The sequence below is a fragment of the Pleurodeles waltl genome, chromosome 4_1 (assembly GCF_031143425.1).
Source record: "Pleurodeles waltl isolate 20211129_DDA chromosome 4_1, aPleWal1.hap1.20221129, whole genome shotgun sequence".
NCBI classification, from domain to species: domain Eukaryota; kingdom Metazoa; phylum Chordata; class Amphibia; order Caudata; family Salamandridae; genus Pleurodeles; species Pleurodeles waltl.
In genome coordinates, this window is record NC_090442.1 from 670,934,188 (window position 1) to 671,222,545 (window position 288,358).

The following is a 288,358-nucleotide window of genomic DNA, read 5'->3' on the forward strand; positions in this document are numbered from 1 at the left end:
ATGTGGTTGTAGGAGAGTCAGGTGTGCTGTCATTGGGTGAAGGTGCTGGTGCTGTAGGCTGTCGTGAGGTGGATGTCTGTTGGGTGGGTGGCTGCCTGCGTTTGTGTGTCTTGGAAGAGGGGGTGACAGACACAGTGGGAGAGGACACAGGGGACGTGTACATGGCAGTGGGGGTGGTGACTGCACGAGTGTGGACTGTACTGGAGGGTGAGGTGGTGATGGAAGCACTGGCTGATGTTGGGGTGCATGCAGGTGTGAGTGTAGACGTCACAGGGAGGGAGGAGGGAGACGAGGAGGAGGGGGACACAGAGGTGGTTGTGACTGTTGGAATGTCTGCATCTGGGTGTTGCTTGGGTGAGTGTTTGTGGGATCTGTGGTGCTTGTGTCTGGATGAGCTGCTCTTGGGTGTTGAGGTGTGTGCAGGCTGGTCTGATGGTGTGGATGGGATAGGCTGAGGAACAGGAGACAGAGAAAGGCTGGAGGCAGTAAGAAGAGGGAGGCTGGAAACAGGGACAATGGCTGCCGTCGTTGATGGGCAGCCTGACCCGAATGAATGCCCTCCAGGTACGCATTGCTCTGTTGCACCTCCCTTTGCACACCCTGGATGGCATTCAAAAGGGTCGTCTGCCCAACAATGAGCGTCCTCACCAGGTCAATGAGCTCCGCACTGAGGGCAGCAGGGGCAACAGGGGCAGGGGCTGAGGTGCCTGGGGCGAAGGAGACGCGCGCCTTCCTGGGTGAGCGGGCACGGAGCGTAGGCTGAGGGGCTACTGGGAGGGCGGGGCTGGTGCGCTGGGTGGCGGCTGTACCTGTAGAGGCGGGGGGCCCGGATGTTGCCGCCACCGCTAGGGAGCTCCCATCCGAGGACGTGTCGCTGTCGCTGCTCTCACCAGCGGTCCACGTCGTGGTGCTCCCCTCGCCCTCCGGATCACTGGTGCCCTCGGTGTCTGTTCCTGGGCCCACCGGGGCCTTGTGTCCTGCAGCTCCCTCGTGCTCCGATGCCAAATCTCCTCCGCCTGATGATGCTAATGCACACATGCACAAGAAGATGAAGAGAAAGGGTGGGGGTAGAAAAAAGAAGACCAGGTTGAGTGCATGCGATGTCAACACCGTTGGCGGAGAGGACAGACACAGGAGCCTCATGCACTAAGCCGCACATTCGGGGTACACTACTCAGTACTACTGACTAGGACAACAGGCCAAGAGACGTCAAACGCGCACATGGGTGATGCTGGACCTTCAATGGCTGTACTTGTCACCCTACAGAGGTGGGGGCCGGGGGCACAGGGCCATGCCTAAGGGAGAGGACTACACTACAGAAAGCGCCCTGGCCTAATGTCACCCACAGCCCTCCTCCCCCACCCAGACGCCTCCACTGCGCAGAAAGATAGGAGAATGTGCTGATACTCACCCCCTTGTGTCTGCTGTGATGTCTTAAAGTGCCCTTCCAATTCAGGGTAGGCCACCGCCAGGATCCAGGACATCAGGGGGGTCATGGTGCGACTGGCACCCCTCCTAGGTTGGGAGGCCATCCCCAGCAGTGTTTCTGCGGTCTTCCTTGTTCCGCGGCGGATGTCCTCCCACCTCTTGCGGCAGTGGGTGCCCCGTCTGTTGTGGACCCCCAAGTTCCGGACTTCCTTGGCGATGGCACGCCAAATCTCGATCTTCTGATGGGCGCTGACCTATTTGACATGTACAGGGTGGAAAGGAGGAAATCATCAATGACCTGCATGTTAGATGTGATTGGCCCCCCCCACCAACTTTGCCATATGGCACATGCTCTCATCTGTCGGGCGTTGCACTCCTCATTCGCCCCCCACCCCACCAACTTACATCCACCCCAATCCACACAGGCATAGCCCATTCCATGTGCACCCGGTGTACTCACTTGTTGGTCTGGAGGACCGTAGAGTAGCGCATACTGGGGGAGGACCCCATCCACGAGCTTCTCCAACTCTTCAGACGTGAAGGCAGGGGCCCTTTCCCCAGTCGCAGCAGCCATTGTCACTTCCAGACAGAGGTCACAGCAGCACTTGCAGTATAGGTCCTCTCCTGTGGATGATCAGGTCTCGAGTGATCAATCAGCTAGGAAATGGCGGTCACGCCAGCGGCGGTGCGTACCGCGGCGGTGCGTACCGCGACCGCCGGCGCACATCGTCATTGGCTCCTGAAACCCATAGGGTTCAATGTTAACCAATGCGGCTTTGCGCCGCGGTCTTCGACCGCCACGGTGTGCCCCGCCAGCGCATTGACCTCACATCCCATTGTCCCACTTCACAGGTCAGGCAGCCGCCATTTCAAGGGCCTACATGGATTAATTTTGACTGCGACACACAGGCCTAGGCCTTGCATTGCCACACATACACGCCTTTCAACCCATTGCCATTCTTTAACTGTGCAAGCTGTCTGTACGTACCTGTGGTTTGCCTGACTCTGTGCTCCATGTTGTCCTTCCTAGGCACCGTCCGCTGGGACTTGCGAGGAGAAGGACGAATCCTCGCGTGTACCGACCGCTGGTGGACCTGTCGACAATGGAAGAACGCCATATAATACTTCGATACAGACTTGACCGTGCCACTATCCATGAACTGTGTGCCCAGCTGGAGCCAGCCCTGATGTCCCCCATCCGCCAACCCACAGGGATTCCCCCTCTGGTGCAGGTTTTGTCAGTCCTCCATTTTTTGGCAACTGGGTCATTCCAGACAACAGTGGCCATGTCATCTGGAATGTCTCAGCCTATGTTTTCAAAGATTTTGAGCAGAGTGTTGTCTGCCCTGATGAAACTCATGCGGAGCTACATCATTTTCCCAGAGGAGGGTGACTTGCCTACAGTGAAGGGTGATTTCTATGCCCTTGGACATATCCCCAACATCATTGGTGCCATTGATGGGACCCATGTGGCTTTGGTACCCCCAAAAGACGATGAGCAGGTGTACAGAAACAGAAAAAGTTATCATTCGATGAATGTCCAGGTGGTCTGTTTGGCTGACCAGTACATCTCCCATGTAAATGCCAAGTTCCCAGGGTCAGTGCATGACGCGTATGTGATGCGAAATAGCAGCATCCCCTATGTGATGGAGCAGCTACAGAGACAACGTGTGTGGCTAATAGGTGACTCTGGTTACCCCAACCTGCCTTGGCTACTGACCCCAGTGAGGAATCCCCGGACCAGGGCAGAGGAACGGTACAATGAGGCCCATGGGCGAACTAGGAGGATCATCGAAAGGACCTTTGGCCTCCTGAAGGCCAGGTTTAGGTGCCTGCATATGACAGGGGGATCCCTGATGTACTCACCAAAGAAGGTGTGCCACATCATCGTGGCCTGCTGTATGCTTCACAATCTGGCATTGCGACGTCAGGTTCCTTTCCTGCAGGAGGATGGTGCAGATGGTGGTGTTGAAGCAGCTGTGGAGCCTGCGGAGAGTGAAGAGGAGGAAGACTCAGAGGACGACACAGACAACAGGGACAGAGTAATAGAACAGTATTTCCAGTAGCACACAGGTAATAATCACCCATGCCATTTTACATTTCCTGAAAGCCTCCTGCATCTCAACTTTATCGATTTCCCCCCAGAACTATAAACATGATGTTTGATTTTCCCTTCCCTTTTCTGTGCTGTATGAGCCACTGCGTGACCTCAGCTTGGTTGGCCCATGGACTAATGCTAAGTTACCTCGGTATGTGTAATTCACAATGTTAATAATACGTAATTGATATGTAATGTGTCATACATTTGTAAATAAGACAGGCTGTGTCCTGATTGATTTCAGTGCAATGTGTGATTTATTATTAGTGCATAGATATTGGTACATGATAGTGAAACAGTGATGGGTGGGGGTGGAGTAATGTCCATGGCGGAGTCCAGTTCTCAGTCTCACAGGTGCATTGTCCATATGCCTGTGGCAGGATGGAGCAGGGGCAGTTCAAGGTTTGACAGGGTGGCAATGTTGAACAGTGGGAGGACTTCAGGGGGTATGTGATGCTGGCGGGGGACTTGACATCCTACTCTGTCGTTTTTTTTTATCTCAGGCTCCTTTTGCGGGCGGTTGTTGTTCAGCAGGAGGTGGGGTTCTGGTGGGCTGTCGTTGTGGTGGGGCCTCCTGTCCACTAGCGCCGGCGGAGGTGGTAGGCTGTTCCTGTTCCTGGCTAGTGACAGGGGCCCTGTGTGATGCCACATGGTCCCGAAACGTGTCCTCTATATGGTTCAGGGCCTGGACTATGCTCCCCATAGCGGTTGAGATGTTGGTGAGTTGGTCGCTGAACCCCATGTAGCGTTGCTCCTGCTGTGCCTGGATCTCCTGGAACCTGGCCAGTACCGTCGCCATCGTCTCTTGTGAGTGGTGGTAGGCTGCCATGATGGTGGTGAGGGCCTCTTGGAGAGTGGGTTCCCTGGGCCTCTCCTCCCCCCCCTGTCGCACAGCAGCCTTCCGAGTTGCCCTGTTTCCCTGGGCCTCTGTCCCCTGGACGGTGTGCCCACTCCCACTGCCCCCAGGTCCCTGTTGTTGTTGGGTTGGTGGGTTACCCTGGGGGCCCTGTAGTGGTAGACACACTGCTGCTTGACCTGTCCTAGAGACAGAGGCATGGGCCCGCTGGGTGGGAGCTGTGCTGTTGTTCCCAGAGGGGGTTGGGTCTGCAGTGGCCTGTGTCTGGGTGAGGGGAACCGACTGCCCAGAGGTCCCCGATGGTCCGGGCTGGTCGTCAGGTTCCAGGTCGACAGAGCTGCTTTCATCACTAGGGGCCTGTTCCGGGGGTGGGATGGACATTTCTGGTCCCTCCTGACCGGTGTGTTGTCGTTCGGGTCCTGCATGGGGTAAGAGGGTATGGTTATTGTTTCTGTGTGTGCATTAGCTTGCGTTTTATGGGTGCCCTTGTCCCCCAGTGCTGGCATTCCCTTGGGGGAGGTGTTGTGAGGGTGTTTTGTGGGGGGGGGATGGGTATGTGCAGTGGTCATGCTTAGGTGATGGGTGTCCATAGTTTGTGGATGGCATGCAGGGGTTGGTGTTGGGTGGGTTGTGCTGGGGAGACATTCTCAGGGAGGATGTGTGCTGGGGGGTTGGGGGTGAGGGTGGGGGTTAGCATGCTGGGGGGGGGGGGTGAAGTGGTTGGCCTTGTACTTACCAGAGTCCATTCCTCTGTGTACTCCAGCGAGGCCATCAGGATGCAGGATGTTTAGTACCTCTTGCTCCCATGTTGTGAATTCGGGTGGAGTGGGTGGGGGTCCCCCGCCAGTCTTCTGCACTGCGATGTTGTGTCGCGAGACCATCGAGCGCACCTTCCCCCGTAGGTCGTTCCATCGTTTGCGGATGTCCTCTCGATTTCTGGGATGCTGTCCCACCGCGTTGACCCTGTCCACGATCCGCTGCCAGAGCTCCGCCTTCCTTGCTATGGTGGTGTGCTGGACCTGTGAGCCGAAGAGCTGGTGTTCCACTCTTATGATCTCCTCCACCATGACCCGGAGTTCTTGGTCCGAAAAGCGTGGGTGCCTTTGTGGTGCCATGGGGTGGTGTGTATGAGGTGTGGGGTGGTGTATGTGATGATGTGTGTATTGGTGTGTGGTGCTTTGTGCTTCTATGTGGTGTGTGTGATGTTGTGGTGTGCCTCTGTGTGTCTGGCTCTCTATTCTCTGATGTGTCTCTCTCTCCTTCGTCTCTGGTTTTTGTTGGTAGGGGTTTGTGGGTGATGTGGGTGTGTGTTTTATATGGTATTGGATGTGTGGGAGTGGTGTGTGTATGTGTTTCAGGTGTGTGCCTTTCAAATTGTCCAATGTGGTAGGGGTTTGTAAAGGTGTGTGTATTTTGACCGCGGCGGTGTGTACCGCCAATGGAATACCGTGGTTGAATGACCGCCGCGTGGATTTGCGGGTCATAATGGGATGGGCGTATTTCTGTTGGCGTGGCGGTGGAGGTTTGGTCTTCTCCAGTTTACCGCTGGCCGCTGATGTGGCGGACTGCAGTGGAGGGCGGATTTTTGGAGGTTTTGCAGTTGTGGGTCAGAATGTCCGTGGCGGCTGACAGCGGCCGCAGCGGTATTGTGGCGGCCTTCTGACCGGCGGTAAGCGGCTTTTACCGCCGAGGTCAGAATGACCCCCTAAGAAATTAAACTAAGATTATCCCCCGTTTATCATCCTGAAACAGATAGGCAGACCAAAAGAGTAAACCAGGAATTAGAAAAATATTTAAGATGTTTTATTGAGCAACACAATTCTTGGATAAAGCAGAGTTCAGACATAATTATAGTGTATACTGTTTTTTTAACCACCAAGGATTTGATCCTGAAATTGTAGACAAACCCAGTCAATTGTCAATTATTCAAGAATGTCTTGATAAAACTAAACCCATTCAATTAGAAGATAAGAAAAAACTTAAACTGTCATGGAAAAGCATAAAAGTTGCTGATAAGATGGCGTTCCGCAAGCACAAGTAGACAAAGCAACAAAAAGAGAAAAGAAAATTTGACCTAGGCACTACAGCACAAACTTTTAGCTTGAACGTGCTTAAAGAGGGGGATGTGCATTAAAGAGTTATTCCATTCCAATTAAACCAATTTTTATAATGAATACAAAGAATAAATTGTATGTAAATGCATCCTTGTTAATGTACTGAGTCACATACATATACAACTCAATAGTACACTTAAAGTAATCTAATTCAGTTATCTCAATTCGCAAAGCCCATAATAAATTAAAGATGTCACCGAAAAAGCACATATAGTGGCTATAGTTCACACTTTTAAATCAGCTGGAACATTCACGCCCTACCAGGTTAAGTCAACACAATATACAATGCATTCAACATAATGCTGTGAGTCTCTAAATGTACAGTGTTCTCATAAATAATGTAATTTGAGATGGCATGGGTATTGTTATGAATGCTATGATTTAAAGTGCTATAAGTGATGTAATATGAAAGGGTATGCAGCGCATGGTAAAGACACAAGTTATAGTTGATTTAGTGTGCCTAGCAAGTTTACAACGCTCTCTATGAAGGTGCGTGAGTTCTAGAAATATTTGGTCAGTGCAGAAATTTTAACTTTAAGTTATAACTATAACTTTAATATTTCTAAGCTTTGTGTAGTTTAAGTTGGGTTACTATAGAAATAATGCACTATAACGTATTCTTGTTTTTTCTTTGAATTTCTATGTTTATTTTTGTTTGTAAAGGTCAGTTTGTAAATGTAGACTGTAGTTTCTTTTTGTATTAAGTATTTCATATTAAGCAGTACTTTCTCAAGTGGCTTGCTGAAGAATGATGCTAAGTGGTGTAGAGTGCAGTAGAGTGACATATAGTGGGTTAAAGTTGAGTGGCTTTGAGGGGACTACAGTAGAGTGACATAGAGTACAGTGGCATAGAGTGCAGTGGCATAGAGTAGAGTGGAGTAGAGTAGAGTTCAGTAGCATAGAGCACAGTAGCATACAGTGGTGCAGAGTAGGGTGCAGTAGGTAAGAGTGCAGTAGCTTAGAGTAGAGTGGTGCAGAGTACAGTGGCTTAGAGTAGAAGTGGGGTCAAGTGAAGTGGAGTAGAGTAAAACAGCGAGAGTGGCGTAGAGTAGAATGATATAGAGTGAAGTGGGATTGAGAAGAGTAGAGTGCTGTACAGTGGGATACAATGAAGTGCGGTAGATTGAAGTGGGTATAATGAAGTGGGTAAAGTTGTGACACAGAATACAGTGGCGCACAGTAGTGTGGCGTAGAGTCAAATGGGGTACTGTAAGGTGGGGTAGAGTGAAGTAGGGTACAATGAAGTGGGGTAGAGTACAGTGGTGTAGAGTAGAGTGGGGCAGAGTGAAATGGGGCATAGTAGAGTGGCATAGAGTAAACTGGCTTAGAGTGAAGTGGATTAGAGTGAAGTGGGGTAGAGTGAGTGGGGTAGAGTGAAGCGGGATAGGTTAGGGTGGCATACAATAGATTGGCATAAAGTACAGTACCCTCGAGTTAGGTTGCATAGAGTAGAGTGGTACAGAGTAAAGTACAGTGACATAGATTAGAGGGGTGGAAAGTAGAGTACAGTGCCATAGAGTGATTTGGAGTCAACTGCAGTGGGGTAAGTACAGTGGCATAGAGTAGAGTAGCATACAGTAAAGTGGCGTAGAAGGCAGTGGTGCCGAATACAGTGGCATAGAATGGAGTACAGTACAATGGAGTAGAGTGGTGTAGAATGGATTTGGGTACAATGACTTGGAGTGGCATATAGTACAGTAGCATAGAGTACACTGGTATAGAGTAGAGTGACATAGAGTACAGAGGCAAAGAGTGAAGATGGGTAGAGGCAAGTTTGGTAGATTGAAGTGGGTTAGAGTCGAGTGCCATAGAATACAGTGGTGTAGAGTGAAGTGGGGTAGAGTGTACAGTGTACAGTTGTGTGCCGGACATTAGAATGGGATACAGTAGAGTAGTGTAGAGTAAAAAGAGGTAGAGCAGAGTGGTGCAGAGTACAGTACACTGGTGTAGAGTGGCCTAGAGTGGAGTGGAAGTACCGAAGAGTACAGTGTTGTACAGTACAGTGGCATAGAGTGCAGTAGTGTAGAGTAGAGTGGCGAACAGTAAGAGTGAAGTGGGGTAGAGTGAAGTGATATAGAGTTAAGCAGGTTAGGGTCAAGTGGGGTAGAGTAGTATGGCAGAGAGTACAGTGGTGTAGAGTAGAGTGGCAGAGAGTTCAGTGGTGCAGAGAAGAGTGCACTGTCATAGAGTGCAGTGGTGTAAAGTGGAGTACAGTGGCGTAGAGTTGAGTAGAGTGGAGTAGAGTGGCTCGAGAGACATACAGTGCCATGGCGTACGATAGAGTGGTGGAGAGTAGAGTACAGTGGCATACAGTGCAGTAGTATAGAGAAAAGTGGCATATCAACAGGTAGTTGTTGTATGTTTATCGCACCTCTACTAAGATACATAGTAGTGTTAGTGAGTATCAATAACAGTACATACAGTCTATGTGGAGCTGGTCAGGTATGAAAGCCCTAACACCTAGAGCTTAAAGGTTATTGGTCCCATAAACAACCACTGTGACCTATTTAACAAAAAATACCCTCTGCACACATTATGTTGATATGAAATTACTGTTCAAAGCCCCATCACGGTAAGGATGCTTAGAACAGCAGGTACAATTCACTTCCTTTAATTGGCATACAATGGTTATCCTCTACAGCTGGCACATGTTTCATCACTTCTGTGACTTTTTCAAGGCTGTAAAAAGTGCATAAAAATATCACACTGTAATCATAGAATGAAGACAGGGATACATATGTTTAAAAACACAAGCTTCCGTGCATGTATCAAAAACGATGGTGCTTGAGCCAACGTGAAAGGGAAAAACTGTGTCACATGCAAGAAGTGGTAATACAGAAAGCTCATTCCAAATCCAAAAGATATACTTTAATGGGTACTGTTATGACATAGTGAGTCCCTAGAGAGAAAGTGTGGTTCCAATTCCAACGAGGAGTGATGAAAACATGATAAGGGAGATAAGAAAAGAGAAAAAAAACAAAAAAAGTAAATAGACTTGTTATATGAGTGGGCCAGAAGAGAGACTAACCTAATGATAATGTATAATGTCATGAAACAAGCAATACAATCCATATGTATCCGTATGTAAAATCTTAAGGAAGATAGGAAATTCCTCCGTTTATGCTGGTGGTTCGAGGACTATTGAGGAAAAATAAATAATGAGGACAATAAGGAAGGGGTAGCATTACAAACAAAAGAGTTATGGAGAAAGAAACATAATCTGAACATATAATCATGAAGCAGCAAGCAAGCGCTGATGTTACACCGCGGCGCTCGCCGCGGCCGCGGCCTCAGGTGGCCGCGGCACGTTAATTTTGGCATGGCCGACGCCCGGGCCGCGGTAGACGCCGCAGCAGACACCCAGGTCGCGGGGGTCGCCGCGGCTCCGTCGAGAGCCATGAAGGCTCCAGGGAGCCGGTCTGGGGGTCACGGCGCTCGCCGCTCCCCTTTTTTCAAGTTCTGCCTTAAAGGCAGACGCGGCAGAGCCTGAAACCCCGAGGGGGTTTCAGGCATGGCCGCACACAGCGCATTATGCGCTTAACATTTATTTTTCTTGCATGTATTCACCTGCCCACCACCACTTACCGATATTCCTAGGACAAACCGAACCCTTACACTGGGGGTTCTTTATACTTGCCTTTTTCTCTTCCCAGCATGCTTACCACTTCCTCTCTACCCAGCATGCAATGTTTAACACACATACCTAATTCATTACTGTTTTCTTTTCCCCAATCCAAGATGGCGGGTTTCTACTTCCTGTTTCCTGTTTCCTGTCCAGGGGTATTTAAGGGGATTCCAACTGCCTGTTCATTGTGTTGCAACACTCCTTGGTGATAGTCACGCTCCTATTTGATATCCTTCTGCGAATCCTGTCTGTTCCTGATCTGCCTTGTTTTCCTGCCTTCCTGATCTACGGTCCTAATACCCTGGTGTCCTCCTTTTCGTTTCAGGGAGTTCCTGTGGAGGTTTTTTACCCTACTGGGGTTTTTCCTCTGGGACTCCTTCTGGAGGGCACGGACTGTAGTGGTTCACTCATACCAAACAGCACCGTGGCTACCGGAAGGGGTCGCCCCTACCTCGGCCAGAGCAGAACCCGTCGGAACAAGGACCGTTCCCCTACACCTCTCAGCTGCAGGGGTAAGACCATTGAAAATCCTGACAGATTGCAACGCCCAAAATTCCAGTTGCAGTCCGGAACTATGGATAACCCGGTGGCAAGCCCGGAACCTACTAACCAGGACCTACTGGCGACGATACAACAACAGGCTCAAGAACTCCAGCAACTACGTACAGAGAATACTGTTTATCGACAAGCTTTTGCCTCCAGGACCACAGATGTCCCTGCAGTAGCCGCCTCTACACCTCGATTTTCCGGGGATCCTACCACATTAAAAGAATTCCTGGATGCCTTAATGGTGTACTTTGCCTTTCGCCCCTCGCAATTTGTACAAGATAAGACCAAGGTGGGGTATTTGATTAGTGCCTTATCAGGACCAGCCTTGGCCTGGGCCACACCTCTAGTAACTAGAAACGATCCCTGTTTATCTAATTATTCCACCTTTATCACTACTTTTAAACAGATGTTTGAACGCCCTGGACTCGAGGCGTCAGCAGAAGAGGCTCTTTGCGAAGTCCAGCAAGGGAGTCAAGATGTATTACAATACATCACCCGTTTCAGACAATTAGCTGCAGAAACAACCTGGGTGGAACGTACCTTGGTGACACTCTTCCGTAGAGGTCTAAGAGAGGACATCAAAGATGAACTAGTACATTCTGCCAGGATAGAAAACCTCAAAGGGTTGATGGACCAGGCACTAACAATAGAGTATCGGTTGAGTGAACGAAGAATGGAGAAAAAGAAGAGTCGGTTGCCTTCTCACTCAGTACCATCTCGTCCCTTTGCCCATCGCGCCGAGGAAGTCCGCCCTGAATCCAAAGGAAATACCGAAGAAGAGCCCATGCAGATTGATACAGCTCGCGGACCTCTATCCGCCAGTGAAAGGGAACATAGACGAAGGAAGGGGCTTTGCCTATATTGTGGTGCAGCTGGTCATCTAATTCGCGCCTGCCCCATTCGTCCAACCAAGCCCTTGGGAAACGCCAGCTCCCGTCCCCAGTAAGAAGGGTGAGGACGGGATATCGTGATATACCTTCTATTTGCTCTTTCAGGGAGGAAGGAACTGCTCTTTTTCTCTTACCAGTTACCCTCCATTTAACTGATGGCCGCAAAGCAAGAACTTTGGCCTTATTGGACTGCGGAGCCAGTGGCCTATATTTAGATGAAACCTGGGCCAAAGAACGACAGATAACACAAATACCCAAAGAAATACCAGAACAGGTACATACCGTTGATGGGTCGCTCTTGGCCTCTGGGCCTGTACAATACACCACCCCTACCTTCTGTTTACAGTTCGGTAAACATCAGGAAATTCTCTCGTTTGACTTAATCTCATCACCACACCATGTCATGATCCTGGGAATTCCATGGCTTACACAGCACAATCCTTACATCAACTGGGAAACAAAAACCATTTCGTTATCCTCCCAGTTTAGTCAACACCATTGCTATCCGGCCGGGGATTATTGGTCCCCAAAAAGTCTCTCAACAGCACCTGCCCAGGTGGGAGGATCCATTAATGTTCTACAGGGAGTTCCCAGACAGTATCAGGACTATATCGATGTATTCCAGAAGCCAGAAAGACCTGAATTGCCACCCCACAGGGAATACGACTGTGCCATTTCTTTAGAGCCAGACACTGTAGTTCCCTTTGGGCGGATGTACTCCCTCACCGAACCAGAGAAACAAATTCTGAAGTAGTACCTAGATGAGAATCTACAAAGTGGGTTAATAACTCCCTCCTCTTCACCCGCCGGGGCTCCTCTTTTCTTCGTACCAAAGAAAACCAAAGATCTGCGTCCCTGTATCGACTTCAGAGGGTTAAACAGGATCACTATCAAAGACCGGTATCCGTTACCCCTCATCAAAGACATCTTAGAAGCAGTCAGAGGAGCCAAGAGATTCACTAAGCTGGATCTCCGAGGAGCCTACCATCTACTAAGAGTCAGAGAAGGTGATGAGTGGAAGACCGCCTTTAGAACACCTTTTGGTCACTATGAATATAGAGTAATGCCCTTCGGGCTCACTAATGCCCCATCCATCTTTCAAAGATTCATGGATTCTATCTTTTCTGATCTTTTGCAACAAACAGTGGTAGTGTATCTTGACGATATCCTAATTTATTCGGTTCATCCAGAGGAACATTCAAAGCACGTTCGCCAAGTCTTAGAGAGACTCCGACAACATCATTTGTTCTGTAAGCCTGAAAAATGCGAGTTTGATCAGATAGAAGTAAAATACTTGGGGTACTGTATAGACCAAACCGGAGTTGCCATGGACCCAGACAAAGTACAGGCTATATTGAATTGGCCATCTCCTTCTTCCATCAAGGAGACTCAATGTTTTCTGGGACTAGCCAACTTCTACCGACAATTCATAGCAGACTTTGCCCAGAGAACCAGCTTCATTACCCAAACCCTCAAAAAGGAACATCTAAAGAAAGGTTTTTGTTGGACACCAGGCGCTGAGTCAGCTTTTCAGGACTTAAAGAAAGCCTTTATTCAAGCCCCTATTCTTCGACACCCAGACACCAGCAAACAATTCATTGTTGTCACAGACGCCTCAGAAAGAGCCATTGGGGCTGCCTTGTTACAAAAACAAGACGATGATGACCTAGAACACCCTGTATTTTATCTTTCACATATTCTATCTGAGTCTGAGCGAAACTATTCCGTGCTAGAACGCGAATTACTCGCCTTAAAGGTCGCGTGCACCGAATGGAGACACTTTTTGATGGGATCCAAGGAGCCTTTTGAAGCTCGGACCGATCACCGAAATCTACAGTGCTTAAGAAATTTCCAGTGCCAAAATAGCCGGCAGGCTCGATGGGCTTTCTTCTTCAGCCAATATGATTTCTATATCACCTACATCCCAGGTTCTCAGAACATCCTGGCGGATGCCCTGTCCCAACGTTATCCTGGGTGCGGTGATTCCGCGGTTCAAAACTTATTTGACAACAATAAAATCATAGGGGTAGCACAGACTTTTTTAGATCAAGTCAAGTCCGAATATGCCCGTCTACACGAAACAGAACTAAAAAAGTTACGTCCACAGCTGCACATAGATCATGACTACTATTATCGTGATAAGGCCCTGTTTTTACCCACTAAAACAGTGCAAATCGAAGCTTTACGCATGTGCCATGATTCCCCTATTGCAGGTCATCGAGGGATGAAAACGACTCAAGATCTTTTGCTTCGCTCTTTCTGGTGGCCAACTCTCAAGGCTGACACTGAGGCATATGTATTATCCTGTCCCACATGTGCTCAAGCCAAGACACCCCGAACCAGACCTGTGGGGTTACTCCGCCCATTACCTGTTCCCCCAGGCCCATGGCATACCATCTCCACCGATTTTATGTGCGCATTGCCTTCCTCAATGGGAAACCACGTCATAATGGTAACCGTGGACTCCTTCACTAAGATGGCCCACTTCACGGCCTTGAGAAAGTTACCAACGGCAAAGGAGTTAAGTCAGATCTTTACTCAAGAAATCTTCAGGCTACATGGGTTACCCCAAGTTATTATATCGGACAGGGGTCCTCAATATATCTCCTGTTTCTGGAATCAATTCTGCAAGACCTTGGGGATCCAGGTGGCCTTATCATCCGGGTTCCACCCTCAAACCAATGGACAAACGGAACGACTCAATCAGGGTCTCGAACAGTACTTACGTAGCTTCTGTAACGCTACACAGAGTAATTGGGCTCCCTACTTACCGCTTGCAGAATTCTCCTATAATAACTCTCTACACAGTGCCTCTAAGGTCTCTCCTTTCTATGGCTCTTATGGTTTCCATCCCAGGGCCTTCCCAACTCCCCTGAGAGACAACTCCAATCTTCCCGCTGTCTCCTCCTTCGTTCGACAGCTACGGGGTATACAACGAATTGTCCATTCCAACCTCGTGTCCACCAAGTCCCGCATGAAGAAGATAGCAGATAGAAGACGCTGTGCAGCTCCTCTATATCAGGTCCATGATAAAGTCTGGCTCTCCTCTAGATTCCTACCTCTCCGACTTACCCAAAACAAATTCAAACCCCGCTTTTATGGTCCCTTTCTAATTCTCAAGAAGATCAACCCAGTGTCTATGCGTCTTCGCCTACCTCGGACATGGAAGATCCACCCAGTATTCCATGTCTCGCAACTGAAACCTTACCGTCCTGATCTCTTTCATAGGCAGTTGCCCTGTCCCCCTCCTTTGTTGGTTGACAATGTGCCTGAATACGAAGTGCAGGAGGTCTGTGACTCTCGATTTTTCCATGGGCGCCTCCAATACCTTATTCATTGGAAGGGATACCCTTTGAGTGAGTGTTCCTGGGAGGATGCCTCTTCAGTCCATGCTCCTCTTTTAATCCGCCGCTTTTTTCGGCTCTTCCCTCACAAACCCGGGGCCTCGGGGAGGGGGCATACTGTTACACCGCGGCGCTCGCCGCGGCCGCGGCCTCAGGTGGCCGCGGCGCGGCACGTTAATTTTGGCGCGGCCGACGCCCGGGCCGCGGTAGACGCCGCGTCAGACACCCAGGTCGCGGGGGTCGCCGCGGCTCCGGCGAGAGCCATGAAGGCTCCAGGGAGCCGGTCTGGGGGTCACGGCGCTCGCCGCTCCCCTTTTTTCAAGTTCTGCCTTAAAGGCAGACGCGGCAGAGCCTGAAACCCCAAGGGGGTTTCAGGCATGGCCGCACACAGCGCATTATGCGCTTAACATTTATTTTTCTTGCATGTATTCACCTGCCCACCACCACTTACCGATGTTCCTAGGACAAACCGAACCCTTACACTGGGGGTTCTTTATACTTGCCTTTTTCTCTTCCCAGCATGCTTACCACTTCCTCTCTACCCAGCATGCATTGTTTAACACACATACCTAATTCATTACTGTTTTCTTTTCCCCAATCCAAGATGGCGGGTTTCTACTTCCTGTTTCCTGTTTCCTGTCCAGGGGTATTTAAGGGGATTCCAACTGCCTGTTCATTGCGTTGCAACACTCCTTGGTGATAGTCACGCTCCTATTTGATATCCTTCTGCGAATCCTGTCTGTTCCTGATCTGCCTTGTTTTCCTGCCTTCCTGATCTACGGTCCTAATACCCTGGTGTCCTCCTTTTCGTTTCAGGGAGTTCCTGTGGAGGTTTTTTACCCTACTGGGGTTTTTCCTCTGGGACTCCTTCTGGAGGGCACGGACTGTAGTGGTTCACTCATACCAAACAGCACCGTGGCTACCGGAAGGGGTCGCCCCTACCTCGGCCAGAGCAGAACCCGTCGGAACAAGGACCGTTCCCCTACACCTCTCAGCTGCAGGGGTAAGACCATTGAAAATCCTGACAGCTGAAGTCAAGAAGAAAAACAAAAGTGGGGGTAACCTCATACAAACAGCTGAACAGAGTAGTTATAAAAGTGCAAAACACTCAATTTAATAAGCGGCACCTCTCAGGTGATAAACCATGATGGCCTTGAGAAACAGTGACCTGGAGTCAGTGAGCAGACCTAATTGTAAAGTGAACAGTAAAAAATATAAGAAAAAACGCTGGTCTAAGAAATTGAAGAGACCAACTGTATAAATCCATTAAGTGGAAAAACACTTTACACCAGAGACGCATAGTAACCTACACTCAGCAACAAATTTAATGGTGTAAGGTCCCGCAGACAGCAACGCTCCATACACAGACTGTAATAAGTCTGTTATCTACATAGTAAAAAACAAAAGAAAATCATAAGCACAATCTTAAGCTACTAGTAGTGCTTGTTTTGATAAGGCGAGCATGTCATGCTGCCCAAGTCTAGAGGCTTCCCTTGGGGATGTGAAGATCTCACCTGAAATTCACTGTGTTGCTGTGTGGTGTGGTGTTAATGGCAAGCGCAGTGGAGACAACATGAGTCTGCCCCATATTGCTGTCCTAACATGCAAAGGAAACGTGTAAGCTATAACATAGGCGACGGACTGGGTGCGGAGTAGAGTGGAGTACAGTGGCTTTTAATACTGTGTTGTAAGTCAGTAGCGATTAGGTTAAGCATTAGCAGAAGACATCTTGTATTTAGCAACTATTGTGAACATTTTGCGGAATCCATTTTGTATTCATGGCAGCCATTTTCTATGCCATGTGCTCTGTCCTACCTTTCTGTTAACTACTCTTGAAAATCTGTCTAGTGACAAGTTGTATTTAGCATCTCCCACTTTCGCACATGCCCAGTAAGATCTGCAGCTGTTAGTAATCAGTAACAGACAGTAATGTGTCAACTAGTCCTTGAAAACTGTTAGCCCCTCCTACCTGTCGACTGTGCATTTCCATATGACCTTATATGTATATAAGTCTTGCTTCTATAATTGTACCACCTTCTTTTAGCCCCTGCGTGGGTATAAAAGGACCATGCTCTCTTAGTTCAGTGTGCTACTTCAAACATTACCAAAGGGTGCTGTTTGAACTGTAGTACCACCTCATGAGGTTTAACCACTTCGCTGCCAGGCCTTTTCCCCCTCCTGTGCCAGGCCTTTTTTTGCCTATTTGGGGCAGTTCGCGCTTAGGCCCTCATAACTTTTTGTCCACATAAGCTAACCAAGCCAAATTTGCGTCCTTTTTTTCCAACATCCTAGCGATTCTAAAGGTACCCAGACTTTGTGGGTTCCCCTGAAGGAGGCCAAGAAATTGGCCAAAATACAGTGAAAATTTCGTTTTTTTCAAAAAAATTGGAAAAAGGGGCTGCAGAAGAAGGCTTGTGGTTTTTCCCCTGAAAATGGCATCAACAAAGGGTTTGCGGTGCTAAACTCAGCAGCTTCCCAGCTTTCAGGAACAGGCAGACTTGAATCCGAAAACCCAATTTTTCAACACAATTTTGGCATTTTACTGGGGCATACCCCATTTGTGCAATTTTTTGTGCTTTCAGCCTCCTTCCAGTCAGTGACCGGAATGGTCATGAAACCAATGCTGGATCCCAGAAACCTAAACATTTCTGAAAAGTAGACAAAATTCTGAATTCAGCAAGGGGTCATTTGTGTAGATCCTACAAGGGTTTCCTACAGAAAATAACAGCTGAAAAAGAAAAATATTGAAATTGAGGTGAAAAAAACATCAATTTTTCTCTACTTTTTACTCTGTAACTTTTCCCTGCAATGTCAGATTATCGAAAGCAATATACCGTTACGTCTGCTGGACTCCTCTGGTTGCGGGGATATGTAGGGTTTGTAGGTTCATCAAGAACCCGAGGAACCCAGAGCCAATAAATGAGCTGCACCCTGCAGTGCGTTTTCATTCTATACCGGGTATACAGTAATTCATTTGCTGAAATATAAGGAGTAAAAAATAGCTATCAAGAAAACCTTTGCATTTCCAAAAAGGGCACAAGATAAGGTGTTGAGGAGCAGTGGTTATTTGCACATCTCTGAATTCCGGGGTGACCATAGTAGCACGTGAATTACATGGAATTTCTCAAATAGATGTCTTTTTTACACACACCCCTATATTTGGAAGGAATAAATGTAGAGAAAGACAAGGGGCAATAACACTTGTTTTGCTATTCTATGTTCCCCCAAGTCTCCCGATAAAAATGATACCTCACTTGTTTGGGTAGGCCTAGCGCCCGCGACAGGATATGCCCCAAAACACAACGTGGACACATCACAGAAAACAGAGCTGTTTTTAGCAAAGTGACTACCTGTAGATTTTGGCCTCTAGCTCAGCCGGCACCTAGGGAAACCTACCAAACCTGTGCATTTCTGACAACTAGAGACCTAGGGGAATCCAAGGAGGGGTGACTTGTGTGGCTCGGACCAGGTTCTGTTACCCAGAATCCTTTGCAAACCTCAAAATTTGGCTAAAAAAACACATGTTCCTCACATTTCTGTGGCAGAAAGTTCTGGAATCTGAGAGGAGCGACAAATTTCCTTCCACCCAGCATTCCCCCACGTCTCCCGATAAAAATGATACCTCACTTGTGTGGGTAGGCCTAGCGCCCGCGACAGGATATGCCCCAAAACACAACCTGGACACATCACAGAAAACAGAGCTGTTTTTAGCATAGGGACTACCTGTAGATTTTGGCCTCTAGCTCAGCCGCCACCTAGGGAAACCTACCAAACCTGTGCATTTCTGAAAACTAGAGACCTAGGGGAATCCAAGGAGGGGTGACTTGTGTGGCTCGGACCAGGTTCGGTTACCCAGAATCCTTTGCAAACCTCAAAATTTGGCTAAAAAAACACATGTTCCTCACATTTCTGTGGCAGAAAGTTCTGGAATCTGAGAGGAGCCACAAATTTCCTTCCACCTAGCGTTCCCCCACGTATCCCGATAAAAATGATACCTCACTTGTGTGGGTAGGCCTAGCGCCCGCGACAGGATATGCCCCAAAACACAACGTGGACATATCACAGAAAACAGAGCTGTTTTTAGCAAAGTGACTACCTGTAGATTTTGGCCTCTAGCTCAGCCGCCACCTAGGGAAACCTACCAAACTTGTGCATTTCTGAAAACTAGAGACCTAGGGGGATCCAAGGAGGGGTGACTTGCGGGGCTCGGACCAGGTTCTGTTACCCAGAATCCTTTGCAAACCTCAAAATTTGGCTAAAAAAACACATGTCCCTCACATTTCTGTGGCAGAAAGTTCTGGAATCTGAGAGGAGCCACAAATTTCCTTCCACCCAGCGTTCCCCCACGTCTCCCGATAAAAATGATACCTCACTTGTGTGGGTAGGCCTAGCGCCCGCGACAGGATATGCCCCAAAACACAACGTGGACATATCACAGAAAACAGAGCTGTTTTTAGCAAAGTGACTACCTGTAGATTTTGGCCTCTAGCTCAGCCGCCACCTAGGGAAACCTACCAAACCTATGCATTTCTGAAAACTAGAGACCTAGGGGAATCCAAGGAGGGGTGACTTGTGTGGCTCGGACGAGGTTCTGTTACCCAGAATCCTTTGCAAACCTCAAAATTTGGCTAAAAAAACACATGTTCCTCACATTTCTGTGGCAGAAAGTTCTGGAATCTGAGAGGAGCTACAAATTTCCTTCCACCCAGCGTTCCCCCAAGTCTCCCGATAAAAATGATACCTCACTTGCGTGGGTAGGCCTAGCGCCGGCGACAGGAAACACCCCAAAGCGCAACGTGGACACATCCTAAATTTTGGGAAAAAACAGAGGTGTTTTTTGCGAAGTGCCTACCTGTAGATTTTGGCCTCTAGCTCAGCCGGCACCTAGGGAAACCTACCAAACCTGTGCATTTCTGAAAACTAGAGACCTAGGGGAATCCAAGGAGGGGTTACTTGCGGGGCTCGGACCAGGTTCTGTTACCCAGAATCCTTTGCAAACCTCAAAATTTGGCTAAAAAAACACATGTTCCTCACATTTCTGTGGCAGAAAGTTCTGGAATCTGAGAGGAGCTACAAATTTCCTTCCACCCAGCGTTCCCCCACGTCTCCCGATAAAAATGATACCTCACTTGTGTGGGTAGGCCTAGCGCCCGCGACAGGATATGCCCCAAAACACAACGTGGACATATCACAGAAAACAGAGCTGTTTTTAGCAAAGTGACTACCTGTAGATTTTGGCCTCTAGCTCAGCCGCCACCTAGGGAAACCTACCAAACTTGTGCATTTCTGAAAACTAGAGACCTAGGGGGATCCAAGGAGGGGTGACTTGCGGGGCTCGGACCAGGTTCTGTTACCCAGAATCCTTTGCAAACCTCAAAATTTGGCTAAAAAAACACATGTCCCTCACATTTCTGTGGCAGAAAGTTCTGGAATCTGAGAGGAGCCACAAATTTCCTTCCACCCAGCGTTCCCCCACGTCTCCCGATAAAAATGATACCTCACTTGTGTGGGTAGGCCTAGCGCCCGCGACAGGATATGCCCCAAAACACAACGTGGACATATCACAGAAAACAGAGCTGTTTTTAGCAAAGTGACTACCTGTAGATTTTGGCCTCTAGCTCAGCCGCCACCTAGGGAAACCTACCAAACCTATGCATTTCTGAAAACTAGAGACCTAGGGGAATCCAAGGAGGGGTGACTTGTGTGGCTCGGACGAGGTTCTGTTACCCAGAATCCTTTGCAAACCTCAAAATTTGGCTAAAAAAACACATGTTCCTCACATTTCTGTGGCAGAAAGTTCTGGAATCTGAGAGGAGCTACAAATTTCCTTCCACCCAGCGTTCCCCCAAGTCTCCCGATAAAAATGATACCTCACTTGCGTGGGTAGGCCTAGCGCCGGCGACAGGAAACACCCCAAAGCGCAACGTGGACACATCCTAAATTTTGGGAAAAAACAGAGGTGTTTTTTGCGAAGTGCCTACCTGTAGATTTTGGCCTCTAGCTCAGCCGGCACCTAGGGAAACCTACCAAACCTGTGCATTTCTGAAAACTAGAGACCTAGGGGAATCCAAGGAGGGGTTACTTGCGGGGCTCGGACCAGGTTCTGTTACCCAGAATCCTTTGCAAACCTCAAAATTTGGCTAAAAAAACACATGTTCCTCACATTTCTGTGGCAGAAAGTTCTGGAATCTGAGAGGAGCTACAAATTTCCTTCCACCCAGCGTTCCCCCACGTCTCCCGATAAAAATGATACCTCACTTGTGTGGGTAGGCCTAGCGCCCGCGACAGGATATGCCCCAAAACACAACGTGGACATATCACAGAAAACAGAGCTGTTTTTAGCAAAGTGACTACCTGTAGATTTTGGCCTCTAGCTCAGCCGCCACCTAGGGAAACCTACCAAACCTGTGCATTTCTGAAAACTAGAGACCTAGGGGGATCCAAGGAGGGGTGACTTGCGGGGCTCGGACCAGGTTCTGTTACCCAGAATCCTTTGCAAACCTCAAAATTTGGCTAAAAAAACACATGTTCCTCACATTTCTGTGGCAGAAAGTTCTGGAATCTGAGAGGAGCCACAAATTTCCTTCCACCCAGCGTTCCCCCACGTCTCCCGATAAAAATGATACCTCACTTGTGTGGGTAGGCCTAGCGCCCGCGACAGGATATGCCCCAAAACACAACGTGGACATATCACAGAAAACAGAGCTGTTTTTAGCAAAGTGACTACCTGTAGATTTTGGCCTCTAGCTCAGCCGCCACCTAGGGAAACCTACCAAACCTATGCATTTCTGAAAACTAGAGACCTAGGGGAATCCAAGGAGGGGTGACTTGTGTGGCTCGGACGAGGTTCTGTTACCCAGAATCCTTTGCAAACCTCAAAATTTGGCTAAAAAAACACATGTTCCTCACATTTCTGTGGCAGAAAGTTCTGGAATCTGAGAGGAGCTACAAATTTCCTTCCACCCAGCGTTCCCCCAAGTCTCCCGATAAAAATGATACCTCACTTGCGTGGGTAGGCCTAGCGCCGGCGACAGGAAACACCCCAAAGCGCAACGTGGACACATCCTAAATTTTGGGAAAAAACAGAGGTGTTTTTTGCGAAGTGCCTACCTGTAGATTTTGGCCTCTAGCTCAGCCGGCACCTAGGGAAACCTACCAAACCTGTGCATTTCTGAAAACTAGAGACCTAGGGGAATCCAAGGAGGGGTTACTTGCGGGGCTCGGACCAGGTTCTGTTACCCAGAATCCTTTGCAAACCTCAAAATTTGGCTAAAAAAACACATGTTCCTCACATTTCTGTGGCAGAAAGTTCTGGAATCTGAGAGGAGCTACAAATTTCCTTCCACCCAGCGTTCCCCCACGTCTCCCGATAAAAATGATACCTCACTTGTGTGGGTAGGCCTAGCGCCCGCGACAGGATATGCCCCAAAACACAACGTGGACATATCACAGAAAACAGAGCTGTTTTTAGCAAAGTGACTACCTGTAGATTTTGGCCTCTAGCTCAGCCGCCACCTAGGGAAACCTACCAAACTTGTGCATTTCTGAAAACTAGAGACCTAGGGGGATCCAAGGAGGGGTGACTTGCGGGGCTCGGACCAGGTTCTGTTACCCAGAATCCTTTGCAAACCTCAAAATTTGGCTAAAAAAACACATGTCCCTCACATTTCTGTGGCAGAAAGTTCTGGAATCTGAGAGGAGCCACAAATTTCCTTCCACCCAGCGTTCCCCCACGTCTCCCGATAAAAATGATACCTCACTTGTGTGGGTAGGCCTAGCGCCCGCGACAGGATATGCCCCAAAACACAACGTGGACATATCACAGAAAACAGAGCTGTTTTTAGCAAAGTGACTACCTGTAGATTTTGGCCTCTAGCTCAGCCGCCACCTAGGGAAACCTACCAAACCTATGCATTTCTGAAAACTAGAGACCTAGGGGAATCCAAGGAGGGGTGACTTGTGTGGCTCGGACGAGGTTCTGTTACCCAGAATCCTTTGCAAACCTCAAAATTTGGCTAAAAAAACACATGTTCCTCACATTTCTGTGGCAGAAAGTTCTGGAATCTGAGAGGAGCTACAAATTTCCTTCCACCCAGCGTTCCCCCAAGTCTCCCGATAAAAATGATACCTCACTTGCGTGGGTAGGCCTAGCGCCGGCGACAGGAAACACCCCAAAGCGCAACGTGGACACATCCTAAATTTTGGGAAAAAACAGAGGTGTTTTTTGCGAAGTGCCTACCTGTAGATTTTGGCCTCTAGCTCAGCCGGCACCTAGGGAAACCTACCAAACCTGTGCATTTCTGAAAACTAGAGACCTAGGGGAATCCAAGGAGGGGTTACTTGCGGGGCTCGGACCAGGTTCTGTTACCCAGAATCCTTTGCAAACCTCAAAATTTGGCTAAAAAAACACATGTTCCTCACATTTCTGTGGCAGAAAGTTCTGGAATCTGAGAGGAGCTACAAATTTCCTTCCACCCAGCGTTCCCCCACGTCTCCCGATAAAAATGATACCTCACTTGTGTGGGTAGGCCTAGCGCCCGCGACAGGATATGCCCCAAAACACAACGTGGACATATCACAGAAAACAGAGCTGTTTTTAGCAAAGTGACTACCTGTAGATTTTGGCCTCTAGCTCAGCCGCCACCTAGGGAAACCTACCAAACCTGTGCATTTCTGAAAACTAGAGACCTAGGGGGATCCAAGGAGGGGTGACTTGCGGGGCTCGGACCAGGTTCTGTTACCCAGAATCCTTTGCAAACCTCAAAATTTGGCTAAAAAAACACATGTTCCTCACATTTCTGTGGCAGAAAGTTCTGGAATCTGAGAGGAGCTACAAATTTCCTTCCACCCAGCGTTCCCCCACGTCTCCCGATAAAAATGATACCTCACTTGTGTGGGTAGGCCTAGCGCCCGCGACAGGATATGCCCCAAAACACAACGTGGACATATCACAGAAAACAGAGCTGTTTTTAGCAAAGTGACTACCTGTAGATTTTGGCCTCTAGCTCAGCCGCCACCTAGGGAAACCTACCAAACCTGTGCATTTCTGAAAACTAGAGACCTAGGGGGATCCAAGGAGGGGTGACTTGCGGGGCTCGGACCAGGTTCTGTTACCCAGAATCCTTTGCAAACCTCAAAATTTGGCTAAAAAAACACATGTTCCTCACATTTCTGTGGCAGAAAGTTCTGGAATCTGAGAGGAGCCACAAATTTCCTTCCACCCAGCGTTCCCCCACGTCTCCCGATAAAAATGATACCTCACTTGTGTGGGTAGGCCTAGCGCCCGCGACAGGATATGCCCCAAAACACAACGTGGACATATCACAGAAAACAGAGCTGTTTTTAGCAAAGTGACTACCTGTAGATTTTGGCCTCTAGCTCAGCCGCCACCTAGGGAAACCTACCAAACCTGTGCATTTCTGAAAACTAGAGACCTAGGGGGATCCAAGGAGGGGTGACTTGTGGGGCTCGGACCAGGTTCTGTTACCCAGAATCCTTTGCAAACCTCAAAATTTGGCTAAAAAAACACATGTCCCTCACATTTCTGTGGCAGAAAGTTCTGGAATCTGAGAGGAGCTACAAATTTCCTTCCACCCAGCGTTCCCCCAAGTCTCCCGATAAAAATGATACCTCACTTGCGTGGGTAGGCCTAGCGCCGGCGACAGGAAACACCCCAAAGCGCAACGTGGACACATCCTAAATTTTGTTAAAAAACAGAGGTGTTTTTTGCGAAGTGCCTACCTGTAGATTTTGGCCTCTAGCTCAGCCGGCACCTAGGGAAACCTACCAAACCTGTGCATTTCTGAAAACTAGAGACCTAGGGGAATCCAAGGAGGGGTGACTTGCGGGGCTCGGACCAGGTTCTGTTACCCAGAATCCTTTGCAAACCTCAAAATTTGGCTAAAAAAACACATGTTCCTCACATTTCTGTGGCAGAAAGTTCTGGAATCTGAGAGGAGCTACAAATTTCCTTCCACCCAGCGTTCCCCCACGTCTCCCGATAAAAATGATACCTCACTTGTGTGGGTAGGCCTAGCGCCCGCGACAGGATATGCCCCAAAACACAACGTGGACATATCACAGAAAACAGAGCTGTTTTTAGCAAAGTGACTACCTGTAGATTTTGGCCTCTAGCTCAGCCGCCACCTAGGGAATCCTACCAAACCTGTGCATTTCTGAAAACTAGAGACCTAGGGGGATCCAAGGAGGGGTGACTTGCGGGGCTCGGACCAGGTTCTGTTACCCAGAATCCTTTGCAAACCTCAAAATTTGGCTAAAAAAACACATGTTCCTCACATTTCTGTGGCAGAAAGTTCTGGAATCTGAGAGGAGCTACAAATTTCCTTCCACCCAGCGTTCCCCCACGTCTCCCGATAAAAATGATACCTCACTTGTGTGGGTAGGCCTAGCGCCCGCGACAGGATATGCCCCAAAACACAACGTGGACATATCACAGAAAACAGAGCTGTTTTTAGCAAAGTGACTACCTGTAGATTTTGGCCTCTAGCTCAGCCGCCACCTAGGGAAACCTACCAAACCTGTGCATTTCTGAAAACTAGAGACCTAGGGGGATCCAAGGAGGGGTGACTTGCGGGGCTCGGGCCAGGTTCTGTTACCCAGAATCCTTTGCAAACCTCAAAATTTGGCTAAAAAAACACATGTTCCTCACATTTCTGTGGCAGAAAGTTCTGGAATCTGAGAGGAGCCACAAATTTCCTTCCACCCAGCGTTCCCCCACGTCTCCCGATAAAAATGATACCTCACTTGTGTGGGTAGGCCTAGCGCCCGCGACAGGATATGCCCCAAAACACAACGTGGACATATCACAGAAAACAGAGCTGTTTTTAGCAAAGTGACTACCTGTAGATTTTGGCCTCTAGCTCAGCCGCCACCTAGGGAAACCTACCAAACCTGTGCATTTCTGAAAACTAGAGACCTAGGGGGATCCAAGGAGGGGTGACTTGTGGGGCTCGGACCAGGTTCTGTTACCCAGAATCCTTTGCAAACCTCAAAATTTGGCTAAAAGAACACATGTCCCTCACATTTCTGTGGCAGAAAGTTCTGGAATCTGAGAGGAGCTACAAATTTCCTTCCACCCAGCGTTCCCCCAAGTCTCCCGATAAAAATGATACCTCACTTGCGTGGGTAGGCCTAGCGCCGGCGACAGGAAACACCCCAAAGCGCAACGTGGACACATCCTAAATTTTGGAAAAAAACAGAGGTGTTTTTTGCGAAGTGCCTACCTGTAGATTTTGGCCTCTAGCTCAGCCGGCACCTAGGGAAACCTACCAAACCTGTGCATTTCTGAAAACTAGAGACCTAGGGGAATCCAAGGAGGGGTGACTTGCGGGGCTCGGACCAGGTTCTGTTACCCAGAATCCTTTGCAAACCTCAAAATTTGGCTAAAATAACACATGTTCCTCACATTTCTGTGGCAGAAAGTTCTGGAATCTGAGAGGAGCTACAAATTTCCTTCCACCCAGTGTTCCCCCACGTCTCCCGATAAAAATTATACCTCACTTGTGTGGGTAGGCCTAGCGCCCGCGACAGGATATGCCCCAAAACACAACGTGGACATATCACAGAAAACAGAGCTGTTTTTAGCAAAGTGACTACCTGTAGATTTTGGCCTCTAGCTCAGCCGCCACCTAGGGAAACCTACCAAACCTGTGCATTTCTGAAAACTAGAGACCTAGGGAGATCCAAGGAGGGGTGACTTGCGGGGCTCGGACCAGGTTCTGTTACCCAGAATCCTTTGCAAACCTCAAATTTGGCTAAAAAAACACATGTTCCTCACATTTCTGTGGCAGAAAGTTCTGGAATCTGAGAGGAGCCACAAATTTCCTTCCACCCAGTGTTCCCCCATGTCTCCCGATAAAAATGATACCTCACTTGTGTGGGTAGGCCTAGCTCCCGCGACAGGATATGCCCCAAAACACAACGTGGACATATCACAGAAAACAGAGCTGTTTTTAGCAAAGTGACTACCTGTAGATTTTGGCCTCTAGCTCAGCCGCCACCTCGGGAAACCTACCAAACCTGTGCATTTCTGAAAACTAGAGACCTAGGGGGATCCAAGGAGGGGTGACTTGCGGGGCTCGGACCAGGTTCTGTTACCCAGAATCCTTTGCAAACCTCAAAATTTGGCTAAAAAAACACATGTTCCTCACATTTCTGTGGCAGAAAGTTCTGGAATCTGAGAGGAGCTACAAATTTCCTTCCACCCAGCGTTCCCCCAAGTCTCCCGATAAAAATGATACCTCACTTGCGTGGGTAGGCCTAGCGCCTGCGACAGGAAACACCCCAAAGCGCAACGTGGACACATCCACAATTTTGGGAGAAAACAGTGCCTACCTGCGGATTTTGGCCTGTAGCTCACCCGGCGCCTAGGGAAACCTACCAAACCAGTGCATTTCTGAAAACTAGAGACCTAGGGGAATCCAAGGAGGGGTGACTTGCGGGGCTCGGACCAGGTTCTGTTACCCAGAATCCTTTGCAAACCTCAAAATTTGGCTAAAAAAACACATGTTCCTCACATTTCTGTGGCAGAAAGTTCTGGAATCTGATAGGAGCCACAAATTTCCTTCCACCCAGCGTTCCCCCAAGTCTCTCGATAAAAATGATACCTCACTTGTGTGGGTGGCCCAGGTGCCTGCAACATAATAAGGCCCAAAACCTGAAGGGATAGAAGGGATAGCACAGCAAGTTTATAAGGGCATATTCTTTTATACATCTTTAGACGGACTCTGCTTTGGGGACCCACATAAGTGAGGTGTCATTTTACTTGGGAGACTGAGGGGAAAACTGGGGAGTAGGAATTTTGTGCTGGAGCGGTGATCCTACTAAGAAAAATCAGGAAAATATGCTTTTTTATGCAAATTGTGAGGTTTACAGAGGAGTCTGGGTAAGAAAATGTTGGGGGAGCCACACAAGCCACACCTCCCTAGACTCCTTGGGGTGCCTAGTTTAAAAAAGTTTCTGGGTTTTGTAGGTTTCCCTACATGACGGCCGCACCCAGGACCAAAAACATAGGTGGGCCCTCCCCCCCAAACACAGGTATTTTTGGAATATATCACTTTGATGTGTGCACATACGTCCGTGATGTGCCAAACACTAAAATTGTGAAAAGAAACACACTTAGGTTATGTGAAGAAGACCCCTCACCCACCAACCAAGTTGGTGGCATGCTTCATCATCGGGGTCCCACCTGAGGCACCTAGCGTGTCTCAAGTGTGCTGTGACGCCTGATTACAGCGGAGCAGGTTTTGTCATTTGTACCACACATACTGGTTGGATTTGGCACGAGGGTGAGTGATGGTTCAGTAGATCAAATTTTATTAACAAGAGATTTCACAAAAGTGAAATGCACTGGTAATAACTGAAAGGCCAAAAAACTGAACCAATGACTCACAGCTCGTGAGCTGTAAAGCCACGACAAGGCACCAACCGCTTTACAGTCCATTCACACACCTTTCATACATGACATGCACTAGACCATTCACGCCGCCAGCCACGGGCCCAGCACATTACAAGACTCGCATCCACAGACAGCGCCAGTCAAGGGCCCATCACTTTCATACGCCCACATGCCTGATACAGCAATCACACCAGCTGATGAGTGTGTGGACTGGCGTTTGGCCGGCACTGCCAGCCAAGCGCCACACCACCAGCCAAGCGCCACCCCACCCACACCACCAGCCAAGCGCCACCCCACACACACCGCCAGCCCAGCGCCACCCCACACACACCGCCAGCCCAGCGCCACCCCACACACACCGCCAGCCAAGCGCCACCCCACACACACCGCCAGCCAAGCGCCACCCCACACACACCGCCAGCCAAGCGCCACCACACCCACGCCGCCAGCCAAGCGCCACTCTACACATGCCATCCCCTTTTTTTTGTTTTTAAACAACAAAGAAACCACTAATCATAAATTAGTACAAAACTACAAACACAAAAGCTCTAACTGAATACATGACTAATGCCAACCGTGAAACCGAACATATAAAAATATAAAACACCAGTTTACGCTCACGGAATTTCCCAATAATTCTTCTGTGTGTGGTAGCTCCTGAAACAGCCACCCACACACAGCCCAGGCTTTGAAGGACAATCAGGGCAGTACATCCTAGTCTCCTTCCTGATACCTCTTCGAGCACAGACTCTACATCTCTTAGCAGGAAAGTTTTTTTTGGCCGTGGGAGGAATGTGCTCAGCAAAGTGACGATCTTTCAATCTAGCCACATCCTCCACCACTGCTTCTCTAGGAACTCTTGCCTGTTCCAGCACAACAAGGCTAGCTATGAGAGACTCCTGAAATTTCACAAATGTCATCCTTGACTCTGGAGAACTATCCTTAAACACAACAAAAGCATTAAAAGTTGCCAAGTGGAACAAGTGAAGCGCTAATTTCTTATACCACACATAAGACTTACGAGCAGCAGTGTAAGGTTCTAACCTCTGATCTACTCTATCAACACCACCCATGTGCTTATTATAGTCTAAGATGCACACAGGTTTGCGCACTTCGGCAACCTGACCCCAAACAGCCACAGGTGAAGTACTCTCATCATGGATGGTGCTTAGCATGTATACATCCCTCTTGTCTACAAATTTCAGAGCTAGCAGCTCATCATTCCGCAAGGCACTGCACTGTCCCTTCTCAAGTTTTTTACAGACAAGCTCTTTTGGATAGCCTTTCCGATTAGAGCGGATTGTGCCACAAGCAACAGTGTCCACTCTGAACAACTCCTTGAACAACCGAACTCCAGTGTAGAAGTTATCTACATATAAATGGTGACCTTTGTTAAACAGTCGTCTACCAAGTTCCCACACAATTTTCTCACTAACTCCAAAAGTGGGAGGACAACCAGGGGGGTCAATATTGGAATCCCTACCAGTGTAGACCCGGAAATTATAAACATATCCTGTACTACTTTCTGACAGCATATACAATTTAATTCCATACCGTGCCCTCTTGCTAGGAATGTACTGCCTAAAAACCAAACGACCCTTGAACAGGACCAAAGACTCATCTACAGATATTTCTTTCCCTGGAACATAGATCTCTGAAAACCGATCTACCAAATGATCAAGGACAGGTCTAATCTTAAAAAGACGGTCAGAATCAGGATGATCTCGTGGCAAGGCTAAAGCATTATCTACAAAATGCAACATCCGAAGAAGAAGCTCATACCGGTTACGACTCATGATGGCAGGAAATATAGCAGTTGCCATCAAGGGACTAGTAGACCAATATGAAGACAGCGACGGCTTCCTTATCAGCCCCATCAAAAAAGTTAAACCCAAGAACTTTTTCAACTCTTCCAGATTTGTGGGAATCCACCGGCTAGCTCTAGAGTGTGGCCTAAGTCTGGCAGCGTTGTCCCTCAAAAACTGCTCTGCATACAAATTAGTCTGCTCAACAATCTCTTCCAAAAATATATCGTCCATAAACAACTCAAAAAAGTTGACGGGCAAAAAGTTTTCCGTATTAACTCGACACCCTGGAAAACCAGTAAACGCAGGCAACTGTGGCTGCTCCATGTTTGGTGCAACCCATGCGTCAGGTCTTCCAATGGGAAGCCTTTCAGCCGCTGGCTCCTGCACCATTGGCACATCACTGTCCTCCTCTAAAACAGGCCCTTCATCAGCACTGAGAGTGGCTTCATCATCAGATGATTCATCTCTGACAGAAAATTCACTTCCAGAATCCTGCACTTCCTCCTCTGCCTCAGATGCAGAGTCAGTCTCATATTCATGGTCAGAAGATGACTCAAAAAGCACACTAACAACCTGCTGAGCGGTCATCCTACGGCTGGCCATGATCCTTCCTACTAAAATTAACTGGACAAATACACCACCAACAACCAGCACTGTGTAAGATAAGTAACAAAGTATAGGTTTATCACTAAGAATTATAAACTCAAAAACTATACTGCTCACTTGCCTGAAAAAGCTTGACTCACCAGCAACTACTCTGCACAGCCACAGCAATCACCAACGATATCCCACTAAAAAGAGAAAAAAAAAAGCAAATTAGACATAAGACAACACAATAATCATTGTGCATAACTCTAAGGACAATTTCACACACAATCCTGCATTCAGTACACCACCTACAAACATGTCATTCATGCATTGCAACAATACTCACTTGGAGTAAATTTATTTACTTACCTAAAACATGCAACTACGCAAACCGCAGGACAACTTCTGCCAAAACTGCAACAAGCCACAGCAAAGTCAGCAAAAGCTTTGAACTAAAACAAAAAGGAGAAAAACTGTTATTATCATAAAAGTAAATACTTCGCCAGTTGACAAACACTCCGCCACTAACCATTTTTTCATTTTCCCGTGTCTAGTCTTCTCTGCTTGGGGGAAGATGGGCCTAAAAAAAAATAGGCCAATCTACCCCCAAGGGGAGGGGGCAGAAATCGCCCAGATTACATTGCACCCTTTGGGGGGGGCGACCCTTGCCCAAGGTGCCACACCCCCACACAAAGCACACACACACATACATAGTATCCCTGGCGCTATGGGGATTCTGCCCCCCTTGGGGACAGAAAGGCCTAAAAAATAGGCATATCTGCCCCCTAGGGGGGCAGAACTGCCCAAAAATACATGTGGGCCCCTGGGGGCGACCCTTGCCCAAGGGGCCGCCCCCCAACACAAAAAATACACATCAACAATAAAATCCCTGGTGTCTAGTGGCTTTCTGCCCCCCTTGGGGGCAGATCGGCCTAAAAATAGGGCCAATCTGCCCCCAAGGGGGGCAGAAACGACGTAAAATACATTTGCCCCCAAAGGGGAGCGACCCTTGCCCAAGGGGCCGCCCCCCAACACAAAAAATAAAAATCAACAATAAAATCCCTGGTGTCTAGTGGCTTTCTGCCCCCCTTGGGGGCAGATCGGCCTAAAAATAGGGCCAATCTGCCCCCAAGGGGGGCAGAAACGACAATAAATACATTGCGCCCCTGGGGGGAGCGACCCTTGCCCAAGGGGCCACCCCCCAACACAAAGCACACATACATACATACTATTTCTGGCGCTATTGGGATTCTGCCCCCCTTGGGGGCAGAAAGGCCTAAAAAAAATAGGCCTCTCTGCCCCCAAGGGGGGCAGAACTGCCCAAAAATACATGAGGGCCCCTGGGGGCGACCCTTGCCCAAGGGGCTGCCCCCCAACACAAAAAATACACATCAACAATAAAATCCCTGGTGTCTAGTGGCTTTCTGCCCCCCTTGGGGGCAGATCGGCCTAAAAATAGGGCCAATCTGCCCCCAGGGGGGGCAGAAACGACGTAAAATACACTTGCCCCCAAAGGGGAGCGACCCTTGCCCAAGGGGCCGCCCCCCAACACAAAAAATACAAATCAACAATAAAATCCCTGGTGTCTAGTGGCTTTCTGTCCCCCTTGGGGGCAGATCGGCCTAAAAATAGGGCCAATCTGCCCCCAGGGGGGGCAGAAACGACGTAAAATACATGTGCCCCCAAAGGGGAGCGACCCTTGCCCAAGGGGCCGCCCCCCAACACAAAAAATACAAAGCAACAATAAAATCCCTGGTGTCTAGTGGCTTTCTGCCCCCCTTGGGGGCAGATCGGCCTAAAAATAGGGCCAATCTGCCCCCAGGGGGGGCAGAAACGACGTAAAATGCATGTGCCCCCAAAGGGGAGCGACCCTTGCCCAAGGGGTCGCTCCCCTACACTAATATTCACACACACACACACACATACAGAAATCCCTGGTGTCTAGTGGGCATTCCTGCTGCCCGATCGCATCGCGATCGGGCAGCAGGAATGCTCAAAGAGACATCGAGGGAAAGGAAAACCCTTTCCTTTCCCTCGATGCCTCTCTGAGAGCACCCCCACCCCGCAGGAAGGTGAAATACTCACCTTCTCCCTTGACGCGCTGGAAGCAAATGGCTTCCAGCGCGTCATTCCCCCTTTCCATGAAAGCAGCGCGCGATCGCGCGCTGACGTCATGGGGGGGGGGGTGGTCGTGAAAGGGGAAGGGATTCCCCTTTCAGCCCTGGCCTGGGGGTGTTGGGGGGCGGCCCTCGGGGGAAGCGCTAGCGCTTCCCCCGACTGCCAGTCCCTGGACGTAATGGTTACGTCCATGGCGCCACACGGGCGCTGCCATGGACGTAACCATTACGTCCGTGGCGGGGAAGGGGTTAATAAACTTTGTCTTTTATTTCAGTTTCTGTGCCAACTTCTTCTTATATGGTCTGAGGACTTTGTGCAGAGAAGGGCGAACCCCTTGCAATAGTAGGCCTTGCTGAGGCTTACTTTGACAAATTGGTGCCCGAACAGGGACTCATCGGTGACTGGGACGGCCGACGGATTGGTCGCGACGAAGGATTGGGATCTCGCTGCGGACGATCAATGCCTGAGGAGACCCGAGTCTTGGCAACCACGGCGTTTTTCCCTTCTTTCTGATTTGACCATCCAGGTGGCGCCGGTCCTCGACTGAGATCCTTTTTGTTCATTCGTCATGCAGTGACCATTTGGTCAATTTTAGAACTTGGAAGTTGGAACCTGGACGCCCTGTGATTGGTAAGAGACGATTTACGGCATTTGCTGTGGGTTTTGATGCCTTTGTTTGGTAATGAAGTTTAGCACCACTTACTGTGGCTCTCATGTTTTGGGTGACTAGTCAATTTGTGTCCTTTGAATTGCTATATAAATTGCAATTTATATGGGCAGGTAATGAGGTGAATTTTCTCCAATTTAATTTTGATTTGAATGGCATCTTAAGTGCACCTTGATTATAATATTGCATATTCTGCACTATTTTTGACATGCCTGTTTTTAGCGCACTTCGTAGGATGTGTTGCTTTTGTAATGGTACCAATTTGAGACTGGAAGAATCGCAACCGGCACCCCCAGAGGGGACGCCCAATAGAGATATGTATGTTAAACATGGTCTTTCTTCTATAATGTACAGCACATTATGGAATAAATACACTTGTGCGGATCCTGAGTTACGTAGGCCTATGCATGGGTCATTTGATTTGCGAAAGATTGAGTATGTGGAACAATGTATGTGTAAGCGAAGGTCTAGACAAGATATGTTTGACTGTGTACGAATGTGGGAGAAAGAAGTGCGTGGACGAGTGAAGCAGGAGCAAGTCTTGCTTGAGAAACAGCAGCGGAAGAATGTATATGTGAAAGCATTGGAAATAAGAAAGAAAGAAAGAAATGACTTAAAGGAGCGAGAAGAGAAAGAACGTAAATTACAGGTAACTGGCCAATACACTGTTAGGCAACGTCTCAATCCTACCCTTAATAAACCACACAATGATTTTTTGTTACTAGATCGCCCTCCACCTCCGTTTTTCGTTCCTTCTGCCCCTCATGAGTTATCTGAGGTCTCCGGTTTGGAGCAACAGAAGATACGAGACAGTCGCTCTATGTTGCTTGCTGACCGTGCGTCTGAGCTTAGATCTATTGCTCGTAAAACAATTTGTAGCGTTGTCTCTGCTTCTGAACTTTTAGACAACATGAAAGGGTGGACGGAAAAGGAGCAGCTATATTTTATTGAGGCATTTGGCACAGAAGTTATTGAACTATTTCGGAAATATTCTGATGAGTTAGAACCCGATGATGTAGCAGCTGATCATAAGCAAATGCGTGATGGTCTTTTTGTTTTCTCCCAGGTGGCTGATGCAATCAGGCGTTTGGTGAAATTATGTGTTGTGGCAGTCTGTTTGCAAGAGGAGAAAAGGGCCGTGGACGTAGTTGCACAGACATCTCAGACCGGCGGGTGCAAGCTTCCATCTTCGGAACAGATAGACTATGATAGTTCACGCGAAACCAATGCGGGAGGCGGTGCCTTTGTATGTTCCTCCTAAAGGATTGGGTACAAGTGATGATAAAACTTCTGTTGATGCTAAGGGTTATTTTATTTACAATTGGGTGTATACTCTTTGGAATAGGGCAGATGTAATGGCACTTAAAACAGCATTACCTGACCCGCTGAAAAATCCAGCCACCTTTTATGAGGAAGTTGAGGGAGCAATTAGTTCTTGTACTATGACTTTGGCTGACATTGATTTATTTTTCGGATTGATATTACAGGCAGATATGTGGAGAACTGTTCGTAAAGTTGATGATTGTGTAGTTTTTGGGGTGTCATGGAAAGAATTAGAACAGATGGACGGGGATAGGGAACCTGCGAAAAAGCCATATCAGTTGATTCTAGATCTTCCCGCAGCCATATTAGTTAAGTTAAAAATGATTATTCCTCCTAAAAAGATAGATTGGACTGTTTTAGCATCTTGCAAGCAAAAGGCAGATGAATCGGTCTCTGATTTCTTTACACGCTTTGAAGAAGCATTTCATGATTTTAGCGGCCAGTTATTGTCAGATGATACGGGCAGACATTTGTTTGTCGATAAATATTTTGCAAATCTGTTACCAGGAATAGCTAGTCATCTAAAAGCTAGTGAAAGTTCATGGACTACCTCTACTCCGGTTTCTCTTTTGACTATGGCTCAGTATTATGAACGTCAGGAATTAGAAGCAAAAGGTAGCGAGGATAAAAAGATTAAAGAATTTAGGACGAAGGTTATGTTGGGTCAAGCTTATGGTCCGCCTTTTAGAGGTAGTGATAGAGGTGGACGTGTATCTTATGGTTCTTCTTACACTCGTTAGAATTTGTCTGTTGTTCAGTGTGCGTATTGTAAGAAATTTGGGCATTGGGCTGCCGATTGTCCAGCACTACATGTTCAGCAGTGTTCACGTGGTCGGGGACAAATGAGAAATCGCTCAGGATATTCAGGGCCTAGAATAAGCATGAATGATCATGCTAGGGTTGATGCTAATGTACGAGGGCAGGATGGGTTTAACACTTTTGATAGACGGAACCAATACCAGATGTCTAACTATGTGCAGCCTGATTTCCAAGATTCTGCTTATGCATAGGATTGCCTAGGAGGGGGTAAGGAATCAGTTGAAGTTCCAGTAGATCAGAGGGGTCTCTATGTTACAGCACATGTTTTGTGTTCTATTGATCAGTTTCTGGTTGATACAGGAGCTACTCGTAGCGCCTTGTCTAAACAATTGATTCCAAGGGCTCCCCTGTCTGGCTTAACCATTACATCAATAGGTTTCGATGGAACACCTTCCCCTAGCCCATTGTCACTTGCATTCCATGTTGATAAATTTACTGCTCCATGTCCATTTTTGCTTTCTCCAAATACACCAGACAATATTGTGGGTCTTGATATGCTCAAGTATTTCAGGGCTACAATACGATGCTCTCCTGAAGGGGTGCGTGTTATTTTGAATGATAATCATCCTGTGATGGAAAGAGTTTGTCTTGTTAAAGAGGATATTGCATTAGCTTGACTCCCTAGTACTTTGTGGGCTACTTCAGATACTGATGTGGGACAAATGATTACTCCACCGGTACATATTAGTGTCAAGGAGGGAGCTGTATTGCCACGTTTGCCTCAATACAAAATTTCACAGGAGGGCGAAGAAGCACTCACACAAATTGTGCATGATCTTATTGCAGTTGGAGTTGTGGAGGAAGTTCCGTATAATATTTGCAACAGTCCGATTCTTCCTATTCTGAAAAAGGATACTGATACTAGGATTTACCGATTCATTATTGATTTACAAGAAGTCAATAAGATTGTGGTACCACAATATCCTGTGGTATCTGACATCAGAACACTTCTTACTTTGGTTCCCCCAACAGCAACTACGTTCTCTGTGATAGACTTGAAGAATGCTTTCTTTTCGATCCCTATTCATCCTGACAGCCGATATTTGTTTGGTTTTACTTTGAATAAACGATCATGTAGATTTTGCAGAGTTCCTCAAGGCTGTCCTGAGAGTCCTAGTATTTATAGTCAAGCGTTAAAATGACAACTTGATTCTTTTGTTTTGCCTGAAGGTGTGGCTCTCATACAATATGTTGATGATATTTTGTTGGCAGCTGGTACCCCTGAGCAATGTGAAAAGTGCACTTTGTCCTTACTTTCTTTTCTTGCTTCACACCATCATAAAGTGTCACGAAAGAAATTGCAATATTGTAGACCAATGGTAACCTATTTAGGTCACCTTTTGTCTAAGGAGGGCCGTGCACTTACATCAGATCGTATTCAAGCAATTTTAGACACACCAGTACCCTCTACTCAGAAAGATGTTTGTGCATTCCTTGGTCTTACTCCTTTTTGTAGGCAATGGATATTAGGGTTTTCACACATTGTCAAACCTTTGCTAGCACTTTTGACTAAAGATACTCCAATGCCCCTCCCATGGACAGATGAATGTGAGACTGCTTTCCGGCAGCTACGACAAGCCCTTTGTTCAGCACCAGTGTTAGGTACTCCAGATTACACTAAGCCTTTTGCACTTTACGTACATGAGAAAGATGGATGTGCATTGTCAGTTTTAGTACAGACACATGGCGATAAGCAGCATCCCTGTGCATATTTTTCAGCAGTACTTGATCCTGTCGCTCGAGCGTTGCCTGGGTGTTTTCGTTCAGTTGCCGCAACAGCTGTGTCAATACGTCAGAGTGAAGGGATAGTTTTGTCACATAAGCTGTTGGTGTTAGTACCCCATGCGGTTGATGCTCTTTTAAATCAAACAAAGACGCAACATTTAACTAGCGCTCGCCTGACAGGATATGAATTGACATTGCTGGCTCCTCACATTACACTGAAGAGATGTGCAACACTAAATCCAGCCACTTTATTGCCATATCCGGTGACTCAGACTCAGTTACAAGAAACACATGATTGTATATTCCTTACCGAAGAACAGACAAAGGGTCGTATTGATTTACAAGATACGCCCCTTCCAGATGTAGACGGGGAATTGTGGGTTGATGGGTCTTGTTTGAAGTTGCCAGACGGTACGATCTCAGCTGCATATGCAATCACCACACGGTGAGTGGAGACAGCTCGAATACCACAGAAGTCAGCTCAAGCAGCTGAACTAATAGCTTTGACACGAGCATGTGAGCTTAGTACTGACTTATGTGTGAACATTTATACAGACAGCCGCTATGCTTTTGGAGTGGCTCACGATTTTGGTTTGCTTTGGAAGGAGAGAGGCTTTCTCACATCCCATGGGATGCAGATAATGCACGGAGAATTAGTGCATAACCTCTTGACTGTATTGACATATCCAAAGAAACTAGCTATTGTGAAATGTAGTGCACACAAGAAAGTGACCGATGAGGTAGGGCAAGGTAATTCCTTTGCGAACCGTGTAGCACGTGAGACTGCGATGCAGCGAAGTACTACTTCTATGTATGTAGTGAAGTCACAAGCTGAACGTTGGCATAATGCTAGACAAGACGTATTAGACATACAGAAACCTGCTTCTGTGAAAGAACGTGAGCAATGGTCTGAAGAAGGAGAATTGGATGATGAGGGCTGTTGGCGGAATAAGCAGATGGATAAATGGAAATTGCCTATAGCTTTTGTACAACCTATGGTTCAGATGGCACATGGGCTGGCACATGTTGGAGCTTCAACAATAACGAAGTTGCTTACGCAAGTTTGGGAGCATCCAGAAATTTCCAGTACAGCTAAGAGAGTAGTACAGTCTTGTTTGATCTGTTTACAATACAATCCTGGAAAAGGGACACAAACTCCTGCGGGAGGGTTTGCTACACCAACTGCACCTTTCGAAGTTCTACAAATGGATTATATTCAGCTTGAAAGCTGCAACAATTTAAAGAATGTCTTGGTGGTGGTGTGTGCCTTCAGTAAATGGATAGAGGCGTACCCCACAAAGGATAATACTGCCATTACCACAGCGAAGGTGCTTTTGAAAGAATTTTTCCCTAGGTTTGGTGTTTTCAGACTTTTATGGAATGATAACGGACCTCATTTTGTTGGGGAAGTTATTAAGTATGTCCTGAAAGGATTAGGGATCAAACAGAAGTTCCATGCGGTTTTCCACCCACAATAAGCAGGGTTGGTGGAAAGGAATAATGCTACTTTGAAGCTGAAGTTAGCGAAGATACAGGCTTCCACATCCTTAACTTGGCCAGATGCATTACCGTTGGCATTATTGTCTATTAGGTCAGTGCCACACTCTCGAATAGGCCTTACCCCCTACGAAATAGTATTTGGAAGGCCAATGAGCATTTGGGGAGTTCCTAAGCCAAATTCTGTATATGATGTACCTTGTGTCCTGATGAATAATTATTTGGCACAGTTAACCGACAATTTGGTTCCTATTCATCAACAGGTTCGAGAAGCACTTCCTGACAGATCTACAGGTGAAGGCCATGAACTCCGACCTGGTGACCAGGTGATGATTAAGTCCTTTGAAAGATCAAGCAGCTTGGAACCAAGGTGGCGAGGCCCAGAGCAGGTGCTCCTTGTGACAAATACAACAGTTAGAATGACAAACCGAAAGAATTGGGTCCATAGTTCTCACTGCAAGAGAGTGCTACCTACCTTGGTGGAACCTGCTGTGCTGCCCGATCATCAAGAGATTTTGACTACGGAGAAAGGCCGTGCTATATCACCTGCCGAATCTGCGGAGTACTTCCCGGACCATACGATTTCTGGAGTGTTGCGATATAATTTGAGACTGAGGAAAGACCCTGTAGTGCTGGAGAAAACTGGTTGAGCTACCGCCCTGGGTTAGTGAAACGGAGAGCCAATGTGGCAAGGAGGGGGATCAGCCATGCATTAGAGTAGTGACACCCGTCTTGGCCCGTGGTGAAGAAATCAGCGGCTGCCCAGGGATAAGAGCTCCAACGATTGTTTTTAATTAATTTCTGAAAGGGTCGATTATCACTGTTGCTAAAATCAATAACAAACTGATCATTAGTACTATGGGGTTTGTTGTTGTTTTGGTGGTTATAGCAATAATCACCTGGTTTGTTGAAAAGAAGGCTCCTGCTCATGAGTTTTTTGTTGCCACTACTCCAGTACCAGAGGATCACTATTACTTTACGCTTCCCTATTAGGAGCAGAAGCACCGTCAATCGTACTTCAATAATACTTTCATTCAGATGTTGCATCATACTCATAATGCTACAAATACTACTAACTGTTGGGTATGTGGAATGATACCTGCGCATCAAAAGAAAGGAGGAACACCTTTCATTCCTCTTCCTTTTTCACACAACGGTTCTTGTCAAGCTTGGTATACGCTTTTGTTTGCATCTGGAAAACGTACAGAGGGCGGAGTTCTTTTTCTCCTTAATAAACTATGCTACCAAGACAAAGATGGGTATCCCCAAGCCAAAGGAACTAAATCGGAATGGGAAGAGTATCAACCGGACAATGTTTCAATACCATATGTCTTCACAAATATAAGAGACTCTGACAAGAAAGAGCAATTTGTGATTTCTGTTACAAAAACTAAAGCAGATTTATGTATACGTAGCATTGGGCGAATTCCAGTGGGGATAAGCGATTGTACCTTGATTTTAACTATTGAGGGTGTAAATAATAGTAATTTTACAGCTTCACATAATACATATTTTTTTTGTGGTAACTATGGATGTTACCAACTACCTGTTGGGTGGTCAGGTGTGTGTTATGTATCTTTTCTATTACCCCTGTGTTTTTGGCCCCTGCATCATATCACCAAGATTTTAAACTGTTCAATGACATCATTAAAAATAGATATAAAAGGACAATAAGTACGAATGAGGTAGACCAAACGGACACTAGCCTGCAACAATATGTTGATTTTAATTTAGGGTTGTTCTCCTTTGTGGGTGCTGCGTTAAACAGTAGGAAAGTGAGACGATTGACTAGGGTTGTGGAAGCTGTTACCAATCAGGCAGCTCTGGCACTTGGGAATATTACCGAGGAGCTCCAATTTTGCGAGGATTGTAGCGCTCCAAAATCGTTTGGTACTAGATGTGATATTAGCTGATCAAGGTGGTGCATGTTGCATCATCGGTAGTAGTTGCTGCGTTTTTATTCCATATCACTCACTTTCAGTATATGATGCAATATCTAAATTGCATAAAATTGCTGCAGAAATCCACACAGAGACTGGTACATGGACTTTTTCTGGATGTTTTTGGGCTCTTGTTTCCGCTTGGGGCTGGAAATTACTGACTATCCTGTGTGTAATGATTGCAATATTTTTCACCTGCTGTATCTGTATTCAGTGTGGTCCAATGTTCTGCTCCATGTGTATTACTGCTTGTATGCCTACCAAAAGAAAAATTACAGAAATGAAAGCACAACACATGTTAGATAAGGAAATAGCTGAAATGATGAGCATAAATATACAAGATGAATATTTAGATTATCCCAGAAAGACGAATTTCTTCAGCTAATGCTTAAAGGGTCGTCTGTTGTAAGTCAGTAGCGATTAGATTAAGCATTAGCAGAAGACCTCTTGTATTTAGCAACTATTGTGAACATTTCGCAGAATCCATTTTGTATTCATGGCAGCCATTTTCTCTGTCATGTGCTCGCCATGTGCTCTGTCCTACCTTTCTGTTAACTACTCTTGAAAATCTGTCTAGTGACAAGTTATATTTAGCATCTCCCACTTTCGCACATGCCCAGTAAGATCTGCAGCTGTTAGTAATCAGTAACAGACAGTAATGTGTCAACTAGTCCTTGAAAACTGTTAGCCCCTCCTACCTGTCGACTGTGCATTTCCATATGACCTTATATGTATATAAGTCTTGCTTCTATAACTGTACCACCTTCTTTTAGCCCCTGCATGGGTATAAAAGGACCATGCTCTCTTAGTTCAGTATGCTACTTCAAACATTACCGAAGGGTGCTGTAGAACCACCTCATGAGGTTTAATAAACTTTGGGGGTCATTCTAACCCTGGCGGTCGACGACCGCCAGGGCTAAAATGACGGGGGCACTGCCAACAGGCTGGCGGTGCCCCGCAGGGCATTCTGACCGCGGCGGTTCGGCCGCGGTCAGAAGTGGAAAACCGACGGTCTCCCGCCGGTTTTCCGCTGCCCTTCTGAATCCTCCATGGCGGCGCAGCTCGCTGCGCCGCCATGGGGATTCATACACCCCATACCGCCATCCTGTTCCTGGCGGTTCGCCCGCCAGGAACAGGATGGCGGTATGGGGTGTCGTGGGGCCCCTGGCAATGGCATGGCCAATGGCATGGCCATGCCATGGGCGTGGGGCCAATGGCATGGGCACTGCAGGGGCCCCCGTAAGAGGGCCCCACAATGAATTTCACTGTCTGCATTGCAGACAGTGAAATTCGCGACGGGTGCCACTGCACCCGTCGCACCTTCCCACTCCGCCGGCTCCATTCGGAGCCGGCGTCCTCGTGGGAAGGTTGTTTTACACTGGGCTGGCGGGCGGCCTTTTGGCGGTCGCCCGCCAGCCCAGTGTAAAACCCAGAATACCCGCAGCGGTCTAATGACCGCGGTGCGGTATTCTGGAGGGGGGAACTCTGGCGGGCGGCCTCCGCCGCCCGCCAGGGTGAGAATCACCCCCATTGTCTTTTATTTAAGTTTCTGTACTTCTTCCTATATGGTCTGAGGACTTTGTGCAGAGAAGGGCGAACCCCTTGCACTAGTAGGCCTTGCTGAGGCTTACTTCGACAACTGTAGAGTAGAGTTTGGTAGAGTACAGTGAAAATAGAGTGCAGAGATGTAGAGTAGAGTGGCGTACAGTAGAGTGGCATAAAGTGAAGTGGGGTAGAGTGAAGTGATGTAGAGTGAAGTGGGGTAAGGTGGAGTGGGGTAGAACTGAGTAGGGTAGTTTACAGAGGTGTGGAGTCCAATGGTAGAGACTGCAGTGGTGCAGAATAGAGGGCAGTGCCTCAGAATGCAGTGGAGTTGAGTGGAGTACAGTAGTGTAGAGTACAATGGTGTAAAGTGGAGTGGAGTTGAATGGGTTGGATTGGCACTGAGTGGAGTGGCAGAGAGAGAGAGTGGAGTGGCATGGAGTAGAGTGTCACAGAGTAAACTAAAGTGCAGTAGCATACACTAGAGTGACATTGAATGAAGTGGGGTTGAGTGAAGTGGAGTAGAGTGAAGTGGAGTTGAGTAAAGTGTAGAGTGAAGTGGGGAGGGTGAAGTGAGAGTGGTGCAGAGTAGAGTACAGTGAAGTAGGGTGGCACATAGTGGGGTGGAGTAGAGTGTAATAGTATGCCATAGAGTAGAGTGGCATAGAGTACAATGACATAGAGTGCAGTGGTGTAGAGTAGATTGTCGTACAGTAGAGTGGTACAGAGTGAAGTGGGGTAGATTGAAGTGGAGTAGAGTAGAGTGTGGTAGAGAACAGCGGTATAGAGTAGAGTGACAGAGAGTGCAGACGTGCAGAGTAGAGTGCAGTGCCACAGAGTGCAGTAGGTGGATTAAAGTGGCATACAGTGAAGTGGAGTTGAGTGGTTTGGAGTGGCATAGACTCCAGTGGCAAAGAGTAGAGTTGTGAGTAGACGAGAGTTACATAGAGTGTACTGGTGAACAGTGGAGTGGTGTAGAGTGAAGTGGGGTAGATTGAAGTGTGGTAGAGTAAAGTGGGGTGGAGTGAAGTGGCATGGAGAGGCTTACATTAGGATGGCATTCTATAGAGTAGTGTAGAGCGAGATGGGGTGGAGAAGAGTGGTGCAGAGTAGAGCAAGTGGCGAAGAGTGCAGTGGTGCACAGTAGAGTGGTGCAGAATAGAGCACAGTGAGTAGGTTAGAGAAGAGTGGAGTGGGGTAGAATGCCTTTAAATGCCATAAAGTAGAGTGGCATAGAGGACTGTGACATTGAGTGCAGTGGTAGAGTAGAGGGACGTACCGTAGAGTGGCATTGAGTGAAGTGGGGTAGAATGAAGTAGTGTAGTGATGTGGGGTAGAGTGAAATGGGTTGGGTAGAGTGGCATAGAGCACAGTGGTATAGAGTAGAGTGGCATAAAGTGCAGAGGTACAGAGTAGAGTACAGAGGCATAGAGTGCAATGTCAGAGTGGAGTGGATTTGAGTTGCTTAGAGTAGCTTAGTGTGTGGTGGCAAAGAGTACAGCGATGCAGAGTAGAGTACGGTGGTGTAATGGCATACATTAGAGTGAAGAAGAATGAAGGTGGGAAGAGTGAAGTGGGGTACAGTGAACTGGAGCAGAGTGAAGTGAGGGTACGGTAAAGTGGCATACAGAGGAGTGAAAAAGTGAAATGGGATAGAATAAAGTGCTACATACTAGAGTACGGTGGCATAGAGTGCAGTGGCCTACAGTAGAGTGGAGTAAAGTGGCTTTGCATGCATAGAGTACAATGGCATAGAGAACAGTGGCATACTGTGCAGGGGTGTAGAATGGAGTGCTGTACAGTTGAGTGTCATAGAGGGGAACTAGGGTGGAGAGAAGTAGTGTAGAGTGAAATGGGGTAGAGCTGAATTCCGTAGAGTACAGAGGAATATTGTAGAATGGCATAGAGTGCAGTTGTGCAGAGTAGAGTACAGTGGCATAGACTGCAGTGTGAGGTAGAGTAGAGTGGCATAGAGTAGAGTGGGGTTGAATACAGTAATAAAGAGTGACATGGGGTGGAATGAAGTGATGTGGGAAGTAGAGAAGAGTGAAGAGGGGTAAAGAAGAATGATGTAGAATATAGTGGCCCAGAGTAGAGTGGCCTAGAGTGCAGTGGTGCAGAGCAGAGTGCAGTGGCAAGAGTGCAGTGGGGTAAAATAGAGTAAAGTGGAGCACAATGGCATAGAATGTAGTGGAGTACAGTGGCTTAAAGTGGCATAGAATAGAGTGGCATGCAGTAGAGAGCTGTAGAGCTGTAAGCTGTGGCATAGAGCAAAATGTGGTACAGTGAAGTGGGGTAGAGTAGCATGTCATAGAGTAGAGGGATGTATAGTACAGTGGTGTAAAGTAAATTGAGGTAGAGTGGCATACAATGCAGTGGTGCAGAGTAGAGCTGAGTGGTGTAGAGTGGAGTAGAGTATAGTGCAGTGCAGTGGAGCCTCCCCCACCACTGCCTGCACCACCACCAGCATCACTGCCAGCAGCAGCAGCCCCAGTGGGCAGCTGTCCAAGGCTGCAGGGGAAGGGCTGGAGCTTCCACCCACCACTGCCTGCACCACCACCAGCACTGCCACCTGCACCGCCACGAGCACCACTGCCAGCACCACTGCCAGCAGCAGCAGCCCCAGTGGGCAGCCATCTGAGGCTGCAGGGGAAGGTCTAGAGCCTCCCCTACCACTGCCTGCACCACCACCAGCACCACTGCCAGCAGCATCAGCCGCAGTGGGCAGCCATCCGAGGCTGCAGGGGAAGGGCTGGAGCCTCCCCCCATCACTGCCTGCACCGCCAGCAGTACCACTGCCAGCATCACTGCCAGCAGCAGCAGCCCCAGTGGTCAGCCGTTCGAGGCTGCAGGGGAAGGGCTGGAGCCTCCCCCCACCACTGGCATCCCCAACACCAGCACCGGCACTGCCACCACTGAGCAGCTGTCGCCGCTGCCGGCCAGTGTGTAGTCCTGCCTCCATGGACTGTAGTGCATCCTGACCACTGCAAATCGTGTGGGTCTGACTCCCAAGTGAGTGACTGGGACCTTGCACTCCCCAAGTGCTGCATCACAGGGCACAAAGCCCCCTCCAGAACCAGTGGAAGAAGGCATCCACTCACCCCCCTCCTTGCCAGGATGAAGCACAATGGGCACAAAGCCCCCTCCAGAACCAGTGGAAGAAGGCATCCACTCACCCCCTTCTTGCCAGGATGAAGCACACTGGGCACAAAGCCCCCTTTAGAACCAGAAGAAGAAGGCATCCACTCACCCCCTTCTTGCCAGGATGAAGCACACTGGACACAAAGCCCCCTCCAGAACCAGCGGAGAAGCCATCCACTTGAGAGACTGTGGCCTTGCACTCCCCAGGACCAAGCAGTGGGCAAACCACCCACTAGAGAGACTGTGGCCTTGCACTCCCCAGGCCCAAGCAGTGGGCAAACCACCCACTAGAGAGACTGTGGCCTTGCACTCCCCAGAACCAAGCAGTGGGCAAACCCCCCACTAGAGAGACTGTGGCTTTGCACTCCCCTGAACCAAGCAGTGGGCAAACCACCCACTAGAGAGACTGTGGCTTTGCACTCCCCAGGACCGAGCACAGGGCATGTTGCCCCCTCCAGGACAAGTGGTGTTGTACCATCTTCCGGCTGAGGTGCCCCCCCATTCCCCGTCCCCCTGAGGTGCCTGTGTATTTTCGACCTGATGCCCCTGCATGTTCTCTCCGTGTTGATGCAGGAGTAAGTTGGGGCCTTGGGTTATGTCATGTGGTCCTGTGACCCACGGACATTAGGGACTGGGCAGTGTCCCTCCATTTTTATATATGTAAATACTGATTTGATTTTTGAGAACATATTTCTAGTATTTTATCTTATTACATTCACTTCAATCACTTCCTTTGTCCTTGCATTATTCCTGAGGGGTATGTGGTGGATGTGTAATGTTGTTGCATCTGTTTGTGTGTATGCTGTTGGGGGTGGGGGTGTTGCGTGTTGCGTGTGTGTTACTCTCTTTTTCCTCCTCCCTCCCCTGTGTGCTAGGCGGCAGTACTCACCGTGGTCGTCGTCGCCAGCGTTGGTATTCCTGGTGTAGGAGGAGGTAGGCCAGCATGGGGAACACCTGCAGTTCGGCCTCCATGCTGGCGTGGTTGTTCCCTGAGTCTCTAGAGGTGAGTCCTTTGCCTTCTGTGTACTGTTTCCTCTGTGCTTTTGATGTTGTTAGTACCACCCCGGAAAAGGTGGTGGATAGGCCTCTTGTAATAAAGTGGGCGGTACATTGTCTTCTGCCTGGCTGTTGGCGGTTACCGCTGTGGTGCTTGTTGCTATCGCTGTGGCGGTTGGTGTGTTAAAGTGGCTGTGTGGGCGGTTTCCACCGTGGTCATAGTTCCATTTTGGTTACCGCCGGATTGTTGGCGGTATTACTGCCGCTTTGCCACTGACCGCCAGGGTTGTAATGAGGGCCTAAGAGTCTTAATCCTTAGAAAACAGTGAGAAAGCTGTTGTTACACAAAACTCCTGGTTAGCGTAAAAAATAAAGCCACACGGACAAGCATGTTTCGAAAAAGGAAATCGATGCATCGATTTCTCACTTGCAAGCGAGACCGTGTGTCGTTCCTTCTCCAGTCGAGTTGCTTTGTGTTGATTTTTCATGCCCAGCGATATTGCGTTCAAAATCCGGTCGCATAGTGTCAGGAAACTGTGCTGCGTTGGGCTTGCATCATTATCAGCAGCTGCTAGCGGGTGTTCCACATCTTTTCTCCAGCTGCGATGCATCGATCTCCGAGCCACGATGCAGGTGGAGCATTGATTTTAGCCGCAAGGCCCGCGGCGTGTCATGTATCAGCTGCGTTGCGTATGGTGCGTCAAGAGTTTCCCCGCACTGGGTCTGTGCATGAATTTCTGTCCTTTCCCACCAGCTTCACCCCTTAAGGCCCAGAGACAGGTTAGTGCACCACTTGACAGGAGAGGAGTCTCAGCAGAGAGTCCAGGTGCTGGCAGAGAGAAGTCTTTGATGTCCCTGAGACTTCAACAACAGGAGGCGAGCTCAGTTCAAGCCCTTGGAGACTCTTCATCAGTGGGAAGTCACACAAAAGTCAGTCTTTATCCTCTTTCAGGCAGAAGCAGCTACAGCAGGCCAACCCAGCAAAACAAAGTCACAGGCAAAGGGGCAGTACTCTTCCTCCAGCTCTTCTCCTTGGCAGAGGTTCCTCCTGGTTCCAGAAGTAATCTAATTTTCAGGGGGTTTTGGTCCACTACTTATACCCCTTTCTGCCTTTGAAGTAGGCCTATTTCAAAGGAAGTCTCTGTTGTTCACAAGATCCTGCCTTGCCCAGGCCCCAGACACACACCAGGGGGGTTGGAGACAGCATTATGAGAGGGCAAGCACAGCCCATTCAGGTGTAAGTGACCACTCCTCGCTCCACTCTAGCACAGATAGCTCATCAGGCTACACCCCAGCTCCCTTTTTTGTTACTGTCTAGAGAAGAGGTGCAAACAGCCCAACTGTCAAACTGACCCAGACAGGGAATCCAAAAACAGGCAGAGTCACATAATGGTTTAAGCAGGAAAATGCCAACTTTCTAAAAGTGGCATTTTCAAACTATCAATCTAAAAACCAACTTCACTACAAGATGTAGTTTTAAATTATGAGTTCAGAGACCCTAAAGTCCAGATTTCTGTCTGCTCTCAAAGGGAATTTGCACTTTAAAGTAATTTACAGGCAGCCCCCATGTTAATCTATGAGAAAGATATGCCTTGCAACAGTGAAGACTGAATTTAGCAGTATTTCTCTGTAAGGACATGTAACACACAGCAGTTCCGAGGTCATCTTGCTTGTAGGGACCAGCAGACTTCATCCCTAATTGGTAGTGAGGACCTGCACTCCCCATGGAACTGTGCATTCTTTTTTGTTTTGTGTATGGCAAGAGTATGATGCACAGGACCAGATAAATCTCCCATACAATTTGTCCCCCCTTTTTCCATGTCAGTTCAGCAGTGAGCTGTGGGGCGTGATCTTACCTTTCCTAATTTTGCATTTGGGTTCATTGGAACTCGACGCAACCATGTTGTCCTTCAGGATGGATCTCTCACCAAGAGGTGGAACTCCTGGACACAAGGGAACCACAGGTCCCTTACTTTTACTGTCTCCTGAAGGTACACAAGGGGACCCCCCCCCCGGACATCCAATAGTGTCTGGTATAGTGGTATAGGGTCCATCCTTGAACCAAATTCTGTGATTACTTCCTACAACCCATAGTACAACAAATGTCCACTTTCCTAAAAGACACTAAGGACGCCTTGGTCCTGCTGGACCAGATCAATGCATGTGGCACCACTGACATGCTGATATGCATTGATGTTGAAGCCCTGTATATTTACATACACCAGGATGCTACACTGTAAGGGGTTGAAGAGATACTCTCCTCTACGACATGGGATTATAGGACACCTATCCGATTTATCCTTGAGTGCGTCACTCTGACTCTAAAAGAGAATGTCTTCGAGTTCAAAGAACAGTTATACCATCAGATACAGGGGACATCCATGGGCAGCACATTTGCTTCTAGTCGGCCTGTTTATATATGTATACCTTTGAGAAACAGTACATCTTGGAACCTTCACACCCTTTTTCTTCAAATATCCTACTCTGGTGATGATACATAGATGATATCCCCGTAGTCTGGAAGGGCGACAAGGATCAGGCTACACAATTTGTCATTTGGGTAAATACTCATGACCAAGTGGCTTTCCTGGACCTCTGCATTGTCCTGAAGGATGGGTTTTTGCATTCATCCATTTTCCAGAAGCAAACATACAAGAACACCTTACTTTTATTTGACAGTCATCACCCTAAAACCCTGAGGACTAATTTGCCATACGGCCAGATCATGAGATAGAGGCGCAACTGCAGTGACACACCTGACTTCAATACAGACACAGACAAACTGAGTAAGAAATTGAGGGACCCACATTGCCCAACCAAGGTGATTTCCCAGGCCACACACAGAGATATGTTTTATTGAATGACTCCCTAAAATCTCAACATACAAGACTCACTTGTGTCACCACATTCACAGTCCTCATTCTGTTACTGTGCCACCTACCTACACACAGTGCACTCCTGCAATACTCCATGATGGCCGCCACTTTCCTAAGTCATCAGTCAAGCACCATCGCACTCTGTGAGATGGCCGACGTTATCCCGGACTGTGTTCCTCAGACCACTTTTTGTTTCTAGGACACCCACCCTCCTTGTGAAATGCACCACCCCTCTGTGCTCTCTCCATTCTGGGGAGCATGGAGCTGGGGTAGGTGTACCAGAGGACATAATTCCTAAAACAAGTATTTGTTTGGCGACCCCCAGCTGCTCCTTGCTCTGGGAGTAGCTGGTTGAATCTCCTGAGGACCAGATCACTTGCAACTGAGTCCATTCCCTGGGGCAGGAGCTGACATAGTTGGCACACACCCACTCTGCGCAGCAGCTCTTCGCTAGGGTCATAAGTTCGAAGCCCGTTTTCAGGTTGGGGGCATTGATGGCTGAGAGCCTTAGATGAGATACATTATTGATGACAAACACTGCGATATTGAGCAGTTTGACCACTACACATGCCATGTGCTGCTGAGTCCGACCCATTGGCGAGAGCTCTCGGATGGTGTACACCCTCACCGCGCAGCATCTCCTTGCATGGGCTATAAGTTCCAAAACTAGTCCTGTGTTGGGGGCAAGACCAGCATGGATAGATGAGAGCCCCTTATGGAATACATTATTGATTATAAACACTGTAATATTGTGCAGCTTGACTACTATATGCATTATATCAACATTTTTGAGCAATTACCTAGAAGTCACTAATCAGATCCGAAGCCCGACCGCTTGGCGGGAGCTGTCATACTTGATGTGTGCTTTCAGCACATAGTGCTTGCCCATTTTCATAGACTATTTCTGGTAGGACGCATGATTGGCTACGATGTATGAGAGCCTACATTTGATACTACAGTGAGAGTGACCTGAACCGGCTTATTGGATGCCGGTTTCACCCATGACGTGTAACACATTAACACATTACGTATGGGAAAATAGGTGTGAATTTGATTGGAACTAACCACTTTGACGTTGAGTTGGCCCCCTTGGTGGAAGCTGTCATACACAGTGCATGCCTATATCATGCAACCCCCTACTAGCCCTACCAGCTTGTGACACTATTCCTGGGGGATGCGGGAACAGACACTATACATTATATATAAAAACTAATGTGTTACTCATTACGTGCCACAATATTATGATTTATTGCCAGTTTAGAACACTACAAGTAGTCAGCATGATCCGCATAGATCACTGGTCTATACACATTAGATGACCTTTTACCACTCTTGTGACTAGAATTAGCCTACTCATTTCAGGGACACTGAAAATGACCTTGATTAAGGCTGTACAGCCACTAAAGCTTTTTTTACTCTAAGTTTCCACAGTGGCTACTGCTTGTTTGTTCCTATTTGAAGTAGAAGGCCTACACCATGTTGGTGCATAGTAACAATGTTTCTGTTCTCTCTTTCCTTTAACCATGTGTGCAGATTAATATGTTTGTTGAACAACGCAAGCCCAGTGTTATCCCCATTGGGCCCATACTTCTCATTCAAGGAGGGTAAGAGTTGTCCTACCTACTGTAGGTCATCTGTTTTGTGACATGTAGTTGGTAGCATGTCTCACGTTCCTTTGAGCACTGAATTTGTTTGAGGTGGTTCCACTGTGATGCTTGACACCTATTTACACTTGACGAACTTTATTACTTGCTGTCAATGCACTGTATGAGTAACGGATTCTTCTTACTCCACTTTCAGGTTCCTGCTTAGATTACCATATCAATTAATCATATGGTATGTATCTACATGATAGTGAGGATTAGGTTGCTTATTTATAGGTCCTGATGAATCGTGAATAGCTCCTTATGACTACTAGAGCAAGAAACTTGTTGACCAATTTTTGATAGGTAGTGCAGGGATTACCAAAACTTGACCCTTTGAGTCAGTCCCTGAAGTAGTGGTACATGACACACATTTAGTCATACTTGGAGGGGATTGTGTAATTGTACTCCACCCCCTTTTTTTGCTTTTAACCTTGACAGGGGCTCCATCTTCATAATAAAGATCGGTCCTCTGGATCCCCCAGTCAATTTTAACAGGTTTTCACCAATCTCACATTCTTGCACTGACCATCAGCAATAATTTCTAAAAGATTTCTGGCAAAGAGCCACCTTGAAGGGTCCGTCAGACATTGCAGTGCCGGCCTAATGAGGAGCATAGCCCGATGATGAAGCATCTCACCAAAAGATGAGTGAGAACTCTTGTTCTGAGTTCATCTTGTTTGTAGGGACTGGCAGACTTCTCCTGCAGCCTCGAACAGCTGCTGACTGGGGCTGCTGCTGCTGGCAGTGGTGCTGGTGGCAGTCCAGGCAGTGGTGGGGAGAGGCTCCAGCACTTCCCCTGCAACCTCAGACGGCTGAAGTGCCATGGTTGGTGTTGGGGGCTCAGACTCTGTCCCAGCACCAGGCCTCCTGTTCTTCCTGCCTATAGGGGCAGGCCCTTTGCCCTTTCCATCTGGTGGTGCCTCCTTGCCCTTGTCATCTGGTGGTGCCTCTTTGCCTTTGACCTTGCCAGCTGTGGTGCCTCTTTGACCTTTCCAGCTGGTGGTGCCTCCTTGCCCTTCCCATTGTAAGCTGGTGGTGCCTCATTGCCCTTGCCAGCTGGTGGCACATCCTTGCCCTTCCCCTTGGCAGATGATGGTACATCCTTGCCCTTCCCCTTGGCAGCTGGTGCAGGCACACTGCCAGTGCTGATGGGTGTTTCCTCAGCACCTCTCACATCTGCAGTAGCTGCCGAACCTACTGTGGCCGTGGACTGGGTGGCTGAGGTGCTAGGCTGGGTTCTTCCCACCCTGGCCCGACGTGAAGGACGGGGTAGGGAAGAGATCAACGGCGGAGAGGAAATGCTTCTTAGGGACACTGGGGTGGGAAGAGGGTGAAGGTTTGGGAGTGGAAGAAGAGGGAGTGGTTGTTGGAGGTTTCAGTCTGCTGTGTTTGGGTGCAGGTACATGGGCTGGATGCTGGTGTGAGGTGGATGGCTGTTGGGTGTCTGAGTGCTTGCGTTTGTGTACTTTGGGAGGAGGGGGCACAAACACAGTGTGAGAGGATACAGGGAACGTGTGCATGCATGTGGGGGTGGTGACTGCAAGTGAGGGGCGTGTAGTAATAGGTGTGATGGTGATGGAGGCAGAGGGTGTGTATGGACTGCATGCAGGTGTGAGTGGAGACACTACTGGGAGGGAGGTGGACAAGGAGGAGGAGGAGGACACAGTGGAGACAGTGGATGCTGGTGTGTCTGCATCTGGATGGTGTTTGTGTGAGTGCCTGTGGGATGATGTGTGGTGCTTGTGTTTGCCTGAGCCACTCCTGTGTGTTGTCTTGGGTGCATGCTGGTCTGAATGTGTGCTTGGGATAGGTTGGAGTTCAGGGGAATGGGACTGGGCAGAGGAAGTTGGAGGGGGGAGGCTAAAGACACGAACAATGGCTGCCATCAGGGAGGAGGCCAGAGCCTGGAAGGATCTCTGTTGGGCCGCCATGCCAGAGTGAATGCCCTCCAGGAACGCATTTGTTTGTTGCAAATGCCTTGCCAGACCCTGGATGGCATTCTCTATGGTTGACTGCCCAACAGAGCTAGACCTCAGGAGGTCAATAGCCTCCTCATTCAGGGCAGCAGGGCGAACTGGGGCAGGGCCTGAGGTGCCTGGGCCGAAGGAGATGCCCACCCTCCTGGGGGAGCGGGCATGGGAAACTCGTTGAGGGGCTGCTGGGAGGGCGGTGCTGGTTCGGGGTGGCAGCTGTACCTGTAGTTGGAGTGGCCACAGAGCTGTCCGCCACGACTAGGAAGCTTCCATCACTTTCAGAACTGTCCCCTCCTGTCTCCGCCGTGGTGCTCCGCTCGCACTCCATTCCACTGGTGCACTCACTGTTGGTGGATTCGGCCTCCTGGGCCCTGTGAGATGCAGCTCCCTCCGTTGCCGGTGCCTCTGCTCCTCCTCCAGATGATGCTAATGCACAGAAGGACAGGGTGACAAAATAAAAAGGGGGGGAGAGACAAAGGATACACTTGATCAATGGGTGCTCCGTTGGCGTACATGACGCACACACACACACACACACACACACAGGGAACAGCCCTACGCACTAGGCAATGCACTACCAGTCACAATGCTAGTCACCATGCCATGGACAGTAATACCGAACGCCAATTACAGCATGCCTGAGACCCACAGAGCCCTGCCCAGTAGTGGATGCCCACTAGCTTGGTTGAAGGTGGAGTTCATCAGTCCCTGCCCAACAAGGAACCTACCCTGCAATGTCCGGCCTGGCCTAGGGGCACCAACAGGCCCACATCCATCACCCGGAGACCACCCCACCACGCGCAAGTAGTATACTGGGAATCTGTACTCACCCCCTTGTGGCTGCTGTGATGGCCTCAAGCGCTCATCCAGCTCCAGATAGGCCACCGCCAGCATGAGGAACATCAGGGGGGTCAGGGTTCGACAGGCATCCCTTCCTCGTTGGGAGGCCATCCCCAGCTGGGCCTCCGCCATTTTCCTTGCCCAACGTCTCAGGTCCTCCTACCGTTTGCGACTGTGGGTGCTCCACCTGCTCTAGACCCCCAGGGTCCGCACATCCTTGGCGATGGCACGCCATATACCCTTTTTCTGATGGGCGCTGAACTGCAGAGGAAGTAAACATAGAAAAAGGGAATCAGTCATACCGTCCGGTCTGTTACACTAATGGCTCACAATTTCCCTTTCATCCCCTTACGCACATACATTGCCCACCATACATGCAGCACACTGCCCAGGACCATTTAACCACCCCCCCTTACAGGAGGCCCTCACAAACAGCACTGCATGCATTCATGACCCATGCATCGTGCTCACAGTGTACTCACCTGTTGGTCTGGAGGCCCATACAGCACTCAGTACTAGGGTAGGACCCTATCCACCAGTCTCTCCAACTCCGCAGCAGTGAAGGCAGGGGCCCTTTCGTCAGTGACACAAGCCATGGTCAGTTCTAGACACAGGTCACAGCAGCACATGCAGTGTAGCTCCTCTCCTGTTGAAGGTCAGGTAGCAAATGAGAGAACAGATAGAAAATGGTGGTCACGTCCGCGGCGGTGCGTACCGTCACTGCTGGCGTACATCACCATTGGCTACTGTAACCCATAGGGCCCAATGACAAGCAATGAGGAGTTGCACGGCGGTACTTGACCGCCTCCCGCACTCTGTCAGCGGCATTACCTAATTTCCACCTGTCCATCCACACAGGACAGGTGGACGCCATTTCAGGGGGGGCAGGCTATGGCACCTAACTGCGTCACATCACACATAGGCACCATTTGGGCCTATACAACAACATACTGTTTCTGTCACAACGTGCAATGCACTGTACTTTTTTTAAATGTTGAATAATGACCAGATACACATTGTTTTTCTCCCTAGATTACAACCACTGAGGATGAATAGGAGAGGGAGACATCCCCCCATGTACAGACCCCTGGTGGGCTTGGCAACAATGGAGGACAGGCACATTATCCTCACCTACAGACTTAACAGGGCCACAATCCAAGACGTGTGTGCACAATTGGAGCCAGACCTGATCTCTGCTATCCGTCACCCCATTGGGATCCCCATCTGTGCTCCATTTCTTGGCAAGTGGCTCCTTCCAAGTGACAGTGGGCTTGGCAGCAGGAATGTCACAGCCAATGTTCTCAATAGTGCTGACCAGAGTGTTGTCTGCCCTGATGAAACACATGTGCAGGTACATTGTTTTCCCCCAGGTGGACGATTTGGCCACAGTGAAAGCTGACTTCTATGCAATGGGACATATCCCCAACATCACTGGGGCAATTGATGGTACTCATATTGCTTTTGCCCAACTCCCCCCCCCCCCCGGGAAATAAACAGGTGTTCAGAAATCAAAAGAGCTTTCACTCGATGAATGTGCAGATAGTGTGCCTGGAGGACCAGTACATCTCCCATGTCAATGCAAAGTATTCTGGGTCTGTACATGATGCCTTTATCCTGAGGAATGGCAGCATCCCATATGTGATGGCTCAACTCCAGAGGCACAGGGTACAGCTAATAGGTGAGCCCATGGTCCCAGCCAGTATATGTTGGTGTATGGGTATGGGGTTGGCCCTTAGGGTTAGTGTCTGGCTAACAGGTATCCCTCTGTATTTTCTGGTGACTCTGGTTACCCCAACCTCTCATGGCTACTGACCCCAGTGAGGAATGCCAGGAAAAGGGCAGAGGAACGTTACAATGATGCACATGAGCGAACAAGAAGAATTATAGAGCGAACCTTTGGCCTCCTGAAGGGCAGGTTTCGGTGCCTCCATCCAACAGGTGGTTCCCTGTACCACTCACCCAAGAAGGTGTGCCAGATCATCATGGCATGGTGCATGTTGCACAACCTTGCCTTACGTCGCCATGTGCCTTTTCTGCAGGAGGATGAGGCTGAAGATAGGAGTGTGGCAGCGGTGGAGACTGTGGACAGTGATGAAGATGAGGCAGTGGATGAGGATGTGGACAATAGAACATCAAGCATACGACAGTACATCCAGTGACACACAGGTAAGATACTGTAACTTCACCTTCCATTGCAGTTTTGTATTGTAAAATGTAACTGGCAGGCTGATATTCCCACTACTATGGCCACTTACTGTACCCTTTGACATGTCTAATTACAGATATCTGTTCCCCACTCTGGCTCCAGGTGTATTGACTGCAGTCAACTACAGGTTGACTTTATAGATTACTGTACAGTTGAATTGCAAGGTCTACAGATTGATAAACAAATACATAGTTCAATCATTTGACAGACTCAATACTTGTAGATTTTTACAAGGATGTTTATTTAAGTGCTAATAAGTGGATGGGGTATTGCTATAGGCTGGGGTGGTGGTGGAGGAGAGTCCAGGTAAGAGTTCCAGTCTATTTATATCACAGGTGTATTGTCCAAGGGGGCTTAGGAAGTGGAGCAATGGCAGTTGAAGGTGGACACGGTGACAGAGTAGGACACAAGGGTGACAATCAGGAGAGTCTTATTTCCTGGCGGGGTCTTAGCAAAGTTCTCTGGCTTCTGCCTGGATCACAGGGACTGATTGTGGGGTGGTTCTCCTTCTGCAGGGGGTGGGGTGCTGGTGGCCTGGTGTTCCTGTGGTGGGACTCCTGTCCTCTAGTGTCCGCGGAGGTGGAGGGTTGTTCATCATTTTGGCTAGTGTCAGGGGCCCGTTGGTGTGCCCGTTGGTGTTGGCCATGTCTGCCAGCACCCATGCAATGGTGACCAGGGTGGTGTGGCTGTCCCTCAGGTCCTCCCTGATCCCCAGGTACTGTCCCTCCTGCAGCCGCTGGGTCTCCTGCAACTTGTCCAGTATCTGGCCCATCGTCTCCTGGGAATGGTGGTATGCTCCCAGGATGTTGGTGGGTGCCTCGTGGAGAGTCGGTTCCCTGGTGTGGCCTGGGGTACCTGTAGTGGTGGACACACTGCTGAGTGACGTGTACTGGGGACAGAGGTATGGGCCCGCTGGATGGGTGCTGAGCTGGTGTTTCCTGAGGGGGGAGGCTCTGTGGTGGTATGGGACTGTGCCTGGGTAACTGACTGTCTGGAGATCCCTGATGGGCCAGGCTGGTCATCCTGATCCAGGCATGCAGAGCTGCTGTTGTCACTGGGGCCTCTTCTGTGGGGGGACTGGATGTTGCTGGCACCTCCTCTTCGGTGACGTTGGGTGGGGGACCGGTGGGGATGTAAATGCGGTGTTATTGTTTCTGAGTGTGACTTCTTGTGCATGGGTGTGTTGCCCTGTATGGTTGTGATTGCCCTGGCAGCTTAGGCTTGTGTGAGTGGAGATTTGGTTCGATAGGTGATTGTCTCAAGTGAGCATGCTTTGGTGACGGGTGTCCATGCAGGTCTGTGATGTTTGTCCATGCATTGGTGTTGCATGTAGGGCTTGGTAGTGAGAGGGGTGGGTTGTGATGGTGGGGTGTATGTGAGGTGGTGGAGTGATGGGAGTGAGGGTGAGGGTGGGGGTATGTGATGTCATGCAGGTAGGGGTGTGATAGTAATAGAGATTTGACTTACCAGAGTCCAGTCCTCCTTCTACTTCTGCCAGGCCCTCAGGATGCAGTATTTCCAAGACTTGCTCCTCCCATATTGATAGTTGTGGGGAGGAGGTGGGGGTCCACTGGCAGTCCTCTGTACTGCTATCTGGTGTCTTGCAACCACGGAATGCACCTTCCCCTGTAGGTCGTTCCACCTCTTCCTGATGTCATCCCTTGTTCTAGAGCGCTGTCTGACGGCATTGACCCTGTCCACGATTCTCCGCCATAGCTCCATCTTCCTAGCAATGGATGTCTGCTGCACCTGTGATCCGAATAGCTGTGGCTCTACCCGAATGATTTCCTCCATCATGACCCTTAGCTCCTCCTCTGAGAACCTGGGGTGTCTTTGTGGTGCCATGGGTGTAGTGTGAGTGGTGTGTGTGAGGGTGTGTGGGGTGATGTGTTGGGGTGTGGGCTGTAAGGTGCGTGGATGGTGGATGGGTGATGGTGTTCTGTGGCTCTGGTTGTGTGGGTGCTCTTGCTGTATCTCTCTCTAGTGGCAATTTTTGGGGGTAGTAAAGGGTTGTGGGTAATGTGTGTGAGTGTTTTATAGTGGTGTGGTGTGTGTGTATGGGTGTCAGGTGTGTGTTATTCAAATTGTCCAATGTGGTGTTGTTTTGTTAGGTTGTGTGTATTTTGAGCACGGCGGTATGTACCGCCAATGGTTTACCGCGGTTGAATGTCCACTGCGGTGATTCGTGGGCCATAATGCTGTGGGCGTAGTTCTGTTGGCGTAATGGTGTGGATTTTGGTACCGCCAATTTATCACTGACCTTTGGTCTGGGGGACTTGTGTATGTGTCTGTATAGTGACGGATTGCTATGTGTGTGTCATAATATGGGTAGCGGTAAACCGCTGCGGCGGCGGTATGTTTGCGGCAGTCAGCATGGCGGTTAGCGGGACTTACTGCCAATGTCATAATGAGGGCCTTATTCTTTTTAAAATTCAGATCTTGACTTGTGTATGTTGGACTTTTGTCCTTCTGGTCTTGTTCGATTTAGATAAATATTACCTATTTTTCTAAACTGGTGTGGTGTCCATTTTGTAGTGTTTCACTGTATTACTGTGTGTGTAGGTACACATACTTTACACATTGCTCCTGAATTTAAGCCTGTCTGCTCGTGCCAAGCTTCCAAGGGAGTGAGCGGGGGTTAACTGAGGGTGATTCTCCTTTACCCTGACTAGAATGAGGGTCCTTGCTTGGACATGGGGTAACCTGACTGCCAACCAAAGACCCCATTTCTAACAGTTCCAATCAAATTCACACCTATTTCCCCATACATAGGGGGTCATTCTGACCTCGGCGGTAAAAGCCGCTTACCGCCGGTCAGAAGGCCGCCACAATACCGCTGCGGCCGCGGTCAGCCGCCACGGACATTCTGACCCACAACTGCAAAACCTCCAAAAATCCGCCCTCCACTGCAGTCCGCCACATCAGCGGCCAGCGGTAAACTGGAGAAGACCAAACCTCCACCGCCACGCCAACAGAAATACGCCCATCCCATTATGACCCGCAAATCCACGCGGCGGTCATTCAACCGCGGTATTCCATTGGCGGTACACACCGCCGCGGTCAAAATACACACACCTTTACAAACCCCTACCACATTGGACAATTTGAAAGGCACACACCTGAAACACATACACACACCACTCCCACACATCCAATACCATATCAAACACACACCCACATCACCCACAAACCCCTACCAACAAAAACCAGAGACGAAGGAGAGAGAGACACATCAGAGAATAGATAGCCAGACACACAGAGGCACACCACAACATCACACACACCACATAGAAGCACAAAGCACCACACACCAACACACACATCATCACATACACCACCCCACACCTCATACACACCACCCCATGGCACCACAAAGGCACCCACGCTTTTCGGACCAAGAACTCCGGGTCATGGTGGAGGAAATCATAAGAGTGGAACCCCAGCTCTTCGGCTCACAGGTTCAGCACACCACCATAGCAAGGAAGGCGGAGCTCTGGCAGCGGATCGTGGACAGGGTCAACGCGGTGGGACAGCATCCCAGAAATCGAGAGGACATCCGCAAACGATGGAACGACCTACGGGGGAAGGTGCGCTCGATGGTCTCGCGACACAACATCGCAGTGCAGAAGACTGGCGGGGGACCCCCACCCACTCCACCCGAATTCACAACATGGGAGCAAGAGGTACTAAACATCCTGCATCCTGATGGCCTCGCTGGAGTACACAGAGGAATGGACTCTGGTAAGTACAAGGCCAACCACTTCACCCCCCCCCCCCCCCAGCATGCTAACCCCCACCCTCACCCCCAACCCCCCAGCACACATCCTCCCTGAGAATGTCTCTCCAGCACAACCCACCCAACACCAACCCCTGCATGCCATCCCCAAACTATGGACACCCATCACCTAAGCATGACCACTGCACATACCCATCCCCCCCCCACAAAACACCCTCACAACACCTCCCCCAAGGGAATGCCAGCACTGGGGGACAAGGGCACCCATAAAACGCAAGCTAATGCACACACAGAAACAATAACCATACCCTCTTACCCCATGCAGGACCCGAACGACAACACACCGGTCAGGAGGGACCAGAAATGTCCATCCCACCCCCAGAACAGGCCCCTAGTGATGACAGCAGCTCTGTCGACCTGGAACCTGACGACCAGCCCGGACCATCGGGGACCTCTGGGCAGTCGGTTCCCCTCACCCAGACACAGGCCACTGCAGACCCAACCCCCTCTGGGAACAACAGCACAGCTCCCACCCAGCGGGCCCATGCCTCTGTCTCTAGGACAGGTCAAGCAGCGGTGTGTCTACCACTACAGGGCCCCCAGGGTAACCCACCAACCCAACAACAACAGGGACCTGGGGGCAGTGGGAGTGGGCACACCGTCCAGGGGACAGAGGCCCAGGGAAACAGGGCAACTCTGAGGGCTGCTGTGCGACAGGGGGGGGAGGAGAGGCCCAGGGAACCCACTCTCCAAGAGGCCCTCACCACCATCATGGCAGCCTACCACCACTCACAAGAGACGATGGCGACGGTACTGGCCAGGTTCCAGGAGATCCAGGCACAGCAGGAGCAACGCTACATGGGGTTCAGCGACCAACTCACCAACATCTCAACTGCTATGGGGAGCATAGTCCAGGCCCTGAACCGTATAGAGGACACGTTTCGGGACCATGTGGCATCACACAGGGCCCCTGTCACTAGCCAGGAACAGGAACAGCCTACCACCTCCGCCGGCGCTAGTGGACAGGAGGCCCCACCACAACGACAGCCCACCAGAACCCCACCTCCTGCTGAACAACAACCACCCCGCAAAAGGAGCCTGAGATCAAAAAAAACGACAGAGTAGGATGTCAAGACCCCCGCCAGCATCACATACCCCCTGAAGTCCTCCCACTGTTCCACATTGCCACCCTGTCAAACCTTGAACTGCCCCTGCTCCATCCTGCCACAGGCATATGGACAATGCACCTGTGAGACTGAGAACTGGACTCTGCCATGGACATTACTCCACCCCCACCCATCACTGTTTCACTATCATGTACCAATATCTATGCACTAATAATAAATCACACATTGCACTGAAATCAATCAGGACTCAGCCTGTCTTATTTACAAATGTATGACACATTACATATCAATTACGTATTATTAACATTGTGAATTACACATACCGAGGTAACTTAGCATTAGTCCATGGGCCAACCAAGCCGAGGTCACGCAGTGGCTCATACAGCACAGAAAAGGGAAGGGAAAATCAAACATCATGTTTATAGTTCTGGGGGGAAATCGACAAAGTTGAGATGCAGGAGGCTTTCAGGAAATGTAAAATGGCATGGGTGATTATTACCTGTGTGCTACTGGAAATACTGTTCTATTACTCTGTCCCTGTTGTCTGTGTCGTCCTCTGAGTCTTCCTCCTCTTCACTCTCTGCAGGCTCCACAGCTGCTTCAACACCACCATCTGCACCATCCTCCTGCAGGAAAGGAACCTGACGTCGCAATGCCAGATTGTGAAGCATACAGCAGGCCACGATGATGTGGCACACCTTCTTTGGTGAGTACATCAGGGATCCCCCTGTCATATGCAGGCACCTAAACCTGGCCTTCAGGAGGCCAAAGGTCCTTTCGATGATCCTCCTAGTTCGCCCATGGGCCTCATTGTACCGTTCCTCTGCCCTGGTCCGGGGATTCCTCACTGGGGTCACTAGCCAAGGCAGGTTGGGGTAACCAGAGTCACCTATTAGCCACACACGTTGTCTCTGTAGCTGCTCCATCACATAGGGGATGCTGCTATTTCGCATAACATACACGTCATGCACTGACCCTGGGAACTTGGCATTTACATGGGAGATGTACTGGTCAGCCAAACAGACCACCTGGACATTCATCGAATGATAACTTTTTCTGTTTCTGTACACCTGCTCATCGTCTTTTGGGGGTACCAAAGCCACATGGGTCCCATCAATGGCACCAATGATGTTGGGGATATGTCCAAGGGCATATAAATCACCCTTCACTGTAGGCAAGTCACCCTCCTCTGGGAAAATGATGTAGCTCTGCATGAGTTTCATCAGGGCAGACAACACTCTGCTCAAAATCTTTGAAAACATAGGCTGAGACATTCCAGATGACATGGCCACTGTTGTCTGGAATGACCCACTTGCCAAAAAATGGAGGACTGACAAAACCTGCACCAGAGGGGGAATCCCTGTGGGTTGGCGGATGGGGGACATCAGGGCTGGCTCCAGCTGGGCACACAGTTCATGGATAGTGGCACGGTCAAGTCTGTATCGAAGTATTATATGGCGTTCTTCCATTGTCGACAGGTCCACCAGCGGTCGGTACACGCGAGGATTCGTCCTTCTCCTCGCAAGTCCCAGCGGACGGTGCCTAGGAAGGACAACATGGAGCACAGAGTCAGGCAAACCACAGGTACGTACAGACAGCTTGCACAGTTAAAGAATGGCAATGGGTTGAAAGGCGTGTATGTGTGGCAATGCAAGGCCTAGGCCTGTGTGTCGCAGTCAAAATTAAGCCATGTAGGCCCTTGAAATGGCGGCTGCCTGACCTGTGAAGTGGGACAATGGGATGTGAGGTCAATGCGCTGGCGGGGCACACCGTGGCGGTAGGCGGTCGAAGACCGCGGCGCAAAGCCGCATTGGTTAACATTGAACCCTATGGGTTTCAGGAGCCAATGACGATCTGCGCCGGCGGTCGCGGTACGCACCGCCGCGGTACGCACCGCCGCGGGCGTGACCGGCATTTCCTAGCTGATTGATCACTCGAGACCTGATCATCCACAGGAGAGGACCTATACTGCAAGTGCTGCTGTGACCTCGGTCTGGAAGTGACAATGGCTGCTGCGACTGGGGAAAGGGCCCCTGCCTTCACGTCTGAAGAGTTGGAGAAGCTCGTGGATGGGGTCCTCCCCCAGTATGCGCTACTCTACGGTCCTCCAGACCAACAAGTGAGTACACCGGGTGCACATGGAATGGGCTATGCCTGTGTGGATTGGGGTGGATGTAAGTTGGTGGGGTGGGGGGCGAATGAGGAGTGCAACGCACGACAGATGAGAGCATGTGCCATATGGCAAAGTTGGTGGGGGGGGCCAATCACATCTAACATGCAGGTCATTGATGAGTTCCTCCTTTCCACCCTGTACATGTCAAATAGGTCAGCGCCCATCAGAAGATCGAGATTTGGCGTGCCATCGCCAAGGAAGTCCGGAACTTGGGGGTCCACAACAGACGGGGCACCCACTGCTGCAAGAGGTGGGAGGACATCCGCCACGGAACAAGGAAGACCGCAGAAACACTGCTGGGGATGGCCTCCCAACCTAGGAGGGGTGCCAGTCGCACCATGACCCCCCTGATGTCCCGGATCCTGGCGGTGGCCTACCCTGAATTGGATGGGCGCTTTAAGACATCACAGCAGACACAAGGGGGTGAGTATCAGCACATTCTCATATCTTTCTGCGCAGTGGAGGCGTCTGGGTGGGGGAGGAGGGCTGTGGGTGACATTAGGCCAGGGCGCTTTCTGTAGTGTAGTCCTCTCCCTTAGGCATGGCCCTGTGCCCCCGGCCCCCACCTCTGTAGGGTGACAAGTACAGCCATTGATGGTCCAGCATCACCCATGTGCGCGTTTGACGTCTCTTGGCCTGTTGTCCTAGTCAGTAGTACTGAGTAGTGTACCCCGAATGCGCGGCTTAGTGCATGAGGCTCCTGTGTCTGTCCTCTCCGCCAACGGTGTTGACATTGCATGCACTCAACCTGGTCTTCTTTTTTCTCCCCCCACCCTTTCTCTTCATCTTCTTGTGCATGTGTGCATTAGCATCATCAGGCGGAGGAGATTTGGCATCGGAGCACGAGGGAGCTGCAGGACACAAGGCCCCGGTGGGCCCAGGAACAGACACCGAGGGCACCAGTGATCCGGAGGGCGAGGGGAGCACCACGACGGGGACCGCTGGTGAGAGCAGCGACAGCGACACGTCCTCGGATGGGAGCTCCCTAGCGGTGGCGGCAACATCCGGGCCCCCCGCCTCTACAGGTACAGCCGCCACCCAGCGCACCAGCACCGCCCTCCCAGCAGCCCCTCAGCCTACGCTCCGTGCCCGCTCGCCCAGGAAGGCGCGCGTCTCCTTCGCCCCAGGCACCTCAGCCCCTGCCCCTGTTGCCCCTGCTGCCCTCAGTGCGGAGCTCATTGACCTGGTGAGGACGCTCATTGTTGGGCAGACGACCCTTTTGAATGCCATCCAGGGTGTGCAAAGGGAGGTGCAACAGAGCAATGCGTACCTGGAGGGCATTCATTCGGGTCAGGCTTCCCATCAACGAGCGTTCACTGCTCTGGTCTCAGCACTGACGGCAGCCATTGTCCCTGTTTCCAGCTTCCCTCTTCTTACTGCCTCCAGCCTGTCTCTGTCTCCTGTTCCTCAGCCTATCCCATCCACACCATCAGACCAGCCTGCACACACCTCAACACCCAAGAGCAGCTCATCCAGACACAAGCACCACAGATCCCACAAACACTCACCCAAGCAACACCCAGATGCAGACATTCCAACAGTCTCAACCACCTCTGTGTCCCCCTCCTCCTCGTCTCCCTCCTCCCTCCCTGTGACGTCTACACTCACACCTGCATGCACCCCAACATCAACCAGTGCTTCCATCACCACTTCACCCTCCAGTACAGTCCACACTCGTGCAGTCACCACCCCCACTGCCATTTACACGTCCCCTGTGTCCTCTCCCACTGTGTCTGTCACCCCCTCTTCCAAGACACACAAACGCAGGCAGACACCCACCCAACAGCCATCCACCTCACGTCAGCCTACAGCACCAGCACCTTCACCCAATGACAGCACACCTGACTCTCCTACAACCACATCCTCTTCCTCCACTCCCATCACCACTTCTCCTACCCTTTACCTTGGACCTAAAAAGCTTTTCCTGGCTAGTCTTGACCTCTTTCCCTCCGATTAGCTCCCCCCTCCATCTGCAAAGAGTCCCAAGAGCACCGCAGCCACCACCAGCCCAGCTTCGAGTGTCACTGTTGTGCATGGGATCTGGAGTCCACCCTTTGCCAGCAGTGACACATCGATCAGCAGCAAGGACACGTCCAGCCCCCCCCCCGGCAAGAGGACCCGCAAAAACAAGGGCCGCCGTGCGAGGACTGACAGGGCTGCCCCCAAGGAGCAATGTGCGGCCACTTCACCAGCCACACCATCTAGGGGAGGCAAGGGCCCGAGAGCCCCATCAAAGGAGCGGAAGGGCAGCAGGAGCGCGGAGAAGGTGGACCCCACATGTCCCATCCCAGCTGGGTAGGAGGACACTAAAGAGGCCAGGAGTCCGTCCCCGAAGGGTCCAGAAACGTCACGGTCCGAGGGCGACTGAGCAGGGAGTCCAGGCCAGGTCTGGCTCCCTTGACCTGCTGGATGAGCACCGCTGAACAGGGCCCGCCGTGGAGAGGAGCACCGCTGAACAGGGCCCGCCGTGGAGAAGAGCACCGCTGAACAGGGCCCGTCGTGGAGAAGAGCACCGCTGAACAGGGCCCGCGGTGCAGAAGAGCACCGCTGAACAGGGCCCGCCGTGGAGAGGAGCACCGCTGAACAGGGCCCGCCGTGGAGAAGAGCACCGCTGAACAGGGCCCGCCGTGGAGAAGAGCATCGCTGAACAGGGCCCCGCCGTGAAGATAGGCACCGCTGAAGAGGGCCCCGCCGTGAAGATAGGCACCGCTGAAGAGGGCCCGCCGTGAAGATAGGCACCGCTGAAGAGGGCCCCGCCGTGCAGAAGAGCACCGCTGAAGAGGGCCCGCCGTGAAGATAGGCACCGCTAAACAGGGCCCCGCCGTGAAGATAGGCACCGCTGAAGAGGGCCCCGCCGTGCAGAAGAGCACCGCTGAAGAGGGCCCCGCCGTGAAGATAGGCACCGCTGAAGAGGGCCCCGCCATGAAGATAGGCACCGCTGAAGAGGGCCCCGCCGTGAAGATAGGCACCGCTGAAGAGGCCCTTCTTCTCAAGCACCGCTCCACTGGGCCCTTCATCTCAAGCACCGCTCCGCTGGGCCCTTCTTCTCAAGCACCGCTCCGCTGGGCACCGCCGTCTCAAGCACCGCTCCGCTGGGCCCTTCATCTCAAGCACCGCTCCGCTGGGCCCTTCATCTCAAGCACCGCTCCGCTGGGCCCTTCTTCTCAAGCACCGCTCCGCTGGGCCCTTCTTCTGAAGCACCGCTCCGCTGGGCCCTTCATCTCAAGCACCGCTCCGCTGGGCACCGCCGTCTCAAGCACCGCTCCGCTGGGCCCTTCTTCTCAAGCACCGCTCCGCTGGGCCCTTCATCTCAAGCACCGCTCCGCTGGGCCCCGCCGTCTCAAGCACCGCTCCGCTGGGCCCTTCATCTCAAGCACCGCTCCGCTGGGCCCTTCATCTCAAGCACCGCTCCGCTGGGCCCCGCCGTCTCAAGCACCGCTCCGCTGGGCCCTTCATCTCAAGCACCGCTCCGCTGGGCACCGCCGTCTCAAGCACCGCTCCGCTGGGCCCTTCATCTCAAGCACCGCTCCGCTGGGCACCGCCGTCTCAAGCACCGCTCCGCTGGGCCCTTCATCTCAAGCACCGCTCCGCTGGGCCCCGCCGTCTCAAGCACCGCTCCGCTGGGCCCTTCATCTCAAGCACCGCTCCGCTGGGCACCGCCGTCTCAAGCACCGCTCCGCTGGGCCCCGCCGTCTCAAGCACCGCTCCGCTGGGCCCTTCATCTCAAGCACCGCTCCGCTGGGCACCGCCGTCTCAAGCACCGCTCCGCTGGGCCCTTCTTCTCAAGCACCGCTCCGCTGGGCCCTTCTTCTCAAGCACCGCTCCGCTGGGCACCGCCGTCTCAAGCACTGTTTATGGTTCACTGTGCCCACCATGCCTCCTCCTTGACCAGTGGAGACTGTCATCCACCTGATGGACTGTGGCTTTGCACTCCCCAGGATGGTACAGTGGGCAGCCCACCCACTGTAGAGACATTGAGAGACTGTGGCTTTGCACTCCCCAGGATGGTACAGTGGGCAGCCCACCCACTGTAGAGACATTGAGAGACTGTGGCTTTGCACTCCCCAGGATGGTACAGTGGGCATGGTGGCTCCTCGTGGATCTGGCGTCGTGGACTCATGTGGCTGTGGTGCCCCCCCTTCCCTTCCCCCTGAGGTGCCTGTAGTTTTTACATCTGATGCCCCTGCAGTGTTCTCTCCAAAGGACTCAGGTCTCCTGTGTGGGCTTTGCCCTTGTTTCTCAAAACTTTGGCCCACGGACATGATGAATTTGTAGGATGTGCAGGACTTGTTACTTCAGTTATACACTGATGTGTATATCATTTGTTTTCTTGTAAATATCTTTCATGGTTGTACGATAATTTTCAGGAGCTTTTTGGTACATAAATATTTATTCCAAATTTGATTATGTCATAGCATTTTTCAGGGGTGTTTGGGTGGTGTCACTGTGACTTGTTGCTCTGCATTGGTGTGTACATAGTTGGGGGGGGTCGCATATGTGTGTGCCCGTAACCTTTCGTCCTCCCCTCTCCCGTGTGTCGTAGGTGCAGTACTCACCGTTGTCGTCTGCGCCGGACTTCGTACTCGTGGTAGATGAGAAGGTAGACGAGAGCAGGTAGGATGTTTAATTCGGGTTCCATGCTGTCCTCCTTCGTCCTGGAGTGCGTAGTGGTGTGCGTTTTCCCGTTCGTAGTCTGTTTCCGCCGTGTTTTTATCGGCGGTGCTCCCGCCCCGGAAAAGGTGGCGGATTGGTGAGTTGTGATAGTGTGGGCGGTACATTGTCTGCCGCCTGGCTGTTGGCGGTGACCGCCGCGCTGTTTGTTTGTACCGCCGTGGCGGTCGGAGTGTTAAAGTGGCTGTCTGTGTTGGCGGTTCCCGCCAGGGTCAGAATTCCATTGTTTTGACCGCCAGCCTGTTGGCGGGTTGGCCGCCGCTTTAACACCGACCGCCAGGGTTAGAATCACCCCCATAATGTGTTAATGTGTTACATGTCATGGGTAAACCCTGCAACCAGTAAGCCAGTTCAGGTCACTCTCACTGTGGTATCACATGTATGTTCTCACGCATTGTAGCCAATCATGCACCCCACCAGAAATAGTCTCTGAAAATGGGAAAGCACTAGGTACTGAAAACGCACATCAAGTATAACAGCTCCCGCCAAGCGGTCAGGCTTTGTATCTAATTAGTGAATGCTAGATAATTGCTCAGAAGTGTTGATATAACACGTGTAGTAGTTAAGCTGCACAAGTGGGAAGGGTAGTGCATTTCACGATGAGGGTGGGAGTCCTAGAAACAAAAAGCAGATTGAGGAACACAGTCCGGGAGAATGGCGGCCATCCTAAAGAGTACAATGGTGCCTGACTGCAGACTTAGGAAAGTGGCAGCGATCATGGAGTATTGCAGGAGTGCCCCTTTTGTGGGTAGGTGTCACAGTAACAGAAAGAGGACTAGAGAACACAGTCTGGGATAATGGTGGCCATTTTCGAGTGTGGGATGGTGCCTGTTAGAAATGGGGTTTCTGGTTGGCTAGGGTATGCACCTCAGCCAGGCAGAACTTACCCACTCTAGTCAGTGCAAGGGAGTTACACGTCCAAGATAACCCCTGCTCACCCCCTTGGTAGCTTGGCACGAGCAGTCAGGCTTAACCCGGAGGCAATGTGTGAAGCGTTTGCACAACACACACATACATGTGACGCAACATCCCCACCACAAAGGAAACACAACACCAGATTATACGAAAATATACTGTATTGTACACAACGTAATTATCAGACCAACATCACATAACAGTATTATCCTGCTACCTTAGCAGTTGTCAGAACGTTACACATTAGTTACTCTGCAAACTAGCAGTAGTCACACATAACACACACGTTACTCAGTATTCTGCAACATAAGCAGTAGTCAGGAAACACGTTATTACATTAGGACACTTGTCATAAGAATATCATAAAACGCCCATAGTAGGAACATTAGAAAACCTATGGCAAGTTAGGGAAACATATTAGCAAGTTATGCCCATAGAAGGAACATTTGCACATATATGTAGAAGCATCATAGTACAGGTAGGCAATATATCATAATTAACAAAGTCTGTAGCAAGAACTTAAATTATGATTCTATTGGTCCGTTTCAAGGAATACCTGGGAATGATGAAGCAGGCACCTTCCGTGCCTCGAAGACAAAGAAGAAAGGGGCCCCCAGCGCTCCTCTGCGCAATGAGGGGGGTCTCCTTAAACTCCTGGGAAAGAGGGGGGCGGCACGCACCCCCTCTGCACTGCTGACGGGCCTCTCCTGGGGCCCGCGCTCACTGGGGGCCCCCCTGGGCCTCCACCGGCCCTCACGACACCAATACTGGTATGGAGGAGGGGGGCACCACGCACCCCTCCGCTGAAGGACGGACCCCTCCTGGGGCCTGCCAAACGCCACAAAAGGGCCCCGCGGCACGGGGAGCCTCTGACGAGGCCTCCACCGCACCTGCCCAGAGCTGTGGCCTAACAAGGAGGGAGGGGGCCCAGCGAGCCTCGGTCCTCCTCCGACGAGGCCACTCGGGCCTCAAGGAATGAATCGTGCTCCTCCGGGAGCGAGGGCTGAGTCTGCCAGGGCTCCCAGCTGGCCCAGCCGCTCCTCAAGCCAGCAACACGGAGCACTTTGGAGGCGGGACAACTCTGCTGGTTCCCCGCGGATCACTGGAGCCGCGCCCAGGCTGCCCTGCCCGACCGGCAGGCGAATTCACCTTCCCCTGGGCCGCGGTGAGAGAAATACGGGAGGAGTCTCATTGGTGCCCCGGGGCACTATCAGGAGCACGCCGGCTCCTATCTTCGTCAGGTGGTGCCCCGGGGGTCTGATACAGCGCGTTTCACTCGCGCTTGATGGAAGCAGCCTCCCCGGGCTGCGGCGGTGATCTCGGCCACCACAACACGCTCTCTGAGGGCAAAAGGAAGCCCGGGTTGCGGCGGTGACTGTCTCCAGCCACCATAAACAACACTCTAAAAATAAAAGGGGAGCGCTTTCAAGCGCTAGTGGAATCCCCAAAAGGAGCGCTTTCCTAAGCGCTAGCTTGGACATCACGTGAAGCACCCCCGTGCTTCAGGGTCACTGCAGGGGTCAGGGGCCACAGCACCCTGCCCCTGGGGAGAAAAGGTTCAGGAAAGGCCCACAGGTGGAGGGGCCCTAGCAACAGGCCAGCACAAGGGAAAGGCAGCAAGTGGCAAGTCCTTTACAGTGACCAAGCAGGTCACAGGTCAGCACAGCAGCAGCAGCAGTCCATGGCGGTCCCTGGTAAGTCCTTCCAGCATTTCTGTGTCCAGTTCCATGATGTTCAAAGTCTCCAAATTGTGGGGAAAATTCCCCTGTACTTATAGTCAGTTCTTACAGTGTTTTACAGTGGTAGGGAGAGGAGGTTCCAGCCAGTTACAACTGGTTCTGGGAGTGCCCCCTCTCTCCTTTCAGCACAGGCTCCAAACATCAGTGGGGGGTTAACGACCCTATTGTGTGAGGCCAGGGCACAGTCTTTACAAATGCAGGTGTGCCCCGCCTCTCCCTTCTCTCAGCCCAGGAAGACTATTCAGTATGTAGATGCACCTCTGTGACACCTCCACCCTCCCTGTGTACAGGCTGTCTGAAAAGTATGTACAAAGCCCCAACTGTCACTCTGCCCAGACGTGGATTAGAGTCAAGCTGCAAAACACCAGAATCATAAGCACAGATAAATGTGCACTTTCTAGAAGTGGCATTTCTGTGATAGTAATAACAAATACACCCACACCAGTAAGCAGTATTTATTATCCCCATCACAACCATACCAAACACGCCTACGCTACCCCTCATAAATCAGACAATACCCCTTACACATAAGGCAGGGCATTTCTAATGCAATCCTATGAGAAGGCAGCACTCACAGCAGTGAGACACCAAGTTAGGCTGTTTGTCACTACCAGGACAGGCCATGCAATACGGCACATGTCCTGCCTTTCTACATACATGGCACCCTGCCCATAGGGCTAGCTAGGGCGTACTTTAGGGGTGACTTACATGTAGTAAAAGGGGAGTTCTGGGCCTGGCAAGTAAATTTAGATGCCAGGTCCCTGTGGCAGGAAACTGCGCACACAGGTCCTGCGCTAGCAGGCCTGAGACAGGTTTGAAAGTCTACTTCAGTGGGTGGCGCAAGCAGCGCTGCAGGACCACTAGTAGTATTTAATTTACAGGCCCTGGGTATAGAGATACCACTGTACAAGGGACTTATAGGTAAATTAAATATGCCAATTAGGTATAAGCCAATCATACCAACTTTAGATGGGAGAGCACCTGCACTTTAGCACTGGTCAGCAGTGATAAAGTGCTCAGAGTCCTAGAACCAACAGCGAGAGGTCAGAAAAACCAGGAGGAAGGAGGCAAAAAGACTAGGGATGACCATGCGTATGGCCAAAAGTCCAACAGTGCCAAACTACAGACTGTAGGTAAGAGACAGCTATGTTCGAGTATGGCAGGAGTACCCCATGTATGTAAAAAAAACACAAGGGAAGGGGGTAGAACGTACCCCATGTATGTAAAAAAACACAAGGGAAGGGGGTAGAACGATAAACACCCTCCCAATTGCACAGCAATGTGCAGCTCACCTAGCGATGCCATAAATGGTCATCAGCGAGTGATGACCATCAAAGTATGGGTAGATGACGCACAGATGACGCCCCCAAACTGATGGCGTGTGCATAAGCTGTTGCAGTAACCTACAGTACAGTGCAGTGATGTAAAGTGAAATGGAAAGGTAACTTCTCAGGCTACGTTGGCTTCTATATACCTGTTTCCTAACAACATTGCACACATTTTTTAACGCTATTTATTTAGGCCATTAATGGGACTTTTAGGCAATGCGGGTCTATGAGCTTATAGGAGGATTCATTTTCCTTTTGTTGATTTTACTACAGTCTTACATCATGTCCGGATTGACTGTCCCTTATTGATTACTGAGTGTGTGTTGTGTTTAATGCCATCTGTTGTGATCGTTAGTACAGAAGCAAGCGGGAAAATATAGAATAATTATATTATTCTCTGTAATTATTTAAAAATGTTATAACACTTAAGAAACCTGTTGGGATGAATAGTGGAATAAACTGTCCCTTAAAAACAAAATTCAACTGTATTGTGATGAAAATGGAAATGCTTTCAAAATATGTTTTCAAGTGCTAAAACATAATGTAAATTATATTATTCTGTGGATTTATTTGTTTCATCACAGTCGTTTGAGTGCTTCATGGAGGGTACGGATAATTTCTTATTATGGCATTAAATTTCCATAGTAATCACCATTTTTGGTCTCACGAAGTCTACATTGCCACACTGGTCCCTGGCTGTTAAAGGAGCAACTTTCTGTACGCTCTTTGTGAAAGGGCAGAATGCTGCCAGTCACAGTGAAGTCAGCCCGTGGATGAATTGGGCAGCCCGGGGGTTTATGTTATAGTTGGTGGAAGAAAAATACGAATGACACACAAAGGGCCTGATTTAGAGGTTGGCGGATGGGGTTACCCAGTTACAAACGTGACGGATATCCGGCCCGTCATATTACAATCCCATGATATCCTATGGGGATTGTAATGCGGTTGTCAGGATATCCGTCACGTTGGTGATAAGGTCACCTGTCCTCCAAACTTTATATCAGGCCCTAACAGACCAATGGATGAAGAGGGCTAACGGAAAACCCCTGTAGTTAAGTATGTTATGCAAATAACTTTAGTAAAATCAAAAGGTCATGGCAAACGCCAGACCTGAAAACATGGAAAACAACAAAAATGTGCACACATTTAATAACATAATAATTCAGCAAATAAGCTACTGCTCATCATGCCTGTACTCCTATTTTTTTAAAGGTGCAGAAGGGACGCCATTTTACTGTCCCCATTCACCTGCATCAGTTTGGCTGCATTTCAGCTTTCAGAATCGAAGACAGCTGCTTTTATATTCTCGTCAGCCAAGTATGAGGACTGAGAATCTATTGCTCATGACCTCACAGTCCTGAGCTCTTAATGAGTTTCCTATCTGGAGAAATATCTATAACTCTGGTTGTATTCTCAGAAAACAGCTTTAGAAGCACAGTTCAAGAGGGAATATAAGGCCGTCACAGCTTAAACAAACATAGATTTCAGTTGCTCTTGCAAATTAAACCAAAACAAACTACGTTAATTTATGCACGTTTTGGCATGTGACCTTTTTTTAATTTAAATCAATGCTGCTAAAAGTAAATAATAATAATAGTAATAATAATAATAATAATAAATGTATAAAGCGTGTGCCTAACCCAACGGGGTTTCCCAGTGCTAGAAATGGGAGGGTAGCGTGTATTAATAAACTCAGCATGGATGAGTACTCCGTTAATCTCCATTTTCTACCATTACTATGTAATTTGAGCAGTTGTGCAAACTGCACCACTGTTTTAGGTCTTGGAAACAAGACATAGAAAAATTTAATGGATCATAACATTTGCAGAGGAAAAACTGAAGTACAGCTAGGAAACATAAACCTTGGTTTAGTAGATGGTGGGTGAATCTGGGACAGAGAAAGGGAACAGGGGATTGAAAGAGAAGAAAAAGAGAGATGGGGAAAGATTGTGAGCAGCAGGCCCTGCTTAGTTTGAACCGGTAATTGGTAGGGAGACTCAGCACTCTGTTTTGTGGAGAATACCACCTACCACTACCACCACCTCAACAGACCTTGATGTGGAGTGAGAGAAAAAAACACAAACAAAGGAAAGAAGGAGAAATAGAAATATGGAAACATTGTAACAAACGGAGAAAGCCAGTGTGAAAAAGAACCTGCAAGAGTGATAAAAAGAGGCAGGAAGTGTGGAATGGATGAAGAAAGAGGCATGAGGTGGAATCAGGACTTCACATCCTTGGTATTTGGCATGTCAATCTTTAATAGCACTGGCCAGGGGCTTCCGGCAAAACTTCAAGCCCCAGCACTTATTGTTTTACAAATTAAACACTGGCTAGCGATGTAGGGAGAGAGAGAGAGTAAAAGTGACACAGCCCGTTGGCAAAACATTGTGGCCCTACAATGAGCTTCAAGCCAGCCATTGCTTTCCATTTGTTCGCTTTCTTATCAGTCTCATTTGTTTGCTTCCTTCCTAGAGCATAACTTCTTTACCCATCTTTTGAATAGATAACTTGTATCCTCCCTCTTCCTACATTCAGAGAACTATTTATTTGCTTCTTGTTCCACAGTCCATAAGAATGATTGTGTTTCTTGATCTTGCCCTCATTTGCTGCTTCGTCCCCCATACCCGCCCTCTGTGTGGTCTGTGTTGCTCCCTCCAACCCCATCAGCTTGTCCATTGCTCACCCACACCTCCACTGCATTCTTTCAGCATATTAGTTTATTTTTCCTCCCCTTACCTCAAGCTCCCCCATTGCTCCCATGCTCCCTGAGCACCCACTGTTGCTCCCTCGTGCATTGCCCATGCTCCCATGCACTCCTCCAATGCTCATCTACCCTTCCATTTGCAGATACCATTTGCTGTAGGACTGCTCTGTTTTTTAATATGTGCTTTTGTGATGTTTATATTACATTTTTTATTTACCATTCCGAGATTGGCATCCCCCTTCTTAAAACAGTACATTTAAAAAGTTAGCAATATCACAACCACGTCATGCCGTATGCATGCATCGGCCACACAAAAGTTGATGAGAGAAATACTTTCAAAAAGTCTAACCACTGGCATTCACTCTGAGTTGCATTTAAACCGATTGTTTTTCACCCACTCTGTGACTCTCGACAACCTTATGCAAATCAAAACCTACCCCAATCATGGGATCTGTCCATTCCAAATGACTAGATGAGGCCCCCGCCAGAAGGGAACACAAACAATCCCAGACAACTTTCGGCCTCAATATGCGTCATCAGTGAGGTGTAGGTGGATCCTATGCACAGTGAACAAGGGACCCATGGCTGAGCATATCCTTGGTCACTGACGGCCGAACAGCTACCACTAGAAAGGCCAGGGGAGAAATGTTTGCAAAAAGTTTAATCACTGCCAATCACTCAGAACAGCGCTCTAATTCATCGTTTTTCACCTACTGTGCCACTTTAGACAATGGCTTTTATGTCAATTAGTACTGATCGCGCTCCTCATTTGAATAGTCTATCCGGAAATGCCAGACGAGGCCTTTCCCACAAGGGAACACAAGGAACCACAGACCGATTTCAGCCTTGTTAGTCCTCCTCAGTATGTATAGTTATGAAATTAAATGTTTATTTTTTATACCTCTACTTAAAATTTCCCTCTGCAAATGCTATGATCTGTGACATTTCTCTACAACCATACATGTTTTTTTCTAAATATCAAATCTGTATATCTTTACCTTTCTTAGCATTTTTTGCATTTCACAAAAATGAAGGGACTGGACCTCATACTTATGTAAAGCGTTACGACCCCATTCTGGATCATGCTGGTACAATGTAAAACTGCATAAATAAGTAAATAAATAAAGAAACTCTGGGTTCTGACAAGCTAGGTGTAACTTTACACGTCTTTCAAAGATTCACACCCATTATTCACAGTTAGAGGGCATTGCTTTCCCTGTTTTCCATCTGAATATTAATAGTCGAGGGGCTTGTAGGTAGCAGTAATAACTTACATACCAACTTGCCTAATATCGAACTAATATTGCAACTCTACTTCTTTGTCAAACCTTGTATGTTTCATTATTTTAATGCTATGTTGCAGTGTGCGATATTTGAAACATTTTAGGTTACATTTTTATGCTACCTGCGGCTCAGTTCTTAAAGTACAATGATAAAGAGCTGTGTCCTTTGAACCCCACAGTTGGTATTAAAATGGATGCCGCAGCGTGGAACTTGCTTTTTTCTTTAATTCAGCCAGTCACAGGGCCCGTAAAAGGACATACTTTGTGTACAAAATTTTTCAGATCAAGGCCCTTGTGCATCATAGCACGTTTTGCACTGCTTGCGACCAGCCGTACTTAAGGCCAGATGTAGCAAAGTTGGAAATTGCGACTTGCAATTTGCGAGTCGGAGCGACTCGCAAATTGCAAGTCGCAATTTCCAATGCAGAACGGTGTATCAGACACCGTCTGCGACTCGCTATGGGGTCGCAATGACCCACCTCATTAATATTCATGAGGTGGGTCGCAAATTGCGGCCCCATAGCGAGTCTAGGCACTCGCAAACATGGAGGCCTGCTGTCGTCAGCAGACCTCCATGTTCGTGACTGCTTTATCAATAAAGCAGTTTTTTTTTTTTTAAGTGTAGCCCGTTTTCCTTAAAGGAAAACAAGCTGCACTTAAAAAAAAAAACGAAACCTTTAGTTTCGGTATTTTTTCAGGGCAGGTAGTGGTCCCTTGGACCACTACCTGCCCTGAAAAAATTGTTTTGGGTCCATTCGCAAAGAAGAAGGGGTCCCATGGGGACCCCTTCCAATTTGCGAGTGGGTTACCATCCACTTGAAGTGGATGGTAACTGCGATACCATTTGCGACCGCATATGCGGCCGCAAATGGTATTGCATGCCACTCCGAATCGCAAATAGGAAGGGAACACCCCTTCCTATTTGCGATTCTGAGATGCATATTGTGAGTCGGTCCCGACTCGCAATATGCATTTCTGCATAGCAAAGAGGCATTTGCGCCTCGCAAACGGCGATTTTCGCCATTTGCGACGCGCAAATCCTTTGCTACATCTGGCCCTTAGTGCAGTGTGTGGGATTTTCAAATCCCTCGCAACGCTCTTGGTCGATTTTTGAAAAGCTGCAAGCTACCAATGTGGCTGCTTTGCGACTTTGTCCCATAAAGGGTCGGGGTCACAATGCCATGAACAGTGACGCATTGTGAATGGGACATTGGGGAATGCATGCAATGGCCGGTGGGGCAACATGTCCGCACCTCTCGATGTCTGTAGCTTCCACAAGCGAAGTGTAAACTGTCAAATAGTATCAGCTTCTCCATTGCCAATGATAACATCCAGCAGTTGGCAGGATGGGAGCATTTCATGCTCTGAAAATGCACAAATGGGTGAAAAGCATCTAAGCGCCCCATTATGAATCTCTCCGTCGGGGTGCTCCTTTGATACTTCTTTCCCCTTGTAACTTGCATGGTTTTGCAATGTGTGTACAGTATTGTGATTCATAATGGCAATGGTAGATCGCAAAGCATTTTTCTCCATTACAAACAGACTTTGCGTTTGCATTTCCAGATGCAGGCTAAACATTGCAGTGCCTAGAATAGAGTGGACGCCCCCTGTTGGCAGGAAAAGGACCCTGTGGCCGCAGGCTGTCACACCCATTCATGGAAAATGCTTTAAAGGTCCGAGGTGAACCCTCTGTACTTTGTCCAGTAGGATGCAGAATTCATGACTCCAATGGAAAGCCCTTCCCTACTCATAAACAAAAGGATTACTGCGCTAATGACAAGCAGACGTCGCCAGGAAGCGGGCCACCCAGGATTATCATCTTGATAAAGGAAAGCAGTGATTTAGAGGCTTGAACCTTAAGTCATTCCAGCTCAAAAATAGTTTATTTTCTCCTGTGAGATCTTGTAAAAAATAGTTATCTGGTGTGAAAAAGCAAGAATGAAATGCCACTCCCTATTTCCATGTTCACATAGTGTCACGTCATTTCGAACAATGTTTCTTGGCGTGCATTTAATAGCCTATGCTGTTGAGTGCATTAAATAAAATAAGAAAACATCGAATTGCAAATTCTGTTCCCTGGATTGGTCGAACCATTCATTACTGTGTGATGTTGAAGCTCTGCTTATGAGCAACCTCCGGGCCGCACCCTGAACAAACAGCTGTGTGACAATTTTCCCCTCGCAAAAGAGGCTTTTGATGCATTTATTCGCAGAGCGATGGTGACATGGCTATTTAGACTTCTCTACAGGTTTCATCAGTTCTCAGACTGTCTGAAATCCAGCATTACTATTCAGCATGATGTTGAATCTCAGGAGAGCTGGGCTCAAGTGCATTACTTGCAGGGTGTGGATTGAGCGTTTGATAAAGTTTGTTGACCCAAGAATGGTAGCCCCGTGGAAACGATACACAAGCACCGGTGTGTGAGGTGCCTTTTCTCTCTTGCATGTGCTGTAGCTTGGCACCACCAAGTATGGATGATAGCCTGCAGCAGAGACACTCTGTGAAGCCCTTGGCCAGAAGATGTACCCCTGATGGTGGAAGGTGGTGCTCACGAGGAGGACAGCAGCAGCTTGCAGCACCACTGAGAGGCGTTAAATCCCTGGAAGCCATAGACTGGCACGAGATGTTGGGTATATTGTGTCTGACATAGCTGAGGTGAGACCTCAGAGTATAAGTACTGCGTGGGTCGCCATGCCTTGCGTATTCATTATGGGTATATGATTAGTTTGAGCCGTTATGATCCCAGACCTGTCATTTAGGATTACCTAGTTAAAAGATTTCAGTCTTCTCTTATGAGGTTCTCATCCCCTAAATGGAGAGGGAAACATTCCTCAATAAATCAGAGTGCTTCATACAGCTACTTAATGCAGCTATTTGAGTGCTGCAAAGAAGAATTCAATTCAACAAAGACACCACTGTTACCGAATGCTAAGGTAGTGTATAGTTCTGTGGTTATTTTTAGTGCTGAGCACCTATTTTAAGTGATTTAAAAGTAAATAAATAATTTAGAACTGCATACTATTTTTTCTCAGGATTTTCTTTAAAAAATGAAGGGGTTTGACAGCCTTTAGCTGTAAGGATGTGCACTAAAGATTTAGTTTTTGCAAATAGTTCATTCTTGTTTGTCAAAGCTACAAGAACTATTTCCATGACTATGCACACGGAAGTCCAAAAAATATATGTTGGTGCCCACCACATGCAACCACAAACAAATGAAGCCCTTATTATTGAGACTGTTTTCTTTTCTGGCTTGTTAAGAACTTTCCAGTATTAGTTCTCATGATCTTAAGGCCATCAGTGTTTGATTATTTAAGCCACTAGAATTGTGGAGCCAAGGTGTGTGATTAGTTCCTAGTGCATGAAGGTGATGGCTAAGGTAATGTAGAGTACTGTCATTGGCAGTTTTTCTACAAAGTCATGGGTAATAGATGCCATTTTCTTCAAAGATAGTTAAATGTAAAAAAAAGTAAAGCTAAACTTGCATTGTGAATTTGAGTATCTTTGAGATAACAGATAGGAATTAAATACCGTCCAGTGTTACTCCTATCATAAAGATATTAATATATCTGATAATATTTAAACATAGCAACCAGAAAACAATAATTTCTCAAATCAAAAATTACAAAATGTTGATTATTTTGAAATGATTCCCCACTCATTTGGAATTATAGATTTCAAATGAGTGAGAAATAATAATGAGGTGTTGGCTTACCAGATGCAACTCTGAACATAAATATTATAGTGAAACAGTAAATAGGAAACATGATTATAAGGACAGAAATAAAAAGACAGGAGGCGCTCACCTACAAGAAAGTGAATGAATCAGCTTATAACACCCAGTAAATAGGAAGGAACTAAGGACTTGTGGAAAGAGATAGAGCATTAAAAATGGCCAACGTCCTTCCTCCCTAACCCCAAACGTAAACCCCAAACATGGGAAGAAATTAAGAGATATGCAGTCAGAGGGAGCGCAGGTCTAAGAAGATGGAATCTTGCACAGGCCATAATGGCTCAGAGAAAGAATTCCCTACTAAACATTCCCATCTCAGGAAACATAGGTGCAATGCTATCCCTCACTGCTATCTGCGAAAACAACCGTGCCCTGCTAGACAGTGCAGGAAATAGATGCATTCCTAAATGGTTCTCATACTTGAAACAGAACTAGACTGCTAAAGAGTGTGCTAGATCTGGAAAAGGTTGTCGGCTGCGTGACAGGCCATGAGACTGCTAGATGGCCCAGTGATTTAAGCATTTGCTGTTGACATTTCTTATGACCTTGAGGTCACGAGTTGATGTGACCAAAAAATCATACTTATCTCAAAACAAAGGCAGTCTGTTGATTGAGGGGCACAATCATCTGCTGGTGCTTGTGATGTGACGATGGAGACCATCCACGTAAATATGTAAATAACAAGGAATTTTTACAGCACTCCTCAAGTCCAATTATTTCTCCTTTATTTCATTTGCATAGCCACCAACACATTTCAAATCGCCTGGAGTCATGATCAAGAGTCCTTGATATATATATATATGTATAGATAGATAGATAGATAGATAGATAGATAGATAGATAGATAGATATAATAATTTATAGTATTTACAATTGTTTCCAAAAATTCTGGTACTGCTAACCAGGGCGCACTGCTAGCCAATGCTGACTCAGCGGAGAAATGAGTGCAGCTAAAGAGTGCATGTCCAGAAAGGAAACAAATGGTACACTGTTAAACAATGGTAGCACAGCAACCAGTCACTTACAACACGGAATAAAAGGCTCAGTAAAAGGTCATTGTGATTCGTACAAAATTAAGAAGCAGGAAATATCCTGGAAGGGAAGGGTGATTCACAAATAGGAACGATGCAAGAGTGGCAAATGGCAGAGCGAGGCAATTATAGGCGTTTTAAAAGCTTGTTAATTAACTTACACTTCAAGTCTTTTTAGTCAAGACTACGTCTGTCAAGAACGGGGTATGGTTTCTTTCACCTCACCTTGGCCTTCAATGACAAAGCTTTGCATAAGGACTTCTAGGAAATGCAGTCTTGTGGAAAAACGTAATTCAAACTCCTCTGAGGATCAACATTTAAAAGCAAGCCAAGAATACATTTCTAGAGCTTGATTATCACCAGAGATTGAAGAGGACAGGATCTTTGGGGACCGACATGCCCATACTTTTTTAAAGTTAGAAAAAAACGAAATTCATACTTTTTGTTGACAAAAAAACATCTTTGGACAGTTAGTGCGACGACGAGGTGCCTCTAGCTGAAATGTATGGACGTGAGTCTCCTGTGCTGCAACATTGAAGGAGGGATAGACAGAAAAAAAGCAAACCTTCTTGCTAAAGTGCCTACTTCCTAAAGGAAATGCAATTGGCTAATCATCAAATCAAAAGGCAGCATAGGCTTTAACTGATGGAGTCATTTGAAGCTTCATGATAACAAAGATTTGTTCGTTTTGAGAGGTAACTGAATGGTGGTACCAGCTGAGTTCTGGAAAGTCTCCTTTTAATGGACATCTATTAAAAAGATTTGCACTAGGTGTAGTCTACATGTTACTAAACTGTATGTTTTGCAAGCACTTGTCTTAATCTTAAACATTGAATTGTTTTGCATATTTGGTGGCAGCCTATCATACTATGTGCAACATAATTTAAAAATGACGAAATATTTTATAGCACTATAAATACACCGGGCACTATCCTGCACTGCGCCAACCAGGATTTAGGGCCAGATGTAGCAACCCTTTTGCAAGTCGCAAACGGCGAAAATCGCCGTTTGCGACTCGCAAACGTGGGTTTGCAATGCACAAATGCATATTGCGAGTCGTTACCGACTCGCAATATGCATGTGCGACTCGCAAATAGGAAGGGGTGTTCCCTTCCTATTTGCGACTCGCAATGGTATGCAATACCATTTGCGACCGCATATGCGGTCGCAAATGGCATCGCAGTTACCATCCACTTCAAGTGGATGGTAACACAATCGCAAATTGGAAGGGGTCCCCATGGGACACCTTCCAGTTTGTGATTGCACCCAAAAATAGTTTTTCAGGGCAGGGAGTGGTCCAAGGGACCACTCCCTGCCCTGAAAAAACCGAAACAAAAGGTTTCGGATTTTTTTAAAATGCAGCTCGTTTTCCCTTAGGGAAAACGGGCTACATTAAAAAAAAAAAAAACTGCTTTATTGAGCAGCAGGTCGCTAACATGGAGGCCTGCTGACGTCAGCAGGCCTGCATGTTAGCGAGTGCCCATAGTCGCTATGGGGCCGCAATTTGCGACCCACCTCATTAATATTAATGAGGTGGGTCTTTGCGACCCCATAGCGACTTGCAGAAGGTGTCTGAGACACCTTTCTGCATCCCAAATTGCGACTTGCAATTTGCGAGTCGCAGAGACTCGCAAATTGCAAATCGCAATTTGGTTTTTTCGTACATCTGGCCCATAATTCTGTAATTGTCTGGTTACACAAATAAACATCTACAATGTTCAAAAGAACCAGATGTGGCTTCATAATGGAAAAGAGTACAGTTCCAATCAGCATGACATGCAATTATTTTCCATTTGAAGTGTTTGCATTATTTTATAAAGAAAAAGATCAACAAAATAGTTACAGAATAGTTTGTTCTTTTTAGTCATGTCTCTAGCCCTGCCTCCATTGCACCCATGATCACAGCTCATATACCACTTTTTTGCTTGCTCTAATAGGCTTGTTAGGATAACTGAAAAGGTCCACTTCTTATAATAATAATGGTAACATACCCGCTTACTAATAGTAATCATTGGCAGTGGGAAAGGCAGAGGAATCCTTCCTTAGCAAGTTGCAATTAAGGCCCAGTGTTACATAACTGAGGCCTAAAAATGCCCACTTTGTTCTTACTGTGTCCCAGTACACAAGCACGACTGGACACTTGATTAATTTAACACTGACCACAAGGCGCAAATCATGTAAAACGTATCCGTTCCCTAACAGTGTAGTGTAAAAAGTATCCTATATGATCACATGGGCAGAGCCTCTTTTCTGTTTTCTCTAATAGGTTTCAAAAGTAAATTAAATAGAACACTGCTTAATGTAAGTATACAGTACACTGCTTACAGAAAGAATACCAAACATGGGTGCCAGTGGGAAAGACCGAGGATTCCCTCTGTCAAGCATCATTGGTGGGAGCTGTGATCAGAAAATAAAAGTAGGTGCACTAATGCCATCAGGCCACGTGTGGTCGTCCTGTGGTCCTAGCACACCCATCCTTTTGCCCCACTTCACAAGAGGCCCATTGTGCTTTTACGCCTATTCAAGCTCGTCATCCAGCTGCTGGACCGCTGGAGAGGGGAATGGAGCTTCCTTACTGCCGGCACGCTCCCCCAGGCATCTCAAAATATGACGTCACAATACACAACACATATATTTCCTGCCAGTTAAAGTTGAGGAGCATTTTTACTCTGCCTGCATTGTTTGTGCTGCCTGGGTACGCCCCCTGTCGCCCCAGATCCAGTTCATCCTCTTCCTCTTGTTATCTTTAAAAACTCCTGTTCCTGATGTACAGTGCTCCCTGGCCCCACACTGCCAATGGCCGTTTAATTTAAGCCCCCTTCCTACAATCATTGCCCTTTTAGTTTTGGCCTACTGCCCCTGGAAACCCTGCCTATCAAATGGCCTTAGGGAGTGGCTACCATCAACCGTGGGATCTTGTATAAAAGTCGCACCCCCGCATGCGCTAACTGCTTGGCTTTCAGAGTTCCCAAGAAGAAAGTCTGTTTGTTCTGAGGTCCTTTTTTTTTTTCAAGACTTGATGCCATTTACTTGATCCTGCAGACTGGACTCTCCATCCTGACTTCCGTAGTCAACGTTTTCTGCACAAGGCTATCACCTGCAAGAAGAGCAAAAGAGACAGTCATTTCTTGCACAGTAAGGCTGATTACAATGTCATTGTTATAGCCAGGAAAAGAGTGCCACAACTAAAAAAAAATGCTTGTTGGACGATGGTATGCTGAGTTATTTAACTTTCATTCCTACTACAACTATGTCAAAATAAAGCATGGAACTTAAGGAGCTGACATAATGATTGATACTTAGCAACAACACTTGTACAAACCCTGTTACTGCAATCAATGGAAACATATCAAGCTGTGTTTGTTCTTTCCCCCCAAGATGAAAAATGCATTAGAAGAACATACACTGCACAGAATACAAAGTTAAAGTGCCTTGTGCAAGTCTCACACATGCCCTGCAGGATCACAGTCCAGCACTGCTTTCAAATAAACAAAGACCCACATGTTTGGTAAAAATCAATGCTTAGATGTCCTTGTGCTGCTTTCAAATAAATGTTAAATAAACACAAAATCCTTTAGACACAGCCTTACAGTGTAAAACCAATTTCATTTAAGGTGCAAACTGCACAAGAAAATGACCCATGGCATTTTTCACATTGGTTTCTTTACTACCTCAGCTATTTGTATCGTACAGGAGCACACTTTGCTGTCGACAAAGTCCCTATAGCTAACGGTATGACTATTAGTTCCCTATCAGGCATCTCCCCTATGCCCAGTGAGAACATAATTGTTCAAGATCAGACTGTAATAATATATGTATTAGCTAATTCTTTCTTGGAGTCTAAAGGAAAAGAACAGGCCTAAGTGATACTGGTCTGCAATAACAGCGCACCAACACCTCTCAATATATTTCTTATGCTGTAAGTGGAAAATAATAGTCCAGCTGCATTGTGCCATTTGTCTAAATAACAGAGCAGCCGGGAAGTCTCCAATGTCCACCATTAACGTTTTATCTACCACAATCAATCCTTAATGAGGTGCAAACATCTCCATCTACGCACACGGTTGTCATGGTTTGGGGCTGGATAGCTGAAAAGGGGTACACAATTAGGGTTTTGGGACAGCTGTGTAGGACTGTAGGCCCTTTATCCCTTACCTGAAAAACACCAGAAATACCCCACTGGTCACAATTTAACTAAATCGAAAATGTTTCTGGGACGATTCAACTATAACTTTAATTCATTGGATATCAACATAACCTAGTGATGCAAAGTATCATAATAAAACATAATTTATTGTCCTATGAATCATCACTTCATGCAATTCATTTTTATCAATAACAGTGAAGCAGTTACTATACCCAACCATGCTTAAACATAAATAAAAGTCATAACATCAACTCACCACATTACAAGGTTGGCGGCAGACCTGCTAACCTACCGTCGTCCCTGACGGGATCCAAGATCCTGACGGGCTGATGGCGATCCTGGTTGTAATCAGCCAGGGCGGTGCTGAACTCAGCGCCACCCTGCTGATTCCAGCCTTGTTCTCCACCAGCCTTTTCATAACAGTTTCACCACCATTAAAAGTTTGGTGGAGAACAAGTGCAGGGGTCCCCGTACCCTGCACCCTTGAAATGCAGTGCAGACAGTGGGCATTTCAAGGGTGAAGGTGCACCCTGCGTGCAGCGGCATTGCAGCCGGCTCAAATAGTAGCCTGGAACAATTCCGCCACACCTTGCCCACTGGGCTGTGTGGCAGAAATCTTGGTCAGCAACATCAGTGATGGGAGATTTTTTTTTAAATATTTAGGTAGATTAGGGGAGGGTAATTCCAGGTTTGGAAAGGGTGGGTGGCTGTATACAGGGTATTTTATTGTTGAATATTTGGGATGGGAACGGTAACCTCAAGATTGGTGTCGGTGGACCGCAGGTTGTTAAGTATTTTTTATTTAATTACGAGAGGAGAGATTGTCACTTGGGGTTGTTGGGGTGAGTGTCAGTGCACCAGGTCTGAGTTTTAATGAATATACAAATTAGGCAGGCTGATGGCCATGTTCTTCATGGTTTCCCCATGACTCCTCTAACTCTGCACTGCTGACTTTAAAGGGGAAAGGTTATTAGGGGGAGGATGCATAAACACCATAAAACTGTTGATGGATAACTGTGAATAAAATCAATATTTTCAACTCACATTTCTGAGTTATATGAAATACATATCAAACGTTGAGCTAGTTGTCTGTTTGTTGTCTGTTTGGCATTTCCCTGGGATCTCAAGGCAGTCAGGGGCACAGGTCCTCAAATGTACCAATTTGAGGTTGTTCACCACTGTTGGTGTGGGAACATCAAAACTATGGTAGTCCAACTGGATGAGCACGTACTTCCCTTGATTATCTGAGTCTCACAGATCAAACATTATTAAAGGATATGATATGAGGATAGACGCTTTGAATGCAGTTTACTCAGCAGTAGGGTTAATGCAAAGTCAAATCTTTACTAGGAAAAAGAAAATGACCTTATTACACATAAGCATATAAGAATGCACACAAAATCAGAAAATCAGAGGTGTCTGGTACCAAACGTCTATACCACCTTGCCCACCTCAGAGCCCAACATAACAGTAATGTAGCTCTTAGGATGCTACAGTTTATCTTACTACTAGGGCCTGTATCCCATGGTCTGTCGATAAAAGATATTCAATAACGTCCTATTAAATTCCATAGCGCAAGCAAATCTAAAATGATATGCTACAACTACATTGGAGGCTTTACTTTGAGCTTTGAGGAACATTACATTCCAGGCAAGTACTACTGAATAGTTGTTACATTACAGGTAAGTTTATTGGGTGTTTACCTCACATCCCTGCTGTTTAGGCTTTTAGCTCACAGGATAGTACTTCGCAGGTGATTGCTTTATATCTCTGTATATATCTATGTTTATAAAGTCCTAAGGTCTTAATATGTGTGTGTGCGCATGTGTTTTCCACAAGTCATTTTATATGTGTGTGAATACATATCTATTTGTATATGTACAAATATATATATATATATATATATATATATATATATATATATATATATATATACATAAATATGCATAAATTAAATTAATTAATCGTAATAGTAAAATTAACTGAATTGTTATACATTAATATGTAAATGTAATATAATATGAAGTGATTTATTGTTAAACAATCATCAATAATAACTTTAAAAATGTACCATTAGATTTAAATGATAGATCTGAAGAATTTCTTAAATAATTCGATTTCAAATTTAAGGTATTCAATGTACAGCATTACTAAATACATTTTCACTTTTTTATGGGTATTGTATAGATACAGTATGTGTTTTTTGGGTTAAAGTTGGGTAGTGGATAGGAGTAGAAAGAAGGTTTTAGGCATCATGGATGGGCAGTGTAAAAGGGTAATAAGGAGTTTTTAGGCCTCAGGTATGGGTAGTGTATAGGGGTAGTAAGAAGTTTTTAAGGGTCAGGGTTGGGTTGTGTATAATTGTAGTAAGGAGTTGTTAAGGACAGGGATGGATTGTGTACAGGGGTAGTAAGACGATCTTAGGGTTCTGGGGTAGGTTGTGTATAGGGGTAGTAAGGCATTTTTAAGGTTCAGCATTGTGTTGTTTATAGCAGTAGCAATGGCATTATAAACAAATGGGTATCTTATAGAAAACTGATTATTTTATACTGTAAGAACTAAAATAAATAATTTAATTAACCTGTTAAAAAGAAAATAATATTTAATAAAATGAAAAAAAAAAAAAGTTAGTGTTTAATTTCTTTATATATGTATACAAAAACCAAACTAAGTAATACATATTAACTATTAACATACCAATAATAAATTAAATGATAGGGGTTCAATACCTGCAAAGTAATGGACTAGAGATGTAGAGGCATGCAATGTATTCCCAATATAATGGCATGCAGTGCAATGGCACACTTGATGAAAACAAATGTGATCAAATAATTCCCAATGTAATGGCCTTTGTTGGACCTGGCCCCCTCTGCACTGTAACCCCCAAATGTTTTGCCTTTTTCCCTCCACTATTATTGAATTCATTTTGTTGGCCTTAGGATTCTTTGCTTCTTACTACTGCTAACCAGTGCCAAAGTGCTTGTGCTCTCTCCTTTAACCCTTTAAATGCCAATGACGTGATGGTTACGTCCTGTGGTGCTCAGCCTCCACAGATGTAACCATTACGTCTTGGTACTGCCTCTCGGGGCCTTCCACCTTTCCCCCCCCCCAGGGCAGGGATGGAAGGGGAGTTGCTTCCCCTTCCACCGCTGCCCCCCTGGCTCCCCTCTTGACGTCTAATGACATCAGCACTCGATTGTGTGCTGACTTCATCAGAGGTCGCCCCCCCAGTGTGATTGGAAGAGAAATGCAAAGCAATTCTCTTCAGATCGGGGAGTGGGGTATGGCAGAGAGACTTTCCTTTCCTTTCATGTCAGTCTGAGCATTTCTGCAGCCCGATCGGAAAGCGATCGGGCTGCATAAATGCCCAGTAGACACCAGGGATTTTGTTTTGCTTTATATAAACAATGAAGGGGAGTGACCCCTTTGGCAGATCGGCCTATTTTATTTAGGCTGATCTGCCCCTGGGGGAGCAGAAGCCACTTGAAGCCACTTGACACCTGGGATAATTGTTGTTTTTATTTTTTTACAGGAGAAGAGCGACCCCTTAGCCAAGGGTCTTTCCCCGGGGGATTAAATTGTATTTAGGCCATTTCTGCCCCCATTTGGTCAGACTGGCCTATTTATATTGGGCCAATCTGCCCCCAAGGGGGGCAGAAACTACTAGACACCAGAGATTTTTTTCTGACAATTTCACTAATGGGGAGCGACCCCTTAGGCAAGGGTCGCTCCCATGGAGGGCAAATTCATTTTGGGCCATTTCTACCCACCTTGGGGGCAGATCTGCCTATTTTTCTTAGGCCAGTGTGCCCCTAAGGGGAGCTCCCATGAGGGGCAAATTTATTTTAGGCAATTTCTGTCCCACTTGGGGGCAGATCATCCCATTTGAATTAGGCCGGTCTGCCCCCAAGATGGGCAAAAACCTCTAGGCACGAGGGATATATATTCATATATTGTTTTACCTATGGGGAGCGACCCCTTAGGCAATGATCGCTCCCCTGAGAGGAAATTTATTCTAGGCCATTTCTGCCCCCGTTGGGGGCAGATCGGCCTATTTCTGTTTGGCCGATCTGCACTCGGTGGGGGCAGAAACCACTTAGGCACCAGGGATTGGTGTGTGTTTTGTTTGGGGGGCAGCCCCTTGGGCAAGGGTTGCTCCCCATGGGGGCATATTACTGTTGGCCATTTCTGACCCTTGGGGGGCAGATCAGCCTATTTTTGTAAGACCCATCTGCCCCCAAGGGGGACAGAACGCCCAGCAGAGACCAGGATAGATTTGTTTTAAAAAAAAGAGGGTGGGGGTATAGCCATACCCTCACCCCAAATAAATGGGGACAATGTTGTTCTACCCACTGGTGGGCAGATGAGGCAATTACCCTCGATCTACTCCTCAGGAGGGAGAAAGCCTATTAGATGCCAAGAAATTTAAAATAAATAAATAAATAGTGTTGTAGTGGCTACCAACCAGTATGGGCATGGTTGCGCCCCCACCCCAACTGAAGGGGGTAACAGTCTTTAGCTCTCCCCCGCACACTAAAACATCTTATCTCAATGGCAAGCAAGAGGGCATTTGATTATTTTGGGTTTAGGTTTTCTATTTTGGCAATGAGATCTAATCTAACTCTCAAAATCGTCCCACTTGAAATGGTGAGGGCTGCACTTTTTGGACTTTGGGACGCTGCCATGTAGAAAAATCTACTAGACTTAGACACATCTGAAAACCAAACATGTGGGTGAGGCCATGGTGGTGCGCTTCACATGCACCCCCCACCATTTTCCTACCTACAATGCCCTGCACTCCTCAAACTTTGCTTGAAATCACATATTTTCCCCACCTTTTTGTGATGGAACTTTCTGGAATCTGAAGGAATCCTCAAAATTCCTCACACCCAGCATTGTTGCATCTATACCAATAAAACTTCTGCCCCTTTTGGACCCGCTTTGGTTCCCCCCTCAATTTCAACATGATTTTGGCTCTTCCCTGTCATAGGCACTTGGCCCAACTACACAAGTGAGGTATAATTTTTATAGGGAGACTGACCGGAACATTGGGTGGTAGGAAATGTGTGCCAGTGCGGTGATCCCACACAGAAATGTGGGAAAATATGATTTTTTAGCTACATTTGAGGTTTTCTGAGGATTGTGAGTAAGAAAACACTGGGGGATCCACGTAAGTCACAACTTTCTGGACTCCCTCGGTGTCTAGTTTTCAGAAATGTCTGGGTTTGGTAGGTTTCTCTATATGGCTGCTGATCCCAGGACAAAAACGCAGGTGCCCACCCCTGCAAAAACAGGTAGTTTTGTATTTGATAATTTGTATGTGCCCACGTAGTGTTTTGGGGCATTTCCTGTTGCAGGCACTAGGCCTACCCACACAAGTGAGGTACCATTTTTATTGAGAGACCTGGGGGAATGCTGGGTGGAAGGAAGTTTGTGGCTCCCCTCAGATTCCAGAACGTTGCAGCACTGAAATGTGAGGAAAAAGTTCTTTTTTTGCCAAATTTTGAGATTTGCTAAGGATTCTGGGTAACAGAACCTGGTGAGAGCGCCACAAGTTACCCCATCATTGGTTGCCCTAGGTGTCTTGTTTTAAAAAATGTACAGGTTTGGTAGGTTTCCTTAGGTGCCAGCTGAGCTAGAGGTCAAAATCCACAGCTAGGTACTTTGCAAAAATACAGGTCAGTTTTCTTTGGGAAAATGTGACGTGTCCATGTTGTGATTTGGAGCATTTCTTGTTACGTGCACTAGGCCTACCAACACAAGTGAGAGACCATTTTTATTGGGGTACTTGGGGGAATGCTGGGTGGAAGGAAATTTGTGGTTCCTCTCAGATTCCAGAACTTTCTATCACTGAAATATGAGGAAAATGTGTTTTTTTTGCAAAATGTTGAGGTTTGCAAAGGATTCTGGGTAACAGAACCTGGTGAGAGACCCACATGTCACCCCACCCTGGATTCCCCTAGGTGTCTAATTTTCCAAAATGCACAGGTTTGGTAGGTTTCCTGTGGTGAATGAAGGTATCGGTCCACAATAAAGGTATTGTAAACAACTTTAATGGTAATGCGCGACCTAGCATTCAGCAACTCGGAGAAACAGGTCAAACTGTCATCTCCAGAATCCACTGAACACAAACGTTCTGAAGAACGCGCACCGAACCCATACACAACATATCCTCTTGCCTTCACATAGACTGTGTACAAAAGGAAATATCTAGCATAAAACATAACTTAAACAAAAAACAAGTTGTTACTTAATATTACAGTTTTTCAGATCAAAAACAATTATAAAACTAAATCACTTCAAAATATAATCTTTAAGATAACCAGGACATCTGCGAGACCTCATCAATTGCTCACGAACCACTCCTTCTGTTCGAGACTTCTCAATCTCTTGAGTTACACTTTGTGATTCACTCTCTCCAGCCTCAGAAACATGACCCCTACCAGGAGTAGATTCTCTACCATCATTTCTTACAGTATCAGAATTAGTACTGTGATTTATATCTGACTCACCATCAACACTCCAAAAGAAGGAGCTAGAACATTCATCCTCCACCTGACTAGAAACACACTTCCCCCCCTTCTGATAAAGAGCCACATTTCTCACATTCCACTTCTCTCCTTCCTCCGTCTCAACTTGAAATCTTCCAACCTTCTTCACACGAAAGGGGCCTCTAAATTTTGAAACACCCGCTCTTACTCTACCTGACTTAACCTTGACCCAGTCACCCACACTCAGTCCGTGATCATGCTGACAGGGAACACCCGTCTTGTTACTACCACCAGATGCAACCCACTCTTGAAGCCAAGAAGGAATCAATTTCGTCCCCATCGGTCTCCCTCTCATCACACTGAAAGGAGACACACCAATAGTACTATGAATCGTGGAGCGATATGCTCGTACCACATCAATTATCATCTTCTGCACACTACAGTGATTAGCCAAAGCTAGCTGTATAGTTCCCTTGATTAATCTGTTAATCCTCTCAACAATTCCATTACCCTGTGGGTAGTACAGAGACGTCCTGGTGTGTCGCACTCCACAATTCTTCAAAAACAAACACATCTCATTCGAAGTTAATTGAGTGCCATTGTCCGTGATAAGAACCCTGGGAATACCTTCCTCCATGAAAATGTCTTCCAAAACTTTTATAGTCGTGGTCGTGGTAACATCATGTACAAATCTAACCACTAACCATCTAGAGTGAACATCCACAATTACAACAGCAAAACACATTTGAAAGGGAACTTCCATTAATGGACCAATGAAATCCAAACAAATTGTGTGCCAAGGTTTTCCCTGATCTTCAATATGGCCTTCCACCCTACCCACTCCCACTTTCAACCTTTTCTCACTCTCTTTGCATAGTGCACACTGCTCCACCCAACACTTAACCTGCTCATCCAAACCAGGCCACCAAAAATTTTCTTTCAATCTTCTGCTAGTCATCCCCTGACCCAAATGACCCTCATGAGCTAAAGAAAATAACTTAAACCTCAATCCCACCGGCGCAACAAAACGTTTCCCTCGCATCAATACACTGTCCCCACAACACGACAGCTCATCCAACACATCCAAGAAAGGCCTAACAGACAGTGGAAGCGTACTCTCCCTTCGAAGCTAATCTCGCTGACCCCTTACCAGCACCACCAGCCGATAATATTCTCAATAAGGGTTTGTGATCACTCCTCAAAGTAAACTCCAACCCCCACAAATACGTTCTGAAATGTTCTGTGCCCCAAACAGCCGCTAAAGCTTCCCGCTCAATAACAGAATAGTTCCGTTCCGTTTGTGTCAACGTACGAGACGCAAACGCGACTGTCTTCTCTTGCTTTCCATGAACTTGTGACAACACAGCTCCTAAACCAGTCCCACTGGCATCCACAGTCAGGATAGAACGTAAATTAATATCAAAAGCTGACAAAATACCTGCACCACAAATTTCATCTTTAATACGATTAAAACCATCCACTTGTTCCTCAAACCAACAAAACTTACTCCCTTTCCTCAACAACTTCCTTAGACACTCAGTCTTGCTCGCAAATTTATGTACAAACTTGGAGTAATACTCCACCAGTCCCAAAAAGGACCTCAACTGGTCTTTGTCAGCTGGTGCAGGTGCAAATTTGATGGCTTCCAACAGGCTTTTCTTTGGTTTAATACTACCTTTAGCAATAGAATACCCAAGATAGTCAATTTCCTCTACCAAGAAAATACACTTCTCCTTATTCAAGCTTAGACCAGAATCTCCAATGATCTTGAGTACTTTCCTCAGTGTGACATTGTGTTCATCAACGGTATCACCCATCACAAGTATATCATCTTGAAAAAATAATACATCCTTGAATTTTCCAAACATCTGACCCATCAATCGCTGAAACACACTCGCAGCGGAAGCCAAACCAAAAGGCATACGAGTAAATTGGAAGGTACCTTCCGGAGTGACAAATGCCGTGACATGCTTGGAATCAGGATGAAGTCTAATCTGATGGTAAGCACTCCTCAAATCTAATTTAGAGAAAAACCTACCATTTTTTACCGCAGATAACAACTCACTTATATTGGGTAAAGGGTAAGTATCAACGACAATGTTCTGATTTACAGACCTCAAGTCCACACATAACCGAACCTTCCCATCCGATTTCCGCGTAATAACAACCGGGGAAATCCATGGAGACACTTCAACCGGTTCAATGATACCCTCAATCAACATGTTGTTAATCACTTTCTTGACTTCCTCTCTTACCACAAATGGTATCTTGCGGACTTTATGTTGGATAGGATGAGCATCCTCTCTCAATACTATTCTATGCACGTAGCCCTTTAGACATCCTAATTCTTTTTTAAAGACATCCCCAGCACCTTCCAAAATATCTTCCAAAAGTATATTTGCAACCAACAAAACCTGATTGGACGCTCTGGGACTGATGACAATGTTGAGATCATATTGATGCATCCAACCCAATATAGGTGGGCCCTCAACAGACACATAAACTTTTCCAAGAACTTTCCTACCCCCAAAATGAATTTCCTTCAACATGTAACCCAGCAACATAATTTCCACACCTTGATATCCCCCCGGGGATATATCCTTAGGTAATAACTCTTCTTTACCCCAGAAACGTCTAAAAAGACTCTCAGGAATAATGGTGTACAACGAACCCGAGTCCACCATGAGGTTTAGTTGAACTTCCCCAATTAAAAAAGAGGCTGTCGGTCTATAACATCGACGATCACTCACACTCACTTTCACGTTGGAGTCTTGTCCAACCACAAGTACTCTATCCTCACAAGGAGACTCACCACTTTCCTCAACCAAATTTATGCTTGATCTAAATTCCTTAGTACCCCGAGTATTTTCTCTGCACACACGGGCATAATGTCCTCTGCGACCACACTTGCGACACTCCTTATTGATGGCAAAACATTTCTTGGAGTCACCCAAGTGCGAAGTACTACCACACCTAAAGCACTCCCTCCCCTTACTACCACCAAGCATGTTTTTCTTTGCTGCAGTTCTAGTTTCTGGTCTCAAAATTATAGAATCATTTGTTAAAGCCATAACTTCCACAGTTTTCTCTTTCCTTTCCAATTCCTTAATACAGCGTTTCGATTCCTCCATCACTTTTGCCAAGTCAATTGCTTCTTGTAGCGTGGGATTCTTAGCCGCCCATAGCCTCTCCTGAATTTTTTTATCGCGGCACTGCACAATGAGTTGATCACGTATCAGTTCATCTGTCATGGTACCAAACTTGCATTTAACAGACAATTCCCTCAACCGCGACACCAAATCATCAATCGACTCATGATGATCTTGAGGTTGAGTGTAAAATTTATACCTAGCTAAAACTAAATTAGTTTCTTTTGCAAACCTGTTCTCCAACCTCTTAATTGCTTCTTTATAAATATCGTCCATAGGCTATCCATTGGGCCCCATACAAGGAGGAAGATATTTAAAAATCCTTTGACCCTCACACCCCAGAGTACTCAAAAGGATAGCTTTTTTCCTTTGAGGAGAATAACCCTGACCATCCAAGGCACTTAAATGCAGTCAGGAGTTTCAAAGAGTCCCTATAGAAACGAGCAGAAACAACAAAAATAATGTTCTCACAACTCCACCTATTTTAACACTTAGGCGAACCAAGGCAGGAACACTTCCAGGATACAGCCCAGGAATCTACTTCCTGCACAAGAGGTTCCGGTTGCACAAGAGGTTCAGTATAAAAAACAAAGACGTCACATCAGCGCCGGCTCCTGCGCATACTGAAAGCCCCAGCCGTTCCGCTCCTCCAGAAAACACCGCGCACGTTTCCTACACACAGGAAACAGCGGTATTGTCATCAGTAGTGACACTCCTGCCTCAGTGTCGGCTCTCCGCACACACGCCCGAAACAGCACAAAGGAAACCGCTCTGGTGCTCCACCAAAAACTTCGATGTCAATGGCAGTATCAGCGCTGGCTCTCTGCACGACAGTATCGGCGCTGGCTCTCAGCACGCTAACACGAAGCAGCACACTCAAAGCTGCCCCGCTACTCCAGTGAAAATCGAGGTGTCAACGACAACGCAGGTTCACCCACTTCTCCCTCGGGAAATGACAATGTCGATCATATCCACTCCTCCAGGAAAACACCCTGCCGCTGCAGACCTAGGTCGCGCCAAGTCCCTCGTCGCCAAACTGTGGTGAATGAAGGTATCGGTCCACAATAAAGGTATTGTAAACAACTTTAATGGTAATGTGCGACCTAGCATCCAGCAACTCGGAGAAACAGGTCAAACTGTCATCTCCAGAATCCACTGAACACAAACGTTCTGAAGAACGCGCACCAAACCCATACACAACATTTCCCCAGGTGCCAGCTAAGCTAGAGGCCAAAATCCACAGCTAGGCACTTTGCAAAAAACAGGTCGGTTTTCTTTGGGAAAATGTGATGGATCCATGTTGTGTTTTGGGCATTTCCTGTTGCAGGCACTAGGCCTACCCACACAGTGAGGTGCCATTTTTATCAGGAGACTTATTGTTATTGCCCCTTGACTTTCTCTACATTTTTTCCTTCCAACTGTAAGACAGTGTGTAAAAAAGACATCTATTTGAGAAATGCCCTGTAATTCACATGCTAGTATGGGCACCTCGGAATTCAAAGATGTGCAAATAACCACTGCTTCTCAACACCTTATCTTGTGCCCATTTTGGAAATACAAAGGTTTTCTTGATACCTATTTTTCACTATTTACATTTCAGCAAATGAATTGCTGTATACCCGGTATACAATGAAAACCCATAGCAAGGTGCAGCTCATTTATTGGCTCTGGGTACCTAGGGTTCTTGATGTACCTACAAGCCCTATATATCCCCCCAACCAGAAGAGTCCAGCAGAAGTAACGGTATATTGCCTTTAAAAATCTGCATAGCTAAAAAAAAGTTATAGAAGAAAAAGTGCACAGAAATGGCTCTTTGTTTCACCTCAATTTCAATATTTTTTATTTTAGCTGTAGGAAAACCTTGAAGGATCTACACAAATGATCCCTTGCTGAATTCAGAATTTTGTCTACTTCTCAAAAATGTTTATCTGTCTGGGATTCAGCATTGGTTTAACACCCATTTCTGTCACTAACTGGAAGGAGAGTGAAAGCACAAAAAATAGTAAAAATGGGGTATCCCAGTACAATGCCAAAAATGTGTGGAACATGTAGTTTTCTGATTCAAGTCCACCTGTTCCTGAATGCTGGGAAAATTGTGATTTTATTACCACAAACCATTTGTTGATGCTATTTTCAGGGAAAAACACAAGCTTTCTCCTGCAACCGTTTTCCCCATTTTTTTAAGAAATGAAAATGTAGCTGTATTTTGGCTAATTTCTTGGTCTCCTCCAGGGGAGCCCACAAACTCTGGGTCCCTCGAGAATCCCTAGGATGTTGGAAAAAAAGGACGCAAATTTGTTGTGGGTAGCTTATGTGGACAAAAAGTTATGAAGGCCTAAAAGTGTAGACTACCCCAAATAGCCACAAAACGGCTTGGCATAGGAGGGGGAAAAGACCTGGCAGCGAAGGGGTTAAAGATAGTTTGATTGGCGTCCACCTAATTGGCATAAATAATTTACTTATACGTCCACTGTAGAGTAGTAAATGCCACCAGTGGACCTGCAGCACTTATTGTGCCACCATATACCCAGGACCTGTAAATTAAATGCTACCATTATGTCTGCAGCACTTATTGTTCCATCAACTTAAATAGCACATTAAAACACGTCCCAGGCGTGCCACTGCAGACTGAATGCAGTTTTAAGCTGTCATGTACACTTGGTATTTAAACCCCCTCCCCAAGTCTTAAACTCCCTTGTTATTACATATATCACCCCAAGGTAGGCCCTCAGTAGCATATAGATCAGAATGCAGTGTAAAAAAAAAGGTTGGGCATGTACTTTTAAGTTTTAGATGTCCTGGTAGTGAAAAGCTCCTAAATTTAATAGGCTGTAATTCCCAATTGGGAGCAGGTAGCTATGTCATGTTTGGTGTTGGATCTGGCCCTTTTTGCAGGTCATCCCCATAATTTTTGCCTTCCCCCTCCTATTTTTCTGACCTCTTGTGGTTGGCTCTAGGACTCTAAGCCCATTATCACTGCTGATCAGTGCTAAAGTGCAGGTGCTCTCCCTTCTAAAGTTAGTACAATTGGCTTACACCTAATTGGCACATTTAATTTACCTTTAAGTCTCTTGTACAGTAGTATCTCTATACCCAGGGCCTGTAAGTTAAATGCTACTAGTGGGCCTGCAGCGCTGCTTGCACCATCCACAGAAGTAGGCTTTCAAACCTGTCTCAGGTATAATAGCGCAGGGCCTGTGTGCACAGTTTACTGGCGTCTAAATTTACTTCCCAGGCCTGGAACCCTCTCCATTTACTACATATAAGTCACCCCTAAGGTAGGCCCTAGCTAACCCCATGGGTAGGGTGCTCTGTATGTAAGAGGCAGGACCTGGTTGTGAGGCCTGTCCTTGTAGTGACAAACAGCCTATTTGATTTCTCACTGCCGTGAGTGCTGCCTTGCTCAGAGGATTGCTTTGGAAATGCCCTGCCTTATGTCTAGGGGGTACTGTCTGATCTATGAGGGGTAGCATAGGCATGTTTGGTATGGTTGGATTGGTAGTGAGAAAAGCTGCTCACTGGTGTAGGTAGATTTTGTATTACCATTATAGAAATGCCACTTCTAGAAAGTGGGCATTTCTCTGTGCTTTGCAGATTGACACCAATCCATGTTTGGGGCAGAGTGGCAGCTAGGTTTTGTGCATACTTTTCAGACATCCTATACACAGGGAGGGTGGAGGTTTCACAGAGATACATCTGCATATTGAATGGGCTTCCTGAGCTGAGAGAAGGAGAGGCGGGGCACACCTGCATTTATAAAGGCTGTGCACTGACCTCACACAAAGGGCTTGTTTACCCCCAACTGATGTCTGGAGCCTGTGCTGGAGGAGAGAGAAGATACTCCTAGAACCAGTCAGAACTGTCTGGAACCAATTCTCCCCCTTTTGTGGAAATTTGTGGAAAACTGGGTATATGTATGGGGGATTCCCCCATGTAAAAGAGACATTCTTGGACTACTGAACTGGACACAGGATGCTGCTGGAGGTCATTGCCAGGAACTGCCTTGGACTGCTGCTGTTGTGCTGACCTGTGACCTGCTGGGTCACTAGGATGAACTGCCACTGCCTGCAACCCTTTGTGCTGGCCTGTTTCTTTGGCCCTGCCACCCTGTCCTCCGTCTCACTGTCTCCAGGGGCTGGGTGATATGCCCCCAGTTTCCCTGCAGCTCTTCCCTGTGCTGACATGGTGCAGGTAGAGCGCTCTGTCTGAAGAATCCTGGAAGTGCATAAAGATCGATTCGTTGTGTCTGATCAGATTGCTTTACTTTTGTGAGAGGAAGCACATTCAAGAGCTTTGTTTTCTGCAGCATAAGCGTGTTCCAAGTGCTTTACTTTTGTGAGCAGAAGCACGTTTTGAGTGCTTTATTTTGAGAAAACGAAGTGCGTTCTGAGCACTTCCATGTTGCCACCTGAGAAAATAGCCACTGTGACCCGGGCACGTCAACAGAATCCAAAGGAGCGTGAAGCGAGCCCCTCATCGGTGCCCCCGGGGCACAGGAACATGCAGGAGCATGCCACGAGGGCACAGGCAGGCACTGTTTGTTGAAAAATAACCACTGTGGCCTGGGACGATGACTTGGAGAGGCTCACGCACCAGATCCGGTGTGGGCGTGTCAAGGAGTGAAGGAACGGCAGCCAGGATGAAGGAAAACCTCATCGGAGATCCCTCCCGCTCTCTTGGCCACCCTAGGTCCTGCGACGCAGGGGCATTATGCTCTGGGTGGAGCCTTGTGGTCTCCCGAGGCACAAGAGGCTGCGTGAGCCTCTCTTTCTCTCACTGGGTGGCGAGGAAGCCTCAGCAGAGGCCCCACCTGGCAGAGGATGAGCTGCAAGGTGACCCCTATCCGAAGAGGAGGCACCCCATGTGCAGGACCTGGGGAGCTGCGGGTGAGTCCCTCTTCCCAGGTTGCTGCGTGAGGAGCGTGTGAGCTCCATGCACTCGTCGGTTCCAGAGATCTATTCCTGTCCACCCACCCTCACAAGAGCCGGTTGTGGCCTCCGGGGGTGATTAGGGCAACTTGGTGGATAATAGGGAGAGCTCTCCCCATTGTAAAGGAGGGGGTGGGTGCTTCCCAACTCCCTCACACTTTGCAAGACAGCTCCCCGGCAGAAGGTGACCCTCGGCATAGGCCCCATCCCTGCGAAGCCGGTTTGGGCCCCAGTTAGCGCAGAAGGAGCACTGGAGACCCCTTATGTGGTCCCAGGGACTTCTTCATTCTTATGAGTATTCCAGATGTTGTGGTGACATCTGCATAATATAAATTCTACTGTACATTCATGATGCTGTTTGACCTTTCTGGTGACATGTTTTCCATGATATGTGCATTCCTAGTGATTTTGTTATCCTGACTACTGCTTATATTGCAGAATAACCAGTCATCTATGTGTTTCATGTGAATACTGCTGATTTTTGCAGAGTACTAGTAACTGAGTAATGTTCTGACTACTGCTTGTGTAGCAGGGTATTACTGACATGTTGTATATGGTATAATGATGTTCTGTACAATACAATTTATTTTTATATAACTTGGTGTTGTGTTTCCTCTGTGGTTTACTTTTTGCAGCACGTGTGTTGTGTGTGTTGTGCAATTGCTTTACACATTGCCTCTGGGATAAGTCTGATTGCTCGTGCCAAGCTACAAAGGGGGTGACCGGGGGTTATCTTGGGTGTGTGACTCCCTCACCCTGACTAGAGTGAGTGGGTTCTGTCTGTCGGTATCTATGAAATTGTAGTGATTAAACTTGCTTTAATGCTAAAGTCAGATTTCTTTTGCAATTTTGAAAACATCACTTTTAGAAAGTTGGCATTTTCCTGTCCTTAGCCCTTGTTGTCTACATCCTGTCTTGGCTTACGTGACTGGGGGTGGCTGACAGAATTTGTGAATTCTTCCCAGACAGTCACACAATAAAGGGATTAGGTGTGCCTTAATGGGCCACCTGATGGCAGGCTGGTGAGGAGGAGCTGAGCACACCCCACTTGCAACTTAATAGCCTGTGCTCTGCCTTCACACAAAGGGCCTAACAACTGCACATTATCACTGCAACTAGCTTGGAGCCAGGGCAGAGGAGTCAAGAAAGACCATTTCTTACTTCAATGAAGCTTTCTAGAAGGTTCTCCCACCTTCCATGAGAGGGGTACCGGAGTATAAAAATAGGGCCATCGCACCCACTCTTCGGTTCACCACAGGAAGGACTGCCTGCTGCTGTGACCTGCTGTGCACTCTGCTACACTGCTTTGCTGTACCTGGAAGGTCTGCTTTGCGGCCTGGATCCTGCCTTGAACCCTCAGAGGCCAGCCCTGCTGTTGAGCCCTACATCTTCACTTGTACCCAGAACTACCAGGATGATCCAAGGGCTAGTTTTCTGGCCTCCTGTTTAGAGCCACAGGGACATAAAGGATCCCACCATCTTGAAACCACACCTGAACCCAGCCTAAGTGAGTATTAAATCCCAAAAAGGCTTCCCACCAGCCCTTGGAAGTGGTGCTAAGGGTCCCCAGATGGCCAAAACCCAAAACTGAGGACTTAACTTTTGGCCAAAAGCTGCTCTGAGAACCAAGAGGAGACTAGGACCAACCTGCTCCCCTATATGGCCAAGATGCATCACTGGTCGGTTCTCCCATTACATTCTTCTCCACAGCAGCAAATCCTATTCAGCTGCCCTTCGCCACAGAGGTATCAGACCTCTTGGAGCTGTCTTCGGCTGTAGCCTTCTGTCTCGTCCTGCTGAAGATTTCTGACTTCCATTTCGACAACTAAGCCAGAAAGTAGAAATCTTCACCGTAGCTTCAACCAATGGCCATCCAACAACAATGCTCCCTCCATGCACACCTCCTGCAGGGTTGCCCCGTGGAACTTTACCTTCTCAGACACTTTTTCTCAGATTTTCTCTAAGCCCAAAGGTAAGCACTGATCAAGCCGAATCCACTTCTTTTATCCAAACAACACTCCAATGCGGTTGACCATATTTTTCAACTTTGACCCAGTCTTGCACGTCTGGATGTCCGCCGTTGGAGCTTTGGTCTTTTAAGTGCTAGTTTTACTAAGAGCTTTTAAAAAATCATAACTCCTGTTCTACTGTTTAAATTTGAGTCAGTGTGGTGTGTAGATAATTTTTTTAAATGTGCTACATTTCTGTAACTTACATTGGGATTTTTCTTGTGTTGTGTTTTTACTTTGTTACTGATTCTGTGCTGCATAAATACTTTACACATTGCCTCAGTTATTTCTGACTGCTTCTTGTGCCAGGCTACCCAGAGGTAAGCACAGGTTAATTTGGTGACTCACACCACAGTAAACCAGCAACCCAATTTCTCGCAGTCTTCAATGTAACAACTGACATTCATCCAACACTAAGGGGGTGATTCTAAGACTGGCGGGCGGCGGAGGCCACCCGCCAGACTTCCCCCCTCCAGAATACCGCACCGCGGTCGGAAGACCGCTGCGGCTATTCTGTGTTTTACACTGGGCTGGCGGGCGACCGCCAAAAGGCCGCCCGCCAGCCCAGTGTAAAACTACCTTCCCACGAGGACGCCGGCTCAGAATTGAGCCGGCGGAGTGGGAAGGTGCGACGGGTGCAGTTGCACCCGTCGCAAATTTCAGTGTCTGCAAAGCAGACACTGAAATTCTTTTTGGGGCCCTCTTACGGGGGCCCCTGCAGTGCCCCATACCGCCATCCTGTTCCTGGCGGGAGAACCGCCAGGAACAGGATGGCGGTATGGGGTGTCAGAATCCTTCATGGCAGCGCAGCTTGCTGCGCCGCCATGGAGGATTCATTTGGGCAGCGGAAAACCGGCGGGAGACTGCCGGTTTTCCACTTCTGACCGCGGCCGAACCGCCGCGGTCAGAATGCCCAGCGGGGCACCGCCAGCCTGATGGCAGTGCCCCCGTCATTTTAGCCCTGGCGGTCTTGGACCGCCAGGGTTAGAATGACCCCCCAAGTATCTTTTCCTACACTACAGGACTGAAGTACAATAAGTGTTCTTCGAGCTACAGTTCAAAGGTTAAAGCAATTATATTTGCATTTTAGTTCAAGTGATTCAGTTCAATGGGTTTATCACAAGTTTTTAATTGCCTTTTAGTATACAGTGATTAAGTTACTATTGACCCCAAAGCTAAAACCTTCCACAGACCACAAAAAGCACAGATGATGGACAGAAAGCTGAACAATGTCAGGCATTGACCCCAGTCACAGATCTAGGCCTAAATCCATTGTGTTTTTTGCCTTTCCAGTTTGGACCTAGCTATATACAAATCAGCCTTGGCCTTGCTCCCTATGGAAACAGTCCAGCCTGAACTGTCAGGAAGGGTCCTCCCTGGACCGGAAACAAGCATCCTGAAACCCGTTTCAGGGCATCACCCCTCATCAGCCAGGCTAGCTTGAATCTGATGAAAAGACAAATGTGACCATAGATTGGAATTCTCAAGTATCTTGTGTGATAACCACTGAAGTACCTACATTCAGTGGCCACTGAACAACTAGTTGGGGTTAGTGGGTGGTCAGAATATCTATCCACTTTCAGTGTTGCAGATGTCCCGTTACCAAGCCAGTGCTAAAGTACCCTTTTAGACATTTTCAGATGATGTTCTCCCTCTAAGGCTACTGAGAATGCTCACATTTTTGTTGTTGAAACATCAAAAACAAAAACAAAAAATAGAAGATCAAATATTCTGGCAACCGGACCACAGTCTAAATGTATTCCTGATTATATATTGACAACAGTTTGCAAAGAGACATATGTCGCAGTTCCTTTTGCAACAAAGTTATTTTTGTTCTGGGTCCCATGCTCTACAGTATGTACAGCTCAGATGTGCTTTCACCTTGATAATCCAATAAAGTAAAAGAAGAACATTTTCATTAGTGTTATTTTATTTCGGAGGAGAATGTTGAATCTTAGAGTCTTGTGTGCTAGGTGTATGCACAAGTTTTGTTGTTGATTGAGCATTTCGGTCTTTCGTTTCTACTGTAAGACAAACCTCATGATGTATCACTTTTTGTGAGCATGCTCTAACCACTAGGCCACTACTAGCCATCTTTCAATGAGAATGTCATCAGAAATGATAAGTGCATTTTGGTCTATACCTTCTACAATGTAAAGACCCTATGTGAAAAGAATAAAAAAAGGGGATTTATTTTTTTCAGACAGATCTCACGCCATCCCTCAGCTTGTGTACTCAGATACGTATCACATTAAACCCATAATTTGTGGAAAGATTTATCTCTGATAGTTTAACGCAATGTTAGTGTTTCTTGGTGATTACCATCTAAAATATTCATAAATTGCACCCTGTCATTTATAACCTTTATACATTCTGTGCCCCATAAGTTTACTCTACAATAAGAACTCAAGTTCCAAGTTCTGCTGACACAATTTAGTTGATTTAATTCTCAGTTCTATCATGGTAGCATTGTCAAGCGTCAAGCACGTCTGTGGGCGTGTACTGAAAACAAATGGAAGACACCTCCTCTCTGCTACACGTTAATCACCAAGGGAATTCTGGTTCCATAGGACGCATTGAAGCAGAAGCCAGAGCTCCGTTACTGTTTGGGATATCAGGTCAGTTCAAGGAGTACATTACATCAATTCATTTACAGTGACTTCAGCATCTTCGTTTTCACTGACAAGGAGTGGCATGTTTCGGTGATATACTGTTAGAACAATTTTAAGTACCCTACGAAATTGGTTTAAAAAATCACTTGAAGAAAGATAGGCACATACATGAAAATGACCAGGAGAGGGAGAAGCAGGAGAGGTTGCCCTGCTCCCAGTCCATTAACAGGTCTGCTCAGCTTTCCGTCCTCGGTCCTAGCCAGTTGGCTCTCATGCACTTTTCTTTCCAAAACATATACATACTTTTGAACGAGAAGTGAGTCGAGTGAACAAGAGCCTTATAGGAAAAAGAACAGTATGTGAGGTAATGTTAATTAACTGGTAGGAAAGATGGTTGGTAGAATATGTCAGTCAACTGGGGGAAAAGGGATGAGATAAACCTTTTTCCCACTCCCTACATGTCCATTGACCTTGCCCACTTCTTGCCCGCATTGGCTCTTCTTCCTATTTTGCGGGTTAGGGCCAGACTATCAATGTCCTAGAATGGAATGGAATTTAGATAAGATGCACACGTTGTTTTAAAAATCTACCCCACTTAAGTTCTTACCAACAAGTACAGAAGCTGGCAGGAAAGGAGGCAGGGCAGAACCATCAATGGGCTGGGAGGGATAGGGATCACTCTCCTTCCCAGTCCACTGGTAGTACCGCCCCAGTCTTTCGTGTTACAGAACATTAACAGTTCCCTTTTATTCCATGAGAGTGGTGCTGACTATCGATGTCTTGGGATGGAAGGAAAGCAGAGGCGGTGCAGATGGTTCTGCCATACGGTCTAAGTATCTGGCCCATTTCCTTTTTCATCAAGGGAAAACACATTTAGGATTTTATTTTTTAAATAGTTTTCAAAAGGGTGAAAAATATATTTACGTAATGATCTTCATGAAAGTCACATCAAAGACAAAGCCCCAAATAAAATAGATGGACCCACTGATTGGTTGGAACAGAGGATTTGCTTAGGGTCTCAATTAAATGAGGGTATATCCAAATCCAAGTTTCAATACCACTGACAATGCAGGATGGCCAAGAGCACTTCTTGGCTTGTGCTCTGACCAGGGATCAGGAAGAGAATAGCAAATTAATTATTCTTACATGGGATTCAGCATATTTTTCAGAAGCAACTAATCACTTGCCATTGCTGGTGGATAAATGTATTCAGGTGTGGCTTTAATGTCACTGCTAAATCTTTTGGGGGTGTCCAAGAGGAATGGAGAGTGGTGCAGAATGTTGAATTGTAGAGTTTGTGAGTGTTTTTTAGTGAATAATGCAAGTGGTATATATGATATTAAAGTTCAGCTGCTATATGTTTAGTTTACTGCATGTTCTCATGCCAGTGATGCATGATCTCAAAGAACTGTCTGTCTTCCCATTGAAGGCAGGGAGCGGTACATTTGCAGTCATAATAAACACATGTCTGAGTAAAATATTACTGCAAAACTGGTGTTCATTCCCAGACTATTTTCATTTAAAAAGCAAATGTGTAGCTTAAAGTATTGTATTACAGACTGTAAAAGTTGAAAAGCTAAAAGGCGCAGAATGCAGTATATTTGGTTGTTGTCATACCATTTGAATAGCTGCACTGCATACAAAAAAGTGCAGCCCCCACGTAAAATGTTGTAGCACTTCTTTCCCTCCACCCATTCAGCTGCAGCATCCCTTTGCTGTACCTCCCTTGCTCCTTAATTCTAGTTTGGGGCTGAGGGTGAACAAGTGAAGAAAATATGTGTGTTCTCTTTTTTAACACATTCAAGGTGAGTGTAGTCTACGGGTTAAGCACTGAGATCCCCAGCAGCACTGATACAAGGTGTTAGCAACACCATTTTCCTGGTTTGTCACTCCTGGAACTTGTGAGCACAAAGGTTGTGGCTATCACAGGTCATTAAATAGAAGGCATCCATCCTCATGGAACCCTACTCGTGCTGGGCTGGCATGTTTGCTCCATTGATGATTTGAAGTGTGCAGGTAAAACTGATGATTGGGCAAACATTCACCCCTTGTCTGAACTCTCTTCTGCTCCATTCAGCGTCAAGGTTGCCTAAGTCACTGTGCTCCATAAAACTTGATTGGGCTGAAAAATCATAGGCCCTCATTATGACATTAGCGGTAAATCCCACTTACTGCCATGCTGACTGCCGCCAACATTCCGCCGCCTCGGCGGATATCCGCTAACCATATTATGACACACACACACCAATCCATCACTATTCAGCCACACACACAAATCCGCCAGCCCAAAGGTCAGTGATAAAGTGGCGGTAGCAAAACCTACATTGTTACGCCAACAGAACTATGACCACAAAATTATGACCCACGAATCACCACGGCAGACATTCAATGGCGATAAACCATTGGCGGTAGATAACGCCGCGCTCAAAATACACACACACATACAAAACACCACAATGGACAATTAAAACTACACACACCTGACACCCATACACACACCACACACCCACACCACTATTAGACACACACCCACACTACCCACAACCCCTTACGACTACAAATAATTGCCAGCAGAGAGAGACAGCAAAAGCACTCACACAACCAGAGCCACATACCACCATCACCTATACACCACCCACACACATCACCCTACACACCCTCACCCACACCACTCACACTACACCCATGGCACCACAACAACACTCCAGATTCTCTGAGGAGGAGCTAAGGGTCATGGTGGAGGAAATCATCTGGGTAGAGCCACAACTATTTGGATCACAGGTGCAGCAGATATCCATTGCTAGGAAGATGGAGCTATGGAGGAGGATCGTAGACAGGGTCAACGCCGTGGGACAGCACCCCAGAACAAGGGATGACATCAGGAAGAGTTGGAACAACCTACAGAGGAAGGTACGTTCCATTGCAGCAAGACACCAGCTCACTGCACAGAGGACTGGCGGTGGACCCCCACCTCCTCCCCCACAACTTACAACATTGGAGGAGGAAGTCTTGACAATCATGCATCCTGAGGGCCTGGCAGGAGTAGCAGGATGAATGGACTCAGGTAAGTGAACTCTCAATACTATCACCCCCTACCTGCATGCCATCACATACCCCCACCCCACCCTCACTCCCATCACTCCACCAGCTCCCACACACCCCACCATCACAACCCACCCATCCCAATGCCAAGCCCTGCATGCCATACCAATGCATGGACACCACTCACAGACCTGCATGGACACCTATCACTACAGCATGCACACTAGAGAGAATCACCTAGCCCACCAAATAACAACTCACACAAGGCAAAGCTGCCAGGGCAATAACAACCATAGAGGGCAACCCACCCGTGCACAAGATGTCACACACAGAAACAATGACACTGCTTTTACATCCCCAAAGGTACCCCACCCAATGTCACCGGGGAAGAGGTCCCCCCCACAGAAGAGGCCCACAGTGATGACAGCAACTCTGGTCACCTGGATCTGGATGAACAACCTGGCCCATCAGGGACCTCCGGACAGTCGGTTACCCAGGCATAGTCTCACACCAGCACAGAGCCTCCCCCCTCAGGAAACACCACCACAGCACCCATCCAGTGGGCCCATACGTCTGTCCCCAGGACACGTCAATCAGCAGTGTGTCCACCACTACAGGGACCCCAGGCCGCCCCACAAACACAGAACAATCAGGGACCTGGAGTCAGTGGCAGTGGGCACACGGTTCAAGGGACAGAGGCACAGGACAACAGGGAAGCTGGGAGGACTGCTGTGCAACAGGGGGAGGACAGGCCCAGGGAACCGACTCTCCAGGAGGCACTCACCGCAATCCTGGGAGCATACCAATATTCCCAGGATACGCTGGGCCAGATTGTGGACAAGATGCAGGAGAACATGCGGCTGCAACAGGGACAGTACCTGGGGATGAGGGAGGACTTGAAGTCCATTAACACCACCCTGGTCTCCATTGCAGGGGTGCTGGCAGACATGGCCAAAAGTATGAGGAAGGCAGTGGCACAACAGCGGGCCACTGACACTAGCCAGACTACTGAACAGCCCTCCGCCTCCTCTGCCGCTAGTGGACAGGAGGCCCTGCCACAGGCCCAACAGGCCACCAGCACCCCTCCCCCTGCAGAATGAGAACCACCCCGCAAACGTTCCCTGCGATCCAGGCAGAAGCCAGAGACTATTGCCAGGACCCCCGCTAGGAAATAAGACTCTCCTGATTGTCACCCTTTGTCCCACTCTGTCACCCTGTCCACCTTGAACTCCCCTTCCCATGCCCCCTTGGACAATGTACCTGTGCAACAAATAGACTGGACCCTAACCTGGACTTTCCTCCTTTATCACCCCAGCCCATTGCACTTCCCCCTTTTCTTCTTACCACTGCAATAAACGCACTTTGAAAAAATACAAGTATGGAGTATGTGAAATGATTTCAAAATATTTTCGTTTAACAAGGTTCAAACATTGCAATTCAACTGTACAGTAATGTTTACATAGGAAAGATCTGTAGTTGGTTGCAGTGAACACAGCAGGAGCAATAGTGGGGCACCAACATATGCAAAAAGAGATGCCAATGGGTACAGTGAGTGGGCATAGAATTAGGAATTCATAGCCTGCCAGTGACAATGTCACACATCAAACTGTCAATGAAATGTGAAATAACACTGTCTTACCTGTGTGTCATTGGAAGTATTGAAGAATGACTGCACTTCTGTTGTCCTCATCTTCATCCTCTGCCTCCTTATCTTCACTGTCCACAGGGTCCACTGCTGCCACACGGCTATCTCCAGCCTCCTCCTCCTGCAGAAAAGGCACATGGCGTCGCAAGGTTGTGCAACATACAGCATGCCACGATGATCTGGCAGACCTTCTTGGGTGAATAGCACAGGGATCCACCTGTTAAATGTAGGCACCGGAACCTGGCCTTCAGGAGGTCGAAGGCCCTTTCTATTATCCTTCTTGTTCACCCATGTGCCTCATTGTAGCGTTCCTCTGCCCTTGTCCTGGGATTCCTCATAGGGGTCAGTAGCCATGAGAGGTTAGGGCAGCCAGAGTCACCTGAAAATATATCGAGGGACAACCGTTAGCCACACACTAACCCTTATGGCCCACATCATACCAATACACCAACATCCACTAAGTGGGAACCAGGGCTCACCTATTAGCCACACCCTGTGCCTCTGGAGTTGGCCATTTGGGATACTGCTATTCCTCAGGATAAAAGCATCATGCACCAAGCCTGGATACTTAGCATTGACATGGGAGATGTACTGGTCCGCCAAACACACCATCTGCACATTCATCGAGTGATAACTTTTACGATTTCTGAAGACCTGTTCATTTTGCTGGGGGGGGGACAAATGCAATATGTGTTTCATCAATCACTCCAATGATGTTGGGGATATGTCCCATTGCATAGAAGTCAGCCTTCACTGTGGCCAAATCCTCCACCTGGGGGAAAACTATGTAGCTGAACATGTGTTTAAACAGGGCGGACAACACTCTGGTCAGCACTATTGAGAACATTGGCTGACATTCCTGGTGCCACGCCCACTGTCACTTGTAAAGAACCAGTTACCAGGAAATGGAGAACTGATATCACTTGCACAAGAAGGAGGATCCCTGTGGGGTGACGGATGGCAGATATCAGGTCTGGCTCCAGTTGGGCACACAGCTCCGTGCTTGTGGCCCTGTCAAGTCTATAGTTGAGGATAATGTGTCTGTCCTCCATTGTTGCCAAGTCCATCAGGGGTCTGTACACAGGGGGATGTCTCCATCTCCTATTCATCTGCAGCGGTTGCATTCTATGGGGTAAAAGAGCGAGCAGCTGGTCATTATTTGTACATTGGAAGCACTAAAGTTCAATGCATATTGTGATTGTTACAATATTTTGGTGGCATATGTCCAGATTGTGAAATTGTGAACTGTGATGCAGTTAGGATCCATGGCCTGCCCCCCCCCCCCCCTGAAATGGCATCTTCCTGTCCAGTATGGAGGGACAGGTGGAAATGAGGTAATTCCGCCGACATTGTGCGCCGTTGCGAGAGGCAGTCGAGAACCTCTGTGCAACTCCTCATTGGTTATCATTGGGCCCTATGGGGTACAGTGGCCAATAGTGATGTACGCCAGCAGTGACAGTATGCACCGCCGCGGATGTGACCGCCATTTTCTATCTGTTCCCTCACTTGCTAACTGACTTTCAACTGCATGTGCTGCTGTGACTTGTGTCTGGAATCTACCATGGCGTGTGTGAGTGGGGAAAGGGCCCCTGCCTTCACCTCGGTGAAGTTGGAGCGATTAGTGGATGGTGTCCTACCCCAGTACCGACTGGTGTATGGGCCTCCAGACCAACAGGCGAGTACACTGTGAGTACGATGCAAGGGGCATGAATGCATGGAGTACTGTGTGTGAAGGCCTCATGTGGGGGGGCTGGTGGAGGGGCCCTGGGCAGCGTGCAGCATGTATGCTGGGCCATGTCTGTGCTAATGGGGATGGGATCAGGCATTGTGGGCCATGAGTGTAACAGGCAGGACGGTCGGACTAATACCTTTCCCTGTGTGTATTTCTCTGCAGGTCAGCGGCCATCAAAAGAAGGTTAAATGGTGTGCCATCGCCTAGGACGTGCGGACCCTGAGTGTCTTCGGCAGGTAGAGCACCCACTGTCAGAAACGGTGGGAAGACCTGAGATGCTGGGCACGGAAGAATGCGGAGGCCCAGATGGGGATGGCCTCCCAACGAGGAAGGGGTGCCCATCGAACCCTGACCCCCCTGATGGCCTGCATACTGGCAGTGGCCTATCCAGAGCTGGGTGGGTGCTTGGTGGCATCACAGCAGCAACAAGGGGGTGAGTACAGTGCCCTTCATTCCTACTTACGCCTGGTGGGGTGGTCTCCGGGTGGGAGATGTGGGCCTGTGGGTGCCCCTAGGCCAGGCCTGGCATTGCAGAGTAGATCCCTTGTTGGGCAGGGTTCTGATGTGAAATTCCTCCAACCTAGCTAGTAGGTATCCACTACTGGGCAGGGGTGTGTGGGTCTCAGATATGCTGCAGTTGGCGTTATGTGTCCCTTCCCATGGCCTGGTGACTAGCATTGTAACTGGTAGCGCATTGCTTACTGCGTAGGGCTGTTCCCTGTGTGTGAGTGTGTTGTGTATGACAACGGTGGTGTTGGTGCCGCCATTGACCAAGTGTATCCTTTGTCTTTCCACCCCCCCCCCCTTTTTGTTTTGTCATCCTGTCCTTATGTGCATTAGCATCCTCTGGCGGAGGAGCAGAGGCACCGGTGACGGAGGGAGCTACATCCCACAGGACCCAGGAGGCCAAGTCCACCGACAGTGAGGGCACCAGTGGGATGGAGGGCGAGGGGAGCACCACATTGGAGACTGGAGGGGACAGTTCGGACACGAATACCTCCTCCAATGGAATCTCCCTGGTGGTGGCGGACACCTCTGTACCCACCCCAGCTACAGGTGCAGCCGCCACCCCCGTACCAGCACCGCCCTCCCAGCAGCCCCTCATCGAGTTGCCCATGCCCGCTCACCCAGGAGGGTGGGCCTCTCCTTCGCCCCAGGCACCTCAGGCCCTGCCCCAGTGAGCCCTGCTGCCCTGAGTGAGGAGGCTATTGATCTCCTGCGATCCATCTCTGTTGGGCAGCCAACCATTGTGAATGCCATCCAGGGGCTGGCAGCCCAAATGCAACAGTCCAATGCATTTCTGGAGGGCATTCACACTGGCTTGGCGGCCCAACAGAGATCATCCAGGCTCTGGCCTCCTCTCTGATGTCAGCCATTGTCCCTGTTTCTACCCTCCCCCTCCAACTTCCTTTACCCAATCCCAATCCCATTCCCCTCAACCCCAACCTATCCCAAGCACGCAGGCAGAGGAGCATGCACACAGGACAACACACAAGAGTGAACATGGCAAACACAAGCACCACACTTCATCCCACAGGCACTCACACAGACACTATCCAGATACCATACACTGCCTCCACTGTGGCCCCCTCCTCCTCCTCGTCCACCTCCCTCCCAGTTGTGTTTCCACTCACACCTGCATGCACTACATCCTCATTCACTACCCCCATCTCCAGCACACCTATCAGAACACACACCTCTCTGGCAGTCACCACCCCCACATCCATGCACACGTCCCCTGTGTCCTCACCCACTGTGTCTGTGCCCCCTCCTCCCAAGGTAAACAAAAGCAAGCACTCAGACACCCAACAGCCATCCACCTCTCAACGGCATCCAGCCCATGCACCTGCACCCAAACACAGCAGACTGACACCTCCTACAACCACTCCCTCTTCCTCCACTCCCAAACCGTCTCCCTCTTCCCGCCCCAATGTCCCTAAGAAGTTTTTCCTCTCCAACATTGACCTCTTCCCTACCCCTCCCCCCGTCCCTCACATCAGGCCAGTGTGGTCAAAACCTAGGCAAGCACCTCAGCCACCCTTTGTATGGGCACGTTAGTGTCCCCATCAACTCAAGGTGGGAAAGGATCCCGGCCACCAGCCAGCTCTACAGAAAGGGTGCCTGCCCCAAGTGCTGCAGGAAGGAAGGGCAAGGAGCCAGCCCAAAGTGCTTCAGGAAGGAAGGGCAAGGAGCCAGCCCCAAGTGCTGCAGGACGGAAGGCAAGGAGCCATCCCCAGCTGCTGGCAGTAAGGACAAAGGGCCTGGTGCTGGGACTCAGTCGGAGACCCCACCACCAACCATGGTGGTGCAGCTGTCTGAGGCTGCTGGGGATGGGCTGAAGCTTCCCCCCACCACCAGCACCACCAGGTAGCCGTCTGAGACTGCAGGGGATGGGCTGGAGCCTCCCCCCCACCACCAACAGCAGCAGCCCCACCAGTGGGCAGCCATCCAAGGCTGCAGGGGATGGACTGGAGCTTCCCCCCACCACCAGCACTAGTGGGCAGCCATCCGAGGCTGCGGAGGATGGGCTGGAGCCTCCCCCCACCACCACCAGCAGCAGCAGCACCAGTGGGCAGCCGTCCAAGGCTGCAGGGGATGGGCTAGAGACTCCCCACCACCACCACCAGCTCGACCAGCAGCACCGCCACCAGCACCAGCCCCACCAGTGGGCAGCCATCCAAGGCTGCAGGGGATGGACTGGAGCTTCCCCCCACCACCAGCACCAGTGGGCAGCCATCCAAGGCTGCAGAGGATGGGCTGAAGCCTCCCCCCACCACCACCAGCAGCAGCAGCACCAGTGGGCAGCCGTCCAAGGCTGCAGGGGATGGGCTAGAGCCTCCCCACCACCACCACCAGCTCCGCCAGCAGCACCGCCACCAGCACCACCGCCAGCACCAGTGCGCAGCCATCCGAGGCTGCAGGGGATGGGCTGGAGGCTCCACCCTACACTACCAGCAGCAGCAACACCACTGCCACCACTGAACAGCAGTCACCGCCGGCGGACATTCTGTAGACCTGCCTCCATAGGCTGTTGTCCGGCCTGCCCACTGCTAATCCTGTGGGTATGACACCCACCTGAGAGAATGTCACCCCATCCTCCCCAGGATGAAGATCACAGGGCACGATGCCCCCTCCAGAACCAGTGAAGCTCACTGGGCACGATGCCCCCTCCAGAACCAGTGGAGATGCCATCCACTCATCCCATCCTCCCCAGGATGAAGATCACAGGGCACAATGCCCTCTCCAGAACCAGTGGAGATGCAATCCACTCACCCCATCCTCCCCAGGATGAAGATCACAGGGCGCGATGCCCCCTCTATAACCGGTGGGGATGCCATCCACTCACCCCATCCTCCCTAGGATGAAGCTCACAGGGCACTATGTCCCCTCCAGAGCCTGTGGGCAAGACACCCACTTGAGAGACTGTGACCTTGTACTCCCCAGGACAGAGTAATGGGCATGTTGCCCATCCAGAGGAAGTGGGTAAGTCACCCACTTGAAAGACTGTGGCCTTGCTCTCCCTAGGACAGAGTAATGGGCATGTTGCCCCCTCCAGAACCAGTGGGCAAGTCTCCCACATGAGAGACTGTGGCCTTGCACTACCCAGGACCATGAACAGGGCATGTTGCCCCCTCCAGGACCAGTGGCGTTGTACCATCTCCTGGCTGTGGTGCCCCCCAATTCCCCATCCCCCTGAGATGCCTGCCTATTTTCGACCTGATGCCCCTGCAGTGTTCTCTCTGTGTTGTTGCAGGAGTAAAGTGGGGCCTTGGACTTTGTAATGTGGCCCTGTGGCCCACGAACATTGAGGACTGAGCAGTGTCCCTTCATTTGTAAATATGTATATACTTTTTGATTTGGATGCAGGTATTGCTACTATTTTATCTTATTACACTCTTTTTACTCTATTGTAGTAGTCCTTGCATTATTCCTGAGGTGTACAGGGTCAATATGTTATGTTGCTGCATCTGCTTGTGTGTATGGTGTTGGGGGTGGGGGTGTTGCGTGTGTGTGTCACTCTCTTTCCCCTGCCCCTCCCCTGTGTGCTAGGCAGCTGTACTCACTGTGGTCGTCTTCGCCGTCGTTGGTGTTCATAGTGGAGCAGCACGTAGAAGATCATGCGGAAGACATGCAGTTTGGGCTCCATGGGGTCGTGGTTGTTTCCTGAGTCTCCACAGGCGAGTTGTTTCCCCTCTGTGCAGTGTTTCCACAAGGCTTTTGATGTCGTTAGTACCGCCCCGGAAAAGGTGGCAGATTGGACTGTCTTAATACAGTGGGTGGAACATTGTCTTCCACCTGGCTGTAGGCGGTCACCGCCGTGGTGCCTGTTGATTCCACCCTGGCGGTCGGTGTGTTAAAGTGGCTGTCTGTATGAGCTCTTTCTGCCATGTCCATAATTTGGCAGTATTTACCGCCAGCCTGTTGGCGGTATTACTGCCACTTTATCACCAGCTTCCAGGGTTGTAATGACCCACATAATCTTCCAGACCTCTCTCCGTGGTAACTTGGCTGAGGTGGGTGCCTGTGATATGGTTACCCCCCTCTCTTTTCTAGGTTGTTATGGTTATTTGTGGGTGTTTTTAATATTTTTGTAATATCCTTTCAATTAAATTAGTTTGTGAGTTTTAATGCATGTATTTGTTAACTGAAATGTTATTTTGCTGTAGCTGTACATGTACCACGTGCTCCCTTCTATGAGGAATACCTTGTTGCTCATGTAATAGGCAACCAAGTGCAAGCTTGTAATTCCTCTACATCAAGACTGAAGCTTTGTTACTCTGCTGTCTGGCAAATTGGTTCTCTGTAGTATATAGTACTTAGTAAAACAAGCCTTGAAAAATCAGGAGTAGCTCATAGTTTGTTTAGAGAGTGGCCCCTTTCCATAGGTATAACAGGTTCTTGTTTTTCTAGAAGTCTCTTGGCATGCCACATCCAAGCATAAAATTATGCCTGAAACAGCAGCCAACACATCATCCAAATGAGACACACGCTATATGCTAGCCAAAACAATAAAACAAAACACAGCTAATCATATGCCATAAAATGAATGAGCACTATATACAACTTAACTAGAGTTTATCATCACTGGAGCAGGAATTATCGATTAAGTCTAGTGATTATAAAAGCAGATTATTGCATAGGAATCCAGGTGGTGTCACTGTCACTGGTCACTGTCAGAATGCCATGAGTAATTTTAGGAAACTTGGGGTCTGATATACAAAAGTATCTTGCAGTCACAAATGCTGCAATTTGCAAAATAGATGCATTTGCGACTGCAAGATAGATTTTACTACATACTAATCCTATTTTAGGAGTTGGTAACGTTTCACTGACTCCTAAAATGAGATTGTTAATCGATATGAGATGTAACATCTATTTGCAACCCCAATCTTGTCCCAGAAAATGCAATTATTACCGACTTTCAAGTTGGGGGTGGCACATCTTCCACGTTTTGATTATAAAATGTTTTTTGTTGGGGAGAAGACAGTATTCCACCCTAGCAGGACACCAATCGTTTTGAGTCATAATTTGCAAACTGACGAATGACGTTATGAGACAGGGAAGTCTGAGGCTCACTTTAATTCCCTATTTTTCGAACCTATCTACTACTACATAGGTTGGTTCACAAAATCAGATTCCATCCACAAAAGGTTGAGGCACATTCTGTGCCCACCATTTACAAATGAAATCATCATACGCCAGGCCAATGATCTCTCTAGTAAAACATATGTGCCTGTAACTTTAGGGAGTTTAAATATTCTGCCTCATCTTCCACCTGCGGTAAAAATATATACATACATCAGAACTGTTCTGATTTTACTCTTATCTCTTCTACAAGATTAACAACTTTTGAACAACTTACCATGAAAATATTGGGGTTTTACATGACTATTAAGGGCTCAACATCAAGGTGATAGTGTGAGCCACTATCCGAGCAGGTATTTAAGGTCTGACTGTTAGTCTTCTTTTCCACTCTGAGGGAAAAGAAACATCATTAAGGAAAGATAACATGATCAAAGCTCTCAGGGGACTGCAAATGGCTCGTTCTGAATATACAATGAAAAATCAACATAAAACTATTTTTTGGCAGCTGATGAAACAATAAGCTTGGATAAAGTGACAATATCAGTCCAATACTTCAGCAACCTTGCATCCCCCAAAGGGAACCTCTCTAGCAATAAGAGTCGTGCTACGTGTTATGTAATCTTTACAATGACGCAAAAAATACTCGACGGGAATTGAAAGAACAGCTCCGATCTGAATCAGAGGCTGGTAAAATCCGAAGCCGAGAGAGGAATGTGAACTCCTAATTTCATCTGCATTGTTGTGTTTTCTCAAATGTGTAGATAAGAAAGTGATAGGAAACAAACGGCCAGATGTATCAAGGCACTAGCTGCAAAACCCAGTCTTGTTGCGACCAGTAACAAATATGCGAAGGAACCTGTGTAGTTCACTTCGCAAAGTTCCAAATCAGATTGAGACACAGTCTAACTAACGAATGAATATTTATTTGGTGAGTCGCCAACTCCAACTCACTTCAATTGGACCCAATCACGTGGATAGTGGCCTGCAAGGGTCAGTAGACCACCAGTCATATGATTGCTTTTGAAAAATCAAAACGTTTCTTGTAAACTACTGATTTCCTTAAAGAAAACAGGACGGCTTTGGAAAAAAATGGCTTTCGTTTTTCCGAACATTCAGCAAAAGTTGGCAATGATCTCCTGCACCACTGACTACTCCCCCTGAAAATTCCACCCAAAATCAAGGGGGGTCATTCCGAGGCCGGGGATGCGGGAGCACCGCCAACAGGCTGGCGGTGCCCCGCAGGGCATTTTGACCGCGGCGGTTTGGCCGCGGTCAGACAAGGAAAACCGGCGGTCTCCCGCCGGTTTTTCACTGCCCTGGGAATCCCCCATGGCGGCGCAGCTTACTGCGCCGCCATGGGGGATTCCGACCCCCTCACCGCCATCCTGTTCCTGGCGGCTCCGACCGCCAGGAACAGGATGGCGGTGAGGGGTGTCGTGGGGCCCCCGTAAGAGGGCCCCACTTTGTATTTCAGTGTCTGCTTTGCAGACACTGAAATACGCGACGGGTGCCACTGCACCCGTCGCACATACCCACTCCGCCGGCTCCATTCGGAGCCGGCTTCCTCGTGGGGAGGGGTTTCCCGCTGGGCTGGCGGGCGGCCCTCTGGCGGTCGCCCGCCAGCCCAGTGGGAAAGCCAGAATGGCCTCCGCGGTCTTTCGACCGCGGAGCGGCCATTTGGCGGCTCCCTCCAGGCGGGCGGCTCCCGCCGCCCGCCGGGCTCAGAACGAGCCCCAAAAAGAGTAAGGGGTCCAAAAATGGACCCCTTCCCTTTTGTGAAAGAAGTTATCACCCCAGTTTGAGAGGCGGTAACTTTTCAATGTTTTTCAGTTCTAGTCACAAACCAATGTTACAACTATTACCAATCACAATTAGGAAATGACGCCCACAAATAGCCCCTTTTTAAATTAAAAATAAATAATAGGTTTTGTTCATGAGAAATAGCTTTTTTGGCAGCGCAAACTCCAAATCGGAGTGTTTATGACTGCAAAAAAAGCTTATTACATCTGCCCCCATAAATCCTACACTCCCGGGTGGTGATGCTCTGGGCTTTGGCATACTTTATAAGAAGGGCCAACTTACCACCTACATATGTAAGGAGGTTAAAGGCATTATGGAGAGAGGGGAAACCTAACTTCAGGGTGTAGTTAAAGTATGTTTTTTCCCAAAAAGAACAGACTACCTTGAATGGTCTTCATATTATGCAATATGCCTTCACACTGTAGATTAAAAACGTATATACTTGTCTACTAAGACGGTATTCAATAGGTTATTCACGCATTTTCCTTCGGACCATCTGGACAATATGAACATTACCAAAATGTTCATTGATTGTGTGAAAAAGCTTAGGTTTCACCTAAAACAACAACTTCAAAAGGATTATTGTCAGATACTAAGTAGTATTTGCTAAGGCTGCCTTTTCTTGCCGTCATTATTTCTATAACACCACAAACAAGAATTGGGGAATTCGGGGCACAACCTGCTCTGCCCTGCTGACACCCACTGTAAGTCAGATCTCTCGATTTATAGGTTAGTGGGAGCATATACAGTGCGGATGATACCATGATCCCCACAAATATATTAATAATTAGATTCACAAAGACGAATCAGAGGCCATACAATTATCGTGACAATCTTTTTAATGTCATCACCAATATCACAGTTTTTATTCTTCAGTTATATACATATTCCAGTCATAATTCGTAATAACTGCCGCCGTTCAAAATAACAGCCTAGGCGTGTTTTGCTGACACTCTGCTGTGCCAAGGCAGTAAAATGAAAGACAAGGTCTAAATTATACCCCATATATAGCAATCTAATTAGAATAGTTGATAGTTGTTTACCACATCTTAACAGAGACTCTTTTTAGTCTGAAAGAATAAGTTACTGTACAAAAAATCAACATCAGTTATCATCCATAATCGGCCAGTTGAACAATATTGAAGGGTTAATTCCTTAGATGAGCAGTGCTGCCTTCAGGGCTATGTCCCTTATGTACCTTACTTTAATAGGGGTATTGATGCCTACTGGATTTCTCTTCGGTGGCAGAAAAATGCTGCCTACACACTAGCCACACGACGCAGTACGTGATCTATGCTCCACCGAGGCATTTTTAGTTGATTGGGAAGAATTGAAAACAAAAAGTGTGGACAGCATCCTTTAATGCATTGAAGTGATTGAACACCCTTCATTTTGTTCACCATCTCATTCTGCAGTCAGGCAGTGAAGTCTTAATCAGCAGTGGGCCAATGCCAAGGTCAAACACAAGGTGGCAGAAGCCACCATATTGCGTCCATACGTAGGACGCAAAAATGCTGCATCACTACTTCTATCGTGGAGCCATTTTAGTTGCTTTAAACATTGCTAATAACCACAAGGACATTTTTACACCATCTCACCAGGTAATGTTTCTCCTAACTTTACAAGTAGAAGCCTAACCAACCAACGAGTAGACACTGAACCTCTATCAGACTAATATGTCAGTGCTGGGAGAAAGCATGGGAGCATCCAAACTACATTCAACTACATGTATTTCTCATCTGCAACTGAATTTGGGTTTGTGCGCTTTCAGGCAGCAATTCAATGGATCCTTAGTTTGTGAACTGGTATGGAAGGAGTAATGCCACCTACTCCTTTTTGAAGTCTATTTAGAGGTAATCTTGTAAGAAGTGTTCATATTCAAAAGAATATATACTTTACTCAATGTTGGGCCCAAAGGGCATATAAGTTAAAATTATGGTTAAAGTAGAACTTATTGTACCAGTGTGGGGTTATGTAGTGCACAAGACTGCCACAGTTTCAAGCATGGTTGACAACTGACCCCACCCCAAGAAGAATGCAGTACTCAAAAGACACAATTTATTCCACAAATTCCTGTTGTTTGAAAACCCGCAGATGCATATGTGGCTGGTTTATGGATGTTCGTGGCTCCGTACAGCTATGATACATTGGGGCATGAAATTATAAGAACTCAACAGAATTTAACAATGGCAGGAAAGCTCAGATGCAACTGCTGTCCCAAGCCTTGAGCAGGCTATTAAAATAATGAAAGTTCAATTTGAAAATTATGAAAAGAGTGGCAGGTATTACAAATGTATAGCATATTCAATATAGGCATGGCCAAACTGCCAACTACTGATGGATCCACTGGCCTATCACAGCCTCCTCGTCATACTTTACTCCCACTGTACAAGAGAAAAAAATCACTCTCTCCAAAGCACCACTCTGTCTCACCCTATACCTCTCTCAATCTATCCTCTAGCTCCACTCTCTGACTCAACCCAAAACTCATTCTACTACTATGATCTCCAAAATAACCCTTCCTAGACTCTTCCTCTATCCCTCCTAGCTCACCCCAAACCTCAGTTTACTACTATGATCTCCCAAACAACCCTACTAAATTCTTCCCTCGTGTATCTCTCCTTTGACTCTTAGCAAACCTAATTTTGCTACTATGATCCCTGATCCCTTTCTACAGACTTCTCCCTCCTCCACCTGCCCTTTTACTCATCCTAAGCCTCATCTTGCTACTATGATCTCCCATTTTACACTTTCCACAATCTTCCCTGTCCTATTCCTCAACTACTCTATTCAATCCAACTAACAGACTTGCATGTCCACTGCTCAAATTAACTCATATTTCCCTATACTAATCTACAATTAATCATTTTTGGTTCCCGAGTAGCGTGCTACTCCCTGAAAAGCGCTGCAATGCCTCGTCAGGGGTAGTAAGCACTATATAAATGCAATTACAATTACTCATTAAGGGACTCACTGCAACATTTCAAATACAACCTTTGAACACTGAGCTCACTAAAATTGAACGGTACGAATGCACCACCCAGTACTTGTAGAAAAGTACCATCTTGCCTGGTATGTTACCCCCATATTTCACTGTATATATGTTGTTTTAGTCTATGTGTCACTGGGACCCTGCCAGGCAGGGCCCCAGTGCTCATAGGTATGTGCCCTGTTTGTGTTCCCTGTGTGATGCCTAACTGTCTCACTGAGGCTCTGCTAACCAGAACCTCAGTGGTTATGCTCTCTCTGCTTTCCAAATTTGTCACTAACAGGCTAGTGACTAAATTTACCAATTCACATTGGCATACTGGTACACCCATATAATTCCCTAGTATATGGTACTGAGGTACCCAGGGTATTGGGGTTCCAGGAGATCCCTATGGGCTGCAGCATTTCTTTTGCCCCCCATAGGGAGCTCTGACAATTCTTACACAGGCCTGCCAGTGCAGCCTGAGTGAAATAACGTCCACGTTATTTCACAGCCATTTACCACTGCACTTAAGTAACTTATAAGTCACCTATATGTCTAACCTTCACGTGGTGAAGGTTGGGTGCAAAGTTACTTAGTGTGTGGGCACCCTGGCACTAGCCAAGGTGCCCCCACATCGTTCAGGGCAAATTCCCCGGACTTTGTGAGTGCGGGGACATCATTACACGCATGCACTGTATATAGGTCACTACCTATGTACAGCATCACAATGGTAACTCCGAACATGGCCATGTAACATGTCTAAGATCATGGAACTGTCACCCCAATGCCATTCTGGCATTGGGGGGACAATTCCATGATCCCCCGGGTCTCTAGCACAGAACCCGGGTACTGCCAAACTGCCTTTCCGGGGTCTCCACTGCAGCTGCCCCTGCTGCCAACCCCTCAGACAGGTTTCTGCCCTCCTGGGGTCCAGGCAGCCCTGGCCCAGGAAGGCAGAACAAAGGACTTCCTCTGAGAGAGGGTGTAACACCATCTCCCTTTGGAATTAGGTGTGAGGGCTGGGGAGGAGTAGCCTCCCCCAGCCTCTGGAAATGCTTTGATGGGAACAGATGATGCCCATCTCTGCATAAGCCAGTCTACAACGGTTCAAGGATCCCCCAGCCCCTGCTCTGGCGCGAAACTGGACAAAGGAAAGGGGAGTGACCACTCCCCTGACCTTCACCTCCCAGGGGAGGTGCCCAGAGCTCCTCCAGTGTGTCCCAGACCTCTGCCATCTTGGAAACAGAGGTGTTTGTGGCACACTGGACTGCTCTGAGTGGCCAGTGCCAGCAGGTGACGTCAGAGGCTCCTTCTGATAGGCTCTTACCTCTCTTGGTAGCCAATCCTCCTTCCTAGGTAGCCAAACCTTCTTTTCTGGCTATTTAGGGTCTCTGCTTTGGGGATCTCACCAGATAACGAATGCAAGAGCTCATCAGAGTTCCTCTGCATCTCCCTCTTCACCTTCTGCCAAAGGATCGACTGCTGACTGCTCAGGACGCCTGCAAAACCGCAACAAAGTAGCAAGACGACCACTAGCAACCTTGTATCGCTTCATCCTGCCGGCTTTCTCAACTGTTTCCAGGTGGTACATGCTCTGGGGGTAGCCTGCCTCCTCTCTGCACCAGGAGCTCTGAAGAAATCTCCCGTGGGTCGACGGAATCTTCCCCCTGCAACCGCAGGCACCAAAAGACTGCATCACTGGTCCTCTGGGTCCCCTCTCAGCACGACGAGCGTGGTCCCTGGAACTCAGCAACTCTGTCCAAGTGACTCCCACAGTCCAGGACATCCATCCTCCAGAAGTTCCTAGTCCTCGTCTTTCTTGCAGAACTCCAAGCTTCTTCCAACAGGTGGCAGCTTCCTTGCACCCTCAGCTGGCATTTCCTGGGCTCCTGCCCACTCTCGACACTGTCGCGACTATTGGACTTGGTCCCCTTGTCTTACAGGTACTCAGGTCTAGAAATCCACTGTTGTTGCATTGCTGGTGTTTGTTCTTCCTGCAGAATCCCCCTATCACGACTTCTGTGCTCTCTGGGGGTAGTAGGTGCACCTTACACCTACCTTTCAGGGTCTTGGGGTGGGCTATTTTTCTAACCCTCACTGTTTTCTTACAGTCCCAGCGACCCTCTACAAGCTCACATAGGTTTGGGGTCCATTCGTGGTTCACATTCCACTTTTGGAGTATATGGTTTTTGTTGCCCCTATATCTATGTGCTCCTATTGCAATCTACTGTAATTTTACACGGCTTGCATTACTTTTCTTGCTATTACCTGCATAAGTTTGGTTTGTGTACATATATCTTGTGTATATATCTTATCCTCATACTGAGGGTACTCACTGATATACTTTTGGCATATTGTCATAAAAATAAAGTACCTTTATTTTTAGTACTTCTGTGTATTGTGTTTTCTTATGATATTGTGCATATGACAGCAGTGGTATAGTAGGAGCTTTACATGTCTCCTAGTTCAGCCTAAGCTGCTTTGCCATAGCTACCTTCTATCAGCCTAAGCTGCTAGAAACACCTCTTCTACACTAATAAGGGATAACTGGACCTGGCACAAGGTGTAAGTACCTCTGGTACCCACTACAAGCCAGGCCAGCCTCCTACAGTACTTTCACACCGGACACAGAAACCCTAGCTGGAATCACCTATTCCACTGTTTATTGACCTCACCAATTTGGCTTCGAGTTTGCTGGCCTTCTTACCACTAGAAAAAGCCTTGACAAAGACCTTTGGATGAAACATGTGTTGGCTTTTCAGAAGTTACTATGTGTCCGCACCGTCTATTTGGAACCAAGAGTGATTAAAACTCTACTACTAATCTAAACTAAGTGTCATGGATTTTAACCTATTGGTTGTTTGTGTGCTCCTTCACCATGATGTTTTTATACATTGTGACAGTCCTCTCCCGTTAACTCCTATGACAACATTGGGTAGCAGGGTGTTTTAGTTGGAGAGCACTGAAAACAGTCACATAATTTGTACTGTAACTACCTAATATACCTCAAAATATAGCAGTATTACAGAGAGTTTGTTGGACTGGACACTCCACTACGTTTGTGGCATATTACCCTCACCATCAAACTCTAAATATACCCTTTAGACTTCTTTGGTGGAATGTTAAGGATCTAGGAGTGAGAAAGTAGAACCATTTATTAATGTACCTTAATGCCAATGCGTACTATGAACTTACCAAAGCCTTTATACCTTAATACACATAACTACGCTTTATGTTGAATTGCAATATTGTTTCTATGCTAGCAGGGGCAGAGATGTGCCTAGCAGCTAGACCTGTTGACATTGGAACATGGGGACCCAAGATCCAATTAAGGGCTTGGCACTTGATTTAATGACGTGTGATTCTGGACAAATCATGTAGGGCCTGATTTAGATCTTGACAGAAGGAACCCTTTGTCACAAACATGACGGATATCCCATCCGCCTTATTACTTCCACCATAAGATATTGTGGGATCATAATAAGGCAGATGGGATATCTGTCACATTTGTGACAGAGTATTCCCCTCCTCCAAGATCTAAATCAGGCCCTTGATCTGTGCATGCCTAAAAAATGTAATGTATGCTATGTATTTATGTAATCCTCACTTGATGTACATGATCCAGTAGGTCTTCTCCTTATACCCCTTGTAATGTACAGCACGCCATTGCTTCCTAGCTAGTTTTGTGTTATATTAATACCAATACATGCATAACGTACACATTAACTTTAGCATGATTGCTAAATTTTATGGATTTCTGAGTCCCAGTGAGCATTTTATTTGATGTTGTACATTTGCAGACTTCCTGCACTGTGTTGTGAGATTTAAAAGAGTGGTTGGCACTCATTAACGATAATAGAAAGAAGTCTTGAATTGAACATCGTAGCTTTGATACAGAAAAATTAATGAATTTTCAGAAGACACTGAAAGATCCGAAAAACAAGATAAATAGCGATCAATGGCTATTTTTCCATACAATGGCAAGAGGAGGCACATAAATGCTAACCCGAATCCCAAGTCTATGGTACACAAAATACCCAGGAAAAGCTAGAGTCTTAAATCAGTCACTTTAAGCAAGAGTTAGGGCTTGTACACTGACTGTTCCTCCTCCTCTCTCTCTCTATTCTCCCAGATTACTAATCCACTAGAAAAACAGAAAGAAAGTGACAATCACAAGGAAGATTTGCTAGATGATTCCACCTGCCATCCAGGCATAAGCAGAAGATGCACTTGGAAATATACAAGCAATCACGTCAGTGTGACAGTTAAGCGCCTGGTAGAGGGGTACAAGTAACTAGACAGGTTGCCGATTCCATTACTGTAGATTGGTCCCGAGCAAGTGCAAGTATGTTCTGCCCTTGTAAGACACAGAAAACTCCATAAATACAGCTCTGCTACAACTAGAGAAAGTTTAAGTTGAACTGCAAATTTATTGGCTTGGAGACGCTTCCCCACTCCCCATTCTACCAATGCCGACGTGAAAGCGTTTTTTTGAAATATTCAAAATATGTAAATCACATGTGAAAATAATCTTTGAAATACTTTCGTTCTAATAATGCATAGAGTCATAACCGATGAAGTGATGATATTGTACAGCCAAAACCATCTTTAAAAGAAGAAGCCAAGCAAGAGGACTTAATTTCCCATCATCCATCAGCACAGGCAGTGACATCACTGAATTTCCCATTATCCATCTGGATAGGAAGTGACATTAATGGTTGTCCCACCAAAACCGTCTTTAAAAGAAGAAGCCAAGCAAGAGGACTTCATTTCCCATCACCCATCAGCACAGGAAGTGATATCACTGGAGCTCCTATCATCCACCTACACAGGAAGTGACATCACTGAATTTCCCATCATCCATCTGGACAAGAAGAGACCTAACTGGTTTTCCTGCCAAAACCGTCTGTAAAAGAAAAAGCTAAGACTTCATATTCCATCACCCATCAGCACAGAAAATTACATCACAGCACCTTGCACTTCTCCACCTTCCCAGGACCTACTTACTGGCAGCTGCAACATGGACTCGTATCAAAGACATGCAGCGGATGTGAAGCGGATGAGCCACTGGCATGCTGAAGGTGCATCAAACCTGCAAACCTGGGCCACGTCCAGCACCAGGAACCCTGGTCCAATCGCCCTCCATTGATACTAAGCAACACGTTAGGACATTAGGCCTGGACGCCGTTCCTTCAGATGCTGTTGTGTCTCGCCTCCCATTGTGGTACGAGCTTTCACCTGCACCCATTCCCAGTTCTCCAGCAGCCACACCCCCACACCCCCATACCCCCATGCAAATACAAACAGTGCTTTCAACACCCCCTCCTAACATACAAGCACCAACAGCGTGTACTTTAGCGCCTGCTGCAATCCGTACACATGATGCAGCAAAGGTGGAGCATGGCAGGAATAATGCGGTTTTTGGCCAGCAAGAAACTGCTTAGCTTTCTAGCTATGCCTCTGCAGTTTCCTGCCATCAGGCACTTACCTGTCTGTTTCTGGGTCACAGCATGCCACATCGGCAATGTCGGTGGTCCGTCGTCGGCTTTCCTCCTGCTTTCCGAATCCTGGGATTTCGGTGTATGGCAGCTCCTGTTTCTCTCCTGAATTTAACCCTATAAAGAAAACAGTGGACAAAGAGGAATTTAAAGCATCACATCTGTCTACTACATAGCAGTAACTTGCGCTGCACTTGTATGATTAACTGACTGCAAATTACTTATCTTATATCAGCATCCGGCATCTGGGACCTTCGATATTTGGCACGAGGAGATATTTACCCTGTGAAAACTAAACAGGGCACATTTAGTACTGGTTCTGGACTTTTATGAGGACATGGTACTAAGAACTCTGTGAAAGGCTATATCGTTTTTTCTGTTATAGTTCGAGTTATATTATTACTCAGCCTCACCCTTTTTAACATACACCCAACACCAACATCATCTGATCACAAGACTTCACCGTCAGCTCCCACTCTGATGAAAACAAACTCATCCTCTCAAGACAAACACGACCAGGACCAACTTCACCAACTGCATGAACATGGTAGTAGACTGGATGCAAACCAACTGCCTCGCAACACAACTCCGACAAGACAGAAGTACAAGTCTTTGGCAACAAGACCTCCTCATGGGACTCCACCTTGTGGCCGTCGGAGCTAAGACCAACACCCACACTCTACAAACCATGCAAGAAATCTAGAGATCATCCTAAATGACAAGCTCAACATGAAGGCTCAAGTCAACGCAGTGTGCACCTCCTGCTTCCACAACCTATGCATGCTACGAAATATCTTCAAATGGTTGCTTCAGAACAGCAGACGGAACTGGGGCCAATACAGCCGCTGGACAAACATAGGCCCTCATTACAACCCTGGCGGCTGGTGTTAAAGTGGCGGTAATACCAGCAACAGGCCGGCGGTAAAAAAAAATGGAATTATGACCATGGCGGAAACCGGCAACACAAATAGCCACTTTAACACTCTGACCGCCACGGCGGTAGCAACAAACACTGCGGCGGTCACCGCCAACAGACAGGTGGAAGACAATGTACCGCCCACACTATGACAAGGAACCAATCCGCCAGCTTTTCCGGGTCGGTACCAACACCATCAAAAGCACAGCAGAAACAGGAATTGGAAGGGAAACCACTCACCTCACGACACACAAAGAAGAACTAGGACGCCATGGAGCCCGAATTGCAGATCCTGCCCATGTTGCTGTATCTGTTAATACACCACGAATTGGAAAGAAGGCGGTGGCGGCGACGACAACGGTGAGTACTGCACCTAGCACACAGGGGAGGAGAGGAGGGAAAAGAGAGTGACACACACACACGACACGCAACACTCCCACCCACAACAATACACACACATATCCAATAACATCACAGATACACCTCGTCACTTGCTGGAAGAATGCAAGGACCAAACAAAATGAGTTTAACTAGTGTAATATTTGAACAATCAGATAGACCAAGAGAACAGCAAATAATCAGCATAGACAAATATTTACAGCAAGTACACAAGTCCGTACACTGTCCCATGAAATGTCCGTGGGCCAGTGGTCCCAAAAAGCATGGGCGAAGCCCACACATAACACCTGCCTCAAAACAGAGAGAACACTGCAGGGGTATCAGGTCGGAAAAAAAACAGGAACCTCAGGGGGAAGGGGAGGGGAGCACCTTAGCCGGATGATGGTACGATGCCGCTGCGCCTCGAGGGGGTTCCATGCCCATTGCTTGGTCCTGGGAAGTGCAAAGCCACAGTCTTTTAAGTCTCAGGGATAACAAAGACTTCTTCCTGCCAGCACCTGGAGTCTCTGGAGAGACCCCTACTCTGCTCTGTGGTGCCCTTCCAGTTCCTGGGACCCTGAAAGGAGAGGCTGGCAGCCTAAGGACAAAAATACACGCACCGAGCGCCGTGCGGAGAAAAGATCGACGCGAATCCGATCGCGGCTGAGAAAACGACGCGACGCCGGTTCCGCAGCTGAGAAACGACGCCGCAGGAAACGTGACCGAATCCGACGCCCGGAGCAGGAGAAATGACGCGCAGCATCGCTGACGGAGGCTGAGAGATCGCACCCTGCGCCGCGGGACTTTCGGATCGTCGTGTGGCTGGCTTTTTCAACACGCACCGCCGTGCCGAGTTGTTTTCGACGCACACAGCCGTGCAGGGTTACTTTCGACGCACACCGCCCGTGCGGGGTTATTTTTGACGCAAACCAGGTACATTTTCACGCTAGCAGCGCTAGTGTGGTGTTACAACTACCTAAAGACTCTTTTTATTTTAAACCTTTAAAAAATCATAACTTGACTTGTGTATGTTGGATTTTTGTCGTTTTGGTCTTGTTTTGTCTAGATAAATATTTCCTATTTTTCTAAACTGGTGTTGTGTCATTTTGTAGTGTTTTCATTAAGTTACTGTGTGTGTTGGTACAAATACTTTACGCCCAGCACTCTGAGGTTAAGCCTACTGCTCTGCCAAGCTACCAAGGGGGTAAGCAGGGGTTAGCTGAGGGTGATTCTCTTTTATCCTAACTAGAGTGAGGGTCCTTGCTTGAACAGGGGGTAACCTGACTGTCAACCAGAGACCCCATTTCTAACATTGTCCCACTGCGTTGACCCTGTCGACAATTCTCCGCCATAGCTCCATATTCCTAGCAATGGATATCTGCTGCACCTGTGATCCGAATAGCTGTGGCTCTACCCAGATGATTTCCTCCACCATGACCCTGAGTTCCTCCTCAGAAAACCTGAGGTGTCTTTGAGGTGCCATGATGTGGTGTGAGTGATGTGTGAGGTGATGGTAGTTGTGATGTGTGGGGTGATGTGTTGGGGCGTGTGGTGTGTTGTGCGTGGATGGTGTATGAGTGATTGTGTTGTGTGCCTCTGGATGCTGGTGTGGTCTTTGCTTTTCTCTCTCTCTGCTTCTTCAAAAACGTTCGGTGTAAGCGGTTGTGAGTAATGTGGGTGTGTGTTTTATAGTGGTGTGAGTGTGGTGTGTGTATGTGTGTCAGGTGTGTGTATTTTGAATTGTCCAATGTGGAGTAGTTTTGTAAGTGTTTGTGTATTATGAGCACGGCAGTGTGTACCGCCAATTGTTTACCGCAGTTGTAAGACCGCTGCGGTGATTCGTGTGTCGTAATATTGTGGGCATATTACTGTTGGCGTGACGGTGTGGGTTTTGCTATCGCCAGTTTATCACTGACCTTTGGTGTGGCGGACTGTATGGGTGTCTGTATAGTGGCGGAATTCTCAGTGTGGGTCATAATACCCGTTGTGGATTTTCGCCGCGGACACGGTGTGTTGGCGGCCATCAGCATGGCGGTCAGCCGGATTTACCACCAGGGTTGAAATGAGGGCCATAGTGTATGACGTCCATGCATATTGTCTGTTTAGATCTGCTATAAGGAGTCATGAGAATGAAAGGAAAAGCAAAAACATGACAACAATCCCCCAACTGGGTTAAACTGATAATGTCCATGGAGTGAAAACAGTCCATTGGCATACCATAGCGGAGTGCCTTATCCCTGTGTGTCACATCTTCTGAGTAAGGGGGAAGGGAAAACACGACATCTAGCCCTGAAAGGGGAACCAGAGGGAAAAAGACCCCAAGTGTCTCATTGATAGTTGTGTGGGGGGGCTGCTGAGGCAAGGGTATGGCTACGTTAATATGCGATGTGTTGCAAGTCGTCAGAGGGATGCCTCTAATGAGGGTCCCAGGTCATGCCAAGAAGCGGCGATCAGTAAGTGCCTGGTTTCCATGTGGCCCCTTGTCTGTCTTTGCTGACAGATTGTCGAGCTATTTTTCCCACGTGTCCAATGGAGTTGCCACTCCTTGTTGCGGGGGCGGTGAGCATCGAGTGGCCATCCCAGTGGAGTCCCATTTATAAAGATCACTCCGCCAGAGACAGTGCAGGTGCCACCGCGGACTTCCAGACCATTTCTATGCAGTGCTTTAGGAGGATAAACACCAAATCGGTGAACTTAGTAGCATATTTATTCTTGTGTGTATGAGGGGTCAGTCCCAGAAGGCAGTATAGGGGATCCAGCTGTAGGCCTTAAGCTATAATATCAGACAGTATCTGTACTGCTTCCATTCAATATCACTCAACCTCAGGGCAAGCCCACAGCATGTGGTAAAAGAATGCCTCTGAGCAGGGGCATTGTGGACATTTTGGGGTTATTCCTGGAAAGATGCAATGGAGTTGTAAATTGGTGAGATAGGTCTGGTGAACATAGTGGAACTGGGTATATTTCAGTTGGGAATTCCTGGAGACATCCCAGATCTGTTCCAACACAAAAGACCATTGGCTGTTTGTAAGGTCCTATCCAGTAGACAGAGCCTACTTATCTCTTAAGGCATGGAGGTTCAGGTTATGATGTTCCAGCAACTCTTTATATATTAGTATTATCGCAAGTTTAGCCATACTATGTTCCAGCAATAATTGTAACACTGGAGAGGTGGGGAATTCACTATGCCCAGGACCCCATAGAATCCCCAGTGGCTGTTGTCAGTGTGTTGTAAGTCAAGAACTGGCTCTCATGAATGTCATCATGCTCTCTGAAGTCTTGGATTTTATGTTCATACAGGTCTCTGACTGCAAGGATACCTGGCTCCTTCCAGGCTCTAGTGCTATGACAGTTCGCACTCCATGGGGTGCCAGAAACACCCACAGCGGTAGAATGGGCATCTATGGCATTGGACCATGCCAAGGGGTCACATACTTGCCCCACACAAAGCTTGGCTACCTTGGTGAGACGTCCCACATTCAGGGCATCACGACGGAGGTCCATAAGCCAGTCAGGTATGTCGTCGTCATTCACATCCCAGAAGATGAATGGCTGCCCAGGAATGGCAGCCGTTGACAGCCATCACATGGACCACTGTAGCTGTGCAGCTGCATAATACAGCTCGTAATGAGGTGTCCTCAATTCCCCTTTCTCCAGTGGGGCATGGAACTTGTGTAAGGCCACTCTTTTCCTCCCTTTCCCCATATCAAGTCTGAAAGGATTGTGTTCTGTTCCCAGAAAAAGCATTGGGGAAGGAAGACAGGTAGTGCTGAGAAATGATAAAGTACCCAGGGCAGTATCACTATTTTTTCAATTCAGACTGACTGGAAAGGAGTTCCAGAATGTCAGAGAGAGACGCACACCTGTTTTGGCCTTTCCCAGGTTACCTTCTATCAAATCGAGCTCTGCATGACAGAAATTCACCCCAAGAATGTGGAAGGTGTTATAGTGCCAATTACAGCCCTAAGTGGTGTGGTCCCTCTCACTCCGACTCAGAGAGCTACCACAAAGGGAAGAGGCAATATTTAGTTCAGTTCCGTCTCCAGCCTGAAGGGTGGAGGGGCCACGCCCCCCCACCTTTTGCCCCTCATGAACAGTGTCTGTCAGGCTGAACGAAGGTTAGCCTGACAGACACTCTTCATGTTCAGATCAGGCAGCCAAGAGCAGACACGTGCGATTTGCGCAGACTCATGGCTGCCAGAGCTGAACTTTGCTGGGCTGAGGAGGTCACAGCTCCTATGGGCGTGACTTCCTCAGCTAGGCAAAGGTGCCTCGAGGCCCTCCTCTGGGAGACGAGAAAAGCGTCACCTATTGTCTTCGACTTGAAGCGCCCAGGGCGAGTGTCAATCAGTGATAATTCGTCACAGAGTGGGTTGGGGTCAGCAGTCTCACTGACCCCATCCCACTCTGTGACGAGGCTGGGACTGCGAGTCTGAAGGTAAGTGTGTGTGTGATCTTTTAAAATTAATGTTTGGTGCATGCGTGCATGTTTGAATGTTATGAGTGTTGTTAATGGATGTGTGTGCGTGTGTGTGTGAAAGAATGAGTGTGTGTGATCTTTTAAAATTAATGTTTGGTGCGTGCGTGCCTACATGTTTGAATGTTATGAGTGTCGTTAATGGATGTGCATGCGTGCGTGCATGCATGTGTGAAAGAATGAGTGTGTGTGTGCTTCCCGCCCGCCCCACTCCCTCCTAGAGCTCCCAGGTGCCACTGAGCCTGAGACCTTACCGAAGTCATCCAACACCCTCATCACCTGGGGCAAGTCTCTACACAAGTCCCGGTGATAAATTAGAGAGTCATCTGCACAAAGTGAGATCGCCTCCCGGGTCTCACTGCTCAGTATTCCCCGTTGTGGGCCTTGTTATCAGAATAGTCCTGACAGTCGTTCTAGTGCCAGGGCAAACATAATCAGAGAGCATGGCATCTCTGCCAGGTGCCCCTGTTCACCAAAATGGTGCTGACATTTTTTTGCCTGTGCACACCCTGGCGACCAGCTTCATGTACAGTAGATCAATCCACTTCAATATCTCCGGACCCATACTCATGTGTCGCATCACTTCCTAAAGATATGGGCATCCTAGGGTATCAAAAGTTTTTCAATATCCAGAAGGAGTTCCACACATGCAGGCGGCTCAGGAGTATCCTCGTCCAGAAGGCAACACAAGTGCCTCGGACTGAGAAATGGGATGAAACCATTCTGGTCATGGTGAACCAATGTAGCAACATACGGTAACAGCTGACTCACTGTTACCTTCCCTAGGATCTTACAGTCTGTGTTGAGGAGGGAGAGTGGTCTGTATAAGCGTACCTTCAATGGGTTCCTATCCAGCCTGAGAAGGACAGCAATCAATGCCTCTCTCATGGATGCAGGAAAAGTTCCTTTGTCTTTTCGGATTGAAACAGCTTTGGTGGGAGTGTTGCTCTGTAGGTCGAATACAAATTCTACAGGGAGCCCATTGGTCCACTGGGTTTCATGATGTACCATCTGGTCTATTGCCAGGCAAACCTCAGCAATCAATAACAGCTTGTCCAGGATGCAATGTTTGAAGGGGTTTAGGCTGGGGATCTGTAAGGTGTAGAGGTAAGCAAATAAGGTGAACTCCTCAAGCCCATCTTCCTCCTTATAAAATAGCTATAGTAATCAAAGAATGGCAGATTATTTTCCACCTGTGCAGTGAGTATTTCTCCCGTTGGTGCCCTAATTGCATTCAGTTGAGGTCAATCTACCTCTTAGCGCAACAATCAAGCCAGTATACACCCTGCTTCGTCGCCACCTGTATGCTGTTTTGCTACATATTCTGTAGAATCTAACTTCCCAAGTCTGCCTACTAATGCTCTGTATTCTGTCCTTAAGAGTGGTGAACTCATCTACCCAACCCAGGCATTCTCCCACCCGAATTTCTGCCTCTCATATGGCAGCTTCTTTGTCTATTAATTAATTAATTAATTTGTCTATGCCTGTTATTATGCCAGTTTCACACTATATTCAGTCTTAATACAGAACAGGCATTCCCCTCCACCCCTCTGTCAGTTGCTGTATCCTCGTTGGGCTCAAAGTACTGGAGAACATGGGAGCTCATGGTCTCGTAAAAAACATTATCCAAGAGTGGAAGGGTATGTAGCCTCAGTGTGGGTATAGGAGGCCACTGCCTGCCTCACTGGATTGTGGATTGTGGTCCAACAACATACGACCCAGGTATTCAGCGGATCTGACAAATTTGACAAATGGGATCATGATGGAGTTACAGAGGAGAAGGTTGATTCTTATGTGAAGCCGGTGGATCTGGGAAGTGTGAATACTCCCTTGTGAGAGGATGCAGGGAGCACCATATGTCTTGAAGTCAGCTGTGAGGTAATGAGTCTGGAAAGGAGTGTGCGGTCTGGGCCACCTGTGTTTCATGGAGTGGAGGCTTAGTGTCATGGACACAGCTGAAGTCCCCATCCCATATGCTCAGTGTGTTGAGCTTGTGTACCATCGCTGGAGTAAGGGTGTCTAGGAATTGGGACTAACCTCCCTTTCACCACCACATGCCTCCCCTCGGTATCAACCTTTTGGTGTGTAATCACAAATGGCACCGGAGGTATCACCCATATCATCACACCTCTAGCCTACTCTACGTAGGCAGTTACCACAAACAAAACCCCTCCATCAACATTGAAGTCCGAGCAGTTCTCTGGCTGTCTTGTGCATTTCTTGGAGGTAGACTATGTGGATTTTAGTTTCAAGCTGGGTCAAGGTCTTGCACTCCCTTCCTGTTAAGAAATACTCATTTGTGGGGGGTAGTCCACTCATTGAGGTTTGGACCTACTTAACCTCTACTGAGGTAAATTGAGAGAAAAAGACTGAGTGTATCTACCCATTGAGTTACAGAGAGACACAAAGGCATTATTGTATTGCTTTGTCTGTTATTAGGCAACCTCCCAACTTGAAACCAGCTCATTACAAGAAGTTGCTTACCCAACTCTGACCTTACTACCTGTAAGAAGTCTAACTACACTATAAAATGGCGACCCCGCGAGCACTGATGCCAGTACTGGCCCGCACACGACCCAAAAGAAGGGTAGCATAGAGAATTTACATCTATTCACTCATTTGTATTAATTGTCTCTTAATAAAGGTAAAAATAATGATTTAGACTACTCATCAACATTAAACCAGTTTCTTGCTTCATCGCTCCTTATGCATAGATGAGTTTTGCTAACCTATCACTGGATCCACTACCTGTAGGGAGCCAAAATACAGTATATCATGGTGACCCTATGAGTACTGACGGTGGTGTCGGCCCGCACACGACATTGAAGAGGGACTAATGCTTCTGGTTTCCCTGTAAAAATGGCACCCGTGCAGCACGCCAGTTGCACACTAATATTGCATTGCACTTTGCAAACTGGAGGTTGGTCTGCTCCAGAATGCTACGACAGATGTGTTTTCTCTCCTTGCACTACATGTACTGCTTTGCAATGCTCTTAATGCTGCACCGTTATTACCCAAGAGACATCACCCTAATGTTAGTACATGTACAGTCACAAATATCTCACCAATAGACCATGCAAAGGAAATTGTTAGGTGAACATGCTGGCTGTCTCCCTCGAGCCATTCGTGACGCCTATCAATGCAATTAGATAATCTTTGTGTCCCAACAGTTCCCTAATCCTTCTCTGCACCTTTTATGCCATTCTATATATCAGTTATGTTTACTCTTGGTGTCTTTGAGCCACCACACTGCTTTACATATTGCCATGATTTAAATGCTAGCAGGAGGCAGCCAGCTATTAATGTATCAATAGCATATATAGTCTAGCATCGTTACAATAAACAAGCATGACCTTAAATACACACAGGAATATAGAGTTTAAAGTGTGTACTAATACCAATGAGCACCGAATTACCAATGTGTTCACAATGCCTCGCGTTCAGATAAGCTGAATTGCCTTCATTTATTCTTACACCTGTACACTGCACAAACTTAAAGGCTGTCTAATTAATGCGTTATAATGGCTTACACCAAGTGCACCTCACACTATTCTGTAAATAAGGCCATCACAATGGCAACCTTGCTGACTCTAGAGATAGGATATATTATTATGCCCTTGATATTGTTGTGCGCAAAAGGATTAAAGAATTGTCTCCCTACAGAGAATTTTCTCAGGATTGTAATGACGTGTATGACTTACATTAGCTGAATTCTAAAGAACAAGCATTTGCAGAAACTGAAGTTTCTTTGATGAGGTAAGGCTAAGTGTAAGACCAGAGATATATATTGTTGGGGTACTAGAAACTAAATAATCACTAAAGGTGTGGGGTAGTAGAACCTGAGGGTAGAACTGGGTCGGTATTCCCTCAGTGAACGATGTTAGTTAAATCGCTTTAGATTCTGAAGCGGGGTAGTCATGGTTGGAAAATATCCAAGCGAGGGGGGGATTTGTTGTCCTACAGGTGGAGGGGGGAGTTCCCTTACGGACTAGGTGGTCTCACACACATAATAGTGTCTTGCTTCATCATTTGACCACCTAGCCCCACCCAAGTAAGATGATACTACTCACCCAGATGGGGTGAGAAATAAAATTACCAAGCAAGTCACCAATTATTACTGCTAGTTTTAATGAGGGTGTATGCTGGTAAGGCTAAGAACAAGGGGGGAAGAAGGCTCATTAGAGGATAATGTCTCTTAGAGTCTAAAAAGAAGTACGGATGACCAACATGTTTCTGCCCTCACAAAGTGCTGGTAGGTCAGGGGCACTCGTCAGGGTCGGAGCACACGCAATAGGTGAGGTGCTCAAAGTGAAAAATTTTAAATGTATGGCCTACCTGAACAAGTAGTTCACGGTGGGGTAGGTCTATAATAGCCCGGAGTTGGGGGCGATTTGCCTCTGGTCTGGCTAGTGCCGGGGGGGGGTTTCCCTTGTAGTCACACTCACTCCAAAGGGAATACCATGGGGTGTTCCTACATACCAGAGCGGCCTGGCTCCGGTATGTAGGTACCCCAATGTAATAGTAAAGTTAGACTTTTGGCCTAAGTTTTGACCAAAAGTCTAAACTTAAACCAAAACTCTAACTTTACTCGGAGTAAAGTTAAAGTTTAGAATTTTGGTCTAAAACTAGACCAAAAGTCTAAACTTACACTTTTATTCTAACTTTACCTTTGTGAATCAGACCCATTGACAGCACCATACGGCTTATGTAAGAGTTGCGTGCCAGTACTCACAAATTTTTTTTTTAAAAACATACTCTCACCCTCTCATATAACCACTAGCACTTCAGGTGATCACAATTTTATGCAGCACTACCACATGAAAAGACCATTGCACACACATGTTGGATACATATGTGGATAATGCATATTACTCACTAATGATTCGCAATCTTTACAAATGCCCGAGAAACAGGCATAGTGGGATTTTAAATTACTTAATGCATGATGGTGGACACACCTGCTTGAAATACAAATAGCCCAATTTCATGTTTTCAGCCTTGAAAAGCCCCAGACAATGCAGCCACGCAGGAGGCGAAATACTGTTAGCACATCTGACCTGAATTAGTAAGCTTGCAATGGGACGCGAATAGGTCGATGAACCTTTGCACTCGCAATTAAGATGATCCCACCATAACTCCCATACATGCAGATCAATAATTAATCGATAACATCAATAATCAATAATAATGAATGACATTAATAATCAGTTGGAGTCAGTAATTGTCACACACCTGGGCCTTTCAAGTCATGAATCACCACACCTTTTAGAAAAAGTTAGAATATGTATTTCCCTATATTAAAAATGCTAAAGTCATGTAAATTAATCTCAAAATCAAATGATACACGTACAGAAACAACACTGGCTGTCCAAATCTACGGAAGAACCACAATCTAATCAAAGCTTGAACTATTACACATTCTAAGGTTACGGTGCCAATTAATAACAAGAACATTTGCGCAAATGATATAACATACATTTAGAGTCAACAGGGAAATTCATCAAAGATTATTCCCTATTGGCACACTTTCATTAGTGAGAATCCTTAGCTAACCTCAGATTAGCATCAGCATGTTGGGCTACATGCAAAACAATTTATTAACACAAATTTGGAAAACATCTAACTATGGTTCTATCAAAACAGTGCGGTTGGTTCCTATAAAGAAAAGGCAAATAAGCATGACAAACACATGGGTACAGTAATACCTCTCCTCAATTGGATCGGCAAGCTAAAATAATCTTCGTCATCAGTTCAGTCAGCAAGGATTCAGGATTCAGCATCAAAGTTCAGAAACGCAAAGTCTGAAAGCAATAAAGTTAAGTAGGTCTCTTGTCAAGACGGAAAATGGGCAAGAATGGGCTGACTTCGCTTGGTGCAGTCTTGTTAAGTTAAATTCCCTAAAATTACTTCCCAAGTCCCTATTGGTCAAGGGATCGCATGTTCACACTTTGACCAATAAAACTAAAACTTCCAATCTATGAATCTACTTCTACTCTGTTCACATGTCGCTGATTGGTTTCTCCTGTAATGTTCTCATCATCCGGCTGGTCAGGTAACAATATTGTTGCAGCTTCTACTCCAGTCAGTGTCTCCATTGTTCTCCTCCTGAGAAAGTCAGTCTTACACACATTACACACATAGGGGGTCATTCTGACCCTGGCGGTCGTCGACGACCACGGAAGCACCGCCAACAGGCTGGCGGTGCTTCCTTTTGTATTACAGCCACGGTCACCCAGCCGGGTCCGGCGGTTTCCTGACGGATTACCCCCGGCTGGGAGAATCCTCCATGGCGGCGCTGCTTGCAGCGCCGCCATGAGGATTCCGACCTCCTTCCCGCCAGCCTGTTTCTGCCGGTTTTCACCGCCAAAACCAGGATGGCGGGAACGGGTGTCTTGGGGCCCCTGGGGGCCCCTGCACTGCCCATGCCACTGGCATGGGCAGTGCAGGGGCCCCCTAACAGGGCCCCAGAAAGATTTTCACTGTCTGCATTGCAGACAGTGAAAATCGCGACGGGTGCAACTGCACCCGTCGCACCCCTGCAACTCCGCCGGCTCCATTTGGAGCCGGCTTCATTGTTGCAGGGCCTTTCCCGCTGGGCCGGCGGGCGCTCCTTTGGCGGGCGCCCGACGGCCCAGCGGGAAAGCCAGAATGACCGCGGAGCGGCCAAGTGGCGGTTTCCGTTTGGAGGGCCATAATGTTACATTTAGGAAGAACAGCATCTTCTAGCAGTTGGTTCTCATGAGAAAACTTTCTAGCTACTAGCTCATTTAAACTACAATGGAAAATCACAATTTAACTCTCTAGGACAGCCATTTATTAAATGTTAAGAAATACAGCTTGACATGAGGCCGGGCAACTAGGCCAAGACCTTCGCTAAGTTAAGGCTTACAATCAATAAACATAAACCCTTAATGTGACATATTACTACATTAGTCAAACATATGCTCAATATTTCATATTAATACAGTAAACTACTAGTAATCACACTTCGTGAACATTGGCGGCCTCTCATCGCGATCACATTTTCCAATGCGTGCATTATTTTTCTACGTTATTATGTTTTCTACACAAATCCATTACTCAGAGTACATGAATGCCCATTAATAATTTTTAGTAAAACTCCTGCGCTAGCAATCCCTCCTCTGATGACTCAATGTGTCATCACACTAAACTATCACTCACAAATTTTTTGCATCAGCTAAAATTCTGTCAATTTAATCTTCATACTTTTCTTCCCTTTTTGAGTTTTCCCTGAACAATGTTTCCCTTTTCTTTTCTTCCATCTTCTGATCATTCTCTGTCTTGTTCAATTTAATCCTTTTGCACAATTTACGCATTACCCATATCCCAATTAGGCAAATCATAAAAATGAATATCGCCTGCAATATTTTCAATAGAATCCCATTCCAAATGTTGTTGAGACAATTTACCACTGAAGCAAAACCTTTGCCAACCTTTTCCCAAACACCTGGTTCTTTCAATTCTTTCGAATCAGCACTGTCATTAGTCAGGATAGTAATTAAGTCTATAATTTCTTTACTATTATTAGGAATATACAAGCAAAAATGCCTAGAATTAATCATTCTACAAACTCCACCATCCTTTGCTAAAAGAATGTCTAAAGCAAGGCAATTCTGAATAGTCATAACTCTTTTAGCAGCTAATGCAGCATCTATCAGGAGTATGGCGCCTGAAAAAATTGTCAGTATGTTATCCACAATAGTAGACAACTTTTGAATCTTTATTGAATTCAGAACAACTCCCACTGAAGGAATCATTGCTCCAAATATATCTCCCACTATACCAGAAGGAGATTCCCTCCTCTGTTTCATATGATGTAATTCAGTCACTTTCAGTAACTTCTTCAAATCATTCATTTGATACATCTTTGGGAAAACTATCTCCAAGTGACATGTCCCATACCATCCTCTTGGAAGACGGTAATAATCATTAGGACCACAGATGTAATAAATCTCAGGAATAGCTGGGTCCTGTCCATTGAACATAAACTTCCATTTACTCTGAAACAAAAACACATGTTTACATTTACTCGTTCCCACAAACAAAGTGTCAATGCGTGATCTAGGCCTATATATACAAAGTTTCCATACGTGTTGCACATCTAAAGCTAATTTCCCTTGCGTTTTAATTGCACTATAAGTATATTCATTCCTGTAAATCCTTTTCTCTAAGCCTTTTTCTAACTTCTCCTTCAACACCTTTGGCCTTTCATCTGTATGATCTAAGAAGCTTTTCTCTAAAGGTGTAAGCAAGCATCTTAAATTGTTGTGGTGTGCGTAAGCTGTGCCAAATGTCAATGGAGGTTCAGAGAAACCTCTTACTATTACTATGTCATTATCCCTAGATACTCTACTACATTATCCTAATTATAGGGACAAGTCAAAACACAACATCATAGTTTGAGTAAAAGTACTGGATGTACTCCTGGTTATAAAATCTTGTTCGTAGCAAACTACAACTTATTCCATAAGTTAGTGGCAGACTATGGTACATAACTCCTTTCTCAACTGATGAAGTAATCTGCGTACACACATAACAATTCCTCGCATCCATCGTCTCAACATACTCACTCAATAAGCGATAGAAGACATTAGAAGAAAGTTCTCCTTGCGCATTAGTACCCTCATGTAAATACTTCTCATCTAACCTAAACTTCTCTATTGCCGTTAGTACAGTAGTTGCCTCAAAAGCAGAAGTATGGTTAGCTTCACTCTTATCAAGAACAGACACACCCACAATCAATACCACAAACAGTATCCCGCACATAATTGCCAAACCAATACTCATATATCTACAGCGCTTAGTATGCCTACCCTGCTGGCTAATGTTACTCATGTTTATCACAATCAAGAGGGACAGGGAGATTTACCAAGGTCCAGTGTACAACCTTCCTAAATCATGAAAATGTCAAAAAAGTACACTGTTCCTGAGAAAAAGAAAGGAAGTACAACAATCCAGGCACAGGTTCAAACTAAAAAACATTTAAATTTAGAAGCGAAAACCCTCACAGATCCATTGGATGTCATGCTTCATCACAGGGTCCGCTCCTCGTCAGACCGGCGCTGCAATGTCTGACGGGCCCCACAAGGGGGCACTTTGCCAGAATACCTAATCAGAAGTGTGTGCTATGACAGGGGGGTGGGAATAAATTTAGCCCTCACCTTAAGAGAGAGCAGGAGAGAAATAAAAGATTAAAATTGGCTCAAGAGTCTCCCAACAATAAGTTTTAATTGGCGAGGAGACCCCTTGGTCAATATTAAAAACACACGGGAGCGGAGAAGAAGATTAAGTTCCACCACTCACCAAAAAGAAAACAAAGCTAATGTGGGCAGTGTCCAATTTAGCTCATCTATACGGTCAACATGCATCACGCCCCAGATGTCCCTACAGGTCATATGGCACTTTGTCAGGACCAAAAAGAGAAAACAATGAAGAACTCCTAAGCTACAACATATCCCCTAATCAGAATCTTGGAAAAGATATTACTTACATAAAGTGCTATACCACCTAAAGCCAAGGTAGGTGACCCTGCGAGAGACATAAGGTAGAAGATGTTATTAGACAAAACATAGGGGCTCATTCTGAGCCCGGCGGGCGGCGGGAGCCGCCCGCATGGAGGGAGCTGCCAAATGGCCGCTCCGCGGTCAAAAGACCGCGGAGGCCATTCTGGCTTTCCCGCTGGGCTGGCGGGCGACCGCCAGAGGGCCGCCCGCCAGCCCAGCGGGAAACCCCTCCCCACGAGGAAGCCGGCTCCGAATGGAGCCGGCGGAGTGGGCATGTGCGACGGGTGCAGTGGCACCCGTCGCGTATTTCAGTGTCTGCAAAGCAGACACTGAAATACAAAGTGGGGCCCTCTTACGGGGGCCCCTGCAGTGCCCATGCCATTGGCATGGGCACTGCAGGGGCCCCCAGGGGCCCCACGACACCCCTCACCGCCATCCTGTTCCTGGCGGTCGGAGCCGCCAGGAACAGGATGGCGGTGAGGGGGTCGGAATCCCCCATGGGGGCGCATGGGGATTCCCAGGGCAGCGGAAAACCGGCGGGAGACCGCCGGTTTTCCTTGTCTGACCGCGGCCAAACCGCCGCGGTCAGAATGCCCTGCGGGGCACCGCCAGCCTGTTGGCGGTGCTCCTGCATCCCCGGCCCCGGAGGTCCTTGACCGCCGGGGTCGGAATGACCCCCATAATGTACTTCTCAATCACCGGTTAGTGTGGTAACACACACAGTGTCATGTGTTACCGTGCAAAAAGAGTGGAACAAAGCAAAGTGCAGAAGTTACTTAACCTCCCATATTGGAGATCAGGTTCCTTGAGACAGAGCAGCCTGATGGACTCACGTCACTCAACACAACAACAAATTAAATCAATAGGGCTGTTATGTACAACTCAATGAACATCAATAATAAATAGACAGTAAGCTGAGCATGGTACTTTGTTGCTCTATAAGGTCCGGACTAATAGGGAGTAAAGAATTAGCTCACTTCTAGCTTCTAGAAATAACAAAAATGCTCCATGGTGTACTCTCCTATTGACCCATTAAGTTATGAAATTAAGGCAGACTTAAAAAAATAAGGTCTCCACAAAGAATGTCCAATATGTCAACATGACAAAAAGCTTACTAGGAACAGAACTGGTGCAGTAAGAGTCTATTATCTATATTGAGAGTTTGAGGATCTCCGTAGTGCTAATAAGTCAAAAAATAGCAAAAAGGAAATGCTCGATTTGCCAGTGTGTTTAATCGTGTCAGTTTGTCAGAAACATAATAGAGGCAAAAAAAGGATGCTGTACGCATCTGTTTTCACATATCCAATCAATTCAATTCAATTCAATCTTTATTCGGATTTTACTCCATAAAAGATATAGAACACTCTTTAAAGGGATAATAATGTACAATACAATATTTTAAAACATTACTGATAAATGAATAGATAAGGACCTTCACTGCAAAAAAAATAGGCCCTTATTCATTACTCATACCAGAGGTTTTCTAAGTGCGTCATTTTTTTCCTTTGTTCTATAGCATGTAAAATGAATTGTATCACTGAATCACATTTCTCTTTGGTGTCCAATTTACATAAATAGTTAAAAGCTTCTCTACAATAAAATAGTTTGTTAATAACAAATAAAGGTTTTAAATAATATTAACTAATATCATGATAAAATTTACAGGATATAATAAAGTGCATTGTAGATTGTGCAAATCGCCCCACACAGGGGCACTTCAGTAGGTTTTTGCTCCACATCCTCACCTTTGGAAAAGCTACTAAAAAATGCAACGTCCTAAAACATATCCGAGTTAAATAAAATCTATCCGGAGTGTTTGCAACCATCAATAGATAATTTAGCATTACCTCGTTGACTTCAGTCATACAAAGTGCTACTGTTGGTTTCCTACATTCTCTGTTTACTCTATCTCTATCCCTCCATACCGTTAATTGATTTTTCACTTATTTTTTACTAAATTGGAGTAGAATACCTGGATCATCTAAATTTTGTGCTAGATTTATGCCTTCCAGCAAAACGTTCAGGTGCGTGTACCATGGGATTCTATCCTGATATTCTAATGTGAGGCAGCCTTTGATAATCTTATGGGTAAATCGAGTCCCTTCTTTAGACCAGATGCCGTGCCAAGCCAATAAGGCATTGGTATATATTAGGTCGTCCACATAAGAGCAGCCCAGTTCCCTATGTACCATTAGTGTGGAAGTAGTATTTGGCACTGCAAGTAGTCTACAGAGGAATCTGTTCTCTAATACTTGTAATGAATGGATCTCGGGCGTTAAGCCCCAGAGTGCCGAATCATACATAATGCTGCTCATTGATTTGCTTTTGTAAATTTGCAGCATTTCCCTAAGGGGTTTATTACCAATTTTATTTGAAAATCTAAAGACAGCCTCTGTTGCCCTAATATACTTCATCTTGATAATTTCTAAATGTTGTTTCTAATGGCCCATATTGGAAAACTGGACACCCAGATATGTAAATCTGTTCACCTTTTCGCATTTATGATCCTTGAAAAATAAGTTTTCTTTCTGGCCTATCTCTGTCCACAAGTCATTACAACAGTTTTATTCATATTCAGAGACATATCTCTTGCCTCCATAAAGTCTACAAAACCCTCCATCAGCCGCTGCAGCCCATTGACGGTTCGTGACAGCAATACCGCGTCATCTGCATATAAAAGGACTGGGATAGGACATTCCCCTATTTTAGGGGTATCAATTTCCATATTTTTTTAGGTGGGCATCTACTCCGTTTATATAGAGGGAAAATAGAAGGGGCACCACGGCACAGCCTTGACGTATCCCTCTCCCTATCCTAAAACCTGAAGTACACTCCCCATTTCTTCCATATCTCACCTGTGCTGTTAAATAGTTATACAATTGTGCCAAGAAATTAATTATATCTAGGGGCACACCCAGGTCTACTAAGACTTTCCACAGCTTTGCATGGTTCACCAAATCAAAAGCGCTGCTAAGATCTGCAAAACAGAGGAACACCTGACCCTTTTTTGCTATTGTATATTTACTTATTAATAAATTAAGATTAATACATTGTTCCAAGGTGCCAACCCCAGGTCTAAATCCCAGTTGGGCCTCTGTAAGTATATGATTGTCGGTTGCACATACCTCTAATCTTTCTAGGAGTACTCTCCCTAATAATTTAACAGAGGTGTCTAGAAGGGAAAAAGGTCGGCGACATTTAGGGCCACCTCTATTACCCTTTTTAAAAATAGGAACAATTATGCTTTTGGTCCATGATGTTAGGATATATCCCTTTGACGCACTCAAAAACACTTGCCTCAAAATAGGGGACCATAGATCAATATGTGTCAGATAGGCATCTATTGGCACCCCATCAGGCCCGGTGCCTTCCCTTTCAGTCATCTTCCCATGGCAGATTTCACTTCACCTAGACTAACTGGTTTCAGAAAGGGTGGCTTGATCTCAATTATCCCAATATTCGATGGATACATAATCAGATGATCTGGGTTAAAAATCAAGCCAAAGTGGGAAAGACATTCTGATGATGGAACAAGTACAGTTATTTCGAGTGCATCACTATTTTTTAGGAATGGTTGATTAATTGTTTGCCAAAATAGGTACTATCTCTCAGTGCCGCTGCTTGCTCAAGATTATCCCATGCCCTAGCTCTCAATTATGCCTTCTTGTTAATCAATAGGTCCTCAATGACCTGCAGAGTAGCATCCTGTGGAATATTGGTATACAGAGACTCAACGTCCAAGCTAATTAAAGCATGGACTTGTTCAGAGGCATTGATCTGTTCAATAAGATTCAAGACTTCAGTTCTGTCTTTTAGGAAAGTTGGAGTCTCCTAAAACGACGACATTCCACGGATGAGCTTCTTTACTGGCTCATGACCATTTAGATTAACAAATCCCACCTTAGCTTTGCTTCCACATCAACAGCTAAACATGACTGTTTTTTTTAATTATTTTACAGTTGAGTATACACTTGACAACTTGCCTTTTGTTTTTTAATTTTTAAGGCTATCTCTCAAGGTTTTTGGACTGTGTACATGATTTTTTATGTCCACCTTGTAGTGGTTTAGGACCTGATACAGCGTTTATGCATTTGCATAATCTGTTACGTTAATGCCAACTACCTTCTTTTTGCAAAACCATGCCCTTTCATTAAATTATATTTATTATTTGCAGTAAAAATGATATTTTTTCCATACTTGTGTCCTGACCAACTCGACACATGACCCTTTGTTTTATGTTAGGAATTAATTTGATCACGCCTCCATCTGTTACACCATTTGTTGTTTGTAAATTGTTGCTAATAATTCAAATTGTGGTAAATCACCCCTCATCTGTAGCACATGACGCTTTGTTTCCTTGCTCGCACATTTGCCTTTCCAATACGCAAGTTCGTTGCTCCTTAATAGAGAGGGGCGTGACCCTCATTAGGCCACCATCAGTTACCCCTAGCAACATAACAGCACTCGGATTGGCCCCTGCCGTACGTACGGACCTTTAACCTGGCGCCGCTGTTCTCCCACACTCATTTTCGGGAGGACGGCCGCCGGGTACGTCCTCGGCGAAGGACCATGTCGAAATAGTGAGTATTTACCACTGATAGTATTGCTGTTATCGCTTTTCTTTTTGGCTTTATGGGTTTTACATTATGGCTGTGCCTTGATTGAATATGTGAAAACAGACGGGCACTGCGTCCTTTTTTTGCCTTTATTATGTTTCTGATGAACTGACATGATTAAACACACTGGCAAATCGGGCATTTCCTTTTTGTTATTTTTTGGCTTATTAGCACTACAGAGATGCTCAAACTCTTAATATAGATAATAGACTCTTACTGTGCCCGTTTTGTTCCTAGTAAGTTTTTTGTCATGTTGACATATTGGACATTCTTTGTGGAGACCTTATTTTTGTAAGTTTTTTTTTTCTCCTATCTGCCTTAATATCATAACTTAATGGGTCAATAGGAGAGTACACCATGGAGCATTTTTGTTATTTCTAGAAGCTAGAAGTGAGCTAATTCTTTACTCCCTATTAGTCCGGACCTTATAGAGCAACAAAGTACCATGCTCAGCTTACTGTCTATTTATTATTGATGTTCATTGAGTTGTACATAACAGCCCTTTTGATTTAATTTGTTGTTGTGACTCACACAGAGTGACTTGAGTACATTAGGCTGCTCTGTCTCAAGGAACCTGATCTCTAGTATGGGAGGGTAAGCAACTTCTGCACTTTGCTTTGTTCCATTCTTTTTGCACGGTAGCACATGACACTGTGGGGATCATTACGACCTTGGCGGGTGGCATCAGCCGCCCGCCAAGATCTGACCGCCGTGCGGCCGCCAATGCGGCCACACCCCCGCCGCAGCCATTTGGAGATCCCCGCTGGGCTGGCGGGCGAAAACCTGGTTTCCGCCCGCCGGCCCAGCGGGGATCACGGCCGCAACATAGGAGCCGGCTCCAAATGGAGCCGGCGGTGTTGCGGCCGTGCAACTGGTGCAGTTGCACCCGTCGCGCTTTTCACTGTCTGCATAGCAGACAGTGAAAAGCTGCATGGGGCCCTGTCAGGGGGCCCCTGCACTGCCCATGAGTGGCATGGGCAGTGCAGGGGCCCCAGGGGCCCCACGACTCCCCGTTCCGCCAGCCTTTTCCTGGCGGTGCAAACCGCCAGAAAAAGGCTGGCAGTCGGGGACTCGTAATCCCCTGGGCAGCACTGCAAGCAGCGCTGCAAGCAGCGCTGCCCAGGCGGATTATCACCGCCGGGGCAAAAGTGGCGGAATACCGCCGGCTCCGGCGGTGCGACCGCGGCGCTTCCGCTGCGGTCGTAATAGGCCAGGAAGCACCACCAGCTTGTTGGCGGTGCTTCCGTCATTTTAGCCCTGGCGGTCTCGTACCACCAGGGTCAAAATGACCCCCTGTGTGTTATCACACTAACTGGTGATTGAGAAGTACATTGTGTTTTCTCTAACAACATCTTCTACCTTATGTCTCTCGCAGGGTCACCTACCTTGGCTATAGGTAGTATAGTACTTTATGTAAGTAATATCTTTTCCAAGAACCTTATTAGGGGATATGTTGTAGCTTAGGAGTTCTTCATTGTTTTCTCTTTTTGGTCCTGACGAAGCGCCATATGATCTGTAGGGACATCTGGGGCATGAAACATGTTGATCGTATCGATGAGATAAATTGGACACTGCCCCCATTAGCTTTGTTTTCTTTTTGGAGAGTGGTGGAACTTAATCTTCTTCTCCACTCCCGTGTGTTTTTAATATTGACCAAGGGGTCTCCTCGCCAACTAAAACTTATTGTTCGGAGACTCTTGAGCCAATTTTAACCTTTTATTTCTCTCCTGCTGTCTCTTAAGGTGAAGTCCAAATTTATTCCCACCCCCTGTCACAGCACACACTTCTGATTAAGTAATCTGACAAAGTGCCCCCTTGTAGGGCCTGTCAGACATTGCAGCGCCAGTCTGACGAGGAGCGGACCCTATGATGAAGCATTACATCCAATGGATGTGTGAGGGTTTTCGCTTCTAAATTTAAATGTTTTTTGGTTTTAACCTCTGCCTGGATTGTTGTACTTCCTTTCTTTTTCTCAGGAATAGTGTACTTTTTTGACATTTTAATGTTACTCATGATCTGTAAAAATCAGAAAGCAGAAGAAATTTAGAAAAACTGCAGCAAAGTCAAAACAAACTCTCCTTTCAGCAGTTATTAGGAGCTCTCAGTTTCACTTCCAGGATCCCTTGTCAAAATCGGTAAGTAGCTTGTCAAAATCAGGTTTCAAAAGTCAAATCAGGTTATCAATGTCTTTTCCGGTTATTTTCAACAGTCTCTTTCTCAAAACTTTTCTCAGATTATCTCCCAGATTGTCTCAACAGTTCAGTTCATCAGCTTCCTTCAAGTGCCAAAATATTGACCCGGAATGTCTCTATCAAAACAAAAAGACAAAAATTCTTGCTACCATTCACTTGTAATTGCATATGCCCATTCAGGACTAGTGTATCTTCGACTTACTATTCTCTTTCTTTTTAACTTTCGATCGCCATTTAATTCTCCTTCACTTAGATCATCTCTCTGTGTTGTATTTAATTCTTCCTCGATTGTTGTCTCAACAACCACTTCCTTTCCCTTTCCTTGCGACTCCGGCCACTTATCTCCTTTCAGCGGACCTTTTTTCAGTGTTCTCTGCAGAGCTGACCTTGAAATATCTCCTTGCTCTGCGGTGTTTTTTCTTGACGGACTTGCAACAGGTTCAGGAGTAGTAAGACCACATTGACTTTGATACGCCTCAACTCCTTTCCCCTCTGGGTCTGGCAATTGTTCCTTTTGTATCTCAAAATCGTCTGCTTCTAGGAAAGCCCTCCTACTAGGCTTTTCTGCTGCCTCAATTGAGATAGGCTCTCCGTCACCCTCTTGGAGGTCTTCTCCTTCATCTCCCACAGGAGTGACTGACACAGGAGTGACTGAGCCCTCAATGGGCTCAGATCCGATCTCAGTTCCTCTTTGTTCTCTTTCCGGCCCTGAGACTTGCTCTGCTGTTGTTGGTACTTTCAACATCTCTTCTTCATGATCCAGTGGACATGCCACTTTCTTCGTGTTACTGGCATGGATCCAGTTTGGAACTCCAGCGCACTTCACAGCTGTGGTAGTTATCAGAACTACCTGAAACTGTCCTTTCCAATGAGGTTCCAGACACGTTTTCCTCATGTGTTTCTGGATCACAACCCAGTCTCAGGTTGTGCCCTGGGTCATGGATCGGTGGCAGTGTGGTAGCCTCCACCAGCTGAGAGAAAGAGTGAACCACATCAGCAAGACCTTTGCAGTAGTCCAACACTATATCATCTGTATTGTTGATAAGTGCATTTGCACCCTCATGGCTCAGCACATAAGGACCTTATGCGGCGACAATCCTGTCTTCCTGTCGGGTGCGTTTCTCATTGTCATCAGAACTAAAGGCAATGCATCGGACCATTGCAAATTCGTGGACGCAAACATCTTTGCAACTCTTGCCTTCAAGTTACCATTCATCTGTTCCACTAGTCCTGATGCTTCAGGGCGGTAACTACAATGCAACTTCTGCTCAATGTTCAATGCTGCATACAACAATTTAATTACTTCATTGCTGAAGTGACTTCCCCAGTCTGTTTCTAAAGAGATTAGAAACCCGGAGAGTGGTATCAGTTCACTAAGCAGTAGTTTCGCTACTGTGAGAGTGTAATTTCTTCCTGTGGGGTAAGCTTCAATCCAGTGACTAAAAATGCACACAACCACCAACACATATCTCAAACCTCCACACAGAGGCATCTCAATAAAATCCATCTGCATTCTGCTGAATGGAGCTCATGCTCTTCCAATGTGGCTCAAATTAACGACTGTCTCTTTCTCCACGTTCATTTGTTGGCAAATGACACAACAATGGCAAACTGCTTCAACAACCTATATAAACCTTGGGTTGAGCCAATCATGTTTGAACAACCGAATCATGGCATCTCTCCCAACATGCGCTTGACCATGATAATACCTAACCATTTGAGAAAACAGGCTGTTTGGCAAAACCAATTGACCCTCCTCTGAAACCCACAATTCATCTTGTCTATGCTCACATTTCAGTTTACTCCATGAACGTTTTCCCTCCCTGTCAACATTATTCTGCAACATTTTCAATTCCTCCAAGGTGTCACTTACTTTTAATGCAAAACTTGGAAATGTTTCGTCTTCTTCAGGTGACATTTCCCACTTATCTTTGAACGATATACAGTTCAATGCGCAAAACCTTGCGACTTGATCTGCATATCCATTTCCCACTGACCGGAAGTCCTGCGCCTTCAGATGACCACAGCAATCTTTTCAGGCATTTGGATAGCATGTAACAGTTCTTTAATTCTCTCACCATTTCTCACTGGTGAACCAGAAGAGGTCATGAAACCTCTCTGTGACCACAACTTGCCAAAATCATGAACTATGCCAAATCCATACTGGCTATCCATATAGATTGTAACTTTCAGCTGAGCAGAAACATGGCACACTCTAACAAGGGCTACCAGTTCCACTACTTGGGCAGAATACACTCCTCAAAGCCAAGAAGCTTCAAAAATACCAGTAATTGTGCACACGGCGTATCCTGCTCTCAGTGTCCCTGCATTGTCTCTCAGACAAGAACCATCAACAAAGATAATTTGGTGATTCTCTTCCAATCGGGAATCTCTAATGTCAGGTCTTGGTTTTGTGCACAAATCAGTTACTTCAAGACAATCATGCTCAACATCTTCCATCTTTTCAATTTCAACATTTTCATTCGAGAGTAAGGTTGCCGGGTTCAGCACTGTACATCTTTTCAATTACACATTTGGTGACCCTAGAATACTTGTTTCATATCTGGTCAACCTCTCACCAGTCAAATATTGGGTTTTCATCCTTGTAAGTAGAATCTCAATAGAGTGAGGGACCATTATAGTCAGGGGTTGTCCCATCACAATGCCTTCACACTGTGTAAGGCTTTGACCAACCGCTGCAACTGTGCGCAAACAACATGGTAAGGCTGCTGCAACTGAGTCCAAAGTAGCTGAAAAATATGCTACTGGGCGGATTACACCTCCATGGACCTGTGTCAAAGCAGACAAAGAACATGTATCACGCTCATGACAAAACAATGTGAAAGGCTTTGTGTAGTCAGGCATACCCAAAGCTGGAGCCTTGCACAGACTCTCTCTCAATTCAGTGAATGCTTTCATTCCAGCTTGGTCTAACACTAAGGGGTCAGTGACTTCCTTGTGAGTCAGCTTCTGCGATGGTCTTGAAATGACTGAAAATTTTTCAATCCATTGGCGACAACAGCCTACCATCCCTACAAATATTCTGACATCTCTCTGTGTGGTCAGGGGATTTATCTGCAATTTGGCTGTAATCCTTTCTCTGGATATCTTTCTTGATCCTTTCTCAATCTGATGACCCAGGTATTTCACTACTTTCTGACAGTATTGCAATTTAAGCGAAGACACTTTATCACCATTCTTTCCTAAAAGGTTAAACAGGGCAATCGTATCATACTTGCACTTGTCCTTGGTTTTGGACGCAATCAGCAAGCCATCAATGTATTGTACCAAGGGCAATTGGAAAGGCAATTCCAACTGCTCCAAATTCTTTTTCAAGATCTGATTGAATATGAAGGTGACTCTGAAAACCCTTGAGGAATTCTGCACCAACAATAAACTTGATCCAGAAATTTGAAACAAAAGAGAAACTGGCTGTCCTCATGAAGAGGCACAGAAAAGAAGGCTTGCGACAAATCAATGACGGTGAACCATTCAGCATCACATGGAATCTGGAACATTAGCACAGGTGGATTTGGCACCACAGGGCAACATTTGACCACAATCTCATTTAGTTCTAAAATCCTGGACAATTCGAACTTTCCCACAGGGCTTTTGCAAACCCATTATCGGTGAATTACATGGGCTGCTCAATACTTCCTTCAAAACCCCTTGTTTCACAAAATCTGCAATTATCTGGGCGACCTTCATGAGGACATCTTGTGGCATGTGGTACTGGGGAATTTGAGGGGAAACTGCATTCTGCTTTACAGTAACTTTAACTGGCTCAACTCCCTTTATCAGACCTATCTCTTTTCCTGTCAGATCCCACACTTTCTTCTTAACCGTTCCCTGCAATTCAGGATGAATCTTTTACTGTGAACATTGGGAGAAATTCAATCAGAGGATATTTTTCATTTGTATTTTCACATTTGGGCTCTGGGGCTTGATCAACTTCATCATCGCTATTCGTCTGAATCTCAATTCTATCATTTGAACAAGTAATCGAGCATTTTGTTTTACATAACAAGTTTCTTCCCAGTAGGGATACTGGACTTGAATCACACACTATGAATTTGTGCAATCCCTGAAAGTTGCCAATTTTAACCTGAACTGGTTCTGTAATCGGGTTAGTCAAATACTGATTCGCCACTCCTACAATTTGAACTGCTTTCCCTGAAAGGGGCAAGTTTGGAACTTCTGCACTTCTCACTGTAGAGCGTGTAGCTCCTGTGTCAACCAAGAATGAAACTCTGTGACCCATAGCCTTTCCCTTCACATAGGGGATCCACTTCTAAGGAGGTTGCAAGCACACATGGCTCCTCATCTGAACTGTCGCTCATCCAGTCATCGTTTATTTCATTCTCACTGTGTAACAGGAATAGGTGTACTGTGTTATTACTTTGGTTAAGCCTTTGACCCATGACCTGTTGAGAAAGCATCATCTATTGCTGTTCCATTGGGGTTTGAGGTATTTGAATTTGCTGTTTAGGTACCATGGGAACCTGCTGCTGCATTGGCTGGAACTGTGTCATTTGTACACGTGGCATTTGCACCTGCTGCATGGGTTGAAAATTCTGCACTTGATTCACATTATTTTGAAAATTTGGATTAGGACCTCTCACTCTCGGTCCTCTCATGTTCTGAAACAAATTGATATAATTACTCTGCTGAATGACACCTTCCTGCACCATCATCAGACACTCCCGTTTCCAATGTCAGACGGCTCTGCAAACGTGATAAAGCAATAATGTCTTCATTCCCTGCACATCATTTTGAACCAACACAGTACCTAAGTCTGGACCGCGATTCACATTTCCTCTGCGACCTCTACCTCTCATCTGGAGCTGAAACATCATAATTCCCTGCTGCGGCTGTGATACATGTTGTGGAAAATTCCCTTGCATACCCGTTTGAGCAGATTTAATTTGCATCACCACCACCTTTTCTTTTAGCTTTCCCTGCTTCAACTCAATCTCATTACTACAGTATTTTGCACACTGCAACACCTCATCAATTGGCTTTGCTTGCCAGCAAATCAAATGCCTCTTAATCATCTGGCTAATTTCAGGTCTCAACCCTTCCACAAATCTGAACACAAAATGAATCATGTCTTTCGCCTCAATTGTCTCTGTACCACTGTATTGCTTGAACACCTGCAACAATCTCTCATAATACGCATGTATCGACTCCTTTGCTTCCTGAGCTGTCCTGTCAATCCTCTTCCAATCAATATTCTTGGGCGAAATTCTCGTTTAAAAAAAATCTATCACCTTATAGTAATATTTCATTACCTCAGGAGATGGTACACCTCTATTCTTGTCTCTCTCCGGTTCGCTTGTTGGCAAATCTACACTCCTCTTACACTCTATCCACAAATCAGCTGGAACCATTATCTCTAGTAATGTGTTCAAGTCTTCCCATAGGCACTTTGCAAGTTTCACAAACCTGTCTGTCTGCTGGTACCGCTCTACTGGCTTCTCTCTCAATTTTGGATAATCATTTGTAAATGATAGGATGTCACTTCTGCTCCAAGAGACATGAACAAAGTTCCCTCCTAGAATCTCTCTCACTGGTAATATCTTTACTGGATCTTGGCCTTGCTGTACATTTGCAGACAGCAATGCAAAATCCCTTTTTCTTTTGTCTCTTTTCTTCACCCATCTGCCTTCCCATTTGTCTAATGCTCCCCAGGTCTGGGCACTTTGAAGCAAGTACTTAAGGTGTGCCTTCATTCCGGCAGATCTCATGTGTTCAAAATCTTTAGTCTCAAAATCTAATCTGTAACTCCCTTTCAAATGCTTAGCCTAGCATAATTCAGGCACTCCTCTCCCTTAGGATCACTCTGTGGGATATTCAACTTTTCTAACCATTCAGTCAACTGCTGAGTGGTCAATCCTTGCAACAAAATGTTACTGGCTTGGACTGGTGGCACCTGCTCTGCAACTTCATTCAGGGTTTGCGGTGTCAACAATTTCAAATTCTGGCTAACATTTGACCCTACCCTAGTATCTGGAAGTACTCCGAATGGACTAAAGTACAACAGTGATCTTGATTCGTCAAATGTCCATCCCACAGGAGAGACTACTCAGGCATTGTCATTATGTCCTCCCCTCATTACGTTCTGTGTCATGACAACCTGTTCACCTATACTAGGTTTCTTTTGTGCAAAGAGGGGTATGGACCAACAGTAATAGGTAAAGATATAACATCTGGGGTTGTTCTGGTACTTAGGTTCTGTAGAAGAATGATTCCCATGTTCTGATCCATCATTGGAGACATATCTGACTGTGTCCCTGTTACTGGAGGGAATTTCAGCATGACTTGTGGCTGCACTTGGGGCAGTAAAAGTGGAGTTGGTTCAGTCTGAACCAACATTGGTCTTGGGAAAACCCGTTCTGTAGGCACCATTAAATTCGAAGTAATTTCCATAATGGGCACATCAGGGTAAATTATCTGAACCTGTGGCGGCTGCACCTGATTTTGCACTACAGGAGAAGCAGGCACGTTAAGACCATTTTGCATCGCATTCTGTGTCAGGCTAGCATTAACCTGCATCAGACTCCCTATCCCATGAACCTGTGTTGGAGCTGAATGATCAGCATTGGTACTCAACCACTCTCATGTGCTGCATATGGAAGTGGGCGATTTCTCAGTAACTGTAAAATAAACTCATCATCATCTGATTTTTCCTCCACTGTTGAAGGCTTCCTACCCTCTCTATTTTCAGACGGCCTTCTGTTAGTTTTTCTAGTAGCTTTCCTTCCTTCCTTCTCCTTGTCCTGTGCAATCACTGGAAACAACTTAATTCTGTGTAAAATCTCCATTCTCCAAACTCTCTGAGCACTGTCCCACCTAGCCTCTGTTAAAGTATTTTCTGCTTTTCTCATTCTCCTCTCGAATTTCTGCTGCTGTTGCTGTCTGGCTACTAGCTCCCAAATCGCTAATGCCTCAAACTGTGCTGGTCTCGGAAGGGACTTTGATTCATATAGGACCATCCTTAAATGCTCTAGAACCCTCAAATTGAATATCCCATTTGTAGGAAATGCTAAGTTCTCATCCTTCTCTATCACTTTGCACCATTGCTTTAGCCAAAGACATGGCGCAACACCCTTCTTTTCCTTTACAATGTAAGCTGGTGTACCTTCTGGCGGTGTAGCTTCACCTATACTCGCTGTAATGTACCTATCTCCCCTTAAAGTGCTCTTTAAAGCTTTGAAAAATGTCATCTTTTTGACCTTTTGTTACTCAAAATCAAATCAGGAAGTGACTTTTAATCCCAGAATTCCCTTCACCTACTTTCTCAACCAATTGCCTCTCATGGACGGCTGCCAATCTGTGCGCGACCCTTCTCACTAACCGACCTATCCCAGCAATGGATCCAATGACGTCACACTCACACGTTCTGCGGTTGACAAAGTCTTGCGGCTTGTCCTCCCGAACTTCTATTCTCACAAAACTAATGCAAAAAATGTGAGCACTAATCAAAATCCAAAAACCAAATCTGCTGGTTTCCTACAGGAAAGGTAACACAATAGCTTCAGAAACTTTATGGATTTTTCACTGACGCCTCCTTCCACACTTACAGCTACTCCTTCTTTCTCAGTCTCCCAGATTCGCAAGCAAAATTCAACCTGCAAACTTTACTCTAAACCGATCCGTGGGTCTGTCCTGGTGCACATAGGACTCGCCAGATCTCAGTCAAAAATGTATTTCACTCACTTTGACTCACACTCTGACTTGTCAACCACGCCCAGTCGACCTATTAAACCAAACAGATTACAACATAAAACCAAGTGTCTCATACACTTTTCAATATACTCCGGAGTCTTATACTATGCAGGGTCCGTACATCAACAACCATGTGGACAATTTTTTGGCACAAAGCGCCACACACATGTGAAGTTCGACAACTTCCCTATTCTCACACTGCGGAGTACGCACACTCCTTCTACAACTTCATTTGGAGTACGCAAACTCCCTAAACCCTCACAAACATCACAATTCACCTGCGATTTCCATAAGCTGTGCAAGCACAACCTACTTCATTCACACTGTCACTAGAACGCCAAGAACATCCTCAAACAACCATTGGCAAGATTTGAGATTCTGGGAAAGTCATTTCTGAAGTCAGGGGGACATTTTCTCTCCAATTAACATCATTGAAAAATAAAATACAAATCTCAGTAATAATGAACTCTCAAAAGGCCAAATCATCAAGCTACTACTACCTCCTTTGATCTTTATTTCTTCATGCTACCACCTCTGAGACCATCAATCCTACTACTATCTCTGTGAATACCTGTTATTCTATTCCAAACGTCTATGCTGCCGTCTCTGGGAACACCTATGATGGTTTCTTAGGGAGATGAACCATCAGTCTCTGCTATCTTCTCTGCACCAGATGTCTATGATGAGCTCTTAAGCAGACAAACCATCACCTCTGTGCTCTTACTCTGTACTGGACGTCTATGGTGAGCTCTTAAGGAGACAAAAAATTATCTGTGCTACCATCTCTGTTAGCGCGCCTGACCTTAATAAGTAAACTTACAAGGGAATAAGTCGATGAACATTTGGACTCGCAATTAAGATGATCCCACCATAACTCCCAAACATGCAGATCAATAATCAATAATTAATTGATAACATTAATAATCAATAATAATCAATGACATTAGTAATCAATTGGAGTCAGTAATTGTCACACACCTTGACCTTTCAGTCATGAATAACCACACCTTTGAGTAAAAGTTAGAATATTTATTTCCCTATAATATCAATGCTAAAGTCATGTAAATTAATCTCAAAACCAGATGATACACATACAGAAACAACACTGGCTGTCCAAATCGACAGAAGAACCACAATCTAATCAAAGCTTGAACTATTACACATTCTAAGGTTACGGTGCAAATTAATAACAAAAACAATTGTGCAAATAATATCACATACATTTAGATTCAGCAGAGAAATATATCAAACATTATTCCCTATTGGCAGACTTTCATGAGTGAGAACCCTTATCTGATATCAGATTAGCATGAGCATGTTTGGCTTCATGCAAAACAATTTAGTAACACAAATTTGGAAAACATCTAACTATGGCTCTATCAAAACAGTGCGGTTGGTACCTAGGAAGAAAAAGCAAATAAGCATAACAAACACATGGGTACAATAATACCTCTCCTCAATTGGATCAGAAAGCTAAGATAATCTTCATCATCGTGACATCAGTTCAGTCAGCAAGGAATCAGGATTCAGCATCAAAGTTCAGAAACGCAAAGTCTTTAAGCAATAAAGTTAAGCAGGTCTCTTGTCAAGACGGAAAATGGGCAAGAATGGGCTGACTTCTTGTGCAGTCTTGTTAAGGTAAATTCCCTAAAACTACTTCCCAAGTCCCTATTGGTCAATGGATGGCATGTTCACACTTTGTCCAATAAAACTAAAACTTCAAATCTATGAATTCTACCACTACTCCATTAACATGTCGCTGATTGGTTTCTCCTGTAATGTTCTCATCATCTGACTCGTCAGGTAATAATATTGTTGCTGCTTCTACTCCTGTTGGTGTGTCCATTGTTCTCCTCCTGAGAAAGTCAGTCTTACACACATTACACACAGAATGTTACATTTAGCAAGAACAGCATCTTCTAGCAGTCGGTTCTCATGAGAAAACTTTCTAGCTACAAGCACATTTAAACTACAATGGAAAATCACAATTTAACTCTTTAGCACCGCCATTTATTAAAAGTTAAGAAATACAGCTTGACATGAGGCTGGGCAACTAGGCCAAGACCTTCGCTAAGTTAAGGCCTACAATCAATAAAGTTAATACATATTGCATAACCCTTAATGTGGCATATTACTACATTAGCCAAACATATGCTCAACATTTCATATTAATAAACTACTAGTAAGTACACTTCGTGAACATTGGCGGACACTCATCGCAATCGCATTTTCCAGTGCGTGCATTATTTTTCTATGTTATTATGTTTTCTACACAAATCCATTACTCAGAGTACATGAACACCAATTGATAATTTTGAGTAAAACTCCTGCGCTAGGAATACATATTGACTGTCTACAATATACCAACAGTGTGAAACACATATGAGAATGGGATCTTTTCTTTAAAGCTATATGGTGAAAACCTATATATTGAAAATGACTACCACTAAGGAAAAAAATCTGAAAAAAAAACAAGACAACGGCGATGTGGATCTCCTTACACCTCAAATAAGTGTACACCTGATGGCAATGTCTCAGAGTAACCATCCCCGCACAGTCCACGATAAAAAGTGGTATGAGGATGAGAGATCCTCTTGGCATGTAGTCATGGGTTATATATGTTTAGTCCCACTCTTCCTTGCCCCCTAACCCACCAGGTCATGTGTGCTCTTCCCTTCCCTCTTCTTTGGTGATAAACTAGCGATCATCCACATGAAAGAAAACAAAAGGAAACACAAATGTAAACCCCCAACTCCTTTCCCCAGGTCAGAATAAAAACAAGCCAGAGGTCACTTACAAACCATAGAGCATAGCAAAAAAATAAGTCCACCATGGACGGGGGAACGGGATGTCTATTTGTGGCGAGATTGTGAGGACCTGGCCCGCTCACCATACAGGAGCCATGAGAGACCCCTGCTCACACACTGGTATGCATCCCAATGTACAGATTAACAATAAAGAATAGTGCTCCAATTCAAATCACTTGGTCTGCAGTCATTGGGGTGAGGGCAGTGTCAGCCGAAGTTCAAGAGGAAAGCCAACTATGGTGTGAGCCTGTTCCCTATTCAGCTAGCCCACAGACTGACCAGGTGAACCTGTGGCTTGGCTGTGATTAGATTCTAGTTCAATGCATGTCAACATCCTCTCCCTCGTGGCTTGCTCTTCTGTGGGTCTGCCCCTGGGTGAACTATGTCCCTGTTGACAGGGTCATCTTTGTCATCGACCACCAGTTCTCATCGTGCCACACAGTGGTCATGTGATGCCTTTGGACTCCAGCCACTCCTGTGCCTACGTTGGAGACACGAAAAAGTGTTTCCAGAGTCCATGATGTGCAGCTTAGCTGGAAACATCAAGGAGTATTGCAAGACCATTTGCCTTGGCTGTCATTTAACCATCATGAAAGATCCTTGCAGATACTGTACGTCTGCTGTGTAGTCTGGGGAAATGTTCACTGGGCTATTTTCTACCTGCTAAGGGCCCTTCACACTGGCAACCTGTAGGATATGGCTGCAGTCCCAATAGTTGAAGAGCCACGCCACCACTGGTTCGGGCGAAGACCACCGGGAAGGTGATCTACCATGGAGCCTGTGGGCACCCTCCACCAAGACTAAAGTGGATAATTTCCCATGAAGGACATAGTTGAGCAGCCAGTCCTCAAAAAAAGGTCCATATTAGAGCTGTCCGCTCCCTACTGGAGCCCCACTATGCAGACATTATTGCGTCAAGATTGACCCTGCATATCATCAACTCTGCTATGCAACAGTGCCAGTTCTGTTTGAAGGGCTTTTAGATGGGATTGCATGTCCACCATCGAGGGGTGAAGTCCAGCTAGTGCCAATTCGTTTGACTGCACCCTATCTCTTAATTTGGTCTGATCGGCTCTAAGGAGGCTCATATAAACTGTCAGGGCATCCAGTTTCAGGTCCAATGTGGCCTTGATGTCCTTAATGCCCCCATAAGCTTGTCACACCTTTACATAGATGAGAACATGCCAGGAGGATTGATGGTGACTGCATCTCTCGGTGTGGTAATGGCAGACTGGAGTAGAATAACCCCCTCACTTCCAGGGCCCCCCTTCAGGCAGCGCTGCTTAATCCTGGCTGCAAATATAGGAGCCAGCTCTCTGTATGGTACAACCTAGTGAAACATTCGTGCAGGAAAGTGTGCCAGGGTCTCACCTTGAGTGTGGGGTCAGTAAGGAATGCCAAGACAGTAACATGACAATGTTCCCTTTGTCTCTATGAAAGAGGCTCAATTGCAGTGGTAGCGGTGGGAAGGGGCGTATCCAGGCAGCCCTCAACCATGTCATCCATGGAAAGTGCCAGGTGGGACTCAATCAAGCACCCCAGAATGAGCAAGCACTCTGCTGACAGGTAAGGCCCCCTGTCCTTAGTCCAATGAAGTGGGTAGATGCAGGCTAGCATGTTGGGCCCGAGGATGATGTTGGCCTACTGGCCTGGGGCCTACCACCCCAAGACAGTTGGAGAAGAAAAGGGCGGGGCAAAGTTCCCACTCATTGCAGGCTATTGCCTGCAGCGTAGGTGTCTGAAGCGACTCTACGGTGCACTCACGTGGGGGTAGGGCATCACCTGTGGTCTTCACAGGAGGAGCTCACCCTGTACCGTGGCCCAGCTTGAATGCAGGATCACACAAAGTCCCATCCCCAGCCTGAAGAAAGATGCTGCAATGTCCTCAGGGACGCTGCGTGCTCACTGCCACAGCCTAAACCCAGCTGCTGTGGAGACACCCACAGTAATCGTCTCTGTGTTTGGGAGAGGGCCACTAGTCTGCAGGAGGAAGTTGGGAAGACAAGCAATGTGAAGCTGTTCACCACTCATCCATCTCGGCTACCATCTTGGGCACGCCACCAGTAGGCCCAACCTGTTACTGTTTCTACGTACGTAATTTCTGGATATGGCTAAATACTGTAGGGAAAGGATCCTAGGATATGCCAAAATGGCAAAAGATTTACAAGATTATGTTACAAAATGTACTCTTGAACCCTTGCCATGGTTTAGAGAAGTTGGCAAGGCTGTTGTTACAATTAAGCAAGTAAGAATAATGTAATTTCTCAATAGAGGCAAAATGGCTAACTAGCCTAAGTATGAATACCATCCCAATTTGTGCATAGGTTTTGCCTTTTATAGGTTGTCTCTGGAATGGCAATGTAAGTTCATTTCACAGACCTGGGGATTTCATTTTTTCAAATGTTGAGTCTATTTAGAGCAATGTTGTGCATTCTTTTTCAGCATTTTCTTTTTGTTATGCCTTGCTTTTAAGTATCTACTGTAACTACTCCATAAAAAAGCATTGGAAAGGCCAACAGGTCTTGCCTTTGTGACAGCTATTGTCTATGCCAATGTCTTTTAGCTGTGTTGTACTGCACAGTAGCTGCTGTTCAGCATGGCTAATACATTAGTGGCATTGCTTAGAGGAGAGTGGCATAGAGGAGAGTGGCATAGATTGGAGTGGTGTTCAGTGGCTTACAGTAGAGAGGTGTAGAATAGAGTGGTGTGGCGTAGAGTGGCATACAGTGGAGTGACGTAGAGCAGTGTGGCGAGGCCTAAAGTACAATGGAGTGGTGTAGAGGGGCATGGCATAGAGTAGAGTGGTGTAGAGTAAAGTGGCATAGTATAGAGTAGCATAGAGTAGAGTGACCTATAGTGGCATTTGTGTAGAGTGCCGTAGAGTGCCGTGGAGGGGCATAGAGTGTTGTGAAGTGTTATTGAGTGCAGTGGCATAGAGTGGAGTGTCCTAGAGCAGATTGGTGTAGAGTAAAGAGGCATATAGTAAAGTGACGTGGAGTGGCGTAGCATAGAATGGAGTGGCGTAGAATAGTGTGGCATAGAGTGAAGTAGAGTGAAGAAGAGTAGAGTGACAGAGTAGAGTGGAGTGGCGGAGAGTATAGTGGCATAGAGTAGAGTGGAGTGGTGTAGAGTGACATAGAGTGGAGTGGAGAAGGGTGGCATAGGGAGGAGTGGAATGGCATAGAGTACAGTAGTGTAGAGTAGAGTTACAGAGAGTAGTACAGTTGTGGATGTAACTAAAGCATTGATATTGTTGGCAAATATGGTAAAAGCAACTTAAATAAGAAGCTGTATACCTGTGTTAAAAGTAGGAAAGCACATTGCACATCCAGAAATAATACCAAAAAGCTTATAAAGTTAAAAAATACGTGGATTGCAAAAAAGATGAGGATAAGCACACGTAGTTGATCCATGCTCCAGGGGTGAACTAGCACAAGAAAGGAAGAGAAGCCTACGGAAGCTCAGCAATCAGAAGGCTGCAAATGAGAGTGGTACATACCATGTATGTTGTGAGCAAGCTGCAACCCCACTGAGTTGTAAACAATACGTCTCGCAGTACAACACATGCACTGTGTAGGCGAGACCTAAAAACTTGCTTGTTCATTTAGTGGCAATATAAAGCCGACACAAGTCGACCATCAGTTGCTTAAAGTTCTATTTGCTTGATCGATTGTTTCATTTATTCATGCTGATATTAAGATTTGAAAAGATCTGTTTGCGGTGTAAACCCGTATACTTTTCTTAATATTTTAGCTACAATAAGTATGTTTGCAATTTAAGTTTAATTGTTACAAGGTGCCTTTTAATCTTGGGCACTTTCCTTATGGTCATGGGAATAAAGAATGTAAGTTATGTGGTTGAGATTCAGTTATGACTCAAAGCAAGTTACACTTTATTCTTTTTTTTATTCTGTCAATTCTTGATAGGCCTGAGGAAGAGATATTATTACCAGTCCCCTCTGCGACCAAACGGAGAAAGTGCTGCCTAGTCCGGATTTTTGAAAAAATCTCCTCCACCCCCCTTCACCATTTATTGCAGAATTGATCGAATAATTCGCCCACGTTGTTACTAAGATATGAACAGATCTGTTGTTAATGTAAAACAAAATATTGTTTTAAAATTGTTACTTTTATTGTTGCAACGTGTTATTATGATGTGTTTTTTTGTTACGGTCAGAATCGGCCGAATACAAATATATTGGATTTGATATATTTGGTTTTAAGCTCCCGAATGTCAGTCACTTCGAAATCACGAGCCCCAGACATTGAAATAAATCTGCAATAGTTTAGCATCTTTGTTAGGTGTCTGTCAGTGTTTAAGTAACACTGGAAAACTACTGTAAGCTTTTATTTGAAATCCCAGAAGCATAAAAGTTGGATTTTCCTGTCACAGTTCCCGTAATGCCAAAGTCATTATTTGTGAGGCAACAACAGGTCACGTCTTCTATTTGGATAATTCAAATGTTTACTGTCCAAAACCTCACCCCCTTTTTTAAAATAAAAGATGGAAATGCAAATGCCTAATCTCTTCTACAGACACTTGAAAGCAAAGTTAATTGTGTGTTGTAATCACTTTTTGTTCTATCGGAAGAGCCAAGAGTGAAAGCTGAAATAAACTTTTATTTCATGACACATACAGACAAGTGCAAAAAAGCTAAATCGGCTAACCAGACACATTGCTTTCTTAAAAATTATAATTCTTAATTTATTCCTACAGAGATAATATTTTGCAGTTAGGCTTGTTATTAATGAGTTGAAAGAAAAAACATAATTTTCATTACCGAGTTTTCTTCCTTCACCTGTTTCATATTAGTATGTGCGCCTCTCTTAATCATCTCTTTCCAGCAGTACTTGGCTCACATCTTTATTTTCGAACACTGTTCGCCAATCATATAATTATACTGTTTAAATTAATTTTTCCAATTGAATGCAATTTATGTTCTTCTTCCTACTTGGAGAAGTTAAATATGTTTACTTTTTCCTAGTTTATGAGAATGGCCAATCATTTGAAATCAAGTGTTCCCCATTGAAAACGGTGCCAGGAGGCCCTCTAGCCAAAGTAACATATGGCCAGACGTATGTACATTGGATTCGCTAACACTGCTTGCAATTTGTGCCCAGAATTTTAGCGAATTCAATGGTGTTTTCCAAATCGACGTATGTTCTTTAGGATGGCCTTTAAAATAGTGAATCATTGTGGGTTGCAATTAGACCTACTTCATGATAAATAATGAAGCAGGTAACAAATTGCGACCCACTGCAATTCGCTGCCACTACAGGAATGGTGGCCTGCTGGGGTCGGCATACCACCATGTACGTGAATGCAAATAAAGGGGCACCAAAGTGCCTAACTCCAAGATTGTTGCACTTGCGTGAGTCTTCTTGCACCAATAATACAAGCCGCACTGATCCTGGCCCCAATTTACTCTACAATGGGATACTTGTACACAGTGATTGAAATGGAAAAATTTAAGTGCAGGTACTCTGTATCAGAGTACCTGCTTGCAGTGGCGGCCGGCAGCTTTAGGAGGGAGGGGAGCGGGCAGGAAGCACACACACACACACACACTCATTCTTTCACACACATACACGCAAGTACGCACATCCATTAACAACACTCATAACATTCAAACATGCACGCACGCACCAAACATTCATTTTAAAAGTTCACACACACTCATTCTTTCGCACACACACACGCATGCATGCACATCCATTAACAACACTCATACCATTCAAACATGCACGCACGCACCAAACATTCATTTTAAAACATCACACACACACACCATTCTTTCACACGCACGCACATCCATTAACACTCATAACATTCAAACATGCACGCACCAAACATTCATTTTAAGACATCACACACACACTTACCTTCAGCCTTGAGGTCCCAGGACGGTTGGGACTGCTGCCTTCCCTCATTGGCTGAGGGAAGGCAGCAGTCCCAGCCTCGTCACAGAGTGGGATGGGGTCAGGGAGACTGCTGACCCCACACCACTCTGTGACGAAGTGTCACTGATTGACACTCACCCTGGGTGCTTTAGGGCTTAAACCTGAAGCCCCCAGGGTGAGTGTCAATGGGTGACGCTCTCCTCGTCACCCAGGGGAGGGCCTCAAGGCACCTTTGCTGAGCCGAGGAGGTCACGCCCATAGGAGCTGTGACCTCCTCAGCCCAGCAAAGTTCAGCTCAGGCAGCCAGGAGTCTGCGCAAATCGCGCATGTCATGCCAGGAGTGAGACATGCACGATTTGCGCAGTCTGAGCTGAAAATGAAGACTGTCTGTCAGGCTGACCTTTGTTTAGCCTGACAGACACTCTTCATGAGGGGCAGAAGGTGGGGGGTGTTGCCCCTCCACCCTAAAGGACGGGCCGCGCCTGCCTGCTTGTTTCTGAGAAGTGCCGGTACTCTCCAATTAAAAGTATTACGTTTTTCTTGAGATGTGCCGGTACTCTCCCTCTCAAAATAAAAAAGTGCCGGTACTCGGTACCGGACAGTTCCGGCCTATTTAAAGCACTGCTTGTACAGAATTAAAGTAAAGGCATCCTGTGCAAGCTCTGGACACCTAAAAAAACCCGACCTCTGTCGCTGTGACTGCATGCATCACGTGTGGGGTGACCAGACGTCCCGGATTTCCCCGGACAGTCCTAGTTTTTAGAGGACTGTCTCGGTGCCCCGACGCTTCTCTTAATTTTAAATAAACGTCCAGTTTTTTGGGACAAAGGTCAGATTATTAAATAAATGTCCCGGTTTTTGGGACAAAGGTCAGATCATCTAGGGAAGGATAAGTTAAAGATGCCTACAAAGTATGAAATAATTAAAGTAATTTATCTGTTACTGTCAGGCAACACAGTCCCCTGTCTGCTCCCAGCAGAGAGAGGGAGTGAGAGCAGAAAGAGGCTGGTGGAGGGGGTGGGCTGGGGTGCAGGGTGGGAGGTCAAGCCATAGCTAATTTTATGTATGTAGTCTTGTAAATGTGTGTCTATGTGTGTGTGTGTATACATATATATGTACACACACACACACACACATGTATAGACACACATTCACAAAGCTACACAAAAAAACAGGACAGGACAGATATAAAAGTGAGAGTAAAGTCTTTAGTCCTTCTTTTATATCTGACTGTTCCGGTTTTGCTCCTCAAAATCTGGTCACCCTAATCACGTGTGGATCCCGGCCATGCCTGGCTTAGCAGCTCCTAGGAGTCTGTGGACAGTGCACTGGCATCAGGATAGATGCCAGGCCAAACAGCCACTATGATGCAGCAATGTGGGGTGAACGCCAGTTGTAGTGAACCCAAGAGAGGAGCCTGAAGACCAGTGCTCAATATGAGCCGCTGGTTGCCGGTGGGGGCACTGGCACTTATTTTTGAGGGCCAGCACGTATTTTTCTGCATCAGGCAATTATTGCGAGATAAAGACACATATAGGAAATACATAGCAAAGAAAGATTAAAAAGCCTCATGAAGGGAGAGAGCAGAAACCTGCAAGAGCGAGCTAGAGGGACAGGGAGTGGCTGTAAATGGATTAAAGAGGCCCAAGATGGCTGTAGGATTAAGCTGCCTTTGTGCTCGCACATTATAATGCAGCAGCCGCATGTTTCAGAGGAGAGCTTTAGGCACCGGCACGTTTTTATTTACAAATTAACCACTGCTGAACACCCTGAGTCGGGTAACGCTTCTAGCGTGCTTCAGCACCCATGATGTGGAAAGCGGCTCGACTTGGCGTTCTGGTGTGGAGTGGAGGTTGGCCCCTTCTCATTCACCCCAAGTACACCAATAACGTGGTAAGTGATCAATGGGAGCTGTGCAGCCTGCTCAAACTCCCAGGTGTCTCTGTAACGCAGGGAGGCAAAGGAGGGCGCAACACTCACGGTCTCATACCCGGAAAAGTGCAAGGCATCCTGGGGGCCAGATTTAGCCTGGCTTGGGGCCCCTGTGAGCAGTGGATGCTTAGATTTGAGTAGCCTATCCCTTTAAATATAGACCAAGAATATGCTGTGAACACCAGGCTCAAGTATTCAAGTTTCAGAAGAGCGATAGAACGTACACAGCACGTGAGGTCCCTCGGACTCTATGATGACCTTCAACATTTCAATAATTTACCAATCTGATCTGACAATCCTCACCATGTCTTTGGGAGTCGACCTTAGCCAGCATCTGAGAGGGTGTTATGGAGGTCTCTGCAAGCTGAACTGGCTCATGAAATCCCATGAACAGAGGGGCCCAGAATCAGGCTTCTTTGGCCTATGAGGTATTTCATTAAAATAACAACGCACAATAATAAAGCATTTTCTAGAATTGCATAGGTACCTCAAATGAGGTGTCCCAGCGCTAAGTACATGTATCTGCAGCCCTAAATGCAGCAATTAAACTCCCCTAGATCCCACACTGAAGAGCCGAGTTTTAAGTTGTTTTCCTGGATGCAGGCTCTGATTGAACGTGACACACTGCCAGTGGCAAAGTATTCCACAACTTCTGTGCCAACTAAAAGGATTACCAGTTGTGCGTGCTCTCCCTACTTTGGGAACATAGGCAAACATCTCCCCTGCTGATTTTAAGTTTCACACTGGTACATATGTGACAATAACACAAGGCTTACAATGAAGACCACTGCCTCACTGGAAGCCAGTGCAGGTTCTTAAGTGCAGCCCCCATCTATTCTTGCTTTGGAAAGTTCAATAAGAGACGCACAGCAGCGTTCTGCACTCTTTGGAGTCTCTTAATCCAGTACTGTGTGACTCCAGGATACAACAGTAATCAAACCCCAGTACAATCAGAGCTTGAACTACTTACTGAATCTGGCAGCAGGCACGCCATTGTTCTCACCATCTTGTGAATTCCAAAGCATTTTTATGCCACTGCAGTGATTCAGCTGTTAAAAGACAGTTTTTTTGGTCAAAGTAAAATACCCAGGCTCTTGTCCTTGGGTTTTGGATCCGGCTCCATGGGCCACCATGCAGTGGACCAGATGTTTCAATGATTCCCTAAGGTCAGAACTTCGGTCTTCCCAGCAATGAGCTTAAGACAGTTCTTGTTCATCCACCTGGCAACTTCTGCAAGGCAGAGGCACAAGGACAAAGCCACTTTGGACGAGTTCTTTGACAACGTGATGATGAGATGCATGTCAGCTTATCATGGTGACATGGTGTGAAGGGACAGTCTGCACTCCAACATGGTAGACTGAGATCCTGTGCAAGCCAGCATCTGTGAAAAAACACCTACTTATTATTACTAAATGTGTGAACCTGAATACCTCAAGCTACATGCCTAGCCTGGACTTACTTGCTTCTCATAATATGACTGCGTACATAACCTCTGTTTCCAGGGTTGCTATCAAGGTATGCAGCACAGTGTAAGAATGATGAATAAAAATAATCTGAAGTAAACTCAAAGTCAAACTCGTGTTTGAATCTCAACGCACCATTGGGCCTTATCTTCATAGAGGGCTGGTGCATCACTATAACCTCCCACCAGCACTAATGATCCTGTAGTCAAAACACTCCTCCACGTGCAGAAGAGCCTAACATCGATTGACAACAATCCTGAGTCACTCACTTCCACAGTGGACCAGATAAAAACAACACTCAACAAGCAGGAAAAGTGACTCTCCACCGTAGAATCAAGTATTTCTACCCTAGAGGATGATCCTCTGGAACCAAAGAGAAACCACTGCACATGGCTAAGCTCCTCAGTGTTATCAAGGCAAAGATCAAGGACTGTAAAGCCAGGTCTAAGGGCAATAATCTGCACCTGATTGTCATCTACAAATACTGGCAACCTGGTAGACTATGATGAATCCTTATTCAAGACAAGACACTGTTTGGGGAAGACAATTTCTTCCGTTTATTTGCAGTAATGCTCATCGTACTCTAGGGCATATGCCTCACCTGGTATGGCCCCTTACTCCTTTTTGGTGCGGTTATTACTGCCCTCAGATTGCAAGAGAGAAACACTTGTTATTGCGCAAAGGAAAACTACCTCAATTTTTCCTGACTTTATCTCACTGGCCCAGGAGGTGGGTTGAGAATGCTTGCCCCTTAAACACAGGTTAAGACAGGCTGATATGCAGAATGCAATGCTCAAGCAAGCACAGTTGAACATTACCCATCACATCAAACTCCACTACAGATGCAGACATCACTGGGCTTGCGCACATCAGAAGGTTTAAGTGATGTGGAATGAGAATGTTTTGCAGGAATAGCTGAACATTGTGACTTTTCATGCTACTTTTGAAAGTAAAATAGTTTCTTTGTATATTTTTATATATATAAACAATAGACGATTAGCATGAGAAGCCAGTTCTTCCTCAAAACATGGGGTTATCAGTATGCTTATTCTATAACTATGGATGAATTGAATGTCAAGAGTGCTGCCTCATGGTATAACCCTATGCCAATATCTACCTGACATAAATATGATATTGCAACACTATTTGTTTACCTGATACCCTGGGTTCTGTTGCTGTTGAGCCCATACATGATATCCTTTCCCAGTAAACACCACTTTCTCATTCTCGTTCTCTTCAGAGTATCTACGAGCAATGATATTGTAGTGCTGGTCATTCAACTGAAACCCTGAAGCTTCAAAGGCCCCCGGCAACTTTCCCCTACTAATGGTCCCATAGCTGTCTGTGTCACTTTTCATCAGATCTCATGAACTCACATCGTTTGCTGGTCATTCCAAGATAGATGGGTCTCAAACCTACATCACGTCTATATCCAGAAGAGGAGGTGTTGCTCAGCCCACTCTCTAGACTCCCCCCAGGGTACCCATGCTAAACAATGCTGATATCTGTGTTGACCTGTGTGGTGTCACTTCACCTCGCTGGAGGCGGTTGGTGTTTTATGTTAGGATGTTATTCACTGACAGGTTGGGGCTGCTAGGGTGGGTAGAGAGTGTGTATTCGATAAAAAATATTCCACTTTGTAGAGCTCAATCCTTTTACTCACACAGCAGCCTAGGCGTTACGAGCACAGCAAAGGCCTCAATCATATTCCAACATTATTGGGCTGCGCTCCTTTTGGATCAGCATGCGCAAAGGAGTTACTTCTACTAATTTCCTAGCGTGGAATGTGAGAGGGCTAAATAATCCTTGCAAAATCAGGCAAATATTGGCCTATTTAGATCGTTATAAGATTGATGTGCAATTTCTCCAGGAAACACACCCTACTGCTTCTAAATTTGCATAAAAATGGGGCAGTTTAAAGTGTTAGTCACGTTCTCCTCCTATACAGCCATTCTTATTTAGCATAGAACCCAATTCAAACTCCTTTAAGAGTTTAATGATCCTCAGGGACAATACAATTACATTCAGGTGATAGTTCATGGCAAACATATCACACTAGTTCATGTATTTGGGCCTAAAAAGCATGATCCTGTTGATAACGCGTCCGTCTATGTCAATTTATACACATCAGGACTCGTTTTAGGTCGATGATCTTTGGGCCCAGTGGTGAGTCTCCATAAGACGAGATTACCAATGATCAAATCAATAGCGTTATTAAAAGTTAGCATTAAAAATATATTCCACAATAACCATTAATGAACCTTCGGCGCATTCATCTGTTCTCAGACTCAAATGACCACACCTTGAAGAAGGATTTGTGATTTTATTCCCTATTGATTACAATCTAATAATAAACGTATTAGTCTCAAAACCAAGAAGCATAAGAACATAATCACAAGGTGGCAACTATGGTAAGCTTTCAATAATGCAATGAACAGAAACATAGGATAGATTCGTCAGAGTGAATAGAACATAGTGCATGATGATCCATAGAATATCAATTCAGCATAGCTACATGTCAGTCACGTCAGTTCCGTCAGTCAAATGAGCACCTCATCTAACCTCAAATTAGCATTAGCATGTTGGGCTTCATGCAAAACAATTTAGTACATCAATTTGGAAAACATCTAACTAAGATACCTAATTAAACGTACAGCAGTTGGTACCTAGAAAGAAAAGGCAAATAGATTCCGTTAGCATTATAATTACCCTCCTCGAGATAGGTCAGCATTCAGGATTAGTCTTCGTCCTCAGGACATCAGTTAGTTCACCGTCAGTCTATCTAAATTAGAGGCAAGGGACACTCTCCTCATAAGGAGGAAAGTGTAATGGGGCAGTCTATGGGCTAGGATGGTTTTGTCTAAGTCTCAAATCACCAAATAAAGTGACAGAGTTTCTGGATGCAATCGATATCATTCCCTACCTAATGCGTCTCATCTCTTGTGTCATGAGTTTTTATCCCCTTTTCGTAATACATTCCCCCAAAATTCTATTGGTTATTAACTACACCCCATTATTGGTAACCAATCAAATTATACATTAAGTAATGTATTTGTCATTTCTTGATATTAACTCGTCTTCTAATTGGTTTTCATAATCGACATTTTCGTAGGTGGCATGTCCGGGGTTACTTCACCACCTTGGCACACGTCTCAGGTTAAAAGTTCTCTTCCCCTCGTCTCATTGTCCTTGGAAGTGTCCATGTTTGTTTCAAATCACATAATTTTGAGCTAGAAGCTACTAGCATATGAATGGGAAAATGTTGCTATGTTGCTAACAAGTACAGAAAAGAACAATAGCTGGGTCATGGTTGTTTGCAAGACCGCATATTGAAGAGAAACAGAAAAATACGCCTTTAAATGAGAGTTATACAGCTAGTTCGCGATTCATGCTAACTTAAGACATACAAGTTCTAATGAATACAGTTTTGATCGTAATAATACATATAATTGAAAGATTATTATTAATTCAACATTAGTGTTCACAAACGAGTAATTCTTCACGTTTATTAATACATTTCAGTTATTAATTATTAATATTGCACTGTCAATGTAAGCATTTCACGTCTATAATATATATATTTTAAACTACGCTCTCTCACTGTCTTTTTACAAGTATGGCATAAATGTGGAGCATGGATACTATCTGGGAGGGATTTTAAATTAGTACTCAGTAAGAATATGGATTGTTCCCACTCTGTAAGCTGCACTGATCACTCAGGCGCACATGATTATCAGATGTTATGGAAGTGTATGGTCTAGTCAATATATGGAGAAACCCCTCTCTTCAGTAGGGCTCTCACGTGTCTTCAGTACATGGTTCCAGAGCAGGATTGGATTATGAGACTATTACACCAGAAATATGGTCCTAGGCTAAGTCTATCAGTCATTAATCCTGTACCTTCTCGGATCCCTTCTCTGTCAAGTTGGTTGCCTCTTTTCACTGCACCTTTAAGTGGCATATATCACTCTTAGCGGTCCTTGATACCATGTTGAAAGAGGAGGCAAAAACAGAGATTATAAATAATTTCCTGCTTAACGAATCATCAGCTCCTGTGGGCACAATCTGGCAGGCTTTTAAGGCCGATATACGTGGCATTTGTATTGCTAAGCAGCTCTACATAATTAGGCTCATTGTTTATTACAAGCAGCATTGTAGTACTCAAAGTTTAGCTGATTTAAAAACTAAGCTCACTGAATTTAGTGAGGTGGCCGATCAATAAGTGAAACATTTGCATAAATATGTTAAGGTGAGAGTACACATAGAGGGAAGGGATCAGGCAGAACCCTTGCTGCACTTGTACACCATTGTTAGTTTAGGACATTTTACTGCTAGAAGGACCTGGCGGTGATATGCTATTTGAAGCTGATTGTTTCTTGTTAGAACTCACTACACACTACTCCAGCTATACCTCTCGTCTGTCCCCATCTCGTAGTGAGTACTATACATACTTTGATCTTATTGCACTGGTCTTGTTAGACAATGCACAACAACAATTTCTCACCGCACCTATTACACTTAAGGAAATAACTTCTGTAATCTCCAGTATACCCACATGCAAAACTCCAGATAGTGATCGACTCTTGGGGGAGTTTTATAAAACATCTACTTACCTTCTAGCCCTAGGATATTACACGTTTACAAAGGTGCCATGTGTCTTCCTCCCTCACTGGGCAAACAATACTCATAATGCTTTTTAAGTCAGGCTAACACCCAACACAATTTGATTCTTACAGGCCTCTATCTCTCATCAACACAGGTGCTAGGATTCTGACAAAGGTTTTGGAAAAAAGACTACTGGTGTTATTGCTGGACCTGGTCCTACCAGAGCAAGGAGGATTCATCCCAGGCAGATCAACTGTACTTTCGTTTCCTATTTGATCTGATAAACCAGTTAAATCCACACATGGTGGCAGTCTTTTTGGACACCACTAAGGCCCCTGATTGCCAAGAGGGGAATCTCCTATTCGCAACCCTATATAGAACTGGACTCTAGACAAATTTCATTAAATGGATTTGCTTGTTATCTACAAAATCCACCACTGGGTTTGAGTAAACATGCTTCTTCCAAACTACATGCCTATAGAGATAGGCACCAGTCAAGGCTGTCTACTTTTCCCATGCTGTATGCCTTAGCTTCATTGCCTTTAGGATATGCAATTAGACAGCTTTATGCCAACAGAGTCTTGAACTTCATTTGCCATCGTCTCATTATATTCTTATGTGTTGATGACATTACCTTATACTTGCAAAACCCTTCCCAAATTCTCAGTCCAGTCCACAGAGAATTCACGTTGTTTAAGGTATTATCAGGGATATTAATCAACTGGAATAAGTCAACAACATTCTCATTGTCTTGGGTACACATGTCTGCACTCTCGACTTTCCTCTCTTATGGAGTTAGTCATTGGTTAAATACTTGAGCATTTGGGTCATTCACGATAGGACTACAGTCATAACGGAAAAGTACGAACGGGCTATGTCAAAGCTAAAGACCAAATTAAAAGTTGAGTGGTCTCCCTCTATCACTGACTGGCAGATTCTCTTTGATTAAAATTGCTGTATTTGTTATACAATATTCCTATCACTCTCAACAATAACTTCTTCAGAACTCTGAGGTCTAACATGCTCATGCTTGCATGGATGGGCAAACAACCCAAGATCTGCTGGAAGATCCTAACGCTCTCATACAAGTAAGGACTTCTAACTGCACCTGATTTTGAGCTTTATTAAAACTGATCACAGGCCCAAGTCGCCTACTACTGGCTACACGTATATGATCCCCCTGGGGACTGAACAGGATACAGCACGCCCAAGCCCCTAGAGTGCCCTGATTGGTCACACTCCTCAATGCAACCACATAAAAATCACTGCGCACAGCTGTCCTGGGATGGACTCTGGAGAAGACAACCTTGCCAAGTTCTTTATTCCTCAAAGCAATCACTGCTCCATCATTTAATTAAAAGCATCAATTAAAGTCTTCCCTCCACAGGCTGCAAAAATGGGGGGTTAACCAAATTTGGGAAATGTTCCTGCATGCCCCATTTCCTGAATGTCTACACCTTGCTTCCAACGATGACAACTCCGCTGCAGACACTTTCACATATTTCCAGCTTCAGGCAATGTGTAGGATGAGCTACCCATCATCTTCTTAGGGGACCAAATGGTATTACTCAGCCCAAAGCTATGTTATAAAGGGAGTCTGATCTAAGTTTCGCCATTTTAAACAGAGTGGCTCTACTATTGCAGCCAGTTATGAATTCTGGCACCAAATGACAGGTTATGTCTGATGCAATTCAAATTCTTGTAACAAATATACAGCACTCCACTCAAGTCCTTAAAGTATAAACTGTTGATAGACTCCCATTATGAAAATGTAACACACCTGATGCTGATTTAATTCTTTTTGATGTAATTATCCACTGATTGGTAGACACTGTTGCAAGGTGTTTGATCAAATCTCGGACATGATTGAGGTGAATAGTACACCATCACCCATGTTTGCTCTACTGGGATGCACCATTAATGCGCCGGGGAGTATGTAGTGTTTCATCTCAATTATCCTATTTTAGGCCTGCATATAGAGGAGAAACCAAGCTCCAATTAATACTATATGGTTGTTGGACTTAGTTTATTGTGACAGAAAACAATATGGTTGTTGGACTTAGTTTATTGTGACAGAAAACTCGAGATCTCCTATTCCACAACTCCCCTAGCTAAAAGGGATCCACTACCATCATACTTTGCAAGCACAGACGCTTAACTGGATTGCTGTTTGGGCTTTGTCCATACTAAAAGGAAATTGTGAATTCGCAAAGGCTCCAATAGGTCAAATTGGAGCATTTGCAGCTTCAAAATCCCTTTTGACTACTGGCTAATAGAGTTGTATTTCATTTTTCTAAGAGGAATCCTTGCCCTTTTTCTGGCAGCTGCAATGTATTGGCTTGATACAACTCCACTCGTGCCACCTTGAATAAAGTATGATATTTTGGGTGTTTGAGAAAAGTATTTTTATGTAAATTTAAAATAGTTTCGTTTCTTTGATGTTGAATTAAATGTTAGTTCAATTTTAGTGATGTTTCCAGTGTTGTAAAATGGATTAGCCTGCATCCCCAAAAAGCAAAAACCGAAACGTAATGTCTGTAGATGGGCCTTTCAATTAAATAATGTAGGCTATTGACCAAATTTTCCAAACTGTGTTGTTAGATGCATCTTAGGTGTCTACAAAATTACAAAAGAGAATATTAAAAAAAAAAAAAACTTTCTCAAAAAAAGAATTAAAGTCCTAAATGGGGCATGCGTGTCTGATGATATATGTGTGTACATGCATGACAACGCATGCAAGCTCTTAAGGAATGGCGCAGGCCCATTTGTTTTTGGTTTGCTTACTGATCCAAGATGGAGGATGACACATGGACCAGTAATTAAAAATAGTGTCATATTTTTAATGTGAAAGACATTTCTGCACAGAAGAGTAGCCTGTAAGTAAATGGCAGTGCAGCGCCTCAAAAATAAATATCATGAAAAAAATACTTTAAGTATATCCAAGCAGGGTTAGGAGAGCAACGAAGGAGCAGGTGGTGGACCAATGGGGAGTGGGCAGGTGAGAAGGGAGCAATGGATGTGTTCGAGGCTAGACATGAGGGAAAGGCAATAAAATATGATAAAAAAGAAACGACAGTCATGAGTAAGAACTAATATGGATTGGTTTGGAGGAAGGTATGAGAAAAACACAGAAAACATGGGGGTGAATGTTGGCGAAGTTTGAAGCAAAACATAAGGGAGTGAGCTAGAAAAGACATGAACTCTCCTGGAGTGCTGAAAGAAAAAAATAATATTGTAGTTCCCTGAATGTGAGAAGTGGATGAATACAAATCATCCAGTCATTCACCCTTGGTGGTTCCAGAGGCATCATAACTTCAGGAATCAGTTCATCCAGAAAGAAACCAGGATATTTAAATACACCAAAAAAAGGGATCTTGATACATTGTTCCATCTCTCCTATCTTGACAATGTCACATTAATTGTTTCCTCTTTAAAATACCACAAAGGCCGATTTGAAGCAATATTTCAGTTAATTCCTCTACAACAGGGGTACTCACAAACATTTTCCCAGGAGCCAAAAAGTTTGGTCCGTGATGTGCCCGAGGGCAGCACCTATGCCAGCTGGGTGGTGGTTGGACGACAGAGTTTGGGGGATTCGCTGTAAAGTAGGTGTAGGCAAAGCAAAGGATAGACATCTAGTGACTGAATTTAACTGTGTGAAACCAGAAAACCTGGTATTAATCCCTACTTCCCCACTTTCCCAAATTGTATGATCCTAGGCAGTTGTTTATTTTCACTCAGCCTCCTTTTTCTTCAAAATCACATATAAGAGGACCTCAAAATACATGATTTCAGGGTGTGCATTATACAAAACCTGCTCCGGTGTTTGAATGAATAAACTATAATTCTGTTCATGTATAATAGGAATCCAGGCCACCCAAAAAGTACACATAACTGACTGCCTCTTTGAATCACTATTGACATTGTTGTCAGGTTAGGGGAAATAATCAATATTTCTAAATTCAAGTTTGAAAACTATCACTTTTAAAATTAAACATTCTCAATGCACTGATATAATAAATTGTACTGAAAAGGTCTACATGTTAACTCAATACACTTTTTGAATTTTTAAGCCACTGTAATATTTGTACACTTTTGCAGCAAGATGTTTTAAAAAATGAACTTGTTTATAAAGTGAAGCACAGATCTCCCTAGTTACTTCCTTTCTTTAAGACCCATTAAGCTTGAAATAAGTGATTACCAGTCTACCTAATAATATCTTTTGTTTTATTTTTAGAGCTGAGTCGAGTAAACAGCAGCCCGGTGTTCTTGTCACCCCAGGGGGCCGCATGTAAAGTTCAGGGGGGCCACATGCGGCCCCCGGGCCATACTTTGAGTATCCATGCTCTACAACTTCTGCTACTATGTTGATCTCACCCTTTCAAAGCAGCTGCTGAGAATGCTCGTTAACCAGTGGAGGTAGGGTCAGGTTGTAACACATTACTAGTATTCACATTACTAGTATTCACAATGCTAGTGGACGGTGCCTTTTGGTATGATATCGGCATCCAGTCTTAGTTAAAACATTTGTTTTCTTTGGATAAGAAACAAAGATGTAAACATGCTTATGATTGCCAAGAACTAATTTATCAAAAAGTGCATTAAATCATGCATGACTTCGGACTATATATAGTGGCACTCACTGGCCTCCATAACTTTGTTTGGTGTAACTGCCTGTGTAATATATATCTTTGTGTTCAATGGAATGGAGACCCACCGTGGTACCCCAAATAAATATGCACCCCCAAGGATTGATACTTCACACTTATATGGTTATTTAAAATGCGCAGTACTCCTGGTGTTATGGTATTTGTTTTTTAAACATTCCCGTGTGCATTTATCCATAGTTATTCTTTGCTTATCACATCTGTTTTCGTCCATATTTATTTCATTACTTGTGACAAAAATACGTTGCAACTTAAATATTTTCACGTTTGTTTAAATGATAAAGTTAAACTTGCCTGATCGGTTTTAGTTGTATAATAAGCCATGTATGCATCAATCATATGCAATACGCGTATATGAAAACAGAAGCATTGTGGTACAACTAAATATACATCTATATATATGAAACATTGTCTGTCTTCCTAACAGCCTCTCTTTCTGCAAAACGATTGACTTGGCAGTCATCACTGACAGCATTGTGAATCACTCTAGAGAAGACCTATTTTCCATATGTATATTATAAATACCGAAAGAGAAATCGATGATGTATTGTTTGTACTTACCTATAAAAATCAGTAAATACGGAACATTGAGAGCATAATTATGCAGTTTTTGTCTACATAATAGTTTTATCAGAATGATTATGATTATTACAAGCAATTCAGCACCAAATATGCAAATTGTGTCGAGGTTAAAAAGGCCTCAATCATATTTCAGCATGCATCCCACAGTCAACTTGTGCACCTTTAAGGTTTCAGCCATCCACCCTAAACGGTCGTATTAGCTCACTTGGCCTAAATTATGCCAAGGCATGAAGAGTTTCCCAGCAGTTGAAATTCAACCATTCAGCATCCCCCCATCAGCAAATGACCCATTTGTCCCAAAACACCCCTGCACGGTCACTTACATATTTTTATTTCTTATAGTGTCATATGGCGCGAGGAGGGAGTCATTCCTGCTCACCTCTGTTTTGCTACAAAAATCTGCAAATGATGACCCCTTGCAAAAGCATACAGAAGGTACGGAAGCCAGTGATACTTTTCCTTCTGTCTTCCAAGGCATACCTCTGCAAGATATTCCCCAGCAGCTTTCCTTCTCTCCCTTCTTATTTCGAACAGCCCACATTTGTTAGCATTGCCATTCACACAGTCAGCCAGTTTACCAAGGTCCAAACCAACGAAAATGTTCTCTAATGTCAAACAAAGTCAGGCCTGTTTTGCATAAATATGAATTATTAGCATACGAGAACCCTACCACACATGATAGTAGTGTGGATGGGGAAGACAACGAGGGTGAGGATTGACCCCAAACAGCAATAGAATGAATAATGGGAGAGGTGGCCTACATTACTCCTTGTTTAGTGCCATCTGCTGATCTCACATCTGAGAATTATTTCTGGGGTGTTGCTGAATGGGATACGGCGTGGCTCCAAGTGCTGTCAGCAACCTCCAACACTTTTTATCTGATCTCATTAACTCACATCATTTGCTGGTCATTCCAAGATAGAGGGATCTCAAACCTAAATCACTTCTATATTCAGTTATTGGGCATGGTTAATAGGTCTGTTCTGAGCATCTTCTCTGCGGTATGATTTCAATGTCACAGTTGCGAGAAATGAGACTTTGAATGTTAGGGAACTGTAGTGATGATGAAAGTATCTGAGGTTACACACACACAAAGTATAAGCCTAATGATTGCAAGTAAAGTAGAGTATTTACAAAGTGAACCCTGCCCACCAGAGACTTAATATAGCATCCACTCTCTATTGCTTGTCCTGTTGCTCAGAACTCTACTTCAATTCAGAGCCCCTGTAACATCAATGGGAATGTTAGACAACAGGATACCACACACTGCCCTCTCATAATTCCACAACACATATTTGAACATCTTAATTTGGTATCATCACCCACAGTGAAACATACTAATAACAAAGGAGTATTTACTAATAATTACTAATATGAGCTTAGGAAGCAAGCATGAAGTAACCTGCACCACATTAAGCACAGCGAAGCAACAGTGATCTTACCATCTAACATATTTGTCAAGGTGTTACACCACACACATTTGTCCACTCCTCCTCCTCTCATCACCTTCCCTTTAAAGTCGAACACCTTTGTTAGACACTGCACCCTTGGTTTTCAAATTATCCATATTATCATGCTTCACACTTCTTTGGTACGCCACCAATCTACGGATCACACTTGCTGCATTCTTTTTTTTTTTATGGTAAATCAGCTTTATTAAAATCAAAATACATATGGGTTATATACTAACAATACAAGATTTCTGTCATAATGATAATGATATAATTTTAAAAGGAGTTGTAAAAGCTGTTTAACATTTTAAAGTTTAAAAAGGGGAGGATACAAGGAAAACGGAACAAGACCATTTACAATGTGAAAAATGCATTGGAACTTCAACAGTTAAATAAAAGAAACAAATAATAATAATAATATTCAAAAAAGCATAAATGTAAGCTAAGTTAAAATTCACTCAAGAACAGAGAAAATAAAGAATTCATGGTGGCTTAAAATTCTCAGATAATGTACAATTAGTAGAATTACAAGCAACATCATTAAGATAATCAGTCAAAGGTAACCAGTACAAATCTCTATTTATGGAAGGGCAGCATAAAGAGGTAAAAGCAATATCTAATCTTTGGTAGTGACAAACATTATTCCACCAAGCTTTATAGGAAATATTGGATGATTTTTTCCAATTGAGAGTAATTTGTTGAAAGGCCAAAGCTAACATGAGATCCAACAATTTTAAATTATCATCATCTGAAACAATGTCAGCAGAGAGACTACCTAAAAAAGGACCAGCGGAGATAATTGGGATTGCAAATGAAAAATGCAGGTAAACTGCCACCAAACTTTTCTCCAAAAAGAGACAGTAGGAGGACATTCAAAAAGGATATGCATAAGATCTCCGTTTGGGCTATCGCAGGACCAGCAACTTGGAGTGGAGGATACAGAAAATGTTGCTGTAGTCAAAGGGGTAAAATAAAGTCTGTGATAAAGAATGAAAAGTGACTGTGTGGTAGAAGCTAATCTGGATATTTTATAAAATCGATGCCACACCTTATTCCAAAAGGAAACAGTCCAGGTACATCCCAAATCCCATTCCCATTGAGATTCAATTTTAGATTTAGGACGCGTCAAAACAGGTGACTGAAAAAGTTTATAGATAATTGGTGCCTTAGGATATGAGATAAGAAAGGAGGACATAGAAAAGACTAATTCCAAAGAAGAAGAAGGGGAAGGCAAAGAAAAAAGTACATCAAGAATAATATTAATAAGAAGAAGATATTTAGGCATAAATGAATTGGGACAATGAAATAGAAGTTGGAATTGTGAAAAAGAAAGTGGAGTATTACTGGAGAATAAATCCTTGACGCAAACTATATTTCTCTGTCGCCAGGATTTCCAAAATAAGTTTTTTTTATTAATAGTGATAAGACAATTATGCCAAATAGGGAAATTCAGAAAAGAAGAATGAGAAACCGATGGAGGTAAATAGTGAGAACGCAGAAGAGAGCAAGTATGTTTAAGAAGCAGAGAGGAGATAAGTGAAATATTATAGGAAAAGGATACCACCTCACTAGGGGAAAAAGGCAAAAGAAAAGAACACTCAATATCCAACCATAATGGAGTAAACCTAGAGTCTGACAGGGAGACCCATCTAGAAGCTTGGCGCAAACAAAAGGATTTGTGATACAATCTAAAATCAGGAAAATTGACTCCTCCCTCCTGTTTAGAATGGCGAAGATAACTAAGAGAAATTCTAGATTTCTTATTCTCCAGAGGAATTTAGACAAGTTGGAGTCCAATTGTGTAAAAAAGGTACCAGGTAAAGGAAATGGAATCATGGATAGGATATATAATATGTTAGGAGAAATTATCATTTTAATGGAATCAAGACGACCCCACCAAGATAAAAATAAGGGATTCCAAGCCAGAATCAATCTATCAACTTTCTCTGAAGCCTCTGAAATATTTACTTCATGGACTTTTTAATGGATGAAGTGAACCAAATACCTAAATGTTTAATCTTGGAAGAATTCCAGTGAAAACCAGTGATATCAAACGATGCTTTAAAACAAAATGTTGTTAAAGGGAGGATTTCAGTTTTATCCAAATTTATCTTATAACCTGAAATCAAGGAAAAATCCTCAATTTCCCAAAGTAGAGACGGAATGAGAGCTCAGGGTTTGAGATATATAAAAGTATATCATCTGCATATGCCGGTAATTTTAAATGTTTCTCGCTATACTGGAAACCTTAAATTTTAATGTTATTTCTAATACTGGATAGAAAGGGCTCGAGAGCTAGAATAAATAGGAGTGGAGAGACCGGACACCCTTGACGTACACCTCGGCGTAATACAAAATATCTAGACAATTTCCCATTTACCAATATCGATGCCATTGGAGATTGATAAAGCAAAGAGATAAATGAAATGAAATGAGGCCCTAAACCATGCCAGGCTAAAGCTTTTAATAGAAAAGACCAATCTAACCGGTCGAACGCTTTCTCATCATCTATGGAAATTGCCGCTAAAGAATATGACAGAGCGGGTGCCTTGCTGAGCACATTAAAGAATGTTCTAGAATTGTCAGAAGCAAGTCTACCTTTGACAAAACCCGTGTGTTGCTTACTTATCAGCGCAGGTAAAAGAGAATCAAGACGTATGGCTAATAATTTAGCAAAGATTTTATAATATGTATTGAGAAGAGAGATTGGTCTAAAAATTTTTACAAAAAGTATGATCCTTACCGTCCTTTGGAATTAAGCAAATCGAAGCTTCCTGAAATGTGCCCCCTGTAAAACCAGAACCTATGAAGAATTGGAAAAGTTGAAAAAGTTTAGGAAGTAACAGGTCAGAAAAATTTGAAAAAAATTCCACTGTAAATACATCCGGACCAGGAGTTCTCCCTATTTTTAGCGATTGAAGGGCTTTAAAAATTTCGAACGAAGTAATATCTGCTTCAAGTGAAGTAGCATCAATCAGTGTCTTATTAGGGTTTGGAATACTCTTTAAATAATAATCAATCTGTAAGGGGGTCAGGACTGACTCAGGAGTATAAAGTGTCTGGTAATAATTAACAAATTCACCTAAAATATCTTCATCCCTAAAAAGGGACTCACCAGTATCTGAAACGATAGACTTCACATTATGGCGTTGCTTTCAAACTTTTAAATAATTAGCCAGAAGCTTCCCCGCTCTATTTCGGCCTCCATAATAATGAGCACTACTACGTAGAAGAAAAGAGGAAGCATTATCCATTGAGATTTTATTAAATTGCAGTTTTGCCTGAATAAGTTCTTGTATATTAAAATTGGAGGAGGAAGAATAGTACGGATGTTCTAATTGAGAAGCAGTGCTTGATGCTGGGCATTGAAAGATTTTTTTTTATTAGAGACAAAATGTATTATATGACCACGAGCCACAGCCTTAAACGAATCCCATAACAATTGTGGAGAAATGTGAGAATCTTCATTAAATCGAAAAAAATTGTCCGCAAAGGCAACAAAGGAAGTGGAAAATTTTGAGGAAAATAATAAAGAGTTATTAAATCGCCACCTATTGGACTTGGGATGCACCAGGAGCAAGTCAAAATCTGTAATGACTGGGGCATGATTAGATATTACCATAGGTTCAATGGAGGAGTTAATAAGATTTTGGGATAATGATTTAGAAACAAAAATATGGTCAAGTCTGGATAAGGAGCCATGTGGTGGAGAATAAAACGAAAATTCCCTATTATCAGGATTGCAAGTTCTCCATGAGTCAATGAAATTAGAAAAATGCCTTAAATTGTTTATGCATTTTATGGGGAGAAAATTTAATTACAGATTGCCTATCTATAAAGGGATCAAGAATTTGATTGCAATCCCCTCCAATAAGAAGAAAATCATCATTATAATGCAAACATTGTTTAGTAATATTGGGCCAGAAAAGATAATCTGAATTATTTGGACCATAAATATTACCAATAGTCATTGTAATCCCATTAATGCTGAGCCTCACAAAGAGCCACCTACCATCAGAATCCGAGTCTTGCGAAATAACATTAACTGATAATTTTTTGTGGCAAAGCAGAATTACACAATTTTTCTTTGAAGACGAGGGTGAAGTAAAAACATTGCCCACCCAGCCTTTTTTAAGTTTCAGAGCTTCAGAGTCCGTCAAACGGGTCTCCTGTAGAAGAACCAAGTCTGGGTTATATTTAGATAAGTGGGATAAAATTCTCTGCCTTTTGATTGGATTACTAAAACCTTTGACATTCCAAGAAACAACCTTGAATTTACGTCACATAACCATATATATACACGAAAGGCCTTGTACCATAAATAACTGAAAATACATATAAGGGAAAAGAAAACAGAAAAAACAAAAGGAGAGAAGAGTAAAGGGAAGACAGCAGGAAAAAGGATGGAAAGTAGTCAAGAAAAAAAGAAGAGACAGTACATGTCAAATAAAGACGACTGCAAAAATATACCTGAGATGAATGAACAATAGGGGAGGGGGTGGTGACAGCACAGACTGAAGACGGCACAGCAAGGGAACGGAATGCATCGACAGACAAAGGTTACGAGCAAAAATAATGAGTATAGAACACCAGGAACCTGTGAAAAGAAAACAATACATTAACAAAAAAGGGTCTATAGTCACGTCAATATAGTATACTGTATAAACTGCATATAAAGGACCATTAACTTTATCGCAATAATAAATTAAGAAACGTATATAGTCAACGTGTAGAAATACCAGCTGTTTCCACAGAATTTGTAGAGTGTAGTCGTAGAAAATCACAAAGAACTGCAGGAGAGGTAAATGAAGTGGTCTTGTTTTGATATGTCACTTTAAACAAACACGGATGGAATAATCCAAAACGAGCTCCCAAGTCATGAAGCTGTGGACGAAGATCCAAAAACTCTTTCCTCCTGTCTGCTGTAGCTTTGGACACATCCTGTGAAATGAAGATTTTACTTCCCTGCCAAGAAATGTGTTTGTTGGTTTTCGCAGCATTAAGAATTCTCAATAAGTCAGTAAATTCAAGAAAGAAAATAATCACGCCTCTTGGTTTAGATGTGGAGGAATGCGGAGAACAATGACCAATGAGGTGCGCTCTTTGGATGTTCAATACTGTAGAAGATGATAGACCCACCAACTGTGGAAAGAATGAGGTGAAAAATGAAATTGGGTCACTCCCTTCAAGACCCTCCGGTAATCCATAAAGGCGAAGATTATTGCGTCTATTTCTGTTTTCCAAATCCTCCGTAAGAGTCTTCAAGGTTGCCACTTCCTTCTCCAAACTAATAATTTTATGTGTTTCATCCTGCACGCCACTGACTCTTTGTTCCAAAGCAGAGACTCTCACTTCCATTTGAGACCACTTAGAATCAAGATTTTGTATCCGAGAATTAGTTTCTTCAATAAAAGGACGCAATGCACTTATTTCGTCAAGCACAAGTTCAAGAGAGATCGGCGAGGGAGATTTTGCGGGTGAAGGTGGGTCCTGTTTGACCCTCTTATGAGTGGATGTAGAAATATGCTGAGGAACTTTAGGTGAAGAAGAAGATGAGGAAGACATCTTTGAGATAAAAGAAGAAGACGCTGCAGCAGAAGTGTCCAATTGTAAAAAGTGCGAAAGTTTGTCAGCTGAGGAGGACTGATGCGACAGAAATTTTATTTTATTTAGTTTGCCCATATAAAAATAAAAAGCCTTCAATAAGGAAGCAAGTGACACAGGAACTCCAAAAATATGTTAATGAAACAGCAAAAAATAAAAAAAACAGGCTTGCGCAAAAAAGAAAGTCAAATATTCAAAAAAGTATAATGTAATGGTGAGCAAAGTTAGTCAAAATGGCCGCATTCATGAGGAGAAATAAGAAAACGTAATTAAAGAGTCAGGAAATATGCTAGGCAGCCCAAAAAATGATGAAAATGCTCACCAAAACATCCCATGGTTGTTTTTAGTGGAACGACATTAGAAAGAAGAAAAAAAACGGCTCCGGCGGTAGAAATTCGGCCGACGATGTGCAGAGCTCCGTTATCAGGCGGTTATCTTAGTCGTCGGCTCGCGCGCGGATGCTGGTGCATTCTTTTTAACAAACCACCAATTCCTACATGTCAGCATTCTCATTTTTCTACTTTTCCAATCTTCTCTTGCACCATCTCTTCTATCATCTGTTGTTGTCCTGTTCACCAGCCAGCTAAGACTTAAAAAAAGTGAACCAAGTACTTTTGATTCAATTTTTCTTTTGGGGTGTTTTCTTTATAGCCCTATTCAGGTGTTCATCGATAACCATTGCATTCTAGGTGGTACAAAGCAGACTTCTTGTGCTTCACATCTCTCTCTCCTAGAAATGTCCTCCACTTTTAGAGATCAAACTTATAGAGATCAATCACCCACTTACAAATTCTACTGGAAATTGCATCAAATACTTTCTTCCTGAATACATCTCTTAAGGTTTTGTGATCTGTGCGTACTACAAAACAGCCACTCCACACAAATCTCTTCGCTGACTTGCTCTCAGTATTCCACCAATGGTTTATGCTTGATAACTGAGTAATTATGGCCAGTACCTCTAAGACACATAGTCGTGGAAATAATGACCATTCAACACCTAGATCTTTGGTGCTAGCATCAGTCACTACTATTGATTTCAACTTTGGGTGAAACCTTTACAAGCAAGGACCCTTAATGAGATCCCTCTTTACTTTCTTGAATTCACTGTAACATCCTTAACACCAAAGAAAGGCTGCCCCTTCTTAAGCAACCCTGTCATCTTCTTAGTCTTGCCCATAAAATGTGAAAGAAATGTTTTACATAACTCCATCACACCTAAAAACGTCACCTCTTTGTCTTTCATTTCAGGAGCAGCCAGATCACAAATGGACTTCACCAAATTCTCTTCTGTCCTATGCCTTTGCCATTTAGTTAATGATCTAAGAATCTCCCTCTTGCTAATTTTGCACTTGCACTTCAATGATAACCGATTTCCTGCAACCTAGCTAGCACCTAGGCTCATATTTACAAGTGACCTGCGCCACCGGTGTGTCACTTTTTGTGATGCACCGGCAGTGCAGGCTGCACACCCATAACTACAAGGACACGCAAAGCCACTTTGTGTGGCTTTACATGGCCTTCTAGATATTGGTAGCTTGGCACAAGCAGTCAGGCTTCTCCCAGAGGCAATGTGTAATGCATTTTCACAGCACACACAACCCAGTGATGCAATAAATACACCACAAAGAAAACTCCACAACAAGTTATATAAAAGTAAACTGTATTGCATAAAACATTAGACCAAAACAACATAAATCAGTAATTCTCTCCTAAGCAAGCAGTTGTCAGATTATCATTATGAGTGCACATAGCAAAAAACATTCCTATACTACGTAGGTCACAATGAACACACCCTCCCTCTGCCTATGAGGCAGACCCTGAAAATACATATGTCACCCCAACATGGCATGCACGACATGGAGCAAAAGTCAGGTCATGGAAAAAAGGCAGCATACACAATGAGGGCAGGAATACAGTGGTGAAAGGCTACATCTGAGTCACCACAAAACACCTTCAAAGTGAAGGCCACAGTGCATCGGCGCCCCTGTCATAGGTTGGGCGGTCAAGGGAAATCCACAACATAAGGTGCAGTGTCTCCTGCTTTCTTTTCTGTACGATGGGAGGTGACTAGAGACTCACCCGGTCCATTGCATGAGGTCTATTGCTCCTATTGTGAGAAATGCGGTATGTTCCCTAACGGAAATGGGGCCTCCGTCGAGGTTCTGTCCCATCCCGCTAATGGCTGGGGAAAATTCCCCAGTAACAAGAATGCCCCAACACAGGGGAGGCACACACAGATCTCCTCCCAGTGGGGAGACCTCTCTGTGTCCTCCACGTAGAGATGAGCACTAAGGGAAATGCAGGCAGCCGCTCCCTTGAAAGTCGCTTTTTCCTCAGGAGCACATCTGGGACCATCCAGGGCTTCCCGGACTGCTCCATTCTTCTCCACAAATGCAAAAAAGAACAGATGATGGACGTAATGCAGAGCAAATCAAACCTTCACCCCCAGTCACAAAGATCTGGGTTTAATCCATCGTTTTTTTGCTCACCACGCAACTCCAGTTTGGACCCGGCCATATGCAAATCAGTCTTGACCCTGTTTCTCATGGGAAAAGTCCAGCCGAACTGTGAAGCCAGGTCCTCCCTGGACTGGAAACAAGCATCCTAGGACCGGTTTCAGGGTATCACCCTTCATCAGCTAGGCTAGCTTGAATCCAGTGGCGCAGTGAGCACAGGACCCACGTCTGGGCATACCCTTCCCACTTGGGGCAACAAATGCAAAAAAAAGAAAAGATTATGGATGGAATGCAGAGCAAATCAAACATTCACCCCCAGTCACAAAGATCTGGGTTTAATCCATCGTTTTTTTGCTCACCCTGCAACCCCAGTTTGGACCCAGCCATATGCAAATCAGTCTTGACCCTGTTCCTCAAGCTAGCCTGACTGATGAAGGGTGATACCCAGAAACCAGTCCCAGGATGCTTGTTTCTGGTCCAAGGAAGACCTGGCCTGGCAGTTTGGGCTGGACTGTTCCCATGGGGAACAGGGTCAAGACTGATTTGCATATGGCTGGGTCTAAACTGGAATGGCATGGCAAGCAAAAAATCTGATGGATTAAACCCAGATCTGTGACTGGGGGTGAATGTTTGAGTTGTTCTGCATTCCGTCCATCATCTGTTGTTTTTGCATTTGTTGCCCCAAGTGGGAAGAGTATGCCCAGACGTGGGTCCCGTGCTTGCTATGCCACCAGATTCAAGCTAGCCTGGCTGATGAAGGGTGATACCCTGAAACCAGTCCCAGGATGCTTGTTTCTGGTCCAGGGAAGATCTGGCCTGGCAGTTCGGGCTGGACTGTTCCCATGGGGAACAGGGTCAAGACTGATTTGCATTTGTCTGGGTCTAAACTGGAATGGCATGGTAAGCAAAATATCTGATGGATTAAACCCAGATCTGTGACTGGGGGTGAATGTTTGAGTTGTTCTGCATTCCGTCCATCATCTGTTGTTTTTGCCCTTCTTCCCCACAAGCAGTCCAGCCTGAGGGAGCCCCACAGCATCTCTGGGGGCTAGCCAGCAAATCTTCCTCATGCGGCTCGGTGACTACACCAAAGTAGGTGGCTGCTTGTGCCCCGGGGGCACCAACGGATGCATGCTTCGATCGCGCTGGGTGAGACACAGCTGGCTGCCGTCAGGACACTTCTCTTCCACCACAGACCTTACATACCATATCCTCCCTGCACACTGAAGGCCACATTCCAGCCAGAGGCTATAGCACTCGCCTCGTGCTTGTGCATAGGTGAGGGGCCATCGCTCTTCATGTGCTTCCCTCACGCTATCCCAGAGAAAACAGGGGGGAAAGGAGGCACACCACCCAGCCCCTGGAGTACACTGGGGCACCAAAGCAGGGTGCAGGCAGGCAGACCAGCACAAAGGTCCTGAGCATAAGGTGGCAGTGCTTCTTGTGACTGAGCAGGCCACAGGTCAGCACATCAGCTGGGCCGTTCCAATGGCGATTCCTGACAAGTCCTTGCAGCAGCATCTGGTGTCCCATCCATACAGTGTCTAAAAACATGGGGAAAAACCCCTGTACTTATATTCATTTTCTCTTTGATCTCAGGGAGCACTTCAAAGGAACTTCAGAAGTGCACAATACCTCCCTTCAACTCCAGTCCTGGCTCCAGACATCAGTAGGGGGTAAACGAGCCCTTTGTGTGAGGGCAAGACACAGCCTATACAGATGTAGGTATGCCCCGCCTCTCCCTCTTCCAGCCCAGGAAGATCATTCAGTATGCAGATGTAATCTTACCACACATCCACCCACCCTGTGTGATTGCTGTCTGGAAAGTAAGCAGAAAGCCCAGCTGTCACTCTACCCCAGACATGGATTGGAGTCAGGCTGCAAAGAACAAGAGTCATAAGCACAGAGAAATGCCCACTTTCTAAAAGTGGCATTTCTACAATAGTAATAAAAATCCACTTCACCAATAAGCAGCATTTCTCACCACCATTCCAAACATACCAAACATGGTCACACTGCTCCTCATAGATCAGAAAATACCATTTAGACAAAGACAAGGGCATTCCTAATGCAAACCTACGAGGAGGCAGAACTCACAGCAGTGAGAAACCAAATAGGCTGTTTGTCACTAGCAGGACAGGCCACACAATAGGCACATGTCCTACCTTTTACCTACACAGCACCCTGTCCATAGGGCTACCAAGGGCCTACTTTAGTGATGGCCTATATGTACTAAAAGGGGAGTTCCAGGCCTAGCAAGTAAAGTTAGATGCCAAGCCAAGGTAGCAGTAAACTGCGCACGCAGGCCCTGCGGTGGCAGGCCTGAGACAGGTTTGAAAGGGTACTTCTGTTGGTGGCACAAGCTGCTCTACAGGCCCACTAGTAGCATTTAATTGACAGGCCCCTGGTATAAGGGATACCACTATACAAGGGACTTACAGGTAAATTAAATGTGACAATCAGTTGTAAGCCAATCACACCACGTTTAGAAGGGATTAACTGCCCAGAGTCCTAGAGCCAACAAAAAGAGGGTCGGCAAACAGGAGGAGGAAGGCAAAACGTTAGGGAATGATCTTGCAAAAAGGGCCAGGTCCATCACGTGGGTGTTCCCACAACACACACATGGATTTTGATGCATTACCAGATTTTCAAAGTTTCGTAAACCTGGGAATGTGTCAAAAGCCTACGGCTCCTGGGGGTGGCGTAATGTTATTTCTCCCTGTTTTTTCCTCTTTCAATGTGTGCTGCATTATGCAGCAGTCATAGTAGGAGGAAATCACCTCCACTTATTGTTTTTGTGAAGGAAGGTGTCCCTTCCCACACAAAAACAATCATCCCCACAATGCAGACACACTTGCATCATGGTGCAAGGGTGCCTGCGTTGGTGCGTGGGAATAATTTGTGTGCCAGTGCAGGGGGGAGGACAGAAAATACACCATATCTTGTAGATATAGTGCATTTATGCCCTTTCCCGGTGGGGCAGGGTGCCGCCCTGCACTAGGGGCCTGGTAAATATGGCTGCTAGTGTCTTTGTCATGTTCCCCTTCATAAGCATTGCAAACTAACATAGCCTCCTGGTAAAACTTCACTCCACCTATCTCTTTCAAGACACACTCCGCATTCTTCTGAAACACTGCTGCTGCGGAGATTAATCAAAAGGGCATCCTCACACAAAGAAATATCTAAAAAGGCACGTCAAATGTTTTCAGGTCTCTTGAACTGTAGTGCAAGCTTACCTGATAGAATGACGACTATAAAGCTCTGGAGGTAAACCACATGGTCTCATTCAGCTGTGCAATTAACAACAATATGCTGTATAGTGTGTGCTTGTCCACTATAATGTTCTTGCTTAGCTCCCTTAGGTCTATGCAAAGTATCTGACAGTGTTTGCCACAACCACAGGGGCCTGCCATCCTATTGTTTCAACAGGTTATACCTGCCTTGATTAATCTCTCCTGTTCTGTTTCCATGGCTTTCTTCACAATCAACGGGCTGCACCTTTCTTCAATTTGATTTGATGAACAAAGCCATTCAGACATCCTAGGTACTCCTGAAACACATCTGGAAATTCAAATAACTTTATCCTCTTCTATAAATGTAGCCTTTCGGCCTACTGCACTCAGTATAATCGGCGAGTCACTGTTGGCATCTAAAATCAGGCCACACTCCCTATGATATATCCAGCTAATTATGCAATCAACCCTGAGAGAAACATAAACCTTGCCTCAGATTGAGCAACCCCTATATTCAATTTCCCCTTTGAAATAACCTGCCAAAACTATTAGGTTGCCATCATAACCTGTAGGTCTTACGTCAGGCCTGAATGGACTGGCTTTGCCCCAATCAATTTGCTGAAGAGCTTCACAGCTATTAGAGTAGATTTTGCATCAGAAAAAGCATGCCAATTTCCACACCTTCAACTTTAACACTATTAACAGGTCCATCCTTGTTACAATTTGTGACCTGCAAAACAATCTAATTCAATTAATCAGTGAACCTACACTATTCATTCATGCTGTTCTTTTCCAATCTGCCACTCCTACATTACTTTGAAAAATTTGACTTTTTACCACATACCTTGCAAGTTTCCATCCTCTCTGGACACACTTTACTGCTGGAAAAGCAGTAAATTGAATGAAAACATCTCCCTCAAACTTTCTGAGTATTTCTCATTTTTTCTGAAAGGCAGGCATATTCTCAATTCACTACCACAAATTTGAGATTTCACGACATGTACTTTCTCATCACTGCTATTTGCCCTTTTGATTTCTTCTATACACAGTATGGTGTATTCTATGTCTACTTAGCAATGACAATCATCTCACTGACACAGTGTCAGCTCGTCAACCTGTCACAAATAGACCCTCACATTTTCCACATTACAGCACAACACGAACTGATCTCATATTTACTCGTCCAGATTTGCACTTGCAAGTAAAGGCCAATATCCACATAATAGTCATATAGCTTGCTAACTTCTCTCCTTTTCGTGGCATGCATTCCCCGAAACAGATTCCTTCTATTATGACATTCATTTTAGGTAAATAATGTACAGTATAATTTGTATTCATTCAGCACCATGGCATCCTCTGCAGATAGTTCTGGTAAATGATTGCATGTTCTCTGTCCTTCAGTATCCAAACAGCACGTGAGCAAGGCTGTTTCCGTTTCTGCACTCAAAGAAGTGCTGCACACTCTGGTGTAGTGTTCAAAAATGTTCCTCAATTTCACCTAGTTTATAACTGCCTTACTAGGTGCTGGAAGAAAAAATGGAGGGCGTTAATGTATTTCATGTTGATGTCACTAAAAAAATCAACCCCAACAAATAAAAGTTAATTGCCTTTGGTATCAGGCTTGATATTCAAATGAGAACATACAATGTAGGTTGTACAACAGACTTGCCACACAACAGAGTCACCCAGAAGTACATTGCTTCTTGTGCTACCAAAAAACATACTCCTTACTTTTCCAAAGCCAAATGTGCACTGGAGTGTGTAAATGACTGTTCATTGTGAAATGTTGCTGCTAGTGATAACATTTGTATCATGCCAAACTCCAAAGTCCCCACTTATAAGCAACTGTCGGACGTGTCAAATTGATGGCCGAAAGATTAACAGACTAATAAAATGTCTCACTGATGGGCTTCAATATTCGTTCAGACAATCACTCAGTCTGCCCTTAGGCTATGTGCTTCACTTCTGTTACTGGTCCCACACCACAATACCAAATGTACCCAATTTCCAAGCATCACTAAGTGAATAAATTACGCTTCTGACCACCTCCCTCAAAATAGCTTTGATGTCAGGTCATGTTGAGTGAAGTTGCATGAGGTTGCACCTGCATGATAACACAAGCTCTAGTTGTGTATCATTGTTATACAAAAATATTTTAGCTGAAAAAGGACATAACATGCACTGAGATTCAATTTCTTCAAATGTTCACGAGCCAGGAAATAACGTCGCAAAGGAAGGCAATCAAACCCTTAATGGAGCCTTTGTCAACCTTGCTCAAAAGAGAAAAACAAAAATATTCCTTCTTTTCCACAATTTTAAAAACCTTCTAATATTTGCTGGAAAAACACAGTATGCTACAATTTCATGCCATGTTAACTACTCATTTAGCCTATCTTCAAAAGTATTGATGGTGGCTTCAAGGACAGCATCAGGAGAGCGACTGCTCCATTGCATAACTGTATGCACTCCTTTGCTACAACCATGGTGGCTAGCCATCCTTTCAGCCTTACTCATGCACTTTCTATCATTCTATTCTAAATTATAATACACCCCATTTGTAAAGGTATAAAGCTATCAAAACACAAAGCACTGTTTAAATCTTTCTTTTAATAGATTTTGTGAGTAAACTATTCCATATGTTTTAGGAACATCTCCTTCATGGCGGTGGATGGCATTCCTTGTATCCACACTTTGTGTAAATAATTATTTTACTGCACTTCTACAAATGTCTTATCCTTTTAGCCACACCTACTACCAGTGTAAATTTTAGGGACAGAGATAGTTCCCGTAAAGAGGTTAATTCTCCATTTCATTTTTGTTTCAGAAGGTCATACCTAGTCATAAAACCAGGTATCAACAACGGTGTGGGTCTTCTGTAGACCCGATTTGATTTCAGCAGTATAAACCAACTTTTTGGAATTGGATTTATTTTTATTCTGTAATCTGGATCACCAGAAGGTAATGTCTGGTATCCCATCATCAGGAGTAGCGAGTAAATATTTCCATGAGCACCCAAACAACCTTTTCTCTACTTTATTCTTCTCCAGCTCCCATCACATTAGGCAACATCTGTTAGGTGAGCCTGTTTAGGACTAACAGCAGCTCCAAGGCAATGGGAGATCATAACTAGTGTGCACACTACTTTTGACTGGTTTTGGCCTAATTGAACTCACGTAACTGCCTCTAAGAATGTGTTTTGATCTACTGCAACCTACCTTACCTTACAGAGACTCCAAATAAAACACCTTACCTGTCTCTACATGCCTGTTCTCCTCATCTTATTGTGGACAAGCTTAGGATACGACATCTGATGACAGGAAGAAGGGATGACAAGGCTGTATGAAAGGAAACAAGCACTGTGGTAAGGAACAGCCGGACCCAGCTCCCCAGAGTCCAAAAGATAGCCCGCAAAGCCTACAAGTCCCATAGAGCATATGCATCACCTACACTGAGAGGAGCACAGTATGCACCGCCGGAAGCCTAGGTGGCCACCGGGCACACCACAGTGAAGCAGGGATTGCCCTAGAAGCCAGACGCCTGTGTGTAGCTGCCCACACACAACCAGCAGAGAGCACTAAAGAAACCCTGCACCAGACGAGTCCGCAACAAGACAGTGGAACATGAGTGGGAAGTCTGAGTGGGAGATGCAGCTGGAGGTCTCCAACTGAAAGAAAAAAATCTACTGAGGACTCCTTGCACTGGCCTGCCATGGGTACAAACAGAAAACAAAAGACAGCAAGAAGAGCAGTCCATTCATACATGCCTTGACACCTTCACAGCCGGCACCATCCATTTTGAGAAAAGCTAGGCCTGGGCCAGGGGCACACATAAACAAAAGTGGCAGCCATCTTAGGAGCACACAGAAAAATGCACCATTTAGCTAGGGGCAAAAATCAAAGCAAGAACAAACACACACACAGAGCAGAGGGAGCAAGCAAATAAAAAAAAACACCCCATGGAAAGATCCAGCACCTTGAAGAGCCACATCAACAGGAATGACAATTGGACAGGCAGCCCAGGGCCGCCAAGTCATACCACAGGAAAAGGCCTCCCAGCGCTTTATGGAAATCTTCAGAACACGTACGGGGGCACAGATCAAAATAGCCAAGTTTTGAGCGGACGACGAAAGGACAGTTCATGGTTGGTTAATTGTAGGACTATAGGCAGAGAGTTCCACAACTTAGCACCAAGATAGGCTATGGACCTTCCGCCCCATTTAGACTTTCTTATTGGAGGGATTGCAGCCAGAGCTGCAGAAGAGGATCTGAGATGTCTAGCGGGACTGTGAAAAGAGGCAAGAGTTCAAAGGAGCGGGGACCTTTGCTACGGAGGGCTCTGTGAATGCAACACAGTTTTACATTTTATACGTTGCTCAACTGGGAGCCAATGCGGAGTAGTGAGAGCTGATTTAGTCGATTTGTGTCTAGGATAAATAAAAAGAAGACGGGCAGAAGTGTTTTGCACCATCTGTAGTTTCCTTTTAACATATTTAGGCACGCCGAGGTACAGGGCGTTACCATAATCCAGGCAAGAAATGTAAAGTGCCTGGACAATGAGCCTCTTAGCGATAGGTGGGAGTATTTTAAACACCTTTCTGAGGAGTCTTAGTGTACCAAAGCAGTTAGAAGCCATTTTCTTAGCATGGTTAGCCATGGATCGAGCCAAACTCCTAAGCTCTTGATGTATTCCTTAGGAGGGGGGAGTTCACCCAAGGAGTGACGCACAGGAGAGATAGAGTTTGGCCGGAGAGATGGCCTAGAATCATGACCTCTGTCTTATCCTCATTTAACTTCTGTTTACATTCGGACATCCACTCGGACACTGCCCTTAGGCAAGGGGCAAGAACTGTCTCTGTTGAATTCTGCTCCGTTGAGAAGAAGACTACCAGCTGGGAATCATCCACTTATAAAACTAGTGAAAGACCATATGGCTCCACTATCTTTTTTCAATTAAATACAATGCCGCCTCCTTCTTGAAACCAGCACTGCCATATGACAAGGCAAAAAATTAAAGTATTTGTGCTAAATAGGCAGAATAGATTGAAGCATTTGATTCCTTCAATGACGTGCTAGAGGAAATGGAGGACATGAAAACATTCAAGTACCAAAAAGAACTTAGCAGGTGACATTGTAAAGTATGCTTTCAAGAACATCTTGAAACAGGGAGTGGTAAAATACCAGAAAGTGAAAGATGCCCTTGCAAAAAAGTCGACCCGAAGGCCAATGTAGAGTATGAAAAGTACACATTCAACAAAGCAACCCAACACCCAGACGAAACAATTAGAACATTCACAGAACAACTAGTGAAACTTATCATGCACTGCAGATTCAACAAATTCAATGATGAAGGAGTCATGCATCTCAGAATCATAGATGGATATGGGGCTGAATAATTCAGAAGAAGGATGCTGAAAGAGACACACTTACTAGATAAAATGCTTTCCACAGCAAGAACAGAAGAAAGGGCCAAGAGGCAAACCATCATGATGGAGTCCAACAAAACATATAAGGAAAGCATACTGGCCCTAAAAAGCAAGAAACAACTACAAAAAGACAAGCATAGATCTGCATCTGGGTGGGCACCATGCACATGCTACGAAGGAATACAAAGGCTGTGGCAATGAAAACCACTTTTAGTCCATCTGCAAAGCACAAGAGGAACGCAGGAAAACAGAGCACCAAAAAGCATGAGCAAGAAACCCCCAGACACTTGCACAGATCAACAGACAGAGAAAGTTACCATATACAGGACATCAAGACCTGAACCAGATTGCAACCCTCACCATCAACATCCAGCGGGTAATCTGCACAACAGACATCTGGAGACAGCGAGGACGAAGGCTACATCTAATGATGTCAACCAGCAGGCCGGAAGGTCAGACAAAAACAGTGCTCATGATGGGGGACCACCAAGCAGAGTTGATAGTTGACAGTAGCACATCAATAAATATCAGAGGAGCACGGGGACTAGCATGAATAAAACACAAACCTTGAGTGACCGAAACATGCATGCAAATATACTTATGGGCAGAAGCAGAGCTGCTAAAGGGCAAAGGTAAAATCACATTTGATCATTAACACTGAGGACAGAAAGCTTCCACTAAAATACATGTCCTAGACAACAACGCATGGTGTCATCTGCCTCAACACAGCAACAAGCTTATGAATTCTGAAAGTGAGCTACCTGAAGGGAAAAAGTTTGCCATGTGGGAATGGATGGGGTGGAGAGCATATGCTCAGTAGTACACATGACTTTAAAAGACCACCCTATCCCGTTCATCCTTGATGTGGGACATTGATCAATGTGATGTGTGTGGAAAAATTCAGAAACCTAAGGTCAACGATGAACTTAAAGCCAACTGATGTCCAAGTCTACACGTTGCCACCTCCAAACCACTTCCAAGCCTCAGATCTCTCAAGGCAACTCTAACACACCAGTCAAGTGCCACCAAGGCTACCCCAAATGCCCTGAAAGGCAAAGTGGCCTCGGCTTCCCCTTAGCAGCAGCCATGAAACTCACAGCTGTCAACTGCAGCATACAAACCAGCCTGCGGGAAACAAAAGCTTTCCCTGTGCTCTTCTGTGGACTGTGGAAAATGAAAGACATCAGAATAAAGGTACACATAAATGAAGCAATCCGCCTGATGGCACAGGAGAGTTGCATTCCACCTGTAGGAAGCTGTGAAAAAAGAAATCGGAAATCGCCTCAAACTTGACATCATTGAAACATTCAAAGCCCCTGTGGGTTTCCTTAATTGTAGTTTTGCCAAAGAAAGACAGAAAGGGAGATGTGAGAATTTGTGATGACATGCATCAACCCCAAAGCCATTGAGCACGAATAAAATCCCAGCCCACACATATAAGAAATGCTCACACATTTGAGCAGCACCACAACACTCTCCACACACCTATGGCCCTTCCGTTACAAACACTTGAACACTGAAATATTGTTGGTGGCTAAAATATTCCAAAAGGTAATCCACAGACTCATACAACTGGTGGTCAATGAGCTCTGCTACAGCAATGACATTCTGTGATCAGAGCAAAAGGAAGGGAACATGACGCAGCACTGCACAGATTATGCTGACTGCTCATGAGCACAAGTCTCATGCTAAACGCCTGGAAGTACAAGTTCCACAAAATCCTGCCATGATTCTTTGGATACATATTCTCAGAAAAAGGGATGACACCAGACTTGGACAATGCCAGTGCTCTCACCAATACTTCCCTGCCACAGGAAATAGGAGTGCTAAGGTCCTTCATAGGTATGACTAGCTACTGTTCAAGATATATTATTAAAACCTAAGCCACCATGAACACACCTCTAAGATAACCAACAAAACAAAATACAGACTTCAAGTGGACATGAGAGTGTGAGAGAAGCTTCATAGCATCAATGAGCCGATTGAAGCAGCACAATCATAGTACTCTTTTTCCCGAAATGTTGCACTGCCAGCTCAGTCTGCCTGGAGCAATTGTGTTACAACAAAAGGAAGGTTTGATGTAGTGATGTATGCCAGCAGGAGCCTATCCTACACAGAGAGATGATACTTGCAACCACAAAAGGGAAGCCTGGCAGTAGTGTGGGCCACAAACACGCCTAAATGTTTGCATATATTTCCATATGGTTGATTCACCATTATAATAGGCCATCAAGCCCTACTGGCAATCTTTAAAAACCCAAAAATGAAAATGCCTCCAAAAATTGAAAGGTGGGGCACATGACTGCAAGAATATGACTACCAAAACATCCACAAACTAGAAAAAGAACAGAACCCTGCGGACTGTTTCTCGTGGCGCTTGTTGAAGCTGGTGAAGTCAGGCCCATCTGTTGCTGAAGAATATCTACAATTCCTAGTTATCACCAGCCTGCCAACGGCCATGCTGAACCAGCAAGTCATAACACAGACAAAAAAAGACAAAGGTGTGGAAACCGTAAAGTTTCAGATGTACGAAAGCTTTTTCCCATAGACACAGAATGGGTAAAATCCTTTTGTACATCTGGTCCTTACTGCCTACTTTCTAAGCACTGTGCTGTTAAAAGTCTGAGTAGTTCGGGCATTTCCCGCGGCTGAATAATTCATTTCAGAAGCAAATGGGAAAATTGAAAGGTTTGGTTAGACAACGAAATGAAAAGCACATCAGAACAACTTATGCTGAAAAAATTACAGCTTTAACATATTCATTATGGAGGCCCCCTTGCCCAAAGAGGAAGCCTAGATCAAGAGCTCGGTGTTTTACAAAGCGAGACAAATCGACCTTCATAAAATATTGAAAAGCTGTTTCTCACGGAAGGAAGAGAACACGTAGTGCTAGACATGAACATTCATCGTATCCTTTAACGTGAACGCAAAATGTCTTATCAGAGAGAGTTGGTTGAACAGGCTGCCCGAGCTGCCACCTTTGCAACCTTATGCTTCACCTGAGGAAAGAGACTGCCCAAAGCAATGCGCAGCGCACTTCGTCGCATCTCATCCTGGTGAAAGAATGGTTGAACGATTCAAGTGTATGCATTTGCTTAGTTGCGTGTGAGTCAGCGATTCCTCCTGCTACAGCTTGAGTAGCACTTTAGGAGAGGTGTCTCTTCACTAACAATCTGTAAATTAGTAATGACTGCACGCGCATGGCTTCGGTGTCTGGCAGCCGGTGTACTTGGAATCGGTCTAAATGACTATCGAACTGTCCACCCCTGCTTCCTGAACCCTTGGGCGCCCCTGAGACCGATATGCATGGCTGCGGTGCAATTTTCCCAGAGAGGGTCGAGTGTGTAGGTGCAAATGTTCCGTCTTTGCTGTCGCTAGATGCAGGAATTTAGGTAGTTTTGGCTCTGGGCTGCATTGTTTTGGAATGGCCCTAAGAAACTTCCAACAGCCACTCCTTTAAATGGGTAGGTGCCGAGTACCTGCACTTCTTTAATTTGAAAGGGACAGTACCTGCACTTCACAGCACTGGTACAATCCGTTTAATGGGATAGTACCCGTACTTCTCATGAGCAAGCAGGTACTCTGCAGCGTGAGTACAATCACTTCTGTATTTCCATTTAAAGCACTGCTTACAGGTATCTTGGGTCCACAATATTGTTCCATGCCACGAGTAGGTGATCCAGGATTGGTCCCTTTAGTGTCACACTGCAGTGTAATGATTGCCATCAAACACCACCGGGATACTTATGGCTACTATTCAACATCCTCTCCATCTCCTTGCTACACATCTACACTTCTTGTATGAACCGTGCTCATTATTATGTATGAGCTTGTACAGGTAGTCTTCAGGTCGAGCAAAAAGTAAAGGAAAATGTAATTAAGCTTTAAGTGCATAATATTGGCCCTTGCCATGTTTTCCCGGCTGGGCTAACTTGGCAGAGGAGACTCTGGTAGGTTTTGCCATGAGGAAGGATAGGGGGACATTTTTTCCATCTCTTCCCCTGAGCCAACACGGCAAAGGTTCTGCACTGAGACAGCCGAGTGACCAATAAAGTTGTGTCTGGCAACCAAAGCATTTGGCATGGAGATGTACTAATTGTCTCATTCACATCTCATCATGAAACTGAGGGTTAACAATGCCACCTTCTCTGAGTCTACATTGACCACCACCACAACTGAAGCTGGCCCGGGCACTTGTTGAAATGATTCTCTTTTTTAGTCTGATTTCTTTAAAGTATCTGAGTGAAGGATGTGGAGAAATGTTGGCCAAGATCTTTTTTGTATAGCTCTCCCACAATGCCAATTACTTTCTGTAGTCCATTGCAAATTCCCTTCCTGCTCTTCACCTTGAATCTCCCAAATATAAAGTGATAGTAGAGGGTGGAAGACATTGACTGGGATGTCCTCTTCAACTTTTGAAGAGAGTGAGATAATGGCATCACAGTGCAGGCTCTGGCATTGTGGTACCTATCAGTTGGTACTTGATTGCGGATGGAGATGTGCATTGAGGATGCCTTCTCACTGGTACCTTGCCTAAGGAATTATGCATTGCATCTTATGAAGCCACGGGACCCTTCATCGCCCAGGTCTTTGTGAACTCTTTCCTGATGAACTGTCCCTCCTCTCATATTACTGGAGTGCTTCATGAACATTGGTTTGGCCCTAGACTTGGTGTTGGACTGTTTAATTTATAGAAAAGAGGAGGAAGAAGGAGGATATGGATTTGTCTGTCACATACATTTTATTTTTGCCATCTATGCTGGGTGAGTTGAGGTCACATGGGGGGATGAGGGTTGGGCATGAATGTACACATTGTTTTGTATCTTGATACAGGTTGCAAGTTGTTACTTAAAACATATGGTGGAATAACATTGTATCTCAATTTGGGGGCTATGTGGGACTGCACTGTGACGTGTAAAATGAAGGTTATAAAGTGAACTTCGACTGGACAACTGCAATGCCCTGAATTTAAACATCAATAATTGAGAATGCGGCTGCACGCTTAGTCCTGGCACTACCCAAACACTCTTTTATCACAGAAAGTCTAACACACCTTCATTGGCTGCCTATAAAGAAGCAAGGGTCCTTCAAGGCACTCTGCCTGACCCATAAAGCTCTTTAACTCTCTGGGCTCAGGTTATCCTAAGAGAACCATGAACTGGTATGTCCCAAGGAGACGTCTGAGATCAGTGGGACAATATAAGGTAGTAGTACCGCGATGCAAGAAAGCCAGGTGGGGAGAATGGGCTTGTACAGTAGCAGCTGCGAGGCTGTGGAACTCCCTTCCTGAATGTATCCGTAGCCTTAGTTCGCACTCACTGTTTCACAAGCAACTCAAAACGTGGTTGTTTACATCTTAGGTTTTGTTAGGGGCTACCTTGTAGTGGTTGGCTTGCACTGAACTGCCTTTGAGTGTCCTGTTTCCAGCGCGTTGATACCTTTTGGTCTAATGAGCTTCAGAAATGCCATGAATACAATACAAATAAATAATTTAAAAAGCAGGAGCTGCTCGTATATTGGACAAAAAGGGTTGGAGATATCCATTACTCTAATATCACATCTGAGAGCTCATGAACATGAACAATTTAACTAATTTGTCACCCTCCTCTTTCACATTATTATCCAGGTCGGGTTGCTTCTTTGGAATGTCTTAGCGGTGTCCTTACGTTTAGGCAGTCCCTATTCGGATATTACTGACAGGGATGCAGGGCTTGTGCAGACCCTATTTAACAAGCCAGTGCTCCGTGTGTGTTCACATGCTGCTCCTACTGAGGAAAGAACTGAGTATTTTGTGGTTTAGAATGTATTTTGTTTAGAAATTCAGAACAAAAGGTTGTTTGCTCCACTTTGCCGTCTATAGAGCTAAATGTAGGGTAGGGCACTAGGGAAGGCCTTGTGCTCCTTAGGAAACGTTTCAAGACTGCTGGGACTGGTGGAGCATTGGAGACCCAGTCACAGAATCTAAAGGGGGCACTCTCTTTTTACTACCCCATCAATGATTTCTGCTCACAGAGTATTAACATTTAATCGCTCCGAGTACATGTATACATGGGGTATCTGGATAGATCCCCATCAGATCATGCACTCTCAGGCATCATAAGATTACTGGAGACTTGTATTCCTCCCTCTCTCACCTGGAAGCTTCAAGTGCACTTTTGAACAAAGCTTTTCATGGCTCGACAAGATAAGCAATCACTGAAACTTAGGAACCAATGAATACATAGAAGAAAGTTAAAATTTCCTTTACGAATCTTTGCAAAATTTCAGCCTAAGAAAATTAGACTAGGAGATGAAGAAACAATTATTTTTAGACCTGGGTTATGCCTCTAGTGATCATTAAAGATGCAAGGTAAACAAAGCACCTTGATTCATTCGACACCCTGGGGAAGCATAACCGTGATGTTTGCATAGCTAAACAGCAGCAAAGTAAGGAGGATGCTTGTAAGAAAGTAGATTTACATTTCTCTGTGCCTTAATACTTCTATGAGTATTACCAAAACGGCAGTGCCCATGTGCACCTTAACGTGTGCTGTTACATTTTATTTTTGCAGTGGTTTGTGTTTTTTTTATACCAGCTTAAACATCACTAAAACCCTAGTATTCTTGTTGTTACACACATTTCTAATACACCAGCCGTTTCATTTCATGTTGGTAACTGCACATTTCCTGTAGTGTGTATTAAAGGTAGCCTCGTTCTGAGCACTGATTCAACGAAGTAAAAAGCTGTGAAAATAGTGGAGTCAGCTCTTGTCTGTGCCTTCTGTATTGGGCTGTCAGATTTATGGATTTTATCATTGCATGCTCAAATTGATCTTGACAGTCCACAGAACTACCAGACATTAGAGCTGAACTTCTGGGATCATGTAAAATGTACATAGGCATGAATTGACTTGGTGTTCCTTAACCCTTAACAATATATAATGAGGTTTGTGCAGAAGCTAAGCAGCCTGAGTTGATGCAGGAGTCTAAAATTATATTAGTGCAAAGGCCAGGGAAGAATCCTTTTGACTGTGCGTCCTCCCACTAACTTTCCATTTTTAAGTGAATAATTAAGTGTTTCACACACATTTGGCGGTAAGACTTACAGTAGTAATTGGCAACCTTCTTAATGAGGACCAAGAAGGCTTATCCAAAATCAAAACACTGAATGCAATATTTGTCAATTATTTTTGGCAATTGAAAGACAATGCTGATGCCCAAATAGCTTGATAGTTTGGACTCGAGCATCCATTTGTGCTGTGGACATCTGTTGGTTGTAATGGTGGGAAGGCACAAGTCATCGCCACTAAAAATATTTCAGCTTGCAGGTTGTTATCAGGGCAACAAGGCAGGAGTGCTGCCAATCACCCGTGACCTTCACGCTAATGGTTGAGCCTACACACTATTTTTGAGCAATACATTTGTGAAGAGTGTTTATAGAGTAAGAATTAATTTACAAACTACCGCTCGTTTTGCTAACTAGATTCTGGTTGATGTTCAGGATCCTGTAATAGTGTTTCTTCAAATGTTACAAGAAATAGACCAACTTGGTATGGTGTTACGACTTTAAATTAACTGGTTCAAGATGGACTTGTATGACTTAAAAAGCAAAGATGGCAATGATCAGATTGCCTTGCATGTTCAACTCCTAGCAGTGTACTTGAATTTCTGAATCAACTGACACATACTGGAAGGGTACATGGAGAATGTTCTGCAATTAGATGGGAAGGTAAAAAAACAGGTTCATTTTGGTTGTAATTTTCCACGTGTATGATGAATAGGATCACTTTGGCTATGATGGTTGTGATATCTAGATTCTGAATGGATATCAGGGCACATGGAAGCATAATTGTGAAGAACCTGAAATCCATGCCAACTTACTTTCTAGAAAATAATAGAACAGCTCATATAGCAAATGCTACTTTAAAAATAAGATAGGCTGGCTTAAAGATAAATGACAAATCATCTTTCTGCAAAACGTGGTTGCATGATTGGGTGAATGTTTTCAAAATTGTGGATTGTGAGCCGATTTTGGTGGTTTGCAAAAGTTCAAGCAATAAATAAAGATGCCTTTAAATTCTGTATTTATCCTGTCACATTTGCTGCGCTTCAAAGACAAAGGTTAAATGTCAGGCCCTGTCTTCTAACAAATTGCTGTTATGTTTTTTTCAACACATGAATTGGTGTTTACAAACCCCTCTCACTTTGCAGTCAAAGAAAGAAAAGTAAAGTGCATTATGTGCCAATCTTGCTGGGATAAAGGAAATGTTAAAGGAAAGACTGCAGTGTGTTATTTTTTATAACACCGAACAAAAGATAAATACCTATAAATGAACTATTAGGAAAGCAAAAAAAAGCACAAATGATAAATATTCAATAAAGCATGATTTTCACACGTTGTCATTTGTGAGCAATATAGTTTTATCAGTAAAGCTGCATGTCTTTGAAATTGTAGTGGCCATTTGAATGTATTGTCTGTACGTGACAGTGCGCTACCACATGATGCTGTAGTTACATTAAAAAATTGCCTGCCTCATATCCATTAAAGCCAGGTGGGTTGCAAAAGTAAAAATTGGGTCTTGGTTCTAAAAAGTTTGTGAAGCACTGGTTTAAATTGATCCACTATGAGGTAAGACATAGAATGAAGGCTGAACTTTTGTATTTATTTACTTGACAAAAGACATACACCAACCACCACTGTTTGCCTTGCAATCTTCGTATTCTACAAACTACCCAAACCTGAACTCTGAGTTGACAGGCCATGCTGATGGAGGGTTCCAGGGACCTTTTTACATATGTGGTAGTCTGGTGACATTGTAAATGCCTTTTTTGTCTAGGGTGTCAGCCTTCTTTTCACTGTTTTCTGGGTTACTTGACAATTTAATGGAGGGCTGCTTATTGGTATTATTTTTTTATGAAAACAAGCAACTGAAAGACCACATTTCTTGTACAGGGTATTATAGAAGTCCGGTCTAGATCAAGACTTTGTCAACTGGTAGCAAATTTAAAGAAATAGTCTATCCCTCGTGAGATTCTGTATTCAGTGCTTCTCATGCTTCTCTTGCAGGAACTATGCTGGGAAACCTTTATTGGTAGCCATGCGCTTTATAAATGTCATAAATAAATGAACTATACAATCACTTTTGAGACTCTCACTTTGCAGGAATTTATTGTTGCAGATGCAGTAGGAAACCAGTGCTTCCTCCACCAAACCCAGTAGGACCCATATCTACAAGCCTTCGTTTTGTTTCATGTCAGTTGGGGAGGTATTTTGTATTTTTGTACTGTACTAAAATATACTAGGTCATGTAACATTTTTCCCGTTAGTTAGACAGGATGCTAGTTTTGCGATTCATTTAGATTTTCATGTTTGTCTAATTTTTGTAACATTCTTGTTGAACATAGCTAGAGCTCAATGTTCCTCAATGAGTACTAAGGAGTTTGTCTTTACTGAACTATTAGAGCCAACAGTTCCAGGGTGCCTGGAATTTTATCTTGGCTATGATCTCCTTGATTAGATTCCTGCTACTTCTTGGATATTTGTCCACAGCATAAAGAAGGGGAGCTTCTTTTCTCATTTGGCAAGTACTCAATGTTCATTGTGACTACTGATGTGAGGGACTGGATAATTGTAAGTGAAATTTTCTCTTCCAGATGCATCTTTTGTCATGTCCAAAGAAAGTGGAATTGGTAGCTGAGTTCTAAACATTGCTGGCAGAGAAGATAACAAGCCTATTCACAAAGGTAAACGTACACATGAATACATCTACACATGTAAGTGTACTTTTACACGTTTGAGTAACTTTACTACTTTTGGTTATTCATCATTTACAAGTGGAAAGCTACTCAAAAGTTCAGACTCACGTCTTCACCGCCTGAAGCATGGAATGCAGTCAAACGTAGGTTGCTACAGCCAAAAAGGAGAAGTAGGAAGTCAAGTGCCACACATGGCCAGCAGTTGATACTGCAACACACTCATATTGGAAACAGGGCCTTAAAATAGAACGCCACAGTAAAAAATGTTAAATAATAATACTTTATTTCCACTGTTTAAAAATATATTTAACTAAATGGAATGGTACAAAATTAGATATATATTTTATAGAATAGTGGTTTGTAGATAGGAATGGGCTTACTCGTTTGTGGGTGGGTGTAACGTCCTCCCCAAAGACCTTCCTTACTCCTTCCTTAATAGCTCCTTAATGCTCCTTTAACACCTTCTATTACGTAGTAAGTATTCACTGTTTTTCAGCCACTCTCTCTTTCCCTCATACATTTACTATTAAAAACTATGCTTATGCGTGGCGATCTTCACACAGAAAAAGATAGGAAAGGCAGAAGATTTGCTCATAGGTTTGTGACTAGCATTATGTTTTACAATATTAGTTCTATAGTTGTATTACTAATGTACTATAAAATGCAGTTTGTGAATAGTCCTCAATGTTGCCAACCTTGTCTAAAATAATGGTATTCTTAATTGCATAGCATTTCAGTGATTGTTCACAGACTTTATTAAGTTTTCATGCTTCTGGGTGCAATCTGCGTTCCAACACAGTGATTGTTTACTGGCCAACCAAGTCTAATTTCCAGTTATCAATGACAAAGTACAGGAATGGACTGACTCTCTCAAATCTCATCTCATTCTCACCTCAACCCAGCTCATCATCACCTTATGTTGACCTCATCTCATCTCATCTCACATCACAACCCAACCTCATCTTACTGCCATTTTAACCCCTTCCCCGCCATGGATGTAGTGGTTACGTCCGGTGGCGCGTCGCTGAGGCGTCACGGACGTAACCACTACGTCCTGGTATAGACCCTCAGGGAAAGCGCTGGCACTCCCCCCGACCCACTCGAGCCACCCCGTGACGTATGATGACGTCAGCACGCAATCGCGTACTGACCTCATCAGAGGTCACTTCCCATTGCACTGGAAGCATGCTTCCAGCTCGATGCAGAAGAGAAATGCTCAGCATTACTCTTCCGCTCGGGAGGAGGGGGCAGGCAGAGGCATGAAAGGAAAGGCCTTTCCTTTCATGTCTCCGCAAGCATTTCTGCTGCCCGATCGCGATGCGATCAGGCAGCAGAAATGCCCACCAGACACCAGGGAATTTTTTGGACACTTACTCATAAGGGGAGCAGCCCCTTGTGCAAGGGCCACTCCTCAGGAGGCCAAATTATTTTTAGGCCGACCTGTCCCAGAGGGGTGGGGGGGGCAAGAACCCCTTAGACACCAGGGATATATATATGTATATATATATTTTTTTTTTTAAAATATGTGGGGAGCAACTCGAGAGGCCAAATTATTTTTAGTATAATTAGGCCGATCTGCCCCTGGGGGAGCAGAAACCACTAGACACCAGGGTTGTTTTTTATATATACTTACGCATAAGGGGAGCGACCCCTTGGGCAAGGGCCGCTCCCCAGGGGGGCAAAATATTTTTAGGTCTTTTCTGCCCCCCCAGGGGCAGAGACCCCTAGACACCAGAGATTTATATATTTTTTTATGTACTTTATGTTTTTATGTATGGGGAGCGACCCTTTAGGCCTCGGGGGCAAATTGTATTTAAGCCATTTCTGCCCCGAAACCACTAGATACCAGGAATTTTTATTTTTTTGTATCAATTTCAATCAAGGGGAGCGACCCCTTAGGCAAGGGTCGTTCCCCTGGGGGGAAAATTTATTTTAGGCCATTTCTGCTCCTCTTGGGGGCAGATCAGCCTATTTCTATTAGGCTGATCAGCCCCCGGGAGGGGCAGAAACCACTTAGGCACCAGGGATTGGTGTGTGTGTATGTGTGTGTTTTGTTAAGGGGGAAGCTCCTTGGGCAAGGGTCGCTCCCCATGGGGGCACATTACTGTTAGCCAGATCAGCCTATTTTTGGAAGGCCCATCTGCCCCAAGGGTTGCAGAAAGCCCACCAGAGACCAGTGAAGATTTTTTTTCAAAATAAGAGAGTGGGGAAATGGCCATATGTCCACCCCAAATAAATGGGGCCAAAGTTGTTCTGCCCACCAGTGGGCAGATGGGGCAATTGCCCTCGATCCACACCCCCGGGGGGGGGGGCAGAAAGTCTACTAGATGCCAGGGAATTAAAAAAGAAAAATAGGGATGTGGTGGCTACCAAACCAGTATGGGCCTTGTTATGCCCCCACCCCAAATGAAGGGGATAACAGTCTTTCAGCTCTCCCCTCGCACACTAAAACATCTTATCCCACAGCAAGCAAGAGAACATTTGATTATTTTGGGTTTTGGTTTTACATTTGGGCCATGAGAGCTTGGCTAACTCTCAAAATGGTGAGGGCTGCACTTTTTGGACTTTGGGACGCTGCCATGTAGAAAAATCCACAAGACCTAGACACATCTGAAAACTAAAATTCTGGGTGATTCCAGGGCGGTGCGCTTCACATGTATCCCGCACCATTTTCTTACCCACAATGCCTGCAAACCTCCAACTTTGCTGGAAATCACACATTTTTCCCACATTTCTGTGATGGAACCTTCCGGAATCTGCAGGAATCCACAAAATTCCTACCACCCAGAATTGTCTCATCTATACCAATAAAAATTCTGCTGCAGTTGTCAGCCTCAAAATGTTTTTTTTTCGAACTGCCCTTTTGGACCCGCTTTGGTTTCCCCTCAATTTCGACATGTTTTTGGCTCTTCCCTGTCACAGGCACTTGGTCCACCTACACAAGTGAGGTATCATTTTTACCAGGAGACTGAGGGGAACGTTGAGTGGTAGGAAATTTGTCGATTTCTTTAGCTAAATTTGAGGTTTCCTGAGGATTCTGGGTAAAAAAACATTGGGGGATCCACGCAAGTCACACCTCCCTGGACTCCCTCGGGTGTCTAGTATTTAGAAATATCTGGATTTGGTAGGTTTCCCTAGATGGCTGCTGAGCCCAGGACCAAAAATGCAGGTGCCCCCCTGCAAAAACAGGTAGTTTTGTATTTGATAAATTCGATGTGTCCAGATAGTGTTTTGGGGTATTTCTTTGTGCGGGCACTAGGCCTACCCACACAAGTGAGGTACCATTTTTATCAGGAGACTTGGGGGAACGCTGGGTGGAAGGAAATTTGTGGCTCCTCTCAGATTCCAGAACTTTCTGTCACCGAAATGTGAGGAAAAAGTGTTTTTTGGCCAAATTTTGAGGTTTGCAAAGGATTCTGAGTAACAGAACCTGGTTAGAGCCCCACAAGTCACCCCTTCCTGGATTCCCCTAGGTGTCTAGTTTTCAGAAATGCGCAGATTTGTTAGGTTTCCATAGGTGCCGGCTGAGCTAGAGGCCAAAATCCACAGCTAGGCACTTTGCATAAAACAGCTCTGTTTTCTTTGGGAAAATGTGATGTGGCCACGTTGTGTTTTGGGCATTTCCTGTCACAGGCGCTAGGCCTACCCACACAAGTGAGGTACCATTGCTATCAGGAGACTTAAGGGAACACAGAATAGCAAAACAAGTGTTATTGGCCCTTGTCTTTCTCTACATTTTTTCCTCCCAAATGTAAGACAGTAAAAAAGATGACTATTTGAGAAGTGCCCTATAATTCACATGCTAGTATGGGCACTCCAGAGTTCATAGTTGTGCAAATAACCACTGCTTCTCAACACCTTATCTTGTGCCCATTTTGGAAATACAAAGGTTTTCTTGATACCTATTTTTCACTCTTTATATTTCAGCAAATGAATTGCTGTATACCCGGTACTGAATGAAAACCCATTGCAAAGTGCAGTTCATTTATTGGCTCTGGGTACCTAGGGTTCTTGATGAATCTATGAGCCTTATATATCCCTGCAACCAGAAGAGTCCAGCATACGTAACGGTATATTGCTTTAAAAAATCTGACATCGCAGGAAAAAGTTACAGGATAAAACGTGGAGAAAAATGGCTGTTTTTTTCACCTCAATTTCAATACTTTTTTATTTCTGCTTATATTTTATGTAGGAAACCCTTGCAGCATCTACTCAAATTACCCCTTTCTGAATTCAGAATATTGTCTACTTTTCAGAAATGTTTAGCATCCTGGGATCCAGCATTGGTTTCACACCCGTTTCTGTCACTAACTGGAAGGAGGCTGAAAGCACAAACAATTGTAAAAATGGAGTATGTCCCAGTAATATGCCAAAATTGTGTTGAAAAATTGGGTTTTCCGATTCAAGTCTTTCTGTTCCTGAAAGCTGGGAAGCTGGTGATTTTAGCACCTCAAACCCTTTGATGTTGCCATTTTCAGGGGAAAAAAACACAAGCCTTCTTCTGCAGCCCTTTTTTCCCATTTGTTTGAAAAAAACTAAATTTTCGCTGTATTTTGGCTAATTTCTTGGTCTCCTTAAGGGAAACCCACAAAGTCGGGGTACCTCTAGAATCACTAGGATGTTGGGAAAAAAAGGACGCAAATTTGGAGTTGGTAGCTTATGTGGACAAAAAGTAATGAGGGCGTAAGCACGAACTGCCCCAAACAGCCAAAAAAAGGCTTGGCACCTGAGGGGGAAAAGGCCTGGCAGTGAAGGGGTTAACCTCACCTCACTCAAACATTGCATCAAGAGCACCTCATTCTCAGCCTCATATCACCGTATACTGTAACCTCAATTACCTTTTAAACTGACCTCACCTTAAGCTCACCCTCAAATCAGCTTCCTGTCAGCTTCAGTTCAACATCACTTCTTGCTCATGCTAACACCACATCAGTGTTATGACAGGAGTTGCTGTATACCCGGTATTAAATGAAAGCGAATCGCGAGGTGCCACTGTAGCGGGCTTGTGTATGACTAAAAGAAGCTCTTGTCTCATAAGACAGGCAATGTGGTCTCATTTGGTTAGAATGTCCACCAAGTACACAGGTCAAGAAGCAGGACACAGGTTTTACAGGTGACAGAAGCACAATTTACAATAAGACCCCTATGCTCCATCTTGAATTATTTTTGCTGGATGCAAACTAGATATGCAGGAGGACACATATATATATATGAATAAAGAAACACAGCTTTCCTTTCTGACCACATCTTGAAAGTGTTGTCACGTGAAGTTTTGGGGCAATATAAACAATTCTGTGAAGTTTTAGCTGAGCACAAACCATGCCAGTTCTGGCACAAGAGCACTGTACAATACTTGAGTATGGCCAAATTACAGTGGTTAATCTTATACTATAGGGTGACGCTTCTTAGAAACAACACTTTTCTATATAATTTTCAGATTATCCGAGCTACTTACCTAGAGATGCAATCTGGGAATGAAGGCTTCCTTGGTAAGTCTTCCACATATGTACATTAGGGTAGATCTATCATTCCAATAGGATTAGTTTTGTATACACCACAGGTGGATGTAAAATCCTTCACATCAACTATTATTACACCATACGTTGTAAACATTACCTAATCTCTAAGGTACATCAGCAGGGCAAGTACCTTGGAATAAGGACATAATTATTGGTAAAAAAAAAAAAAATTGTGAGGTATGTTAAGGTCATTACCGTTTAAAATATATTTGGTTCTATTATTAGTCTAAAATAATTGTAAAACGGTCCGGGAAATGAAGCAACCAGATTACACCGTATTAAAATCCCATTTCATATCTGTTTGTCCCTTTCCTTTTGGGAGGACAGGGAGCTTCTTGTTCGGCACAGTCTGCAGTGAGAATAGATCTGGCATTTTCCATTGACAGCTGAAATTGATCCGAGGTTTAATATCAGCTCTGTCGATATTAGTACCGGCGCGTGTTTATCTCTGTAAAGGGCTAAACAGGGATTTCAGGAAAAGGGCAGCTGTGGATAAATATCCTACGAGGCCATCAGGATAAAGTACGGTAAAAGCACAAAATCAAGCCACAGTTGTAGCTGACGAAATTTGTTCAGGTAGAACCAATTGTATGGTTTGTTTGTTTCTGGACATCCTCGTCTGCCTTTGTTTTTTTCATCGTATGCTTTACTTTGTTAATTAAGGTCGCCTTTCTGCTAAGGACAATGTACCATTGCTTCCCTTGTGTGCCACTGACATGACCTCCTTACCTTTGGGTCTGAATCTACTCCACTCCACAAGGCAAAACACGCAGAGTGGTTCACCTCCACCACTTGCTGCTGACTGCAAGTTTCCTGGTAGTAATCATTGTTCATTTCTCCTACACCTGACTTAAATTGCTTTACAAACAACCATTGACATAGAAAATTCACCTGAATCTGAATTAGTGAGCGTTTTAGCTCTCATTGTCATTTTAAATTCTATTTATGTAGGGCGTACTACCCCAGTCAAGACAATGAATACCTTTACGGCAAGTAGCACGCTAATATGTCACTCAAGTTTAGAGGTAAAAAGGTGGTAAAATAATATATTGTTTAGCCTTTTTGTTTCCTTATGGATTAGTGCTTGTAAGTGCGTTACATTTGTGCTCTTGAGATCTCTTGCATTCACTGTATTGTTTTCAAATAGATTGATTGAAGTGGATTAGTAAAGTGATGCCAGGTGTTATTGGGAGTGGTGGACATGTGCGTCTTCTAGTTGTATAAAAAGGATGATTCATTTACAATATTGATTACAATATTACAGACTTTATAGTTTTGATGTCTGGTACCTAATGTTATGTATGCAAGAACCAATTCTTGAATAATCTTCTGAAGAAGCGGTGGTTGTCAGCGGATCTTATACTTAGGAGTAATTAATTTCATAGTTCTGCTTCTTGGACAGAGAAAGATGTTCCACTCGTTGATTTTTTCCTATCTGCTGGGATTTTGAGGTGGGGTGCTAGTCTAGAGTGGATGTTCTTCTATCGTATGTATTTTGTGATTTTGTTTCTGATGAAAAGTGATGCTTTGCCATGTATTGCTTTGTTATGTGATACAAAGCAGCTTGAAGGTGGATCTCATGACAACTGGTAATCAGAGTAAGGCCTTCAAGGCAGGGGAGATATGCAATAGTGGTTTTACATGCAGAAATTGTGTGGCACCAGAGTTCTGAATTCTATGTAATCTTCTCATGTCTGCTAAATGTGAGCCACGATATAGGCCATTAATGTAATCTAGTTTTGATAGCACATAAGAGATTGTTGCCTAGACCTTGTGGGGGAATCCTAGGTGCAGTAAGATGCATTGCAGCGTATGTATGGCAAGAAAGTTTTCCTGGCTACCTTATTCCTGGGGGCATTCATTGACAGCTTGGTGCCCATGCTAATTCTGAGGTCTCTTACCTACTTGGATACTTTCAGTGGTGGTCCGGGATTATCAGGCTAGGTGCAGAGAAGGTCATAACTTTTTTAGTCACCACAGGTGAGAATTTCTGTTTGGATGCATTCAGAGCTGGCTCAATGTCAAGAGATAATTTTTGAGTTTTCAGTGTCCTGGGGTCTTTCAAGTTTAAGACGTATCTGCATGTCACCTGCATAGTTATAGCACGTGAACTGAAAATCATTGATCATTTCTGCTAATGATTTCATGTAGATGCTAAAAAGAATGGGCGAATAGCAATGTATGCTAGTGCCTATTATTTAAACGGCTATGGGATGGTAGCTTGCTAGTACCACATATTTTTCTGGCTCTCAGCTGGCTCTGTGCTACAAACTTATTGACTATTGGTAAGTACTGGTGTATTAATCCAGTGGGTGATGTGTACCGGTGTGCTAGTTCTTATTTCTATGATTCTAGAGAAGTGTACTAAACTGTCTAGAGTTTTGGTTGAAGATTGACGGTTGCCAGGGTGCCAATTGTTTTATTTCTATGGCTAAATGCGGTTGGTGAAAATGTGATATTCCTTCTAACTCAATGGTTCAAGACTTGTGTGCTAATCATGCTTATACAGCTTAAGGTTGGTGGAAGTTGGTATGCTTTTCTTTTTATGTTTATTCTTCATGGAAATAAGGTGCAGGGGAGCCGTATCTTCCTTTTCTATTTTTTTTTTACATCAGTCGGGTTCTGAGTTGCCAGTTATATTTCTATAGCTCAGTGATGGATGGGGAGCATTTTTCTAATCCTATATTTGAATAATAAATGACTGGTGAGTGCTGGTATCTGTGCCAGCGATGGCATTTGGTTGTTTTTGGGTGTGCGTGTGCTAGTCACCCCATTCGGAAATTCAGCAATGGTTTATACTGGTAAGCTAAAAGCAATTGATCAGTGGAGAAATCAAGAGATGAGTCATGTGCCCATCCTTCACCACGTGGGAGGTAAACTGTGATCTATATATTTAAAGAGTAGAACACAATATAATTTAAGAATGGATGATAGGCCGCATTAAATAGCTTATCAAATGAATGACATGCTCTGTTTATAGATATTATTTGGTAAATCTGCAGTGCATTAAAGGAAGGGTTGATCATAGTAACATGAAGGAATAGGATGCTCTGATAAAGGCTTTATAAAAACATGATGGAAGCTCAAACATTTATATTTGGAATATACTGACTACAGGGACGAAAGACTAAAATTCACCAAGATTTATGATTTCTGTGAACTCCTATAAATATTAAATAACTATGCTTGTATGTGGTGTGGTGCAAGTAGATTAAGCTTGATTCAGCATTTGTAGATGAATTTTATCTATATAAGATTGAGGTGAAAGATGTTTTTGCAAAAGTTTACATACAACAAATAAAATGAGTATTAATGGTTAAATGTTTGAGAGACACAGGAACTAAAATATTCCAAATATATTTTCCAAGATTGTTTGGTCCTCAATAATGCTGAGGCCATACCATGGATTGAATACATTAAGGTCCTCATTATAACATTGGCGGCAAATGCTGTCTACCGCCACGGCGACGACCGCCAACATACTGTCGCCGTGGCTACCAACCGTCCACACATTATGACCGTAGGCAGAATTCCGCCAGAAGGCTGGCGGAATTCCGGCTACGGTCATGGCAGCTGACGGCAGACAGTGGTAAGGTGGCGCTGCTGCCAACAGAACACAACCGACCGTATAAGGAGCCATGATACGGCCTGGTGGTGTTTTGCTGGCGGATGCTGCTGCTGGCAGCAGCGCCTCGTCCCGTCTCCTGCCGGAGGACCCCTTGCAAGCAGGTAAGTCAGGTTCTCAGACAGTAGAGGGGGTGAGGGGTGTTGTGTGCGTGTGTGGGTGTGTGTGTGACTGTGTTTGAATGCGTGCATGTGTGTGTAATGCGTGTGTGCATGAATGGATGTGTGTACGTGCATGTTGTGTCGTGTGATTGCGTGTGTGTCTGGATGTATGTTAGTGAGTGTTGCTGTGAGTGTGTATGAATGTATGCATGCATGTGTGAATGTGGGAATGCATGTGTGTATGGGTGTGTATGTATATGCGTGTATGTGTGTATATGTCGGGAGGTCGGGAGGGGTAGAGGAGGGTGGGGGAAGACTCTGGGATGGGGAGGGGTTCGGAGGAGACCCCTATCAGTACCAGGGAAGGCATTCCTTGGCACTGATAGTGCCTACAGCCATGGTTTTCGTGGCGGTACAGAAACCACAGAAACCATAGCGGTGGGAGGGTCAAAATGCCATGGGTGGCCTAGTGATGGCCGCCTGGCTGGAGTCTGTAGTCTCCAGCCCAGGGGTCGTTACCGCTGTGGCGGTTGGTGTGCTAACTTGGCGGTTTGGCTTTGGCTAAACCACCAATGTCATAATAGTGGTGGTATTACCGCCACTATTACACTGACCGCCGGGGTCGTAATGACCCCCTAAGCATACCTTTAGGGGGCTGGGAGTAACAGAGCTTTTTAATGATCTCCTTCAAATTTATCGTACCACTACAGCTGAGATAAAGTCTGACTATTTTGAGCAGGTGCAGCTTGAGCACAGGCAACAAGTCACCCAGCTAGTCTCGTTGGAAAACTATCATGATTTTGCATTTAGTTACAAGGTGAATTTTGCCTCCTTCATACTGAAAATACCCAATAAAGGTTTTATCTAACAAGGCTCCATTTGGGGACACTGCATTTTGTATTGGTCTTTACACGACAAGGCGGATGGTTTGAGAGTTTCCCCTCTTGCTCAGTTGATAACTGTTTTAAACAAAGCACACTACACTTTTTACTTTTTCGCGCTCTCTTTATACATCTGTAAGAGCAATATTTTTACTTCCACTTCTGTGTTCACGCAGTTTTAATTCACATCAGGAAACGTTTTTAGATTTTTATTGAATCTTGTTTCATTAGAGATTTGCTTGCTGTTCTTAATTTTATCAGAGGGTCATTGAGTAGTAGAAAGAGATATTATTAATGGGATTGGATTCAAGAATCAGCTCTGGGATATTTTAATCGTCATGGATGTAATTTTTTTTTTTATTATTGTTATTTGTTTGTAATGAATTGTATGTACTTATATGTTTCGTTCTAATCTTTTATGGCTTGGTGAGCCGAATAAAGTTTTGATATGATGATGTAGGATATCGATGATTAATTTATTGCTCAAACTGGCATTTAAAAAGAACACTTCAATAGCATTAAACAGATGCCCCACATCCTACATCCCCGTCAATCATTAAAAGTTAAGAACTAGTCCCCATTAAATATTGTCCATTAACAACTAAATGTGGTGGGGGATCGTGTAACCATAGCTGAGACCGGGTTTACTAAAATTATTAGGACATTGGATAGATTTATTTTGTTTAATTATATTAAGTTCTTCCCAGCTATCACATTCCATGCAGGATGTGGATGAAGATTTGATGGAGTGTGGGGAACTGAAAAGGGTACATGCACTATACTGGCAGCCCTTTGGGACTGGACCTTGTTGCTGACGGTGGCTGGCTAAGGGTAGCTAATGTATGCTGCCCTAATCTATTCTGATGGCGTTGGGTGTACTGTTGGCCTAAATGGGAGATACTAAAATTATATATAGCCCTTGTGTGCTACACTATTGCTCCTATTACGCTGGACTTTCCTGGTGTGTCTGGTGGTTAGTTGTGGGGATATTAAAAAAAAAAAAGTCATAATTAAGTGTGTCTACCTGTAAGACGTATGGGTCTGGGCTCATTGGAAACTCTTAGTGATTTAGTGGTGATGACGATAAAATTAGGCAACGTGGTGTGACCTCAACCGCTAGGTGGCTGGGCTGGGCCCTACAAGTAGTGTGAAGAGTATAGCTGGGGTTATTAAGCACCCTGGCATGCCTCCTTGCATCCTATATGGGACCAGGTCTTCTGGGATTGCCTTATGGTCAAATGGGGTGGGATTAAAACAGTTTGTGAAAAACATAGTACACCACCATGACCTCAAATAAGCAATTGCTGATGACATGACATCATGCACACTTTCAGTAACATCGTTCTGCCGGAAGCACCCTGTAGAAGGCTGCCAGTAATCTTAACCGAGCCCTGCCTACACAATGACCCCCCCAACCCATTCCAAATGTTGGTGCCCAAGACCATTCCCACTTATTCATCTGACCATCAAAAACACACTCATTCTTTTACTCACTATCTAATGAGAAGCTCCCCACGGTACTTTGTCAATTTCAGGATTGCATTTTCATTCTGTAGCATGTGTCATCCTCTGTAATTGTGTTTATTTTTGTCCTGTATGTGATAAAAATGCTTTAGGGCAAGGATCTGTAAAACCTGAGCTTTCTGCATAAAGCACTTGCTGTCTTTAGGAAGCTGGCTCTGTATATACTATACCAAAATGAGGTAGAGTGTGCACAGGGTCCTGGGGTTCCCCAGTGGCTTAACAGAGGTTAAAGTAGATAATATTATTGTTCTCTTTTGTGGTAGTGTGTCGAGCAGTTAGGCTTATCAGTGGGTAGGGCAAAGCAGTTGTTGTATCCATACAGTCAGGAAAAGAGGCAGACACTCAATGACTAACTCCAGGCCAATGTTTTTATATAGCAAAAATATATTGTATTACTTTATTTCTGGAACCAAAAGGTCTTTGTTGCAGGTAAGTACAGTTGCAAGTAGGTATCAAGCATATGTATCAAATGAATTTTGTTTAGGTTTTGCAGAGAAAGCAGTTTACAAGTAAGAAACACTTTTCAATTTTAAAAGTTGACATAGTGCAATTTCTCAAAGGAACTAATGAAGTACGGGGGGGAGTTAGCACAGTTAACAGGTAGGTACTCGACTCACGAGCCCAGTCTTAAGGGGTTAAGATGCCCACAAGTCAAAGTTCAAGCTGACCCTAAAAGTGCACCACAAGCAACACCGAGCTGACCGGGTGCAGAGGTCAAAGTTGGTATCAGGTTTTCAATGGATTCTTACGAGGGCTGGGGGGGGCTCTATAGAAAACAGATTGCAGGTAAGTACCTGTGGTTTCAGGCCTGGGGGTTTTGGTCATCACCGGAGAGGCCACAGGTCAGCACCAAACATGCACTCTGAGAGGCACAGGGGTGGCCAGGTGCAGGGTGCGAACACAGCATTGTGTGCCCAGTGCTTTTCAATTGGGGAACCTTGAGGGTCACAAAGATGCTGCAGACTGGGTCCAGGGGGTTGGTTCCAGAAAACCAAAGGCTGGACAAGCACGAAAGGCACCTGCTGGATGTTGCTGGAATGTCAGTCAGATTTCCCAAGGCCAGGGGACTGCGGATGCAGGGGTAGCTTTGGGTGTCAGGAATCTTTGTCAGATCCGGGCGCGTTCAGGGGGGCCCTCTGGATTCAGGCTGCAGGCGTTGTTGTTGTGTTGGTCAGGAGGGGTCAACCCAGGGGGGGCTCGAGGTTGGAATCACCTACGGATCTTTTCTGGACTGGTGGGCCACCTGGGCTCAGGCCATGGGCGTCGGGTGCAGAGTGGGCCAGGCTCGCACATCCAGGCCGGTTCTGGAGTCCTTTTGGAAGCTTCACATTCCCATGCCCCTCACCATAAACAAACACCCTGCTAGGAAAACCTCGGCTCACATTCACATCTGCCAGCTAGCAAATTCTGGTCATAGGGCATAAATACCACCAGTTAGGACGAGGTCATGCAACCATCATGATAAAAAGACCCATTTAGTTCTATTGCGGCTTAAACTCTATGATGAGAGCCCCTTCTACAACACCAATTGTGCCCTAAACCTGCAAACAGGTCTGGTATAGGTAAAACCGTAGGCCAATGATGAAGGAGAAAAAGGGAGGAGTGAGACGCTGCATCTCTCCAGTCCCAGATAGAGGCTGGACCCACATCTCTCAACACCAAATTGTACCTGAATTAACGGACCGTGACAAACCTACTATTTTGTTGAAACCCTCCTTAATTGTGTAGCATCGAAAAGGAGCACCCCAATGGATGTGCAATGTTATCTCCTATCAAAACATATGGTAGTGATCCCAAAGCATGACAACAGGTAATGCCACCATGCCTGGGGCAAGAGAATAAGCAAGTGAAGGCCACCCAGGAGTTGGATTAGGGTATAAAAGGATATGAAGAGACACTGCAAATCTCCCCTAAGTCCTCCGCTATTTCATTGGCCTGTTAAAGGTTGTTGCGTCATGTCAGTGAGACTGCAGGGGCCTGCCTTTCCCCCCTGGGTGGTGCACTTGATTGTAGTGAACACCCCTGCAGGTGCAAGGTAGCCACTTGTGCTGTTGGTCAGAGCTTAAAACTGTGGCTCTACCTTCAACCAAAATTCCTTCAAGTACAGCTATCTGGTAAACACTCCCATGCCTCTGGGCACCTGACCAGAAAATGAAGAGGTCAGAAATTAATCGCATTGATTGCCTGTGTAAAGCGATTACTCAGAGCCATTCCCTCAACTATGCCCACGGGGTATGCAAAGCCCGTTAATGGAAAGCTACTCAAATGCTGGTAGTCCGTGCAAGAATCCATTACTGTTGGATTTCCATCTGTAATTTTGTACTAGTAAGTGTGGGACCTTTTCCGGTAGACTTCGAGCCATGGTCCCTCCCATCGTTGTGGCCTTGTAGCATGTAGTTGAACACCTTAAGAACACCAACTTTTGTAAACACCCAGTTTCAACTTCTAACACAGCAGCATATCTTACTAATTGTGACAGTAAAATAAAACCCCACCCTTCAAACTTGAGCATGCAGTTTAGAAATAAGCCAGTGAAACCTGAAAATTACAACTGTCAATTTTAGGTTATAATACTCGATATAAACCCTAAAAACCCAGTGGTAATCCTAGGGTACCAAGGCAGAAACAATGTGCATTCATCAATCATCTAGAACAGTGGTCTTCAAACATTTTAATACTGCGCCCCCCTAACTGAAAATGTTTTCACTATTATTTTATAAAGATGGCAATGCTTAAATATGTCTAGACTTATTTAGACGTTAAAGTGAAGTACTGTTATCTTTTTAAAAACCCAATAACATGTTTCTGCTAAATACAAAGCACTGTTATCTGTATAATGCTTCTTTTGTCCAGAGCCTGGAGCCCCCCTCTGGCATCACTTGAGGCCTACCTAGGGAGGCCATATCCCAGTTTGAAGACCCCTGCTCTAGAACGTCAGGCCATGGATGAGACTCAATGAACTGTGCTAATAAGCATCTGGTATAAAGTATGGTTGTGCTGGGAGTCAGTTATAATTTTGAAAATTCGGATTAATTAATTCATTTGCATTATTGCTGCCAGTGTGTCATGGGCCCTAGCGCAAGGAAGGAAGTTGATCCCATGGCTGTGATTCAAATTACCCCTCAGGTCTCTGGGCTAGGTGCCACATTACCTGCTGCACTAACGGAAACTACACCCCTGTTTGAATGATGCTTACTAACTGCTGACTCTTCTGGTGAAATGTTTCCTGTCCAACTAAATCAATGTCTGCCACACCAAATGTCAACCTGGTGGTCTAGTTTAAAGCTGTAACAGAAGACTACTGGGCACGTGAGAAGTATGACTAACCTTTATTTTAGTGATGTATTTATTTCTTAACAAGGCGCACAGCTTTACGGCATCGGAAAAGTAGTTTTTCAACTGGGCCAACCAGTTAGCCTGATGTTGCTTATACCACTCTTGCTACCTGTCCACAGTTCGTATCCCACCCTTGCAGATTGTTTGTGAATGTTATACACAAAGAATGAGCTTGTTACTTCCCTAGTGCTTCAAAGAATTCTGTCTGTTGTGTGACTGCTTTACGAATACACTCAGCCTAAAATTTGCCCCCTAAAATGTGTAAGCTAAATGAGCTATTGGAGCAAGACAAAGTGACTCCACCTTCTGTGAAGTGTTATTGGGGAGCTGGAGTAACCCATACATACCCTTAGCAGCCCTGAACATTGTGGACCCTGCAGGTTAAGATTATGTGACAGTAATAGATGTGGTACTTTAGAAAGGAGTAGTGGGAGAAATGATGGCTAGCGTTGAGGTACCTTTGTTGAGGTACATATGGTGCTCCCAGTACTGAAACAGCATGAGGTACAGCAGTCTATGACTGAGGTTCATTGGTAGAACTGAAATTAGTGCTTTCCGTGCTGGAACATAAGGGGAATTTCAGGCAGGAACTGAGGTAAAGTGGCACAGCCAACATTATGCTCCTATTTTGGTAGAATAGAAGAGAGAACTGTACGAAAGGGCTAAAGGACATTGATAAAGCTGAGCAGAATGGGTGGGGTTATTGCAGGTTTAGGAATACCAGATTGTCACAGCTTTGGTTATTGATGACAACAAAGGAATGATTAATGACTGCGTGGGAAGAATTAATATTTGCATCAGTGGTATTATACATAGTACTCCATGAGGGCTGCTGGTCAGAGGCCGAGCTGTGCACAAGGCTCTCTGCTGGAACAGCAGGGGCACTCTTTATCACAAATGGGATCACTGACAGAGACCTGATGGGCTGACGCTGATGAACCAAGGTACATGTAGTGTTGGAGGCCCTAGGCTCTTGTACTGCCTAAAAGAAGTGACACAGTTTGTTGGAAAATGGGTTATTGGTAAGGGCAGGTAGGTACCTACACTTAGCAATAGGCCACTAACCTCCACTTAGGTCCAGTTAGGTCTCAGTAAATTAAACACTGCTCAACCCTTGGTAGCTTGGCAACGAGCGACAAGGCTTAACCTAGGAGACAGAGTGTAAAGCATTCAAATATCACAAAACAGTATTTAAATAAAACACAGGAAACCATTTAAAAATCCAAAGCCAATTCATAAAAATAGATTATATTTTTATCTTTAAAATGACACAGACACAAAAATGAATAAAATCGGATAAGGGGAACAGGAGATATGAATTTTTAAAGATTTTTTTTTTTTTTAGCGTCTAGAAACAAAAAGCGCCAATCGGGTCATCTGGTTGCACCTTGACCGGGGCAAAGTCAAAGTATAAGGCTGACCGCAATGGAGCCTTGCTCGGCTACAGCTCGCGGGAGGCCTCATCAAAAGTTTACCTTCGGACTTAGGGCCAGATGTAGGAAAGAAGCAAATTGCGACTTGCAATTTGCAATTTGCGAGTCCGTGCGGCTCGCAAATTGCAAGTCGCAATTTGCTATGCAGAAAGGTGTCTCAGACACCTTCTGCGAGTCGCTACGGGGTCGCAAAGACCCACCTCATTAATATTAATGAGGTGGGTCGCAATTTGCGACCCCATAGCGCCTCAGGGCACTCACAGGGATGGAGGCCTGCTGGGAACAGCAGACCTCCATGTCCGTGACTGCTTTTAAATAAAGCATTTTTTTTTTTCCAAGTGTAGCCCATTTTCCTTAAAGGAAAACGAGCTGCACTTAGAAAAAAAAACTGAAAACTTTTGTTTCTGATTTTTTCAGGGCAGGTAGTGGTCCATTGGACCACTGCCTGCTCTGAAAAAATAATTTGGGGTCCAGTCACAAAGGGGAAGGGGTCCCATAGGACACCTTCCCGTTTGCGAGTGGGTTACCATCCACTTCAAGTGGATGGTAACTGCGACTCCATTTGCGACCGCATGCGCGGTCGCAAATGGAATTGCATACCACTGCGACTCGCAAATAGGAAGGGAACACCCCTTCCTATTTGCGACTCGGAAATGCATTTTGCAAGTCGGTTCCGACTCGCAAAATGCATTTCTGCATAGCAAACACGCATTTGCGAGTCGCAAACGGCGTTTTTTGACGTTTGCGAGTCGCAAACCGTTTGCTACATCTGGCCCCTAGTCTCTTTTCTGAAGATTTTCTTCAGTGGGACGAACTTGCCAGTTCAATCCGACCTCCTGGAACTCTTCTCTGGATACGTGTCGCGGGAACCCTCAGTGGAGATTTTTACCTTCGGACTTAGTCGTTTTTTTCGAGGTGAAAATCCTTTGACCGGGGTAAACCTGGATCTTGATCCGACGTCCTTGGAGCCGTCCTCGGATACGCTGGCTGGGAGGTCCCGGTCAACTTTTTACCTTCGGACTTAGGGGGTCATTCTGACCCTGGCGGTAGACTACCGCCAGGGCCAACGACCGCGGGAGCACCGCCAACAGGCTGGCGGTGCTCCCATGGGCATTCTGACCGCGGCGGTACAGCCGCGGTCAGATACGGGAAACCGGCGGGATTCCGACCCCCTTACCGCCAGCCTGGTTCTGGCGGTTTTGACCACCAGAACCTGACTGGCGGTAACGGGTGTCATGGGGCCCCACTAAGATTTTCAGTGTCTGCATAGCAGACACTGAAAATCGTGACGGGTGCAACTGCACCCGTCGCACCCTTCCCACTCCGCCGGCTCCATTCGGAGCCGGCATCCTCGTGGGAAGGTGTTTCCCGCCGGGCGGCCTTCTGGCGGTCGCCCGCCCACCCAGCGGGAAACTCAGAATAACCGCAGCGGTCTTTTGACCGCGCAGCGGTATTCTGGCGGTTCCCGTTTGGCTGGCGGCACCCGCCGCCAGCCAAAGTTGGAATCAGCCCCTTAGTCTCTTTTTAGGAGATTTTCTTCACCGGGACGAACCAGCAAATCAGGCCGGGTCGCGGTTGACGCAAGCCGGCTAGAATTGCCCTGGCGGGTCAGTCACTCTATGGAGCTTTTTTTTTCAAAAGTACTCCAAACTTCTCCAAACTTCTGGTGCTTCTCCCAGATGTTCTTTTAAGGTTCTTTTGGGGTCCACAGCTCACCCCAAGGGTCCAGAAGCTCTGGGATGATCATTGGGGGTGCGGACTACAACTCCCAGAATGCACCTGGCACAAACTCCTTTTTGGCCACTGGGCAGTGGCCAGCTGGTTGATTTCTTCAGGAGTTGGTGCAGGGGACTCTGGTTAGCAATTTTTCACCGATAGCAAACAGGGAGTCCCTCCTTGAACCAGTTGAAGCCAGGCAAAGTCCTTATTGTGGTGAGGCCCAAGTTTGCAGCTGGTGCAGTCCTTCTGAGTGCAGGTTCCAGGTGCAGGCCAGGGGGCCAGCAGGGCAGCCCTTCTTCTTCTGTAGTTCCTCCTGGTAGGTATGTGGTAGGGGACTGAGGTGTGGAGCAGGTCTTCCAGTTCTATCCTTGCTCCTGGGTGAAAAACAGGGGAGTCCTGATCCTCCAATAAGGTGCAGGGTCCTTCCCCCTGTGCTGACCACTTCCTGGGAAATGTGGCAAAAATCAATCCCAGAGGGCAACATTCTTCAAAAATCCATCATGGCTGAATCAGATTTTTGGAGGTTACATCTGGCTGAGCCCAACCACTGGTGTGGCTAAAAATCATAAACACACCCCTCCCCTGCCCTCTCCTAATCTAATCAAGGGGGCACCTAGTTGTTTGGGGGTGCAGGATGCGGGGTGTTGCTGGGGTGCTCCAAATGTCCTTCTCTGCCTTTGAAGACCAGTTTGGCAGCCCTCCCCCTTCCTGCCTCACCATCTGCTGAGGGGAAGTTCCCTCCCACAGGCACATCTCTTTGTGTGAAGCCAGGCCACTTCACACCTCATCAATGCAGCCTGGCCAGGCTGCCAGAGGCTGGCCAATCAGGGCACAGCAGCAAAAACAATGCATGGCTGAAATTGGCAAATTTTCAGGTAAAGTTTAAACCTCTTTACCTGAACAAGTTGTATTAAATTCCACAACTGGAAGTTGTGGGATTTATTATAACAATTAATTTGATACCAAACTCTTGGTATCCATTACTTAAGGGGACTTTAAAAATTAAAATAAAGTCTCCCCATTCTAGCCTATGAAGGCCATTCACCACAATGGGGGGAAACAAATGTGGCTGTTTTTACCTCAACAGGGCTTATGAAACTACTTTTATAAGGTCCCTGCTCATAGTTACATGGCACCCAGCCCTAGAGGCACATAGGGCACACCTTAGGGGTGAGTTATATGTAGAAATAAGGTAGTTTAAGACTTTGGAACTACTATTAATTCCAAAGTCGAATTTGCATATAACTTTAATTTAAAAGTAGCCAGCAAGGCAGGCCTGCCTTTAAAATGACACTGGGCACCTCAGCAGTGCACCTATGGGTGCACTACCTATGCTGTGGTCCCTAAACCTACATGCCCTACTGTTAGACCTGACAGCCTTAGGGTAGTCACCCCTAACTTTTTGCCTGCCTCCCTCCACTTTTTGGACACTGTTTTTGCTGGCTTTTAGACTCTGCACACTTTACCACTGCTAACCAGTGCTAAAGTGCATATGCTCTCTCTCTTAAAACATGGTAACCTTGAATCATACCTGATTGGACTATTAATTTACTTATAAGTCCCTAGTAATGTGCACTCTATGTGCATAGGGCCGGTAGATTAAATGCTACTAGTGGGCCTGCAGCACTGGTTGTGCCACCCACTTAAGTAGCCCCTTTTTCCTTGTCTCAGGCCTGCCATTGCAAGGCCTGTGTGTGCAGTTTCACTGTCACCTGGACTTAGCATTTAAAAGTACTTGTCAAGCCTAAAACTCCCCTTTCTCCACATATAAGTCACCTCTAATGTGTGTCCTAGGTAACCCCTAGAGCAGGGTGCTGTGTGGGTGAAAGGCAGAACATGTACCTGTGTAGTTTACATGTCCTGGTAGTGTAAAACTCCTAAAGTCGATTTTGCACTACTGTGAGGCCTGCTCCCTTCATAGGTTAACATTGGGGCTGCCCTCATACAGTATTGAAGTGGTAGCTGCTGATCTGAAAGGAGTAGGAAGGTCATATTTAGTATGGCCAGAATGGTAGTATAAAATCCTGCTGACTGGTGAAGTTGGATTTAATATTGCTATTCTAGAAATGCCACTTTTAGAAAGTGAGCATTTCTTTGCACTTAAATCTTTCTGTGCCTTACAATCCACGTCTGGCTGGGCTTGGTTGACAGCTCCTTGTGCATTCACTCAGAAACACCCCAAACACAGGGTACTCAGCTTCACTTGCATATATCTGCATTTTGAATGGGTCTTCCTGGGCTGGGAGGGTGGAGGGCCTGCTCTCACACAAAGGACTGCCACACCCCCTACTGGGACCCTGGCAGACAGGATTGAACTGAAAGGGGACCTGGTGCACTTCTTAGCCACTCTTTGAAGTCTCCCCCACTTCAAAGGCACATTTGGGTATAAAACAGGGCCTCTGCCCTTCCTCATCAGACACTTGCTGGAGAAGAAACCTGAACCAGAAACTACATCCTGCCAAGAAGAACTGCCTGGCTGCTCAAAGGACTCACCTGTCTGCTTTCTACAAAGGACTGCTGCCTTGCTGTTGGCCTGCTGCAATGCTGAACTCTTGTCTGGCTGTGAAAGTGCTCTCCAAGGGCTTGGATAGAGCTTGCCTCCTGTTCCCTGAAGTCTCAGGACCAAAAAGACTTCTCTTTTTCACTTGGACGCTCCGTGCGCCGAAAATTTAGACGCACAGCTTGTACCGCGGCAAGAAAAATGCCGCACACCGACGCTGATCGACGCGACGCTCTTGGGACGACCGGAAATCCAACGCACGGCTTCGCAAGGACAACGCCGCCCGACCTCTAGAGGAGAAATCGACGCGACGCCTGCCGTGAGATCGTAATTTCGACGCGCAGCCCCGCAGAACGACACGCAGCCGGAAAACAAGCAGGAAAATCCACGCACAGACCCGGGACATCTGGTAATCCCCGCGACCCACAGAAAAAGACTTTCCACGCGCCGGAAAACGACGCACGACTTCCCCGCGTGGAAAATAACGACGCAAGTCCGTGTGTGCTGGGGAGAAATCGACGCACACACCCTTTTTCCATGCACCTCTTCCTTTGTGGCCCTCTGAGGAGATTTTTCCACTCCAAACCAGGTACTTGTGCTTGAAAGAGACTTTGTTTATATTCTAAAGACTTAAGACACTTTGGGGGTGATTCTAACCCTGGCGGTCGGTGATAAAGCGGCGGCCAACCCGCCAACAGGCCGGCGGTCGAAAAAATGGAATTCTGACCCTGGCGGGAACCGCCAACACAGCCCGCCACATTAACACTCCGACCGCCGCGGCGGTGCAGACAAACAGCGTGGCGGTCACCGCCAACAGGCAGGCGGCAGACAATGTACCGCCCACAGTATCACAACTCACCAATCCGCCACCTTTTCCAGGGCGGGAGCCCCGCCGATAAAAACACGTCGGAAACAGACTACGAACGGGAAAACGCGCACCAAAACACACTCCACGAGGAAGGAGGACAGCATGGAACCCGAATTAAACATCCTACCTGCTCTCGTCTACCTTCTCATCTACCACGAGTACGAACGCCGGCGCAGACGACAACGGTGAGTACTGCACCTACGACACACGGGAGGGGGGAGGAGTGAAGCGTACGGCACACACATATGCGACCCCCACCCCCCCAAACTATGTACACACTAATGCAGAGCAACAATGCACAGTGACACCACCCAAACCCCCCTGAAAAATGCAAAGACATAATTAAATTGGGACGAAAATTTTATATAAAAAAATAGACTCTGATATGGAGCAGTCAACTATGCAAAATATCCATAACAAAATGATACTATATACACTGCCATGGAGAACCGAGGCAATTAGTCCTGTACATCAAAGTTAAATGGAACAGTCCGTGGGCTACAGTGTAGCGACACAAGGGCAAAGCCCACACAGGAGACCTGAGTCCTTTGGAGAGAACACTGCAGGGGCATCTGATGAAAAAACTACAGGCACCTCAGGGGGAAGGGAAGGGGGAGGCACCACAGCCACATGAGTCCACGACGCCAGATCCACGAAGGGGCCACCATGCCCATTGATGTATCCTGGGGAGTGCAAAGCCACAGTCTCTCAAGTCTCTACAGTGGGTGGGTTGCCCACTTTACCATCCTGGGGAGTGCAAACCCACAGTCTCTCAAGTCTCTACAGTGGGTGGGTTGCCCACTGTACCATCCTGGGGAGTGCAAAGCCACAATCTCTCAAGTCTCTACAGTGGGTGGGTTGCCCACTGTACCATCCTGGGGAGTGCAAAGCCACAGTCTCTCAAGTCTCTACAGTGGGTGGGTTGCCCACTTTACCATCCTGGGGAGTGCAAAGCCACAGTCTCTCAAGTCTCTACAGTGGGTGGGTTGCCCACTGTACCATCCTGGGGAGTGCAAAGCCACAGTCCATCTGGTGGATGACAGTCTCCACTGCTCAAGGAGGAGGCATGGTGGGCACAGTGAACCATAAACAGTGCTTGACAGGAAGGGCCCAGCGGAGCGGTGCTTGAGACGGCGGGGCCCAGCGGAGCGGTGCTTGACAGGAAGGGCCCAGCGGAGCGGTGCTTGACAGGAAGAGCCCAGCGGAGCGGTGCTTGAGATGAAGGGCCCAGCGGAGCGGTGCTTGAGACGGCGGGGCCCAGCGGAGCGGTGCTTGAGATGAAGGGCCCAGCCGAGCGGTGCTTAAGACGGCGGGGCCCAGCGGAGCGGTGCTTGAGATGAAGGGCCCAGCGGAGCGGTGCATGAGACGGCGGTGCCCAGCGGAGCGGTGCTTGAGACGGCGGGGCCCAGCGGAGCGGTGCTTGACAGGAAGGGCCCAGCGGAGCGGTGCTTGACAGGAAGGGCCCAGCGGAGCGGTGCTTGAGATGAAGGGCCCAGCGGAGCGGTGCTTGAGACGGCGGGGCCCAGCGGAGCGGTGCTTGAGATGAAGGGCCCAGCGGAGCGGTGCTTGAGATGAAGGGCCCAGCGGAGCGGTGCTTGAGATGAAGGGCCCAGCGGAGCGGTGCTTGAGATGAAGGGCCCAGCGGAGCGGTGCTTGAGATGAAGGGCCCAACGGAGGGGTGCTTGAGATGAAGGGCCCAGCGGAGCGGTGCTTGAGATGAAGGGCCGAGCGGAGGGGTGCTTGACAGGAAGGGCCCAGCGGAGCGGTGCTTGAGATGAAGGGCCCAGCGGAGCGGTGCATGAGACGGCGGTGCCCAGCGGAGCGGTGCTTGAGATGAAGGGCCCAGCGGAGCGGTGCTTGACAGGAAGGGCCCAGCGGAGCGGTGCTTGAGATGAAGGGCCCAGCGGAGCGGTGCTTGAGACGGCGGGGCCCAGCGGAGCGGTGCTTGAGATGAAGGGCCCAGCGGAGCGGTGCTTGAGACGGCGGGGCCCAGCGGAGCGGTGCTTGAGATGAAGGGCCCAGCGGAGCGGTGCTTGAGATGAAGGGCCCAGCGGAGCGGTGCTTGAGATGAAGGGCCCAGCGGAGGGGTGCTTGAGATGAAGGGCCCAGCGGAGGGGTGCTTGAGATGAAGGGCCCAGCGGAGGGGTGCTTGACAGGAAGGGCCCAGCGGAGCGGTGCTTGAGATGAAGGGCCCAGCGGAGCGGTGCATGAGACGGCGGTGCCCAGCGGAGCGGTGCTTGAGATGAAGGGCCCAGCGGAGCGGTGCATGAGACGGCGGTGCCCAGCGGAGCGGTGCTTGAGATGAAGGGCCCAGCGGAGCGGTGCTTGACAGGAAGGGCCCAGCAGAGCGGTGCTTGAGATGAAGGGCCCAGCGGAGGGGTGCTTGAGATGGAGGGCCCAGCGGAGGGGTGCTTGAGATGAAGGGCCCAGCGGAGGGGTGCTTGACAGGAAGGGCCCAGCGGAGCGGTGCTTGAGATGAAGGGCCCAGCGGAGCGGTGCATGAGACGGCGGTGCCCAGCGGAGCGGTGCTTGAGATGAAGGGCCCAGCAGAGCGGTGCATGAGACGGCGGTGCCCAGCGGAGCGGTGCTTGAGATGAAGGGCCCAGCGGAGCGGTGCTTGAAAGGAAGGGCCCAGCAGAGCGGTGCTTGAGATGAAGGGCCCAGCGGAGGGGTGCTTGAGATGAAGGGCCCAGCGGAGCGGTGCTTGAGATGAAGGGCCCAGCGGAGCGGTGCATGAGACGGCGGTGCCCAGCGGAGCGGTGCTTGAGATGAAGGGCCCAGCGGAGCGGTGCTTGACAGGAAGGGCCCAGCAGAGCGGTGCTTGAGATGAAGGGCCCAGCGGAGGGGTGCTTGAGATGAAGGGCCCAGCGGAGGGGTGCTTGAGATGAAGGGCCCAGCGGAGGGGTGCTTGACAGGAAGGGCCCAGCGGAGCGGTGCTTGAGATGAAGGGCCCAGCGGAGCGGTGCATGAGACGGCGGTGCCCAGCGGAGCGGTGCTTGAGATGAAGGGCCCAGCGGAGCGGTGCATGAGACGGCGGTGCCCAGCGGAGCGGTGCTTGAGATGAAGGGCCCAGCGGAGCGGTGCTTGACAGGAAGGGCCCAGCAGAGCGGTGCTTGAGATGAAGGGCCCAGCGGAGGGGTGCTTGAGATGAAGGGCCCAGCGGAGCGGTGCTTGAGATGAAGGGCCCAGCGGAGCGGTGCATGAGACGGCGGTGCCCAGCGGAGCGGTGCTTGAGATGAAGGGCCCAGCGGAGCGGTGCTTGACAGGAAGGGCCCAGCGGAGTGGTGCTTGACAGGAAGGGCCCAGCGGAGCGGTGCTTGAGATGAAGGGCCCAGCGGAGCGGTGCTTGAGACGGCGGGGCCCAGCGGAGCGGTGCTTGAGATGAAGGGCCCAGCGGAGCGGTGCTTGAGACGGCGGGGCCCAGCGGAGCGGTGCTTGAGATGAAGGGCCCAGCGGAGCGGTGCTTGAGATGAAGGGCCCAGCGGAGCGGTGCTTGAGACGGCGGGCCCTGTTCAGCGGTGCTCTTCTGCACGGCTGGCCCTGTTCAGCGGTGCTCTTCTGCACGGCGGGCCCTGTTCAGCGGTGCTCTTCTGCACGGCGGGCCCTGTTCAGCGGTCCTCTTCTGCACGGCGGGCCCTGTTCAGCGGTGCTCTTCTGCACGGCGGGCCCTGTTCAGCGGTGCTCTTCTGCACGGTGGGCCCTGTTCAGCGGTGCTCTTCTGCACGGCGGGCCCTGTTCAGCGGTGCCTATCTTCACGGCGGGGCCCAGCGGAGCGGTCCTCTTCTGCACGGCGGGCCCTGTTCAGCGGTGCTCTTCTGCATGGCGGGCCCTGTTCAGCGGTCCTCTTCTGCACGGCGGGCCCTGTTCAGCGGTGCTCTTCTGCACGGCGGGCCCTGTTCAGCGGTGCTCTTCTGCACGGCGGGCCCTGTTCAGCGGTGCTCTTCTGCACGGCGGGCCCTGTTCAGCGGTCCTCTTCTGCACGGCGGGCCCTGTTCAGCGGTGCTCTTCTGCACGGCGGGCCCTGTTCAGCGGTGCTCTTCTGCACGGCGGGCCCTGTTCAGCGGTTCTCTTCTGCACGGCGGGCCCTGTTCAGCGGTGCACATCCAGTAGGTCAAGGGAGCCAGACCTGGCCTGGACTCCCTGCTCAGTCGCCCTCCGACCGTGATGTTTCTGGACCCTTCGGGGACGGAGTCCTGGGCCCTTTGGTGTCCTCCTTTCCAGCTGGGATGTGGCATGTGGGGCCCACCTGCTCCGCGCTCCTGCTGCCTGACTTCTCCGCCCTGCTGCCCTTACGCTCCTTAGATGGGGCTCTCGGGCCCTTGCCTCCCCTAGATGTTGTGGCTGGTGAAGTGGGCGCACTTTGCTCCTTGGGGGCAGCCGTGTCAGTCCTCGCACGGCGGCCCTTGTGTTTCCTGGTCCTCTTGCCGGGGGGGGGGGCTGGATGTGTCCTTGCTGCTGATTGAGGTGTCACTGCTGGCAAAGGGTGGACTCCAGAACCCATGCACAACAGTGACACCCGAAGCTGGGCTGGTGGTGGCTGTGGTGCTCTTGGGACTCTTTGCAGATGGAGGGGGTAGGTCAAGATTAGCCAGGAAAAGTTTTTTAGGGCCAAGGTAAAGGGTAGGAGAAGTGGTGATGGGAGTGGAGGAAGAGGATGTGGTTGTAGGAGAGTCAGGTGTGCTGTCATTGGGTGAAGGTGCTGGTGCTGTAGGCTGTCGTGAGGTGGATGTCTGTTGGGTGGGTGGCTGCCTGCGTTTGTGTGTCTTGGAAGAGGGGGTGACAGACACAGTGGGAGAGGACACAGGGGACGTGTAAATGGCAGTGGGGGTGGTGACTGCACGCGTGCGGACTGTACAGGAGGGTGTGGTGGTGATGGAAGCACTGGCTGATGTTGGTGTGCATGCAGGTGTGAGTGTAGACGTCACAGGGAGGGAGGAGGGAGACGAGGAGGAGGGGGACACAGGGGTGGCAGTGACTGTTGGAATGTCTGCATCTGGGTGTTGCTTGGGTGAGTGTTTGTGGGATCTGTGGTGCTTGTGTCTGGATGAGCTGCCCTTGGGTGTTGTGGTGTGTGCAGGCTGGTCAGATGGTGTGGATGGGATAGGCTGAGGAACAGGAGACAGAGACAGGCTGGAGGCAGTCAGAAGAGGGAGGCTGGAAACAGGGACAATGGCTGCCGTCAGTGCTGAGGCCAGAGCAGTGAACGATCGTTGATGGGGAGCCTGACCCGAATGAATGCCCTCCAGGTAGGCATTGCTCCGATGCACCTCCCTTTCTACCCCCTGGATGGCATTCAAAAGGGTAGTCTGCCCAACAATGAGCGTCCTCACAAGGTCAATGAGCTCCGCACTGAGGGCAGCAGGGGTGACAGGGGCAGGGGCTGAGGTGCCTGGGGCGAAGGAGATGCCCGCCTTCCTGGGCGAGCGGGCACGGAGCGTAGGCTGAGGGGCTGCAGGGAGGGCGGGGCTGGTGCGCTGGGTGGCGGCTGTACCTGTAGAGGCGGGGGGCCCGGATGTTGCCGCCCCCGCTAGGGAGCACCCATCCGAGGATGTGTCTGTGTCGCTGCTCTCACCACCGGTCCCCGTTGTGGTGCTCCCCTCGCCCTCCGGATCACTGGTGCCCTCGGTGTCTGTTCCTGGGCCCACCGGGGCCTTGTGACTTGCAGCTCCCTCGTGCTCCGATGCCAAATCTCCTCCGCCTGATGATGCTAATGCACACATGCACAAGAAGATGAAGAAGAAGGGTGGGGGGAGAAAAAAGAAGACCAGGTTGAGTGCATGCAATGTCAACACCGTTGGCGGAGAGGACAGACACAGGAGCCTCATGCACTAAGCCGCGCATTCGGGGTACACTACTCAGTACTTCTGACTAAGACAACAGGTCAAGGGACGACAAACGCGCACATGTGTGAGGCTGGACCATCAATAGCTGTACTTGTCACCCTACAGAGGTGGGGGCCGGGAGCACAGGGCCATGCCTAAGGGAGAGGACTACACTACAGAAAGCGCCCTGGCCTAATGTCACCCACAACCCTCCTCCCCCACCCAGACGCCTCCACTGCGCAGAAAGATAGCAGAATGTGCTGATACTCACCCCCTTGTGTCTGCTGTGATGCTCTCAAGCGCCCATCCAAATCAGGGTAGGCCACCGCCAGGATCCGGGACATCAGGGGGGTCAGGGTACGACTGGCACCCCTCCTAGGTTGGGAGGCCATCCCCAGCAGTGACTCTGCGGTCTTCCTGGTTCCGCGGCGGATGTCCTCCCACCTCTTGCGGCAGTGGGTGCCCCGTCTGACGTGGACCCCCAGGGCCCGGACTTCCTTGGCGATGGCACGCCAAATCTCGACTTTCTGATGGGCGCTGACCTATGTGACATGTACAGGGTGGGAAGGAAACATTCATCAACTTACTGCATGTTAGATGTGATTGGCCCCCCCTCCCCAACCTTGCCATATGGCACATGCTCTCATCTGTCGTGCGTTGCACTCCTCATTCGCCCCCCACCCCACCAACTTACATCCACCCCACTCCACACAGGCATCGCCCATTCCATGTGCACCCGGTGTACTTACCTGTTGGTCTGGAGGACCGTAGAGTAACGCATACTGGGGGAGGACCCCATCCACGAGCTTCTCCAACTCTTCAGACGTGAAGGCAGGGGCCCTTTCCCCAGTCGCAGCAGCCATTGTCACTTCCAGACCGAGGTCACAGCAGCACTTGCAGTATAGGTCCTCTCCTGTGGATGATCAGGTCTCGAGTGATTAGGCAGATAGAAAATGGCGGTCACGCCCGCGGCGGTGCGTACCGCGGCGGTGCGTACCGCGACCGCCGGCGCACCTCGTCATTGGCTCCTGAAACCCATAGGCTTCAATGTTAACCAATGCGGCTCCGTGTAGCGGTCTTCGACCGCCTACCGCCACGGTGTGCTCCGCCAGCGCATTGACCTCACATCCCATTGTCCCACTTCACAGGTCAGGCAGCCGCCATTTCAAGGGCCCACATGGCATAATTTCTACTGCGACACACAGGCCTAGGCCTTGCATTGCCACACATACACGCCTTTCAAAACATAGATAACCGTGTGCTATGCAAGCTGTGGTGAACGTACCAGTGATTAGCTTGACTCTGTGCTCCATGTTGTCCTTCCTAGGCACCGTCCGCTGGGACTTGCGAGGAGAAGGATGAATCCTCGCGTGTACCGACCGCTGGTGGACCTGTCGACAATGGAAGAACGCCACATCATACTACGATACCGACTTGACCGTGCCACTATCCATGAACTGTGTGCCCAGCTGGAGCCAGCCCTGATGTCCCCCATCCGCCAACCCACAGGAATTCCCCCTCTGGTGCAGGTTCTGTCAGTCCTCCATTTTCTTGCAAGTGGCTCATTCCAGACAACAGTGGCCATGTCATCTGGAATGTCTCAGCCTATGTTTTCAAAAGTTTTGTCTAGAGTGTTGTCTGCCCTGACGAAACACATGCGGAGTTACATTATATTCCCTGAGGAGGTTGATTTGGCCACTGTGAAGGGTGATTTTTATGCCCTTGGACATATTCCCAACATCATTGGTGCCATTGATGGGACCCATGTAGCCTTAGTCCCCCCAAAAGACGATGAGCAGGTGTACAGAAACAGGAAAAGTTACCATTCTATGAACGTCCAGGTGGTCTGTTTGGCTGACCAGTACATCTCCCATGTGAATGCCATGTTCCCTGGTTCAGTGCATGACGCGTATGTGATGCGTAATAGCAGCATCCCTTATGTGATGGAACAGCTACAGAGACAACGTGTGTGGCTAATAGGTGACTCTGGTTACCCCAACCTGCCTTGGCTATTGACCCCAGTGAGGAATCCCCGGACCAGGGCTGAGGAACGGTACAATGAGGCCCATGGGCGAACTAGGAGGATCATAGAAAGGACCTTTGGCCTCCTGAAGGCCAGGTTTCGGTGCCTGCATATGACAGGGGGATCCCTGATGTACTCACCAAAGAAGGTGTGCCAGATCATCGTGGCCTGCTGTATGCTTCACAATCTGGCATTGCGACGTCAGGTGCCTTTCCTGCAGGAGGATGGTCCAGATGGTGGTGTTGAAGCAGCTGTGGAGCCTGCGGAGAGTGAAGAGGAGGAAGACTCAGAGGACGACACAGACAACAGGGACAGAGTTATCCAACAGTATTTTCAGTAGCACACAGGTAAGAATCACCCACGCCATTTTACTTTTCCTGAAAGCCTCCTGCTTCTCAACTTTGTCTATAACCCCCCAGTTCTTTTAAACTGATGTTTGATTTTCCCTTCCCTTTTCAGTGCTGTATGACCCACTGCGTGACTTCTGCTTGGTTAGCCCATAGACTAATGCTTATTGATCTCGGTATGTGTTCAGCACAAAGTTAACAGAACATAATTGATCGGTAATGTGTTATACATTTGTAAATAATACAGCCTGACTCCTGTTTGATTTCAGTGCATTGAGTGATTTATTTTTTGTGCTAGATAATGGTACATGATATAAACACGGTGATGGGTGGGGGTGGAGTAATGGCCATGGCAGAGTCCAGTTCTCAGTCTCACAGGTGCATTGTCCATATGCCTGTGGAAGGATGGAGCAGGGGCAGTTCAAGGTTGGACAGGGTGGCAATGTGGGACAGTGGGATGACTTCAGGGGGTATCTCATGCTGGCGGGGGTCTTGACATCCTACTCTGTCGATTTTTTTAATCTCAGGCTCCTCTTGCGGGGTGGTTGTTCTTCAGCAGGAGGTGGGGTTCTGGTGGCCTGTCGTTGTGGTGGGGCCTCCTGTCCACTAGCGCCGGCGGAGGTGGTAGGCTGTTCCTGGTCCGGGCTAGTGACAGGGGCCCTGTGTGGTGCCACATGGTCCCGCAACGTGTCTTCTATCCGGTTGAGGGCCTGGACTATGCTCCCCATAATGGTAGAGATGTTGGTGAGTTGATTGGTGAACCCCATGTAGCGTTCCTCCTGCTGTGCCTGGATCTCCTGGAACCTGGCCAGTACCGTCGCCATCGTCTCTTGGGAGTGGTGGTAGGCTGCCATGATGGTGGTGAGGGCCTCTTGGAGAGTGGGTTCCCTGGGCCTCTCCTCCCCCCCCTGTCGCACAGCAGCCCTCCGAGTTGCCCTGTTTCCCCCGGCCTCTGTCCCCTGGACGGTGTGCCCACTACCACTGCCCCCAGGTCCCTGTTGTTGTTGGGGTGGTGGGTTAGCCTGGGTGCCCTGTAGTGGCAGACACACCGCTGATTGACCTGTCCTAGAGACAGAGGCATGGGCCCGCTGGGTGGGAGCTGTGCTGTTGGTCCCAGAGGGGGTTGGGTCTGCTGTGGCCTGTGTGTGGGGAACCGACTGTCCAGAGGTCCCCGATGGTCCGGGCTGGTCATCAGGTTCCAGGTCGACAGAGCTGCTGTCATCACTGGGGGCCTCTTCCGGGGGGGGATGGACATTTCTGGACCCTCCTGGCCGGTGTGTTGGCGTTCGGGTCCTGCATGGGGTAAGAGAGTATGGTTATTGTTTCTGTGTGTGCTATTGCGTGCCATTTATGGGTGCCCTTGTCCCCCAGTGCTGTCATTCCCTTGGGGGAGGTGTTGTGGGGGTGTTTTTGGGGGGGGTATGTGCAGTGGTCATGCTTAGGTGATGGGTGTCCATAGTTTGTGGTGGCATGCAGGGGTTGGTGTTGGGTGGGTTGTGCTGGAGAGACATTCTCAGGGAGGATGTGTGATGGGGGGTTGGGGGTGAGGGTGGTGGTGGGGTTAGCATGCTGGGGGGGGGTGAAGTAGTTGAGATTGTACTTACCAGAGTCCATTCCTCCGTGTACTCCAGCGAGGCCATCAGGATGCAGGATGTTTAGTTCCTCTTGCTCCCATGCTGTGAATTCAGGTGGAGTGGGTGGGGGTCCCCCGCCAGTCTTCTGCACTGCGATGTTGTGTCGCGAGACCATCGAGCGCACCTTTCCCCTTAAGTCGTTCCAGCGTTTGCGGATGTCGTCTCGATTTCTGGGATGCTGTCCCACCGCGTTGACCCTGTCCACGATCCGCTGCCATAGCTCCGCCTTCCTGGCTATAGTGGTGTGCTGCACCTGTGAGCCGAAGAGCTGGGGTTCAACTCTTATGATTTCCTCCACCATGACCCGGAGTTCTTGGTCCGAAAAGCGTGGGTGCCTTTGGGGTGCCATGGGGTGGTGTGGATGAGGTGTGGGGTGGTGTATATGGTGATGAGTGTGTTGGTGTGTGGTGCTTTGTGCTTCTATGTGGTGTGTGTGATGGTGTAGTGTGCCTCTGTGTGATGTAGCTCTCTATTCTGTGATGTGTCTCTCTCTCCTTCGTCTCTGATCTTCGGTCGTAGGGGTTTGTGGGTGATGTGGGTGTGTGTTTTATAGTTGTTTGGATGTGTGGGAGTGTTGTTGGTATGTGTGTCAGGTGTGTGTATTTCAAATTGTCCAATGTGGCAGTGTTTTGGAGCTGTGTGTGTATTTTGAGCGCGGCGGTGTGTACCGCCAATGGAATACCGCGGTTGAAAGACCGCCGCGTGGATTCGTGGGTCAGAATGGCATGGGCGTGTTTGTGTTGGCGTGGCGGTGGAGGTTTGGTCATCTCCAGTTTTCCGCAGCCCGCTGATGAGGCGGCCTTCCTTGGATGTCGGGTTTTTGGCGGATTCACAGTTGGTGGTCAGAATGACCGTGGCGGTTTACCGCGGCCGCGGCGGTAGTATGGCGGGGTTCTGACCGGCGGTATGGGCCTTTTACCGCCAAGGTCAGAATGACCCCCTTTATATCAATTTTCAGTGATATCTCTACAATTTCCCATTGCAACTTTATTCTTTTGACCTACAATTATCCTGATAAATATTCTATATTTTTCTAAACACTGTGTGGTGTATTTTTGTGGTGCTATATGGTGGTATTGTATGATTTATTGCACAAATACTTTACACATTGCCTTCTAAGTTAAGCCTGACTGCTCGTGCCAAGTCACCAGAGGGTGGGCACAGGATAATCTTGGATTGTGTGTGACTTACCCTGACTAGAGTGAGGGCTTTTGCTTGGACACAGGGTAACCTGACTGCCAACCAAAAACCCCATTTCTAACACCTACCATATACTAGGGACTTATAGGTAGGTTGACTTAGCCAATTATAATTAGCCTAATTTGCATATTGATTTTACAAAAAGCACATGCCCTGGGACTGGTTAGCAGTACCCAGGGCACCCTCAGAGTCAGGAAAACACCAGCAAAAAGTGGAAAATGGGGGGAGAAAGTTAGGGGGCCTCTGCAATCAGCCCTGTTTTCTCACACAGTCAAAGCATTATTGTTACTATAACTGGCCTTGGGCAAGTGCGCCCGGATCCTTTTATTTGTAGGGTCACCTGACCGGTGACACCTGTGATGGATGTGTGTGGAACTCAGCCCTCAAGGAGTGGCTTGTGGAAGCATGTCAATCTGGAAAAACACTAGAATGAGTCCAGAAGGACTCTACATCCCTCTCAAGCTTTATTAACAAAAAAAAAGTCCAATCTGCGAGAGAGAAATAAACACTAAAATAAACACCACTGAGTCTCTTCAGGCAGTCCGCCAGACATGATGAACGGATAGGTGCAGATGGGGTTTAATCAGACTACTCTGGGAACGAATGGCAGTGTTGACGAAATCCGAATCCTTCAATCGCCTGTCCATGAGGTTACAATGCACTTGGGCACTGTCGGTCCTGTCCCACCTGGGCTCACAATGTTAGAGTCTTCTTACAAAGTCTACTGTGAGGTCGCATCCTGAGCAGTGGTGAAGTCTATTTACAAAGTTCAATGCGGGTGCATCAGGAGAGGTGGGGAGTCCACTGCAAGGATCTCTTAGAAGGCATTCAGGCTCTGTGGACAACGAACCTTCAAAGACTAAGGATGACATGGATAAAAGGACGTCTTCCTCAAAGGCCTTAGTGCTTTCTAACATCCACTGGTAGGCACGCTTCAAGCTTCCCTCATATGCCAGGACTCCATCGCACAGAAGTCTCCTTGAGGCCTTTTTGCCAGGCTGCCACAGATCCAGGTGGACTGTACAGGACCTGTAGCAGGCCGAGTGAAGGCATTGCTGATGAACAGCCAACATCCAAGTCACTCATGCAGCCACAAAGGGGGTTGTCTCAGGGTCTGTGTGCTCTGTCCACAAGGATTCAGGTGTCCTGGCCTTTGTGCAATAGTCTTGAGTGACCAGTCTCCATTAGTGAACTCAGTGCTTTCTGGTGCCTGTTGTGGAGCTGATTCTGACACATCTCTCTTGCAGGGATTCCCCTCTCACTGGAATTCCCTTGAGGCCCTTGCACCATGGATTGTCATGGGACTGCAAGGGCTGTGTGGGCCTCTCGTAGGCCACGCCAAGGGGGTTGCTGCAGAACTCCCAACAGGGCCACGTCCATGCTTCGTGCAACCCCAAGGTCCAAATGGTCAAGTATGCTCTCTTCGGCAGGTTTTAGGTTCTCGGGTCTCACAGGAGATTTCTGGGTGGTCAGCCTCCCACGGTGCAAAGGATGCCTTGTCAAAATCTGGTCTTTTTGCTGAAAAGCAGGTCCACTCTGTTGGTATAGTGCTCCTTAGGTGGTTTGGGTGATGCACCTGGTAGTGATGACGATCTTACAGTGTAATAGTTAGATCTACAGGTGGCGGTGTCTTGCTTGGAGAAGAGATGACTCGAGGGACTTCGTAGTCACTTGCAGTTTTCGCACAGAATGTGTAGTTACCAGCAAGGATGCCATCTATGTCAAGCAGCTGGTGACAGGTGGCTGGACGGTCATACTGAGAAGCCTGCAGCCTGGACGCAGTTTGCGTGTGCTGGTGGATTACAGTTGGTCCACCTGCGGAGCTTTCTCTGATGACGTCTGTTCACCCCAATGGCTAGTAGTGTTGATGGATGCCCTCTCCGGTACTGGTCAGCGTCCTCAATCCTATCACTCTTCTCCCTTTCTCTTGTGCATCTGTGGTGTTCCTGATCTTCCCTGTGGCAAGTCTGTCACACACTTTTCTTCCTCAAACCTTAACGACATGGTATCATGCCACGTTCCTCTCTGTTCTCCACTTTATTTCCTTTCTTGAGGTGGCGTTGCGCCACAGATGGCATGTTGCGTTACAGAGACCTCTCTCTGTTTTACCCCTATCTATCTATAGGACTTGATTTCTTGAAGTGCAACCTCCTCCCCAGGAATACCCATCAGTATGTAGATGTTTGCAGATGCAGTTGAATATCATGTGTTGTGGATTTCTGGAGGGAATGCAAAAGTGTAGCTGTCACCCATCCCAGGTCAGACATGTTTTGGGGACCGGCTGTAGGCCCTCAGGGCAGTGAGAGCAGAGAAACGCCCACTTTTTAAAAGTGGCATTTCTAAAATAGTAATAATAAATCCGACCTTACCAGTAAAGAGGATTTATCATTAGTATTCCAATGATACTAAAAATGATGCAGCTATTCCTCTCAGAACAGGAATTACAGCTTTAAAGTATTTTAAGGAATTTCCAATGTTAGCCTATGAAAGGGGCAGACCTAACAGTAATGAAAAATGACTTTGGGAGTTTTTCATTACCAGGACATGAAAAACTTACAAGTACATGTCCTTCCTTTTACTTACAAGGCACCCTGCCCTATGGACTACCTTGTATCTACTTTAGGGGTGACTTGTCTGTAAGGAAAGAGGAGTTTAAGGCTTGGCAAGAGGTTTTAAATGCCAAGTGAGGGTGGCAGTGAGGCTGCACACACATATTCTGCAGTGGTATGTCTGAGACATATTTAGAGTGCTATTTTAGTGGGTGGCACAATCAGTGCTGCAGGCCTACTAGTAGCATTTAATTTACAGGCCCTGGGTATATTGTATACCACTTTCCAGGGACTTACATGTAAATTAAATATTCCAGTTGTGGATACACCAATGTTACCATGTTTAGGGGAAAAGCACCTGCACTTTAGCACTGGTAAGCAATGGTAAAGTGATCAGAGTCCTACGACCAACAAACAAAATACGGCAACAAAACAGGAGGTAAAAGGCAAAAAGTCTGGGGTCAGACCACCCGAAGGATGCCAAGTCTTCCGAATGGAAACTCAACTGCTAAAACTACATGCCTGGCAGCTTCCACCCCATATACTCATTGGGTCTTGTCTGAGTAAGGGGTGTTATCTGCCTAGGTTTCCTACGCCAGAAACACCATAGGCTTAGATTTGAGCGGATTTAGTTTCATAAAAGTAAATGTAGGAAACTCTTCATGATGCAGAAAGGAGTACACACGTATGCGGTTCCCCACATACTCCTTTAGAAAGTGCAGGCATTCTACAGCAAGTGTTCGCAGGAATGCCATGGGATGGCGCCTGCTAGGCTATCTTTCAATGCAGTGAGCCCCAGTGCGTCTCGTGTATACTCAGATTACTCTGTGCCGTGCATCAGGCTCGCGGCCTAAGTGTCAGCTCCACTGAACGCAGAAGCGTCGTTCCTGTTTTTCTCCTCTTTCAGCTGCGAAGTGGTAAAGTGCATCAGCTGCGAGACTTCGCCTTAAATCCGAGGGGCAATTAGAAATCTGATTAAAGAGCGCTGTCAGTTTTCAAATTATGGGGCACGTTAATTGCAGCCATGCCAAACTCCAGTTAGTATTAATTGCCAAGCACGTCTTATCTCAAGAGCCATCAGCAGATGCTTGCAGCGACCAAGCATTCCGGCTCCCCTCGTCCGAGAGCACCTATCCTCCTTGCAATCCCCGGGAGGGCGGCTGGTGGATAAATACCATTAGCAGGAAGCGGCATTTCCCAGCACTCCTGCTAATTAAACATGTGGCTGTGGATGCCAAATACAGAGGAATTGTAATAGTGAAAGGAACCAGGAGGGCGTCAGTCCTAACAAGCAGGCCCACGAAGCTTGCAGACATGTGCCGGGAAGTGTGTTCGGTTGATAAAGTTACTTGCTCTAGAGGTACGAAAAGCTACACAGAACTGGACACGATTGTCTCCCTGACCTGGTTCTCCCATTCTGCTAAATTCCTTGACAAATATTCATTGAGCTTCGGCTGGTGTGAATGGTAAATTTTGTAACTAAAAACAGTATGTCAAAGGTTGGAGGGATGGCTAAGGTTTGGGATGCACTGTTCCCAGAGGAACAGGTTCAATACTGATTTGAATTAGGTGGGTTCCTGTCTAAGTTCCTGTTTTAAAAATATAACATGTTAAAACCTTGCAGTCAAACAAAGAAGGTGAGAAAAATTAACGAACGCATTGGAGTCCCTATTCAGGTCCCCTAGACCAAACTCTCAAGGCAAGAATGCATCTATTTGGGGGGTGGGGTCACACCCTAAACACACCACCACCCCCAAGCAACACCTCTGCTAATATTTACACACAAAACTCGACCCAATATTTCAATTTGACCTTCTCCACTCAGGCTGTTCATATTTTGTACACGTCAAAATAGTCCCAAGAACGACAAAATAAGCGCAGATCTTCACCACTGAACTTCCAGCAGTCGAGCCCGGAAGGAGTGGCTGGTGATGTAGCTTCAAGGTGGTGTTTGGTGTGTGACATCCCCCCTCAAATAAATACATTCTTGAATCTGTCAGCACGCAGCCCATCTTAAATGATCATACAATAGCACACTAATGTCTAGGACCGTGAACGGTGTATTCCTAATACAGGACGTTGGTGCTCCCTGAATGGACCTGTCTCTAACAAATTTAAAACAAGTTCAATTTTCAGGACTGAGTCATTCTCAATAAGAATTAGAGACAGTAGTTAAAGTTTTGTAGCACATAGTCCTCAGAGTTTGCACCAGTGAGGGACAAGCAAAAAGAAATATTTTACTACAGAAAACATTCAAGGATTCTCTCACAGTGGTATTACATTGAATGCAGTCATTCTCACAGTTTATTCAAGCATGCTAACAGATACATTGCACAATAGCATGGGATAGTTGGGAAACCCTTGATTAGGGATTGTGTGGGGGTAAAGTCTCTGAGAACTCTCTGAGTTTATAAGCATAAAGATTGCAATTCTTTATTTAGAATAAGGAAAGGACAATAGTGGTTATCACATGGTAGTTGAGTCTGCAGGCCCTGAGTCGGGTCCGCTATGTCTGTGTCTGTTTTTCTTATCATCCTAACTACAAAATGAGGTTTTAACTTGTTCATTATTTGAATCAGAAATATAAATAAAGTTAGATTCATATTTACAAAGATTTTTTGTTGGGCCGCCTCACTTTTTTGATGCAGCCCTGAGGCAAAATCATTTTTGCCATTTACAAACCACGAAAGAGTCAATTTGCGTGACTTTAAAAGAAAAAGTAATGCAATGGAGTGCATTGCGATGTTTGGATTACTTTGTGTCAAGTGCATCTACCCATTGATTTTGATGCAGCGTCATATTGACAAAACGTTGTAGACAAAGATTTCTTCTAAAAAGGTGCACCTGCTGGCATAATGAAGAGAAATATCTTTATTCCTTCTTGTTCTTTTTCTTTGCATATGTGTTACAAAGAGGAAAATGTCTCTGAGAATAGTTTTTGTGCAGGAAGGTGCCACCTTCAGCACAAAAACTATCCTGACCATAAAGCAACCACCATTAAACTATGGCACATGGGTGCCTTCGATGGTGCTATGCAGTCCAAAGTGTGCCAGCACTTGGAGACAGCAGAACTACACCATTTCTGTGAAGATATGCTGCAGTTCTGCTGTCCTCGGGTGATAAAGCACAGCAACTTTGCTTGCTGCACTGAGTTGTACCACATCATGCTAAATATACTGCTTAGTGATCAGTTTAATAAACAAAATTAGCAGCTGTGCACCCATTGAAGTACTCCTTGAATCGAGGCAAATTTTCTACTTTGTAGCATTCACAAACATTGGCAGCAGTAGGCTTGAAAAGGTGTTCAAGTCTTGGGTTTCCCGGCATACTTCTGCTAATCAAACACCCGAAAGGTGATGGGCTGCATGCTTTCAAATTGTATAACTACTGGCAATCCCTTGGGGTAGTATTCCAAATCACTGTTTCTCACCCACTGTACCATTCTAGACAGAAGGCCTGATTTTTAATTTACCAAGCGGAGGAAAGGCAGACAGAGCGGCAGAGGACTTTACTGCCATGACTGTGCCTGCCAAATTTAGAGGTCTCTAGCAGCCCAGAGGGAATCTCTACACATTGGCAGGAAACACTGTCTTGGTGATTCCTGTCAATGTAGGAAACGTTTAACGGATGGCTCCATCAAACATGACGGCTGGCCGGTCAAATTTTCCAAAGCTTTTTTTTATTTTTATAAACAAACTTCCAAAGGCTATGTTTGTTTTTGTAAAATAAAAAAAAAACAGCCAATGACTCCTCCACACCAGTTTTCTCCCATTCTGAAGGGGTAATTTTTAGGGTCGAGCCTGCGTTGCATGCGCTCGCGCATGCGTATCACAGCGAGACGCTTTTGTATTTAGAAAAGGGCTCGGAGCCCTGTCAACTTCACGTCAGTGTTTTTTATTGGTTTGTGGGCTTGCCTAATAAAATCTGCTTGCTTTCATTAGTCGAAGGCACGCATACGTCATGCCTTGTCCGGTGGCTAGCCCTCCTCCAGCGCATCGACCAAGTACAGAGAACATGCGAGGCTCGCTGTTTTCCATCGGGCTCGTGGACTTCTTTTTCTCTAATTTACGAGCGCGATCTCGCTTGGCAGAAGTCGAGCGCTTTACATAGTTAGTTTCACTTTTTCGGGTTATGTACATAAATTCACTTTTGCCCGATAGGTGAAAAGTCGGGTTAGGAGTTTACAACGCGATCAGCTCTAACATGAGCAAACGCGAGACCTGTTGCATTGTAAATGCTTGTTCTTTTTAGGTTGACCGTGCAAGCGCTTGCCACCTCTTGTAATCTATCTGTGGGCTTTTAACTACGCCCAACCCACGCCCATCGCTTTCATTCGTCCCTCGCCTTGCAAAAATATCTCGATGTCATTGGTAAATGCTTCACCCTTGTCCCGCCTTGAGGCTGTTTAGTCACGCCTTGCAGACTGGCCCTGTTACATGGATAAGTGCACAATTGCTGATACGTTTGACTGTGAGTGAACTTCTGTTTTTGTTTTGTGTCTCTCCTTCACGCTCTCGCTCATGGCAGCCATGGTGATTTGAATTAGCTCGCACTGCCGTCCACCAGCACCTCTTGCCCGTTCGTGTCTGCTCGTCCCCACCATCCCCTCCCACGTGTTGCTTTAGCCACTCACCTTTAATTTCAACTTGCTTCCGTACATTTTCGGTCACTGTAGACCTGTTATCACTCTCCTAAAAGTGTTTCTCTACATTAACAAATAGGAGCACCCAGTTGCATTGAACCTCTCTTTCTCGTTCGAGATTAACAATTGACACGGACTCAGAGGACTCATTCCCGGTGAAGAGGCTATATTTTCAATTATGGTGGCCACATGACTTGAATGGGTGTTATAAATATCGACAGCTCCTAGGTAAGGCCTTTCCGACAATAAACAACATTCCAGGTCACGCTACATCACTTCGCAACGCGTCGGACGACTCGTCTGTCTCTTACATGTGTTCAGCAGATAAAAGGCACTGATCCTGCAGTGGCGCATACTGGGACTTGTAGTTCGACCCTTTCCATTTCCTTTCTGCAGCTTGGACTGACAGGGTTGCAATTCCGCCACACTTTATGCGACGCCATCCGCTTCACCGTAAGTTCCCGTAGGTTCGCGTTCGCAGCCTGTGGCGGTGTCGTCATCCCTAGACTCTTTCAGGTCAGCCTTTTTCTTTAAAGATTTATGGCCATGGCATAGATTTTAATCACAGATCTTGTAGACTCCTAACATTTTACCAAATTGTAATGTTCGCAAGAAAAGCAGCAGTTGAAATGGCCTGCAAAAACTATCCCTGTGCTCCATCCACATCTCTGCCTACTCTTCATACTTAATACATATAGTTATTAAAGAAGGATTCTGACGCCAAAAGGTTTTCGCCTTAATAACCTCTCTGAGGTAACGTTTTGAGAGGGTGAAAAAACTGTATTACGGTCGCAAAACTTTGCAGATGGAATTATAATTGTTCACCTCTACCTGTGACGTGTCGTAGATAACTTTACCAGGTCTGTAGGCCACGTTAATTCTGTTTCTATGATTAAAATTCTTGTTCTGACCCCAGATTCAATATTTTAGAATCCGAAACAAGAAATGACTAGATGGAAATGCACCTGATCTGAAGAGCAGTGACTAACACAGGGTTCTCGATAATCTGTGCGCAGTCATGTGCCAAAAACCTGTTAATGGCCTTCCAAGCAAATCATGCTTACTTTTGGCCTATGAAAAGGCAAAAAATATAAGTTTATTTTTTATTTTTTTGCTTTCGAAGCCAACAAGGCGTCCAAATGGGATGACATAAAAAAATGACAACATAGCAATTTGCTCGAGTCCAAAAACATGTTTCACTCTCAAGTTCACCTTCGCAAAAAGAGAATAAAATGCTCTCTCCTACACCTACACCATAAAAAATGTGACATGTGGGAGTTGCATTTTTAAGCAGTTGTGTTTTTTGTCCAGTATTATGGTAGTTTGGGGAAAGCAAGTAGAGATAGCGGGTTAACATGTGGCAAGCCCCCCAGCAACTTCAGTGAGTAACATTGAGCACTCATCTGTGTGCTTTGTCATATACCAAAAGCTTTGTTAGTGGCCTTTGTTTTTATTACTGCATATAGCTGACACAAACACAATAATATTATAACACAAGGCTTGTGTAATAACTGCATAATTAATATTTCTGTCATAACTTTGTACTTGTGATCTCACCATTCGGCTCTAAATGAAAAGGACATCCTGTAATAAATTAATACAGTTGAATTGTAACATGACAATACTGCTATCAGAAGCAGTGGCAAAGTGTGAAACACAGCTTATTGAGCAGAATTACAGCTACTATTTAAACAATAAAAGCAACCCTAGCCCCTCTTTCATCTTTACTATTTTACGATGAAAATTCAAGGGCAATAGCTGATAAGGAGGCCTTATGACAGAATGTTTATTCCACTTCAGGAGTTTATTGCACAAATTGACAACCTATCTACATGTTATCTCCTATTCTAAACTGCAGCCGCTTTTGAAAATGACAGATAAAACTGCTTTAAATATGTTTTGAAATCAATTACACTTTGAATCTTGGCATGCTCATTTTCCAAGGCAGATTCCACATTTATTCTACATAATTGCAAACGTACTATTGAGCAGAATACCAAAGATTTAAAAGAGAGTTTGAGGAAGGATGAAGGTATATGCATGTATTGTAAGTAACCTCTTGGTTATATGTTATATATTTTTTTTAATTTTCTGTCCATAATTATCCATACCTATTATTTACTAAATGTATCTCTGTCCATAAGTATTTAGGATTTGTTTGAAATAAAAAATAAAGCTGAAACACTTATATTTGCACATTGATTTAATTAATAAATGTATATTTCTTTTTGAATGCATGACACATTTGACATAGGTGATAAATCAATACACTGGAATGAAAACATATTAGTATCGGCATTGTGCACAAACTTTAGTCTCATTACTACATGTATTCTCTTTTTTAACCCCTTTATCTGTAAATTCGCACAGCTACGGCACTTGCGACTGACAGCATTTGGTAGATTGGGGGGACCTCAAAATAATAATGTAAAAAAATATAATAAATAATGACAATATTTTCATTTTTAGCTGCAGATAGAGGAAGAAGATAAATAGAAGTGCTTTTGATATAGGCAGGGACACTGAAATTATGTGGCAGAGAGGACCAAATTATGCATCAGGGTTAACCAATTAACGTGGCAAGAAAAGTCCAGTTATGCATTTACAGTAGCAATAGCTCTAACTCAAGCAAATGCAAGACCTATTGCATTTCAAATGCCTGTTTTAGTGTTCCTTACCACCAGTATGTACATAGATATGATGGACAGTTAAAAAAAACTATTTGACAATCCATTCTAAATAGGGCGGGCTGTCGGAATGCTTAGTTCCAATGAGACCTACCCCATCAGGCCGTGGTCAGACATGTTATTCCATCAGCGTAAAATTTGCAGTCGGCCCAACTAAAAAACAGATGACTGGACCTTTAATTTGGCGGGCATGGTACTTTGTCACAGTTGCAACAGAGTACCTGTCCACCTAACTTTAAATCAGCCCCAGAGGCCCTCCTAATCCAGATACGTACTGACCCTAATCCTCATAGGAAAGGTGAGGGGCGGCTCCTCCATATGGGCGGAGGAGTGTCACCTCCCAGCCAGCAGCAACTGCTACGAATCCTTTCACAAGGAAGGGATAATAAACTGAGATTATTATCCCTTCTTTGTGAAAGGGGCGGGGCATTGGGGGTGACGAGCAGAGGGGAGTGCACTCCCTCAGAGTGCATGTGTGTTTGGCTGCCCATCTCGGGCCGGCCAAACACTCATGCGCTGTAGGCTCTCTCCAGCCCGGCAACACATGCATCCCCCCGCCTGCACCCCACCCCGTACCCAGGAATCCCTGTGAGCCGCGACTGGGAACAGTCCATCTTTAACCTTGGTCAGGGTATAACTGGGACAGAAAATAGGCTCAGGCACCAAAATAAAAGTGGCCCCCATTAGCAAATTGGATAGCTAAACAAGTCTATGCAAACTGGTCAGTTTTAGACTTCTAAAGGCATGCTGTGTAAGTGGTTTGCAAGGTATGGAAGAGTGCATGGATGTGAGACTCCTGCAGGTAACATTTGCTTTACTATAGGGGAAATCTACAGAGAAATATCGACCCAGTTGACTGTAAAACAGGTCCACAAACACCCAGAAAAGCAGCTCACACACCAAGTTTTCAGAGCTGCCCTTTAGGCACTGCCAGACAGCCCTATAGAACTGTCCGACCCCACCCTTGGTCACTCACACATTCACCCTGAGGCCCACTGCATTTTTAGTTTGGAATTTTAAGATTCACACCCTTGAATCTTATTGACTAAATTAAGCCCATGCCTGGGGATTGTCTGCTTTGTATTTATGAACTAAGTTATCTTAATCCCAAGGACAGTATTCCTTTTATGTTACTGTATTTGTTATTCAGTATAACATGTTTGTGCAAAACGCTGAATATGCCAAGTAGAGTATAAAATCAAACAAAAAAGCTAAGGTAAACAACTTTCAGTCACGTAATTAAGTCAGATCAAAGGTGGTTTATAGTGCATGCAAGCCAGCCTTCAGTGCTCTTTTGAATGAACAGGAAGGTCATTCCACCAGAAGATAAGCTGCGAAACTGTGGAAAGCAATAAGAAAGCACGAGCCTCCAAGGAAACAGATTACAAAAACAGAACAGCACAGAGGAGAGCCCCAGGGTGTATAGAAAGAAAACAGACAGCATAAGGAGGTCAGGGCAAAAAAATTAACACACAAACACAAGATTAAAGAACTAGGGGCCAAAAGTACAAGGGTTTTAGCATTCCCAAACTCTCTGATTCGGTGTATCAGAGGGTTTACAAATTCTAAAACCCTCTTTCAAATGCAGTAAGCCCATTTAACGATTCAGAAAATGTTTTCCAAATCGTTAAATGGGTTTAGGAAACCATACCGAATCGGTATTTGGAAGGGGTGTGTTTAAGGCATTCCTTCCTAATTCCGACTCCTTATGGTATGTATTAATGTTTTGCATTAACAATATTTCAATGTTTAAACATATTTTCTGACATACAGATTGTGTTCTAAAAATTGTTTGCAAAAATATCCTCCTATTAGGTGTAGATCCTCTTATTAATAATTTCAAGGGGCAATGTTTTCGAAGGCATTATTCAGGATACTATATTTATATAGTGTATTGGATTGTATTGCAGCATTTATATAGTATTTGCTACCTTACTATCCCTATGTGGGGCAAATTACTCCTTGCCTACTTGAGTAGCATGCTACACCATGCAGGGTGTGTGGTTGGAAGGATTTTGTTTTTGCTCTGATCCTATCTGGAAAGTGTTTCCATGGTGTGTGTGGTCACCACTAAGGTGCATTTATCATGTTATGGGGCGCAGCGCATAGCAGTGTGAAGTATAAGAAACAGATTCACAGTTTTATGGTTTTCAGTACGCTGTTAGCTTTGAACAGCTCTGCAAATCCTTTATGGTATTTTGTGTGATATACTCAGCTTACCTGGTTCCTGCACTGGGTTGTACAAACTCAGATTTTGTATATAGTTGCTTTCCTGACATTCTAACAATGATATTCTGCACCACACCCTACTGATACCTTGTTTCCGGCAGCTCAGTGACAGATTGGTCGTCTCTCCAAGGTTTCCAATAGTGGACACAGGTGAAGTATTGCCATCGTAAGACTGGTAATTTCTCCATCTCTAAAGGGGGTAGAAAACCGCGGATCTAGTCTTTGGAAGATCCGCTGATTAAAGCCAAATTGTAAATGATGCCCTTAGTCTTCACTGATCAGCAGAGAGGCACTGTTTTCACAGTAATTGTTGCTCGATGTGACGAGTCCTTGCATGACAGCCATCTATTACTTAACTACTGTTGGCATTAAATGGATCTTGGCAAATAGTACAGTCCAAGGAAGAGCAAGCATTTGTGTAATGCGCTAATTATTGCTTTTCCCTGATTGAGAACAGAGACGGCATAAGTTACTGCAATTGTACAATTCACATCTGGCTAAAGTATCACTTAATGGCAATTACCATCCCTGGATTTTCTGCAAAAATGTCCTCTCTGTTTTTTTCTTTTAGTTGACGCTTTCTACATCTTTTTCATTTGGTTTCTACCGGGCTGGCATAAATGATATTATGCATTAAATCAACACCTACAAGGTAGATGCCTGTGCATCCCCAACCATGGATTTGCATGGTTCTCTATTATGACACGAGGGCACTGTCATTGGCTGCTAAAGTGCAGGCAGCCTCCTGTATTCAAAGAGGTGCACAACCATTGTTCATTCTATTAGGCTCATGGTGAATGAACTCAGGGAGTCACTGAGCAATTATGGCAAAAAAAGGAAAGTTGCGGGGCAGATCTTGCTTGGCTGCTCACCTGATGATCAGAGTTTCAGCATGACTCCATTATTTATTCCTATATACAGTAGTTGAGGTTAGATGAGAGACTGACGGGAGGAAGAAGCTTCATTTTGTTGCCGAGGAGCAACCAGAATTGCAAAAAATTAAGCCAGTGGCCTTGGAAGACATGGGGAATACCATCTCCCGGAGGCATGTGGCATTTCAAGATGGCACCAGAACAACTCCCAGTCCATAGAGGTAAGTGCTCAGAGGAAGCATGATTGATGCCTTCCCTACAGAGTTTGCTGTGTTGCGGAACCCTATGGGGGAAGCTGATCTGCAAGGAGTGGAGGAGACAGCTTCAACCAGTTGGGTTATACCTGGGTGGCATGTGATTTCATAGAAGACCTGGAAGTCAGTGGGTAGAATGTCGATCCATTGGTGGCCTCCATGAATCCCTTAACATGAACCTCTCGGCCTTTGATTCATAACTCTGCTCAATCCACCACAGTTTCCAAAGCGGTTACCTTGGTGATGGGATTGACAGCTGACGGGAAGTCACACTGTGACTTTGGAAACTGTATAATCTCATCAGTGTTGCACCTGGAGTGAGCAAGGCATACAGGCTGGTAATCAGGAGTCTGAAAAAGGGGGTGGGTCAAAGGGGACAGTGATTTGTGTGCTGCACAGGTTGACAGAAAGGGAATTGGTCCTGAGAGAGGCTAATAATGAGATGTGACACCCAATAAGGGGAAAATAATGATATTTTCCAACTATGGAAGAATGATACAGTAGAGTTGACAACAATTAAAGCAAATCAAGAGGGGACTGCTTGCACTAAAATAAGATGCACCTTTATGGCATCTTGCAAGTTTTAAAATGTCACACATTGATACTGTGCATGTCTCGATGTCTAGTGGTAGCAGAATTATTCCTGAGCCTGATGCATAATCAGACTGAGTTAGATGACCTGTGAGCACTGTAGTGCATTGCTTTTGTTTGAGACCTTATTGCCAAATATAATAGTTAATGCTCCCTGATTAGCTGGGGCGGGGATTAGGACTCATCAGTTGCTCACGATGCCAAGTGAAATTCAGTAATAGAGGATCAGATGTTCTATTATACAACCACATACACGCCCCCACCTCTATCTTAGCTCCCACATTTCTTTCTCGAGGGAGCGCTATGGGCTCTAGGTTTCATTATACTGTTGGTTGCACCAATAAAAATGTAATATGCTAGGGACTTAACTGAAGTGTTATGTGACAAGATTGACAAAGAGCTCAAACTGGGGATGGTGTTGGGCCTCATTAACAACCTATTATTGGAACATGTGATTGTGATCTACTAGAACTAGTACCAATAAGTCTCAAAAAGAGTTCCACATGAACCACATTACATCATCTCCAGAATGTACTCATTTCATCAGCACCTACAGAGACTTGTTCTGTGTCTCATGCCTCCTCTGATGAGGTTGAAAACTGGAGAAAGACAGCAATCCAGGGGCCTTAATAAGGAAAACAGACATCAGATCTGCACTGCCACTCATGCATGGCAGTGGCAGCCATTTACAAGACATTCGGCCAAAGTCACATTGTGATGAAAGCATTACAAATATTTCACCAATCTATTTAAAAGCACCACAGCTTTTTTTGAAAGCATGTTATGTTTTTGATGGATTCTAATGTTGTGTCACTACACAAAGGAGAGAAAATGTCTAGCAAGGCTAGAGATATAGGTGGTCATTATGACCTCGGCGGTCTTTTTTAAAGACAGCTGAGGGACTGCCGTGCGGAAGACCGCCATTGGTGGCGGTTTGCCGCTCGGCCTATTATGACCGTTGGCAGCTCTCCGTCCTTTTACGGACGGCGAGCCGCCAACAGCCATACTGGTGGGAGGCGGGGAAGTGGAGGTTGCTCCACCTCCACCGCCATGCCAACAGAACACCGCCCAGCGAATCACGTCCTGTGATTCGCCGTGGCGGTGTTCTGTTGGCGGAGTGGTGTCGGCAGAACTGCCCCCATGGCTCCCGTCCTCTCCCGGAGGATCGTCGGACCAGGTAAGTCAATCGTCCGTGAGGGGAGAGGGGTGTTGTGTGTTGTGTGGGTGCATGGGGGTGTGCGTGTGTGTATGTAGAGGAGGGTGTGAGTGCGTGTATGCCTGCGGGGGTGTTATGTGTATGCGAATGAGTGCATGTATGTCTGTGGGTATGTCTGTATGGATGTGTGCGTGTATGTTTGAACGTGGGTGTGCGTGTATGACTGTGTGTGTGGATGTAGGCATGTATGTCGGCGTGTGTGCGTGTAAGTATGTAGGTGGTGCGGGTATGGGTGAAGTGATGTTGGGGGTGGGGTGGGGAGGGGGGCCCTGCCACCTTTGGGGGGTGGCAGGGGTGGTGGGGGGGTAGGGGAGGGAGTCGGGGTGGGGATGGGGGGTGGTTGAGACCCCTATCAGTGCCAGGGAAGGAATTCCCTGGCACTGATAGTGCTTACTGCCATGGATTTCATGGCGGTTCAAACCGCTGGAAATCCACGGTGGTAAGCCGGGTCCAAATACCGCCGGCGGTATAGTGACGGCTGCCGGGCTGGAGACCCAGGTCTTCAGCCCGGCGGTCGTCTCCGCCCTGACGGGCGGAACGGATAACTGGCGGATGACCATGGCGGTAACCGCCATGGTCATAATTCCACAAAGTAAGACCGCCAGCCTGTTGGCGGTCTTACTGCCGGTTCTTCGCCTTCCGCCAGGGTTGTAATGACCCCCATAATTTGATCTGCTATATTGCAAGGATTTCAGAGCCCCCTCCATGACGCCTCCCCGTCCCCAGGAGAAATTATATGCTGCACTTTGGGTCAGTGCTCCCTTTTCTCCAGCAACGAGGCCATTTTTAGGGGAATTTCTTGCAACTTCATTCTCTCTTGTGGCCCTTTGTCCTAGAGCCAAGAAGCGGCAGCCTGCAGAGGCCTTAACGTAACACCAGGCTTGGCATGGATTCAGTGGGAAGATGCGGCTTTGCTTTACATCTCTTCTATTGACAGGGCGATCTGTCGACTAGTGGAAGAGAACAAATTAGGGATCAAGTTACATTTTTCAATTCTAGGCGGCAGTCATGTTGAGTACATCAACAGAATAGTGTTTTGATGTGACAGTCGCTAGCGTAGATGCTGCACAGACATTCTAACTGCTCATACTTATGGAGTCTTATTAGATCTTTGAAGCTAAAATAGATGCGGCTGGAAGTACGCGTCTCTACTCTGAGCGAGGCTGTAAAAGTAAGATTGCTGGGATGTACCAATCAAAACACTCCATATGGAACATCTGTCAATAAGCCAGAAACCATGGTTTAATCTTCCAGAGGAAACACCTCTATCTAGTATGAAAGCAGATGTGCAGAATGTAATATACTATTTATTACCACGTTTTAGCGTGGGAAGAGGCGTAGACTCACAAGAGGCAAAAGTTGTCTTCCGTCTCTAAACAAAAACAATAAAATTATTAGAAACATGTATGTGAAATAATTTAATGTTGGCTACAGTATTTTCTCTGAATATTTTAAACGTAACCAATTACCTCTATCACTAGTTAATTCTAAATACTATTCTGCGCAGCTAGGAAAACCTGCACGTGAGAAAACGTCATAGTCGCGGCCTTCAGAAATGAAGTTATCATTCTCGGCCTTCCCTCAGCCCTGCGCGCGCTCAGCACGGAAGCACGGAGGCGTCAGCACGACACTCCGGGGAGCCTCAAAGCCGTGCGATTATCATCCCAGGGCAGAGCCGTGCTGTTTAACTGCATGTGCGATGCTGCCAGCTCTCTGTGCAACCAACCCTCCTTTGTCTGCCCGCGCCATAAATAATTGATGTATCTTACATTAAAGCTTTAGAGAGATCATAAAGCTTCCTCTTCTTTATCCTAAAGGCTCGGCGTCTTTCTCGGTAACTGTCCTATATATATATTTCAAAGCAGGCATCCTAGGATGCCTTCCTCCGAATGAGAAACAGGCATCTAAAGGAGAAAAAGGAAAACCACCCACAAAACGCTTCAGAAAGTATCCCCCTCTCGCAGATGTGAAACAGCTGCACCAAACACGTTGCCTTAAATTTGAGTGAACATCAGGGACTTAACCCCACCTTTGCCTCGAGGATGCTGTGGTTGAACACAGAACAGAACACAGCAAGAAACAAGTAAAATGTCACGTCTCTCAGACACTAGATGATTGATCCTCTAGGTTATTCTATAAGGTCATTGAAGCCCTTCCTACCCCATGGCTAGGGCTGAGCGAAATATTCAATGGAATTTCAAAATGGGCGAAATTCTCACTCATGTTGCCTGCGAGTAGAATTAGGGTTGCTCCCCTACTCTAGAGGAAGAAAAAACAAGCATTAGCATAGCAAATTGATCTCGCCTATGGCACCCACTGACTTTGTAAATGTGTTTTTAGCGATGCTGTTCAGTATCCCTGATGCTGTGCAGCATGGCTAAAGCAGAACCCACCACAAAATAAAGGCTTCTGATGCTGTGACAGTATGCACCATGCATGCACTCACATACAAAATGACACAGGTGCTTTTTTGGATCAATAACAAAAAAATAAGTAGTACAAAAGCTTTTTTTCTCAAGGCGGGTGAGGGGAAGCAACAAGGAGTATGCAGATGGAAGAAGGCAACATGAAGGGCGCTGGTGGGCAGAAGCAACACAAATAGTGCGATTGCAAGTAGATAACATGGGGGAGAAAGAGCAATGTAGAGTGTAGGTGGTAAAGTGGACAGATACACACAGACAAGAAAGCAAAAGAAGGAGAAGCACAGACTGGTGAGCGCAACACGAAGTGGAGCAGGGTAAAAGCACATGGGTTAGAAAGAGCAACACAGAGCATGGTGGATGATAAATTGAAGTACATAAGGGAGACAGCTGGAAAACACATGCACTATACCATGGGGTGTTTAAGCAAAAAGAAAAAAAAGTAATGACTGAACATTAAGCAGAGGAAGGAGACAAGTAATAAAGCTCTTCTCCAAGAGAGTGACAAACACAAAAAGATGAAGCAAAGCCCATAGAAGCTAACAAATGAATAGCAAGCAAATGAGAGTGACAATAAAGTCAACCCCTGCTAAGCAATTGGTGGGCTCTAAGCTCTCCGTTAGCTGATTATAGGTCTTTGAGCAAACCGTTTACGTTGTCTGGTAGGTGAGACTAAAAGGGCCCAACACAGTTGCTTGGTCCAGCACTATGAGAGGCCTGACAATATACTTGCCCCTTACTTGGGCTTGAAAGCAACTTCCTCAACAGAGGAGCCTGTTTGTGGCACCTGACTGCAGGGTCTTTGTGGCATACAAGCAGGCAGGTATCACACACAGGCTTCCCTGCTGGAAAGCTTGCTTTCCCGGACTGTCAGGGCAGTGTAATTAACTTAATGAAATTACCATTACGGTAAAGATATCATCTGCCCCCTGACAGTGACCGATGTCACAAGCATTCCTACTTCCTCACATTCCTTACTGCAGACAACAAGGAATTTTTGTACTGCAGAGCATTTTGCCAGCATTTCTCCTTTTTGTGAAAACCGGAGCAACCAGTGGGAACAGCGGAATTTCCTAAATTTTCGCATCCACTTACCCGAATTATAAAAAGGAATTCGCCCATCCATATCCATAAATCATGGCCTCTGCATCTCAGGGACTCACGTGGTTGTTGGTTTTGTTGCAGTAGTACCCATCTCGGATCATGTGGCAAAAAGAATACATACAAAAGTAAGAACTTATGAGGGACATTTCTTAAATAATCTGAGATAACAAATAACATGATCATCAAGATTTGTTAACCTTGCAAATGCACAAACCATCATTTATTAACTAAAGTGTGTGCTTTTCTACTTACAACGATTCTTTAGTAACAGAAACAGCATTACCAGATATAAGAAGCAGCAGTGGCAAACAGCATGAAGTGAGAAAACAATCTTCAGGCAAGTATTTTTTTAACATTCATGTGTTTCTATTTTGTACGTGGATAATATTCCATAATAGCCCAATGGTTGCTGTTAGACTTGGCATCATTGGCATGGTCTCCCATAACTTTTTGCCTCTACTTCTCAGGTTGTTTCTGTGTGCTGGACTCTGTTTTTGCCTTTTTGTTTGCTCTGGACACTTTACCACTGCTGACCAATGCTAAAGTGTAAGTGTTCCCTGTATAAAGTAAATATGTAAATTGGTTTATCCATGATTGGCATATTTAATTTGCTAGTACGTTCCTAGTAAAGTGCACTAGAAGTGCCCAGGGCCTGTAAATCAAATGCTACTTGTTGGCCTGCAGCACGGGTTGTGCCACCAACATTAGTAGCCCTGTAAACATGGCTAAGACTTGCCACTGCAGTGTCTGTGTATGCAGTTTTAAACTGCCAGTTCGAACCGGCAAGTGTACCCACTCACCATGCATAAACCTTCCCTTTTTATACATGTAAGGAACCCATAAGGTAGGCCCTAGGTAGCCCCATGGGAAGGGTGAGGTGTATGGTAAAGGTGGGACATGTACTGATGTGTTTTACATGTCCTGACTGAAATACTACCAAATTTGTTTTTCACTGTTGCAAGGCCTATCTCTCTCATAGGTTAACACGGTGGCTGCCTTTAAATGTAAATAAAGTGCAGGTTCCCTTTGGGAGCAGATCGAAATGTGGAGTTTAGGGTCTCTGAACTCACAATTTAAAAATACATCTTTTAGTGAAGTTGGTTTTTGGATTGTGTGTTTGAAAATACCACTTTTAGAAAGTATACATTTTCTTGCTTAAACAATTCTTTGACTGCCTTTTGTGGATTCCCTGTCTGGGTCAGTTTGACAGTTGGGCTGTTTGCACCTCTCTCCTGGACAGTGACACAAAGGGAGCTGGGGTGTACCCTGCATACCCTGATGGGCCATCTGGGCTGAGGGGAGGGGGGGGTGGTCACTTACACCTGAAAGGCTGTGCCTGCCCTCACACAATGCAGTCTCCAACCCCCTTGTGTGTGTCTGGGGCTTGGCCTGGACAAGGCAGGATCTTGAAAACAACACAGACTTCTCTTTGTAGTAGGCCTACTTCAAAGGCAGAAAAGGGTATAAGAAGAGCACCCAAACCCCCTGAAAATGAGATTACTTCTGGAACCAAGAGGACCTCTGCCCGGGAGAAGAGCTGGAGAAGCTGGAGGAGGAGTACTGCCCCTTTGCCCGTGACCGTGCTTTGCTGGGTTTGGCTGCAGTAGCTGCTTCTGCCTGAGAGAGGACAAAGACTGACTTTTGTGTGACTTCCCACTGGTGAAGAATCTCCAAGGGCTTGAACTGAGCTTGCCTCCTGTTGTTGAAGTCTCAGGGAAAACAAAGACTTCTCTCTGCCAGCACTTGGGCTTTCTGCTGAGAGTCCTGCCTGACAAGTGGTGCCCTAGCCTGTCTCTGGGCCCTTGAAAGGTGCAGCTGGTGGAAAAGGACTAAAATCCATGCAAAGACTGTTGTGCGGGGAAACTTTTGATGCACCACCCACCTCGCAGCTGCTAAACAACACACCGCCAGCCTCGCAGCTAAAATCGACGCTCTGTCTGCATTGCGGCTAGGATATCGTCGTAACGCGGCTGGAGAAATGACCCACAACACCCGCAGTGGCTGCTGTTAACGACGCAAGCCCCCACGCAGCGCGGTTTCTTGCCACCGTGCGACCTCATTTCAACACAACATTGCTGGACGTGCAAAATCAATGCAAAGCCTGCTTGGACACGAGGTGGCCGTCCGGAATTGACTCATCGCTCTCTTGCGGGAAAGAAGAAACAACACACGCTGACCCGACCGGAGGAGGAAAGACGCACAGTCTCGCTTGCGAGTGAGAAATCAACACATCGCTGGCCTTTTCCGATGCACACTTGCCCGTGCAGCTTTATTTTGACACTACCCTGGTACTTTTGTGCAATAACAGCGTTCTCACTGTTTTTTAAGGATTTAAGACTCTTTTTCTTTTAAAATTCATAACTTAACTTGTGTATGTCAGATTTTTATCATTTTGGTCTCGTTTTGTTTAGATAAATATCACCTATTTTTCTAAAAACCTGTTTTGTGTCATTTTGTAGTGGGTTCACTGGGTTACTGTGTGTGTTGGTACAATTACTTTACACATCGCTTTTGAAGTTAGGCCTGCATGCTCATGCCAAGCTACCAAGGGGATGAGTGGGGGTTAACTGAGGGTGATTCTCATTTAGCCTGACTAGAGTGAGGGTCCTTGCTTGGACAGTGAGTAACCTGACTGCCAGCCAAATACCCCATTTCTAACAGTTGTTAAAGGCACTGATCCTGAATTATTGGCCTGAGCCTCAGACAGTGGCATACAACAAGGGTGAGGGGCCTTAACAACCGATATAACATGCAGCATAAGAGCTATAATGCTACTAGAACATTCAACTCACTGAGATTTGAATGTTATAAAATAAACAGTGAGAAACAGAAATACAAACATTGGAATTTCGGAGCAAAGGCTTATACAAACTATTATGAGCCCTGAGATACTTCAGTGTCTTTAATGGAGCTCTCAAGATTTTAATGTTATACTATAGCCTTATAGTCCACTGCTGATGACTATACCAGTTGTTAGACCCCTTTTATCCACGTTATAGGCCTGAGCCCTGGCAGGGAGCACTGTTCTAAATTAAAAAGGCATACACAGAAAGACACACATTGGAAGGTTGGGGGAAGAAGGCTTACACCAGCCATTATAAGCCCTGATCCATTTTATTGTCTTCAATGGAGCTCCCAACATTCTAGTGTTCTAATACAGCATTATAGACTACTGCCAAGGGCTAGTCTAGTCTTTAAATCCCTCTACCGGAATTAAAGGTCCAAGCTGAAGACAAGGGCTAATAAGGGGATAGAGGACCTTTCACCACGTGGATAGCCAGAGAATGAATTACTCTAATCTTTCTCCAGCAGGTTTAGGATCCAAGTCCCTTGCCCTTCAAGTTTGAAAGGAATTCAAGGCAAGAGAGAGACCCAGTACACACCAAAAAGCACTGACGTCACACGACACAGCTCTGCAATGGATCCGGCTTTACAGTGGCCCCTGGCCCTTGGTACTTTGCCTCCCGCGGCTCTTGGTACTTCATGCCCTTGGCCTTGGTCTCAGCCTTGGGCGTGGCCTCGGCTCGGCCCAGCCCCTAAAGCTCCTGGTCAGAGGGGCAGAGTGAGGCCTGAAGAGAGCTTGAATTTCGGCATGACAGGGATGAGCACTCCTTGGCAATTGGCTTGAGCAGCCATTGGCACAAGCTGTGCAGCTTCTGAGGTTAGGTAAGGGCCTAGGGCCGCAGTCTTCTCCATAAGGTGTGGAAGCGTTCAGCATTAGGCTGGTGCGGCTTGAGCCTACAGTGGGACAACAAACAGCACTCCTTGATGCGTGTCCTTGCAGGGGGTTTCCCCACTAATACAGCTGGAGCTCTACCTAAGTCCAAAGCAAAGCTTGGAGTGTTGTGCCTGTAAAGCAGTGTTCCCTGGTGTCCCAGCGTATTTGCTGCTGTTTGTGTCTGGCTCTGGTCAACAGTCCACCACCAGGCTATTAGCCAACGGTTGCCGGACCTCTGCACTCACTTCTTTCGTCTGGCAGTACTTTCTCAGACTTGCGACGTGCAGGGGCCGCTGCACACTGCCTAGAAACAGCTTATTGACTATTGCCTTTTGCATGCTCTTTGTTACCTGTAGCCTGCTACCTACAGACAAGGGCACAGGAGGCATGCAGCGCGCTTCCTCTGGGTACAACCGACGGTGAGTGGAAGCAGCCCGGCTATGTCTGTGGCACAACTTGCTCTTTGCTGTCTGCTCCCGGGCTCTTCACCAGCTGCGGGTGCCTCAAATAGACCTCTGGTTTCTCACCTCTAGTCAACTTTTTCCCAGCTGGTCAGTCTAAAAAGGCAAGGGCACCAAAGTGAAGTGAAGTGAAGACAAGGGCGACGCGAACAGCTGTGAGATGCAAACCGAGGCATCTTAATGTTCTTACAAAAAATAATAATAATAAAAATGACACCTCAGAGCCTGTGCAGCTCATATCAAGCACCACTCAACCGAATGTGGCCACCCCTCTCCTACATCTAGTGTTGGCAGCCCCTCCTCTGGATCCTGGGCTAACTCCTGGAATAAGTTGACCTTTTTAATAGATCCAATGGACGTACTGTTCTCTCACAAAAAAAATGCATGAGGACTCAAAACACCTATACAGCCACCCTCACCCAGCTCATTTGATTCTGGGTCGGCAGCATTCAGGATAGCTCTAGAAGTAGCAGAAAAGAGGGCAATCCATCTAAAGGGAACCCTAATGGAAAGATGGATTTTGAATCCCTGCACCCTCCTGCACCAAATGACTTGGAGGAGCAAGCACCAGGCATCTTTGAAACAGTGTCTACTCATGGCACTGCAGTGAACAATGAATCCCCTGGTAAAAGGAAGGGTGTCCAGGTTGTCGCTGAAGTTTACCTCCTTTTATCCTATGACCAACTGGCTACTTTCTCAGACAGACAATAAGATGATGAGACTGGCTCTGTGAAAACACCCTGGCTCACAGTGCATTCTTTTTCCAAGAACAGTAGCATCAGTTCAACCAAGAAGTAGAATATCCTCTTTAGATCTGCTAGAGGATGCTCTTTTTTAATCTCAAGCTGAGATTTCAGCATATTTGGGCCAAATGAGGTTCCTTATAGGCTCACATCTATCAGCGAGTCCTGTCATTTCTTTCCATAGCTGCCATTTGGATGTTTTCCAAAGTCCAACGTCTCGCCAGGAAGGCGAGACAAGTGACACCTGGGATTTATTGCTTCATTCTTTTCAGTTCATAGTAAACACTTTAACATACCAGTCAAATAAATTAGATCTGCGGGTGGATCTCCTAAACATAGTGGCAGTCTATATCATTTATCATTGACTCAAAAATAGGAGCAATAAATTCTCTGATACAACACGCCCAAGCAGACGCTTTTCAACCACTTCCATCCTGTGCTCATGGCCCAATTGTGGACAATCTGGCATGTCTTCCAGGCACCTTGGTCTTGGTTCTATCAGACATAAAACGCAGTTAAAGCGTGATCCGGCAGCTCCCCAAAATTCCACACTAACAAAGCTTGCAGTTTTGCTCCTCCAATGACCTGTAGCATTTAAATCATTGTCGGACAACAGATGATCACTGCATACAATCATCAGCAACCTGCCAGCAATCCACGGCAAGCCCTAACACAAGCCCATTAATAGAGGGGAATTTAAGAAATTTTGAAGAACAGAGCAGCAGAAATGTTGATCAACAAGGTAGCACTACTACCCGGTCCTCCAACAGCAAGCCTGCCCTAGGTTATGGGCAAGAAATGATCACTGATCAACAATCCTGCTCAATTACTAAGCCTCTGTGCAGCAAGCCTGCTAGCCCTGGCTCAATAACTACCAATCCCGCTGGAATAATTCAACCTACTAAAAAACAGTGTAAGAAGCTTAAAAAATCCCATAACAAACAATCCATCAAAGATCCTCTACTGATACAGATCGATCAAGTCTTCTCCATCTTTAGACCATTCACAAAGCCCCAAGATGCGGCCAGGGCGAGGAAGAGGGGTCACCTAGAGGATCAACTGTTGACAAAGAAGTTAAAGACAATACAGAGAAGGTTAAACTCTTGCTCCAAGTCATGTTGGGTTTCATACCCGCAGGCACTCATCAATCACCGATCTTCTTCATACAGGAATGGAGTCCAAGAGAGGGATTTCGTCCAGCAAACTGTCCAGCAACTAAAGGAGCTAACCTGACAGCTACTCAGCTGGTACAAGTAGACAAACCACCACTCTCCATGGTGGTAACAGGGTTTACAAACCACTCCCAGTCATTCTGCAGAGAAGGTCAGATGCCTAACCAGCAGCTTAACTGTCCACCACTGGGCCCTCACTTAGATACAGGTACCGGTGTAAGGCTCATCCCACAGGTTACTATAAAGCAGCAATCCCTCACAGATCCTAGCTCGAAGCCCCCAAAGCGATCTATGGCAAAGGCTGACTGTCTGTTTCGCATGACACAGGAAATCTTATCTCTAAGGCACATTAGATCATTTGCCATCAACTCAGTTACATTTTTAAGTTCCTCAAACCCCGCCAAGGAAGAAGCTGCAGAAATTACTTGGACAACTGGACTGCCTGCCGAGCAGGTGTGGACAGAGATGCAGATATTCGCTAAATGGAGCATTGAGATCTCCTGTGAGGTGATTGAAGCTAATCCCCAATTTTTTATGTCTCATAGCCCTGAGAAAGTCTACTCTTCCCTGGTTCATCCAGGCAAACAGGGCAAGCAAAACCAAACTGGTGGGTGCAGTGCCAATGAATATATCCAGCCAATGACAGTTCTCAGAGAGGCTCGGAGTCAGTCGCCCTCAATGATACAAGAACATGACAGTGAAACAACCAGATATATTAAGGCTACCAGCGACAAAGTCATCTTTACCGTGCTACAGCTCATCCAGGAAAACAGGACAAGCAAGTTCAAACTAGGGGGCCAGAATTTAATAAGCAAAATCCAGCTACTGTTAGTACCTAGAAGGGCACGGAGCCACTCAGCCTCTACATTACATGGCCAAGACACCAACACAAGCAGACACGTTGGCGCCACCTGGTCACAAAGCCAACTTCACCGTGCCACAGATGATTTGGGTTGGCTATCGAGCACCTTGATTCCAGATTCTGATAGGCGCTGGTTGTACTGTCAGAGTAGCCATCTTGCCAATTGTCCCCTAAAAGACACTCTTTCAATTTTTTCCTGGAATATAGAGGATCTACCTAGCAAAATCGAGGATGAGAACTTTTAAGCTTATATTAACACCTTCCACTTGGCGATCTTCTAAGAAATGTGGTCCCTAGAGGCTGAAGAGGCTCAAGACCTTCCAACATTTTGGGGTTTCATTAAACCAGCAGTTGAAACTCATGTGCTGGGTCGACCTGCCAGGAGTCCTGCCACCTAAGTAGTGTCGGAACTCAATGCAAAAATAGAAGTGATCAACATCGACCATCCTAACTTGCAAGCTGTAAAACTCTTGGAAAGTTCACCTATGTGTGCCACTGACCTGTTGATTTGAAATGTTTACATTCATCCTTCACCTGCCAAGAAGCAAGAAACAATTGACATCCTACTGGCCTTCATTACACCTAAAACTACTACAAATCTGGCTCAGCTTATCTTAATGACTGACAATTTTAATATGAACTTACTCCAGGTCACAACACGAGATCATCTAGTAGAAATGCACAATCATCTCTGGCACATACCCTCAACCCTCATACCCTGCAGAGAAAGGATGCCCGCAGGTGACTATTTGTAAATAATGTGTAACACTTCAGTCTGAGAGCCTTGAACGGCAGCATTAATCCAGACATTCTGGCTGAGCTAGCTCATCACTCTGCAACCTCTCATTCAATTATTGATTATGCTTTTGTTTCCCTTGCTCTATTTCATCTAGTTACTTAGTACATTTTGGAAAGCAGTCTGAAAAGTGACCATCAACCACAAAGAATTTTGTTAAGCTAGTATTGTTCAATGCATGACCAGGCCCAGCCAAAAACAGGCACAGTTTCCACCACTAATTAGAGAAAGCTACACTGGTCAATGGGATTCATCGAGACAGGCACAGCCAGGTACAGCCAGGCACAAATGGGAGCTGGCATGCAAAACAATCTCCAGTGGGCTCAGTTCTCACAATTACTTCTAGAAGATCAATCCAGTATCTGTGGGGCAACAAATGCTCTAGATCCAGCACCTGTCCGGCCGAGGAGGACCTCAGCCCAACTCAACACAGCTAAGAAGAAGCTAAACCACGCCTTGCGACTACTTTGAAATAGCCCAAACCATACCTTACAGAGCATGATTCCTCTCAAACTGATATCACTGTACAAAAAAGCCATATTGAAGTCAGCAAAATCAGAGGCAGTCCTGTGGTGGTGCTAAATTCTTCCAGTCTCCAGAAGAAACTATGCCAGAGAATTCTGGCAAATGGTGCACCATGCCACAGGTCACAGTTGCCTCCCTCAACCTCCAACATCTCAGAAGCTGCCAGGACTTTTTACCTCCAGGAAATGTATGGGGACCCAAAGCCTCTACAGGAGTACCACGAAACAGGTCCTTCAAGTATAGAGGCAGTATGGCATGTATGTATTGTAAGTTCTATCACTGCGGTAAAGGTGGAGAAAACATTCACTGCTGGATGAAGTGACAGTGCGCCTGGCCCTAATGGATTACCACAGGCGATTTTTAAACAGAGTCCCAACTACTGACCTAAACACCTGTCCACCTTGTACAACTATGTCCTCTCCAACCAGGTTATCCCAGACAGCTGGTTTGGATCTATCTTGCCACCGATCTACAAAGCAGGGAAGAAAACAGTACCCTCGAACTACCGGTTGATTGCCCTCCTGGATGGGGAGGCAAAACATTTTGCTAGCTTCTGCTTGCCAAACTGACAGTGTGGGGGGGAAGCAGGCTCTTTGATTCCAGTGAACCAAAGTGAGTTAATTTAGAAAACGGGAACCACAAACATCCTAACGCTTGCTCTGCTAACCGTCAATCCAGGAGCCACTCCTTAAATCTAGACCTCTGTTATGTGGAGTTTTGGTCCACTTTTGACGAGGTACAGCGTAACATCTTGTGGTCTAAGTTGCAAAACGGGGTAATCTCTACCCTTCTCCTAAGGGCCATCCAACTGTTGTACACCCACACGTGGACATGGGTAAGGCTGGTCACAGGTGCTTCTGTCTCAAAGAAAATACAGACTAGTATAACAGTCTTAAACAAGGGTGTGTCTTGGCTCCATTTCTCTTCAATCTGTATTTAGCGGAGCTGCCTGCTGTTCTAAATAGAATTAACTTACACTGTCCCATGATGTCTGAGTTTAGTGCTTCTCACGTGCTGTGTGCCAACGATGTTGTTTTGATTAATTACACTAAAGTCGGCTTTCAGCTTTTAATTAATACAACTCCCCAGTATGCTGCAAATCACTGGCTATCTTAACAAGACAAAAACTATGTTGGTGACCAAGAAAAGATGCTTGCTGCCAATTTTTCACCTAGATGGCTCAGCCTTCGAACCTGTGTCAGAGTATACACATGTGGGTGTAATCTTTGACTCAAGAGGTGCCTTCACCAAACAGTGCAGCACCATAGAAAGGAGAAATAACACTTTGACTTCCGCCTTCTAATATTTAGCAAACTTTTTAAATGGAATGTCCCTCCAGCTACTCCTTCAAGTTAAGGCTGCTAACCGTTTTCCAACTCTCACGTATCGAGCAGAGGCCTTTAGAGGATGAGCTAACAAAATAATTGATAATGCTATAACAGGGACATATCAATGTGTGTTCAATCCCCCCACCAAGCCTCTGCAACTCAAATTCAACTTGAGTTAGGCTTAGGGAAACAGAACATGAGCAGCCTGGGTGAGTACTTAAAGTTTTGTTACAAGATAAAAAAGTGAATTGTGTTCCTCCCTAAGTAGTATTGTGTGGTAGACCATAAACTATCTAGAAACTTCCAGGCACATGGCTACCTAAACCTAGTCCTAACCACTCTTACAGCAGAGGAACTCTGGGCCTCAACCTTCTCTCAATGAGCCTTTAACAGAGTCATAAATTCAGCTGGCAAAAATATTTCAGCCCTCAGTGATAAAGCTGTGCTGTTTAAGAGAACCCATGCTTGGATGATAGGCTTGTAGGGCCTTTTAAAACTCCAATCATACTTAGGGGAACTGTTTGGTTTAAAGGCCATGCTCCAACTGCTGAATCTCCGGTTAGGTGATCTCTGTAGCCGCATTAACTCCCCCGTCTGGAAGAGTTCCTCCACTGAAGCTACTTGTCGGCTTTGCCGCATTGTCTGTACTTGTCCAGCTTTAATGACAGAATGCAAAGGTCTGCTGAGACAGTTCTTCATTATTAAGGGTGTACGTACATGTCGGCAAGTCATTAAAGACTGACTTCATAGAGAGGACACAATTTTTTGCTGGAAATTCCTTAGGTTTATGAGCATTGCAGACTAGCAAAGGCAGAATTATAAAGGAACTTTTTCTAGATTTGGATCTGGTTTCCTGCAAATTGTTTGAGATACATATTTAGTAAGTATTGTGCCAGGATTGAGAGGTCCTTGTTGTTAACCACCTAATTTGTTGAGCACCAATCCAGGGGCAAGCAGTATGCACTTTCAAGTCAAGGCACTAAGCACTTTCCCCAGAGTTTTCATGCCTTGCTATAGTCCTCTTGTGAATCAGTCTTTTCCACTTAAAGAAAGTGTCTCTGAGTCTTCGTACAATGAAATGTAATCCTGTTAATGCACTAGACACGTTTTACAGTGTATTTGTAAGACGAAAAGGAAATCATGCTTACACACTTGGTACTGGTGCTTAGGACTGCTAAAAGCTTTTTATGTAATGATGGATGGCAACACGTGCAAAGAGATGGATTTTATCTCATTCATTCAAGTCTCCTGCACAACTCCTGAGTTGTAAGCAGCTGCATTAACGACTCTACAAAGCAGACGTTTGCTATGCGGTATGCAGTCCAGAAATCAACCTTTCTCCAGCAAGCAGTGTCTGCTTTCCAGACATTCTACCTTTCTCCTTGCAGGTGTTTTGGCCGGGTTGTCCACCCAGTAAGAAAGCATTCTGGCTCTAGAGGTACCAACTCATCAGGGTTGGTCCTGGCACTAGCCAATGAGAATACTAGAACACTGACCTTGATTTCCATGCAGAACTTATCATAGCTTTTCAGACGTAGATGTTGATTTCAGAGGTCCATCACCAGAGCTGGCTTCAGGCAGTTCCTCATATTTATCAGCCCCAAACAGGTCAGGCTAAAGTGTTTGTCAGTCTAAGGTAGTAAGAAGAGGAGGTGGAGCTGGGTGTTCACTGACTGTGGAATTTGAGACAAAGGCGTAAGAGGGTCAGAGAGAGCGAGGCTTTCCCATTGGGCTAACTCAATGCTGTCTGCAGTAACATCCCTTGGAAAGAATGAAGCAGGAAGGGGCAGACACTCACCATCCTCCGCAAAATAACCTCTCTTTCCCCTCCTTCCATTCACAATAGCCCGGCCAATTTCAAATGTACCTAGGATCGTCATCCCTGTATGTCGCCAACGTGTGTACCAGAACTCACAGGGAATCCAAGAGGGACCCCCTGCTTCAGATAATAAAGCTAAACAGACACATTCTACGCTCAGCCTAATCCAAACGCACAACATGCACAGTGCAGTGCACATCCCTGCAACCTAGCCAGATCCTCTTACTCTGGTTGTGCTCAGGCAGGTGGTTTTACATTAAAAGATGGGCACTACATGGTGCATATCATAATCCTGTAAAAATAGAGCTTACAGTATGTGATACACCAATAGAGTGACTTGCCACACAGCAGAGGTCCAAATACCATACGTCAGAAACAATACACACTGAGAGTTTTATTGGTTAGAACTAATGTTCCTAACATTAGTGGTCTAGATTAGAGAAAAAGAACATCTTCAAAATTGTTTCTAAATGCAAGATCAGTTGCAATTTTCTAATAGATTTAGGGCGGGCATTCCAAAGTTTAGCAATCACATATGAAATAGCATGACCACTAGTATGCTTTCTTTGCATTCTGAATTAGAAAAGAGAGTAACTTACTTAATACAGTGAGCAATTGGGTTGGTACTTCTGAAACATCCTTTCAAGGAACAAACACTCAACGCCATAATATAGGCTTTATGGATGGTATAAAGTACCTCGAATTTCACTTAGGATAGAATTGCCAGCCAGTGACTAGTGCAGACAGCTAATGTAGTTGAAAGCCCCTAATCAGGCCAGATGCACAGTGACCCAATCACAAACAACCCCGGGCAAATTCCTAATTCTTATGAATTAGCAATACACAAATATTCAAAATGCCTTATAAATAGTGTTGAGTTATTGCTTAGGCTTCTGATATAAATCTGGATCTTGGTGCAGATGTCATGAGGTGCCATAACATGATTCCAAAGCAATTAACACTCCATAGCACACTCAATATAGGCTATTCAAACGCTGTGCCACATATATTTACAATCTGACAACAGTCTTTATGATGTCTTTAGGAAACCAGTGGTTGGAAAAAAAGGAATGGAATTTGTAGATGTCCAGTTCCAGGTACTTGTAGATGAAATCCTGATAGTTCAGCTAAAAGGTGTTTAGTCCTAATCCAATAAATTGAGCAATGTAGAGAAAACAAACCTATGGGACCTCACACCAAAAAGGAACGATGCTGACAGTACCTAGGAACAAGCATTTGCAATGCAATAGGTCTCGGGTTTGCTCGTGTTAGAGCTATTAGCGTTGTAAATTCCTAACTGGACTTTTCTTGCCACACAAACTGAAAATAAAAAGTACAACAGTTGACAAAAGCGAGTCGATTCAAAGCACAGCCGTAAGCGCGAACAGAGAGACAAAAGGAAAAAGAAGTTTGCACGCAGTCAAAGTTATCGGCAAAAGTGCCAATGTCCATTTAACAGGGTGGATGGCCAAGGCGGTAACAAAACTGCCCTTAGCAGGGAAAAACATAAGGCAGTTACCAACGAAAACAAAGGATTTTTGAAGGGCAAGCCCATGAACAAGTGATAGTGATGGGCCTGCGGTGTGCGTGGTTTAAAGCCCAGATACATACCAACACGTCAGAAAAGCAGCGCTTGCGAGATGCTATGCTCGACCTAAAAATTGGTTTATTTTCCAGGTTGATACACTGCACTTGGGGTACTGTGAGCATTAGATGAGTGAAGGAGAATGGCCGAAAGAGGTGAAGCTGGACTAATGGTCCTGCGGGACTTATCTGCATCCCTTGACACTATGTATCATACTATCCTGACTGAGAGACTTCTAGATATTGGGATCAAACGCGCTGTCTTGGAATGGTTTTCCTCCTTTATTGTAGATAAATACCAATCAGTGTTTCCAATACTTTCCGAGCTACTCCCAAATTGCTCAAATATTTGGTGCCCCAGGAGACAATTTTATCATCTTTGTTATTTAACATACGTAGGGTGATGGTGCTCCACAAAATTGGTGTATTTTTATAAATGTAGAAAAAATATTCTTGAAGTAAAAAAAAAAAACAACCTTGCCCGTTCTATATTAAAGGAAGCAGGAAATGGGTGATCAAGAGACATTTTTGCTAACGAAACTATCTTGCCTTTATTAACGGTTAAAAGCAGTGTAATATTTTAGATAATTCTGTTAGAACAAGAATGGCTATTTTGTGAGTAATGCATAGAAGTAGCAAGGCTCACCAAAGGGTGGGGGAGAGGAGAAATGCAATCAACTGTCAGTGCTGGGAGGCATGGTTGTTCCACACAGTTAAGCGGATGTCCATGGATCATGCATTGCAATGCACATTGTACACCTACATCTAAGAGGAGTGTGCAGAGCAGTGGCTAGCGAGCAGTCATATTAAAGCAACTAATCACAAGACTACGAGTGGAAAGTAGACAGGGTGGGTCAGCTGCAGCCTTTCTTGTCGCATGAAATTGTAGCTGGACCTGCTCTTTTCCCGTCGTGCTAACCTTGTCTGAATTCTCTCATTAATGCATCCTCCTCCTACATTACAGTGCCACACAGTATGAGTGTGATTCGGTGGTGTAACGTAAATTGATGCCACCCCCCTAGAATGTGATGAAAGCCCCCTGAGTCTGACATATCCTGGGTTAAATGGGGCTCCCTTGAAGAGTGTTGTAAAAGTGAGGCATGCAAGACTCTGTCCAGGGTGTGAAAGAGAGCAGAAAGGCCAGATGAGGTGTGCCTGGAAAGACACACAGGGCTTTGAGGAGAGGTGACCCATATTATGTCCTGGGAAAGGGGCTTTTTTGCCAAGACTGAGATCTCACCTCTCAGTGTAGCAGCATCAGTGGACCAAACAGTAGCTGCAGATGGTGGTCAGTCCATCCACCTGTGCAGAGCCAAACTGAGAACCAAAATCAGCCATGGCAAAAAGTTAAAATCAGCACCACTCTGCAGTGGGCTGTGACTAGAATGTGTCAAAGGGGGCATTTTTGGGCAATGGTGGCCTTCCCTGCCATAGCCCTCCTGCCCCTGCACACACACATTCCTGAAAGCAGCATCCTACCCTGCAGCCTACTCGGCAAATACCAGAGTGGCAGAATCAATGGATTTATACATCCCTATGCATGGGCTATGGGCTTTCCTGGAACCTTTAAGGGCAGATATATGAAAATGAACTTTTCTAATGCCCCCTAGCGCCACCATGTGTTGGTAGTTAGGGAACTAGCATCTTCATTTTTTTTATGTTGGTTTGGCACTTTCCAGGATTAGCATAAAAAATGTTGACCTAATCCTGCAAAGACCATTGAGGCCCATTGTAAACAGTGGTGTGCCTCCTTTCAAGGCCTGCTCTGAGCAGGCGTTAAAATTGCTGAAAAAAATGACGCAAAGAAATCTCTTCGATTTCTTTGCACAATTTGCATACATTATGCCTGACACAGGCATAATGTAGTCCAAATGGTTGAAAAGTAGCACAATGCATGCCTTGCTCCACTTTGTAAATTTAGCGCTACGATTTTGGCCTCATTGGCCACATTGGCATAAACAAATGACACTAATGTGGCGCAAGGAGGCACTGGGGGTTCTTAAATCTGTCCCTTAGTGCTCTGCTTCCATCTCCAAAGGGGGGAGCACAGTCATGATGTGGTCCACTGCAGCACCTTTTCCTGCCGGCAGTTCTCATACCCTGTGCATTCACACCACTCAGCCATAAATCTCATTCCTCGGGCAAAACGGTTGGGTGGAAGAACATTTACAGCTGGGGCAAATATTTTGTGTAGAATGTTTTGGACATACACCAGATAATCTGTGTTTTTTTATTTTTTATTTTATTGAGCTTCAGAAAAAAAATATACAGTGATATATGAAATACATAATTGGTGGGCGATAGTCGCTTTACTACAGGGTCAAAATACAAGAGAAAACAATGCTCTAAGCATTTGCCATGAAATAGTCCCACACTTAAGAGCTCCTCCTGTATTGTGTTACCGCCCCTTCCCTTATGCCAACTCGTTGGGTAGTGAAGAGTAAGAAGACCATATTGCTTCGAATCTGGTGCTGCTCCCTGCACATTTAGTAAAAGCTTCTTCGAAGTTGCGTATCTAAGACATTTTTTCCTTTCATCTCCGCAGGGAGGGTACCCGATTGGTCCGCCCGGTTTGAAGAATTAGTGATCTGGCCAGTTCTAATGCTATCATAATATAAAATTGGCCTGCCTGCTTCATTCTTCGACTCTCGCTAGACACGCCGAATAGCACAAATCCTCCCTGACTTGTTTAAATGTTGAAAAAGCTTCTTTCAAACATAACCCAGTTTTGGGCAAGTGAAGAAAGTATGAAACCAATCACCTTTTCCTTCCTGATGACAGCGGAAGCACTGATCCTGTACTTCAGGATACAGTTTATGTAGAGACTTCCGGGTATGATAAACCAACCATTGTGAAAGAAAGTTCATTCTTTTGAAATTGGCTGCTCTTAAAGATTTATCCCCTAAAATGGATATAATCTGCCAATCACCCTCTGATAATCTGCACCCAGTCCTCAAGTAAATCTTTTCAGGATGTTTGCGAACCAAGTGCTGCTTCAGTACTTTCTGAAACAATCTGTACCAATTACCTACCCCTATTAGGTTGGTTTTGGCCAGTGAGCTTGTAATCTGATGAGACTCTTGGTTTATGTCGTATGAAGTGGAGAGGAAATGGGTTATCTGGAGATAACTCCATGCTGCATTATCTCCCCATCCTTCACCCCTTTGCCTAATTTCTTCTCAATTTAACAACCTGCCTCGTATAAAGAAGCCCCCAAGCATTTTGTACCTTCACGTAAAGCAGAGCAACAAGGCAGCCCTCGATAGTGACAAGCTGAAAAAGTTACATTCTGAGAGCGGCAAATAAGAGAAGCAGGCCGAGATCTGGTGCATCATGCATATGGCTAATAGTCTACTACACCATTTCTGCAATGTGTTACATCGAGTTTCTTTGGTAAATTTGTGTTTTTTTATGAAAGCCGGAATACACGTCATTTTCCTAAAAAAAATAGTAATTCAGCTGGCCCTTGCCCCCCAGAAGTCTAGCTGCCAAGTCCATAATGGCTGCCTGATCGTAAGCCCTAATATGTGGCAACACCAATCCACCCTGTTCCTTTGAAAGTTGTAATATGGTGAACTTGATTCTGGGAGCCTTGTTGTACCATATAGGACCCCTCAGGGTAGAATCAAGTTCTCGGAAATATTGACTATTAACCTTGATTGGAAAATTGGAAAACAAAAACAGAAGAAACGGCAAGATCAATATCTTCATCAATGCCACCTGTGCAATCAATGTTAGTGGTAAGAGAGACCATCTGTTTAATAGACCATAAATGTTAGCTATATGATTCAATTGACAACGCTGTGCAAAGTCGGTAGTAACATATATGCCAAATATCTAACTGGGTCTTGGGTCCTCACCTGTGGGTGCAGCAATATCGGGAGATCTTCAATAGAGGCATTGAACAACAATGCCTCTGTCTTGTTGAATTCACTTTGTAGCCTGCAGTGTCTGAATATTCCCCCAACAACTCAAATGCTAGCTGCATATTATCTGTGTCAGGCTTGAGATACAACACCATATTGCCAGCAGACAATTTACATTTTGGCATCCCTTCTAATAGAGTGAGCAATTCAGGTGTGTTTCGTTATTTAATCACCAGAGGCTCAATGAAGAAGGCAAACCATATAGGTTATAAAGGGCAACCCTGACGGGGGTCTCTATTTATAGAAATCTCACGGCCGTGCAGGAATTCACTTTTGCCTTTGGCCCTTGATACAGATTTTTAAGCAAAGTCACGAATTGTAAAGGTAGTCCGAATTGCAGAAGGGAGAGAAATAACATTTCCCAATTAACCATACCAAAGGCCTTTTTGGCATCAGCCATGACCACCACAGCTGGTGTTTGATTGCATGAGAAATAATCAATAGCATGAATCAGAAAGTTCGCATTGGAGGCCATCAAGCGATTAGGGACAAAACTGGTCTGATCCCGGTGTATCAATCCTTGTGCTGCAGGTGACAGTCGAATTGCCCAGATTTTAGTAAAAAGCTTATAGTCCATATTACGTAGTCTGATTGTCCTGTAAGAATTAACATTAAGTGGGGATTTGTCCTTCTTTACAAAACTAATTGTCAGGGATTCTTTGAAAGAGAGGGGCACCTCGTCCCCTTTTCTAATGTGAATAAAGAGATACGTCAAAAAATGCACAAATTATGGGGCAAATACCTTGTAGAACTCTGAAGGGAAGACTTCGATACCACACGCTTTTGCATTAGGTATTGTTGCCAGTGCTTCCAGTACCTCTTGTTTTGAAATTTCCTGTGTCATAGTCTCGATATGCGTGTCAGAGAGCCGAGATATAGCAAGTGAGCCGAGATATTGCACTGTATAAGCCTCAGGTGCCTGCTATGCGGTTTCGTAGAGGCTTCTGAAGTGGTTAAGAAATATTTGAGCTACCTCCCCTCTCTCTCTGAGACTGTTTTACAGGTGACTGCATCTTGTATCTGCCATACCAGGGACTTATCCTGCTTGGCCCGTGTGGACCATGCCAAAAATTTACCTATCTGTTGCCCTTCCTCGTAAACTTGCTGTTGAAGCAGTTAATTTCTTCTAAAATAAAAACATTGTGCACGATTTGCTTAGCCTGCTCTAGTTCCAATACTGCAGCATGCTCTGTAAGTGTTTTAAGGACCCCCTTTATTTTCATTTCTAAAATGGTTTGAAGCTCCTTAATGTGGCTGTTGCGTTTCTTGCATTGCTAAGCTTTCTATGCAATGATATGGCCACATGCAGTGGCTTTAAATGCCTCCCAGATGGAAAAAAGTGATGTGGTATTCCTATTTATTTAAAAATTATTTTATGAACACCCACCTTTCCTGTACCCGCTCTTGATTGGACAGTAAAGTCCTATCTAGCTGCCACCCTGATTTTATTTTAAACCTGTTGTCCAATCTGACTGACATTATCACCACAGAGTGGTCCGAAAAGGCATTAGAATGAATATCCGTACCTGCGAATGAAAGAGATTGGGATGCCCAAAAAAATCAATACGAGATGCAGTTCTATAGTGCCGGAGTGACATGTATATAGAGTCATTGTAGGATTTTCCAACCGCCAAGGATCTATGAGCCCAAAATCCTACCAAAGCATTGTCAGCACCAGGCTTCAGCTGCTTCTAGTCTTGTTAGATGTATCTAGGGAGAGATCTTGGATTAAAGTGAAGTCATCCCCCACTATTAAAGCTCCTGCTGATCCTATGGCAGTCTGATATATAGTGGATAAAGAGAGAATTTGGGATGATCACAAAGACTTTTAATGGTAGATTTACTGCACATTCCACCCGGTTTACACCACAAAGTGATGCAAAAAAGTGCATTGTTTTGAATTTACTTTCATCACAAAACTTGTTGTGCTCTGGAAACTAGCCCTAAAGTGACGCACAGTAGAGCTTTTCACAGCTTTGCATTCTTTAGAGTCATGGGGGCATACCATTGGTGGTACATGAGTTTTCCATGCAACCACCCATTGTTTTAATTCAAAGTCCTATCTACTAACCTTTGTAGATTGGGCTTTGATCCAAAAAATGATGTCTCTTTGATGCTGGCATTAACTTGGAGAAATACTTTTATTTCTCCTAACATTTCAAATTCTGCATGTTTACTGCACTATATAGCTCACATAAAATGTATGAAAAGTATTGAACATAGATTTTGTACTGGAAGGGCCCTCCTCCATCACCTAATGTATGCTTGATAGAATGCACTCACCCTTGTAAGGGAGTATGCATTAGTTCATGGCAGCCTAAAGTGTTCCAGAGCAGGGAGAGAGAAAGAGTGCCATGTTTTAGTAGATAAGCTGCTGTTCCGCTCCCTCCCTCCCATGCAACACTTTGGTAACTTTAGTTGATGTGCTGCATTGCATGAAAATCTGCCCCTTAATGTGACATTGTTAAAAACCCATAAGCATAGTACAGCTGTCATTCTCTTCGTTGCCTAATCCCATGTCTGCTGCAAGGGCTGGGGTGGCATGAAATTGAATTATTAGAAAAGTTGAAGCTTCTAGGAGTTTCATTTTTTAAGCAGTTACAACATTGACTATCCCTCACAAGCTGAGTTCCTTTGGAAATTGTCACTGAGTCAAGCAAACCCCCGCTTTGATCCCACCAGTGAAACATAAACAGAACTAGCAAGTAGGAAGGGCTGATGTAAATATAGTCAAAAGAAAAAAAGTGTATATTTGTAATCTATATAGGAAAAGGATCGTTCAATGTGCGTCTGTCTAGATATTACTTAATTGTATATGATAAAATAATGTTCTCGTTCTTTTCCTATTTTATTTTTCAATTTGTTTAGTTGTCCTTGAAGAACAAAGTGCATGCGTGTGCGGGTGGATATGTGTGTATTAGTGTGGATGTTGTATAAAGACACAGTAGCACACAATTGCCCAGCTGATTTTTGCAATGTAGATTTAACTTGCTTTAAAATGATGGTGCGTTCAGTATGTGCTAAGATGTTTTGTTCTGATACACAGATCCACAAAAACATGGTTCGTTGCAAGAGGCTTGCTGGGCTAAGACTGTCCCTCATGTCCACGAGTCTGCCTTATTGACTTTTCCACAGATGAGTGTTCAGTTCTTCTCTGCTTCATAAGCCTGATTGAATAGGCACCATCGATTTGTTTTCCAATCATATGCGACACATGGGCGGTCATTCCGACCCTGGCGGTCATGGACCGCCAGGGCCGGGGACCGCGGGAGCCCCGCCAACAGGCTGGCGGTGCTCCCAAGGGCATTCTGACTGCGGCGCTGCGCCGCCATGGGGATTCCGACCCCCATACCGCCATCCTGTTCCTGGCGGTTTCGGCCGCCAGGAACAGGATGGCGGTATGGGGTGTCGTGGGGCCCCTGGGGGCCCCTGCAGTGCCCATGCCAATGGCATGGGCACTGCAGGGGCCCCCATAACAGGGCCCCACCAAGATTTTCAGTGTCTGCCATGCAGACACTGAAAATCGCGACGGGTGCAACTGCACCCGTCGCACCCCTTCCACTCCGCCGGCTCCATTCGGAGCCGGCATCCTTGTGGAAGGGTGTTTCCCGCTGGGCTGGTGGGCGGCCTCCTGGCGGTCGCCCGCCAGCCCAGCGGGAAACCCAGAATACCCGCGGCGGTCTTGTGACCACGCAGCGGTATTCTGGCGGCTCCCGCCGGCCCCGCGGATACCGCGGCCGGCGGGAGTCAGAATGACCCCCATGGTGTTTGCTAATGTAAAATATCAAAAATGATACCTTACATGACTTCCATGTCACTAAAGTGCTATCCACCTGTTTGTTTGATTTTTTGTTTTTGGTCTATTCACACGCTTCTGTTAACCCTTTCCTGGCAAAAGTGCAAACAAGTTGAAGTATGTAGGTTTCAATACCTGGACTCTAAGGCGCATATTTACAAGTCCCTAGTGCCTCTTTGCGCCACATTACCATCATTTTTTTTACACTAAAATGATGTTAGGAACAGCGGCAGCTCCTCCGCTAAGGTGGAGGAGCGTTGCCTCACTGCTTTGCGCAGTGAAGGAAAGCAAAAAATAAAATGGCAATAACTTAATGTTATTATGGGGGCATGGTCATGCAGGCCAAGATCGCGGGCGTGTAATCCGTCGGCTCTGAAGGGGCCTACCAGTTATCCGGCAAACAGAGCCCAACCCTGGGCTCACCAGCAAAGGCGCCGCTTGCGAAACCCGTCGGAACAGACAGTGGACCGCAGCGACTGTACATCAAGCCCCTGCGGCGATTTTAGCCGGCACTGCGGGGCGGCCCTGACGAGGCCCGGAACGAAGGCCTGGGACTCGAGTGACGGGGTCTGCCTGATCGCGGCTGACCTGGCCCGCGGGGCACAGTGGAGGGAGGGGCGGAGCTCTGGACTTGGAGCCCGTTACCCCAGGAGAAGCGAACTGCTCGCCCTGGACTCTGGGGAGCATGGGACCTGAGCCGCCCTGGTGGAGTGGGCGTGCGAGCAGGTGGCGGCCTCTGCGTGGAGCACCGATTGGGTGGAGCTGCTGGCCGGGCCCTGGGTGAGCGGACGACGCCGAACCCTCTGGCCCCGCGTTCGGCCTCAAAGGCAGAGCGGAGTACACTGGTGGAGTGGAGATGATGCAACGGTGCGAGGAGAGACGCCCGACCGTCGGTGATGCCACGTGCAGGCTCGGGCCCGTTGAGGACTCTGGAGTGGGGGCCCTTGCTGCTGCTGGCCGCGCTGCACTGCCGGGGCACCGAGAACACCGGCGTATTCCTGAAGAGGGCCAAAGCCCATTAGCAAGTAATCCTGAGGGGCCCCTGGAGACGACCAGGGACTGGCGGACCCTGAAAGCCTGGGAGGGGCCGCGTTGCCCCCGATCCATTCCCCACAGCGCTGGAAGAGAGACCGTGCTGGTCCCTGGATCAGACTCAGAGGAGTGGACGCAGCGGGGTCCGGCCAGCCCTGCATGAGTACAATCTCGGTACCGTGAAACAGCTGCTGTACGACGACGAGGGGAGAAGACAGTTGATAGACCAGGACACTTCCGTGCTGACATAGAGACCTGAGCTAGGTTCACCTGTGCCGGGAACGGCGGGAGCAGGCGGCGTTGCAGCACAGGGGGACAAGCCACATTGGAAACCCTGACACCAAGGCCACTAGTGCTGATGACCTCCAGGAACCGACGGGGAGGTAAAGCCATGGATCGTACAACACCTGCTGAGCACAAGGGGGGGGGATACGCAAGACCTCACGCAGTCTAACTTCCAGGACACTCTAGACAAAATTTTGGGTGCAATCGAGGACACAAAAGCTACTCTACAGCACAACATCAATCAGGTTGCAGTAGAAGTTGGCCTCCTCGGGCAGACCACCAAAGGCTGACAGACAGAGTTAAGGAGACGGAGGTCACGCTAGCTGATCTCACACCAAGACAAAAAGACGTAGCAACCACAGTGTTGCATCTAACGGAGAGAGTGACGCGACTGGAACAAAGGGCAGAGGACGCAGAGGGGAGAAATCGAAGGAATAACGTGCGAGTGGTAGGCCTCCCGGAAGGTGCGGAAGGTACAAATATGGTGGAATTCCTGGAGGAGTGGTTGCGTACAGTCGTGGCACCGGGGCGATTGACACTGTTTTTCACACTGGAACAAGCGAACCGAGTCTCCACAAGACTTCTGGCACCTGGAAGGCCACCCCGGGTGATGGTCGCGAGGTAACTCCACTACAAAGACAGAGACATCCTGCTCCAGAGGGCCAGAGATGCGGGACCTTTTAGTGTGGCGAACAGAGAGGTGACCCTCTTCCCGGACTTTACATTCGGCTTCCAAATTAAAAGATCTTCTTTCCTTGCAGTGAAAAGGGCACTTAGGGACGAAGGGATCCAGTATTCGCTTCTCTTCCCAGCGAGACTGAGAGTGATAGTGGAGGACAAGACCACTTTCTTTCAGAGCCCTGAGGAAGCATGGGAGTGGCTGGAGGCCCACAGAGGACAGAGAAGTCAACTCATGAGGCCCGGCGACGCTGGGCCCTGGCACCCTGGGGGTCTGGGGGGGTGGCGGCGCCGGGCCCGCCCGAGCCGAACCATCGCGGTCCCAAAAGGAGCTGCGGAGGAAGGAGGCCCTGAGGGCGACAGCCTCTGTGGGCAGAGAGGCTCCCCCCTCCCGGGGAGCGATGAGAGAGATTCGGATGGCACCACCGTCTCGTCGGTGGAGGGCTCCGGCTGCTTGGGGTGGCCCCCGAAGGTGACCCGGCAGATGGACTGGGGTAAATGCACCCATAAGCTGGCCCTGAGGTGAGGTACATTGAATGGATAGTAGGCCCCGACGGACATGGACCCACCCCCCCTCCGGCTTCTCGTCCACTCAGTTAGACTGGCGAGAACTATATTTACTTGGTTGACTAAGTTGCTCTGTTGCACGGTTTACTTGGGCAGCCTACAGTTGGGGAGGTGCCCTGAGGATGGGGAGTTGGGGTTTTTCAATTTTGAGTTTCGATGGTGCCTGGGGATTGTGGATTGTTCACATGAAGCATATGAAAATGCAGAATGGGGAGAGGGATGCCGAGGGAGGAGGTCGTGCCGGCATTTTCTCTTGATATATCTACATGGCAGACTATAATTTCCTAACATGGAACATACGGGGGATGGGGTCACCAGCAAAAAGGCACAGAATATTGTCCCATCTAAAGAGGAGAGGCATACATGTAGCAATGCTACAGGAGACCCACTTGACAGCGAGTGAGGTGGAGAAACTGTGGCGTAGATGGAGAGGGCAGGTGTTCGCCACTAGCTACTCTGCCTATTCCAGGGGAGCGCTGGAGTACCCTTCGAATCGATATCTACTGACATAGATCAGGAGGGAAGGTTCGTGATAGTAGAGGGGAAACTCCATGGAGTCCCAATAGTGTTAGGAAGTATTTACGCCCCTAACCAGGTCAGGCCCCCTTCCTGCAGCGCCTATCGAGCCACCTTACTCGCCAACAACATGGAGAGCTGTTATTGGGGGGAGACTTTAATAGCATATTGGACCTAGATCTGGACCGCTCCACTCCACCATTGCCGAGAGCAGTGACTCATAATATAGCTAAAAAACTGAGAGAGTGGGTGCATGCCTCGGATTTGATTGACGTTTGGCGCGAACAGCACCCTGACAGTAAAGACTATTCTTATTACTCAGGCCTCCACCGGATACATACTAGGATAGGCTAGGTGGTGTGCTCTGCCAGCCTAGCGAGGGGTATGACCCATTCTGAATACCTGGGGCGAACTTTATCCGATCATAATCCATTGCTGCTTACCTGGAGGGCGACTGAAGACAGACCCCCCATACCGCTCTGGAGATTGTCCCCAGCTGCACTGGAGGACCAGGCATTTAGAGAGACACTCCGCTCATATCTGACAGACCTCATCAACATTAACAAGGGGTCTGCTTCCTCCAGATATATGGAATGGGAAACACTTAAAGTGGCAACGAGAGGTTACAGTATAGGACAGTCGGTCGGGATAAGACGCACATTAGAACGGGAACTGATTACGCTAGAGAAAACTATACACGAGGGGGAAAGGAGAGGGTGCAGTGGAACGCCGGAACAGGAGGAGTACGAGCAGGCGAGGAGATCCCACTCTCAGGTTGAAGAACAGCTCTGTTGCCATTGCATGCGGAGATACTTAGCCTCAGTACAGGCTGAAGAGGGCAGATCCAGTAGAATGCTGGCCTGGTTAGTGAGACCGGGAGGGAAGGGAGCACCCATTGTGAGTGTACGTGATATGAAAGGCGAGCACAGATTCAGGCCGGGCCCCATAAATGATGCTTTTAAAGATTACTATACCTACCTGTATAGGAATATGGGAAAACTCGATGCGGACCGCCTAGACAGTTTCTTACGCCCGCTCTCGCTGCCTACCCTGACTTGCAAGGATAGGGACGGGCTAGGGGGGCCGGTGACAGTGGAGGAAGTGCAGGAAGCCATCTCACAGTTAGCCCCAGGAAAAACGCCCGGCACGGATGGTCTCCCAATGGACTTTTACAAGAGGTACACGGCGCTACTGGCTCCCCAGTTGGTGGCTCTCTATGCGGAGGCATTATACCGTGGCCTGCTACCAGACTCGCTCAGAGAGGCCCTGGTGGTCCCTCTACCCAAGTTGAAATCGGGTGAAGCATCTGTTACTGATTTCCGACCACTTTCAATGTTGGACAGTGATTTCAAAATTCTTAGTAAGATCCTGGCCAATCGCTTGCTTCAATATATACCCATACTAGTACATGCAGATCAAAATGGGTTTGTTCCGAACCGTAGCACCTCACTGAATCTAAGACGCCTCTTTGCTATTTTACAAATGCCAAGCCCGGAGAGGCCCCCATCCGGGAAGTTACTTGCAATAGATTTCGAGAAAGCCTTTTATTCAATCCGTTGGGATTACCTGAGGACAGTGATGCTAAGGATGGGTCTAGGGGCCGGATGGGTTAAGTGGGTGGACCTGTTATATGCAGCCCCACTAGCGAGAGTGAGAACGGGTAGAATGATCTCGGAGCCCTACCCCAAACACAGGGGCACTAGGCAGGAGTGCCCGTTGTCACCGCTACTATTTGCCCTGGCTATTGAACCCATGGCGGCTCAACTGCGGAAGGAGGGCGTGGGTAGGGGAGTGGAATTGTGACTGACCGAGCACATTATTTCATTCTATGCTGACGATATCCTAATCTACCTTAGAGACGGGGAGACTGGTCTTCCATGGGCCCTGCAGACTTTAGATTATTTTGGAGGTCTTTCGGGATTGCGCCTCAATAGGGGCAAGACATTCGTCTTCCCGATGACGGCGGGCTGCGACCGACCCCCTTCGTTCCCAGAGGCTGTGGTATGGGCAGCGCGCTCTTTTAAATACCTGGGTATACAGGTATTCCACGACATGAAAGACTCACGGGATGGGAATATCGGCAGAGCGCTCGGCTCCCTTTGGGCTTCTGTTGGGTTCTGGCGGTCACTGAAGCTATATATAATGGCCAGGATATCATTGTCTAAAATCATTATGTTACCCCGCCTCCTCTACTACTTCGCTAACCTGCCGGTACTGATCCCCGCATCGTGGTTCCGGGAGTTGAACACCTTACTCAGGGACCTTGTATGGGATGGAGGTCGACAACGCACAGCGCTCTCGATTCTCTGTAGGCCGACCCTTGAGGGAGGACTCGGTGCCCCAGATTTCAAATTCTATTACTTGGCGTGCCAGTGGCAGTGGACCTCCTGATGGTTAGCAGGAGGGGGACGCCTGGATAGGTGTACTGCTAATAGCGAGACGAGATCCGAGGAGATCATATCACACATGATAAGCCGGAGGGTGGAACCCCAGGAAAACGGGATTAGCAATTGGGAAGGTAAATGAGCGTTTCCTGGATCTAACCCTAGTACTATTCAGGAGATTAATCTCTTTGGGCTGGAGGTCACCCAGGCACCCTTCCTTGACTGAATGGAGACGAGACGTATCGAGATGGGCTAGGGCCGAGCTACAAGTCCTGAAGAGCGAGGAAGCAAGGGGCCAACGTCAGACACCCATCGCCCCAGCATGGGAGGAAGTATTGACGGAATGGGGACGTATAGTGAGGGGAGAGGGAGACGATGTGGAGGAAACGAATTGACATATCAGTTAGGAAACTGAGACATTAGGAGCACAGAACCTCAGTGTATATCATATAGTACTGCATGGAAGGGAATAAGACCAACATTATGCGAAACTGGGAGGTAACCAGCTGCAGGTATGAGATGTAGACCCTAGAAGAATATAAACTGAGCGGAGCTGGAGAGTAGCATAGTGTCAGACCAGGTGGCCCCAGACACACGAATGGACTGACGGAGTCAGAGCAATGGGCCGGGTCCCTCCTTGGAATAGACACACAAAGGCATCCCCCAGTAAACAGACTTTTAACGTTCCCAGTGCGCCATCATGTTAGTTACCATGTTGTTTAATGTTTGACCAAGACTGTTATGCAGGGAAGTGAATGTTAAAATGGTATGTGACAGACGCTATTATGTATCGCACACTTATATATGCAGCACCAGGGACACACAAAGTGAACTAATATTGTTGCAATAAGGTGATGGAAATGTCAGATCAAAGAATATGTACAGGAGAGGTGATCAATAGCACCCATAAGTGCAATAAGAGTCTGCAAATCCCATAAATTGATTTAAATTTGTACAACAGCAAAATGTTAATAAAAACAATTTTTAAAAAACTCAATGTTATTATTATTTTATTTTTCCTCGGGATCTGGTTTAAAGCAAGGTGGGGCTGTGCTGGAGGAGAAGGGTTGGAGGAGTGGTTCGTGCACATAAGTGTGCATGACGCTTTGGACAGCCGTGTTGGGTCAGCCAAACAGTCATGCGCACTTTGCATTTCTCCACCCAGCTGTATTGAATAGCCGGGAGGAGAAAATGCACAGGGTCCTACTACCTGTCTGAGCGCCAAGGCAGGCCACTGAGACCAATCACTACGCTGCTGTCATGCTGGTTACGGCAGCGTCATTTTTGGAGGGGAGTGTGGAAGCCTGTGTGTTTGCAGGAGTATAAAAGGTAAGGTTTTGGGTTATTTTTAGGGGGGGGTTTCATACCCCCGCCCCACCTTTGACAAGTAGCCTCCACTGGCTAGGAAGGCCTTGTTACAACACTAGATTTACAAAGTGGTACAATGCATGTATTGCGTCACTTTGCACCCCCCTTGGCCACATTATGCCTGCGCCTCGCCTTATATATGCAAAGGGGGCATTCCGGCTAAGGGAGGCCCAAAAAAATGGTACGATGAAATTTATAAGATTTCACTGCGCCATTTTTTTCCATCATTTTTAATGCTTGTTGAGAGCAGGCGTTAAAATGACACACCCATTGAAATCAATGGGCCTCCCTGCACTTTGCTGCACTAGCGTAAACATTTTTGACACTAGTGCAGCAAAGCGCCACAGTAGCATCAAAAATCTTGATGCTATTGTCCTAATGACTGCCATGGTGCAATGTATTGTAAATATGGCACACCCATGGTGTCGTTAGGTGGGGCAGGGGTGACACAAAAAAACTGGCACATCAGTGCTGATGTATCAGTTTCTTGTAAATCTGCTGCTACGTTCCTGTGAAACAAGCTCCCTCATTGCAGTGTCTTGCATGTTTAATAACAGAACTCTTTTGGGTCCGAACAGACTAGCAGTGTGACGTAATCGCTACTATATAATGTAATTACAGCTTGGTTTAGAAAGAGTTCACAGGTACACGCAGAGGAATAAAGAGGTGATTTACAGCTCCGTGTGTGGCTTAGTCATTGGTAGTGCTAATGAATAGGGGATAATTAACCTGAGGAAAGACAGTGCTCTCCTTGAAAGTTTGCTGTGGTCCAAGCAGACTGCTCGTGCGCACCATGTGTGTCCACACTAAAGTGCAGAATCGCCGGTTGCCGTATGTGAAGTCAAAGCGCAACTCCAATTGGTGTGAAGTGTTTCAAAGTAAAGAAAGCTTCACCGAGAATTCTACACATTGTTGGTCAAGAAGCTACAACCAAAACCATACTAAAAGGTACTGTGCTGCCACACAATATAAAGTTCTAGATAGTACCAAGCGTTAGTGTTATTAGTGTTAAAGGCGGATACAACCAAGCTTACAAAGCGCTCCAAGGTAGAGATCAACCACTTGTCAGATAATGCACACTATCATATAGAAAGGAGGAAATAAATAACTTACTGAGCCCGCTAAAGAGAGTCTTCATACCAGAGCATTCGATGAAGTAGCTCAAGGAAAAGTAAGTACTCAGGGTTGTGCTTACAGAGCTGTCCATACTCAAAACAGGTGCCCACGAGGCTGCTGAGTAAAGCCCAGAACAACTTGATAGGTCTTCAAAGAGCAAAGAGTTGAAGGCAAATGTTGTATTTGTGAAATTTAGATGATAGCATCTAAGAGGAAGACACAGTTCTAATTAATGTTATAGATGATCCTGAGGGCCACACGTCAAAAGATTTTGGAGAAAGTTTATATAAACATGATCATCAAACAGTGTCAGAGAGCATGCTACTCTCAACATCAGTAAGGTCAACACTAGTTTATAATGCTGCTGCCCTCCTAAAACCACCACCACCTTTTGATAGCACCAAAAAGGAAAGTATTGGCGATAGATGGACGGCTTGTGTAGAGACATTTGAGTATTTCATTGACACACTTGAAAAGATTGATAACAGAAAGATTTTCAAGTAGCCCAAACTTTTGCTGGTAGGGGTATGAAAGAAGTTATAAAGGAATTGCTGAGAACTGATGGAGAAGTAACGTACCATCAGAACAAAATTAAAAATATGTTGAATGTCAAGTTCAATCTAGCACCAAATGTTGATTATGAATAAGGGCTCCCGGTTTTATGGTATGCATTTTTTTAACATTTCCATTTGTATTTATCCATACTTATTTTTGAGCCATCTTATCAGCATTTATCCATATTTATTTTGTGGTTTGTGAATAAGTGAGTCAAAAAAGGTACATTTCCACATTTATTTAACTGATAAACATGCTCTCATACTTTGATGCCTGTCATGATTTGGCAAAGTAACCAGCAAAATATAGCAAAACATTACACCCACAGGTAAATAGTATCAATTTACTACAAATATTCTTTAACATATGCCTGTATTTAAAGATGTCTTAACCTGTTTCTTTAACTCCCCATTCTGTCTATCTGCTCATCTGTTGTCTTGGAATTCACCACAGACAGCATGGAAAGTTACTCATCAGAAGCACAATTTGCAGTATTTTTCAGCTTTTAAAAATAAATACAGACAGGAAACACACTGTTTCTGTCTGTATTTAACTGTAGAAGTCAGTAAAAATTGAAAACTGGGACCCTTAAGTATGAACTAGATATTTTCTGTCAAGAATTTCAAAGAGTTGGTCAAACCGTTGATGGGTTTGTGGAAAGACTTGATGCACTCATCAAACACTCTAAGTTCAACAAACTTACTGATGAAGAAGTTATGCATCTTAGATTTATAGATGGATGCTTACCAGATCAGATTCATTCAGACGATGAATGCTGAGAGAAACTCCTAGTCTGGAGGGACTGTCGATGGCTGCCAGAGTTACGGAGCATGCTGAAAGACAAGCTACTGACCAGGGGGCTGGAAGTGCCCTGAGAGAATCAGTCATGAGTGTGAAAAGTAAGTTGAAACATGTCCATTTGTATTTATCCATACTTATTTTTTCGCCATTTTATCAGCATGTATCCATATTTATTTTGTGGTTTGTGAATAAGTGGAGTCAAAAATGGTACATTTCCACATTTATTTAACTGATAAACATGCTCTCATACTTTGAAGTCTGTCATGTTTTGACAAAGTCATCAGCAAAATGTAGCAAAACATTACACACACAGGTAAATAGTAGTAATATACTACAACTATACTTTAAAATATGCCTGTTTTTAAAGATGTCTTAACCTGTTTCTTTAACTCCCCATACTGTCTATCTGCTCATCTGCTGTATTGGAATTCACAACAGACAACATGGAAGGTTACTCATTAGAAGCACAATTTTCAGTATTTTTCATCTTTTAAAAATAAATACAAGCAGGAAACACACTGTTTTCTGTCTGTATTTATCTGTAAAAGTCAGTAAAAATTGAAAACTGGGAGCCTTAATTATGAACTATACATTTTCAGTCAAGAACTTCAAAGAGTCGGTGAAACCATTGATGAGTTTATGGAAAGACTTTGATGCACTCATCAAACACTGTAAGTTCAACAAACTTACTGATGAAGAAGCTTTGCATCTTAGAGTTATAGATGGATGCTTATCAGATTCATTCAGATGATGAATGCTGAGAGAAACTCCTAGTCTGGAGCGATTGTCGATGGCTGCCAGAGTTGCGGAGCGTGCTCAAAGACAAGCTACTGATACTGAGGCTGGAAGTGCCCACAGCGAATCAGTCATGAGTGTGAAAAGTTAGTTAAAACAAAAAACTGAAGGACACAAGGTGATGTCCATCTGTAAAATGAAGTTATGTTTCAGATATGGATTTTCATTACTACATGAAGGAACCTGTCCCACCTTTGGACAGATATGTAAAGGCTGTAGGAAAGAGAACCATTTTGTGATGATGTGTAGAGAGAAGGAAAAAGTAAGTGCATCCCGATGTGAACACAAAATGGCCACCAGGAAGTTCCAGAAGCAAAGTTTGACATGTGCCCACAAGGCCAAGCCACAACATCAATTGAGGCAAATTGACACTAAACGAAGTCGATCATCATCGAAATCATCGTCAAACAGTTCTTCTGTTTCAATATCAAGTGAAAGTGAAGAAAGTGACTGTGCCATGTTGATGTTTACCTCAGAGAAATGTGCACTTGTTGAAGTGGCTGCATGTGAAGAAAAATGTCAGTCAAAGAAAAATCGACATGCAAAAGCAGAAAAGTCATACACACACTTCCCAAAGTTTACTTTGAAAATGAATGGTTGTTTAATACCGTTCATTATCGGCAGTGGTGCATCAATAAACATAATGCCTGAAGAAAAATACAATGAACTATCTC